At 43.4% G+C, this 288,358-nt stretch overlaps 8 protein-coding genes, 1 long non-coding RNA gene and 1 pseudogene across 36 annotated transcripts in view; 6 read left to right on the top strand and 4 right to left on the bottom strand.

The window, feature by feature from the left end:
• Nucleotides 1–25,321: 25,321 nt before the first annotated feature.
• Nucleotides 25,322–27,692, top strand: LOC116837139 (uncharacterized). Its single transcript, XR_004376624.2, has 3 exons — nt 25,322–25,362; nt 25,539–25,700; nt 27,227–27,692. It is a non-coding gene; the product is annotated as an uncharacterized LOC116837139 (long non-coding RNA).
• An 8,140-nt stretch (nt 27,693–35,832) lies between these two features.
• SMPD4 (sphingomyelin phosphodiesterase 4) lies at nt 35,833–64,186 on the top strand. Of its 6 annotated transcripts, none has more exons than XM_032801279.2 (20): nt 35,851–36,068; nt 37,134–37,220; nt 37,749–37,835; nt 39,151–39,293; nt 39,445–39,520; nt 40,218–40,326; nt 40,850–40,902; nt 41,569–41,720; nt 43,123–43,255; nt 45,408–45,479; nt 49,472–49,561; nt 52,585–52,730; nt 53,381–53,471; nt 55,978–56,078; nt 57,387–57,550; nt 58,577–58,782; nt 59,450–59,683; nt 60,980–61,111; nt 61,283–61,411; nt 62,170–64,186. In XM_032801279.2, exons 2-20 carry the CDS (start codon nt 37,182–37,184, stop codon nt 62,494–62,496), a joined length of 2,484 nt encoding a protein of 827 aa, XP_032657170.1. In that variant the 5' UTR covers nt 35,851–36,068; nt 37,134–37,181; the 3' UTR covers nt 62,497–64,186. The 6 variants fall into 6 exon arrangements, with proteins under 6 accessions (XP_074916120.1, XP_074916119.1, XP_032657170.1 ...); XM_075060016.1 differs by having other exon boundaries at nt 35,888–36,075; XM_075060017.1 differs by having other exon boundaries at nt 35,994–36,033.
• Nucleotides 64,187–65,919: 1,733 nt separating this feature from the next.
• LOC116837105 (coiled-coil domain-containing protein 74B) lies at nt 65,920–86,885 on the top strand. Its single transcript, XM_032801277.2, has 9 exons — nt 65,920–66,180; nt 66,634–67,334; nt 70,044–70,088; nt 81,016–81,072; nt 81,593–81,749; nt 82,493–82,700; nt 82,828–82,910; nt 84,560–84,613; nt 86,590–86,885. The coding sequence occupies exons 2-9, from the start codon at nt 67,064–67,066 to the stop codon at nt 86,726–86,728; spliced, it is 1,014 nt and encodes a 337-aa protein (XP_032657168.1). The 5' UTR covers nt 65,920–66,180; nt 66,634–67,063; the 3' UTR covers nt 86,729–86,885.
• Nucleotides 86,886–88,064: 1,179 nt separating this feature from the next.
• MED15 (mediator complex subunit 15) lies at nt 88,065–133,579 on the bottom strand. Of its 9 annotated transcripts, XM_075059850.1 has the most exons (19): nt 133,378–133,537; nt 122,000–122,087; nt 120,410–120,461; nt 119,416–119,445; nt 118,087–118,299; nt 116,377–116,531; nt 116,113–116,229; nt 114,277–114,600; nt 112,896–112,991; nt 107,730–107,849; nt 96,934–97,076; nt 95,793–95,920; nt 95,281–95,415; nt 94,826–94,889; nt 92,556–92,622; nt 91,633–91,793; nt 91,261–91,427; nt 89,775–89,873; nt 88,065–89,667 (listed from the first exon to the last, which is right to left on the bottom strand). In XM_075059850.1, the coding sequence occupies exons 1-19, from the start codon at nt 133,443–133,445 to the stop codon at nt 89,531–89,533; spliced, it is 2,364 nt and encodes a 787-aa protein (XP_074915951.1). In that variant the 5' UTR covers nt 133,446–133,537; the 3' UTR covers nt 88,065–89,530. The 9 variants fall into 9 exon arrangements, with proteins under 9 accessions (XP_074915951.1, XP_074915952.1, XP_074915948.1 ...); XM_075059851.1 differs by lacking the exon at nt 116,377–116,531 and having other exon boundaries at nt 116,113–116,369; nt 133,378–133,540; XM_075059847.1 differs by having other exon boundaries at nt 116,113–116,531.
• A 99-nt stretch (nt 133,580–133,678) lies between these two features.
• On the top strand, nt 133,679–159,877 carry KLHL22 (kelch like family member 22). 9 transcript variants are annotated; one of them, XR_004376612.2, is made up of 10 exons: nt 137,591–137,683; nt 141,236–141,515; nt 143,834–143,999; nt 145,316–146,034; nt 148,838–149,030; nt 151,205–151,438; nt 152,300–152,372; nt 155,689–155,750; nt 157,581–157,724; nt 159,314–159,877. XR_004376612.2 is itself a non-coding variant. In XM_032801274.2 (9 exons), the coding sequence occupies exons 2-8, from the start codon at nt 141,289–141,291 to the stop codon at nt 153,477–153,479; spliced, it is 1,659 nt and encodes a 552-aa protein (XP_032657165.1). In that variant the 5' UTR covers nt 137,591–137,683; nt 141,236–141,288; the 3' UTR covers nt 153,480; nt 155,689–155,810. The 9 variants fall into 9 exon arrangements, 6 of the variants coding, with proteins under 6 accessions (XP_032657164.1, XP_032657165.1, XP_032657166.1 ...); XR_004376611.2 differs by lacking the exon at nt 155,689–155,750 and adding an exon at nt 153,433–153,480; XR_004376613.2 differs by lacking the exon at nt 155,689–155,750.
• Nucleotides 159,878–162,833: 2,956 nt separating this feature from the next.
• CRKL (CRK like proto-oncogene, adaptor protein) lies at nt 162,834–186,375 on the top strand. Its single transcript, XM_032801257.2, has 3 exons — nt 162,834–163,916; nt 170,708–171,173; nt 183,047–186,375. Exons 1-3 carry the CDS (start codon nt 163,603–163,605, stop codon nt 183,179–183,181), a joined length of 915 nt encoding a protein of 304 aa, XP_032657148.1. The 5' UTR covers nt 162,834–163,602; the 3' UTR covers nt 183,182–186,375.
• A 1,387-nt stretch (nt 186,376–187,762) lies between these two features.
• On the top strand, nt 187,763–187,895 carry LOC142045862 (U4 spliceosomal RNA; annotated as a pseudogene).
• A 25,598-nt stretch (nt 187,896–213,493) lies between these two features.
• LOC116837109 (T-box-containing protein TBX6L) lies at nt 213,494–232,338 on the bottom strand. 2 transcript variants are annotated; one of them, XM_075059866.1, is made up of 9 exons: nt 231,775–232,338; nt 225,968–226,112; nt 224,109–224,211; nt 222,836–223,000; nt 222,036–222,182; nt 220,923–220,993; nt 219,700–219,791; nt 216,427–216,622; nt 213,494–216,005 (listed from the first exon to the last, which is right to left on the bottom strand). In XM_075059866.1, the coding sequence occupies exons 1-9, from the start codon at nt 231,788–231,790 to the stop codon at nt 215,579–215,581; spliced, it is 1,362 nt and encodes a 453-aa protein (XP_074915967.1). In that variant the 5' UTR covers nt 231,791–232,338; the 3' UTR covers nt 213,494–215,578. The 2 variants fall into 2 exon arrangements, with proteins under 2 accessions (XP_074915967.1, XP_074915968.1); XM_075059867.1 differs by lacking the exon at nt 213,494–216,005 and adding an exon at nt 216,031–216,173.
• An 8,354-nt stretch (nt 232,339–240,692) lies between these two features.
• On the bottom strand, nt 240,693–249,020 carry LOC142045829 (T-box transcription factor TBX6-like). Its single transcript, XM_075059906.1, has 6 exons — nt 248,689–249,020; nt 247,564–247,831; nt 246,056–246,205; nt 244,890–244,966; nt 242,474–242,547; nt 240,693–240,871 (listed from the first exon to the last, which is right to left on the bottom strand). Exons 1-6 carry the CDS (start codon nt 248,853–248,855, stop codon nt 240,852–240,854), a joined length of 756 nt encoding a protein of 251 aa, XP_074916007.1. The 5' UTR covers nt 248,856–249,020; the 3' UTR covers nt 240,693–240,851.
• Nucleotides 249,021–275,824: 26,804 nt separating this feature from the next.
• The window catches only part of CABIN1 (calcineurin binding protein 1), a 222,795-nt gene continuing 210,261 nt past the window's right edge, over nt 275,825–288,358 (bottom strand). For 5 of the 6 annotated variants that reach the window (XM_075060054.1, XM_075060057.1, XM_075060056.1 and 2 more), the window contains 3 exons: nt 280,235–280,409; nt 277,681–277,907; nt 275,825–277,138 (listed from right to left, as the gene is read on the bottom strand). In XM_075060054.1, the coding sequence (XP_074916155.1) occupies nt 276,995–277,138; nt 277,681–277,907; nt 280,235–280,409 (546 nt within the window). In that variant the 3' untranslated portion in view covers nt 275,825–276,994. The remainder of the gene's footprint in view (nt 277,139–277,680; nt 277,908–280,234; nt 280,410–288,358) is intronic. The other variant, XM_032801282.2, reaches the window with a different exon arrangement.

The raw sequence follows: 288,358 nt of genomic DNA, 5'->3' as shown, positions 1-288,358 counted from the left end.
CAGCGCTGGCTGTACACCTGGGTCTGCTTCCGGTGTAGCGAGACCAGCGCTGGTGATGCAGCGCTGGTCATCAGGTGTGGACACTCTACCAGCGTTTTTTTTGGCCTCCAGCGGTATTAGGACTGTCTCCCAGCATTGCTTTTTCAGGCCTCTCTGGTCATCGCTTATGCACGTCCATGCCCATGGGCTCAGAGCCTGGAGAGCGAGGGGAGGTGAGAGAGGACCCAGATGGAGAGGCTTACTGAGTGTGTTTGGAGACTCCCAGGAGTCATGCAGCAGGAGCTATTTTCCAGCCAGGAAGAAAGCTAGCAGTGCAGCTGCTAGGACTTGGTAATGTGAGGAACCAGTCAGAGGAGCTGTTCTGGTTAAGACTTTTTTTAGAAGGATGCAAATGTTTGGGGCAGGGGGTGCTATGGCTGCCTGCAAGCCATGCCTAGATGTTGGAATAGCCCTTGAATTTCCCTGTAGGCTCTTTTGCTTTCCACAAGCCACAGAACACCCATGGCTTCCAGCGTGAAGCAACCCCCACCCCACCCCTTCCCAGGTGAGCTGCGTGGTGCAAGATGGCTCTGAGGAGTAGGCTGCTGGTGGCAGATGTGGGTGAGAGGTTCAGTGTTATTTCCTGTCGCTGCTCTTGCTTTCCACGCTAGAAACCCCATGGGCTCCACAGTGAAGCAACCCCCACCACCGCACCCATTCCCAGGGAGCCACGTGGCAGCGCCCCCGTCCACTGTGAGCCGCGTGTGGGGAAACTCGCATCTCGGTCTGAGCTGCGGCCGCTCTGTGCTTATGCTCAGAATGTGTAAATGATGCCTACAAAACTCTTAAAAACAATGAGGCCTGTCATTACGTTTATCTCTCTGTTTTTTTTAAAGTGCCTTGATACTCTCCATCATGTGCGACTTCTGAAGACTGCAAGCTTAAGAAAAACCAAGAGAGACTAAGAGAGAGTGAAAGCAGTTATGGAATCTGTATTCCAAGAAAATAAAAGTTGCAAGCTGGAGGGATAAGGAACCATGGAAAAAGAACGGCTGCGACGATAAAGGATAGAAGGCTGCCAAGAGAAGGATTGGACCACCACGAGAAGCACAGATTGGCAGGGATGACTTAAAAAGTGAGCGAAAAAAGCCTCTCATTTCTTTCACGTATTATTTTACTTTCCAATTAACTATATGAATAATAAAATTATATACATTGATCATTTGCTGTGATTGTTTATTAATGACTGCTGTTTCATCCTGTGTGGGTCCCTGCCACTCCCTGGGGGTGTGCACATTGTGTTTGCCAGCTGCTCCCTGCAGGGTTAATGCCTGGAAACTGCAGGCCAGCAGTGGACATGGGCTGGTGAAGGCAGGGCAGGGGCTGACTGGAGGTAGGGTTCTGGCAGCGGCAGGCAAGGGATGTGGGGCTGGTTGGAGACAAGGGGTGTGGGGCGGGCTTGGCTTCAGGCAGGGGGTGCAGCAGGGGTTGACTGGAAACAGGGCAGGGGGTGCGTGGGGCAGAGTGTGCAGAGCTGGTGCGGGCAGCAGGGTGTGGGGGGCTGGCTGGCTTTGGGCAGGGCTGCAGGGGTGTGTGGCAGGGGTTGGCTGGAGACAGGACAGGGTGTTTGCAGAGGTGGCTGTGGCAGTGGGGTGCCGCTGGCTGCAGGCGGGGGGCGGACTGATGTGGGCAGGTCATGGGGTGCAGCAGAGGCAGCTGGAACCCCAGCCCTTAAGTAGCCCCAACCCCCTTCTACTCCGGGGACTTTTTAAATAGCCACGGGAGCGCGGGAATGCAAGAGGGAGGCGGGGCTCCGGCGGCTATTTGAAGCGGGGGGGGCAGAGACAGCTGGAGCCCCAGGACTTTAAATACCCCCTCACCTCCCCAAGGTCAGGGGCTATTTAAAGGGTCCAGAGCTCCAGCCGGGGTCGGGGCTTGCCGCGCGTCCGCCGGAGCTCCAGCCGGGGTCGCGGGGCTTGCCGCGCTCCGGTCGGAGCTCCAGCCGGGGTCGCGGGGCGGAGCGCGGCAAGTCCGCGACTCCGCGTCTCGCCGGCTGGAGCCCGGCCGGAGCGTGGCAGCTCCGCGACTCGCTCTCCTGGCCGGAGCGCGACAAAGCCCAAGCCGCCCCATCTCATGGCTGGAGCCCGGCCGGAGCGCCGCAAGCCCGCAGCCCAGTGGAGCTCTAGCTGGAGAGAGCGGCCATGCCGTGCTCCGCCGGCGCTTCACTCAAAGGAGCGGACCATGGAGCAGACCGCAGCTGGGACGGGTAAGTGTAAAAAAAATTAAAAAGGCTAAGGTGCGGGCCGTTCTTTAGGCGTTGAGGTTCTTTCCCTGGCAGCACGGGTTATTGGAACAGGAAGCGGAATGACCCGCACCCTTCCCTCCCCTTCCCACAACCCACAGCGACAAAATGGGACGAGGTGCTCTGTGGGATAGCTGCCCACAATGCACCACTCACAACAGCGCTGCAACTGGTGCAAGTGTGGACACACTGCAGCGCTGGTCGCTGTCAGTATGGAAACACTGCAGCGCTGGCCGTACACAGCTGTACAACCACAGCTGTAACTGCCAGCACTGCAAAACTGTAAGTGTAGACAAAGCCTCAGTGATTTAAAACACAACCACTATTCACATACCTATCACTAACTGGCTGACCCCAGGCAAGCACACATGAGCCATAAGACCCCCAAAATGGTAAGTGGCCGCAGGGCCAGGGTAAATCAGTGTTCCCAGACTCTACTGTACACTGGGCACGTGGTTTCTGGGGAGAGCCAGCACTGTAGGGGAGACTTGATAATCATTCCTGTCCCCACATTTTCCATCTCGCTGCTGAGGGTGAACTGGGAATCAAGGGAGGGTCTTCTCCAAGACTGTGGCTTTCAACCTGGCCCCTATGCGGTTCGCCTGTGTGCAATGGTCCCCCCTCCCTCAGTGACGGCAGAGTGGTGTGGGGAAGTTACCATTAATGGGGCAAGAAACTAAGCAGCTCTGCCAAAGAACCTGTGGCAGTGGATTGCCCAGTGATTTGAGCATTGGCCTGCTAAACCCAGGGTTGTGAGTTCAATCCTTGAAGGGGCCATTTGGGGCAAAAATTTGTCTGGGGATTGGTCCTGCTTTGAGTAGGGGGTTGGTCTAGATGACCTCCTGAGGTCCCTTCCAACTCTAACATTCTATAATTCTAAATTGCTTCCAGATCTCCATGAGAGTTTCCTGGAGATTTCTGAGGGAGATTCCTGTGAAGTGAGGGAGTCAATCAACACCCTGTTCCGCTGCTCAGACTAGGCATGTGGTGGTATGTGCATCACACAGACACAAGCCTGCGTTTTGCAACTCTCCTGCCCCCAACAACTCGCTTCAACGATTCTCAAAATCAAATCTGCTTACCGGGGCCTCCTCTCCTGTTTGGGCTTCACCAACATCCAACAGCTGTGACTGGCTGGCCTTCTCCGGGGTAGAAAAGAGCTCCTGGCTGCATGCATCTCTGACCTTCGAGTTGTGACCCAGTTGTGTTTGCCTCTGGGTTCCCCTCTCGCTCCTCGTTTAAGATCTCCTCCTCCTGGCTTGATCCACTCGACTGGCACGTGAGCCACCGAAGTATCCACAGTGGCCTTCGCTGTGGAGGTGGGGTCACCGTCGAGTATCGCATCCAGCTCTCTGTAGAACTGGCAGCTCATGGCCGCAGCACCAGAGCAGCAGTTTGCCTCCTGCACCTTGTGGCAGGTGTTCTGCAGCATCTTCACTTTGACCCTGCACTGCAGTGTGTCCCCCAGTCATGGCCCCTTTCTGTCATGCATTGTGAAATCTGTCTGTAGGTATTATAATTCCTATGGCTGGAGCACAGCTGGGACTGCACAGCCTCCTCTCCCCAAATGCTGATGAGGTCCAGCAGCTTGGCATTGCCCCAAGCGGGGGATCGCCTGATGTGTGGAGCAGGCACCTAGCCACCTGGAAAGATGCGCTGGGATCACTTCATGCATCACCGAGCAAACAGGAAGGGGACTTCAAAATTCCCAAGGAATTCAAGGGCTGGGGCTCACGGTTGGACACCTGAGGGCAGGGCAGCACAGTTCAAACCAATGACCAAAAAGGCAAAACAAGGCATTGTGGGACACCTCCTGGAGGCCAATCACAGCACTGTAATCTATGCTGGCACTACGGCACTGTACCCCTGGCACAGAAAGCTGTATGCCTCTCATTGGGATGTTTTACAGTGCTGCAGCTGCACAGTTTCTGCACACTAAGTGGCTTGGCAGTGTGTACACCTCGGGAGTTAAAATGCAGAAAGCTGCTTTACCGCGCAGAAACATGCCAGTGTAGACAAGGCCTAAGAAGTGCTATCTGCATGGTGACCATTTTTCTGAGAGTGGTCCAGGGTGAGATTTTGTGCATCAATTAAGAATTATCCTTGCCCTGTTTTCTGAACTGTAAGTTCTGTGTAAAGATTCAGGCATGTACTTGCTTTCCTCACTATTCCCTGGAATGGCAGCTGCTGAATTTCTCTGCAATGCTGTGGTGAAGCTCATAATGCACTAGTCACTTTCAATTTAATGGAGAAGAAAATGCAGATGTGTCAATATTAGCAGCAGACTCACTGGCTGCCACAAGTTTCAAATGCAAATAAACAGAATGTCCAAATCTTGCATTTGGATACTCAGATAAGTACTTAGGTAGGTGAATCATGCTAATGGAATACGGAACTGCATGATTGCAAGGTGATTATTAAAATACGTACACCCAACGACACTCAAGCAAGAACAATGTGTTCGGCATTACGTTAGAGACATAAAGGAGAAATATTCTAATTACAGAGAGGATGATATAAATGAAAACACAGAGATAAGGAAAAAGGAAATGTTTTGATAATCTTAAACAATACAGTTCACTTACTGCCATTTCCCATAGATCCTCTGGGAGACTGAATGCCAACTTGATAGGAAAACACAATACTGAACATTGCTTCTGGTGGGTCATACCGACAGAACCCAATATTGGCCTTTCTTCAAACTATTTAACAGCAGTTCTGCCAGAAATAATAGCTATACTTTATCCTTCAGTTTACTAACCAATCATTCACCATAACATGCCTTGGCTGGATTAGGACCAAGTAGGCAGCAAAATGCTCTAGAGCCAACTCCCTGAGCCATTCAGAGAGCCAAGGGGAAAGTTTGAAACCTGAATCCCTCCCAACTACTGGGAAAACAGCAGAACAGTTCCATTAGCTCCACCAGTACAGAGGAGAGCAATCACACGAGTGGAACTGCCATATCCCAAAAGCAATGTAGCATACATATCTGTCGATTCATCACAGTGGGAGACCTGCCACTTGGGTTATTTGTATGAAGCTGGCATGATAAGCTCACAGGTCTATATAGATTTTTGAAGGAGAGGAAACAGCAAGTTCTAGACTTCTGTTCTCCTTCACTCTTCAGAGTCAGATCCCATATTGTAGGGGTGGGGGGTGAGAAACTATGTCAGTGCCTTTTCCACCTTGGCATCCCATAAGGCTAAATATTACACTGGCTTGCTCCTTAAGTCATCACATTCGTTGTCAAGGAATAGGACACCCAGGCCTACTTTTCTTCCAACACCAGTGTAAATCAGGAGTAATTCACCTGAAGTCAACGAAGTCATGCTGTCATAACACTGATACAAAAGTGAGATGAGAATCAGACTTTGGGTCTGACCCTCAGGAAAAATGAAATCAAAGGAAAATAAATGTGGCCCTCCTCCTAACTGTATGTGCCACTCAAAGCTGCTAAACTAACACTATAGCATGTTCCTCTTCAGGATTCAAGCAACAGCAGCAGCTGTGTCACTGCCTCAGGGTATCAGCTTGGGACAATAGTACAGTGGTTACCCCTGTGTCTATCCCAGTTGGGGCTCCGAAGCAGAGCCCCGTGTGAGACTATTTTTTTAATCCCGCTCCGAGAATATCCACTCCTGCACTGCCAGTGAGTGCTGGGGAGCGGTTTCCCCCTGCCCCCCACTCCTCGCGGAGGCCTGTGGATGCACCCCCCGGGGGCGGGGCTGCATAGAGCACCAATATGTCTAGGGATGGCCCTGTAAACAACTCATGGAAATAACTAAACATTTAAACGCAAACCAGAGGCCTGGAAAGCTGTCCTGTCCTTACCTCACAGCTGATCTACACTGCTTCAACTGGAGGATATTTGTCTTTTCTTCTCATGATCCTCTTTCAGTCTCCTCTACATAATAGATCCAATTATGGAAATTATTTATTGTTCTTCTGAAGACGTTTACAATTTTCATTTCAGAATGCTGAGAAAAGCTTTCTGTTTTTTAAAAAGGATATGACACTGGACTGTTTTAAATCTTTTTTTTAGGTATGATTTAAAATCATAAAACAGCAAAATGACAATCAGAGCTTGTCTAAATGAACATTCATTCACAGAAGCCAGCTCCTTGTCTGGGTGAACTCTGCTGATGTATATTAACAGTTCGTTAGGGTGCTTTGATCAAGTCCTCTTTGATTAGATCAAAGTGCTCTAATGAACTGTTGACATGTCCCAGCAGGATCTACACTGACAGAGGTGGCACGCTAGTGCAGGATAGACTGACAACTCATTTTAAAATGAACTAAATGTTCACATAGGCAAGACTTAACACACTTAAATAATTCACTTCAATCTACAGTTTATTAATGTTAATATTTCACACTGTTACCTGCAAAGCGCTTGCTTTAAACTGCCTCTTTTTGCAAGTCTCAAAGGCAGCCATGAGGCCACTACTCTGACTTTCTCCAGAGGACCAGCCATTGGATCTGGTGTGGGGGAAGGGAGTAAAACTAGCTTAAATCCACCTACCCCTGGCACCTCCTCAGCTCCATGCACTCCTTTCCTTGAGCAGAGCTGAAGATCTGGCCCTTGGTTTGTCATTTGTTCTGAGTTTGTTCTGCACTGGGTCACCTCATACCACTGAACCTGGATTACACGTGTCCTGCTTTAATCCAACCCCCAGTTATATTTGAAGAGTCTCAGCTGTGATTGGCTGGAGGGGGCAGCAGATTAATAGTGTGAAAAAAGGGGTGAGCCTCCACTTGAGAACACCAGAACTAGCCACATTTACTGCCTCGGAGGACCTGACCCAAACACAGCACCATCGCAATCTGAGTGGCCTCAATGTGCTGTCAGCCTGTGATCCAGCCTGCTGCACCTGGCATAGTGAGTCCAAGGCAATAACCTCATCCCTGACAGAGGTCCTGCCAGCTCGCTACAACAGAGGCCTCCGTCAAAATCCTACAACTTTCTCCCTTCCAACACGGCTCTCTGCAACAGGCCAATCCCTTGCTTCTCGGGGGGGGGGGGGGGGAATGAACTGTGAGAAATCTGAATAAAAGCCCTAAAGGGACCCATGGAACTAAGGGGACTGCTGTGAGAGCAGAGGCACTGTCTGTGCTGTAAAGGGCCCTTTGCCCAGATAAACTGCAGAAGGGAACTTGCATTTTTTCTCAACTCTTTGTGGCTGCTCTCCAGAACAACTCTTAGCAAAGCCTAAGCCCCAGAGGAATTTAGGAATTAGGGAGAGGGGATTGGGAAAGAAAGCCCAGATTTTGATTAACTGCAGAATGCTAAAAAAATCCCCAAAACTAGGTTGTGAGTTTAATCATGATGACCAAGCACTTTGGCTGGTGTTTATCATGCAAAATTACTACCAAAATTGAAAGGATGTGAATCAGGAGAAAACAAATCTAATTGCTAAGCACTGTATGTACTTGGTCCTAAATCACTCATAGAGAAGGATGCTATAGAAGAGAATTTTATGAGCTGATTTAATAACTGCGGATGCCTCAAGTTGTGGGTTGTCTTGGCCAGTAAATCTGTGTCAGACAGGTGATGTGAGCACACTGTGTTAGAAGAGCTGAGAACATTTATATACAGAATCACACCAAATCAGTTTACAAATGGATTGATGAGCTCCATTTCCTACGACCCACCTATCAGCATGCTGAAGGCAGATTCTGAGCTCTTTAATACTGATGTAAATCTCAATTAACTCTGCTGAAGTCAAGAGAGTTAATTCTCTGATGCAATGGGAACAAGAATCATGCCACTGTGTATGTATCTGTTTCATGAAAAGCACTCATTAAAAAGTGTTAGCAATGGGGAATGTGATAGAGCATAAAATCATTTGGGCTAGGCTGTACATAGCAGCTACTGCACATGTAAAGCAGCTTCCACTGATGTATCTTAAATGGAAGCAGACACTAGGGCCTGGTCTACACTGCCAAGTTTTTATACCAAAAGGCAGCTTTTGGCGATGAAACACAGAGGTGTACACACTGCAAAGTCACTTTTTGAGACAAAACGCCTCAGTTGCAGCACTGTAATAAAACCACCTCAGTGAGAGTGAAAAGGCTTTTTGTGCAAAAGTTTTATCGCCATAGTGCCAGTGTAAACACCGGGCTTGCTTTTCTTGCTGTAATTGGCCTCCGGAGTCTCCTGCAATGTCTGCTGTGACCATTCTGCTCATTGTTTTGAACTCAGCAGCCCCACAGGATACACTCTCCCCTTTCAAAGCTCCGTTCTGACAGCCAGTGTGTTGTGCTGTGCTCCTCTGGTCCCGGAAACAAAGAGCCAATCATTTATGTGAAACGCTCCTGCTGTCTCCCACACTATGAACACAGAGGCAGGCAGGCAGGCAGTGGTGGATGTGTGCGTGAGAGAGAGAGAGACAGACGGACTGTTCTGTGCAGAGCTACGAAGGGAGGCAGGGCTGATGTTGGGGTTTCCCCCTCCCCGTTTCAGGACAGGTTGCTTCCTGCAGCTGTCTGTACTTATGAGACAGCATGCCGACACACTCACTCTCCCCCAACATGCAGTCTATCCTCCCCCCTACACACATTCTCCCTGTCACACCAGGGGCGGCTCTAGACATTTCGCCACCCCAAGCATGGCGTCATGCCGCGAGGGGCTCTCTGCCGATCACCGGTCCCGTGGCTCCAGTGGACCTCCCGCAGGCATGCCTGCGGAGGGTCCGCTGGTCCCGTGGCTTTGATGGAGCCGCAGGACCAGTGGACCCTCCGCATATGTCTGCGGGAGGTCCACCGAAGCCGTGGGACCAGCGGACCCTCCTCAGGCATGCCGCCGAAGGCACCCTGCCTGCCGCCCTCCCGGCGACCGGCAGAGCGCCCCCCACTGCATGCTGCCCCAAGCATGTGCTTGGCATGCTGGGGCCTGGAGCCGCCCCTGTGTCACACACTTTCTCTCCCCTGGACTTCAGTTGAAAAGGAGTTAGGAATGTAGTAGGATGCTCATGGAACAATGGGATTGAGAAACCTGCATCATGTGATGGTGTACCTGCCCCATGAGGCATTGCAAACTCTTCCCAAAGCACCCTGCGGCCAGTTGCAGAGTGGGATAGGATTGGGATTTTCAGAAGTGTTCAGTATTGGTCTAATGTGGCTTCCATAGGAGACAATGGCAAAACTGCCTTTGACTCCACTGGGAGTAGAGTTAGACCAATCCTGATTGCTTCTGAAATCCTGTGGCAGCACTTTAATGTGGCTTGTGTAATCATGGCATAGCGCTGGGGGAGAGCTCTCTGAAAAACCCACCTTCACAAGGGGTGTACCTACCAGTGCTGGGAGCGTGGCTACCAGCACTAGTGCACTGTCTATACTGATATGTTACAGTGCTGAAACCAGCAGCGCTCGGGGGGAGGGGGTGGTGGTTCACACCCCTAAGCAAGAAAGTTGCAGCGCTTTAAAGTGCCAGTGTAGACAAGCCCTAAGTATCCTCATCTGACTGCACTCACAAAACAATTAATCAGTCTACTAGGACCCATCATTTGTCCCTGGAATCTAACTGCAAGTATAAAACTGGAAGATGGTATGAGAGACCTTTAAAAATGTAACTCTAGCGAATTAAGTACTACATCCTCTCTGTGGGTTAGGGATTGTACACTTCCCTTCACCTACTACTGAAATGCTTCCACCACTGGGGAATAGATGTTTAAAAGAACACAGAAACACTACACAATATAGGACAGGAAATGAAGAAAAATACTGTGCGTAAATTTAGGTAGGAGACTTGAATTCCCAATGGTAACTACCTGGGAAATTTTAGCTAGTCAGAAGGCACCCAACAGAACTGGAATCTGATCAGGACAATCGTTTTAATAGCCCTACTCTTACAAAAAGTTGCCAGGAGCTCTTAAATGACTATCTGTGGACAGGACCTGGAATTTATGCTTTATTTAAAAGGCAGCACCTCCAACAGTACAAAACCTTCCATAATCATGCTACAGTACTGACTTCATACTGATAGTGAAAGAAGAGCTATCTCTGATGAGTTGAGTCAGCAGTCACTTTCTTACTAGAAATAAAGGAAATGTAATCTAATATCCTGGGAATGGGCTAGAAGTGGGCAAGAAATTGCCAAACTACAAATGGCTGAGTGGGGTGAAGCAATCCAAATGACTATGGTTAAGCAGTTGAGTAAGGGTCCAAGGAACTCAAGAAATAAGGGTATGAGTAAAATAAGCAGGTTAGCTATGTGAAACACATTACAGAGGCTACAAAGCGCAATAGATTTCTGGGAATTAAGGAGCAGTTGTCGAAAACAGGAAGGATTAGGGGTTTCAAAAACAATGAAGTTCAGTGGGGAAATTCTAATCCCCACAGGAGCTCTGTGCAATACTGATTGCAATTTAATGACAGAGTCCAATATGAGGATGGAATTAATGTAATCTCTGTCTAGATATGATGGCAACATTGTGGGATTTGTGTTCTATCACCCTGCAAATTGTCAACTTCCACAGTGCTAAGGGAAAAACTATCTATTCCTCCCCAAATTCAGCCATGCTTTATCCTCTCTGCTAATGGGATTTAAGGGATACTCTGTGACCTGGTCTGGATTGTGTTAGGAGCAACAGTAATGTGTCATCTGTAGCTAGCGTTGCCAACATTATATTTCAAAAATAAGGTGCTGTTTTCTTAGCACCCCTGCCCTCAGTATTATCATCATTATTAGTATTAATAATAATAATTTATAGGCAGTACTCACCTACATTCGCCAGGGGTGTTTCTCGCTGCTTTTTGCAGCACTCAGCAACTCCGGGTCTTGTGGTACAGAGATGAAAAGATAAGAGATGTCCCCTGTAAAAAGGGACTGTTGGCAGCTCTATCTGTAGCACAGCAATTTAATTCATAAGCCCCCGGGTTAGTTGAGAAATCTCCCCTATGGCTATGGAGCTGACAGCTCAAATAACCTCAGTAGAGTTGGTGCCATCCTCCCCACCATGCCTCCCCACAAATGTTTGGGGCAATAGCTGGCGGATCTGTTGTAGCCTATAGGACTAACCTGCTTGCTTACATATATATATGGTTTAAGTATTTAGTTTATTGTAATAGGTTTATAGATTTATATTAAAATAAGTTTGGCTGTAATGCAAGAGACCTATAGGCCATATCCTGTATGTTAAGCTAAGGCAAAGTTAGCATATCTATATTAAGACCTTTTATTCAGAAAGCAAAGTTGATCTATATCTTGCTACCTAAATAGATGAGTACCCACACCTATGTCCATGACCTTTTATTTAGACCAATAAACAATGGAGAATGGCATAGGAGGGTTTTCAGTGTTGTACCCATAGACTTAACAAGTACACCACAAGAGGCTGATGTGCATACATCCCTGTCATCAATACGCACATACATATTAGCCTATGCGGTAGTGTACCCTAACATTTCTGTGGGTGAGGAATGAAATTTGGCATAAGAGGAAGGATTTCCGGCATTTGCCCTGTAAAAGAAGTGACCCACCTCAATAGGGTACTCGATTCTCACTTTACCCCGTTTCTCACTTACATTCTATTTCTACTATATCTTTCTATCTGCTCTATCTATGATGACGGTTACTATTAATAGGCTGCACTTGTTCTTCTTAAACTATAAGTTTCAAAGGAACTAGGCTAAGCTTGGTTTCCCCAAGTTTTATTTTTTATTAGGTTTTGATTTTAAGTTAGTCAAGTAAACCCTAAGTTCAGTTTAATTGCTTGTAGCATTAGTTTCTTCTAAGCACTGCAACCCTCACTCAAGAATTAAGAAATCTGAACCACAAGGCTGTTCCTGTGCCTTTTACCACCAGGTTATCGAGGAAGGGTGTGAGTATATTAACCAAAGCTTTGTTGCATATAATACTATATTATCATATGTATCTTCTGAATAGCAGTAATGCAATTGTAACTTTGTAACTCTGATTATTTTACCATTTAATTACTATTATTGATTTTAATAAAAAGTCTTTAAGGCTATATCTGTCTCAGTGTGAGCTTCCTGTCATACCCCCGATGGTCCTTTGTAAATTCTGTGGAATCTGATTCGGGACAAGAACTTTTATCTTCTGATCAAACAGATTGGCGAGCCTAAAATCATACCAATTAATATTGATTATTAATTATTAGTAATATTACTTAAATCCAAATAAAATTAATACATTACATTCCCATATTATCCAAATTAATATCATCACTGCACCCTAAATCAGGCTACACTGTGCAGAGGAAGATTCACAGGCCTCACCTGAACATAGCGCTGCTGACACTTGCCAGTGTTCAGGGGCCAGGGACATACCTTCTCTGGAACACAGCAGGCAGGGATCACTGTCCTCCCCACATGTGTCTGACGAAGTGGGTATTAACCCACAAAAGCTTATGCTCCAATACATCTGTTAGTCTTTAAGGTGCCACAGGACTCTTTGTTGCTTTTTACAGATCCAGACTAACACGGCTACCCCTCTGATACTCCCCACATTGTGCTGCCCAGTGCTCTGTAGCTAGAGTATGGTTGTCCCCTGTGCAGGGGAGACTTCAGCAAGAGAGAAGGGGCTCCTGTAGCCTGCCCCTACATTTCTTGGCCTAGTCAAACTCATGTTATTACTCTGCATTTCTCAGGCACCTTTTGTCCAAAGACCTCACATCACTCTACAACCATTAACTGATCCTGCAGACATGTCTCGTTACTGCTGGCAGAACCCCATGTATTCCACAATTCTGTTGTCATGGATTTCACCTCTTCACAGAGAAACATGCTCCAGAACTCTGCTTTCACTGTAACAAAATTATGCTCCCAGCCCTCACGGCTGTGAAGAAAATCTTGAAACATGAGTGTGCGGTGTTATCTCATTGAGTCTGCAGACAGCCTGATATCATAGCTCTGGGAACTGCCCCATTTATCTTAATGGGTAGTTCAGTCTAAAACCTAAAGGTGACCATCTGTGGCATAATGAAAACCAAATATGTGGAGGCAGTGTAACGAAACCAAACATCAAAATAAATGATACAAGGTATGCTGTGCGGGTGATAGTGCGATCGGGTACCTGGAAAGGCTACACTGATAATGCCACACTCACATGAGCATATTACTTGCCCCTACATGTTTTGCTGAATCACAGTGGGTGGTCAATGGCTCCTGGCTGTCTGAGGCATCCTCAGGAAGAGCAGGATGGGATGAGTTTCTTCAGTGGCCCATTTTGAGAGCTGCGATCCTTGATGGGCCATCAGTACAGAGCTGCCTAGCCCTAATGTCAATTCTATCCAGTGGATGTCACTCAGGAACAAAACACAGGTTGGAGATACAAATATATTGTATAGCCATTGTATATTGTATATAACTTTAGCGTACCCACTTCATCAGATGCATGTGGGGAGGACAGTGATCCCTGCCTGCTGTGCTCCAGAGAAGGTATGACCCTGGATACATGGATAGATTGTAGCTTTTTCTTTGACACATCACATGATATATTTTGTGACAGATTTGTTGCCGTGTATAACAGTGATATCAATGATATAAAATGGTCATCTTTAATCATGCAGCTTTACAGATAGTATCCATTTTCAAATTTCATTCCATTCTCCATTTTCAAAATTGATCTGAAGCTGCGGAAGAATTTCCACCAAAAGCTGCAGAATCAGTACATGGTCCTGCTAGTGAAGGCAGGGGGCTGGACTCAATGACCTTTCAAGGTCCCTTCCAGTTCTAGGAGATAGGATATTTCCATTAATTCATAATTTGGGTGCAGCTTACCCAGAGTACATAGGGCTTTGGACTGCAGGGAAACCTTATTATCCATATTAGCAAAGCAGAGGCTTAGCAAGATCTGAGTGACTTGCCCATGTCCATGGCAGACTCAAGAATAGAACCGAGGGGTGCAGACATGCTGTTCCCCGCTTTAACTATTAGGTACCACTTCCTCCATTTTCATTTCACAGGTCTTCACCTCTTGCTGTGAATGGGCAACAGTGAACTGTGTCCAATTTATTTCTATTTTCATAAGTGAATTCTGCAGTTTTTCCAAAACATTTCAGCAGAAGCTGGCAGGCAGGAGGAAGGGATGGATGACGATTCTGCAGAATCTGGCACTGTTTCCTAAAGCTTCCCTGTAGCCCTAGGCATGGCTTTCTCTGCCCACATGCAGCTGTGAATTCACAAGTGACCCAGAGACAGACAAGGGAGGGACACTCCCCTTACCTTAAAACAGAAAGAACTGAAGGAGGAGAAAGGACCTCTGGCATCAAATGGAGCCTGCAGATTATAGAGTCTCCTTTGTGAAAGTGTAGCAATATATGATCATAGCGGGTTGTGATGAGGCAATGTGTTGACACAACCAGGTCCGATTCTAGAGGCAGAAGAGCAGGGCAAACTTCTAGGAGACACTGCTGCTTCACAGTATTTGGCTGGGCATTTTTGCTCCACCACTCAGGATGTAGGCGGGTGGAGGGGCGTGCACATGCGTGCTGAAAACATTTTCCTTCGCTGCTCCTGAATAATATATTGCAGTGCAAAGCAATGGAAGAACCTTGCCCAGGATGTTGTGCAGTCACTGGTAGCTCTTGTGACAGAGGGCAATTTCCTGCAACATCTTGATCAAACCTTAGTAGGTTTAATACCCTTGGCATCCATTGCATTAAAAATGCAACGTTTATGTGTTATTGTAGGACTGTATGTAACTTTTCTAGGAGATCGACTACTGTAAACCTTAGGAATGTCAGGCACTTCAAAGAATTGTTTGGGACAATATGTGTGATGTGAGTTTCCTAGGAGGTATTTGGGAGGAAACCTATTATCTAATGATTACCTGCTCCTGGAAACTCCAGATCAAAGACCCCTGAACTGTATAGAAGGGACTAAACTTCCATGAGTGGGCTAGTTCTGAGCTGAGGCTGCAATGAATTTGTGACCATAGACAAGACACTTTTCTGGGGTTTTGAAGGACTGCTCCAGCCAGAGCCCATGTTAAAGTTGGGGTGATCTCCGGTTAGCTTCATTTGCATGTGTGTAGGTTCTTTTATTGTTTTTAATATGTTTTCTCTGTAATGCTTTTACTTTAAGAATAAAATATTCTGGCTTTTAAAGAACTGTGTGGTAACTGTAGGATGTTACACTGTTATTAGTCTCCAAAGAGACAAAAAAATAGACCTGCTTAGGCAGACTGTCTTTTGCTGGGAATAACAAGAAACTGTTCAGTCTGGCAATACCCTGCTCAGGAGGGAGAGAGAGGTGTGCCTCCAAACAAGAAAGGAAACGGCGAGGGAGCCAGAAACCTGAGAGTGGATGCCCATGTTGTGCCACAAACTAAGGCCTTGTCTACTCTACAAAATTTTGTCACCAAAAGTTATGCAGCTTTAACTAAACTGCTGTTGCATGTCCACACTATGCTCCCTGTGTCAGCAGAATGCATCTACACTAACAGTTCTTGCATTGACACAGAGAGCAGTGCACTGTGGGTAGCGATCCCACTGTGCAACTGGCCGCAAGGTGCTTTGGAAAGGGTTTGTAATGCCTCATGGGGCAAGTACAGCATCACATGATGCAGGTTTCTTAATCCCAGTGTTCCAGGGGCATCCTAGTAGACTGTCAAGCCCTTTTCAACTGAAGCGGGAGGGGAAGGGAGAGGAAAGTTGTGTCTGTGTGGGGGGAATGACAGTAGGCTGACTGACCTATCCTGAGGCAGGGGAAGGGGGTCATCCCCCCCACCTCCGCCCCTGGTTCTGCTCAGCACAGAAGTCTCTCCTGAAGCAACCCACTCATTCTATCTGCCTGAGGTTCTATGATTCCCTTCAAGTTCTCCCACAGCCTCCTCAGCTGCTGGGAGCAGCATTCTGAGGAGCTCTGTGAGCTCTCCCAGATGAGGAATATTAAAGTGCCACAGCAGTCGGTCCCCACCACTTTCTGATGACATAGTCTATTATAAGTTACCATAGCTGTCACTAATCTTATGCTATTGTGACCACAGTATGATGCTATGCCATCAGTATACCACAGATATCTCATCCATCTGCCATGGAAGCACTGTTATCTTACAATGCCAAGAAGTCTCAGGCTGAGTTAAATGGCAAGATCTCATCACTGTTACTGAATGTTCACATATATTGTAATCAGGCACTGACTGTTTTGTGTTACAGCCAAGAGCAATATTACTTGCAGATGTATTAGTTCTCACCCTTCGCCTTCAGCTTTGGAACTGTGTCTACATTTCTGAACTGAAAAAATTCACACAGGAAAGGCCCTCCCCTCCCTCTCGGAGTCTCCGAAAAGCAACAGAAGATATGTGCCATGCCGCCACTGATCAGAAGTGCAATAGGGTCCAACACATGGAATGCTATGTAAGTGTATGTAATACTAAACCCTGTGGGCCAAATTCTCTGTTGTAAATGGCCCACCTCCATGAAAGTCAATGGAGCTGCACTAGTTCACTCCAGTGCAGAATTTTGTACACCATGTGTGCCGGATTGGGAGTCACTGCCAGGAGTGAAGTTACTGGCATGGGGGGTAGTGTGACAAGCAGTGATAATATGCAGGTGCATTCAGAATCTGTAGGAGACACCCTATCGAAAGACAAGAGAACACAATAATGACTAGTGCATATGGACAAGAGTACTGGTGTTTTTTTGAGAACTGATCTTCTTAAATCTGCATTCACTCTGGAAACAAACCCAGAAAAAAAAATGGATCCACGTATTCTCCAGGGAAGATAATCTCATAACAAAATTCAGTCTTTAGTAGCAATTGTTGCCAGAAGCTGGGAGTGGACAACAGGGGATGGCTCACTTGATGATTGCCTATTCTGTTCATTCCCTCTGAACACTTGGCATTGGCCATTGTTGGAAGACAGGATACTGGGCTAGATGGACCATTGGTCTGGCCCAGTATGGCCGCTCTGATGTTCTTAAGGTACCCACCGTCAATGGCACACATCCACTGACTCCAGTGTGCATCTCTCTTGCAAACAGCTCTGCTCTTTCATCTATGCTGCCCCACAGTCTTATTAATTTAAACAAACAAACTATAATTTGGAACCATCATGCTGTGCACATAGCCAGCCTATGTAACATCGAGATCTCATCACTGTTACCCTCATGCTGCCTCCCCTCATTCCTGCTATTGTTTTACAATCCCTTGCTGTGTTTTCTTTCTCTTCATATTGTAAACTCTTTGAGGCAGGGACCATGTCTTCTTTGAGATTCATACATTTCAAGGCCACAAGGGACCATTATGATTATCTAGTATGACTCTGCGTAACACTAGCCAATAAGTCTCACCCGGTAACCTTTGCACCAAGCCCACAGCTTCTGTTTGAGATACAGCATAATCTCTCAGAAAGATATCCAGTCTTGACTTAAAAACTGAAAATGATGGAGACTCCATCATGACCCGAGGTCCCTAGAAAAGTGAATGACAAAGATTCCTTGTATTAAGTGATTTTTAGGTGTTTCAGGAATTTTGCCACAAATTCTCCAGAAAAATTCTACCTTTTCTGTTTGTCCAATATCTCATACAATAGGGCCATGATTCTCATTGTGGCCTTCAAGTTGTACTGCAATATAAAGTAGTAATAATTGATAATAATAAAAATAAAAATAACTTGCCCCAATGAGTTAAAGATTGAGGGCAGATCTTTAACCCTGTGATACCTGCTTTGTACTGGTCTCCTGGTACAAAGCAGACTTAAATGTGGCAATCTGGCAGCAGAGAACTCCCCCTGTGTGTAGATTATCCCTGGATGGTAGCGAATTAGTGTAGTTGGCCCTAAGCCATCCTTTCCAGGCCATCCTTTCCAGGAGAACGGAGGTGTGGCAGAGCATCCTTGCACTATGGTGATCCTTTCTGACTGCTGCAATGGCCCCACAGAGCCATTGGCAGCCGGTTTAGTTTAAACCAGTAGAAAATGTGGCCCTGAGTAAGATCATCGCTGTTCTAAAAAGGTTCCTTTCCTGGAGGAGTCTGAATACATTCCAAAACATGCTAGATTTGTAATCTCTCCATTAATAGATAGTCGGCCCCATGTCAAAAATGGACCCCTTAATTTCATTTTAACACAGTTTGGGTATCTAATACACAGCCTCATGAAGTCATAAAATGGACATGGATACAAGATATGTCTTGATTTTAGTTTTAAACTTAATGTATAGGTTTGAGCATTAAAAAAAAACACAAGAAACGAGGAAATAACAGATAACAGTAAATATTATGTATTCAAAACAGTCTAATGAAAACAGCATTAAGGATACACCTGAAAAATTCCTGCTGCTATCATGCTGTAAGATACCACTTGTCTCGATCCACTCCCCATTATTTCTTAAGGGGATAGAGGAAAAGGACAAGCTTTCAAAAATAATTAAAAATAGAGATCAGATCAATCAAATAACAACTTTTAGGCCTAATTTGATGTGACACAAATCTCCAGCCTATAGCAGCAAACACTCTCATGTGTGTTTTCTATCGCAAAGCTGAAGCAATGCAAGAATAAGAATCAAACCGCAGTGATTCATGTTCAGGAGCCGTAGCTGATTCCAAAATGCTATCAAAAAGGGGAGTCAGCATTAAATCAGCAGATTACAGCTCCCAAACATAAAACTCAAGGTGAGTGAGGCCTGATTACTTGATGCAAGTTGGAAAAATTGTAATTCCCCTATTGCTGAGACTCATTCCTAAAACATACATCTTGCACCCGATATTTTACCCAATGCCTAATCGGATACTGAGTAGCTGTTTCCACATTATCCATGATAGAGGAAGGATTCTGGAGCCCTAAGAACCTGCTGTTTTTCCAAACACACTCCTTTCCTCCCCCCACTTTTATGGATTCTTTCAGTTCATCACTGCAGTGATGGCAATTCTCATGAGTTCTGTGATAGTCTTTTTCATAAAAGTACCTGAAACCAGATGATTGTCAGAATCTCAGCTTTCATTTTAAAAAAGGACATTTCTAGGCCTCCTGGTGGCAGAGAAAAGCTTAAAAATATGACCCAAAAGTACCCACAAAGGCCCAGAAACCAAAAGAAAAATAAAAAGCACCCAACATACATAATTTTTGATAAGTTTCATAATTTTGAAGCCAGTTTCATTAAGTGTCTCATGATTTTTTAATCCCTAGGGTTGGCAATACTGAATCAAGGCTAGAGAGGGTGTCTACCTTTCAGAGATCAGCATCAACTCTCTAAATCAACCGATAGGGTGCCTACAGGGCAATGTAAGCCTTTCCAGGAAGCCAAGCATGCTGTCCTTGTTTCCACTTTTAATAGACCCAACAGCAGCTATTGTGCTGGGCCTCACTTCCGAGAGCATCTAGCTTCTTTGGGCTTTATCCTAAATGTTCCTTAGGCAAATAGTTTAAAAATAAAGCATCTTGAGAATGTTGCCCTCTGTAGGCACCTCTGCTACGGTGGTTTGATCTCCCTGGTGCAGGACTGAGATGTAAGGTGACCACATTTCCTAAAGGGAAAATGGGATACCCCCAGCTGCTTGCCAGAGGGCACCCCCACGAGGCTGTTTCTGGTCACTGCCATGCCCCTGCAAGCATGAAAGCTGCCTCCCCTTCCTGCACCCCCCCGGCCCAGAGCAGGGTTGGCATCTCTGCTTGCCCCCACTCCCATGTTCCTCCACACTGCAACCTGCTTTTTTGACAAAAGTGGTCATTTGTCAACAGATCAAGTCGGCAAGAGCAAACAGGACAAATGCCCATTTTTGGAGGGAAAAAAATCCTCACAGCCAGGACAGGGCTTAAAAAAGGGACTGTCCCGGTCGAAATAGTCACCCTACACCCCAGTCAATGGGAATTTTGGCATTTACTTCAGTGAGCAAAGATCCCCATCCTGTATTCAAAGAATCTTCTTATACATGTATCAGGAAGCCATTCATCTCCATCTGTGTGTATCCTTATTTGATCTTCCTTATGTTCTACCCTGATGCTCATTAATTTGTTATCTTTCATGGGCTCTACAAATATGCTGGGGTTAGAAGTTTCCCTTTCACACAGATTTTATGTGGTTTATAGGATGGATTTTCAAGTGTTCAGGACTTTCCGTCCTCCCCTCAAGGGAAATGACCCAAATATTTATTTTGAGCTGGCCCATCTTGGCAATGAGAATCTGAACACAGAATGATCTAAAAGCGAGTTTCTCTCATGAGTAATTGACCAAGAAGTCAGCAGCTGAGCTGCTAGAAGACGCAAGTGAGTTTGGCAGAGTGCCACTAGCGGGAGAGGAGGAACCCCTTCTGCTTTACAAGTAAGTGGTGTACACAGAAGGGTTCTTTCTGAACAGACTTATTCATGTTATTGGGCACCAGAAAATATAATCAAAGCTCTTTAAAAACCCATAACAACTGGCAGAGACAATTAAAAAGGTAAAAATAACATGAAATATCCTATTGGATTCTACTCCCAGAGAAATGAATCTCACTAATGCTCTGATTTTATACCCTTCCTTTAGACATTTTTAAAACATTATTTTGTTTTATTAAACAGCTGAGAGCTCTATTTACTCCATACTATTGGCGAAATTAAGCTTATCAAAGCACCTGGAGGTTAAAATATCCCCAGGATGGACATGCCATAATGATGGACATTTAGAATCACTGAAGAAAACCACACACAACAATACTGTATGTTCAAAAGTTGCTTTTCAGACTCAGAGTGAGAATCTTAATCACAGTTGATGAATGCATTCTGGCAAGGAATATGTTTATGGAACTGCCAATCCATCATAGTATGCTGTACTTTGCAGTCCATTAAACAAATTAAGTGAATGGAAAGCTCCACTGAAAATGGGAACTGACTCTTCCTAACTGATGATGTTGATTACAGACTCATTGGGCCTGATTCAGATTCCACACTTCAAGGCCCCGATACTGCCATGGGATCCATGCAGGCACAAGGATCTGCCCTGGCACTTGCATGGAACCCACTGAAGTCTGTGGGCAGAGGCAGATTATGGTTTCCTGAGGCCCCGGGCCAGAGCAAGTGGGGGGCTCCCACCCCACTGTTTCTGCCTGTGGCCTCATCCACTGACTGCAGCCTGGCCCACCACCCCACCCCTTTCTGCCCATCCCTGCAGCCGCTCCTGTTCCACCCAGGGTCTCCCCATTCCAGCCCCCCCACTGCAGCCCTGCAACTCCTTTTGCACACACACACGCCCCCCACTTCGGCCCCAAGACTGGAAAAGCTCTGTCCCCATCGCTTGGCTTCTGCCATGGACAGGGGCTGCTGAGGGGAGCTTCCCCCATTGTTTGGCTTCTGCCGGGGACAGAGTCAGGGGCTGCTTGGGAAGAGGGAGTTCCCCCGTCCCTTTCCCCATTCCTTGGCTTCTGCCAGGGATGTGGCCGGGGCTCACTTTGGGGGGTGTTCCCTCATCCAATGGCTTCTGCCAGGGATGGGGTCTAGGGGATCGCTGGGGTGGGAGCTTCCGCCATCCCTTGGCTTCTGGCGGAGATGGGATCAGGGGCCCCTGGGCAGAGGGAGGGAGGGAGGGATTCGCCCATCTCACAGCTTCTGCAGGGAAAGGGAGGGCACTGGGGCTTCCCTCACCCTGCGCTGCTGCTGTGGAGCAGGGTCAGGGTGCAAGGGCTTCTCCTGCTCTGGACTCCGGGATTCCACCTCCTGCAGTGGATTTTTTCCGGGGCCCCCCATTTGGCTGGGGGCCCCTGGGCATTGGCCCAGTGGCTAATCCATGTACCCACAGGGGTGCCCCTCAAGAGATCCAATTACAGGACTGCAGCTCAAATAAGGAAAAATGCCAGTCAAGTTTATGGAGCTATCCTGAAAACTAGTGCAACTGAGGTCGAAGTCAGGCATAGGAATGTCTGTCTGACAAAGTATTATGTTGAGTTAATGCTTATTTTAATTAGTGCAACAGTCTACTGTTCTGGAAATCTACACAATTCTGTGAGAAACCAGCAACTATCAGTTGGTCGCGCTTTTTCCCATTTAGTCATCAGGCATAATCAGAAAATGGAACAAAGTGGTTCTCTAGACTTGCTAAACTGGGCAGCTAGAGTACAGCTCTCCTGTCAATTGTAGCTGATAATGATATATGAAATGCTCCTTTATACCTGTGAGGTAAAAAACCCAAACCCTATATTTTAGTACAGCGAGAATCAGAGAAGGGCTTCAAGAACAAAGTTCCATGTCAGAACCAGAGCCAAAAATGGATCCAGGCTTTGGGTTATCTCGTTGTCTGACATATTAAGGTCATTACATACAGTGTTGGCAATTCACACAATTTTATCATGACTGTTGCCATATTTGGAATTTTTCTTAAAGCTTCAGGCCCCTGGAGTCATGTGATTTATGTAAAAATCCCAGCTTTAATTAAAAAAAAAATTAGTCCTCGTGTTTATGTACAAAAGCTTGAAAACAGGAATCCTAATGGCTCAAACTTCAGAAAGCAAATAAAGGCCCAAAATATATTATTTTCTAAAATCTCATTATTTTTAAGTCTCTCATGATTTTGGGGAACACTTGGGTTTGGTAATACTGCCACCATGCTTTAAAACTAGTGCGTAGTCTAATATCCTAAGGCCATCTCTGTTTGTTGAAAGTTGACAAAAATATAATTTCTACTAACGAATTAACAAAAATTATTTTTACAAATGTTTTCAAGAAAATCCCAGCAGAAAAAAATAGTCTATTTCTTGACCGTTTGTCTCTTCTTCAGGGTGCTTGGAACAGGGTTGCTATACTTAGAACAGTACCCCATAGAGTGCTGTTCTGTTCATGGATATGCTCTGCCTTCCCACTATCCTCTGTGGCATGCGCATCGCAGCAGCCCCTCCAACAGACACTGTGTCTCGGATGCAGCACCACCTGATTGCTTTTAGATCATTTCACATTGCCTGTCATAAACCTGATAAGTTGAAGCAACTATTTTAGATCAGAGAGAATTTTTTTTTGTTTTATTAAAGGAGTTTCTAGCATTAGAAATGAGCTGGAATAATATTCCTTAAAAATGTTCCATTCTGCTGGAGAAATTAACCCTGCGATTGGAGTCCAAGGATGCAATTCTGCAGCTACTCCAGCAGTAGCAGAATTGGGGTGTACAGACCCTGATTGTGAGGAACAGAATATCCTCATATGCTATAGAGGAAGGTTTCTTGGAATATGAATACCCTCACAAAATGGGCCCCATCCTGTGCAGAGGATCGGGCCCATTACCAAGAACAACATTCTACAGTGGAACCTGAATTATATATCACTGACCATTCCCAAACTCAGGATAAATATAATAGGCCAGATTCTACCCTGTTATAATGTCACGGAAGTCAGTGGAGTTACAACAGGGATGAATTTGACTCTGTCTTTAATTTTCAACATTAGATAATAAAAATCTTTCCAGTCCTTGATTTAGAATCATAAAATATCAGGGTTGGAAGGGACCTCAGGAGGTCATCTAGTCCAACCTCCTGCTCAAAGCAGGACCAAACCCCAGACAGCTGTGTCACCAGGACAAACCTGATGGGACTGATGAGGACACACAGGTTTCTTCTGGTGTAAAACAACTGCATTTGTTCAGCCTGGATGGCAGCATCTGGGCCATTATTTCTGGGCCAAAACTAAATCAGCGTTAGTTGCTTTTGGGACAGAGTCTGAATTCGCTCCCAGTTAAGTCAACGGCTGTTGTGCCACTGATTTTGATAGGAGCAGCATTGGGTGTAGTTACATTACCTAAATTCTTAAACGACTGCATTCCAGCTATGATCCTAGAAACAAGCATTGATGAGTATTGTGCATGTTTTACGATGAAGTGTAAGGAACTAATTGTTGTAAGGGCTACAGTGGAATGCCGGTGGGAAATGGTTGGCTACAGATCTAGGAAATCTGCAAATGAAACTGGAAATAGGGGTTTATCATGGAAATGACTTCTCACCCCAAATTTTAATCATTTCTAGTGCTATACTCTCATATGGAGGTTCCCAAATTGTGGTCTCTGTACCACTGATGGATGGATGGCCTGTGAAGCACCTGCTGGTGGTCCAAGGAAAGATGATGGTCACTATCATGCTAGCTGCTACTCCTCATTTCCAGCTGCTAAACCCCATTCCAATACAGCAAGAAATACTTTCAGTACTTCCCTAAATATTATTTTTCCATGTAAGCAATTGCCATTGGTGCCACAGGAGTGTCATAGGATTAGTCCTGGGAAGGGAGATGGTCCACGAGATTCTGAAGAACAGGTTGGGTGCCCATCAGTCTAGCTTTGGTTTAAAAAATTGGTCCAGGCTAGGAAAAAGTTGGAGAAACCCATATCTAACAAACAATGCACAGCCTAAAAGTGAAAGCAAGAAGCATGATGTATAGAATATACCACAACAATTTTTCCCCAGTGCTGTCCTGGAAGAGATTTTATTTTTTCCCCCCTGACATTTAAAATCTGTGTGTGAACCAGAGGGATAATATATTAACATTAGGGTACAGAGCCAGGTTAACACATCTGTTTGCAATGGATTAACCCACGCATTGGCTGTGGTTGGTGTGTTGTTCAGAAGAGAAACACTTAAATACATTCTACATGTAAAGCTTTCCTCTCAGATCCACATAGAAGATCCCTGTTCTGATGCTTTGCTTTCCTTTTCTATGTTAAACTTTGACTAACACACTTGGCAGATCCGTGAGTGTTAGGGAGAGTACAATACTGGATTCAGTATGAGCTGTTGAGCCCTAAGAAGGAGACTTTTTGCTGAGAAATAGTTTCAATGAGCTAGGAATTCCCCTTTCTCCTGAGCAGCTTTACTCTTGTTCCAGCAGCAACGCTCATCACCTACCAGTTGGGACTCATTCCTATCAATGCCAAGCTGACTGGCTAGTCTCTGAACTCTTTCACCTGTCTTTACTGTACTAACATCCAAACAATTCTCCAGCCAAAGAAACCTACTTGCCAGAGTTCTCCATCGTTTATGTCATCCTCACCTCTCCTTATCGGAACAGATGAAAATATGATAAATATCAGTTAAACTACCTTAATCTTCAGCTCCTTAAAGTGTGTGTAAGGAAGGTTGCACAGCTTATTTAAAACGAAAGTGGAAGCACTACAGCACCAGTCCTTGCATACCCAAAATTCCCCGTCAGAAGTGTAATGCAGAAGCAGACCGTAAGTGCTACCAAAGATTTTTTATAAAATATTTTAACTAAAAAAAAAAATCACTAAATATAATGCTGGAATGTGGCAGTTTGAGCTCCAGATTAAAGCAGGACAGTGATTCTCAAATGTATTTGATTGGCTTCCCCTTCTTTGCGTTTGTAGTCATTTACATTCCTCCCCCCCAGGACATATACCATCGTCCAGCTCTGACGGCAGCGTCACACCAGCAGCAGCAGAGAAATAAGGATGACTGTGAAAAGTGATATTCATCAATACCACTTCACAACAGACATAGTGCCCCACTGCCACCTCCATGGGGCTGACAGCTGGAGCTCCACCGTCTCCAGGTGAGGGATTGGGGAAGGGGAGGAAGAGCGCACGAGCGGCGGATCTCCGGCTGTCCCTTTTATCCCTGCCTCCTGAGTGTGCATGGCATGGGTGGCAGGTATCGTAGGCTGGGGGAGGCTGTGTCCCCCCAAAAGCCAGCTGTGGTCGTTGCCTACACTCTGCCCCTAGACCTCCTCCTGCCAGTTCCCCTGTCCCTGTGTTGTGGCCCCAGGTAGGGCTCAAGCTGGGGCCCTCCCGGAGCTCCGGGGCTGGGGGCTCAGAAAGGGTGAAGCTGGGGGATAGCATCCCCCGGATGACAGTTCGTTCGCCGTCCATAGCGCACAACCCTTCTGCATGAGCTCCAGCCACCTAGGGCTGACAGCCAGAGCTCTTAAAAAATAAAAATAAAAACATAAAAAAGCACATACAGCTCATGCCTCGACACATTATCGTACCTCCCTTGGGAAGACCGCCCCACAGTTTGAGATCTGCTGAACTAGGACAATATGAACGTGCCTACATGATAAAATGCTGACTTGCCTTTGAAACTACATCAGCATAGGGTTCATATCACTATCAGTTCATGCCATAGATTACTTTGCCCAACACCAGAGAAGGGCGAGAATTAATACAGTAAAGAATTCAGCTTATCAAGATGGAATTTTGGCTGACAATAAACAGCTGAACCGCTACCTTAAACAGTGTGCCAGTTCAGGAGAATCCCTACAAGAAAAAAATACAGAGCTGTTTGTTGTTATCCTTGTTCAGAGACAGTTGCAGTAGTGAATACAATAAAGGAATGGGAATCAGAAGACCTGGCTCTGAGTGACATGGGCAAGTGACTTTAACCACTCAGTGCCTCAGTTGCCCCTTCTGTAAAAATTGAGAAAATCATCTTTATCTAACTTTGAGATTTCAAGAAAAAGAACTCTATGGGCCTGATGCCAGTTCTATTGAAATCAATGGGAGTTTGGCCATTTACTTCAATGGGAGCGGGATCAGACCCTATAAATGCAAAGCCTCATTATAAAGACTTCTTTACTATTCCCCCACCATACACCCATATTTTATTAAAACTGGTGATCTAAAAATTCCACACCACAAAGTTATGTTACTAACTCAATTACACAAGTGTTGACTGAGCCATTCCCAGAAGTCCCGTCAATTGTTCTTCTTCCATTTAGTCATCCAGATGCAAATCATTTAGAACACAGTTTTCCTGCTTTTTCCTGTCTCCAATTAATTTTATAACCCACTGACATCACAGCTAGACTAAGGTCATTTCCTTAATCTCCAGCATAGTACATCCATCACTGCCTAAACTCGTTACAAAACTTGAAACATAAACTAGAAAACCTGGCAGAAATCAGTGTTTTTCCCAGGAACTGAAATTAGGGTGGGTGTTGGAATGTTTAGGGGGGGGTGAGGGCCGATGAGGGTTGAGACTGTGAGGGCAAAGGTGGGCTGAATGGCACGATAGTAAAAACTGAAAAATGTTTCACGACCATTTTATTAAGATTTAATTCATGTTTTAAAATCATCACAGAAATTAAGGTTGGCTACTCGAGCCTACTGTGAAGCACTACATCGACATCCTTCTTGGTTTCTTGTTGTAATTTTGCACTCGTTGGTGTCTTCCTGTGTGTCCGGTACTTCCAGTCCTTCATGATATGCTCATGATCAGGAAAAGGCGACTTCTTTCAGAACACAAAATTCTATTCAATGAGGGAAAAGAATGCTCAACTGTAGCTGTTGTGACTGGGAGTAGCAAGAGATGGATTCCTACTTCTTTCATCCCAGGAAACATAGTACAAAGATTGGGTCAAACTACTAGTGATGATAAAGAAGTTGAAATTAAATCTTGGTTTGTCATATGATATTCCACTCTGTGTTCAAAATTTTCTGTTCTGTCCTGATCACATAGCAGCCATAGGCGGCAGGTTATATATGTTTGCGGTGCTCGGGCTCCAGGAATATTCAGGGCTGGGGGCCCTGCTCCAGCAATATTTGGAGCTGGGTCTCTCACCCAGTGCTGCCTGGATCGGGCACCGCCCCCCATGGGTCTCCCCCCACCGCCCTGCCCCAAACTCCTTATCTCCAGCCAGAGCCTTCATCCCTCTGCACCTTGATCCTCTGCCCCAGCCAGAGCCCTCATCCCTCTGTACCCTAATCCTCATCCCCAGCCAGAGCCCTCATCCCCCTGCACCCTAATCCTCATCCCCAGCCAGAGCCCTCATCCCCCTGCACCCTAATCCTCATCCCCAGCCAGAGCCCTCAGCCCCCCACATCATGAACCCCTCATCCCCCTGCACCCTAATCTTCTGCCCCAGCCCTGAGCCCTCCCCGCAGCATGAAGCCCTCATCCTCAGCCCCAACCCTCATTCCCCTGAAGCCTGATCCTCTGCTCCAGCGTGCACCACCTCCCCCTTCCTACACCCCTACCAGAGCCTGCACCCAAACTCCGTCGCAAAGCCTGCACCCCTCACCCCCTCCTGCACATCCACCCCCTGCCCCAGCCCAGAACCTGCACCCAGCACCCAAACTCCCTCCCAGAGCCTGCACCCCTCACCCCTTCCTACACCACCACCACCAGCCCAGAGCCTGCACCCAAACTCCGTTCCAAAGCCTGCAGCCCTCACCCTCTCTTGCACACCCACCCCCTGCCCCAGCCTGGAGCCTGCACCCAGCACCCAAACTCCTTCCCAAAGCCTGCACCCCTCCTGCACCCTAATCCCCAGCCCAGGACCTGCATCCCAGACCTCCCCCCTGAAACCCTGCCCAGAGCATTAGGCAGGTGGAGGCAGAGTTTGAGGGGGTGGAGTTGGGGGGGCAGGTTCTGGGGACCACAAAAATTTCTACAAACTTGCCTCCCATGATAGCAGCCCATTGCTGGTAGTGCCTCACTCCACTCAGTTGTAGGTATTTTATAAGACAGGCATCTGTAAAAGCTACATGAAGGTTGAGTAGAATCCAGAAATGACTATTGTAGATTTGTAAGAATCTAGTTTGTGTACTTTTTCAGCTGGCTTAACAAGCATTTCTTGTCCTCTTCACTTAAGGAGTCAATATAAATATCTTCATTAGTCAACTTCTGGATTGAAGTCTTTGCTTCTTGCAGTACATTTTCAATTGATATCTCTGATTGATACAAGGGTAGCTTCTATTGCTGGACAAAGATCTACTACTGTTGTAGAAGATGCCTGAATGACATTGTTTAATGACACAAGTGATTTCAACAGTAGACTTACAAGAGGGAGAACTGCGATAGTCTTCTCTGAACTAAGTAAGAAAAGTTGTCGACCAGCCTCACTACTTAGGACAGATTCCTATCTTGGTGGATACTTTCCAAAGCCAGTAATAATGGTTGCAGTTATTTTAAGACAACAGCCAAGAATTGCTCATGAGAAAGCCAGCAGGTTTTCCCAGGTTGGCCTAATGTGAACTTCAATCCCAGTGTATCTTCTATTTCTTTCCAAGACATTCAGTCCTTTTGGACTCTTGCTGAAAAAAAGAGTAAAAATAGACATTAAATGTATGGCTTTTTAATGTCTTTTGAAGAGTTTGCAGCTCGTACTAGCATTAGCTGGAGTAAAGAGAGAGGGAGGGATGGGTAGTTCAGTGGTTTGAGCATTGGCCTGCTAAACCCAGGGTTGTGAGCTCAATCCCTGAGGGGGCCACTTAGGGATCTAGGGCAAAATCAGTACTTGGTCCTGCTAGTGAAGGCAGGGGGTTGGACTCAATGACCTTCCAGTTCCGTGAGATAAGTATATCTCAATTTTATTTATTTTTTTAAGATGTCCTCTGCAGTGTGTATAGGAGAGATTAGGGTTACATTTTTCCCTGAGGGAAAACTGTACTCCACTATGTCTTCCAGAGAAGTTTGTAGCTCCATCAAATGCACAAGCAGCCATCTGTTTGGGGTTCAATTTACAAGCATATAACTCTTCTAAGATGTCACAGATGCAGCTGATGTGTTTTCTATAACCTGAACATCTAGAATGCATCTACTGGCCTACCACGGACATCAAGATAACATATGCAATGACTTAATGCTTGATGCCTATTTGCATTGGTGCATTCATCAGCCACGTATGCACATATTTTGAATATGGTGAGAGAGTTCTTCACTTTTTCAACTGCTGAGTCTTTCACTATTGCACTGCATGCTTCTAGAGAGTCAGCTGATTTTTTTCAGAAAGAAGGTGAGCATTTGCTGGTCTTGTTCTAAACCAGTACTCAACTTCAGGATTAACAAATGATAACGTAATTAACATTGGCCTCCAGTTTATAGTATGTAGTTTCTCGTGCTTAAATAGAAAGTATGATGCAACAGCCATGTTGGTTTACATAAAATGAGTTGTCTCCCCAGCACTCTTAACAGCCTCATTAAGTTCTTCTAAAATTGGCTTTGACAGTGACTGGCTTATAAGGCTTTCTGCATGTTGATGCAGTCCGGAGGCATGGTGTTTTGCAGCCTTTTCATGTATGTTGTCAGTATTGGCTTAGGTTATCAGTCTGGGAAACCAAGCTCCCCAGCTTTTACTATATAAATCCATTATATGCCCACATCTTGAATACTGCATGCAGTTCTGGTCACCTCATCTCAAAAAAGATACATTGGAATTGGAAAAGGTTCAAAAAAGGGCAACAAAAATGATTATGGGTATGGAACGGATTCCATATGAAGAGAGATTAAAAAGACTGGGACTTCTCAGCTTGGGAAAGAGATGACTAAGGGGATTTTGATAGAGGCTTATAAAATCTTGACTGGTGTGGAGAAAATGAATAAGGAAGTGTTATTTACCTCTTCACTTAACACAAGAACTAGGGGTCACCCAATGAAATTAATAGGCAGCAAGTTTAATACAAACAAAAGGAAGTATATCTTCAAACAATGCACAGTCACCCATGGAACTTTTTGCCAGGGATGTTGTGAAGGCCAAAATTATAACAGGGCTCAAAAAAGAACTAGATAAGTTAATGGAGAAAGGTCCATCAATGGCTATTAGCCAGGATGGGCAGGGATGCAAAACCATGCTCTGAGTATCCCTAGTTTCTGTTTGCCAGAAGCTGGGAATGGACAACAGGGGATGGATCACTCGATGATTCCCTTTCATAACCGATGTGACAAGTCCAGAGGTCCCAGGGCTAGGAACTGCCAAGCCTAGAGGTGCTGGGGTTCAGCTCTGACAAGCCCTAGCACAAATTAAGCACTGAAGTAGACCCCTCATTCAGGTAGTTCTGCTGCCCTTTACTCATACAATAACAACAACAACATTTCATGACCCCCATGTTAATTTTTTTTATTAAAGCTAAAGTTTAAAATCAAATTTACACAAGTTAACAGGGAAGGTACTGTACATCTGCGGTCAGGCTTGAGTCATAAGGGACTACAAGTATTGATTACAAGGTTCACAGGGTAAATACATAGTATATAACAAGCATAGACCCAGATTGGGGTGCGGGAGTTTTTATACAAGAGTGATTTGTAACCCAACACCAGCCAAAGTTGATCACTTGGCAGCACAGCTCTGTCTGCTGGATACATAGGCAGAGCAGGTGTGTTCATGTAAATATAGTCTGGTCCTGAAGCCTTTACACCCACCCCTGCCTCACCACTAGCTGTCAGGGGAGAGCTCATTCAGACCTTGCTTACAAATTATAATTTGAAATTATTAGGTAGGCCAATATAGCCAAAACAAATGTGTTGACATTGTCATAAAAACAATCTTTGTTTATACTTTTCAAACCCATTACGCTTTCTCAGGTACAAGTATTTTCTTATATACTGTGTATGCTTTTAAAGTGTGTATTAATGTTTCAATTTCAATTCAAATTTCCAACCATTTAAATTGGCAACACTGAATGTAACTGAGGGGCGGGGGGGAGGGTGTCGGGGACATTTTTTTTTGGGGGGGGGGGGGGGGCACACCCCTCGTGGGTGCGGGGGAGAGGTCTAGGAAAATCTCCACTCCTCCAGATGTAACTTTCAAGATACACGAACACCTTGGGAATGGAGGTTGTTCATAACACTGAAATGTTCCTAACTCTGAACAAAACATTATGGTTGTTATTTCAAAAGTTTACAACTGAACATTGACTTAACACAGCTTTGAAATTTTACTATGAAGAAGAGAAATGCTGCTTTTAACCACCTTCATTTAAATGAAACAAGCACAGGAACAGTTTTCCTTACCCTGTCAAAAAAAATTTAAACTTTTCCTTTTTTAAAGCAGTGTATATTTAATATAATACTGTACTTGCTTTTATTTCCTCCTCTCTCCCCCGCCCACCCATCTTTGCTGCTACCTGATTGTGTACTTCTGGTTCCAAATGACGTGTGCGATAGACTAGTCAGTTCCTATCTGTGGTGTTGGTAACTCTGAGATTCCACTGTAGCTCTTTAGCACCACCAAGAGGAAATAACCGTAAAGAACACTTTCACACTCAACCACTAGTAATCTCCACTTTCAAATGCATTACTATGAAATGAAAAATATCCCTTCACCAATCTAGGAATTTTTATTTTTATATAATTGATGAGGAAATTTCCATTTATTTGAAATGTAGTATGAAGAATTATATTCAATCACACATTTGTATGTACCAAAGCAGCCTCTTATCATCCCATGACCAGTTTGAGTACACTGAAAATAACTGGTATTTCTGAATGAAATATACAATGTGAAACACAAGACGTAAAAAAGAAAAAGAATAAGAAAAATCAACAGATTCACAGGTCTCCCTCAGACATGTGAAACTGTCCACAGAACATTGAAGATTAAAAAACCAAGAGTTCTACCTGGGGCTGTCAGAGGTTGGGAAACAGCCAGTGCTGTACAGCTGCTACTTTCCTCAGTTATTCTATTTTGCTGCCTTTTCATTAGCTGTTTTTTAGGTGCTGGTTGGCCTTTTGCCTCTAAGTATTTGAGAAAAAATCTCCTGCTTAGACCAAAATTTTTACTAATCTATGATTTCAGCTACTACTGTATTTTTCTCACATTCACTTTCCGTTTTTGTGCCCAGCTTTCATTTTTTCACTGATAGATACCAACGTGGCTCTTGACTTCCACTAATGAGAGCAACTGTTTCCACACAGATTAGAAACAATTTCTGCCTTTATAAACATATCTGTGTAAGCAGCCTCTCCCTCATTTTGATTTTGCTGCCTTCACTTCACCACTGAACCAGGATGGGCTTTTAGCCAAAGTGGAACTTTGTCTTTTTAGTCATCTAATTAACACTTCTTAAAGAACTCCCATTTTTCCTTCGCATTTTTCAGTCTTAACTTTTATATCAATTTCACTCATAATTTTCATCAGCTTTGGAAAATTATCCTTTTTGAAGCACTAAGTATATATCTAACTGGTTGGAACTGTTCTCTGTCCATATTGAACGCAATCAGGTCACGATCATTGGTCCCTCGACAAACATCAACTTTCAGTCCAGTGATTAATTCATCTTTATCCATCACAATGAGTTCCACAATATAGTTATGTTAGGTTTGGTGCAATGTGCAATATCTTTTGTGTTAAGAACTTATCAATAATTTTTAGAACCTCTAATGATGTTTTACGACTGTCTCCATGAGTCCTTCTGCATATACCTCTCTGAAGTTACCCGTAACAACATAGTTTTTCTTTCCACACATTACAGATAGATGCTTAAGATGAAACTCAACTTTTCCTCTGGGGTGACTAGTAACAGACACCCCGCCAGTACCTCCTCTTGGGCTTTGTTAGTTAGCACATGAATGCACAGGCATCCAAAATCCAGCAATTCTGAGTTACCAATAACTCAAAAACAGGTAATAGTGTCTTTAATATAGAGCACCCCCACCTCTTTGCCCTCTCTATCCTTCCTGAACAGTTTATTACCAGTGATTTTAACATTCCAATCATGCAAATCATCCCACCAAGTTTCAGAAACGCCAACTATATCAAAATTTCTTCTCCTCAATGGGAATTCCCAATTTCTTTTGTTTAACACACAGAGTCCTGGCTTTTGTATATCAACAATTGAAAATTTTCTTCTCTTCTCATTCACTGTCACATTGATTCAATCTGTTAATAATATGCTGAGTTTGAACCATATCTGCCTCCTTAGCATCTTCCCCCTTGCGTTTGCAGTTTAACACTCTCCTGGTGGCTCCTCCCCATTTCCAGCTGAGATTAGCCCCTTCCCATTTTCCCCTCTCCAGGCTCCCCTCCCTCCATCCCTGATGAGATCCAGGGAGGCAGAGGAGAGGAAATGTCTTTAGAGTAGAAGCTATACAGACCAGATTTGATGGGGAAAACCCTACAAGTTTCTGATCCCCCTCTGGAGCCATCATACAGGTTTGCCCCAAGGCAGAATCTGCCCATCCAGCACGGTCCCTGTGAAGTTCTCATTCCCCTGTCTGTTTGACCTTCCCCTCTCCGCATCCCAGAGGCAGCAAGCGTGTGGGGTACTCACTGGTAGCCAACAGGAAAGAGGTGCCTCTCCATAGGTCCATCAGCATCCACAGGCTGTTGATCTTGATGGAGTCGATCATCATGTTGATGGTGTTAGGTTCAAGAACAACCATGAATTTCTCCTCAAAGAGGATGTAAAGTTGATGTAAACTGTGGAGATCAAACCTGTCCTCAGTGAAGATCTCTGCCTCAGCCAGCAATTAAATGCAATTCTTCATTAGTGATAATAATTGGTGCTAATGCTAATTATGTTTCTGTAGAGGTGGTTTTAACAAAGTGCATTTGATTTCACACATTTAGCATCCCCCATGTATTTAGGTTTGTTTTCATGAAAAATGAGCGGTTTTAGAGACTGAAGGAGGAGAGATCTGGCAGCTGCCATTACAGTGTTGCCAACTCTTGTGATTTCATTGAGTCCTGGAGATAGATCAGGGGTGGGCAAACTTTTTGTCCCAAGGGCCACATCTGGGAATGGAAATTGTATGGTGGGCCATGAATGCTCCCAAAATTGGGGTTGGGATGCAGGAGGGGGTGTGGGCTTTGGGGTGGGGCCAGAAATGAGGAGTTCAGGGTGTGGGAGGGAGCTCTGGGGTGGGGCTGCGGGGTTTGGGGTGCAGGAGGGTGCTCCAGGCTAGGACCGAGGGGTTTGGAGGGCAGGACAGGGATCAGGGCTGCGGCATGGGGTTGGAGCAAGAGCTTGGTCTGGGGATGAGGGACTTAGGGTGCAGGAGGGTGCTCTGGGCTGAGATTGAGGGGTTCAGAGGGCAGGGGTTGCAGTGTAGGGAGAGGCTCAGGGGTGCAGGCTCCAGGCAGCGCTTACCTCAAATGGCTCCCGGAAGAAGCAGCATGTACCCTCTCCGGCTTCTGTGCAGGGGCATGGCCATGTGGCTCTGCACCTTTCCCCATCTGTAGACACAAACCCTGCAGTTCCCATTGGCTTCGGTGCCTGGCTAATGGGAGCTGCAGGGGCAGTGCTTGGGTCAGAGCAGTGTGCAGAGCTGAGCACCCTGGCTGCCCCTATGCACAGGAGCTGGAAAGGGAGCCATGCTGCTTTTGGGAGCCATGTGGCGCAGTCCCTGACCCCGCTCCCCAGTGGGTGCTTGAGGGCCGGATTAAAACAGCCTGTGGGTGATAGTTTGCCCACCCCTGAGGTAGATGATATTTCTCTTAAAGCTTCAGTTTCTGGAGTGAAGTGATTATGGGAGAATCTCATCTTCCATTCAAACAAACAAACATTGCTCCTAGCTCTCATCACTGCAGAGAACTAGTTTAAAACATGATCTGAGTGTAACCTAAAGGCTCAACAACCGGATGGTAAATAAAAACCTCCCAAAATGTGTGTTTTTTTGTTTTAAATCTCATTTTTTAAAGCTCACCTTAGGATTTTGCAGCCTGGCTCGTGATTTTTGAGCACTATTCTGCCTCCCCATCGCTGTCTCTGCGGCTAAGAGCAGAGCTCAGTGCTGCGGGCACAGCAGTGGGGACCACAAGGGCCCTGCAGCTCTGTGGGGTTGCACAGGGCTCCTGTGGCTTGGGTGCCTGTGTGCTCCCTGGGGCGGGGCGCGGCGGGGGCCCCGCTGGGAGGTTATTGGTCAGTGCCTAGCACACTGGGGCCCTGGCCTGTAGGCCCTACCCTAATACACATAACAACAATCGCTTCCCGCCTGCAGGGAAGCCCTGGCTTGCAGGCTGCTCCCCTGCCCCCGAGTGCCTCCTCCCCCCTCGCATGGTGCCACGGCGCTGCAAGGCCTTGTGGTCTGGGAGCCCCATAACGCAGGCAGGAGCTTTCCCGCCAGCCGGGGGGCCGACAGCGCGTCACTGCAACGCGCCGAGAGAGGGATGACGTCTAACGACAGCGCCGGTCCCGAGGGGAGGAGGAAGCGGCGGCGGATTGAAAATGGTCTGAGGCGCTAGAGCGCGGGACGGGGCAGCGGGGTAGGAAGCTGGAGGGTACAGCTCCCGCGCGGGGTGGAGAGACGCCCCCTCCCGGAGAGTGGGCTGGAGATTGGGGGCAGGGCTGGAGCGGGTCTCAGCCCTGGGGGGAGGCTGTAAGCAGGACCCCCAATATCCAGCCCCATGGAGGGGGGGTCTCAGCCCTGGGGGGAGGCTGTAAGCAGGACCCCCAATATCCAGCCCCATGGAGGGGGGGTCTCAGTCCTTGGGGGCAGGCTGTAAGCAAAGCCCCCAATATCCAGCCCTATGGGGGGGGGGTCTCAGTCCCTGGGGGAAGCTGTAAGCAGGACCCTCAATATCCAGCCCCATGGAGGGGGGGGTCTCAGTCCTGGGGGAAGGCTGTAAGCAGGGCCCTCAATCTCCAGCCCCATAGAGGGAGGGGTCTCATTCCTGGGGGGAGGCTGTAATCTGAGTCCCCATTATCCAGCGCCCTGGAGGGGTCTCAGTCCCACCGCTCCCCAACAAACATAAAACCTTCCAGGATCCTGCTTCTCTTGGTCCCTTCTGGATTCTTTCCTGAGAGACAGGAGACAGCCGCTGGTAGTAATGTGCATGTGTTCCCTGTGTGAACAGCCACCACTTCGGTGGGGTAGCTTATAGCATGAGCTATTTGCAGACAATCTCACATCTGGGAGTGTCTTCTTTCTCTTGCTGGACTGGTGCTTCCATAAACACATCATACAGTCCATGTCTTACAGGTTGTGTCCTCTAGAGATGGATTTGTGCCCCTGCATTGGCTGCAGTCTTTTTGCATCTTTTGCTCTTTTTGCATCCTCCCCCGTTCCCCAGTTATGTTTATTTGGAAAAAACTGTATTATTTCTCTGTGAATGTGCAGTGTTACTGACTATGGGGGAAATACAGTGTAGTGACCTTTGGCAGGGATCTGCCTTGGTTTACTTCAGCTCCCCAGTCACATAGACAAAATAAACATACATTTTTGCCTGTTTTCGTGCATGAACATGAACACATCAGAAAGTGAGTTGTAACAGTGTTATAACATGAGATTTTAATATTCACTTAGATGTTTCTATCTCTTTTCTTTGCAGTGGTTTCCTGAGACCACACTTCCTTTGGGGTATTGTAGAAAGACAGTTATGGCTGTCCCTCACTTACAACAGCCTAGCTTCCTATTGGTAAGTGCCAGTACAGACGGTTATTGGCATTAGGAAAGTCTTGTGGTGATATTGCTTTTGACTAATGAATTGCCAAATAATCACTGGAAAACTTAATCCTCCACATATTAATTCCTGACAGTTTATCTATAAGCAGAATGCATAGCATAAAATCTGAAAGCACTCTGTGGAAGTGCACTGAGAAAGTTCCAGCTCCTCTTCTCAAATACTCTAATGGGTGTTGACCGTTCTAAAGTCATATAGTCTTATTTTCATAGAACTTAAATGGTCACAAATTGAGAACTTGCTCTTTAATTTAAAACTTGTAATGTAAATCCAAGTAGGTAAAACAAACTCAGATTTGTCTCGAGTTAAAAAATACTTATGTTTAGAGTAAGTCTTACGATGGAAACAATGACAGCCCATTGTTTTTTTACAAGAGCAGTATATGACACTAACTAGAGAATTCTCTGCCAAGATTTTTACAAGTGTTTCCCTTTTTACTTTCTCTTGAAGCAGTGATCTGATTTCAGTTTCTGTCTATAACAGGCCAGTTTGAAGGCAGATTGCATGAACAAGCCCTTTGCTCAGAGGTGCCATGATCTGGAGATAGTCATTGAAGATTTTCCTGCCAAGGTACAGAGCAGTTACATTTTCATGAATGTAGTCTGAGCTATACGTCAGAGGAGTTGTAAAAATATTTAAAAAATATTTCTCTTTATTCCTGCCTTTGTAAAGAGTTTTAAGATTCTTATGTGAAGTTTTACGAGTTCAGTAGTTTCCCAAAAGTTACCTAACTTTTCCAGTAGTTACAAAACTCCAAATTTTTAATTGATCACATCCTGATCATACTTCTTATTCTCTACTGAAATGTTGGATATGAGGACACTAATATTTTAAGATGATGCATGACTGATACTAACTAGTTGAGTTGGAACATAGTAATCTAGGAATAAAGAATGAGGTTTTCTACCACCTTAATCACTCTAGATTGAAAACTTTTATGGTAACAATATGGTGTGCAAATGTGGTCATCCCATCTCTAAAAAGATATAATGGAATTGGAAAAGGTACAGAAAAGGACAACAAAAATGATTAAGAGTATGGAACAGCTTCCATATGAGGAGACGGTAATAAGACTGGGACTTTTCATCTTGGAAAAGAGACGACTAAGGGGAGATATGATAGAGATCTATAAAATCATGATTGGTGTGAAGAAAGTAAATAAGAAAGTGTTGTCTAGGGGTCATCAAATGAAATTAATAGGTAGCAGGTTTAAAACAAACAAAAGGAAGTATTTCTTCACACAATGCACAGTGTGTGGAATTCTTTGACAGGGGATGTTGTGAAGGCCAAGACTATAACAGGGTTCATTAAAGAACTAGAGAAGTTCATGGAAGATAGGTCCATCAGTGGCTATTAGCCAGGATGGGAGAGGATGCAAAACCATACTCTGAAGTGTCCCTAGCCTCTGTTTGTCAGAAGCTGGGAATAGGCGACATGGGATGGATCACTTGATGATTACCTGTTCTGTTCATTCCCTCTGAAGCACCTGACATTGGCCACTGTTGGAAGACAGGATACTGGGCTAGATGGACCTTTGGTCTGCCCATTATGGCCGTTCTTATGTCCCCAGTCTGTAAAATTATGGGAAGCGAGGATTTAGAAAACAGGCAGAGTCCAACTTCACATCAAGAAGGGGAGATACATGTTTTCATTTAAATTTCTTTAAATCATTTCCACTGAATGTTGTGCACATAGAAGTGTGCCCTGGAAATAACAAAAATTATGCATATATTGACTGTAGTTGGTGGGGAATATTTCTTGCATTCAGATGTCTGAAATTAAGGCTCTTCAGACAAAGAATCTACACATGGACAGTAATCTTTCTTTTTTAAAATTTTATTTATCTATTATGACTCCACTTCTTTTTCTGGTTGTTTTCCTGTAGGAACTGCATGCCATCTTCCCATGGCTAGTGGAGAATATTTTTGGTAGTCTGGATGGCATTATCATAGGTTGGAATCTTCGCTGTTTGCACGGAAGAGCAAATCCTACAGAGTATGCTATTGCCCTGGATTTCCTGGATCCCAGGTAAATGTGCTAACTTCAGAGCAGTGGAAAATTCACGGTGAATTAATAAACCAGTATTTGATCTGTTTCCTCATACGTAAACATTCATCTACAAAAGGGGCCAAAAAAGAAAAAAGATGCTCTCTCTGTTTTTCCTTATCCTTGCATACAGTGGCCCGATGATGAAGCTGGTTTACAAACTCCAAGCTGAGGAGTACAGATATGAATTCCCAGTCTCCTATCTTCCAGTAAGTAACTGTTAAAGGTTATGTAAGAAAAAATTATTTTGGTGTTGCACCCATTGGAAGGTTACTTAGATACCCTGAGTTCAGGATAGGACCTGCCACTGTAATAGTTGAATTACTGTTTCATAGCATAGCAGGCTCTGGAGATGGGATTTCTAGTTTGTTGATTGTTTCAGAGGGCTGTTAGGGCAGAGCATTCATTGTCATGATGGATTTTATAAGAAGTTATGCTGTTAGCTTGTGTTACTATCAGGAAAATTTTGTGCTGTTCAACTAAGAAATTTCACTTCTTTTTTTTATTATTTGGCCGTCAAAATAGTCACTAGACTATTTTTGTCTTGATTACCAATAGATGGAGTTTAAAACATCTCTTCCAAACTTGTTGGAAAGCATCCCCACCTCTAACAACATCTCATATCTCCCAGACACTTCATTCCTGTAAGTTTAATGAAGATTAACTGTCCTGGTTATGGAACATAACACTTTATGGTTGTAGGAAAACAGCTGTCCACGGAAGCTTCGTGAAATAACTTTTCCATTGCAACCAGATAGCCACAGTCTAAAACAAAGGATCAGACATCTTTTTACAGTCCAATACAAGAATACATCCTCATTCTTAGTAGACTGGTCTAGGTATCTACTATACATCCTCATTCTTAGTAGACTGGTCTAGGTATCTCATTACTCCCTCTCTTTTCAGGGCCCTGTGAAGGCTTCAATGCAAGAGCGAGTCCTACCAGAATGCTCACTGTACCACAACAAAGTCCAGTTCCCTCCATCTGGAGGCCTAGGTTCGAACTTGGCCCTCAGTATCCTTTTAACAATTGAAGGGTTTACATTTTTAAATTCTTTTTAATATTTTAAGTGACTAAAACTGAGAAATCAAGATCCATTTCTGCTGTTTGCTTACCGTTCAGTCATGTGCCTTAGTCCAATGCTGCTGTGTTCAGATTGCAAACACGGTAGAGAAATGTTTAGAAATGTTGTCGTTCATTGAAATCTCAAATGTTTGAAAACTTCTAGGATGATATTCTGGCCTCATCGAAGCTGATGGCAAACCTCCCTTTGACTTCAGTGGGCCCAGGATATCACCCCGTATGTTTCATAAATATTTCTAGGTTGTCTGTCTGGTAGGGAGAAAAAACCTAAACTACCTGACAGTGTGTAATAAACACCCTGGGAAGAGAGCAAAAGGTCAAACCTGAACTTGCCATTGAGTTCTAGAAAGTCTTCTAAAACTAGCACTGAGATACTGAAGATTTAAAAGACCAGTAATTCATATGATGTTTCCAATAAGCTGTACTTATTGTATCCTTGACTCTGTCTCTCCAGATCCATTTGAATATTACATGTTTTACTTTGCAATAAGCCTTATCACACAGAGGGTAAATAAATTTTAATGCTTTTTCCCTTTAAAGTAGCATCACTCTGGCAAACCATTTCTTCACTGCATTTTGAAAGCTTCCATCTTGTCTCTAAATGCAAGAACCCAGTTAAACTGAATCTTGCACCTGTTGCCTTATAAATACCATTTGATATGGTGAAAACATAGGCAATGATGATACACATGTAGATAATTGTACACATCTTCCTCTTCTCAGTGCTGCATTCCATTGTTGGTGGCTGAGGATGAATGAGGTATATAAATTTCAGCTTTCTGTGCACTTTTACTTTATACCTGCTGAGCATGATGATCATCATTCGTCCTTTGTTATACAAACAATACACATGGCAGGCTTATTATATTGCACACTCAACTTCCCTTGTTTTTAGCAGAATCTAATGTTGCTGTCAGATGGGGAGTGTGATTCAATAAACTGAATCATTGCAGAAGAACACATGAAAACGCAGATCTTTAAGACTAGAATAAAACACTACGAACATCCAGTTTGATTTCTTGCGTAACACAGGCCATAGAATTTCATCCAGTAATTCCTGCATCAGTCCCAGAATGAGATTTATCAGGTCCCGAAATCCCTGTTCCCAGTGACTTATTATAACAGTGTGTGTATTGACTTATTGTAGCTATATGCTGTGTGTATATATTCCAGAACTCTCCCACCACCCATCACATCAGCCCTTCAAACAGCGCTTACTTCAGTCTGGTGGACACATACCTGAAATGGTTTCTTCCCACAGAAGGAAGTGTTCTTCCTCCACCTTCTTCCAATCCTGGGGTGGGCATCCCTTCACCTGTTCCTAGGTAATGACTTGGTAAACTTGCGTTATCAGTGCTAGACTGCATGGACAGTGCTCGCAAAAACTGGCTTGCTTCAATGATGAGTTCTTGCCACAGATAATGTAAGACAATGCCACCATTTTTATATTGTGTGTATCCATACAGAAAATAAACATGATTGTACTGGTATAGTCTTATAATGGAGGATATAATACGGGGGTCACTGAAAGCTGAGAAACTTTTATTCTGAAAGTTTGCTGGCCTGCAGTAACGGAGCCAGAGATGAGTTATAAAAGTGATTTGTAGCTGTTGGATTTTTTTCATTCAACACAACTAATTATGGCTCCTGCTATACGCTCTGACTAGTGTGGGACGGACACACCATCCACCCAGGAGTGGCTTGTACCACTTAATGCATATGTGGCAGTCAGAGAGCAATTGAATTGGTATTGGCTGTAACTGAAGGAACCTCTCACATCATAACAATTTTGCTGTTGGGTCAACTTTTTGATGTTGCCAGCTTCCGTCGTCTCTAGTGCTATAACCTTCCATGTCCTAGTTAAGAATGTATCAGTATTTCTTTGCAAGCTACCAATTGTTGGGGGTTTCTTGATCTGGTATACAAAGCCTGGGTGGAATTTTTATTTTACTATCCAGCGTATAACAGGGTTATCAAAGTTTAGGTGACAGACTATGCATAACTATATATGTTGATTTATTGAGCCACAAACTGAGGAGGATCTGAGGAAAGTGTTTCAATCTCTTAACTAAAGTTTTTTTAGCTTATCTGTAGTTTTAACTTATGCTCTTCAATTAGCCTTGCAAAATTGATATGAAAATTTACTGGTGCATGCGCAAAACCTACTTGTCTATCCTTTACGATGATTGATAATGTTAAAACTGATATCTTACTCATCTGGGATGAGTGGGAATGTACAGTTTTGTGAGGCCAATTTTGAATTTGGTATTTTTATGTATTATATTTATCATCAGAAATGTTTATTTACTCAAATATATATTGTTGTGGCTTTTTTTAACTATGGAATTTTGAATGACTCCCAAAAGTTCTCTCTCGGGCTTTCTTCAACCTTAAACTAGATTAAATAGTCTATTAATGATTTAGTTGCCTAATGAAGGCCTAACCTCACAGTAAAACTGAATAGGAGATAGGCTAAATAAAATAGTGTACGCAGAATGTAGTGTGTGGTTTGCATAAAATAATAAATGAAAATAGGCACTGCACACTTACTCATGCTGTGGCTAATAATTGCAACCGCTTGCTTAATTTTTAAAATTCTAATTAAGCAGATTTATTTAGCACAAACTCTTACCCAGTTTCTTTATGTCCTTGTGGTTACAATCTATGACCTCTGTCCCTGTACAGAGGCCCATTGACTTCAATATTTATATAAACTTCTCTTTAAAGATCCCCAGCAGTGCCTTTCACTTCTTATGGCATACATCACACTAGTCTGCTGAAACGGCACATTGCCCATCAGCCTTCAGTGAATGCTGATCCTGCTTCCCAAGAGATCTGGAGATCAGAAACAGTGCTTAAAGTGAGTCCAATGAATTTTCTTATACTTTTAAAGTTAGAATGACTGAAAAAGCTTATTTGCGGGTAAATCTCTTTTTTTCCTAACTAAAGATCAGCTTGCTTTTCCATTCCTCTCTAGCTTGGAGTCTGTTAATGGAACTGAGCAGTGCAGCTGTTGTTTTCTATTAACATAATATAAAGAAACATAAGATAAAAAGGCACTAACTTGTTAAGCAACCGTTGCCGCACTTTGGTTTCTAGGGGCCTGAGTCTCATCCAGCCAACACCAGATAAGTCGCTCCTTATTTAGGGAGAGAAATATCAGGAACTAGGAATTTATTCAAAACCCAATATAATGCCCCAATGCTAAACTGAAATATTGATTGTACAGTGTAAGCTACCATAGTGTGTTCGCAATGATCTTGTGGCTAAAACACAGGACTGGGAGTTTGTAGGTTTATTCTTGGCTCTGCCACAAACTTCCTGTGTGACTCTGGGCAAGACACTTAATCTCTGCACCTCAGTTTGGGGAGGTAATGCCTATCTTACAGGTGGTCATGAGAATTAATTCACTAATGTTTTGAGTTATTTGCATTCCTGTGATGACTTCTATCCAAAGTAGTAACAACATTGTGGGGAACCGCATGCTAAATTAGACCTAAGTTTAGATAACAAGCAAGCAAGAATCAATTTTTAAAAATAATTCCTAGAATTCAGAAGATAAGGATCTCATCTCTCCTCAAGGGGGGGGTGGGAAAAAGCTGTCAGTGTAGCTTTATTTTGTGGTATAGTGCTAATGATGAAGTCTCTCTCTCAAATAACGCTGCTCTTCGGTTGAGTATAAGTGACACGGTTCTTGTTCATTTCCTCCCCCTCACTCCAGTCACCAGACAGGTAGTGGGGAAAAAAATTGAAATGATTCCTCCCATTGCCACACCCAGGTCTTTGTGTAGACTGTAAGTTCTCCCAATCAGGGATGATGTCTTCCTCTATATGAGGAAATTGCCTAACACATTTTGGGTGCTATCACAATCTAAATAATAAAGCAGCAGTATCGGGGAGTCATCCACTGAACTCTGTGCCTGCATCTCCCCCACATGCTTTGCTCACCACTCTCTCTCTTTGATTAACAAATAATTGAATATTTCACTGGAATTGATGTATCTTGGCCTAAAGAAACCTAACCTTATGTTAGGTTTTGCTTCAAGGCTCTTAGACTCTAAAGGATTAAACTGATCGTTGGGGCTTTTATTCTTAGAGCAAGTTGGAAGGGAAATGGAAACAGACGGAAGAGTCAAAAGAGAGAGGTTATTCTGCTACGGTATTTGAATTCAGGGATGGATAAGTAATACCTATAGGAAATGTGTGATGTGCTTGTTATATAGTTCACTTGCAGCCTTTTCCCATCTCCCTTGAGAGAGAGGCAGACACATGCATTCTTTTCAAACAGAGACATGTCTGTTAATAAATGAAAGCTCCTAAACTTGGATCAATGGTATTCTCAGGTGAGTGTTCTGCTGTGTGAGCTAAAGGAGGAACTCTTCTTTCAATGTTTTAGAACTGTGTTCACAATCCCTCGGACTTTCTGATCTATACAGTAGCGGTAGCTTGTCCTATTACTATTCTTGTATTTATACGAGGTGTTTTGACTTATATTGTATAACAGTCTCCTAAGAACAAAGAGAGAGAGAGAGAGTTCAGTGATAATGGCAGAAACATAATGGGCCTTAAAAATACTGAGAAAAGAAAACATACACCTTGGTGGGGTGCAAAGTGCCCTTGCACCTGTGTCACAACATTGAAATACACTAGATGGGTTTGCATGTGTGTAACTGGGAGAAGCTTTAGCCTCATAACCGCAACATGCAGTGTAACTATACAGATGTGTGATTGCAGATATTGTGAAGTAATACTTAGGGATCGTATTATACAATGTGGCTCAGACTTATCTCACTAAATATGATAGTTTAGTAAAGGTGAACTTGGAAAGAACCAAGTCTGTAAAAACTGAAAATCTCTAAGTACATGCTTATACTATTTTACAAGTGTAACTTAGTCTTTTGTTGAGTGATGTACAACAGGCTTCAGTTTGGCTAATCAAGGCAGATTGTGACTGGCTATTCCTGGGTCTTCCCTCTTTTTCTCTAGCTGAGAAAACATTTGTTGTTTTACAGGTTTTTGTTGAAATGTGGCTTCACCATTACTCACTGGAAATGTATCAGAAAATGCAGTCCCCTCATGTCAAGGTAATAGCCTGTGCTTCATTCGTTGGTGTCTCTTGCTTGTTGGCTTCTTATCTTGGGGTGAACCTTTGTCACTTCCCATCTTATGGAGGACTTTTAAGTGTATGGTTACAAAGGAGTGTTCTTAAAAGCATACAGCAGAGATTCTAAACTGCAGTGATGAAAAGATGTTGTGAACAAGTGCTTGTGTCATCCAAATTTGCCTTTGTTGCAGTAGCTAAATATATATAAAGTTGACTTTGCGGAACGGTCATAACAATCAATGCTACTCATAGTAGTTGGAGCAGTAACTGTTGGTAAGACTTCAGTATAAAATGCCCTATTAAAATCCCACACAAAAACATCAACATGGCCATGCAAGAGACCTAAATTTGGTTTCTGCAGCTGATAGTGTTACTGAGGAGTTGAGTCATTTGAAGATCCAGTGTCATGTTTTTCAAGAGCAAAGATTTTAGCCTAAATCCAATTTTAATGGGTTTTTTAAACTGTCTTTGTAGTTTTAATTGGTTAAAGCACATTCTATATTTCCTACCCCAGAAACTGGCGTTGTTAAATGTGTGCTGCATTTCAATGGCGGCTGAAGTGCTTTCTGTGTATATGTAACTTTGGGATCTCTTATAAGGTCTTACTTAAATAAGATATTACAATGATTACAAGCCATTTGTTCTAGCTGTTCAAGAATAAAACTGATATGCTTAAAGGGGAACCTGGTATCAGAAGAGTTAGGAGTGCTGAGATTTGAGGGAATTTGGAAAAATGCCAGGGAACTGATGAGTCTCAGGATTCCCAGGAGGGAAGAAATGCAAAAGTTACTAAAGGCTTGTTCTTGTGTGAAGGAGTAAGATGAGAGTTGCTTGATTGGGAAATTCTGATCCTTTACTTCATTAGGTTATAAAACAAATATTTTGTTAGGGAAGAATGTTGCAGATCTAAGTGTGGTGAGTTTCTCTGTTTTTATTTAAAAAAAAAAAGATTTTAGCTCAAACTGAAAACTCTTAATAAAGATGGTAGGTCTCCACTCAGGAACCCCAGCAGCATGGCTATGCACCGATGATGGAAAAGCTTTGCTTTCAAGTACCTTTGTTCTCTGTCTGCATAGTCTTTGTGCATGCAGCTTTATGTTTAGGTTAAAAAAAAAATGCATCGCTTTAAACTTCTCTCCTCTGTTCACCCTCTGTAGCTGAGACACTGTCTTCTAATGTTGTAGCAGCATCCAGGCAGACGACAATGATGATTTCTTAGTGCTCATAAAACAGTGTGACTTACGCTGTGGAAATGTATGGGTAGCGCCTAAAGGAGTTTTTCCACCATAGGCTCCCACCCAGATATTCTGATCAGGGGAGGATTGAGACTGGCTGCCGGGTGACTTTCAACTTCTGTCCCTGATTATTTCCCAAGAATCACTAGTCATGAGCATGTAGACAAATGAAATCCTGCTGCTTTTGGGTGGGTTGCAGGATAGAAAACAAGGGCAGGGAAGAGGCCTCCCCATCCAAAAAGGAATCTTCCTTCAGAACTCTGAGATGTAAGACTTTGGAAGGTGTGGAGACAGCATTATCTCTCAAGCAGTGAGTACTTAACTGACCAGAGTATTATCTGGATGAGTTGAAAAAAACTAGTGAAGCTTATCAGTTGTTCAGATGTGAGCAAGAAACTAGAACTTGCAAAATTACCATTTCTCTGGTATTCAGAGGAGTTTTTTTAATTGGGGCTTCTGACTGCCAATCTAGAGAATACCATAAGTTTTTTCAAAGTAAAGTGAATAATGACCACGTATCTTCCCCTGTTTCCGTTTACCTTTCTGCATCTGTGGAGCAGAGGGATGGTCAGTCCCATAGAAAGTCTCCGAATCTGGGCCCATTCATGATTTTAAATGTGCTATTTTAAGTCTCTAGCTACAAACTCTCCTGTAAAGAGCAGGGCTGGGATGACGTTCCACAGAACTTGATGCGTCTTCCCCCAGCAGAAAAACATGGGTTGTCTGGGAGTGCCATGCTGGATCCCAGCTGTGTCATTTCCCATTGCCCCTTCTGAATTGTCTGAAGAAACAGGCAAATCCTAAGAATGATTCATGTCATTAAGAAGCTCTTTTACATCAGTAATAAAAGGTGGGGGTGAGGTATGGGGAGGAGCCAATAGAGAGTTTGCTTCAAGAATAATTACTTTCCTTTGTGATTACTCTGCTTGAAATTGCTCCCAGATGTGGAGTGAGCCTGAAGTTAACACTGTTATGCTGGGTTTGATGACTCTCCCCCACCATTAATTCAACTTGATTCAATTTCATATTTCCCCCTTTCTATTGTACTCTCCTTTCTTCTGTCTGTTTTATGGCTGCTCAGTGGGGGCCAGATGTGCAGTATCTGTTTGCCTTTTAGCTTCTGCTTTTGTCATGATTTGATTTATTTTAAGGGGTCAGTATCTAATAGGTTCTGTGTAAAGCCTGTTGTGTTTACATTGCCAGGGATCACAGATCTCAGTAACAATTGCATATGTGGCACTCTTCAGGGGCCTAGATCTTGCTGCAGCAAATGAGAGGAGAGTTAATTACCATAGCAGAAGATGGGCTCTGCTGTTTAGGAGCTTGCAGTGGCATTGTTACTGCTCTCTTAGCAGTGTCAAAGCAAAGCAGAATAAATCTGAAAAACTGAATTGAAAATAGAGGAGAAAGGAACAGAGAAGTCCTGCTAGTGAAGGCAGGGGGCTGGACTCGATGACCTTTCCCGGTTCCTTCCAGTTCTATGAGATAGGTATAGCGCCATATATTATTATAATATATTATATTATAAACGTAAAGGAGGTGTGAGACGGAGAGTTAGTTCAGATGCCTGATATTGTTGATTTGGGTCTCTGTTTAGGTGTACATTTTGTTTTGATTTTTTTTTTATTTATACCATACATGTCAATGTGGCTACAGTATCCTCTTCACCACTGTTTTGATTAGTTTTAGGAAATGTTTCCTGTCCATGGAGGAGGGTGGTTGAAACTTGAGAAGAACTTGGTACTCGCCTAGAACCTTAATGGCCATGTTTATTTCAGCATGCCATCTCTATAACAAGCTTGTCCTTTTGTTTGGTTGGGCATTTTTTTTTCTAGTGTTGTTCCCCCCTCTCTGATAGTAGAGGCCATTCTCTCTTTGAGACCTATTCACTTTCCACATATTTGAATTCCCATCAATCGTATTTGGCCTTTAACTAGAACAACAAAGCATGGAGCATGCAGGCTCCTATCTGGTGATTGTCAATACTGCAGTTAATTGGAGAGGCTCACAGCGGTGCAATCAACCCTTTACCTTTTCCCCTTCCATGTCCCTGGGGCAAGATATGTCCCCGTACTGGCTCCTCTGGTTCTCACTGGCACACAGGCAAGAATCCCAAATCTTGGTCTGCCAGTGCACGGCAGGCTAAGGGATAGCTTTACAGTAGCTTTTGTAATACTAGTTTGGAAGTAAGTGTTTCCAGAAAAATGATTGTTTTTGCCCCACATCAAATCATTCCACATGTTAATTCCTGTATTCTGTCCTGCAGTTTAGCTGTTTTCAAGTGGAGAGGTTGGACTTAGTTTCATGAGCCTAAGATTTCCTCAACATGTTTGGCGGAAGCTGTGTCTCTCTATGCACTGCTTGTTAAGTCACTGATACAAGCCTGCTGCTTTTGTGGTAAAGAAAGAGACAGAACTGACTCTGTCAGAGCTTCCCCCCAACCCACTAATGTTAATTGTGAACCCAACAACAGTGTCCTGTCAATTGTTTTCCCAGCTTAATGAGGGTCAAGGTACCGTACCTGTGGAATCAAGCAACTGAATACCAGAAGGCGAAGAGGATACTGTGGCTGCAGTTGTTGTGATATGTTGTCATTGACTGTATTTGTGACTTCCATTTTTTTCCCCCCACAACCCTTTCTCTGGATCATTCACACTGTTTCTTGTTTTTTTGTTTTTTTTTTCTCTTGCTCTTTTCTCTCCCTCTTTCCTTCCTTTTTGTTTCTGTTGTCTCTCAGCTGGAGGTTCTCCACTACCGACTCAGTATCTCCAGTACACACCACAGTAGTCCTGCCCAATCCGGCTACCAGGCCCTCCACGCATACCAAGTATTGCCATCTTTTCATTTGTTTCTTTTTAAAAAAATCTTGTTTCATCATATAATCTGCAAAGTGTATTAATTGGCACTAGCAGAAAAGGCAGCTGTACAGCAGGTTTGCAAGATGATTCAGAGATTAGTTCCCTGAAACAATGTTTGGTAAAGATAGGTGCAGCAGATACTGAGAGATGCTGATGAACACCTTGGAAAAAGATGTTAGATGTATAGCACATATCAGAAGGACCAATTGGGATCCCCATTTTAAGAGATGCATCTCTTTTAATGGATTTAAAGGGAAAAATTTGATACTGTGCTAATATCTCCTTGGCCCAACAACGTGCTTTGCTAATGGCAGAATTCTGTCTGTCATGTACTCCTCCTTTAAATGAATCTGGCAGGGAAGAGGAGATTAGAGATTGCATGGCTGTACCCCTAATGAGAGAGGTAGATAACATGTAAACAATCATTGTATACTTCCAGTGAAACACAGCTGGACAGTTAAATTAATATTGGCAGCCTGAGCTTGAATGGCTAACTTCACAAAGGGATATGTGGGTTGCACGTTTGCGGATTATTCAGGACGTGCCTGCAAAGCCATTCCTGTTGAAACAGGTTCCTGTGTTCATCCTCCCTATTTCAGCCCTTTACTCACTGTTTCCTCATTTGGTGGGGCACATAGTCCATAAAGCCAAATTAATATTGGTTTAAATTCTCCCTGCTTTAACCACTTAGTCCTCTGCTTTTGCATAAGCGGCATGAACACTTTTACTATTAATCAACATACTGCTTAAGAAGGGAAATAAGAGTCTACTACCCGGTGCATTGTTTTATAGCCTTAAATCATCATGCCAGTCCATAGTGTTGTTCTTAAACCTATGTGGAATATGTATTTTCTCCACCTTCCTGGGTGAGTGGGGGGGAATGATTGGGCGAACATTCCTGAAACTTAGGGCTGGAGGTCAAGAGCTTTTGGAAAGAGTGGGGAGAACAGAAGTTTCCTTTTAGCTTTAAAGAACAATGCTTGTGGTGATGCTGGTGATCCAGGTTATGAGGAAATTAGCCTGTCAAATAGCTTTTAAGTGACAGAGGATTTGTTAGTGAAAATGAACAATGGCGTTAAATGCAGCCACACAAACAGTTGAAGACTCATATAAAACAGCAGAGAATGCTTTCTTGGAGGTAGTCAATGGCCAAGATTTTCAAAAGTGACTAGTGATTTTGGGTGCCCAGTTTGAGGTTCCTTAAAGGGGCCTGAATTTTCAGAAGGTGGGTGCTCAGCAATTTGTGAAAATCAGACCCTCTAAAGGTCTTAAGGTGGGCACTCCAAAATCACTAGCCACTTTTGAAAATCTTGGCCTAAATTCATAGCACCAGAAAGACCCTACCTAAGATGTCTTTGTTAGGTATTTTCTCCTTCAGACTTTCTGTAGAGTAACTGACTCGCAGCCACCTATCAACTGATGTGACCCCTTTGGTAGCCTCACTTCCACTGGTTATGGACACTGGTAGGAATACAAATGGAGTCTTCATTAATCCTGGTAATAGGGCCTTCCCTCCCTTAGAGAAGGCATAGATCCATCCAACTTCACTGCTGTAGTCAGAGGCCCATCATTGCCTGCCATCAGTCAGGAGCTGAGTCTTTTCCCAGGGAGACCCTAGCTGTATAAAAGTATTAAGAAAATTTTCAGAACTGTTGAAGCATATGAAAACTATTAGCTGCTTCCCCACAGCCATTGCAAGTAGGAAGGGCTTTAAAGTGTCATCATAGCACCAAGAATTGTCCTGAATTGCTCACACACAGTTAAACACATTGAAAAGATAAGTAGTAGTTTCCTAAAAAACCAAAACAACCTGTCCCAAGTAGCCAAACTATGCAGCTCTGAAGTTTCACCTGAATGCGGCTTCATTATGGCATCCAAGAATCTCCTTTCACAGCTGCTTCTAACACATGCAGCCCAGTGCGACCCTCCATCACGCTTGTTTTTGTTGCTGCGGTACTTGTGTTTGGCTATCCCTGATCTCCCAGAAACAGTCCTCCGTGGTGGATTGAGATAAGTTTACTGTTTCCAAGGCAGGCTAGAACACCAGTAGGGCTGGTGTGTGCTCTTGGGCTCTGCAGTAGTGGGGAAGGAGTGCACTGAGACCTGACTCCCTTTTTCTCTTCCTATAGTATCTCCCCATTCCTCCATATGCTCACTCTTCTGGTAGCAGTACCAAACTGGCCCACTCTCACTCCTCCGTGTTCCTTGTGTGAAAAAGATCTTCCCATCTACCACACTTCCAGTAAAAAGATTGAATGACACCCCCACCCCCTAAAAAACTTATACTAATGTTAAGTGCAACAGGATCATTCAGGGCATGAGCAACAGAAGCAAATAATACTCTTGCCATAACTTTTTTAAGAGTTTTTTAGGAGGCAGAAGAACACCCACATAAGAAGGAAGGCTTAGTAGAAAGTGAGCTGAGAGCATAATAATGGTTCTGTTGTGTTACCGACAGCAGACACTTTTATAATAATAACAATAATAATAATAATTAATAATAAAAAATAAATAAAAGAATGGATATTCTTATTTTTTCCTGAGAGAGGGTAAATTAAAGTAAATCTTAGTGATGTTCTGTTACTACTCTCTAGGGGGTTACTATAACTTGAAACAAAAAGACTATAAACCCCTTTCTCCTGTAATCACACTGACTAAAAGAAGCCTCACAGGTATTTGTTAAGACAACGGGGAGTCCTTGTGGCACCTTAGAGACTAACAAATTTATGTGGGCATAAGCTTTCATGGGCTAAAACCCAGGTCATCAGATGCATGGAGTGGAAAATTTGTTAGTGAGCTGTTGAAGGCAGAGCTGTGATGCAACTTGTTCACTTGGGGAGATAATTTGTTCAAATTGGGTGATGCAGAACTAAACAGGTAGGGACACTCCTGTTCTGTTTAAATGTCTGATGTGAAAATATCTTTGTGCTAAGCTCCCTCATAGAGGTTTAACAAGCAAAACTTATCTTTCTGCCTATTGCTTTAAATCTAGGAGTCATTTAAACCCACAGAAGAGCATGTGTTAGTGATAAGACTTCTTGTGAAGCATCTGCATGCTTTTGCCAACAGTCTGAAACCAGAGCCTCTCTCACCCTCAGCCCATTCCCATACAGCCAGCCCATTGGAGGAATTCAAGAGGTAGGTATATGTCAGACTGCCTTTCGAGCATGCAAAGCACTAATTAATACATACCTTGGCAATTTTGCTTTTGTTGAGAGCTTGAAATTGCATTATGAGGAGGATGAGAGAGCCCACTTTTACACTCCTCATGCACTTTGGGCTGGAGTCCAGATCAGAATAGGGAAGAAGGAAGTAGTTGCTCCCAATCCACAATGGAAAATGCTTCAGCTTTTTTAAAAAAGGGGGAGGGGATCAAACTGCTTTAAAGGTGCTAGTGTTTGTTCTGAGAACAGAGGGAAGTTGAAGCCAGTTTAGAAGAGCAGTCAGACTGGTGCAAAAATAACTTCTGTATGTATCTCTGAAAAAGACATGTGCAGATCAGTATTGGGTGGAAGAAAAGTTGTGTTACTGAAACTGCACCAGAGAGAAATTCCAGCTGAGAACACTGGGCAGGCTTCTTAGAGGCACTTGGGTTGCATTTGGCCCTGGAATAGCAAGTTGTGCGCATCACTATTAGAACTTTTCAGACATATTCAAATCATCGGCTCCTCCTTCAGTTGAGAAAGAACCTATCAAAACTTGTTACTTCTGTATTAAATGTTTGAGATAGTACTTTATCATCTATTATTTGTTTATACATGTGTCTTTGTGTCTGAATCTCATTGCAGAGTTGTGATTCCTCGGTTTGTCCAGCAGAAGCTCTATATCTTCCTGCAGCATTGCTTTGGTCACTGGCCTCTGGATGCCTCTTTCAGAGCTGTATGTACCAACCTTTATTTCTGCTGAGTTCATACAAAATCAGAGTTAGTTAATAAAACACTGGGCCAGATGCAGTGGTAAAACTACTGTTTTTGTAGAACTGTTCACTGTTCATGATTTTTTTTTCCTCAGGAGGAGGGAAATAAACACTTAAGACTAGAGTTAGAAATGACGTGTAGTAAAGGTATGGGAAGGGGAATTTTTAGATACTGGTGAAACTAGGTTGCGGTAGTTCATTTCTCTTTCCCTTTATGGAAATGACTACAAGTTGAGAACAAGCTATTCTTACTACAGAGAACCTGTATGTTTATGGATAAATTTGGCCTATCTAATAATACACTCTAATCTTGTTGTAACTAACCAGACTAGGAGAAGAAGTATGGCTTTAATTTCTTATATCAAGATGTTTTAAATATACATTCCTCCTATTTCAGGGAAATGAGATGGCTGGGTTAGTTATGTTGCCATGTTTGGCAGAGATAGGACAGAATAGACCATTGGGAATCTTCTTGGGGTGAAATCTTAATTCAACTGAAGTCAAAGTTGTCACGGACTTCAGTGGGGCCAAGATTTCACCTCCTGTTGCCTAGTAGTTTCTTGCATGAGAAGAAGGACTGAAAAAGCATTAATACAAAATTCTATTCAGCCCATCCTCCATGTGTCTCACTAGACTATGTGGTGCTTCAGTGAATGATATTAAATGTCAGAATAATAACACAATCTTCAAGTGCGATGACTACATTAACGTGGCCAACCAACAACTCTCTGACACCACCGGTTATAAAGAACTCAGAGAAGATCCCACAAAACAATTTACCCATCAAATCCTTCCCCAGACAACTTCAAGAGAAACTCTACAAACTCATCCCCCAAGAACCCTCTTCAGAAACTTTCTACGTGCTTCCCAAAGTACACAAACAAGGGAACCCAGGCACACCCATCATATCTGGCCATGGCACTCTCACGGAAGGAATATTGGGACTTATAGAAACCATCCTCAAACCACTCACCAAGCAAAGGGCCAGCTTCCTTCAAGATACACCCAACCTCTTCCGCAAACTCTGCAATATTAACAACCTCCCTCAGAACATCATCCTTGCCAACGGGATGTTATGTCACTGTACACCAACATTCTTCACAATGATGACATAGCTGCCTGCTTCAGATATTTACAAAACAATGGACAATCTGCAGATATCCAACCTAAACATATTGCTGAACTCATTGATTTCATCCTCGCCCATAACAATTTTACACTTCCAGAACAGCCAGGGGTACTAGAATGGCTTCCCAATATGCCAGCCTCTTCATGGGCCACCTTGAAGAATTTCTGGACAAATGCACTATGAAACTAAAAATGTATCTGAGATACATTGATGATATTTTCATCCTCTGGACAGACACACTGTCATAGATTTGCACCACAACTTCTCACGGATCACCATACCTACTTTCATAGATGCAGTAATCATCCCAAACACACCAAGAAATCTGTTATCTACAGCCAGGCACTCAAATACCACAGAATATGCTCAGAGGAGAAAGTCCAGGATGTATACCTTAACACGGTCAAAACTGTCTAAATAACTGCACTTCACCAGAGAAGTAGATCCTGTCATAGAACAGGCCACCCAAATACCATGAGAGAACTTGTTTCAATACAGAAATAACCCCCCCTCCAACCGCACACCCCCAGTTGTTTCCTACCATCCCACACTGGAACCCGTACGGGGTATCATCAAACAACTACAACCCATACTTGATGAGGACCCCACCCTGAACGAAATCTTTCCTGAACCCCCTCTCCTGGCCTTCAAACAACCCTCCCAACCTCTCCAAGCTCATCATCAGAAGCAAGCTCCCAACAGACCAGGACACACCAACTCAAAGCATCACCAGACTCTGCCACTGGTCAGTATCGGCGGGAGCAATGCTGTAAATTTGCAGACATTTACAGAGTGAGGTTGACGTAAGTTGACTTATGTTGACCTAACTCTGTAGTGTAGACCTGGCCTAAGTACGTTTCCTAGACCTGAAGAAGAGCACTGTGTAAGCATGAAAGCTTGTCTCTCTCACCAACAGAGTTTGGTCAATACGAGATATTATCTCATCCACCTTGTTTCTAATATCCTGGGTCCAACACTGCATACACCAATACTAGTACATCAGTTTGATTGGTGGATGCATCTTCCTTTCCATGGCAGCCACTTGAGCACTCTTTCATCTGACTGTTATTGTAGAGGGTGAGCTGCTTGTTCAATACAACCAGGCATTTTGTTAATGGATTTTTACTAAGCATCTAGTTCTCTTCAACTCTGATGCAAGGGCACATGATCACTAAAGACTTACTCTTCAGGGCTGAGACTTTTGCAAGATATTTTAATTCCTTAAGCCTTTTGTTGGCATTAAGAAAGTGGGTGTCATTGTCCACGGGACTTAGGAAAACCAAGCAAAATCTTCCTTCTTCAATTGAATTGATTTTTATGTTGTTGTGGTTTTGCTTCAGGTCCTGGAGATGTGGTTAAGCTACTTGCAGCCCTGGAGATATGCTCCTGAGAAACCACTTCAGAGTGCAGAGCTTCAGCCTCGCAGTGTATCAGAGAAATGGTAAACATAGGATTATTCCTGAGCAGAATCTGCAGCTCACTCTAATCCTGGCTTCAGCAGATGGCATCTATTAACTGTTAGAATTTTGCATATGAAAATCTCAAGGACAGAGTTTTAAATGTTGTTCCTTGTAAGCATCCAGTTCATGGATACTGAACTGTGGAATTGTGACCAAGCACCCTCTTTCTTTATCGGGAGGTGGGGTCACAGAATGGAAAAGGTTGAGATCTGTTTTCCTAGTTTACCCCATTCAGTTCCTCCTGACTTGTTAGTCTAAGTAGCTTTCTTCATACAGCAGGTGCCAGATTAGCCTTCCTGCTGAGGAAGAACAAAGATAGCATATCCGTCACCCTGACGTGGGTAAAAGTATTTATTTGACTTAAAGCTGTATTGATAAGCATAAACCCTGGTCATTGTTTCCTCTGTTTGGACTCCTTGGTGTCTTTCCCTTTACTTCACCATCTCTCCCATGTTCAGCAAAACGCCCCCAGGTGGCTCCAATGTTACAAACTACATTGCTCATTGCATTGTGCTGCATCCAAAATCCTGGGTCATAAGAACAGCCATGCTGGGTCAGACCAAAAGTCCATCTAGCCCAGTATCCTGTCTTCTGACAGTGGCTAATGCCAGGTGCTTCAGCGGGAATGAACAGAACAGGCGGTCATCGAATGATCCATCCCCTGTCGTCCACTCCCAGCTTCTGGCAATCAGTGGCTTGGACATCCAGAGCATGGTTTTGCATCCCTGACCATCTTGCTTTGTAGACTATCCTCCACGAATTTATCTAATTCTTTTTTTAACCCTGTTATAGTTTTGGCCTTTACAACAACATCCCCTGTCAACGAGTTCCACAAATTGACTGTGTGTTGACTTGACCAACTGTTTGGAGGCATCTCCTCCTTCCCTAAGGCGTATAGTGGCACAATCCATTCAGTGGTGAGGTTGGGTTTCATGAAGAGGCAGCACAAGTTTCTCTGGTTCCTGGACACTTGTGCAGGAGACAGTGATAGAAACCACACTTCAGGCTTCAGCTTGCCTCTGAAGTCCTTCCATTGCACATCTATGCAACTAGATATCTGCCAGCACAAAGTCAGAGATTGTTACTGGTACCTAAAAACGCTTGAGTAAGGAGGGATGTTCGAGGGACATTTTTGTGTGTGTGAGAGAAATGGAAAGGATGAGATCATTCCAGTTGATGGTCTAAAATATATTCTGTGGGATTATTTATTTGGCAGACTGAATATACTTATTCCTTATTTTAATATATTCACAATATTAACATTCACAAACCCATTGTTACTTTGATAGGGCTCCCTTCATTCAAGAGAACCTACTGATGTACACCAAGCTATTTGTAGGCTTTCTGAACCGAGCTCTCCGCACCGATTTGGTCAGCGCTAAAAATGCCCTGATGGTGTTCCGAGTAGCCAAGGTCTTTGCTCAGCCCAACCTAGCTGAAATGATCCAGAAAGGTAACTGAATACCATGTTCTCTCCTTGCAGTGTTCTGCACTGCTCTGTCCCATGGCAACTCTTTTGCCCCAGAAGCATGGAGAAATGTGAATTGGAGGATTCGATGTCTGCCTCATGTGACATTGAAGTTCAGAGACCTGATGTCTTTGCTTCTATTTACAGTATTGGTTTCATACAAGTTTTTCTTATTTTTTTTCTAATTTCCATTCATCAGTCTCACTCATTCCTATTTGTTCTAACTAACACAAAAAAACCCACGATGCTGGGCATTTTTAGTAAACAGAAACTCCTTGTCTTTTACAACCTCCTTATTGTTCTGTGCTGTTTTGGTTATTAAATAACTCAGAATTAAAACTTTGTAATGTCCTACAGAAATTTTATATTTACTCAGACTTCAGCAAGATGGCAAGTCAGCAAGAACTTGCACTCCAAGTTCTAGATATCAGTTCAAAGTGTCCTGAAAGCTGCATATTGAGAGGCCTGGGGTACAGTAGGGCGTGTGTTGGGGGGGGGGGGGGGGCGGCGCACAAGAGGGTTTAGGCGTGCAACAAAAATTTCAGGTGCTGGAACATGCTCAGCTGGGCAGGTATAGGGACCATAATATCCTTTCCAACAACCAATCATGGCCTAGAAGTACTATGTCTACATAGACTTAAATGCACCATTGTAATAGTGAAAGCTCTTTCTGCTGTATGAGTGAATATTCAGTGGAAAACTTAGACTCATAGACTTTAAGGTCAGAAGGGACCATTATGATCATCTAGTGTGACCTCCTGCACAATGCAGGCCACAGAATCTCACCCACCCATTCTTGTAACAAACCCCTAACCTATGTCTGAGTTATTGAAGTCCTCAGATTGTGGACTTGAACTAATAACTAGGGCCCTGCCCTTCTTCTCCTCCCCTCAAATAACCTCGCAACCTTGTTACAATGAGTGATTAAAAAATTATATTGCTAGATCCCCAAATCAGAGGAAGGTGTAACCTGGTTTTCTCCACCCCACATCATCTTATCCCAAATTCTAGGAGAGCAGTTGTTCCTGGAGCCAGAACTTGTTATCCCTCACCGTCAACACCGAATTTTCATGACCCCCACTCTTGGTGGGAACTTCTTGTCATCATGGCCTCCAACAATCACAGATGCCTCATTTAAGGTGAAGAGTCATGTTTACTGCCTGGAAGGACAGGAGTCCCAGTACAAGCAGATGTTTGGTCCAGAAGTCAGAAATTTGGTAAGCAATGACCTTGCTTACTTGCTCTGTGTAAGCCCCTTTATTGCTGTTGTGAGGGGTATGTCTTCATACTGAATATCTGCTCCATCACGTAAGGGGGGGAGAAATTTAAGCCCTTTAAAAGTAGGGGGTGAATCAGGAGTTGGTGGTGGTTATAGAATCTGTTTGAAAGGTCCATAACAAGGGTGAAAATAGAAATGTACAGACTGCTTTCCAGTCTTGAAGGGTGGGGTGGACTGGAGTTGCAGCTTTGGAGCAATCTGGTATGGGCATGTGCTTGTTTCATCTCTCAACAATGACTGTGGGTATTTCTGATTCATAGTGTTAATAATCAATACCCAGCAGCAAGCCAGTTAAAAATGGTGTAGCAGAGGGAGAGAGTCTCTCCCTAAGTAGCAGGCTAGTGAACTGAAGGAAGATGCATCTCAAAGGAAACAGAGGGGCACTTGCATTCCTCTGAATGCCCCAGCTGAGTAATTTCCTTTATTCTATGGAGTTGGAGCACATGACTACTACCAGCACAAGTCCATGTCAGCCAAGGGAATGAATGTGCTGATTCTGTTCTGACTGACAAGTCACCAGGCAGACTTGTATTCACATGCTGGTGCTTATTACTGACTTTATTTGATTGCATTATTTAGTCATCTGCCTGTCTTTTATTTTTCAGGTATTAAGATTGGCCCAGTTAATAGGCCAGGCCCAGCAAACAGCAAAATCCATATCAGACCACTCTGCAGAGACCATGGCTAGTCAGTCCTTCCTATCCTGGTTTAGGTTCAGCCCTTCTGACATGAATGGTTCCTATACAGGAAATGACCTAGATGAGATTGGGCAAGACAGCATCAAGAAAACAGATGAATATTTGGAGAAGGCACAGGAGTACCTATGCCAGATCTTTCGAGTATGTAACTTCCTCCCAAGTGCTGTCACTGGGAAGTAGCATGAATGGGAGTCAGGATTCCTGCAGTCTTCTTCCAGCTTTCTCACTTACTTGCAGTGTGATCATTGGCGAGTCATGTACACCAACATTTCAAAAGTGGACACTCATTTTGAGTACCTCAATTTTTGGTGCCCATCTTGAGACACCTTAGAATTAATTTTTTTCCCAGGGGTGCTGAGCGCCTGTAAACCTCTTGACTATTGCTAAAGTTGCGGGTGCTGTGCAGTTGAAAATATCAATCCCAAGCTAAGTTCCCTCTAAGCTGTGTGGCCACGCAGCTGGATATTAAGCCCCGTGCAGGGGCCCTGAGCTGTTGCAGTGAGAGAGAGCTGGGAGTGTCCTCTCTCCCCACCGCAGCCCTGACGTAGCCTGCACCCCAAACCCCTCATCCCTGGACCCACCCCAGAGCCTTCTCCCCTAGCCAGAGCCCTCACCCCCTGCACCCAACCCTCTGTCCCAGCCCGAAGCACCCTCCTACACCCCAAACCCCTCATCCTTAGCCCCACCCCAGAGCCCTCACTTCCCCTCCCCCACACCCAACCCTCTGCCTCAGCCTCAAGCCCCCTCCCACATTCTGAACCCTTCGGCCCCACCTCCACCACATGAATTTTGTTATGTGCACCAATATGAAGGTGATATGTCACACATCACCTCTATATTGGTGCACAAAACAAAATTCATTCTGCACACGGACATAAAAAATTAGAGGGAATACTGATCCCAAGCCATGTTAAACTAGGCACCCACAATAAGCAGCCACTTAGAAAAATCCCATATTTTTCCTACTTACAAGGGGCATTTTATGGCTTACTGTTTTTAAAGCACTTTTAAGATTTTTCTAATGAAAGATGCTGTAGAAATGCAAAAGTGATAAAGCTAATAGAAGATACTAGAAGATGGCTGCTTCTCTCATTAAGCTGAAAGGAAGCAAAGAGATTTTACACAAGTTCACTTGCACATGGCTGGAAGAAGATAGAACTAAGCAACAGCTATGGGAAGACTAGGATGTACTGAGCGAATAATACTTCTGTCTGCCAGATCTTGCCACCTGATGAAAACAATTAAGAATGTAGTCGCTTTTTTAAAAATTATTTCTTTTGTAGACTGGTAAATAGGTTGTTTTCAGTACCTGTTCTGTTGTCAGTCATTGGCTATGTGGTTCTCAAGGGCTGCACAGGAGCTGGTGAACAGGGAAATAGGTGGAACAGAAAAAGGTCGTAAAACTGATTAATTATGAAGAAATTGTTTTTTGACTAGTTGAATGAAGCCCAGCTGACCCAAATGATTATGAATTGTGGAGCAGCTCAGGATGAGAATGGAAAGAAGAAACTTCCAGACTGCATTGAGAGTGAGGATGGACTAATTCTTACGCCTCTTGGCAGGTATCAGGTAAGAGGGAAAAGCTTCCAGACCAATACTTGTAGAGCTTCTGTTTAAGAAAGCAGAGTGTATGCCTGGACATCAAAATAAATAGCTTGTCAGGGCTGGGAGGAGAGATACCAGTCTGTATGCAATTCAAATTTGAGCTATAAAGTACATTATTTCCTTTCCTGTTCCTAGATCATAAATGGCTTACGGCGGTTTGAGATAGAATACCAAGGAGATACTGATCTTCAACCCATTAGAAGTTATGAAAATGCTACTCTAGTGCGACTGTTGTTCCAGTTATCCTCAGGAATTAATCAAAGGGTAAGTGCAATGAGAAGTTGTCTTTCTCTTTTTCAGTTGCATATTCCTATTCTCCCTCTGACCTGTGTCAATGTACAACTTACACACTTGCTTTGTACTCTTGCCATTAATATGACTTCTGCATGAGTTTGCAAATATTCCATAGGGCTCTTCTTCCAGCCTGGAATCACTTTTCTTCCCTATTGCTCAAGATTTGTAAATGTCACAACATTCTCTCTAAATCAGAAACAGTACACTGAAATGTGTTGTTCATGGTAGATGAGGTAGAAGGAATATCCTTCACAGGATCATATTAGCATATACAAGCATAATGAAAGAACACTCTGTTTCCCTAGTTGTCAAAATAAGCAGGAAAAGGGTTAATCCAACCAAACCCTTTTATTCTTTCTTTCCTCCTGTCTCTCACTCCTTTAAGCTCTGTCTTGCAACTTGATGGTTAATCCTCTCTCCACCGTATCCTGACATCATATGTATACACCACTGTTGTTCCAGATTTCCTTCTGTTGGTTTAGCGCTTTGTACCGCTCATAGTAAATTAGCAGAATTACTACAGTACAAATGTAAATTTGTGTTGGAACAATTCTAACTTTTGAAAGACACATGAATTTTGAGTTATAATTGCTATAATCCTCTTTCCTGTCCCCTTAACACAAACCAAAACATAAAAGCAACAATTTTTCAGTGTGAACTTAAAATCCACATTTTAACTTTTGTTTACATTTTTCTTGTTCTGTTACTGACTGTTTTTCTTATCTTAGTTTGCTGATCAAATGGAGATTCTCTGCTCCAGGGAAGACTTTATTGGCAGGTTGTGTCGCTATCATCTTACCAATCCGTTTTTTGTAGAGAAGAGCAGGCACAGCCCAGCACTGAAACAAAGGTCAGGATGTTCTCGGCGACCAAGGATCAGTCTGAGATTTCTGGCTAGCTACAGGACTCTTCTTTCTTTGTTCATGATATACTTCATTGCATCTTGGTTCTGCATTGGACCACTGGCCTGCACGTTCATTATTCTCCTTGGCTATTTTCTTTATGCAATAGTAATGACTTTCTTCACTGAAAGGTGGAAACCTCATCAACACTAATTTTTCCCTTCAGTGTACACTGTAAAACGAACTCTTTAAGGATAAAAGTACAGTGCTTTGTGATTAAAAGCCTTCAGCAAAGGATCACTTCAAAACTTTTAAGTGTGCTTTTTTTTATATTAACGTTGAGCCAGAGGGATAAGTTTGTGGTTGTAGAAGCCACTGTAATCTATGTAAATTCTGTTTTGACAAACTGTCTTTTCTACACAGTTTACTGAATGTACAGGATGAGAGAGCCTGCTTGTGGTTTGGGGAACAGCCACCAATGATTATGGAGCTGAAATGAACAGCCCAGAGTAGCTGTGGGAAACTGCACATAGAAACAGCTCTAGATTTGGCAATGTATCCATAGTGCAGCTTTTCACTTTTACCATTTCATGTGGGAATTGGCCATTTGAACTTCTTTCTGCAGGTTTTATATCATGTTGCTGGGGAGGGGGCTTTCAGTGTGACAAAGGCAATAGTAGCCACAAATCATGAGTTCTGTACACAATGCTGAATCCCAAAAAATCAGTAGGACAAAAAATAAACAAGTTTTTGGCTTAAATTACTCAAAAGAAATCTGGGGGAAATAGGTAATAATGGTTTGGCTCAGAAAGAGGAGAAGGGAGTTGCATCTTGTTGCCAGCTACATATGATTGCTTTAATTTGCAAAAAATTGCATTATAAATATTTGAAAGTACCAGGAAAGGAGGAAGAGGTGGGGGCAGGAATCCCATAGCTTAGCACAGAGGCTAACTCTGCATTCCCTTTTCTGAACCAATACCTACTTGTTGTCTTCACTGGTCCCTGTCTTTTCAAAATGAGGAACTCTGGGAGTTGATTCTTCTACCATTTAACTTGGCAACAACAACCCATGAGTCATGTGCTAAAGGAGAGAATTTAGCATTCATCTAAACTAAAGTTCTAGTTTTCTGGGTATCCCCTGCTGCCATTGGTCCAGCATTCCTACTGTGACTGCCATTAGCGCCTATGTGAATAAATCAGTCACTCCACACACTGTAGTATAAAAACTATCAAACTGTAACATTCTGTGGTACTGACACTTGGTTGTAGAAAGGAAATTATATTTTTTAACATTTTCTCTAGAACTTGAGCTGTGACTAGATTTTTGTCTACCCACCATAAAATGGGTTCCTTCTCTGCCCTCACTACTTCTTTAGCAAGTGGTCTACCTTCCCAGCAACAAACTACTTTAGAAAAGAGTCACCAACTAAACCAAAGTAAATTGAGCTTCTTTGTTTAAACAAACATTTTTAAGGAATCAGTTAGTTTAACCTGCGCTTCCCTGAAATACACTGCTGTCAGGTGCAGTTGTGGCACTTGTGGTGTAAGGGATTAAATACACCTTGCAGTAGTGAGATGTAAGGAGCACGTAATTTGCATTAAGTGGAATAAGTGTGTTCAGTTTTCTCTTACCTATATGTATGCATTTAATAGATATGTGTTTGGAAAACAGCTAACATTTGGCTCTAGATTAGGAGCTTTCTAATACATTAGAATTCATAAATTTTTGGCAGCACCCAAACTATTTTTCCATGTTTCCTGATAACTGCATTTCCAGCTTATGTTTACCAAATCCAGTGAACCCTTCTGTCATCTTGTTCAATCAAATTTCTCTTTGTGGTACAAGTTTCTTCTTTTGAAAATGCGTGTGTAAATTAAAGTGCTCGCTTGATTTATTTTTAAAGCAAAGTCTCCTGGTGTGTTTTTGTGTTAAACCTTCTTTTTGAGCAGGACTGTGTTGCAGTGTGTGTAAACGAAATAGTGAGTACTGTACTATGCATTTATTTTCAATAAGATTTTGTCCGTTTCTTTCTAGTACTGCAGTTTGTTCTGGTAGATGGCAAAAAAGTAGTATGTTTAGGCCTCTGATTTGTAGTCCTGGGTTCAAAATCTCTCAAGTTTCATTCTTTAATAAATGTGCTACCTTCCCAGGAAGAAAAGAGTCACCAACTAAACCAAAGTAAATTGAGCTTCGTTTAAACAGAAAACATGCTTAAGGAATCAATTAGTTTAACCTGCTCTCCCCTGAAATACACTGCTGCCAAGGTGCAGTTGTGGCACTTGTGGTGTAAAGGATTAAACACACCTTGCAGTAGTGAGATGTAAGGTACCATGTAATATCCTTTGGGCAGAGATTTGTCACTTTTCATTTTATTTGTAAAGCATCTTGCTCACCTACGAGCCTGTATAAATAACACTTGTCCATTGTCACATCCAAATCACATTGTCACGATTGCTGGCTTCTGCACCAGGTGACTTGGAGTAACACAGTACTGGTGCAGATAGCTTTGTGTAAGCACTACGCTTTTATGGCTGAGCATGAAATTCACCAACATATCTTTTAAAAGTGGTACAGAAGAGGTGAAGCTGGACAGCAAAAGCAGAATTAGAAATGTAGACTTTCTTTCACCATAAGCTGACCTGGAAAAACCTTTGGGAGGTCTGATCTTTTTCCCTGTCAAGGCAGCATTGATCCCCTTGTTCTCAAATACTGCCATTCTTAGCCCAAGATGGCAGGGCATTTAGCTGTAATGCAATGGGCAGACAATAGTGAAGAATGGTTTCTAACCATCAGAGAAGTCCCTCCACCTTTCCAGTTGGAAGGCAGTCCCAGAAGTAACTTGTTTTAAGACTGAGCTTAGTAAGTTTTATGAAGGAGATGGTAGGAGGAGATTGCCTATAATGGCACAAGACTATCTGCAACTGCTATTAGCAAATATCTCCTATTGCCATAGACCAGGGGAAGGCTCTGATTTACTACAGAGAATTATTTCCCAGGTGTCTGGCTGGTGGCTGTAGCCCCTATCATCAGATTCTAACTGATCGTACTGTGGGATGGGGAAGGAATTTTTTTTCCCAAGTCAGAGTGGTAGACAGCCTGGAGTTTTTTTTTGTAAACTTTCCTTTGCAGGGTGGTTCCTTTGCTAGTTTGAACTTATTAGAGTCTCTTGTAACTTTAAGTCATTAAATCAAGATTTGAGGACTAAGTTACTCTGCCAGAGGTTATGGGACTGCTACAGGAATGGATGGGGGAGGTTCTGTGGCTTGCAATGTGCAGGAGGTCACACTAGATCTTGCTGATCCCTTCTGGCTTTAGAGTCTCTGCTAACAGGATGTATGTGCTATGGTGCATTAGTGCCCAAGTGCTGCTAGGCCCTTCCCCTGGCAGTGCAGGGGGTAGTGTCCCCATGCCACGTGCTGAGCAGGGCTTCTGCTAGCAGCCCCTCGCCTCCCTGCTCCTCAAGCCCCAGGTCCCGAGTGCCAGTTCAAAGCCTCGGTCTGTCTGAACAGCTAGGACCGGGCCCCGCCTGCTGCCTTGCACGGGGACCCTGCTCCGGCAGGGGGCGGGCAGGCTCTCCGTGCAGACCGTGTGCGGGCCGCCTCCCCGCTCCATGCGCGTGCTTTGCTTCCGGAGGGGGGGGGGCAGCGCCAGCTACCACCGCGCCCCCCTCGCCCCAACGGGCCGAGCCGCCGTTCGGCAGGAGGAGCCCAGTGCCTGCCTCGTCCCAGGTGGGTGATACCACCCAGCGCCCCCGCCCCCCCGGACGAGACCATTCTGAGAGTGGCGATGCGCGGGCCGGCGCTGTGGAGTGCGCCGGTCTCCATGGGAACGTTGACAGCAGGCGCCGGCCCTGAGGCGAGCGGAGCGGAGAGAGGAGCCCGGGCCGCGTGGAGAGGGTGAGGGGAGGCTACGTCCACCAGCGGGCTTGGGGGAGGAGCTGGTGGGTTGGAACCTGGGGCTACAGGTGCGGGGCTGGCTGAGGTGGCGGGCGGGGGTGTTTGAGCCTTAGCGTGGGGGAGTAGAGGCGTGGCTGCGCCCAGGGCGTGTTTGTCTGGATGGGGGCGGCTCAAGCCAGGATGGGGGGGGGCGTGGCTGAGCCCATGGTGTGTGTAGGGGGGCTGAGCCCAAAGAGGAGGGGGGCCTGGGCCCAGGATGTGTGTGTGTAGGGGAGGGGCTGAGCCCAGGGTGTGTGTGTGTGAATGGCTGGGTCCAGGGTGTGTGGTGGGCTGAGAAGGGAGGGGGAAGGAGGTGTCTGAGCTGGGTGTGTGTGTGTGTGGTGCGAAGGGGGGGTTCCAATTCTAGCCTGCTGACTAAGCTCACATTCTTGTTCTCTCCTCCCCCCATTCTAGGTTGGCAGTTGTAAATTTGAGGGCCATGTGCAGGAATGGCTGGTGACCGTGAGGAGGCTTTGGGTAGTGATACCTGCCCCATCCCCATTCTCCTGTGAGGGCAAGTTACATAGAGTAGAGGCCCAAGCAAAGGTACACAGAGCCATAGTCCACCTCCTCTGTCAGAGACAGTGAACACAAGCCCCGCTCTCAGAGCGAAGTCCTGAGGAGACACCCCCCCAAACCCATGATGCCATAGTGAAGACACATTTGCATGCCAGGGGTACAAGGCACATACAGGGCCAGACCTCATAGAGACTGAAGCACATTAAACATGGTCATTGACCCTTGTTCGACTTCAGTGGCATTTCCTCAGCTACTTTACTGAGAAGCTGTAGGCTGCCCACGTAACCCTAGCCTGAAAACAACTTTCGTATCAGGACCTTTGAAGATGAATAATACCAGTTTCCCTTCACTGGGGAACCTACCACAGTGGTCAAGAGTAGGACGACTGGATAAATCAAGCAGTCTTCAACTTGGCATCCAGAATAACCAGGGACCTCAGCTTCATTCTCAGTCCCAATCTGTTGAAGCCTGGAAAAAAGACCCACATAACCTAGTCATGGATTTGGAGAGAAGCCTGAAGTTCCTACAGCAGCAGCATGCTGAGACCCTAATGAAGCTTCATGAGGAAATTGAGTATCTCAAAAGAGAAAACAAAGGTGAGGTGACTTTCCATGTACAACTTTATATAGATTCTGAAAGCACTAGATGAGAGATGGGAGAGTTGTCACTCCAAGTTGAGTCATCTTTGATCTCTTTTTCCTCAAACATGCTCATTTGTGAATTAATTACAATGAATGTAGGTTTTGCTTCTGCAAAACTTTGCTTTTATACCCCCACATTTCTTCTTCCATGTCATCTCTTTAAAGAGGTCCCTGATGCCATTTGCTTAGGCCTTCCATTCCTTGTGCTTTTCATAAGAATTTTGTTTTGAAATTGTTAGGAAATATTTTCTAACACTTAGACTATAACAAAGGATATAAGAAGGGAATTCTAATGATTTTGACTGTGAGGCTAACAAAAGCTCAAAGACAAATCTGGTCAGTTACTGACTCCAAAGCTTGAAAATGCATAGGCGACTGGATAGCTTGGGGAAAGGCAATGAAATAGTCTTTCACAGCTAGTAGGCCACCACTTCAGTTTACTGGGGGATAGATACATAGTAGTACATCTGAAATGAGCTGGTGTGATCGCAAGTTTAGTTTCTACTGGACAAGTGTTGACTTTTGTCATAAACAGATAGCTAAGGGTTAATGTTTCTTTTGCCTGTAAAGGGTTAACAAAGGGAACCAAACACCTGACCAGAGGACCAATCAGGAAACCGGATTTTTCAAAGCTCAGGGAGGGAAGTTTTTGGGTGCGGGTTCTTTGTTCAGGTCTAGTGCTCTCTCGGCTCTGAGAGAGGATCTCCTACCTTTCAGCCTCTTTCTAATCTTTCTGTTCTCCAAGTTGTGAGTAAAATGGTAGAAAAACAATAGGCTTATATTTTTTTTTTGTATTTACATATGTGTAGTTGCTGGAATGTTTTAAATTGTATTTCTTTTTGAATAAGGCTGTTTATTCATGTTTTTTTAAGCAATTGACCCTATATATTGTCATCTTGATACAGAGACCATTTTTATTCTTTTTCTTTCTTTTTATAGAAAGCTTTCTTTTTAAGACCTGTTGGATTTTTTCCTAGTGGGGACTCAAGGGGGATTGAGCCTGCAGCTCACCAGGGAATTGGTGGGAGGGAAAAGGAGGAGGAGGTAAAGAGGGAGAAGGGAAGTGGGTTATTTCCCTTTGGTGTAGAGGCAGGGCATCTGAGTCTTGGGGTCCCCCAGGGAAGGTTTTGGGGAGACCAGAGTGCACCAGACACTGGAATCTGGCTGGTGGCAGCGCTATCAGATCTAAGCTGGTAATTAAGCTTAGAGGAATTTATGCTAGTACCTCATATTTGAACTCTAAAGTTCAGATTGAGGAATTATACTATGACAACTTTACAAAAATACCATTTAAATCAGCATTCCTGTCATCCTTGAGAGAAGCTGTCAACTGAATCTTTGAAGGGAGAATGTGCCCTCTGTCTTATTGATTGTTTCTCCAGATCAGGGTTGGGGTATATTGTCAATAAGAGATGTAGGAAAAAGCATCAGTATGTCAGACTTGTTAATATAGAGCACAGCTGGTTTACAAGAGGTTTACAACCATGGGAAAATCAACAAAACAGTTCAAAGCTTGTTGTACCTGGACAACCAAAAATTACTTTACATTCATGGCAATGTCAGTAAATTCTTTAGAGGTCAAAGTAGCTAGATCAGGGGTGGGCAAACTATGGGCTGCATCCGGCCCACCAGCTGTTTTAATCTGGCTCTTGGATGCTGGGGAGCAGAATCTGGGGCTTTCCCCACTCTGGTGGCTCCTGAAAGCAGCAGCATGTCCCCCCTTTGACTCCTATGCATAGGGTCAGCCAGGGGGCTCTGCTCCACACACTGCCCCCACCCCCAAGTGCTGCCCCTGCAGCTCCTATGGGGTGTGGTTCCCGGCCCATGGGAGCTGTGGGGGCAGTGCCTGCAGCTGGGGCAGCAGAGCTGCCTGGCCGCCCCTCCATGTAGGAGCAGGAGGGGGGACATGCTGCTGCTGCTTCTGGGAGCTGCTTGAGGTAAGCAGTACCTGGAGCCTGCAACCCTGCGCTATCCCCTTCACGCCCCAACCCCCTGCCCTGATCCCCTCCTCCTGCCCTCCAAACCCCTTGGTCCCAGCCCAGAGCACCCTCCTACACCCCAGACCTCTCATCCACAGCCAGAGCCCTCACCCCCCTGCATCCCTCCCCAGCCGAGAGCCCCCTCCTACAGTCTGAACTCATTTCTGGCCCCAGCCCCTCCCACACCCCAACCCCAATTTCATGAGCATTCATGGCCCGCCGTACAATTTCTATGCTCAGATGTGGCCCTCGGGCCAAAAAGTTTGCCCACCCCTGAGCTAAAGGTTTGGGCTAGTAATAAATCCTTGTTCATAGTGCAGAATACACAAACTAGTTTCATTCAGTGTGACCCGAGTTATGTTATACTTCTGCGTGCATACTTGTCTTAAAACTACTGAAATAATTTGTCTTCTTTAATTCTACTTTCAATTTTTGCTCCCTTCCCAATATTATTTAAATAATATCCACTCTTAGGTTTTACATTACAGTTACTCCCTCACCCTTTGAGCCAATATGTTTATTGTACATTTTTAAATGAAAAAATGTTCCGTCTGTCAGAAATGTTGAAAGCTGATATGAGTGACATTCTCTAGGGACAAGCTTAGCTTTACTCTATAATGTGAAAAGGGAAGTTAAGGGGGGATGGAAAGAGTTCAAACTAAATGGTGTTCTCATTTGATTACAGAGCTTCATTATAAACTCATAATGAATCAGTCGCTGCAGATAAAAGGTAGGCTACACTTTTTACTGTTCTAGAAGTAGGATGATCTAGTAAGTGTCTTATCCCCTAGGAGTCCCTTTGTCTCCCCTCATTAATTTTATTAATAGACATTTAGCCTTGGTGCTTTGTCCATTTCCCAGTCCTGAGAGAGAATCTTGGAAGTGTCACCTCCCCTCTGCAATGCAGAAATGTTGTAGCTCTCTGGAGACTGAAGACTACATACAGTGAACACAATCTTGCTGCTTTCATGTCAGAATTCAGTTTTCATGGATCTGTAGGGGAAAATGGAATAGCTAAGTATAGCCTGAGTTTCATTATTCTGATTGAAATGTGAGTTGTCTGCCCTAAACCAACACTTAGGTTGACATGATTGACAGGTTACAATCTGAGTGGATTAGGTCAGCTAGGAAGCATATTGGTGAGCCATGAGAACCTTAGAGACAGTACTTGCCTGCACTATAATGCTCTTCCATTCTCATTATTCTACAGTTAAGGCCCGAAGGACCCCTCTGTACTAGAAACTTTTGCCTGTATAGCAAGAGCAGTTGAATGTGATTGGGGTTGAGGGGGTGACAGAAGAGGGTTAGGAGGTGGCAACACCTTTATACAATAAAAGCCCTGCTGTAGATACAGTGATACTGGCAAACATTTTTTGGCAGTATAATTTATTTTGCTCGCCAAATATTTATTAGATATACTAGCAAAAGCACTGTATGGCTGGTATAAGTTGCATCTATACCAAGAGAGATTGGACAATATTGTTACATTGGCAAAGCTTTTACAAGTACAAACATTCACTGAATGTATCTCACAATAGTTTTTTCCGTTAAAGCTTTGGCTTTTGGAATGGTAAGTACATGATAATGTTGGTTTCATTAAAAAAATTTCTAACCTGTATAGCTCTTGAGAACAGCTTGTAAACCGGATCCATACAAACTCAGAAACCAGAAGGGAAATAAAAAGAAGCCCTGGTTTATTATTTTGCAAAATCTCATGATACGTTAGGGCTTGACTTACAACTTTAGAATGTTTGGGGGTTGGCACCAATCTTTCACCATGAGGCAAATCTATATGCAGTCCATTAACTTTACTGATATGCAAGGTCAAAGTTCAGATCCTTTTGGAGAGTTAAATATTTTACTTTTATGCCTCTGTCATGCCAGACGACTGAAAGGATCAGTATCTCCACAACCTATCATAAGAAAAGCCTTAGCAGAGATGATGCATAATCAAATGTTCAACCTAAAATACACTATGCACTTGCGCTATGCTCTGAAGGTCAGTACTCACTCTGGCAGATTGCTAGAGGAAGCAAGTTCTGCAGTTAGGAACCGTGCCCATAAAAATATCCCGCCACATGTCCTCAACACCGCATATCTAGGATGTCAGTGAAAGTACCTTAGCTTACCTCAGTTACTATGGTGGTTTGTAGGGAAAGAAGCACTTGTGGAAATAGCTGGGTCCCAGCGCATGTTTCACTTTATAGATTATTTATTTGCTGTATGCAATTTGGACAAGTCAAGCCACAGCATTCTTATCAACAATGTTCAAGGAACAAAGACCTCCAGGAAGTTGAGTCATTTTGCAGTCCTCAACAATGTGTACCATGGTTTGTGGCTGCCAACGTTGACATAGTGGACTGTCTCTAAAATGTCATCGAAATTCTGCTGCAGCACAAATTTCATGTCGGGTACCAAACCAGTGGAGAAGGCTCCATTGCCTTTGAGGTACATCAAACCCAGACTTGACATTGATTGGAGTATGAGACAAGATAATTATTTGTCACTTTCTCTAAGGATTATGAAACTTACCACATGTCCTCTATCGTAAATCCTTCACCCAGTAAACATATACACAGCGGGCGCGATGAGGGCAGATGGCCATGTGGTGAATTAAACAAGTCTTTAGTTAATGGTAGTTATGGTATATCACACTATTTCATCATGAGCTTTACTACACTTTCCTCTCTGTGAAAACTGGGTGGAGCAATATTGCAGAGAACCAGTAACCATGGTAGAGGAGAAGATTTAAGTGTGCCTGAAATAATACGCATAGTAGAATTAAGTTGTATGTTGATCATCTTTGTGTGAGACAAGTGAGCCCATACTGGAGTGAAGTACTCCACTGCTAAGTAACAGAGTGCCAAGGCTGACATTTGTAATGTTTGGGCCTGAGCACCTCATGTTGTTCCAGCCAACTTTCCGAGCAGGTTGATGCACATTTTGACCTTAGTTGCGGTCTTTGTAAGATGATCTTGATATATGAGAATTCTATCCAACATGACACCTAGATGAATTGGGTGTGAATCATGCTTTATTTGCTGGCTGTTGAGAACTATATTCAGCTGTCTGCCCACTTGTGCATAATGTAAGTGGAATAAACTTAACACAGTCTTACTTCCACTTGGTATCAGGTGCCACCAATTACAATAATTGGCCATAGCCACCATATTTGCATTGAAAACATTTTCAAGTATGTCAAAGGAGTGTGACTGGGTGCCAAGGCATATGTTGCCTGCATAAACAAACTTGCGAGAGTTGGTATATGGTAGGTCATTCAAATATAAGTTGAATAATGTTGGAGATAATACTGTTCCTTGCGGGAGGCCATTCTTCTGGTGCCTCCAAGTACTTATTCTGTTACCAGTATGCACATGGAAATGGTGATTTCTCAAAAACAGAGCCTTTGCACATACAAACCAACTTGGCTTAGTTCTGGGCAATTTCACCAAAAGGCCAATGTGCAAACCATATTGTATGCCGCAGTCAGTTCAAGAAAAAATGAAGTCTTCAGCTGATGTTGGAAGCCATTTTCGATTAATGTTGTAAGTGCCAGCACTTGATCACATGTACCATTACCACAGCAAAAACAGCTTGCTCTAGTCCCAGCATGCCTTCCACATATGCCTTCTTTGTGAAATCAGACACTCAAGCACCTTAAAACAGATGCTCAGAAGTGAAATTGGTCCATAGTTTGAAGGCAAGTGTGGATCTTTCCCAGGTTACAGCAAGGCAATGATGTTCACTTGGCGCCAGATTCTAGGCAGCCTTAATTCCCGCAGAAGTCTGTTGGAAACCTGAACAAACCATTCCTGAGTGTGAGGACCCAGAAGTTTTCATGAATTCAGGTGCAATCTATCATATGCAGGAGCTGAACCAGTTTTTAAATCATTTAGCACTTCATTTAATTCCAGACTAGTGAATGGCTCCATCCTACTATCAGCAGGATTACTTCTTAGGAAATGTTGCCTTTCATCATGTACCTGGCATTTGACAACTCTGTCAACAGGAGCTTTGGCAACTTTCAACAGAAGACTGGTGATCTGGTTTGGAGTAACTGCGGGCCTGCTTTGTGTACATGGGCATTTGAGCCGCACCTTGTCAACGAATTAAACTCCAGAGCTCTTCCAACTTGACCATGTAAAGTCAAGCACCGCTGTCGCTTCCTCTCTTTGAGTCCAGTGAATGGCATCCAGTGATTCTGTAAAATGGTCTGCAATCTCCGGATCACCTGACTGCTCAAACTGCATCAGCAAGTCTGCACAATCCTCATTCAAACATGGAATGTATGCTGGTTGGAAGCCATGTGGAATTGTTGCACTTGCAGCTTTAAAAAGTACACAACAGAAACAATGGTTTGCATCTTCCTTGGAGATGGTTATGACGCTTCATTCTAAGTACTCTGTAAAGGAGCCCCAGTGTGCCTTCCGGAAGTTCCATATAAGCTTTGGTACACTCCTTATAGTTGGCAGATGGAAGACGCATTCCCATCTGAATCAATGGAGGACAGCGTTGGCTATCTGGAAAATCATTAAGTACAGTACATGCCAGTGGCTAATGGGTGACTGGCAAATGATGTGACCCAGCAAGGTCTGGGCAGTATTCCCTATTCCAGCATGTTGAATGGAAGATACCATACTGCTTAGGATCATGGACTGGTGCGAGAGCATTATTTGTTGCCCACTCCAACAATTGTTCACCGTTTGGGTCTGCAGTTGCATAACCCCACTTGCTGAGATGACTGTTAAAGTCGCCAACATACACATCCGCATGCTTAAGCCTTGGGAGAACATGTGAAGTCCATGTTTCATGCAGTGGCTTATACATTTGTGATTTGAAACCCACTGACTTTGTGTCACGAAAAGGTGATTATTCAACATGGACAACATCTGATATATCACTATGGGTGTACGTGACTCGACCATGTTTTGCATGAAGACTGTGACAACATTGAAACCAGTAATCTTAAACCAGTGTGCATCATTCAGCATGATGAGATTTTCTTGTACACAAATGTCAGCTAGAACATCCTTTGCCAGAACACCAATAAGTTCCTGCTTGGCAGCAGACAGTCCTTCAACATTCATCTGGAGGACTTTAAATGCTGGACCCACGACTAGAAAATCATTGTACTGAACCTTTATAGATTAAAACACGTTGAACTTCATTCAGAAGCAGATGGAGACTGATATATTTCACTGCACGTTAATATGCTCCTGCTGATTCACACATAAGCAGATAGGATATCTCACATTCTGCCTTCCAAGGTATGCCAAAGTAGTAAATGGAAGTTGTCCAGATGAGAGAGGACAAAAGAGATGGGTGATCATAGTGAGATCAGCTTTAGTAAAGAAAGGCTGCAGCCTCTAAGTTAACTGCAGATAAAACACGGTTACTCACCTTTGTAACTGTTGTTCTTCGAGATGTGTTGCTCATATACATTCCAGTAGGTGTATGCGCCGCGCGTGCACGTTCGTCGGAAGACTTTTACCCTAGCAACTCCAGCGGGCCGGCAGGTCGCCCCCTAGAGTGCCCCCATGCGGAGTAAATAACCCCTGCCGGCCCGCCCGCTCCTCAGTTCCTTCTTGCCGGCTACTCCGACAGAAGAAGGCGGGTCGGAATGGATATGAGCAACACATCTCGAAGAACAACAGTTACAAAGGTGAGTAACTTCTTTTCTTCTTGAGTGATTCTCATATCCATCCAGTAGTTCCCAAGCCTTACCTAGGCGGTGGGGTCGGAGAGGTCACAGTGCGCAACACGCAGAACCGAAAGCCGGCATCCCTGGACTGCTGGACCAGGGCAATGGGTAGCAAAGGTGTGCACAGAGACCAGTCGCTGCCTGCAGATTCCTGATGGTACTCGCGCAAGGAACGCCGTCATGATGCCTGGCTCTAGTAGAGTGCGCAGTTACATGGCCCGAAGGAGACGGCCAGGTCGTAACACGCCTGTAACAGACATCACCCACGAGAATCCTCTGTGAGGAGACTGGCAACCCCTAACTCGCTCAGCTACGGCGACAAAAAGTTGTGGTGGATTACGGAACGTTTGGTCCATTCTATATAAAAAGCAAGCGCCCTACGCAGTCTAAGGAGTGAATCTGCTCCCTGTGAGACGAATGAGGTTTCGGAAAGAATACTGTCCTGGGTACATGAAAGCCGAGACAACTTGGAGAAAGCAGGTGCGCCTCAGTGTACTTTGTCCCGATGGAACACCGTATACGGCTCCACCACGAGCGCGCAGCTCTGACACGCGCCTAGCAGAAGTGATGGCCACCAGGAATGCTGTCTTCCAGGACAAGTAGAGGAGGGAACACGTAGCCAGCGGCTCAAAGGGGGGACATAAGATGGGACAATACCAGGTTGAATCCCAGAGGGCTGGTCGGCACTGGGGTAAAGACGTCTCCAGCCTTTAAGAACTACCACCATCGGTGTGAGAAGACAGAGGCCGTCGCTCCCGTGGAAGGGAGGATAGCCGCTAAGTGAACCCAGAGAGGATACCGCCAGGCCTTGCTGCTTAGCGACCAAAGGTAATCGAGGACGATTGGGATGGAAACATTGGTGCGGAAGCGCCTCTCCGGCACCAGCACGTAAAACGTTTCCATTTGGCTACGTATGTCACCCTCGTAGACGGCTTCCTACTTCCAGAAGTACCTGCCTCACTGGGAAGACCAATGCAACTCGGACCTAGTCAGCCATGCAGGAGCCACGCTGAAGGTGCAGCGACTGGAGGTCCGGGTGACAAAGCGCCGTGGTCTGCGTGATCAGATCCAGGTAAAGGGCAGGTACAGGGTCCGCACGACAGGTCCAGCAGCAGAGAGAACAATGCTGCCAGGGCCATGCCGGAGCGATCAGAATCAAGCGGCCCTGTCCCTGCGCACCTTCAGAAGGACCTTGGATCAACGGGAACGGAGAACGCATAAAAGAGGTGCGTCACCCACGGAATCAGAAAGGCATCTGCCACTGAGCCCGGCTCGCGACCTTGAAAAGCAAAACATCGGTACTTCCTGTTCCTGCGGATGCAAAAAGGCCCATGTGGGGATGCCCCCACCTTCGGAAGAGCGCAAAGGCGACATCCGGGCGAAGGGACCACTCTGGAGCAAAAGGACCGGCTGTAGACGATCCGCCAGGGTATTCCGAGCCCTGGAAAGAAGGAAGTGACTAAACCGATGGCTATCAAAAGTCCCACAATCATGGCCCTCCGCAAAGAAGAGAGATCTCGTTCCGCCTGCTTGTTCACATAGTATACCGCCGTTGTGTTGTCGATAAAAACCAAACAGAGCCCTGGATCTGCCGATGGAACGCTTGACAAGCAAGGCGGACGCCCTCAATTCTCGACGTTGATATGGAGGGCGAGTTCGGGGAAGACCAGCGACCCTGGGTCCGCGGTACCTAGGTGAGCTCCCCATCCCAGTCCGACGCGTCCGTCGTCGGGACAGCGAGGGCTGGGGCGGATGGAACGGAAGCCCTGCACACACGACGGACTGATCCACCACCACTGGAGAGAGAGGAGACGTCCTGGGAATCGTTAATCTATCTAAAGGACGCCTGGCCGGACAGCGCTGAGGGATGAGCCAGGACTGTAGGGCCGGACGGAGTCGAGCGTGCACCGTAACGAAATGTGCAGGCCGCCATGTGGCCCAAAATGTCAGGCAAGTGCTATGGAGTTAAGGGTGCTGCCTGCAGCCTGTGATGATGCTGTCAAAGCCTGAAACTGTGACAAGGAAGAACGGCCCTGGCTATGGTGGAGTCTAGAACGCGCCGATAAACTCTATCCTCTGAGTAGGATAGAGTGGACTTCTCTGCGTTGAGCATCAGGCCTAGACTCAGAAAGACGGCTGACCATTCGATGCGCGAGGACTCGGTCCTCTGAAGTCCCCGGATAAGCCAGTCTCGAGTGTGGGAACACTGCACACGACTGCACGAAGAAAGGCGACGACTACGCCATGCATTTGGTAAACACTCTCGCCGTTGAGACCGAACGGAGAGGACCGTGATTGATAGTGCGGCGCACAAGACGAAAACCTCCGATGGCGCGGAAGATGCTTATGGAAATAGCGTCCTGCATGTCGAGCGGTCGTACCAGTCTCCGGGATCAGGATGGAATAATGTCCCCAAGAAACCATGCGGAACTTCAACTTGAAGGTATTTGTTGAGCTCCGTAGGTCGAGGATGGGTCTGAGACCTCCCTTGGCCTTGGGATCAGAAAGTAACGGAGTAAACCCCCTGCCCTTCTCGTTCTCTGGAACTCCTCTATGGCCCCTTTGTCGAGGAGCGTTGTCACCTCCTGGAGGAGGATCTGCTCGTGAGAGGGGTCCCTAAAGACGAGGGAGGGGCGCGGAGGAGTACGAAGCAAACTGCAGGTGGTATCCAAGCCGCAGCGTGCGGAGGACCCAGTGGTCTGAAGTAAGCTGGGACCACGCCGGGAGGAAGAACGAAAGACGGTTGGAGAAGGGAGGAGATGGATCCGTGGAAGGAACAGGTACAGCGCCCTCGGGCGCATCTTCAAAATGAGGGCTTCGGCCCGGAGGAAGGCTTGGAGGGACCTTGGCTTTGACCCCCCTGGTTACCCGATTGTCTGCACCTGCCGTTTCTATTTCGCCATCTGGCAAAGTCCTGCCTTTGCCTGGGTTGGGGGTAAGGCCTGTGCTGCTGCTGAGGCCTGAATGGTCTATGCTGGGTTACCGGCATATGCATCCCTAGGGCACGCATAATGACCCTATTATCTTTGAGGCTTTGCAGCCGAGGGTCAGTCTTGTCCAAAAACAGGCCCTGGCCCTCAAACAGAAGGTCCTGGATGGTATATTGGAGTTCCGGAGGAAGGCCAGAGACCTGAAGCCACGAGATGCGACGCATAGTGACTCCAGAGGCCAGAGTTCTGGCGGTCGAGTCTGCTGCGTTCAAAGCCGCCTGTAGGGAAGTGCATGCGACCTTTTTCCCCCTCGTCAAGGAGAGCGGCGAACTCCTGACGAGCGTCTTGTGGGAGGAGTTCCTTAAATTTATCAGCCGCCACCCAGGTGTTGTACGAGTAGCGGCTGAGCAGAGCTTGCTGGTTGGAGACCCGCACCTGCAGTGCTCCTGCGGAATAGACCTTGCGACCCAGCAGGTCCATACGTCTCGCCTCCTTAGACTTGGGGGCCGGAGCTTGTTGGCCATGGCGTTCCCTCTCATTCACAGATTGCACGACGAGGGAACACGGGGGCAGGTGGACATATAAGTACTCATAGCCCTTCGAAGGGACCATGTATTTACGCTCCACACCCCGAGCAGCGGGGGGAACGGAAGCCAGTGACTGCCAGATGGTGGTGGCATTGGCTTGGATGGTCCTTATGAAGGGCAGGGCGACATGAGTGGGCGCATCCGCTGAGAGTATGCTCACGACTGGGTCCTCGATCTCTGAGACCTCCTCAGCCTGGATGTTCATATTTTGTGCCACACGCCTGAGGAGATCCTGGTGTGCCCTGAGGTCCAGCGGGGGGGGACTGGTGGATGTCGTCCCCGCCACCACCTCATCTGGGGAGGACGACGAGGAGAGACCTGGCAGGAGCGGGTCTGGTGGCGGCTCTGACTGGAGCACTGCTTCTGACTCCTGCGGGAGCTCAGCATCCGGAGGATGGGACGACCGCTCTTCCGCAGGGGATGGAGGAGGGCGTGAAGAAGTAGCCTCCGGAGCCCTGTGCTCTGAGACAAACAATCGTGGGAGAATTTGCTGAGGGCTCTGGGCTTGATGATACGCCCAGGGGGTCCAGAAGCCCCAATGCTGCGGACCATGCTCCTGCTGACTCTCGGAAAAGAGGGCGGCGGGTCCTTCAGCTTCTAGGTATGCACTGTCCGCCTGCGAAGAGACAGAGCCTTGGCGAGAGGGCCATGGTGGAGCCGAGCGGGAGTGATATGGGTCCCACGTTGCAGACGGCGAAGACCTCCTCGGTGCCGGAGATCGGTGCCGTGAGCCATACCGGCGCCGCGATCGAGATCGGGACCTGCCACCAGCTCGGTGCCAGGAGGTCGACCGGGATCTGGACCGTCGATGGCGGGAACGACTCCTCGAGTCCCTGTAACGGTGGCTGGAGCCAGAACGGTGCCGGGAGTATTGGGACCAGCGCGAAGATGACCTGCGCCGTGAGTACGACCGGTGCCGTCGTGGAGAGCGGTGCCGGGACTGCGAGCGGCGCCGTGAGCGAGACCTCCCTCGGGATCGAGATCGGTGCCGGGATCTTGACCGGTGCCGAGCCGGAGAGTCCAGGGACGGTGCTCGCATCGGTGTAGGCTTGCCCTTTGATTGTAGAACCCGCACCGGCGGTGCCGGGGGTTGGGGCAGCACAGGTTCCATTAAGGCGATGAGGTCCCTGGCCGACGAGAAGGTCTCGGGCGTGGACGGGACCATCAGCTCTACCCCAGATCTTGGCGGGGAGCTGGGAGGGATCGGACTCGACGGACCCGCCAGGCCCGGAGTCGACGAAGTCCCTGGCACGGCCAACACGGCCGGCGTCGGTGCCGGGTGCTCCTTTCGGGGCTGTTTAGCCGGGGTAGAGGACGTCGAGGGCCTCTTCCCATGAGCCGGTGCCGGAGAAAGGCGGTGCCGTGGCGTTTTCGCGGCGCCGGAGAGATCCGGTGCCGGAGCCGAAGCGGCACTCGGTGCCGAGGACGCAGGGTTAAGTGCCGTTTCCATCAGGAGCGTCTTGAGGCGCTGGTCTCGCTCCTTCTTGGTCCTCGGTCTGAAGGCCTTGCAAATGCGGCACTTCTCGGATATGTGCGATTCCTCCAGGCACTTCAAGCAGGCGTCGTGGGGATCGCTGGTGGGCATCAGCTTTTTACAGGCTGAGCACGGTTTGAACCCTGGCAAACCAGGCATGAGCCCGGCGCCGGGCGCGGGAGAGGGCTAGCGCCCCGAACCTGCTAACTATATACACTAGAACTATAAACTACAACTATACTATACTAGGTAAACTATAATTAAAACTAACACTAGAACTAGAACAATGAACGAAGAGAAGCTAGGGATGTGGAGGACAGCTATGCCGTGCTCCACAGTTCCAATGACTGACACGGCGGTAAGAAAGAACTGAGGAGCGGGCGGGCCGGCAGGGGTATATATTACCCGCCATGGCGGCACCACTCTAGGGGGCGACCTGCCGGCCCGCTGGAGTTGCTAGAGTAAAAGTCTTCCGACGAACATGCACGCGCGGCACGCACACCTACTAGAGTGGATATGAGCAATCACTCGAAGAACTGGATGAGCCACCACTACCTAGTATAGAAGCGCAGTCAGGAGCACCTTGCAATAGCCAACTACTGTGACCAAGGGTGGACAAACTCCACCAATAAGCAGCAGTCAGTCTTCAATGTTCCTAGTTGCTTAACCTTGCCCCAGAGCATCCCTCCCTTTTACAGATCAATCTTCAGTGATTTTATCCAGGTCTTTGTGCTCATATTGTGTTCCATGCTGAGTGCAGAAAACACTCCTGCTGGTTAAACCAAGCAGAAACAGTTACATTGCAGGTTGCTCTCAACAATCCTGCATGTAGAGCGCCTTGGCTCTGCAGACTTTAAATAAATAGTTTACCTGTGTTTCCTATTCTAAACTGAGGATAATATAGCTTCTTCACTGGTCAGTTCTATGATCATAATGCCCAATTCATCACTTATGCTTCTTTGCAGGTGATAATTTAACTCCCACCTTGTCTGACAAGTTCCTTTCAAGGCAAAGTTCAGCAGGTAAGATAGCTTAAAGATAAATTATTAAATGAAAATATCTAGGCCTAGATATAGAAACAGGAAACAATGTAAAAGTCTGAATCCCTCTAAGATTTGTTTTAAATCTCTCTTCTTAAGGCTCTTGATGATCAGGAGTCCTAGTATACCTGTTTTTCACTTACTTGGATCATGTGTGCTTGCACACGCATTTATAATCCCTTTTACATTATGACTGAGTTGCTAAATCTAAATTTGGGCTGCTTCTAATTTATGGTTGGTTTCAGAGTAGCGGCAATTTATGGTTGTTAGTGCTAACATAGTAAAATAGGATTTCTTGACACTAAGTGTTAAAAGATTAAAATAAGCTAAACTACAATGAAACTGTTCAGTTGCTCACAAAATAAAGCCGTAAGAGAGCATGGAATACCCTGAACTGCTGTGGAGATCAGGTTATTTAAAGCTTGTATCTGCAAACCGTTAGGTCTCTGGCCTGTGATACGTGCGCACACATGCCCCCTCCCCTTCATATTTTGTTTAACAGCTGCTGCAGGCTCTAGGTATTCAGTGACAGACAGGCAGCAGATGGACCAGCCCAAAAAGCAAAAACTGAATACAGAAGAACAGGTGGTCAGTGTGGTACAAGGGGAACCAGAGCCTCCCTGTCCAAAGGTGAAGCCACAAGAGGAGGTTCTTTCTAGGTATGAGCAAACTATCAGAATACAGCAATTGTAGGCAGCTCATTTGAGGTTTCTGGGTTGTAAGGTTGTGTTCTTTTTTGAGTCTTTGACCATGTGAATCCCACTGATGGTGCACATGCACCTGCATATCTTAGAAATATAAGTAATGTCAAATACAAATTTAGGAGGGTTAGGAATAAATTACAGTGAGCAACTGATTCTAGCTGTGGTACTTAGGAAGCTCTTAGGGGATAAAGTCTTCAATTTAGTTGGCATTGTGTATTGTAGTGGGCATAGACAGAAGTGCTAATTAATTCAAAGGAAAAACTCAGGTGTAAATGTACTGCCATGTACCACTCTAGACAGAGGACACAGAAAGTAGTAGTTTAGCTACAGCAAAGGATGTGATCCTGTAGAGTTAAGACTCCTGGCCCTGCCATGTTTCCTTCATTTTCCACTTGTGAAATAAGTATAATTGTAGAATTGGAAGGGATCTCAGGAGGTCATCTAGTCCAACCCCCTGCTCAAAGCAGGAATAATCTCCAGAAAGATTTTTTACCCCAGTTCCCTAAACGGCCCCCTCAAGGATGGAGCTCACAACCTTGGGTTTAGCAGGCCAATGCTCAAACCACTGAGCTATCCCTCCCGAATACCTGACTCTTGAGAGTCTTAATAAATGTTTTGGTGAGGTAAATACAATAAATATTTAGACATTTAATCCATTTCCCATGTGTTTTATTCCTTAATTGTGGTCAATTTTCTAGAGAGGACAAAGTCTCTGATAAAATTACATCTCCAGTCCTTTCACTGCCATGCCAGATTAAATCTGAGCAAGCTCAGGTACCACCAGCCTCCTCCAACCCTTTCCTGGTGAGTGTCCTCCCCTCCCATATCCGGAAACCACCTACACTGGAAGAGTGTGAGATTGTCATTCACCAGCTATGGAACATCAACCACATGCAAGCACAAGAGGTGAGGCTTTTGCCCCCCAGCTCCGTTTACTTTATTCACAGCTTTTAAAATACAGTGTTTGTGGTGATACAGGAACTAGATTTTCAGAGGCAAGCAGAAAGGTTATTTTCCCCTCTCTGTCCTTCAGCTGATGTATTTGAAATCATATCTGGAAGACATCCACAAGAACAAAAGGATTCCTGAAGACTATCTGCTAGCCAGCCAGATTGGGTAAGCTGTTCTGAGTTATGGTTCAAGGCTAGGGTGTTGGATTCTAGCAGAGTTCACTAGTTCTCTTTCTGCTTTGTATTGGCGTGAATTTGTAGAATAGAGCCCATATGCAAAGTGCCTAGATAGAGGCCATTAGCGAGCTTTGACTTTGTATGGCTTCCTTCCTTAAATCACAAGGGAAAGTTATCTTTGAACTACCTCTACCCCTCTCAAACTTTCCAGAATGCGATCTGTTAATGTGAGTTGAGAGGATTTAAATGATATGCCTTAATATACATCTACACACAAGGGGCCAAATCCTATATTATAAAAAGACTACTGCACGCAGCTGTTAACAGCACTAACCTAACTGGAGATAAGTATCCATAAACCCTGCAGGCAGACAGGGTTATCAGGTGGTTCTTTCAGAGCACTTACATTCATTTAAGCTATTAGCCTAGAAGGAGTTGAGACACATGGTTAACAGAATCTACTCAATCCAACTGAAAGTCAGACCCTGCCATTTCTGAAAGATTCAGAGGGACTATATTGTTTGAAGGCTTATGTTTATTTTAAGGGATATGATTTTTATATATTGCGGTACTGTTTATGACCCCAGTTGGGTTTATGGGTATATTGTAGTAGGTGGTATACAAATACATTGTAAGCTCTTCAGGGCAGGAACTGTTGCCATCTAGATGATGAACAAGAGATTACAAGGGCAACAAAAAAAAAATCATGGGTTACACAGATTTCCTTTACCTTTTTACCCACCTCCTGTTCTATTCCCACAACAGTTCTCCGGTTAGACTCTAGAAGGATAGGTCTGTTAGAGTAGCATTTGGAGCAGCCAGCTAACAAGGGGCACAGATTCAGAAGGTACCAAAAGATCAACTAGCCTGATCTGAATACCAGAGACCATTAAACTTCACCATGTTAGCCCTATATTGAACCCAATAACTTGTTTGACTAAAACATGTCTTCCAGAAAGGCATCAACACATGGAGAATCCACCACTTTCCTTGGTAGCTGGTTCCAGTGGTTAATCATTCTGTTACAAAATTTGTCTGACTTCAGCGTCCAGCCTTTGGTTCTTATGCCTTTCTCTGCTAAATTAAAGAGCCCTTTAGTACCTGGTATTTATACACTGTAATAAAGTCACTTCAGTCTTTTTGAGAAGCTAAACTCTTTAAATCTCACATTTTCTCCAGCTCTCTAATCATTTTTGTGGCTCCTACCTGCACTCCAATTTCATGGACACCAGAACTATACCAGTATGTCTCATCAAGGCCATTTGCAGAGGCATTCCTAGTTACTGCTCCCATTTATATATCCAAAGATTGCACTGGGACCCCATGTTGAATTGCATGACCCCTAAATCCTTTTCAGAGCAATTGCTTTCTAGGACATGCATTTGGCTGCGTTAAGCTGGGCCCATTCAATCAAAATGCACCTTATCACGAGCTGGGTCACTCCATATGACTGCCCTGTCCAGATGCTGTGGTGCAGCTTCTTCTACTCTCTATGTTCAATGTTCACATGCAGCAAGATTTATTACATTATTTTCAAATCCAGTTTACACAGGGCCAGTACAATCCATCAGTGCTCTGCTACTATGCTGCAGAGTGAAGTAGCCAAGGTATCATATCTGCAATTATTTTTTCATTTAGGAATCAAGAAGTTTCACGATTACCCAAAATGCTAAAAGGTACATCTAAGAAATGGTAAGTACTTTTACTTTCTTTAAAGATTTAAGACACTTCATGAAAAAGCCATGCTAGTTACACCTATAGCTGTTGAGTCAAGCATGTGATGCCTTTAGCAATTATTACATCATGAAGTTAAAAACAAGCCTATTATTGAGTCCATCCCCCCCATCTTTCACCTTCAACATCATCATCAGCCATAAAACTCTCCCCACTTCTTAGCGTCCCGATTGCCTAAAGATCAATCCATACGCCCTGGTCAGGAGATAATCAGATTTCAGAAGAGGTCACTACAAGCTATCTGGCTTATTTTCAGTGCCCTACTGTAGCCACAGAGGGAGCTGCACAAAGTGTTTTAATCATTAATTCTTTGAGGGTTGCTTTTGCATGTCCACACTACCAGCCCCCTTTTCACAGAGTTCTACACCCAGGCAATAGGAACTGTATTGCCTCCTGTGGCTTTCGTCCAACATCTGATGCTGATGTAGGCCCAAGGGACACTCACTTTTCTTCAAGGATCACAGAGCTCAGCAACATCCTATAGTTAGAGGCAACAAAAACCTCTCTCAAGGAGGCAGGACATTAAGGTGTGGTTCCACTGTGCAAAATAGCAAGTCGTCATCTTCACTCAGACCTTCCTTTTGTATTTTCAGAGTCGTATGGTAATAACATTTTACTCCCATTAGCTGTGTTGACTCTGCAGTCCTGAAGGAAGAATGGATTAAGATTCTTTTCTGGCTCCCACCTCAGAATTATTTGCTAAGATCCGAATGGAAGGCCACGTTATACCCATAATGAGATTACACACATGTAACTTTTCCATTGCCACTGAAGAATTGGTCACATAGCAATTTGAATTTTAGATTGCTATGGGATTTAAAAGCAGTATTCTACTTAAGGATTGCATGAAAGCGAAATAGGAAAGCAATACTTTGATCTTACCCAGTCATTTGAACAAGAAAAGACAAATCACTGGGTTAGACTATGATTATTGCCATCTTCAAAGTACACAGAAACAAGTCATACAAGCCCTTTTATGAAAACAATAGCTCAAGCCCAGGATTCATCCTGTGCATGGGCTTTCTCCATTCCAAGATGCTGTCAAGATAACAGAGCCAATTAAAGTTCCCCACCTGTGAGATAACAGGAGGAATAAAGATTCTAACCTCTCCACCCTTAATACATCTTTTCATGCAGATGCTGCAAGCACAACACAAACACTATTTAAACACACAGGTGACAGATACAGCTATGTCCCTTTAAAAGTTGAAGTGAACAGTGTTTATTAAGGTTTTTCTGCAAGTTAAACTGTAGGATCTCACTTCTTTCATTAAACAGGTAAGTTGTGGGGGTTTTTTTGTACTGAAAAAAATCAGGTCCCTCCTTCAGCTGCTTATTAGACCCCTGAAGACAGGACTAGTCTTTCCTATAACATGTGATGTCAGCTACTCAAAGCAAAGGAAGAAACCCAGCTTCATGCACTCAGTATTACAGGAAAACAGAATCCTGAACTTGGACTTTCAGGCCATTCACACTTAAAATAATCTCTCTCTCACACATAGCGCTTTTCATCTGTTGATCTCAAAGCGTTTTACAAAGGTCAGTATCAATACCTTCATTTACAGATGGGGAAATATGTCTAGCAGAAGGACTCCATTCAAAAAAGCTGCTATGCCACCTAATGGTGACAGGGGTACTCACTAGCAGAACGGCCCCATGCACACTCCCATCCCATGAAACTGTACTAAAAGCCATCTCTTCCTCACTTTACTAGAAAAACAATGTAAGCAGCACTCTGAAGGCTAGGGAGAGTTCTTACTACAGAAATTTAAATCAGTAAGACAGAGCACTGCAGAGGGTAGTCCATCCATCATGTAGAATCACTAGGGTGACTAATGTGGAGGGTGACCCTAATCCAGTAGACCTTGGTAAAGAGAAAGTGATTTAAAATTATCACATTACCAATCATTCCTCTCTTCAACTCTTATCTTCAGTTTGATTTTAACTCCACTGCCAGCTGCTGAAAGGGCAGTTCTGCCAGCACTGAAGCAAACACTGGGAAACAGTTTTGCTGAGAGACAGAAGAGAACTCAAGCTATTCAAAGAAGCCGTCTTCGTCGCACTGTGCTTTAGTCTGGTTGTTCAGCAACTGCATTCCAGATCTCTTCTCCTTAAAAGTGTTCCAGTAGCTACAGCACTCCCAGGATATGTTTGAGTTTACATTGTAGTTTCAACATAGATTGGTTTGCTGCTATTATCTCCCCACTTCAAGTAAAATTTAATTATGAAATCACCGTGTCTTCTATTCAGGAACAAAGAGCTTATGCTTCTATTGTTGCAGCTTAGCCTCATTCCTTCAATGATTTCCATGGGTACCACTCCCCTTATTCCTTCAGGATGTTTATTTTGTGAGTTAACTTAATGATGAAAGCCTGTAAGAGATTACTGTTTAGGAAATTGGATGCTTATCACTTTTAAGCATGTCAGTGCAATATCCCACAAACTTCTTTAGTTTGGCAGAGATTATTTTAAAGCAGCATACATTTATTGTCATGCAGGTATGGGCTGCACAGTTTTACAGATAACACTAGATTACTGCTAATCCATCAGTGGAAAGGCTGGAAGCCACATGCTACATCATGTTACCTGGCAAGACAAGATTTCACAGCTCTGCAGAGCTGTTAGATGGGAACTGAGCTGAAATTTACAGTAGTCTTATCAGAATTTTTTTTTTTTGATGCAGGTATAGGACCCACTGATCAGCAGCAAAGGTGCAGCTGAAACTATATGGGGAGTCATATTACTCTGCTCTAGGCTGCACACTTTTTACTCAGAATCTGTAACATTCCATTGTTTCATCTTTGCTATGGGCTAGTTTCCATTCAACTCATGGCAACATAGTGGGTTGACTGCTCTGAAAACAAATAATATGTATAGCAAGTATGCAAGATTCCCTAAACCAGGCTGCTGATATGCATCACAACCTTATCCCCAGTGGAGCAGACCTACGATTGTCAACACCACAGTGATAGGCTCCTTAAAATTACCTAAAAACGTGTGTGTTCATTCAATTCTTGTCTTCTCACCTGACTGTGCAAAAGGGAAACAAACTGAGATGTTGGCTTTTATGATATGAACATCCGTCCACTAACGCATTTTACAAAAGCACCTGGACACCAATCTCATGGTATTAAGTTAATAATGATCTTGGCTAGATCTAAATTAAAAATCTTTCACCTCTACATAACATTTCCCTTAGCAATCTTTTGAACCACTCCTCCAGTTGATGGCGAACTTGGCTGCTATTCTGCAGCATGGGACAACTAATGTAGTGCCATACATGATTTTTCCTCCCTCAGTTCTGGGTGCAGAGATTTCAGCTCCCAATAAGACATACGAAGTAGGCACCAGCCTTTGGTCACTGCAGAGCTGTTGTCCAAGGATTAACATTGGAGTGATAGTAGGTTAGTTTCAAACACAGGAATAATAAATTTATTACGATAAAACAAACATAATGCATTAGTTCATGTACAAAATATTGATACCACTCGGCTGCCTCAATCAGTGCTTACTAAGTACCCACATTTTAAAACATCCTAAAACTGATGACACCACACAGATTTACAGAGGTCACAGCAATTTCTTGACACCACTGTAAGAGTCCAGCTACTTGTCAGGGTCTGTTGCACAATACTGGGGGATGGAGCAGGGTGTGATGGAAATACTTGAGACTTTGAAATTCCCTTACACATAGGAATTGAGAGTGAATGAATTACAAAGATAGGGCAAATTGAAATGTAATCACATTGTGTATGGAACCAGTTACTAATGGCAAGTGGCTTTATTTGCATTGCCTCACAATACAGCAGCTGCCATCTGTCTTGTTATCCTAATTGAGATGACCAGTAATACTTTTACAGTTGGGTGTCCCTCAGTGCCCAAGGCACGTAAGATCAATTGTCAGCCTTAGACCTGAGCTATGTTCAGTTTTTTTAAACGAACAGATGCGAATGGGATATGCAAAGACTTCCCATGAGTTGCATCACTCCCCAGGGAAGCCAACACCCAAGAGAAATGCTAGGTAAGATGCAATTTCCCTGGTAAATATAAATGCAGATAAGTAGCTGCAGCCTGCTGGATTCATTTACAGTGCTGCTATGAGTCAATCAATTGATTTTCCCTGCAGACGCACTTGGAGCTCACAGGGAAATCAGTCAGCATGCACACTTGAATACCCCTGCTTCAGATCATCCGACTTTCTAAGAGTGAGAAATGCATGGTCCGTGCTAACCAAAAACTGTTTATACAAAGTAGTGTTTAAAATAAGCTATAAAATTTTTCCTATGGTTGGTTTTCCTCCTAAACATAATTATTCAGATTAATCTGATGCATTAGGGATGCCCTAAAAAGGCCCCAATTTCTCCCCTTTCTTCAAATTAGATTATCAGACTCCTGCAACCATAGGGAAGTTTGTGAGCACATTCTAGCTGCAGCTAATTTATTCTTGGGGCAATATCAAGTCACACAACATACAGAGTGTGAGGAATACTGGCATCAGGCAAAGTCTGAAGCAAATTAGGACATTCTTCCCTCTCCTTTCTATACCATTCAGACTCCCTGATGGAAGTCTACAAATAATTTCTTCTCTAAGAAGACAATAAAAGCCCCTCCTAATATATCAGTCTCAAGAACCATATATACATGTTCTGTATATGTGAAAATGTTGGCAAAGTCCACAAAGGCAGAAGATAAAAGCATGAAATCTAAATCTAACACCAGGTTCCCTATTGAACCTGGCACCTAGAAACAAAACAGTATAAGGCTTTTTCTTCTGAAGTTCCCTCCCAAAATGCCTGTGATTCTTCCAGTGGCCATGGGAGAGGCCAGCTGTTGAGACCCCATTTCTTTGCTTCATGATTTCACAAGGGGAGGAAGTTATGCAGCAGAGAGGCAGGCTTGACGGATACTTTGTGCCCAGGTGTTTAAGAGTGCTGTGACTGAATGCTTGTCTGGAAGTTGCAGCAACTTTGATGTCATGTACTGATACACTGACTGCAAGAAGGGATTGGCTGCTGGAAAAGAAAAAGAAGACAGCCAGGTAAACACAGTTGCACAACAACTGAATATCACTTATTGATCCCCCATTTTTTAAAGTGATGCCATCCTATTGTCTCCATACCATACTGTCGAGAATTGTCTATCCACAGAGGGCTCTGATCTGGATAGTCAGCTGGAACACTGAGCTGTAGTGGTGGGACATTTGGAAGGTTCTTGTCATCTAGAATTCAAACACATTTACTTTAACAAAAGATATTTTCCATCAGGGTATCCCAAGTATGTCTTACGTGGTGTTTTCCCTATGTCTATACATTATATACTGGAATGGACAGGGAGGGACTAGATCTAATCTTGAATGGAACCAAGGCTAGGAGTCTTCATTTCTGAAAAGCTCACTTTAAAAATGGCCTCTGCTTGCTGGAAGCGCAACCTGGAACTCCCAGCTCCACAACACACCCCACGCATCTCACCAGTCTCAGACTTTCATGAGGTGTACATCATTTGAGTTTGGTTTCCTAAATACAAAATGTCTAGGCTCTGTTCCTACTACACACGTAAGCCAGGACCAGAGCATTCCCATGTTTTGTCTGGTACACACTAAAATGAACCCACTTTACCTTTTTCTGTCCAAAGGCAAAACAAGTTCACATGAAGGTATGCTCCATTCTTGCTTGGTTGAGAGAGAAGGGCAAAGACTTACACACACCTCCTCACTCACACCACCAGCTGTGACAACTGCTGGTGCAGCTGGGAAAGACATTTTCAATACAATTAGACTGATCCATTTCCTCTATGTCCCAATACCATGTTTCAGGATGCTGAAAACTTTTCTCCTGACTACACCAGGCATTAAACCATTTTCTAACACCAGTGGAGCTTGAGACAAGGGTGAGGAATTATCAGCAAACTGCACCCATCGGTGCAAGAGGCAGGATTTTTCATCTGTGGAGTGGCAACCTAACAAGATCCAGTTGTACAGTTAAATACTGTACTGTTTCACTCTTGGGATTCTTCCACAGTGGCAACAATTACCTGCAAGTCCAATTTATTTCTCACATCCCAAATAGCAAGTTTTTTGAAATACAAGGAGAGAGAAATGTAGATATGTTTATAAATAGGCCACTTCATACTATCAGGAATTCAGATTACCTGGAGAGTTTGCTTGGATCCCAATTTAAGGAGCCAATTAAATGCACACATAGAACAACAAAAACCGCTAATATTTCAGTTTAAAAAAAGCAGCATTTTATTCAAAGACTAGCCTAAAATACTGCCTTCTTTTAGTGTCAACACCATGATACTGGGATTTGGGGGGGGGGGGGGGCAGAACACCACACACAATAATTTAGCTTTAGAAAGATCATTTCCCCACTTTCTATAAAAGCTGTAAGTGGATTAAATATCTAGCTACTTGATCTGGCGTACATCCTGAGGCTGCTCCTGAACCAAGCTCTGCAGGATGGCACGTTATGCATTACCACAACTCTGGCGAGCTAAAGAAAAATCATGATGAAATTATAGGCTGGCAAGATTTACAGCTGTACATATTCACAGGGGAAAAAAAATCAACACCTCTTGAAAACAGTCTTCATTTCTTCTTAGCTTACCTAGCTTGCATATGAGGTGGACTGTGCCATTATTACTGCAATGGGAGGGATCCAGATTCACCAGGAATTTAGGATTTAATCTTGCGACTTCCCCTTGTAATACATTTGGTATGGTCTGCCTTTCATCCTCTTCGTATTTACGCTTTCGAGGGGAAGCCATCTGGGCCCTGTGTAAAATACATCCACAAAAGTACTCAGAGTGGGCACCATATTATGCCAAGTCCAAGTTTTTCAAACTAAGTTGATTTCTCAAGTACTTTACAGATGACAAAGAAACATGCATATATCCATCACCCCAGCCCATCCTTCCAACATTTCAGCCAAATGATTAATTTCTCTTAAGTAGTCAGACAGCAGGGCAATGATACATACGTGATTGGAGGGCCATGTATCGCAGTCATAGCTGGCACAAAGGTACGGTAGAGGGAATGGTTGAAGACTGGTGAACGAATGTTTGCCAAGACAGCATCCAAAAGTGGCTGGCACAAGTACTGCTGTTTGGTAGGGGGCACTGGTGGAGGTGGAGGAGTGGGCTAAAGCACAAAGAAGCACATCTTATTTTATGTGCTATCAGTCACAAATAGTCCTTACGAGACACCTTGTTATATTATTCATCATGCAAACTTTCACTACAGTATTTCTAATACATCTAAGAATCCCTTGCATTCCTCTAACCTCTGTTTTGTGCTACTCTAGAAACACTTCTTGAGTATCCCTGCGTATTCTAGCAGTAAAGTAAATCCAAATGAACTGTGAATTGGAAATAGATTGGTTAAATTGTATGAAACCACTACATGGGTACACTCATTCAGAATTAAACTTTGAAAGTGAATTAAGCTAAATGAAATTCTGAACGAGAGAGTGTCCATACAGGGGTTTAATGCAGTTTAACTGATCTATTTTTGCATTCACACCTTTAAGTAATTGGGATTCATTTTTCTGACTGTCTCCATGTAGACAAACCCATAGTAAAGAAAATTGACACTGTCAGTATCTTTCATGTAGAAATCCTGTCTTGGTGACATGTGCTAAAGACAAGAACAAGGATCATTCCTAGGTGCTTGTACAAGGCACGAATACCTAATACCAGTTCAGTAAGCAGAATAATTTTTAAGAGGTGATCACAAGCATACGCCTGCTGAATGGCCCAGTGTTTAACCAGTTTTCTGTTTACTTGCTCAGTCCAGCACTGTGAACACAAAGAGATGGGAAAATTCTGCCAAACTGGTGCCCTCTGTGGAATTCACTGCCAGCCTAACTCTCCAGTAAGATGAAAAGTAAACCCCATTGCTTACCACAGCCATGTCATTCTTGAGCTTCTCCAGAGCAATTTCACATTTCTGTAGAGTCTTCAGAGGGCATCTGAAAAGGAAGAGGAAAAAGAGTTCGCACAATTTGCTCTGCTGTCCAAGATGAGGATTTTGGGATATCTGAACCTCCCATCCACATTATTTCAGTGCTGATATGCTTGGGTGCTGTTCAAAACAGGAACTATAGTTCTGCCTCAGGGAGCTTAAATTCTAAGTTAGATCACATGGTTCAGATTTAACATTCTGGCAAATAAAGGTCCAATCACAAAGTGCTTAGATTTTTAAATAACTTATTTGGATCCTTGAATGGCTTTGCTGAAGGGCATATTAAGGAGGGACTTTAATGGAGAAGGAAAGAATGAATACTACAATGTCTCAGTGAAATGGAGCTGATTATTTTCAGCAAAATAAAAGTTAACCCAGGTGGATTTCTCCAATCATTTCAATTAGCTCAAATAGACTATTATAGCAAAGAACACACACCTGACTTATCAGTTTACTGAAATAGCTTTCTATGAAGTTGTGCACAAAAGATCCCATAGTGCATCTTAGGCAGGGTGAATAAAAAAATCAATGATTTTTTAAAAAAACAAAAAATCAGATTTTTGTTATTGAAATTGGATTTTTTTGATAAAATGCTTTTTGAGGAAAAAGCCTATCTAAAGATAGTTTTAATTAAGATACATTATAGCTCAAAGATATCTCATCAATGAATAGAGATTATAAATTCTAATTCTATAGTATGAGACAATATATTCAGGTAATGTTTAAGAAAAGTTTCATAAATGAGTTCCAACAGTGTATGGATTAGGGACCCAACCTTATGGAGTTCCACAGGCTTATGGACAGATAATTTAGGTTAATCTTTCTAGCTACCCAATGGGACTCAGTGGTCAGTCTAGAAGATACCAGAGATGTTTAGTTTTGCAGTTCTCAAACTGTGGATGCATCTCCCCAGAGGTAACATGCTTGTTAACAGTGTAAAAAAAAAAAAAAAAAAAGTTTTTAAATAAATATATAGAGGTGAGAAACAACAGACCTCAACTCTATTGTCCCTCTGTAAATTTGTGTACACAGAGTCAATCCCCTACCTCTCTCTAAAAGTGCAAAGTTTCAAAAAGTTCAATGAATAGAAGATTGTTGGGGCAGAATAGATCTAGACAAAGAGAAGTTTGGAGATAAATGTGAGAAATGAGGGACATATGCTTGTTTTGTTAAAATATTATGTTTGCTCTTGAAGAAAAAAATCCTGAATATGTTGTTTTAGTTAAATAAAACAATTTAAATGTCTGTCTGATGATGTTCTCCTCCCAATACAGCATGGCAAAAAATTCCTCCAAATATTAATGATTAACCTATTGAACTGGAGATATTTATGAAGTCATTGGAAGGTGAACTATCTGCTTCAATTACCTTTGGTAAATGAAATAACCAACCAACCATTCATTTTCTGATATAGCTGTAAAACTAATCTGAAAAGTTTTCAAAATAAATCACTGTTTAAAAATGTACAGTATGTACCTTCTAAAAATGAAATACACCTCCTCTACCTTGATATAACGCTGTCCTTGGAGCCAAAAAAATCTTACCGCATTATAGGTGAAACTGTGTTATATTGCACTTGCTTTGATCCACGGGAGTGCGAAACCCTGCCCCCCCAGAACACTGCTTTACCACATTATATCCAAATTTGTGTTGTATCGGGTGGCGTTATAATGAGGTAGCAGTGTATATATCTATCTCTGAGTTGTGAAGAATATGTATTAGAGTTATAACCACCAACAAGAATGCACTCTTATGTAGAAATCCATGATTAAATTGAGTCTTCTTGACTAATGATTTAAATCATGATTTAAATCAAATCCACCCTGGTCTTAGGGGATATCACATTGTAAAATCTTTTGGCAGGATTCTGCACAGCTTCCAAGGTAGAAGTTGCAACACAGAATTTAGAATGAATCAGCAAAAACAGGTTCTAAAATTTAAATCTCTCGCCCACCATTTCTCAACATAAAAGAAAGTCAGTGATACAAAAACACTGAAGGTCTGCAAAAACAAGGAAATTCAGATTAGAGTTAAGAACTGTCTAGATACAACATGTTGCCGCAGGATGGTAGACTAACGTCTGGGACACCACTACTCATCTGGGACTCCATGGTAGCCTATGTATTCTCTCATATTCCTGAGAGTGGGTCTGGGAGGAAGAGAGTTCATTGGACGGGTGCTGGCACAAGCTAAACAGAAAAGTAAGTTACCGTTTTGAAGGATCAGTCAGGATATCCAAGAGGCTCTTCATCTTACTCAGGTCCTTCTTCCTATCTGAAATAAAATGAAAAGGACTAGTGAGCAATGCACTCGCTGTAGGCAGTTTCCAGCCCTGCAGTCATTAACACAGAAAAAGGAGGGTAGGGAAGCTGAAAACATGACCTAAGGAGAAAGTGGTAAAGACCTGTGATTCTCCATCTTTTCATAAGGAAGTCTGTATCCAAAAAAGTTTAGATATGGTAAAGAAAAAGAGAGAGGTCCTGAAAGAAAGGGATTTGGAGATGAAAATGTTGCCACGCTTCAGAGTTAAGTCTTTGCAACCACGAGGAAGGAAAAACAGCAGATATAGGCTTAGTCTGCCAGAACCCCCTAAAAGAGCAGTACACAGCTGTCTCCACCAAAGGCTGACAGGGAGAACTGTCCAGTAAAATACAAGGGGCCACACCTTCATTTTTATCAATCTTATTGATCATCCTCCGAAGTGGCTCGATGTACTTTGACAGCTGTTTGAGTTTCTCCAGGTACTGCTGCTCTTCAGACTGGCTGGAGCTTGCTGGACTCATGACGGAGTTTGGATTTCCTGCACCAGGCAAAAAGGTGAAGATTATACATCACATGTCAGAAGGGGTCAGAAAAAGCAGGACATTGGCTTATGAACTGTTGCTAGCAATTTCCAGCTGCATGAAACCCCGGAGCCATTTCTGTTTTGTCAGAAAGTTATGAAAACCCTCATGTAATTCAATGACAAAAAAAATGAGATCAGACAATTCCAAAACGAGAATATTCTCCTTGCTGCACATGGCAAGTCCACCACTGAACTACTACTCACTGGTAGAGCTCCGTAGAGCCCAGGGTATAACTGCAACATCAGATTTCTCTGTGTATGTTTTAGTTACTAAGATTCATCACTGGATCATGCTCCGCACTACAGTTCTTGCTGATGACAATATGAGTTACCTGGAGTGTTTAAAGGACCTGGAGATGGGACACTAAAGTTCTGTGGTGTTCGTGCAGCTGCTGGGCTCTGGGATGGTTGAGGAGATGGACTGGGGAGGAAGCTGCTGGGAGATGGGGCTGGGCCGGAGCTGAAGATTGGAAATGAAAGTCAATTCAATGCTTAATATGAAGACAAAGTGGCCTGTAAGAAGCTAGCAGACAAAATGGTTAGTCTGAGCGGGTATGTTTTACTGAGTGCTGCTGCAGCATTCTGCACCCAGCTGCACTGGAGTGGGACTTACAAAAGTGCTCAGCATTGACTTGCTCTGCTCTCAGTGAAGTTAGTGGTAAAAATCTCATTGATTTCAATGGGAGCAAGGTTAGGCTAATGCTGAATGCGTTTGAAAATCCCACTCATATCTCACTGTACTGCCCATAGGCCCCAGTCAGAATCAGGGCCCACTGTGCTGCTAGGTGCAGCACAAACAGGTCTCTTCCCCCAAAAAATTTACAATCTAAGACTGATCCAGTTTTTTGTCAGTTTCACAACCACTCTTGCACAGTAAAGATCCAGAATCCCTGCTAGAAAGGTTTGATTACAGCATTCAGTAAAGATTCCAAAGCTAACACCACTGAATTTTGACTTAGTGGGAAAGACTCACTCTAGCAAGACTGAATTTTGTTAGTAGGTCTTTAGTAACTGCAGAGGTCTCTGAATAACTCCTCCATCAACCCAGGAGCATGATTGGGCCTTTTCCTGCAGACCAAGCAGAAGCCTTGGATTTAGGAGCCATTCCCTTCTGCTTCTGACATCTCATCCAATCCTTTAACTCCCATCTTCCATTAAGCCCCAGTAGTCAGGGGAGTATCTGTATGTGGCTACACACAGAGTAGCCTCAGAGAAGGTGAATGGGGAGGGGATAGCAGTGTAAGCATGACTCCTCCAGGCTCCTATGACAGGACAGCCCAAGAGCTGTGCTACTGAAGGTCCCAATTCCTGCAATGTCAGCATCAGGGCATCACTAGGGTTGGACTCCCCACTAGAAAGTGCACCAAGGCAAGCACCTATGACAACTTTGTTTTAACTCCATTCATGTTCATCACCATCTGGTGAGAGCATCTGCAGCTGCCACTCACCTCAAGTGGTCACATTCTGGCTCACCTGACATTCGAGTTTGGCTGAGAAGTTGGCTGCCCTGGTTGAGGTGATGGCTGTGGCTGAGGAGGTGGTGGCATTGACTGGGGTGTCTGCGCTTGCTGGACAGGTGAAGGAGACGACATCATGGTAATGCTGCTCTGGCTGACCTGAAATGGGAAAGAATACGTTCAACAAAGAAGAGAGCTGATAATGGGAACCTATCTAAAAAGGCTTTGCTATGGTGAGAAGAGCATCCTCTGGACTCTATAAGAAACAGAAAGTGTTAGTTTCCTAAACTCCTCCATATAAAGAGAGCACTGCCAGTACCTCACATTTTTTTCTTGGGGTACCCAGGGGAATGTTTCACACCAAGATTTAACAGTTAAAACTCCAAAAAACATGCATTTATTTTGGAGTCAGATATTGAGTTCCTCCTCAGATTAAAATAGCAAGAGTTTCTTCTGAACTATTGTTTCCTTTATTATAACTATGGTAAACAAGGTCATGGAGGACTGGCTTGAGAATGTATGACCACAATAGAAAAACCCATCCTTATTTTTGCTTTCAAACCCTTTTCTTATTTTTTGACTACTGCATCCAAATCAGTTCTCTTTAGGAGGAGGGGGAAGGTAAGGACAATGTATGGAGAGTGAAACATAAGACTTTTAATATTCAAATTTGAAAGCCTGAGGAGCCAGAAGTTTTCAAGTGGTTGGGATGGGGGGGCAAAGGGGAGATTATTTTGGTATTACAGATAGGATGGGGTTGCATAAACCCAAAGGACACAAGGCTCAAGCTGGGGAGAGTCTTCTAAGAAGCCCCAATTACTTCAAATCTACAACCCTTAGCAGGAGAAATTCTGTGTACAATAAAGTTTATTCTTCAACTTGTAATCATGAACTGATGAAATTAAAGGATGTGGATTGAAATAAATCAACTTATTCCTATAATACTGTGATCTTAACTCAGATAAACTATGGTGATTTGAGCAAGTCTATAAGACAGAACATCATGACATCACAGTATCCCATGAATTTACCATGAGTCTTCTAATGGGATCTTGATAATCAGCCAACTCAATTTCTGCCATGTGGAAAGCAAAGGGTACAAAAATTCCATTCTAAACATTCAGGTGCTCTGTAGATTTGCTCCTTTCCCTCACTAATTTAGAGCCAGCCCACTATTGTCACAAACCATACTGAATGCAACAAACACAGGAAGCATGGCATGATCTACCGTATGCACCCAGAGGGTCACAAGGTATTCTTGGCCTGGAACACCACATCTTAAGGGTACAGAAAGAATTTAAGTTTTACTAACTGGCTGTCCTCTCACATCCTGTTCTACCTCTTACGCTGGTTACAATGAGCCAGAATGTGAAGGTTACTATAATCCTACATGTGGTGTTCCAGTGAGCTGGATTTTAGTAAAGTACCTCCCTCAGCCAGCACACACGGCACAGCAAAATAGCAGGGAAAAGACAAGAGCAAAACTGAAGGGATGGAGATTCCAGGCAAGAAAAAGTAATGAGCCCAAATGATCTAGCTAGGTGGAAATCCAGGGCCCCTCTGAGCCAAATCTACTAGTTGATCATCCACTAAGGTACAGCTTAAGGTTCATGGCAATGCAATGTTACGGTCTCATTTCTACTTTCAGTAACACCATTCCTTTCCCACCCATTCCCCCATGACTTTAATCAGGGCCAGCTCTAGGCACCAGCAAACCAAGCACGTGCTTAGGGCAGCAGAATTCCAAGGGTGGCACTCTGGTTTTTTTTTGGTTTGGTTTGGTGCTTCAGCAGTTGCGCTCTCAGGGTTGTTGTTTTTTTTGCGCGCTTGGGGCAGCAAAAAACCTAGCACCAGCCCTGCTTTAATATATGGTTTTAAGACTTCTCTTTCCAGATGCTTTGAGGTAGCGGAGTTACCTCCCTTTTCTCCATAATAAGCAATGAGGCTGTGCTCACTGGTTTTCATGGGAGGGGAACATTTGCCAGTCTCTCTCTTCCCAGCAGCTGAAGAACGATGCTTGGAATTAAATGGCGTAATTCTGCCTCCCCTGGAACTTTTGTGCCCCGAGAGCTCAAGCGAAGGAAGAAGAAAAACGTTTCAAAGAGGGTTCCCCCTGCTTCCACTCCCAGTCTGCCCCAAAGCACAGGTCCTCTCTTCTTGGCAAGTATCCCTTCAGAGCACATCAAATAGCGTGAGCTGTTGAAGAGCAAAGGACTGCATCTGCAGTGCTCCTAGCTCAGGACCAGACCCTCATCTCCAGTGTATGGGATCCTTCTCTTTAAAAGATTGTATACACCTGTACAGTGCTCCTGCTACACAACGGCAAACTGAATTAATGCTTAGATCCTGTTTCCTTTCACAGCACTACCCATTCTCACAAGGTATGAGCACACACAGAGCACTTTCCCTCCTTTCAAACCGGCCTACAACCCCTGCTGGAGTCAAGTGGGGAGGCTGCAGTATGGTGCTTGACACTCAGTGTGGTTATTACATTTTCATATATTCCAAGGCCATCTTGTAGTATGGCCTCCTGTATAAAAAGCTCCTGCCACCTCTCTGGCAGCAATCCTTCTACTAAGAGTACAGTGCTTTAGGACATGCAAGTCAACCCTGTGCTGAGCACTGACCTCTTCAGTCCATCTCCACTAAAGCTTTAGTTATCAACCTACTTCTTTTCCCATGGCTCTTTGGTGCTTCAGGAATCTTCCCTTACCAGAGGCCATCTTACGCATTTGTAATCTTCTGACTCCTACACTGCACTATTGTATAATGTAATGTAGGATTACATTATACAATGAACAAAACCTCCATTTCCAGGATGTGATCTTTACAGCTGACTCAGACTAGCTCTGTGAAGTCCAGGTCAATTGGACTTTAGGTTTTGAGACGGTTTGCACCCCAAGAGTACAGCGAATCCAAAGCTATCCACTGTTGCTTAGAGAGTAGCACATAATGCTGCCATGTTCTTTAGGGGAATCTCACCAAGTAGTAAAAAACACTCTTGGCCTAAAAGAAAACTCTAGCAATCAGTCACCTAACAATACTTACATTGTTTAATGCTTAAGCCAGTGCATAAAACTCTGTGAAGCCTGTTGCAAGCTGGATTCAAGTTTATCACCAAGGGCCCCTGCTTTGGTGGCAAGACTGAAAATTCTAGAGAAACATCAAATAAGCTTAACAAATAGGTTTTCATATTCGCAGTTGGATCAGGATCCATTCTATTAATCTGATATTAAATTCAGTTTTACTTTATTCCTCGATTTCCAGTGCGCTTTTTGTACCAACATTCCATAAGGGGAGCGTAGCAGTCAAGGCTACTGGAGACTGTAGCAGATCAGAAGGGGAAATTGGGGATATTGACACCAAAGAATATTAGAAGAGAGTTTGGGATTAGTCCACTGGCTCTTATTTTATCAGAAACACTTGGCTAAACATTATTACAATAGAAAAGAACTATTTAATCTAACATTTAAATTACAATCAGTAGGCTTCAGAGTCGACCCAAATGAGATAAATGGGGAAGCTCACACCTCAGTTATTGTTTTAAACTTAGCAAGGCCCCACTGACATTTAATTTGTCCTTCATAGCACTTCAGTCACAAGGGCTAGAAGCCTAACTTTTTTTAGATGAAAGTTTAAAAAAAATTGAGCTCAGTTCTGAATTTGGTGGCAAGTTCAACAGCCATGAAATTGTGGAGTACTAAGTCCTACCAGCGATTAATAGTGTAGCTGCATTCTGAACAAGATCCAGAAGCTACTCTGCACAGAGACAATCAAGCCTTGTGATGCCAGGGACACATGCTGCTCTTGTGTCGTATAGGATAAATCAAAAGCACAGCCTGGACAACAAATATTTGTATAACAAGTCCACATTTGGTCTTTTCTTGGAAAAGTGTTATCAAATATGACACCAAGTTTCTTAACTTTAGCACTATCTCCAAATTTATCTTTCAATTATTGAGATCAAGAAGATAGACTTATGCAGACTACCAATAACCAGCTACAGCCAGAAGTACGGCTGTCAAGTGATTACAAAAATTAATCGTGATTAATTGCGCTGTTAAACAATAACAGAACACCATACTGAAATATTTTGGATGCTTTCTAGATTTTCAAATATTGAATTACATTACACAGAATACAAAAGTGCTCACTTTATTTTTTATTACAAATATTTGCACTGTAAAAACAAATAGCATTTTTCAATTCACCTAATACAAGTACTGTAGTGCAATCTCTATCATGAAAGTTGAACTTACAAATATAGAATATGTACAAACAAATAACTGCAATGTAAACCAATGTAAAGCTTAAGAGCCTACAGGTCCACTCAGTCTTATTTCAGCCAATTGCTCAAACAAGTTTGGTTACAATTTGCAGGAGATAAGGCTGCCTGCTTCTTGTTACAGTGTCACCTGAAAGGGAGAATGGTCATTCTCATGGCACTGTTGTAGCCGGCGTCGCAAGATAGTTATGTGCCAGATGCGCTAAAGATTCTTATGTCCCTCTGTGCTTCAACCACCATTCCAGGGGACATGCATTGATGATGGGTTCTGCTCAATAACGATTCAAAGCATAGCAGACTGATGCATGTTCATTTTCATCATCTGCATCAGATGCTACCAGCAGAAGGCTGATTTTCTTTTTTTGTGATTTGGGTTCTGTAGTTTCCACATCTGAGTATTGCTCTTTTAAGATTTCTGAAAGCATGCTCCACACCTCATCCCTCTCAGATTTTGGACAGCACTTCAGATTCTTAAACCTTGAGTCGACTGTTGTAGCTATCTTTAGAAATCTCACATTGGTACCTTCTTTGTATTTTGCCAAATCTGCTGTGAAAGTGTTCTTAAAATGAACAACATGTGCTGGGTCATCATCTGAGACTGCTATAACATGAAATATATGGCAGAATGCGGGTAAAACAGAATAGGAGACAGAGTTCTCCCCTAAGGAGTTCAGTCACAAATTTAATTAACACTTTTTTTTTTAAACAAGCATCAGCAGCATAGAAGCATGTCCTCTGGAATGGTGGCTGAAGCATGAAGGGGCATATGAATGTTAAGCATATCTGGAATGTAAATACCTTGTAACACCAACTACAAAAGTACCATGTGAACACCTGTTCTCACTTTCAGGTGACATTGTAAATAAGCAGGCAGCATTACCTCCTGTAAATGTAAACAAACTTGTCTGTCTTAGTAATTCTCTAAATAAGAAGTAGAACTCAGTGGACTTGTAGGCTCTGAAGTTTTAAATTGTTTTGGTTTTGAGTGCAATTATGTAACAAAAATCTACATCCAGAAGTTACACTTTCACAATAAAGAGATTGCACTACAGTACACCTCTACCCTGATATAACGCTGTCCTCAAGAGCTAAAAAATCTTACCATGTTATTGGTGAAACTGCATTATATTGAACTTGCTTTGATCCGCAGAAGTGTGTGGCCCCACCCCTCCAGAGCACTGCTTTACCACATCATATCCAAATTCATGTTATATTGGGTTGCGTTATATTGGGGCAGAGGTATACTTGTATGAGGTGAACTGAAAAATACTATTTATTTTATCATTTTTACAGTGCAAATATTTGTAATAAAATATAGAATCACAGACTTTAAGGTCAGAAGGGACCATTATGATCATCTAGTCTGACCTCCTGCCCAATGGAGGCCACAGAATCTCACCCACCCACTGCTGTATCAAACCTGTTGTCTGAGCCACTGAAGTCCTCAAATCATGGTTTAAAGACTTCAAGGTGCAGAGAATCTTCCAGCAAGTGACTCATGCTGCAGAGGAAGGCAACCCGCCCCCCAAACCTCTGCCAATCTGCCCTGGAGGAAAATTCTTTCCCAACCCCAAATATGGCGATCAACTAAAACCCTGAGCATGTGGGCAAGACTCCTGGGTGTCTGGCTGGTGAAAGAATTCTCTGTAGTAACTCAGATCCCACATCCCATCTAACACCCCATCACAAGCCACTGGGCATATTTACTGCTAATAGTCAAAGACCAACCTCATAATACCATCCCCTCCATAAGCTTATCAAGCTTAGTCTTGAAGCCAGATGTGTCTTTTGCCTCCACTACTCCCCTTGGAAGGCTGTTCCAGAACTTCACCCCTCTGATGGTTAGAAACCTTTGTCTAATTTCAAGTCTAAACTTCCTGACGGCCAGTTTATATCCATTTGTTCTTGTGTCCACATTGATACGGAGGTTAAATAATTCCTCTCCCTCCCTGGTATTTATTCTTCTGATATATTTGTAGACAGTAATCATATCTCCCCTCAGCCTTCTTTTGATTAGGCTAAACAAGCCAAGCTCTTTGAGTCTCCTTTCAAAAGACAGGTCTTCCATTCCTCAGATCATCCTAGCAGCCCTTCTCTGCACCTGTTCCAGTTTGAATTCATCCTTTTTAAACATGGGAGACCAGAACTGCACACATTATTCCAGATGAGGTCTCACAAGTGCCTTGTATAACGGTACTAATACCTCCTTATCTCTACTGGAAATACCTCACCTGATGCATCCCAAGACCGCATTAGTTTTTTTCACAGCCATATCACATTGACAGCTCAGTCCTTCTGTGATCAACCAATACTCCAAGGTCCTTCTCCTCCTCTGTTACTTCCAACTAATGAGTCCCCAGCTTATAACAAAAATTCTTGTTATAAATCCCTAAATGAATGACTTTGCACTTTTCACTATTAAACTTCATCCTATTACTATTAGTCCAGTTTACGAGGATATCCCGGTCCTTCTCTGTATTTCCCAGGTCCTTCTCTGTATTGGCATACCTCCCAGCTTTGTGTCATCCGCAAACTTTATTAGCACATTCCCACTTTTTGTGCCAAGGTCAGTAATAAAAAGATTAAATAAGATTGGTCCCAAAACCGATCCCTGAGGAACTCCACTAGTAACCTCCCTCCAGCCTGACAGTTCACCTTTCAGTATGACCCATTGTAGTCTCCCCTTTAACCAGTTCCTTATCCACCTTTCAATTTTCATATTGATCCCCATCTTTTCCAATTTAGCTAATAATTCCCATGTGGAACCGTATCAAATGCCTTACTGAAATCAAGAGGTAAATTAGATCCACTGCATTTCCTTTGTCTAAAAAATCTGTTACCTTCTCAAAGAAGGAGATCAGGTTGGTTTGGCACGATCTACCTTTTGTAAAACCATGTTGTTTTTGTCCCAATTACCATTGACCTCAATGTCCTTAACTACTTTCTCCTTCAAAAATTTTTTTCCAAGACCTTGCATACTACAGATGTCAAACTAACAGGCCTGTAGTTACCCGGATCACTTTTTTTTCCCTTTCTTAAAATAGGAACTATGTTAGCAATTCTCCAGTCATACGGTACAACCCTGAGTTTACAGATTCATTAAAAATTCTTGCTAATGGGCTTGCAATTTCATGTGCCAGTTCCTTTAATATTCTTGATGAAGATTATCTGGGCCCCCGATTTAGTCCCATTAAGCTGTTCGAGTTTGGCTTCTACCTCAGATGTGGTAATATCTACCTCCATATCCTCATTCCCATTTGTCATCCTACCATTATCCCTAAGCTCCTCATTAGCCTCATTAAAGACTGAGGCAAAGTATTTGTTTAGATATTGGGCCATGCCTAGATTATCCTTAACCTCCACTCCATCCTCAGTGTTTAGCGGTCCCACTTCTTCTTTCTTTGTTTTCTTCTTATTTATATGGCTATAGAACCTTTTACTATTGGTTTTAATTCCCTTTGCAAGGTCCAACTCTACATGGCTTTTGGGCCTTTCTCACCTTTATCCCTACATGTTCTGACTTTAGTAAGATAGCCTACAAGGAGTGGAAGAAGGGAGTGATCAGCAAAGAAAGCTTTCTGCTTTTTCTTAATCACCTCTCTAAGAAACTTGCTCATCCAGCTTGGTCTACAGTTCCTGCCTATGAATTTTTTCCCCCATTATTGGGATGCAGGCTTCTGACAGTTTCTGCAGCTTTGACTTGAAGTAATTCCAAGCGTCCTCCACCTTTAGATCCCCAAGTTCTTTAGTCCAATCCACTTCCCTAACTAATTTCCTTACTTTTTTAAAGTTGCCCTTTTGAAATCAAAAACCCTAGTCACAGATCTATTTTTGTTTATCCTTCCATTTAGTTTGAACTGAATTAGCTCATGATCGCTCGAACCAAGGCTGTCCCCTACAACCATTTCTTCTATGAGGTCCTCACTAGTCACCAAAACCAAATCTAAAATGGCATCCCCTCTTGTTGGTTCAGCAACTACTTGGTGAAGGAATCCATCAGCTATCGCATCTAGGAAAATCTGAGCCCTATTATTACTATAAAGTGAGCAGTGTACGCTTTGTATTCTGAGTTGTAATCAAAATCAATATATTTGAAAATGTAGAAATACATCCAAAAATATTTAATAAATTTCAATTGGTTTCCTATTGTTTAACAGTGTAATTGCAATTAATTTTTTAAATTATGATGAATTTTTTGAGTTAATCACATGAGTTAACTGCAATTAATTGACAGCCCTAGCCATAAGCTATTTTCTACTGCTGGTCTACCCAGTAGCAACATGTCTGAAGACAAGATAATGGCAACACATCCAACAAACAATATTATTCAAGCATTTCTCTAGGGTACAGACCAAAATCACAGCATCCACGGGACAAGCAGAAGTGTATATTTTTCTGCAATCTTAATTGAATTTTGGGGGATTGGTTTTACTTAAAACTTCACACTGTGGGCCCTGAGCTACCCAAACACCTGCCCAAGTCAGTTTAGTTTTTAAAACATTTTTCTCATCACTGCTAACTGATGGTCCGTTCATTCCAACTGGTGCCACATGTACACGTTCCCCTCTTTCACTGGCCTACGCTCCCCCAGTTGTCCAATTCTACAGGACATCATTTTCATGAAATTGACACTTACAGTCTGCACTTACTTCATTTGATGTCAAGAGTTAAGATGTGCCAGCAACCACTGGCACAAGAGCACTAAGAGACCAATATACAGAGCAGGTAGCTGAGCTGACAGACTACGGATCTCTCTCTCACTGGTGATCTACCTTTAATGGATGGATGAGAGACTCAGGGATAGTAGTGTAGCAATGTCTACTGAAATTCTTCTTTGACTCAAGTAATTCCAACTACAGAACAATTAGCAGGATTAAAAGAATTTTCCAGTTTCAACCAGAAAAAATGGCATTGAATAAACATGCCAGAGCCTGCATCTTTCTGCAGCATGTGCTGCCTTATCCAACATCTTACTTTAACATGAAGCGTACCTACTAAGTGTGACATTTCAGCAGCAAGAAATACACCGTGCAAAGGACTCAGGATTTATGGATCTCAGATACTCCCAGAGCTCTAAGGCCTGCTAGCAAAGGAAACTCAAAACACAATACTGGGAGGATGGCAGAAGTCTTGTCACTCGTTAACAGGAGAAAGCAATATGGAAATTGGAGCTGCTAGACAGGTATCAGCTGTAAAGGTGACAGTGTGAACATGCAGCTCATGAGGCCCAGCGAGTCTGTCTTTATACATGTAAAGCCAATCAAGCATCGGGATGAGCAGCAGGAAGAGTTGATCTCAGCTTCAGTGTCACTGCATGAGATAATTTTAAATCAAGAGATTCACGCAGGGCTGAGCACTACAGAACAGTAGTGCATGGTTTCATAACCAATTCACAGCGCTGAAGAGGGACTGTGTTACTGTGGCAATGATAACAAGTAGATGAGCACCCAACTCCTTTTCTGTGTCCTTCTAGTTTTCTCTGTTCATTCCTGAAATGGCACATACTGCGCAAGTGAAATACAAATGCGAGACAAGCTAGTGCTGTTCCGGTTCAGTTATGGCAGATAATAGACTCACACTAAGATCAGAAGGGACAGAACCTCACCCACCCACTCCTGTACTTGACCCATAACCTCTGGTATATTCTGACCCAACACTTCCCAAAATCAACTGGATAGGGGCCCGATCAGCCTTTTCACTGAGGCAGGTCCACAGACAAAGTGCAGCTATGCTGACTCCAGCTGCATATCTTTGAACGGACTGGCAGAACTTGGACATCTTCTTGAATGAAAGAGGGGTAGGAAGTGCAGCAGAAATCCAGAACTGTAATTTGGGTGCATAATCATGTGCTGTTTTATTTTATTCAAAGATTGTCTGTAACTTGCAGCTATAGCAGGAGCTTGAAGTAGTAACATTTTTTCTTTCAGGGACATTTCAATTAGGGACATTCCATATTTCCTACACCATGTCCTAATCATCAATTGAAACTGAAATTGGCCACGTGTATTGCTCATGAAAGAGGGACTAACGCTAGCCAGAGCAATGCATAGTATGAAGAGGTGTCAGGCAAGCTTCCCAACACAACTCGGCCAATGCCTTGCACTCCTGGTCCATGACACTTACTATATGAGTCCTTTGCCTCTCCTCAGCAAAGACTAGCCATGCAGTGGTTTTGTGATATGTGCAAAGATTAAGCAGAGATCAGAAAATTTGATTCATTTGAGACCTGAACCAGACATGAACAGGGCAGTTTTAAACATGCAAATAATGCGAACAGTGTCACTTTTGCAAAGCTTTATTCAATACCTCAAGCTTTCAAAAAGCTTCCATTTCAAGGGAGAAAGGTATACTTTGGACAGTCCTGCTAAAAAAGGCCCAACACTACGAGTGGCTAAGAACAATTATCTGCACATAGTATTTTGATGAAGACAAAAGTGAATTTTTTAGTTTGATGAGCACTAAATATAACCGAAGTACTGAATGCCTTGTACAACCTCTGACACAATGCGCTTCGACTCAGTAAATACCTGTGGCATTTGCTGTCCGCCCAAAGGAATGGAGCTTGGAGGCGTGGCAGATACAGCGGTGGTAGGCGGGAACCGTGGTCTTATTTGCATCCCACCTCTGGCCATAGTTGCGGTGATCATCTTTGAGGACAGAGGGACAACAGACAAAAGTAATCGCAAAACAAGAAATGCAGTGCACTGGCAGGATGAGAAGCACATGCAACCTCCGGGATGGGTCTCAAGTGAACTTTTCTCCAGATGAGCCTAATAAGCTATTTTATGGATCCAACCCCCTGCATCATATACCCTATATCTCCATTTGCAGAAGGCATCTAGTGAATTCTAAATATTGTGTGAGGTGATATCTAGATTCAAGTATATGAGAAAAGGTCAATTATATAGAAGTATAATTTGGTTGAAATTTCCCAAATTTTGGGTTGAGGTTTCCCAAATTTTGCCTGATATCTTGAATTTCTAATTTAATATTGGAATTAATGGCTCTAAGACTGTTATCAAGAATGCTTTATACAAGCTTCTTCAATTACATATTGTCACAAGTCTTGGTTTCTGACGTCCTCCACCATATTATGGATTCATCTGAGGATCTGAAACCCACAGCAATATTTATACATTGCATCTTCCCACATTAATGGAACTGACAGACATTTCAACAGTAACTGCTGATGAGAATTCTCCAATGAATCCTGTGATTTAGTGACCAAGACTTCAGAACCAACCAACCTATGGCAGTATGACTCCAAAGAAGAGACTTCCAACAGAAAGGTCTCCTAGGGTTTAGATAAAGTACTCCCTTCTTCCTCCTGCAATCCCCAGAATAGGTGAAACATGGTCAGAACTAAAGCTTGAGTTCCCTTTGGGTGAACACCCAACCTCTCGGCTAAATAAACAGCCCTATGGCTTTAGGCCACTAACTTCAATTAAGTACTAAAGTTCTAACTTCAGTAAAATAGGCTTCCCTCACAAGTATATTCATTTCTTTACTTGTTTTCCAAATTACAAGAACTCAAAAAGAATCAGTTGGAATACAAACACTGCGTAGGACAGATTTCAAAGGTCAACACTAGAATGGATTGATTTTTAGAAGTAGTTTTAGGGGTCAGCTACTCCTGGTCCCAGAACATTCAAATCTCCTTGCAGGCTGCTGGGTCTAGAAACCATAGTTTTTTTTATAATGGCTTTAAATGCTGTAATTACAAAGAATGTGCTGTGGATCAGAAGTCTGATACAACAAGTAAAAAATTAGCATATTGTGGCACACTCTGCTAGTGGGATTCAGGGAATTTTGGCACATTTGTGCATATCAAGGAGGAAGAACTCCTTTTCATTGCCTTTCACTTCTATAAGAGACAGGGAGCTCCAAGTCCCCTTTCTCTAATCTGCATACTACTAATTGGTGCTAGCAGGACCTAACTAATCCAGGGGTGAAAGAAGTCTCCTTCTATTTGAATGACTGTGGGCATTCTGGCTTAAGTGTTCTGTGTCAATGAGTTGAAGCAGCCAGCAACATGTCTCTAAAGAGTCAGAGAATGCATGTGCTAACAATTGTTAAAATAAATAAAATTAAATTACAACACAGCAAGACTAAGAAAGGAAAGCAATAACTGATAAAAAACCAGCATCAAATTCAGCACAGCTGTTAGTTCACAACATCAGAGCAATGAGGTCTCTTTCCATCCAGGCAGTGAGGGATGTCAGAGACAGGATTTCGGAAGGTAAACAAATGAGAGAACTTCAGACACCACACACAACATGCACATGTACAAACACAGCATGCAACAGCCACCACAAGCTAACAACCAAGCATTGGCACAAAGGACAGGTGGATGCTACAGAGTGCAGTGAAGAGCTACAGTGTCAACAAAACAGCTGGTGGAGCAACACAACCCTAACAAAAAGGAAAATGCTGGCAGAATACATATCCCTCAAAGCCTAGTCGACCCATCCCACAGACTCACATGTGCACACATGAGGGTCCACTAACATATGTGAAAACCCACTGATGCCATGCTGAACCGCATGTACCATCTTGGTCCTGTTTCTCATGCCACACCACCAAAGTGAGTGTATTAGATATCTCCTCCGGAATCAATGAAATTAGATGTAGATTCACTGTTAAGGAGTCTGGCTAACCATGAAGCAACAGAACAAAATCTGATTCAAAGGCTTACAGCTGTTTGGTGGTTTGTTTTGGTTTAGTGTTTTTTTTGTTTTTTTTTTAAAGCATGTGCTGCTGAAGAGGAAGGGAATGTGCTATTATACAAATTCCATGATCTTCGAATAAGGAATTCACCCGTTGCCACCTTTCCAGGTGTTCAAAAAGTTCATTATAATATTTCCAGTGAGTAGGGCCCCCACCCATTTGGTATGTGAGGGAGGGAAAGGAGTACAAGAGACTACTGTTGCTTTCTGCAAGCAACTACAGGACATCCGCACCACATTTACAAGACTTATTGTGTAAAAATGGAAGACATTGCTGCTCCAGCGACACTGTTCTGTGGCTTCTGGAGAAAAATTTACACTGGAGACAAAAAAACTACGTTTGAGATACCCTCACTGTGAAAATCAGGACAAATTAGTTTGGGAGAAGGGAGAGAATCCTTCCTAAGAGAAGAGGGGAATAAAAAAAGGATTCTTCCCTTAAGATATAAATCCCATGATTTGATTGTACCAGTCAGTCAGGATACAAGAACTTGAGTCTTAAAAAAAACAAACCCAGATTTGTTCCAGATGAAGTCTGATTCTTTGGTTTGAGGATTCAGAATTCCCCAAATATCCAAGTATGTATCATGTTGGGATTACCAGGCCAGCTCCTTGGCTTTCAAAGAGCAACAAGCAAAACTGCATTCTGAGCATCTGCAATAAGTCAAAGCAGAACAGAGTGGCTTAAACTTTAAACTGGAGTTCAGGTTATCATTCATCTTTGTGTGGTTTCCAGTGTGATCTTATGTAGGCTCTGGTCCTTAGGACACTGCTTACTTCATTCATCTGCTCAATATATGAGCACAGTTACAGTCTCATAAAGGGTTGGTACATAAGCAGCAGAATGCTTGTGTGGGAACAAAATCACTATGACAACTTCAGAGAAAAGTCAAATTCTTGCTTCCACACTTCATCCATGTTAGGATTTAGGAATGATTTTAGCTGTACCCAAAGACGCTGAACAGAGACTTAAATGAAAAGGACACAAACATACTGGTGCTCCTAGGTGCTATGATAATACAAATAATAAGAGCAGCATTGATCCAGACTCCCAAACCATTTGACAACCACAGGACATAGAACTAATATATAAAATGAGGAAAGTGTTATGACAGGGTATGCTTATAATAAAACTTCCTCAGAATAGAATCTAGAATTCAAGGAAGCTTTACAGAAAATTTTAAGAAAGTGGTGTTAATGGAATAAAAGTAATAGGAGGTAACATTTACTCTCCAAAAGCTGTTCTTTATAAACCCGAGAAAATCCAATCAATGCTCTGATGTCCAGAACTGTATTGATATATTCTACACTTCTATAATCTCAAAACTAAACATTTTACTATATAAAACACTTACACAAAATACAAGGAACATGTTTAGTTATTGGACAGTGGGGTTTAGAAGGCTTTCAGCAGCCCTAATTTGTGACAGAGGCTGAGTTATACTTTAGTTTATCCCATATGGCAATTTAGCTGTGATGCAAAACCAGCTGTCAACCACTGTCACCTGAAGCTTTCCAGATGCACTGTGGTACTAAGCAACCTCTATGGGGAAATTCACTTAACCGTGCAGGAAGTAGGATGCCCCCATATAAAACACAACCCATTTTCTGGACAGCAACCCTCAACTGACGACATGACAGCTGTCCTGCTAGCCACCCTAACTCCCTGTAGCTCCCACCTGGATATTCTTCACAAAAAACAAAACAAAACAAAAAAAGAATAGTTTTAAAAAGCACACGTTTAAACTGTAACGAATGGGTTCTTTCCACTGCACTTACCATTGGTCATCTTTCATCTGATGTGAACATAATGTAAGAAATATAAAAGGCCCAGTATAGAAACAGAACGTAATGGCCTAGCAGAACTTCAGCATCAATAAGACAAGTGGCCATAGGTTATCTTAGGCCACTATTCCTAGTACAGATGCTGAGGGATGCAGGTGAGAACCACCACCAAATGTTACAATTCACGCTATACACAAACTTTAAACACTGAAGGGGTGCAGGATGTCTAGGCCATTACTTTTGCACTGGAGGCAGCATGAGACGATGCACAGGGAGTCAGGAAAACTGGATTCTATTCCCAGCTGTGCCACTGACTGATCCTGGACAAATCACTTCACCTATGTACCTCAGTTTCCCCACCTGAAAAAGTCCATAATTATACTTACCCGTGTTAGTAAAAGACTACGAATGAAAAGCACTAAGCATTATATGAGACCCTTAGGGAAGATGGGTTCAACTCAAGCCCAAGGAGTCTTCCCCATTTAGCCTTGGCGCTGGGCACACATAGGAGCATAGTCATTGATGCTAGAGTGTACTGCCAGTTAAAGAAATTGAATTGTGCACTGTACAACAAGGCCTTCATCCAGCACTTCATTTGTGACTCATTTACACGTGCCATTTATCTTGCGAGTTCACATTCAAAACAAGAGCTATTTATATCTACCAGCCTTTTTACTCAGAGTGAGAGGGGGGAGGAAATGATGGAACAGAGAAAAGTGGGGGGAACATGTCAGTACCTCCACTATTACTTTTGTGTTTGGGAGATGGAAGGGAGATCACATCTGAGTACAGACCAGCAGTCACCAGTTCATAGTAGAGAGAAGTTCATATGACAAGGCAGTCTCCTAAGAAAGTGTTACGGAAATAGAAGTGAAACACTCCAGGAACAGTTAGACCTATCGCATGACTACAGTAGCTAGTCTTACTGTGCGCTGCTAGGTCACTCCAGGCAGCAGTATCTGACCTACTAGAGACAGGCATGCACAAAGAGGGTGTCAATGAAATCCTGCCTCTGACTCTCAGCAAAAGGGAAACAGTCCATAATCACCCATACTGCCTTCGTAAGGACAACTGATGTCAGACCCCTCCTCAGAAAGCTGCCAAAAATCCATCTCCATGCTCAATTTTAGCATGCACTTGCTACAGGCCTGCACTAGTGACACTGGCTCCATGGGCCCTTACCTGCCCTGAAGCTCCCATCTGAGCAGCCTGGGCCTGAGCTGCTTGGACTGCTGCCGCTGCCTGCTGCTGCTGTTGTTGCACCAGTTGAGCTCTTACCTTGAATATTTAAAGAAAGAAGGGGGTAAGCAGGAGTAACTGGTTATGGTGGATGTCACCTTTCCACAGCATTTAGATCATCCATCTTACTAATGCCTTCACTTATGAGCAAACAAGACTGTCTGCTATGCATTTACACTGGGCTAGTGCATGACTCACTGCATGAACACGAGCAGCTGGCTTAGAATAAGCCTCCCCAATGCTACACACTTGATACTGACTTTTCTTTGAGGCGTCTTCTCTACACTGGCATTCCTACAGGCAGACTCAATTGCCACTTGGACTTTGCCATGGCAAACAATTAGCTTTGCTAATTTCACTCAAGTACACATTAGATGCCTGCATGCGACAGCTGGTTAAAATTGCGCATTGCTCTGTAACTGTTGCATAAGTGAGACACAAGTAAACTACTCCTAGGTTAGCTGCCAAGCCCCCACCTTCAATAAGGCCAAGACTGAAGTAGAGCAGAGCTCACAATTAAAACTTAGATCTTCTGCTTAGTAATGCACAGCATTCCCACTAAGCCCTCCCTAGGTCAGTTTCCATAGCACTGAAGAGTAACTCAATGGTAAGAAAATCTGCACCATTAACAGCATTAGTTGACTCAGACTGAAGCAATACTAGGAGATCCTCCATGAAGTACAAAAATCAAAATCACCCTGTCTTCAACCTATGAACGGTTATTTTAAGAGAAGTGACAATCGTCCTTGGCAAGTTCAACCATAACACGACAGTCAGCTGGGGTAGATTTGGCTCTCTTTGTTGCACCTTCCCCAACACACTGAGATTCTAACCCCTCTCAATATAGTAGCAGAAGCAATGCCAATAGGGTTTCATGCTGCAGTAGAGAGAGGGCTGACACGTACACACATGTACTAGGGCATTCATTTTAGCTTGCTCATGTTCTAGCATTCATCAGAATGTAATGTTATATCTATATAAAACGAGATCTCACTCATCTCCCTGTCCCACCAATAGCAACAAAGGAACTGAATTTTAAATACTAGCTTTTCTATCCAGCTTACTAAACAATTTCACAGAGTAGCTAACAAACCTTGGGTTTTTAGCAAAGAACTATGCTGTGCTGGCAAGCAATAAAGTAACAAGTTAGTGGTTAGCATTGTTATACATGCAACTAGGTTAACAGCTAGCCTCTTAACATGTTACACTATTTCACACCTCTACTATTAACACTAACAAGGCTTATCTATCAGTGAAGATTTTCAATTTCTCTAGAGGCTGACGGAATAAACAACCATATGTTTTCAGTCTTTAACACACTTACCTGCATGGCTTTTAACTGCTGCTGGGTAAAAGGTACAGACATGACCTGACTAGAGATCTGTCCTGAGATTGCCTGTGCCTGAGAGACCATGGACTGTGCCTGTGACTGTGGTGGAAGCTGAGACTGTTGGGCCTGAGCAACCTGCTGCTGCTGTTGCTGCTGCTGCATCTGTTGCATCTGCTGTTGCATGACTTGCTGAGATGGCTGCTGCTGTATCTGTTGCTGTGGTATTTGTTGTTGCTGCTGCTGCACCTGCATAACCTGAGCTGCCTGCTGCTGTAACTGCATTTGAGCAATTCGCTGTAGTTGCTGCTGCTGCTGCATCTAAAACAGGAAAAGCCAGGATGTTGAAGTTTCCAGCAACGCAACAGTGTCTTCAGTTTTAGAATGAAAGCCAATGGCCTGCAGGCAGCATTCTACCTCATCATACTAAGTTAAAGCATTTAGCCCAGATGAAAGGTTCTACCCTTTGAGCCAGACTCAGGCTTTGAACAACTCACCTTCATGCAGTTTATATTTCAATTTCCCCTCTCCAGATGGGCACAAAGTCATCTGCTACCACTAACAGACAGTTTCAAGGTGAAAGTACCCAGCCCTCTAGCTTCTCCGGCATAAAAGATCACAACACTTCTCAAAACTGTTATCAAGCTAATGTCAGCATCACCATTTACCTACACCTGCACAAGAACAGGACAGCATCAGCCTCTTCTACTTGCATGCATGCATCTTTAGGCATGCCTCATATTTTTTTTAAGTGACAATGAGTAATTCACACAACTGAGAAAAACAGCTACTATTTCTAGAGGAAACTTGGGGGAGGGAGGGAGGAGAGTAGAGCGTCCACTCCAATCCTCTCCTATATCCCTGACCTTCTCCGAAGCAGGCCAACATCATCCTGACACTTAGGGCATGGCTACGCTCGTAGAGCGCTGGAAGTTAAATCAGCCTTTGGAGACTGCAGCAGGGAAAACGCTTCTGCGTATTTACACTGTCAGCTGCAAGCACACTGGCATGGCCACATTAGCAGCTCTTGCAACGCCACAAAGAGCAGTGCATTGTGGTAGCTATCCCAGTGTGCAAGTGGCTGCAAGATGCTTTTCAAATAGGGGGTGGAGTGTGACAGGGAGGGTGTGGTGTGTTCTGGGGGGCTGAGAGGGTGTCAGCATGCTGTCTTATAAGTTCAGACAGCAGCAGACCCCCGGCCCCCTCCCACACACAACAGCAGCATTCCACACTAATGGTTTGCTTTGTGTTGGAGTAGATAAGCATGTCGGCTGTCAGAAACGGAGCATGCCCGCAGCTGATTTCAGAACAATGAGTGGCCACTTGACTTCAGAGACGTTTCCAGAGGCCAAACACAGCGCAGTAATGCAACACTTTGTCCACACTGATGTCCAGGTGTTTCAGCTGGGGCGCAGCAAGCTTTATGCTTCTCATGGAGATGGATTACCAGGAACGCTCCAGCTGCAGAGTCCAGGCACTCTGCATGCCTTGCCAATGTGGATACCTCAGGAGAAAGGGCGCCCGGGGCTACTTTAATGTGCTCTAACTTGCAAGTGCCAAGCCCTTGGACTCAAACAAGAAGGGGACAAAATTTTTAGCTTCTTTCTTGCTATGAAAGATCAGTCTTCTCTAGGATAGAGCACACTGCTGCCAATGAACTCTACCAGTTCACGCTGATGCCTTGCCAAGAAGCAGAAGCATATTAATCCCTTAGTGTGGAGAGCTGACACTTAATATTGCTATGTAAGACAGAGCTCTGGAATGGTGCCGTTTGACAAGTGGCTGATGATAGATTACCAATAATGCCTTTGCGACTGCTTCGCTGTTCATTACCTGTTGTTGATTTTGCTGCTGCTGCTGCATCTGCAATTTGAGCATGTGCTGCTGCTGCTGGGCTGCTTGCAGCTGCTGCTGTTGCTGCTGCTGTTGTGCAGCTGCTGCTGCCGCCGCCTGCTGCTGTTGGACCTGGAACTGCTGTTGCATGGCTGACTGCTGTGCCTGGAACTGTTGCTGCTGCTGCTGCTGCAAAGCCGCCTGTTGCTGCTGAAATTGTTGCTGCTGCTGTTGCTGCTGCTGTTGTGCAGCTGCTGCTGCCGCCGCCTGCTGCTGTTGGACCTGGAACTGCTGTTGCATGGCTGACTGCTGTGCCTGGAACTGTTGCTGCTGCTGCTGCTGCAAAGCCGCCTGTTGCTGCTGAAATTGTTGCTGCTGCTGTTGCTGCTGCTGCGCCATCTGTTGCAGTTGGAGCTGGGCTGAAAGTCGGAATGTGTTTGTAAAACATGGCTGAAATGTAGACAGCTGTCCAACAGACAAGACTGGTGATCTCAACCTAACTCTTTTTACCAGAAAATTCCACGCATGCGTCCGATGAAGTGGGTTTTAGCCCACGACAGCTTACGCTCAAACAAATTTGTTAGTCTCTAAGGTGCCACAAGGACTCCTTGTTCTTTAAGATACCTTGGTGTCTTTTGTAGCACACAATGGCGATTGGAGCAACTGCATAAAAGCTAGTGCATTGACCCATTATAGCCTCCCATTTCCAGACATATATTATACACATTTAAACATTTGTTATTCGTATTATCAAGGCATTTCTCATCACTATTACATTTAAGTCTCAACTCTTTGGCTGACTCTGCAATCTAATTAAATAGCTTAAGAACTGAAAGGAGGAGGAGGAGGTTGGGCTCATTCATACCCTGAGGGGAACAGAAAGAAAAGGTCTCACACATTGGTCAAAGGAGGCGCTGTTCGAATGGGCTCTAAGCTATCTGCCAGAACAATGGAGGCCACAATATGAGGTGATATAAAACAAAACACTAAGGATGTTCAAGAACTAAGGGCTTGGCTACATTGGAGAGTTGCAGCGCTGGTGGTGGGTTTACAGAGCTGCAACTTACTCACCGTCCACACTTGCAAGGCACATACAGCGCTGCATCTCCCTGGCTGCAGCTCTGGCTGTACTCCTGCTCTGCCTGAGGTATAACGATTGCAGCGCTGGTGATGCAGCGCTGCTCCGCCAGTGTGGCCACCAAAAGCGCTGTAATTGGCCTCCAGAGGTATTCGGAGGTATCCCAGAATGCCTGTTCAGCCACTCCCAACAGTGCTGCAGATGCTGCAAATGTGGCCACACTGCAGTGCTGGTAGCTGTCAGTGTGGCCACACTGCAGCGCTTTCCCTACACAGCTGTACGAAGACAGCTGTAACTCCCAGCACTGTACAGCTGCAAGTGTAGCCGAACCCTAAGGTATTTTGAGAGGAAGGTGTCTACTAGTCCGAGCCAGACTCTTGCTCAGAATACTCCACCTCAGTCTCAAATGCAGTTGCAAATGAGTCCAGAACCAAGTAGCAAGTGGAAAGCCACAAATTTTAAGTATAGATAGAGAGACAGGGTGGGCGAGGTAATATCTTTTATTGGACCAACTTCTGTTGGTAAGAGACAAGCTTTCAAAGGGCTGACGAAGAGTTGGTCCAATAAAACATATCACCTCACCCACATTGTCTCTCTAATATTCTGCAATCAACACAGTTATAACACTGCATACAAGTATAGTTAGGACATTTATGGTGTTGGTGCAGGTATCTGAAGGCAAACCCTCCCTTTTCCCCCCAATTCAAATCTGTTTTTCCCATATCAGTGACAAGGGGTGAGACACACCATAATCCCCAATCCTCCTGCCAGGAGCAACAAACACAGATCTAGGGAGTATTTTGTAATTTTCTCTTCCTTTCAGCTTAGAAAACGGCTCTGCACTGGAACCCTAAACTGACTTAATTTCAGTGGATGGGACCACAGTGAATACTTACTCTGTTGAGTAGCTGTAGAGACACCAGACATACCATGGGGGGCCATCCCAGAGGTTCCAGGAGGCTGCTGCCCTGGAAGGCTCATCTGCTGGCCCATTGGCCCAAGTCCACTCATCCCACCCATTGGTGCCCCTTGACCTCGTGAAGCCATGCCCATTCCAGCTGCTCCTGCTGGGGGGCCGCCTGTTAGATTCTGCAGTGCATTCATAGGATCTGCGAATACAACATCGTTACGAAGAGAACAAGATGAAGACTTGTCCACTGAAATAGTTCTTCATGCTGTGAAGCCACAAAAAAGTTTTGGCCTAGTGGACTCAGCATAGGATTAAAAGTCCAACCTGAGTTCTACACTCACAATTCTGCCACTGACTTAGAGGCTTTACATAAGTCTGTCTCCATTTTTCCATCTGTAAACTGGGGACACCAGTGTCTGAGGATTATTTAGGTTTATGAGGTTTATGAAATGCTTTAAATATGCAAAGCACCAAATAAACACTAAATATATATTAACAAAAGGGAAATCTTTAGTCACCTCTACTCTAAACACTGAAGCTTCTCCACACACTTCTCAACTACCCATGTTCAGCACTCCTCAGTCAGAGAGAGGGTGATAATCTGGGGTCTGGGGCTAGGGAAAAGGAAATGCAAACAGAATTCTGAAGGAGAGAGCATTACAAGCGTTTCAGAAACATTGTTATACTGCTGTTCATCAAGAGTGTAATATGGTGCCTTCCTCCTTAAGGGTACAGATCAAAGATGACATAACTTTAGAGCACTCCAGAGTCCTGGCATTAACATATATTGTGCAGCACATCTTTAACCCATGCTGGGAAGAGGTGGCAACAGATAGTTGGTGCCTCTCCATATATTCTCTTACAGGGGGGATTAATATAGTTATAGAGGAGATTCCTTCGGTCACATGAAGAGTCCACCAGGACACAGTTACTGCTGACAGGACTACTCCATAGACTTGTAATGCAGAACAGGTATCAAGCTCATACACCAGTGAGGACTGCAAGTAGTAAGCAAGGAGGAACTCAGCTACTTCCTGCTGGAGAGTCCAATTCACAACACTGGCATTTGTTGAATAGGTTTAATAATATTTAGCACAAACAGACTATACAGAAGTGGAATCAAATGAGTGTTCCACACAACATCCATATGTGAAGAGTCCAGAAGACTCACTAGAACTTTTCTCTTTACCACAGTATGATTAAGAATTTAACTTGCCCTCCTTTGCTGCAAGTATGCAGTATTCCCTCCCTTCCCACTTCATATGCCACCAAAAATACTGACAATTTTTCATTTAGACTAAAAACATGTTCTTACCACTGACCGAGGCCTGAGATTTCTTATTGTCTAGAAAATAAGAGTGAATACATACACAAGTTATAAATGTTGCTGACTGCATTGAACAGATGACTGTAAATATATGGCAATTTAAACTTATTCCCGACAACCAATGCATTAATAGTGCAAAAAATTGCTTCCCATTAGTTATCCCCATGCCAGTGTGCCTTCACGCATTTTACCCAGATTCCCTACTCTAATAGCACGCCACAGAGCTAGAGAGCTCCTAGATTACTTCATCAGGAACTTAGCATCCCAGCTGGCCATGGAGTGCTGCTGCAGACATGCTCTGTAATGTCAATCATTGCCACCTAAATCCCACATGGTTCTGCCAGTGTAAGAGCTCTGCAAGTCAGGTTTCACTCTCAGGCATCAAGATTAATGCTTGCTGTGTGACATTTTCTACAGAATGGGACAAGCATCTGAGGCAGTTCCTCTACACAGCTTCCTGGCGCAGTGTATGACAGATGGCTTCCTCCAGCAGTTCCACACCTAGGAAGACTCATAAGTATTTTGAGACAGTTTGTTTCATTCCAGAGACTTATTTCAGAAGGAATAAAACTAAAAGGAAGGGCAGGCATCCTAATTCAGGATTCCATGCTGAGGATAAAATTTACTTTAATATCACATAGATTAATGCTTTTTAATTCATTTGTAAATCAAAGTAGAGCAAATAAATGAAGCTCAGCCACTTTGTCTTCACAGCATTCTGGCTGTAGTGGAAATGGAGAGACAGGATGACCTCAGAGAAAACTTTTGGTGAAATGAAAAGTGGAGATACCAAGAACTTTTTAGTGGATTCTTCAGTTTTAGACAGACATTGTGAAGATTACACATTCAGGAGCTGGGCACAGATCCAGCAACAGAAACTACTGAAGCAACTTCTGGAGAATGCCAATCAGAACTAGCAGATTCAAGCCACCCAGAAAGCTAGCACTCCTATAATTAACAGATAAATATAAGGATTACTTACGAATGTCTCGAAAATGGATAATAAGTCTGGCCACAAGAGAAAGATATTCCTCCTAAAGTTGAAAACAAGAAACAGCTTAGCACAGAATGGGGAAGCAACGCATTCCATGACTCACTGTTTCCCTTCCTCACATTGCTACTCCCACAGTGTAACAGAAGAGTCCCTCCTCCTTCAGGACTGGTACACTTTTCATAACAGTCTGATCTGCTCAGGAACTGAAATGGGCGGGGTACGTTTCTAATGAAAAGGTCATTGTGTTTAACTGTGCAGGACAGGACGAGAAACAGCAAATGCTGGGTAGAAGAGGTAGACAACTGCCAATACAGCTGCATATTAGTGTATTGTATACATGTTTATATACCAACAAAGCTATGTCTACACTTGAAGTGCTACCGTGGCACAGCTGCCATTGTTGCATTTTAAGTGTAGATACTGACTACAGGAATGAGAGGGGTTCTTCTATTGCCATGGGCAGTGGGTGAACCACTGGCTAGGGGAGGCTAGCCCCTGGCCTGGCCCACCTCTTCTGCCTGAGGCCCCTCCCCCAGCCCAGATTTCCCTCCCTGCAGCTGTCAGCACCCTCCACTGCCTCAGCCCCAGGTGGGTGGGCTGTGCACGACCCCCTTCCCCCAGCCAACTGAGCACCAGGTGGGCGGCCCCCAGAGCACCGGGTAGGTGACCAGGTGGCCCCTCCACTCCCAAGTGGCGCATGCCCGCCCCCCCCCCCAGCCCCACATTGGCAGGCGGTGCGCAGCCCCGTCCCCCCTAGTCCTTGGTGGTGTAGCCCTAGCACTGGGCAGCCCCAGCTACCGCAAATCCCAGGCGCCCTAGTCCCAGCAGGCTTCCCTTCCCGGAAAAGGAGCAGCCTGCCTGGGCTGGGGCCAACTAGCAGCAGGAGTGGGCCTCTGGACGGAGCATGGGCAGGGCCACATGGGGCTGTTTGGGTAGGCACAGCCTTCCCCTGCCCATTAGACACTCCCCATGCCCATCGCTGTAATTAATTCACCATCTGGAGAAATGGTAATGCTGTCTACACCAGGGGTTGGGTTGGCATAGCTATGTCTCTCAGTGCTTTCACATCCGACAGCTGTAGCTATGCAAATATAAGTTTTCAGCATAGACCAACCCAATGCCCTTACTTAAGCCAGATCAACACTCAAAAGTAAAGTCAATCCAGCTACATTTCTTGGGGTGTGAAAAATCCACACTCCTGAGCCATATAATTAAGCACAAGTCATGCTAAACTGTAGATAAAGGGAGTTCCATGCAGTTAACTGCATGTGGGTTGATGAGACCTTATAAACCACACTCCTGTCTTCTGCACGGTCACTGGGCAGCCTGTTGTATCTTTAGTGATAATAGGAATTTACCATATTGTCTTTGCCAAACATTTCACTTCACACTGTTTTTTGGGGAGTGTGCAAAGCACTTTGGTTCCCCATTCAGCATTAAATGCTCCTGTATAAATTTAACAGTTTATGCAGGTGTCCTGGCCAGATGTTGCTAGAAAACTAGATGCATTTGGGAACCTGGTTTATCTACTCCCAACACACCAAAACAGACAATTGGAAATACATAGAAGTGCCTTACCCGAGTTTTGGCCTTCATAAAAACATGATTCTCCATATCTTTGCTGGATTTATTGGGGGCTACACCAGCCTTCCTCATGGCCTCCTCACTGCAAAACAAGAGACGGAGCTCACAAAGGACATTAACTGAGGACAGCAGAAAACGAACACATGGATGGCAACTTTTCATCAATGAATCACTGACAAATTCATACATACATTAAACAAAGGAAACTAATTCCACTGATTTACATGCACAATCTGATTAACATCAATAGCAGATAGCCAGCTAGTCAGCACATCAATAGGAGCAGTCTCCTCTAATTAGTCATTTACCTGCTTGCTAGAAAGGAAGAAATTAGGAAATACCTCCCATCAGGTAGAGATGGTATGAGATTCAGCAACTGATTCCATTTAAAGGTGCACAGGAGACCATCTTCTCCTGTCAGAAGGCCAAATCCATGCTATGGGGGTTGCCATGGGGCTTCCATGCTACTTTTAGCCCAGTGCCATTTAAAGATACTAACTTGGGACACTGATTGTTCCCTTCTCTCCACCTTTCCAACATCACCTACCTCCTTTGATTATTGACCCTTTGAAGCAGAGACCATGTCTTCACATGAAGTTTATACAACACCCAGTCAACAGGGGCCAATCCTTAGCATGCACTTTGAACAGTACCGGAACATAATTGTAGTATATACTTGAAGCTTTATAAATTCAGTACATTATTGATGGGTTGTGCGGTTAAGCTTTTTTGTAAAAAACTAAGTGGTGCAAGCCTCATCTACTCTGGATTCATAACCACAGAGATAGGGGAGGCATGCTCTGGAAGCAAGCCCCAGAGCAGGGGGCTAATAGCTAATCGATGTAAGTAATACAATGTTTATACAAACGATGCATCTTAAGCACTATGCTTCTCACGGAGGTGGAGTCTATTTAGTTGGTGACAGATTGGTGCGGGCAGCATTTTAGTGTAGATGCTTACAAAGTTAGGTCAAGATAAGCTGCTTTATGTCAACTTAACTCTGTAGTGTAGACCAGGCCTGACTTTCTCTCTCTTCAACCTCTCTCAGGCTGGCCAGCATCTGTTTCTTGCCAAGTTCCTCCATAATTTTAAACAGGATCCTCTGAGAAATTGGAGCCATCAAAAGTTTGGTATGGAATTTTCATTTATTCCATTACTAAATATGTAAGGGCTGTTCTGCACCTTTGGTGTTTAAGATGGGGTCTTTTCAGCAAGTGAAAATGGCTGGACCTGAGCATAATGCCAAACATGCTGAAGCCTGAACCTCTCCATGCCTCTTCAGTAAGATAATGCCTCAATTTATCATAGCACAGCACCAGCAATGATTAATCTATTAGCTTTGATTCAGTCTAAGAAAGATCAAAAGGTTAAGATAACACAATCATGTTTCCTGAACAATAGACCTCAGTTTGCTTAAAATCAGGGTGTTCCTCATACACAACACCCTAACATGAGCTCCTTATAACATTTTTAGATTCTAATTTTTTTTCATACAGGGATAAGGAATACGGCTGGTTGAAGCAGTGAGGGGAAATGAGAATGTGTGGGAGTAGGCTGGAAGGTGTGGAGGTTAGGAAAGTGCAGGAAGAGGGAGGGAGAAATTAGGAGGCTGTAGAAAGGGAAAGGTGTTCTAGGGCAGGAGGGGATGGACTATGGGAGAGAGGACCTGGGGATGAGTGGCAGAGGGAGTGGGGGCTCCCCCATCAAGCCTGCATTCTTCTCTCCTCTGTGCACTGAAATCTGGGAAGCACCACACCACTGTCCCTGCCCCCCACCATCATGTGAAACAGGATCTGATGTGGGGAGTGTCTGAGCCCCTCTCCTTATTCCCCATGTTAGCTGGGTTGGGGGGGGCTGCTCCTCTGGGGGCCTGAGCCCCTATCTCCCATGAGGCAGGATATGGAGGCCATGCCCCGCCTCTTATCCCACTCCTTTGTGAGCCAGTGTCTGAGGGGCCTCTGGGTTGGGAGCTCAGAACAGGCATGCCACCTGCATATCACAGGTTCACAAGCACTGGCACTAAGGAGGAGGAGGTAAACATCCACCGACAGGAATGGAGAAGTCCATGTCCCAGAACTATTGTTTTACATTGTATTCATCTTCTTGGGGTGTTCTCTGCTGAATAAGAACATAGCACTGAGATGAATGGGCTACTTTACACCATTTTGAACCTCTTATGTTGCACATAGAGCTCCTTCTCCACAATCTAAGCCCAGATCTTGGCCATTTCTGGAGACTGTAGCTTTGCAAACGTGACCCCGTAGTGTAGATACAGTCTATAGTAACCAAAGAGGTTTTTCTATAGCCATATGACAGCACACATCAAACTTCATTGCACTACGACTCCCTTCTGCCAACAAAAATTACTACATGACCCTGGGTGGGGGTGGCCAGAGCCCAATCCCCTCCACCCTGGGCTTAAGCCCTTGGGCTTTGACTTCAGCCCCAGGCAGTGGGGCTCAGGCTTCATATTCAGCCCCAGACCCCAGCGACTCTAATGCTGACCCTGGCGACTGCATTAAAATGGGGTCCCGACTCACTCTGGGGTCTTGACCCGGAGTTTGAGAACCAGATCATGGATTTATGAAAAGCTAGGTTGATGGACGCATTCTTTTGTCAACCTAGCTGCATCTACGCTGGGAGTTAGGTAGGCATAGCTACAGCACTCGGTGTGGATTTTTCACACCCCTGAGCACTGTAGCTGTTGACCTATATGTTAAGTTTAGACCACGCCCCAGCATCTCCACTCTCCTGTCTTTTCTTCCCTCCAACTGGTACAGGACACTTCTCATAGCCCCACCACATTTCCATCTCGTCCTGATCCCTCCAAGCTTACCGGGGTCATGGAATCCCAAAGAGGAAAATGGAACTGGTATGGGAGGGTTCAAAGGAATGCATGGGGGCACTGATGCAATGGAATGACAAGGGACATGTTGGTGTAGTGAGACAGAAGTCTGAACAGTGGAAGGGAGAATATGCAGGCTGCAACAATGACAGATGTGTTGGAACTGTGCAGGGAGAAGTGGAGCTATTCAGTGGGTGGTGTTGGGGAACTTCAGTCTCTCTTCCCAAAACTTCCACACCCATCAACGATACAGCTACAGCCCCTACCACTCTAGTATCAGTGCACCTCATGATCTTTAATGTATTTATCCTCATAACACCCCTGTGAGATGGGGATTATATAGCACCTTCCTATTTTTGCAGATGGGAAACTGAAACAGTGCGACAAATTAACTTGTCCTAGATCACACAGGAAGTCCGTCATGGAGCAGGGAATTAAACCCAGGTCTCCCAAGGTCCAGATGCTAGCCAGTGGACCATCCTTCCTCTCTTGCACTGCCTCAGCTCTATCCTTCGCTTTCAGAAACATCCTCACTACTATGATCCCTGCACTGTTCCTGCATCCTCTCACCCAGCTGCTTAACCTGTGTCTGCCAAGTTGGTACTTTCCTCTCTGTGGGGAGGGAGAACCATGCTGTGAACAAGGTGAATAAACTTGTTTTTGTTTTTTTTAATCTATTTTTAAATTTTATTTTAGAATTAAATTTGAAATTATGACAACCTATATTAAGGCTTAAATTTACTATATTGAAATAATGTAAATTAAATACAAAAACCCTAAAAGCCTGACCAGCTCCCTCTAATTAATCTTCGATTCTCACACCCATGTAATTCTAATTCAGCCTTCACGTGTATACATTATGACAGTCTAGTTACATGATCACTGCCACAGTTCAGAGCATCTGTATTCCCTGTGTAATCCATCAATGGCACTCACCCTTAGGCTTCTGGCTCCCCAGTCATCACCTTGCTTGGACAGAGACATGTACCTCACTTCCTTCTGACTCGGATATTTCCAAGCTACACAGTTCCCCAGTAAGTCAGACTGCCCAAGCAGGCTGCTTTGTTATTCTCCTCAGAGGCATAATTGCGTAATTGTTCACAATTTAAGGTCCAACACAGCTTTTCCTAAGCAAGCACATTTATTCTTAAGGTGAAAGCATTACAGGGAAAATATTAAAACAAAAAAAGAGCCTACATGCATGCTAATGAGCTTACCAGAGATCACCCCAACTCCAACAAGGGTTCTGGCAGGAGTCAAACCCCACCAAGCATGTTTTCCTGTGGTTACAAGTTCACAACAGCTGTTAGCACAGAACAAATACCTCCATGAATCTGAGAGTCACTCCTTTACAGAGTTTGAGCCTCTGATCTTGTCCTCACATAACAGATGATCAGCAGACAAAGCTTCAAATGGCTGCATTCTTACATAACTAGACGGGGTACATTTGCATATCCTCTCCCTAGAGATTAACTGGAAAACCCACTTAACATTAAAAGTTCGCTCTTGTCTGGCACATTGCGTTAAATAGTCCTGTGAAGCTGCTAACACTTTCCCTGGTTTTCCTTAGTAATGTCTTCCTCCAGAGACATTACATGCAAGCCCACAATAATACATAAATATTTGCATTTTTAATACAATAAACTCTTAAGATACTTAAACTTGATTCAGTAAGATTTAACTTAATTTAATACTATTTGTCAAGGAAATTGCCATCTCTCACAATCATTTTTTTCATAGGACACCTGCTTCATTCAGTGCACAGGAGGGACAGTACTCAGGACTAAATCAAGGCTGGGTAGAGAATGAGTTGTTTGTTTGTGGGACCCTTGCCTCATTTGCTGAGAAAGTGGAAGATGTGCAGTGAATGAGACACTGGATTAGAGAAAGGATGATCTCATGGGTAAGGCAGCCAAATGCTACCCTGGAGAATTAGATTTGATCCCTGCCTCTGCCATAGAGTTCGTACATGATACTGAGCAAGTCACGAACTAAGGTTTTCACAAGTGGCCACAGTGTGTTCATTTTTTAGGTACTTATCTTGAGACACCAGGGATCTGATTTGCAGAAGTACTGAGGACTCACAACTGCAACTGAGGTCAATATATACTCAGAGCAGAGCTCTCAAAGTACTACTTTGAAAAATCAGGCTCTTGGCTCTTTAAGTTGACATCAAAAATTAGCTCACATTTTAAAATGGGAGATATGAAGTCACCTCACTTGGATGTTGTAAAGATAGTTCTTTACAAACACTAGTGAATTTAAGATACTACAATGACAACACTAATTCTGTATTCAGAACTGGGTTTGGATAGTGTGCATAAATCTTGCATGGGCCACACACTGAATGATGAGGATAAAAAAAAAATTGAATAGCTACCTGTTCAGTGACCACCATCTAACCAGTTCACTGAATGACATAGGGGGCAAAGACTATCATAATGCACAAAAGGGTGAGATTAAGGTGGTACCTTACTTAAACCTTAGTTCATCCCATGCTTTGCTGCACATTGGGCTACCCACAATTGCTATCTTTGCCTGTCAACTGCCCTTCTCTCCAAATCTTTCCATTTCACATTGAAAGGCTTGACGTCATTCAGAACTGTTCATTTCCATGTTATTCATGGTCTTTACTCTCTCTTCTTGCATTTTCTGGCTTTCATTCAAGGCGGTATTTAATAAGTGTTCTTTTTCCATTCTCAGCACGTCCCAGCCACCGATGTCTTCTTTTGTAGATTTGTGAGAGGGTGCCTTGTCCAGTAATTTTTTCTGACTTCTTCATTCATCTTCCTATCTCTATATTATTCCCAATCTTCTTCTCAGATATTTGTGATGAAATGCATCCAGCTTTTGTGTATCTTTCTTGGTAAGTTGCCATGTTTCACTGCTATATGTTGTGATGGCAACAACGATTGCTTTCTACACATTCAGTTTTGTCCTGAGGGAGATGTTTTTGAGTTGCCAGATGTTTCTGAGTCTTCCAAATGCAGCGTTTGCCTTCCTGAGTCTTATTTCCTCAGAATTAGTACCATCTTGGCTGATGGCACTTCCAAGACACGTAAAATTCTCCACCTTCTCCAGTTTCTCTTCTTCAATTTTTATTTCTGTCCCTGTAGTCCCCATTAACATTACTTTACATTGTATCTTAAATCTATCTTCTCCATTACTACTTTTACTTGGTTTTTGCATTTTTGTAGTCTGTTGGCATCTTCATTAATAAAAGCAATGTCATCAGCAAAGTCTAGACCAAATAGCCTTGAATGGTTCCATTTTAGGCCACATGTATCACTGTCTCATTGTTTTAATCCATAGTTGATGACTCGCAAAAACAAAAAAGGAGACAGGACGCACCCTTGCCTTATACGTATCTTGATGCTGAATGGCGTACTCAAATCGATTTTCCATTTTAATGTAGCATTTTGAGTTGGCATAGAATGCCTCCATAATGTTGAATAATTTTATTGGAATTCCATATTGTTTCACAATTTTTCACATTGTTTCTCTGTTTACATTATCGAATGCCTTTTGAAAGTCCACAAAATTGATGACACGACTGCCTTGGAATTCAGTTGTTTTCTCAATAATCCATGGCAGAGTGAAAATAGCATCTTTGCACAATCTCCCTTGTCTAAATCAAGACTGTTGCTCACATAGGATGGTATCTATCTTTCCTTTCATTCTGTTCAGGAGGTCTGCTGCTAATACTTTTCCTGTGACAGATAGAAGTGTTACTCTCCTCCAATTTGAACAATTGTTTAGATTACCTTTCTTTGGCAACTTGATTATGATACCGAGGGTCCATTCTTCCGGTATTTTCTCCTTCATCCACATTCTGTTGCACAGCGAACAGATGACTGATTCCACATATTCAACTCCAAATTTAAGCATCTCAGAATGAATGCCGTCCAACCTAGGCGCCTTGCTGTTTTTCAGCTTCTGCAGTGCTTTTTTAATTCTTTGATTTTTACCTCAGATACATCTATATCTAGGTCTAATGGTTTATCATTGTTAAATTCCAGTCTTGTCATTGGTTCTGGTTGGTTTAGCATTTCTTTGGAGCGTTCCACCCATCTATTTTCTTGTTCCTCCTGTGTTTTCAAAATTTCTCGTTTCTCTTTCACAGGGACATTTCTGAATTTTGATCCACATCCTGTTAACTGTTTCAGGATAGCATAGACCGTTCTTGTATCTTTCTTTCCCTTTCAGCTTCGCTAGCCTTACTTTCAATCCCATTTTGCTTATCCTTTTTGCTCTGTTTTTTTTTTTACTGATTTGTCAAGGTTCCTGTAGATTTGTTTTGTTTCTTCCATCACATGTTGTAGTACTAGAACCTTTTGTTTTCTTCATTCATTTATAATTTTCCATGTTTCTTCTTCCACTGTTCTTTACTGCTTCCTCTCTTTCTACCAATTATCTTTTCAGCTGCTTCTAGCATAGCTGTTTTGAAAAGATTCCAGTATTTTTCCACTTTGTTTTCTTCAAGATCTTTAAGGGCCTCAAACCTGTACTTGACCTCTATCTGGTACTCTTTTCGTATCCTGCAACCTTGTAGTTTCCGTGTATTGACTAATCCGTCTTCTTTCCTTTTTGAGCACTTTAAACTTCAATCTGACGTTTGCTTTCAGCAAGTAGTGATTGCTCCCTATATCTGCTCCTCTGAATACTCGTGTCTAACACTAATGTTTTCCACCTCTTACTAACAGATTTAGTTGATCTCATTTTATGTAAGGCCATCTGGTGAAATCCAGGTCTTTTTGTGATGTTTTTATGTTGGAAGAAAGAATTGCAGATACTAAGATTGTTTTTGGCACAAAATTCAAGAAGTCTTGTGCCACTGTCTGTCACTGTTCCAGTTGTATGTGGGCCGATGATCGTTTCCCAACTTCGTCTTTCATTTCTGATATGGGCATTAAAATCTCCCATAACCGGGACAAGATTGTGGTTTGGTATTTCTTTCATCATTCAATTCTGCACAGAATCTCTCTTCGTCCTCTTCATCTGTATCGTCTGTTGGAGCATATGCCTGGACTATGGTACACAATGTGATGAGAGTGGAATCTAGCTGCCGGTTGTACAGTCACCCTTAATTCTGGGATTTCTTAACTTTGGTGTGCTTGACTTTGCAATCTTACTGTGTTTTTTAGATGTACTAGAATATATAATATACCCAAAGACACCTTTTGGTATGAGCACCTTGTAAGTTTAACTATTAAAGTCCTAGTGAATTAACAGGCAAATATTACTGCTTTTTGTACCATACTGATAATTTTACCTTTTTCAATAACCTGGCTCCCATTGATAAGTTTGTTTTTGCAATTGACAGTTTAAGGATCAGTACTTTTTCTTCCCTCTGTACACAATTTAAGAAAATCATCAATACATTTTTGTATTTCTGCACTTTTTTAAATGTTAGTGATGAATACTAAACATAAGCACCTTAAATCAATAAAACAGATTATTTTCAACAACTCTTTACTAGCAATAGCATCACCTTCTCCTATTATTAATAATGGCCAATACAAAGTGAGAGCAAATAAGTTTTGTAAAGTGCCCTGAGACTGGAGCAAACTGTTGAAGGGTGCAGGATCTAGTGATGGGAGTTCTCTACTGGAAACACCCTGATGCTGGCCATAGGGAGTCTGACAGGAATTTACAGTGAGAATGGACCCGGCCAATTAGAACTCCTACGAGAAGATATAGAGCAAGAGGCAATCCATGAGTACCAGGCATCTTTCTATCTAGGTGTTTACAGTGTAAAAATAGTAAGTATAATTAAACCAAACAGGGCACCTGTGCAGAGCCCTTATATATTCTGTTCACATTCATACCATTCAATTCTGCCCTACATGAAGCTTTGAAGGTTTCAAGGGTTGTCCCAAATAGAGTACCTTGCAATAATCTTGATACAAGGGCATCGCGCCAAGTACCAAGACACACACCAGAGAAACTGTCTCAGCTTCCTGAGCAGCCATAGATGGAAAATGACACATCATGGTATTCTCGGCTGACAACCAGGAACAGCAATGGATCAAGAGTAACCCAAAGACTGAATCTCACTGAGAAGTGTGGGACATACATCTCAAACAAAAGACATTCTCAGCCCCCACTCACTCCTCTAACATTTTCCTGTATCTAGGAGCACAGCTTCCATCATATCCAAGATGAGCCTAAGCCATTCTCTACCATATACTTCCTCAGTTCTCTCAAACAGTTGGAGATCACAGGAACTGTAGCATCCACATTTAATCAAAAAGAATCTTAAGGTCTAAGAGTCATCCACCACTGACAACCTTACTGCCCCTACCAGTTGAAACACGCACATAAATAAGATGGAACCTTGCACAAGACAACCCCCTGCAGGGAACAATAAGCACCTCTTACTACCCTTTGGAGTTCTCAAAAGAGCAAATGTACTCAAGCATCTTCACATCCATTCCCAAAAGCTTTGCAGAAAAGTCAACAAAACCTAGTGGCCACTAGTATCCGAGGCTATTTATAATTGAAACAAGACTAGCGTGGATGTTTTGCTTCTGGCCATACCACCATCTCATGGCTATCTCCAGCAAATGCCTAAAATCAGACTGATAGAGGGAATCCATGTTTGAAATCGCAGTAACAGAAGCTGCCTCATTTACCACATATGCAGCTATACCATATCCAAGAGACTCTCTCTAAAGATGGGTCACTTGAATATTTTCATACACTTAATTTTAAACAATTCTCAATAGCATGAATATTTGTTAATGGCAAGTAACAGTAATTATCATCATCTTGTAAAGGTGAATGAGAAGATTTGTGCGTGGACTAGTGAGTTTTCAGGACTATTTTGCAAGATCTTGTTAAAACACTTTCTCTGGTTACAGAACATTTTCCAAAGGAAATCTACATAGTAATTATTTTCATTATTTCCTTTACATGTCAGTTACTTATGACTCACTGAAGGTGAAAACAGAAGCATAGGAAGAGGAACCAATGCGTGATCAGACCTCAAAAACATTCCTAGGCAACAGCTCCCAAACCTGATGCTACACATCACACCGAGCTATTATAACCCCTGGTTGTGGCAAGTCTTATTTTATTCTAACTGCAACAAGATGAAACCGCCAAACTAATTTCAGATGTGACACATGAACCCAATCTCTATAAAAGCACTATAATAATGATTCACCAATACCAGCATTTTTTTTTTAATTAAGATAATATGTATGGCTACTTTCATGTCTGAGATGTGCTATGTAGTTCAGTGGAGGCACTGTCACTTGTAGAACACAAAAGATTTTGGACCTGAGGAAAACTGTCAGTGCTTAAAATAATGCAAAACAGCCCATGAACTGAGAGGGTATTTTAATACTTCCTACTTTCCAATTTCCAGAATTTTAAATGTTTAAGTGGCATTCCTTATTATACAACTATTTTATTTTTAATTAAGATTTTGTTTGCTAAGACTGATGCATTTACTTAAACTGTTATTTTAAGCTTCTCTTGAAGGAATTCATCAGCATCCATTTTTTAAATACCATTGACAGAAGACTGCTATAGATTGACATGCACAGACGTTAAAAAAAAAAGAGTTTAATCGTATTAGCTCCAAGTTTCCTTGCCCCTGTGGACTGTCTTTGTGTAAGACAAGTGACTTCAAAGAACAAATTAAAAGTGTAACATACTAGCTCTGGGCACCCAAAAAGCATGTGAGGCACAAGCAAAGCTGCTCTCTGCCCAGAATAGTTTATAACCTAAATTCAGACATGAACCTCCATGAAGACCAAAACAAATAAAATAGGATAGGGAACAAGGGTTATAGGAATGAGGCCAGGTGGTTAAATTGTGAAACATCTAAACATCAGAATAGAAATGTTAAGCCTGTTTGGAATTATTTGCTACCTATAAGCAACAAAGCAGTGCAGAGGGTAGGGCCCGTACAGCCAGCGGTTTATTTAACATTGTTGTTAAACCGCAGAAGCTACCAGGTTGGTCAGGAAGCCGCAGGGGGTGGTCAGCAGATCCCACAGAAGAGGCTGTAAGGGAGCTCAGGGGAGAAAGCAGCGGGGCCAGCCTCCCCCGGAGTGCGTTCATAGCGGGGAATGGAAGAGGGGGAATTGGGACGCCTCCCCACCCAGGCCGCTGGAAGGGGACAGGAGTAGCGGCGTGGTCGGCTGGCTTCGGATAACTGAGCCGCGGGCAAGGAAGCCAGCCCCAGAGACACACAGTCGGGTTGGCGGGGAGTGTGTGGCGGGGGCTGCCAGCGGGCAGCAAGGAGGCAGGCAGCCCCTGGGGCCACCCCCACGGGAAGCGGCTGCCGACCAGGACGGGGGCGGCGCAACACGGCAAAAGGGAGGCACATCGGGCCGGCCTGCCAGTTCCAGAGACAGGCGCCTGCGGGGAGCAGCCCCCCCACCCTCCGGCAGTAGCGCGAGAAGTGTCCCGGCTGCCCAGCCCGTCTCCCTGCCCGGGCAGCCGAAGCAGGGCGCGTTTGCGGCCTAGGCTGCTCCGCTTCCGCCCCCGCGTCCCCACGGGGCCCCATACTCACATCTGGCTGACCAGCTTCTGCCGGAAGTTCGCGCTGCGCCAGTCGGTCTCCTGCCCAGACACGTCCATCCCCGCTGCTGCCGCCACCGCCGCCTGCCCCTGGCGCCGCCGCCGCGCTTCCCTCCGCCGCTGACGACGATCCGCCACAGGCTAACCCGGAAGTGACATCAACTTCCGGCGCAGTGGGCGCGCTACTGCGCTGGAAAATGAAGTCTCCTTTGGCCTCGTTCTCGCTAACCGTTCTTCCCCCGATGCATGTTGGGAAACGTAGTCTCGCCCCCCCCCCCGATGCGTGGTGGGAGATGTAGTTCTGTGTGTGGCCCAGGCTCACAGGTAGCCGGGTTCCGGGCAGTACGGTCCCGGCTGCTCAGCAGCTCTAGGCCTGGCCCGCGTGCGGCCTTGGTCCCGCAGTGAGGTAGCCCCATCCGAGGCCCTGGGAGCTGAGCGATGCGCAGTTTCCTAGGAGAATTATATTTTGTCTTCAATCCCTCAAGGGCAAGAGAGGCTCGGGCCTTAGCCCTACCAGCGACTCCACGAAGCTCCCGTCCTGCAGGTATGCAGAGTTCCGTTGGCTTGAGCGGGGCTTCACACGGATGTAAGGGTTTGCCCAGACAGAGCAGCCTGCACGAATGAGGCCTTGGTGACAGCCAGCATTAAGTCAACTCTATTTATTAAATATTGTCTTTCCCAAAAGCTGGAGTGAAGCTGTGCAGGGCATTTTCATGTCCTGCCACTTCGCTGCTGGCCTCCTAAATGGCTTCAGAATTAAAGCCTTCATTTACAAAAATAATAATTGGAGACTATTCTGTTTGACAATTTTGTACCTACTAGAGGCCCCTGTGCTTAAGTAAGCACACGAGTAGTGTCACCAAATTCACTAGAACTTAGGGTAACCAGATAGCAAGTGTGAAAAATCGGGATGGGAGGTGGCGGGTAATAGGAACCCCTATAAAAAAAAGCTCTAAATATCGGGACTATCCCTATAAAATAAGGACATCTGATCAACCTACTAGAACTACACACATGCTTAAAGTTAAGCACAGGATCAGGTCTTTAGTTCCAAGTAACATCACCTCTTACTCATCTCCTTACATTTAGCATATGTATAAGTGCTTGCAGAACCAGAGCTTATGATTCCTATAACTACTAGATTAGAGGGGAACATATTTCTTTTTTTGTTTGTTTACTTTGTGCATTAGACAGAACTACATATTTTCCCCCTTACTTAATAAATCAGTAGGGCCACCCTGAAGAGGCACATCATCAAGAATGGGAAAAGTCAGAGGAATAAAGTAATAAATCTGGTAAAGGCATCAGGAGCAGGCAAAATGGAGCAGAGGATTACTATATGAGGCAAGATTATGGAGGACTTTATGTAGATGAGGAAAAAAAATAATAGGATGTTGTAAAAGACAGGTAGCTAATGAAAAGATTAAAGAAACACTGATGGAGTGTAGGGATGGGAAGTTTACTTTGGGCAGCCTCATTTTTTAACAGACTACAGGAGGAACAGGTGAAAGACATGGAAGCCAGACAAGCCAGTTACAGAAATTAAGGCTAGGTGCAGACAGACCAGGTGCCCCTCAGAAACATTTAAAGAGAAGGAAATTCTTCAGGTTAATTGAAATTATTTTCTTCATATGACTTTTATATCTAGAATTAATTTAAATGGAAAACTGAAAATGGAACCATAAGGAAAGAACCAAAGGATGACCTAACAATTAAGAAACATTCCTATGGAGCAGCAATCAATGGTATTTCTGTCGTTCAGGTTCCATGTACTTTTCATAGTAAAAATCTAGTTATGCAAATTCCAGTTGATTCAAACAGAATCAGGATGAAATTTAGAGCCAATTTAAAGTGTGGGGAGCAATCATCCCAGTCTCAGTAGACCCACTGTACTCTGGGCCAAGGTACAATGGCAAATATTCTGAGACAAGCAGCCATGCATGTTGCACTTGTGATAACGTGGCAAGTATGGGCCCGTGCATAGTACAAAGGGGAAGCCATACAAAGCGTTCAGAGCTGTAGCTGCAGGAAACAGCTTGTTAATATGTTTGTAATTATAATACACAAAAAGATGTGGAAAAGGAAATGAAAATACATTCCCTGGCAGGCAAGTTAGAGGTACAGAGGTAGTGAGATTTCTCTAACTCAAATAAGACACTGTAGAATTAATCTCTGAGGCAGTAGAGTGGGATGTGCACCTCGGAGCATATTTGATAAGGGAAATGTCAACCAAATTGTTCTCACTTTGCTGGTCATAAACTTAGCAACAGCAGCACATTTAGGAGTAAGACACCTGTGGATAGGACCAGTCACTGTAGTGTCTAGGGCTTGAGAAATTTCAGACAGTGAGATAAACATTAATACAAGTGATGAGAGAGTCAAAAAAAAAAAAAGTGAAACTGGTTAGCATACCTTTGTGAGACTGTGAGTATTACACCACTCTCTGCTGAGTGCAGCACTGGAGTGGCCCAATTCAGGCATGCAGATGGGATGCTGTAGTCCAGCAGCAGCTGTGGTTTCTCCGGGGGGGAGAGAGGGCAGAGCAAAGCTGTGTGCTTATATGTTCCCAAGTGCCAGTTTCTTAGCACTATAAATCCCTATACACAAGCTACCATTTCCCTCATTTGGTAAGGGGTTTCTCTCATGTTCTACTGATGTTACTTTCTTAATAAGCTATTTTATCTCTCAATTAGGTGGCAATTACTTAAATTCAGACTAAGGGACTGATCCTGAAAAGTGTGATGAGTATAGACTTTTTATGAGGAATTTAGAATCATAGAATTATAGGTAATGGGTGAGGTTTTCCCAGGAGACTAAAGGAGTTGTACCTAACTTGATATGATGCTGTAAAAGGAAGGAAGATAATGAAAGTGTTCAAAGGACATAAGTAGTAGCATTTTGAGCAGACTGAACATGGGAGACCAGACAGGAGATGATTACAATAATTAAGACTAGACAGAGCCGATAGACCCTGATGTCATGGAAAGCAGCGTGGGCAGTGGGGTACAAGTTAGGTGACTGCCAAGCCAATGGTTCTCAACCAGGGGTATGTGTATTCCTGGGGGTACACAGAGGTCTTCCAGGGGGTGCATCAACTCATCTAGATATTTGCCTAGTTTTACAACAGCCTACATAAAAAGCACTAGCAAAGTCAGTACAAACTAAAATTTCATACAGACAAAATGAGAAAGTAAGCAATTTTTGTATTTTTATGTCTGATTTTATAAGCAAGTAGTTTTTAAGTGAGGTGAAACGTGGCGGTACGCAAGACAAATCAGACTCCTGAGAGAGGGGTACAGTAGTCTGGAAAGGTTGAGAACCATTGTGCCAACTAGCGTGATTAAGCAATGTGTTCACACAAACAAGCAATTAATTAACTTTCAGAGTAAATTATATGATATGTATTAACTGGCAAGTTAGTATGCTTTAATAATTGCATTGTGTGTACCAATGTCATTTTAATCAATGCGCACAAACTACAATTAGTGTGTAGTAAACCTCCCATATCGAGAAGCCCTTAGAGATATAGATCACCTCAGTCTCAGTAAATCCACTCCTTTAATTGCACATCAATGCACAGTGGTGGATTTTCTGAAATAAGCAGCCACGCATATCATTCATCTGTGAAAATGTGGTGGACCTGGTCACTTGTAGAACACAGGGAGAAGCTATGAAAGCTGTGGATGGAGGACAACAGCATGCTAATATGTTTACAATGAAAATACTCTGAAAAATATAGATCAGTAAGATAAAATACATTACACAGCTGGCAAGTTATTGTTTGTCAGAGCCAAGGGGCTAACAGTTTTGTCGTAGGAAGATTTCTGTGACTCACTGCACCCTTTTTCTCCCTTTACAAATAAGTTACTGGTAATAAATGTCTTCTGGAGGAAAATAAGTGGGTTATGGTGCATGTAGGTGCACTTACACTGCATCATGCTTGATTTTGGAGATGTCATCCAAATTTCTGTCTTTTGCTGGCCATTGACCTATTAGCATTGGCAGCACTTTTAGGATTGAGTGTATTTTTGGATGGAACTGGGTCACTGCATGAACCTGGGCAAATGTGCGAGACGCCTATCCGAAAGACACGAGAGATATCCAGATAGATCTACATGCAGGCAGACACAGCCTGCCGGAGAGAGGCAATTAGTGAGGGCCCCTTTAAGAAGGGCTTGTGGGCGTAGCCCTCTGTTCAGTCACGTGGGAAGGGCGCTCTGGCTTGACTCTATGGTTGTGCGAAGATGAAGCCGGAAGAAGGCGGCGGGGCAGGCGCCAGGCTGGGGTCGCCGCTGCCGGTAGGTGACAGCAGGGCTGTGTCCAGGCGGGGGCTCTGCCCTCCCCAGGTTTTCCAGCCGGGATTCGGGGGGGGTGACTGCTCTGGGGGGGCTGGCTCCAAGGCCCCCGCCGTGGGGGCGGGTAGCTACTGACAACTAGCAGCCCCTGACTGAGCTGCCGCCCTGCCCCCACCGGTAGGGAGACACCCTCCCCGAGGCGCCCTTGCTCCTGGACCCCACCGCCGTGTGCTGCCCTCCGACACCGAGTGAGGCTTCGTGCCCGGGTGGCGGCCCCCGCGCTGTTCAGCAACGCAGTGGCTGACTCACAAGCCTGCTGTCCAGTACATGGAATCCCCCTACCCCCGATATTTTAGCCCCACGTCTTCTGGTGCTTTCCCACTCACCCTGCTGCCCTCCTCGCCCTTTGCTGGACAAGGGACTGCCACGGAGAGCCCCCTTGGTGTGGTCTGTGGCGAGGAGGAGAGACATGAATAACTGGTGTGCAGCTGTACTTGTGATACTTCCTTGTCAGCCCCGTTCTGCTGGCGTGTAACGCAGCTGCTTATTTTTCTAGAGTCGAGACGGTAGGGAATGAGTAGTGCTCAGAGCATTGATGGGAGCCAATAGCAGTACTGGTTCGGTCTAGTCCTGCCTGTGGGAACAAGGATCACCACTTAAAGCCATTTCTGTTATTTACATTAGTGATTCTGAGAACTTTTTAATTAACCATTGGAAACAGTGTCTTCTGTAATGCTGTTCCCACAGCTTTAGAAGTACCTTTACAACCACAAATAGGATAAAGGCATAGGGTTTAAAGGTGAATGAACAATCAGTGTTGTCTGTCAGGTGCCGTGAAAAGCAAAGCTGCAGTATATAGCAGGGAATCTCATTGAAAGGTCTAATCTCAGTCCCATCTCTGCCTCTACTAGTAGAGCAGAGACTGGATTCCATTGTTCTAAATGCAAAGAAGATTCTTTAGTCAGACCGCAGACCACGTGCTGTTCTTATTTAGAGTTTCTAGCTCCAAAACTAATGTAGCTAGTGGTCTACTGTAGTTTCATCACTGTAGGGCCACTAGTTTCATCACTAAGTCCTGACAAAGCAGTCACGGAATAGGATTGTTAACTGTGCTATCCTGCGTTATCTAGACTGTGTACCTTGGAATTTGGATGGTGTTTTCAGTCCCGCATGAGCAATAATTTTAACAACTAGAAGGGATAGCTTGGGAGTAAAACTGGAAGTTGACTTTATCTGTCTTTTGCCTGACCTGAAAACAGACATGAATTGATTAGTTTGGAACCCACATTGATTTCTGGGAAACTATCATTCAGTCTTGTGTAATCTGGAATATCCTTTTTATAATTAAGAATCTGTCAGTTGATATTAGGACATTAGGAGTGACATTAGGAAACTGGAACTGGTTTGTTATTGGAAGGAGTAGGCTCTTTGTTACAGGAAAGCTCGATTTCTTCTGACCCATAAAAGATAGTACAGAGCCTGTAATAGATCTTTGGGGCCTGGAATTACTTTGGGAAGGAAGATAATGTTTTATAACAGATGCAATTGATATCAGTGGTGCCAGGGAATCCACATATGACAGTAAAACCATTAGATCATGGGTTCTTAACTTTTTTATGGGTGGGCCACAACTTAAATGTCTCCTGGACATCACTCTCTCATTCACAATTATATGATATCTTTGTGGCAAATACAGCAATTACTTAAATGGAAAAGGGATATTGAGAAAGCATTTATGTATTTTTATCTGTCTTAATCTGATTTAACAGTTGGAAACACGGAGGAGAGCAAGCAACGTTTGACCAGACCTGCACATCAACAAAATATCATTCAGTGGGGCAGAATTTGAAAGCGATTACATTAAATTAGCTGCTGTTTAAAAATGTGCATAGTCTCACTGAATCTTAATAGAGTTCTTTCTAAATTAAACTTTTCCCTGTATCTTTCTTTTGTCTTTTTTTATGAAAGCTATTGGTATAAAAACAAGCACTTTGTTTTTAACAGAGTTCAGCTGCTGCTGTCTCTCAGAATCTTCTCCATGGACATCCTAAGTAGATGCTGTGAAAATTATAATGTTCTAAACAACAGGCGAGCATGATCTGGAAGGAGGAATAAATAGAAACAACTGAACTCTTAAAGATACACTGAGGCCTTATGAAAAAAGCTTTGGAAACACTTTTTTGCTTATTTAGCATTTTTTCTGTATTTATAATTAAATTATTATGCATTAATGCCCAGTGTGTGGCCTATAAGGTAGTGCTCGAGAACACATTGCAAACTATCATATAGTAATGTTATAATTTGGGACAGATCACATGAGAGAGAAATATTGGGCAAGTATCTCAGTAAAACAGGCACTGTTAAGAAATTCATACTTTTAAGGTAACTCCGTAATGGTATTTCTCTCTCAGAAACATTTTGTGAACTATTGCAATAATATATTGCTGTTCATATAAACATAATATATTCAGAAAGGGAAAAGTCGCATAGTGATGTAAACACTAGTAAATTCAGTGAGAGTTTTGCCATTAACTTCAGTGGAACCAAGATTTTTCCCATGATCTATAGCACTGGTTCTGAAACTTGTTTTCCCAGACCACTTGAAAATTGCTGCAGGTCTCGGCGGACCACTTAATGATCTTTCCAGACGTTAAGCGCTTTGGATAATAGCGCTATGTATATATCTATATATCTATAGATATAAAAAACCTTAATAATAAAGGTCTCTCCCCTGCCACAGAGCTGAGGCTGGGAAGAAGGGCCATCTCTCCTTGGCAGCTGCAGCCCTGGAGCTGGGGAAAGTCACCTCCTTCTCTGGCCGCTGCAACCCTGCACATCCCAATTTGCAGCTTTCACATTTTCTCAGGATAATTTTGCAGTAAACACTATATAGTAAAATGTAGAGCTGTGAGAGTAAATGTAGTTTAGACAATATTGTATCATGGAGATTTCTCCCTTTTAAATGTTCCACTGATTCTAAAGACTGGGAATTGTTCAGAAGTTCAATTCTTCCTGAAAGTTGTCTTTATATTCCCACTTTGGTAATCTTCTAGAAAAACAGTGCCAGTTTCGACAGCACAAGCATGCTGTCACAGCACTGAACATTCATAGCCAAAGTTATAAAAGGCCAATACAGTCTCCAATTGCCTTAGTTCCTTCCTTTCCTTGATTAGCCGTGCATGTAGGGACCTTAGCCCCGGGCCAGGAAGGGGCATTTGTGGAAATGTGCTCAGCTAATGTAAAAAGGCAAAAACAGGAAAAAATACAGCAAAACAAGCCCTTTGATGTACCCTGGTAAACTAAAGATGGGGACTCAACTTGCAGCTTCTGTTACAGCAAAGGTATCTAAGAACACTTTGCAGCTGGGAATTTGGTAAATGAAAGCGACATTTTGCACCAAACTGCTCTTGGTGTAAATCCAAAATAATCTCATTGGGGCAGAACCGTGTTTTAAGGTCTCTCGATTGTACTTTAGGGATTGTTTTGCTAACTGATAAGAGTTAAAATGCTATTAATTAGCAAACACAAACATTTGTTATTTTTATTATCTCACAGAATTCATCTTGCTGTAACTGGTGGCTGTGAGGTACTGAGCATTTCTGCTTGTGATGGCAGAGGATCAGGAGCTGATTCAGCCATGCAAGACTCCCTTGGAGCCCTCCCTCCAGCAGTGCACCAGCAACACTTACCGCAGTGCAGAGCACTCCCAGTCCTTACTCAGTGGCCTGGTAGCTCTCCGAGATAGTGGTATCCTTTTTGATGTAGTCCTGGTAGTGGAAGGGAAACCTATTGAAGCTCATCGGATACTCCTAGCTGCATCATGTGACTATTTCAGGTGAGTCCAGTGTCACTGTGAATCTGTAACCAACATCTTTCTCAATATGTCTCAAGTCATCATTTAAAAACAAAAGAGAGAGAGAATCTGAATTGTGGCTGAACTTCCGTCTTTCTTCTCCTCGGACTCCCCGTCCTTTCCCAAGTTGTGCTATGTTGCATGTGGCATACCATGGTTTATTCAGAACATTTTAATGCCTGCTCATTGCAGTGTGGAGGCTTACCCATGGAGGAATGAAATAAATAGAAATTCAGCCATATCTTGGAGTGTTCTTATCCTTGTGCATTTAAAATCAGACCTTTAAGATGAGTTGAATGCATTTAAAATATTTAATTTGTTTCTGTTCATTTTTCTTTTGTATGACTTTAAAAATAAAGCTAATCTTGCATTATTCCACATTTAGTTTTGCTTCCAGGTGCCTCCATTTCACTCAGAACCCATAGTAATTGGAGGACATAGTGGTGCCTGTTTTATATGTGCCCCATTCGTTAGAAGTACGACACAGTGCATTCTACAGAGCTGTTAAAGTTCTATTGGCACCAACAAGGTTTGGCCTATTACGGTAATTTCATAATACATAGCAAGTTATAAAACATGTTGTGGGAAGTAATGGTCCTAAGTGCTGTTTATGTAACTTGGGAGGGGCAATCCAACTCCTGATGTTGTCAATGGGAGTCTTTCTATTGATTTTAAGGGAAGTTGCAGCAGCCCTTGGTCACGAAAAATTAAAAATACTGAAAGTCACGTCTCGCATCATAGATTTAATGTCCCGTGACTTTTCAGTTCCAAAACCACATTAGTTCTAGTGAGTGGCACCCAAAAGTGGGACAAGCCATTCTTTTTAACCAGTCTTATTTGGAGTAATACCACACTGATCCAAAACACGCGCTCCCAGATTTCAGCTCTGAGCACGTTTAGAGCAAATTGGTTTCTTTGCATTCCTGATGGTGCACTTGAAGATTCTGTCTACTTCAAACAACTCCTACTTCTTCAACCCACAAAGCCTGATGTAACAGCCATCATCTTTCTAGACAAAGATTGCATGGGACTTCCTTAGGACCCCATCAACACTGCTTTGGGGTAGGTTGCAGTTGAATGACGTGAAGCACTCCTTTCCCTTTCTAACAGCTAAGGGTATGTCTACACTGCATAGTGTACGTGTGTCCAGCCATCCATGCCTGTGGAGCTGTGCTTGTCAGGTTTGCTTATGAGAGTGCACATTGGAATGGTATGAATGCCTCATGCCTTGTCCACAGGTCACTGCATTGACAGATTTCGGATGTTCTGATTTCTGGAAGTTGGGGTTGCTTATGGTGCATGGTAGATGAGTAGGAGCTTGGGAATGAGAGAGGCCAGAACACACAGGCCCCAGGAATTGTGGGATAGCATTGATGGACTATCTCAATATGAACCTAGCCACATGAACCCTTAGCTGTGTCTTTACCACAAAGAGGGAGGGCAGAGATTTGTGGTACAGTGAGACAAGAGCTTATACCTGTATCCCTGGATGAGCCATCAAACTCATGTGCTGAGAACATATAGGCACATGCCTGAGGGTTTTGTGTGGATGGTAGGGGGAACTAGGCTTAAACATGTTTCAGAGTCTGTCAGGCCTGCAATGTAGGCATTTAATGGGCTTGTTCACCTTTGAACTGAGTGCATTCACTTCTCTATCACCCCAGCATTTTCTGGAAGAGAACATGGTGGCATCTGAATCAGTGGGTCTTTTGTAGCAATAAAGCACTCTCACTAGGCTAGCACACTTCTGTTTTAAACTTCTTTAAAAACAAGGGCTTATAACATGAACACTAAAATCTTTAAAGAGAATGATCCCAGTGGGGGATGCAGGAGTCTTTATGCCTTCTTGTTTGCTTTTACTTAATTGATTTAATTATTTATTTTAATTCTTTCAATGAGAGAGAGTTTTATGGTTTACAGGGCTCCCAGTGCTTAATGGGGAAGCAATTTATAGGTTAAACTAATGCAAGGATGCACAGGGAGAGTATATGTACAGATAAGCACTGGTTAACCCAACCTTAACTATGCCTTCTGGATTTTCAGAGCCAGCTAGCTGGTGTCTCTTCACTGCATTCTGAAAAGGCTGTGCTCTGGGTTTCCAGTTCCAAACTGTATAGCCCAGCATATTTCCTGGAGCACTGGATTTGGGGGAAGGCATAGAGGTTTTGCAAAGCTATCTGTCCAGTTATCCATCTGACTGAGTGTTTTGGATGTCCCCAGAACAATATGGCTAAGCTGGATTGAACTGTACATAACTTTGGTACATCTCCAGTGTAGCGTGTACCTTTTTCTTTCTACAGAGGAATGTTTGCTGGTGGTTTAAAAGAGATGGAACAGGAAGAGATTCGTATTCATGGAGTCTCCTTCAATGCTATGTGTAAAATCCTAAACTTCATATACACCTCTGAACTGGAACTCAGCCTGAACAACGTGCAAGAAACGCTAACTGCCGCCTGCCAACTTCAGGTGAGGGATTGGGAGATGGCGCAAGAAGACACAGGGAAGAATGGGACCAATAAGGAATGGGGACACTCTGGGAAATAAATGGGAGAGGTTGAAGAGGTGAACAAACACAACAGAGGAGGAGTAACGGAGCAGGGGCTTTTCTGTCTACATATATGGATTTGACTAGAACTTTTTTCTGAATGCGCTAAACTATGGAGTAAGGACTTGTCTACACTTGCAGTGGTGCAGCTGCAGCACTTAGTGAACACACTACTCCATCTGCCCTCCCGTTGGCATAGCACTGTCTACACCGGGGGTTAGGTATGATGCTCAGACATGTGGATTTTGCACGCTCCTGAGTGACATAGTTATACCAGCGTAAGTTTGTAGTGTAGACCAGGGGTTTGTCAGTAGCTAGAGATGTGTATAAACTGGGTTTGGATGGATGGATGGATGTGTTGTTTATGTAAGCAGTTTTATGTTTTTATTTATAACTTTTCACCATTTTATCCAGAGCGTGACTCTTTTATAAGTGGTTGACTTCCCCAATGTGCTCAGTAACCCCTTTCCTGCTTAGTGACTCCTCAAGGGAGATTCTGTTAAGAGTTCCTACATTATGATCTACATTAAAGGACCTGACTTCCTTCTTCTGAAACTGTTTTGGTGCTGCAGCCTCTCAGGCTCTCATCTGCAGTATAAAGGCTGATTCACAGACCCACTATGGGTGCAACTGTGATCCCAGTTGCTACAATTATAATGGCTCTTGTTTTGCCATCAAGACAGTTTTTGCTTCTTTTATTTTCCCCACTATACATGCTGTGGTATTAGATTACTTACTCACTAGACATTTACTCTGTTAGCCTTTGTGGAGTCAACAGAAGTTTGTCATGTGTAGCAAAGAACTTTCCTGCTATCTCCTGGTGTCCAGAAGCAATGTCATACTGTACTCAGTAAACTATGTAAAATACATTAGCTTTCCTTGCAAAAGGTTTCCTCTGCATTTGAATGATACAGCCCAATTACTATCCTGTTGTGCCTTTTGCACACTGGTTAATCTGCCTGGAAACAGAACTACTATTTCTGTTCATCTACAAACCCACATTGGATCATATTCACGTCATCTTTGGTGAAAGCCTCAATCTATCAGTTTTTATTTTCAGCCAGTACTGATAAGAGACCACTGTCAGCCTTCTTGGTGACAGGCGTTCCCTGCAATTTATTACAACTTCCTCAGCTTGGGTCTTCCATACTCTTATGAATCTGGTCTCTCCACTGTAAGACCTTTTTTTTTTTTTTTTCTTTTTACTGAAATAAACAATCTGCTTTGTCTCTTGTAGATTCCAGAAGTCATTAAGTTCTGTTGTGATTTTCTCATGTCCTGGGTGGATGAAGAGAACATCCTGGATGTATACAAATTAGCTGACCTCTTTGACTTGAATCAGTTGAGCGAGCAGCTGGACTCCTACATTCTCAAGAACTTTGTAGCTTTCTCAAAGACAGAGATATACCGCCAGCTGCCCCTGGAGAAGGTCTACTCCCTACTGAGCAGCAACCTCTTGGAGGTCAGCTGTGAGAATGAGGTTTATGAAGGGGCACTTCTGTACCATTATACCCTAGAACAGGTAGAGACAGATCAGGTCTCACTGATGGAGCCTCCTAAGCTACTGGAAACAGTCCGCTTCCCCCTGATGGAGCTCCAGATCCTGCAGAGGCTCCATGACAAATTAAGCCCATGTCCATTAAGAGAGACTGTAGCCAATGCACTAATGTACCACAAGAATGAATGTCTTCAGCCCATGCTTCAGAGTTCACAGACGCAGGTGAGGTCAGAGTTCCACTGTGTAGTGGGCTTTGGAGGGATGCACTCTACTCCATCCACAGCCCTCAGTGACCAAGCCAAGTACTTGAACCCCCTATTGGGAGAGTGGAGGCACTTTACTGCTGCATTAGCCCCCAGAATGTCCAACCAAGGAATCGCTGTTTTCAACAACTTTGTATACTTGATTGGGGGAGATAACAACGTACGAGGTTTTCGAGCAGAGTCCAGGTGTTGGAGGTAAGAGGAGACTACTTCTGCCACCATTATTTTTTACCAGCCAATTACCATTCCCTGAGTCGGGCAGTCACTTTTGTAGTGCACATGATAGCTGGCCAGAAAAGTTGGGAATTGTACTGAGACCTCATTGAAACAAACTACAAGGACTAAGGAAGAACAACCTGATTGTAAAGGGGGAAGCTTTCTGTTTGTGCATGCTTCATTTGCTAATCAACCACAAGGGGGAAAGCAAATATAGCAACGTTACACAACAGCTCTGAGTTGTTGTAAAATATTCTTGAGTTTTGAGCATGGGACTGGGAGCCAGGAACTCCTGTGTGCTGATCTTGGCTCTGACACAAACTCCCTTTGTTACCTCGGTTGATTTTTTTTTTTAACTTCTCTCATCTGTAAAATGGCGATAATATTTACCACCCCGTAGGGTCGTTATGAGGCCTAATTAGGTTACTGGTTTTATAGCACTTTGAAGTCAGATGTGCTACTGTATATAAGTATGAAGTCTTGTGTGTTTGCCTGAATAGGGCAGGAATAGAAGATCGTTACCTGGTTCTGAAGAGAGAACTCTTCCTCCCTTCTTAGACAGAGGGGAAATGTCAGAATGATGGTCTGCAGCAGTGAATTAGGAGATCAAAAATTCAAAGTTGTAGTATATGCAAATCTGATATAAAAGGGAAGTGATTTAAGGAGCACAGCTATGAAACACTTCAAACACAATTGTGCCATTGGTTGATTATTTTGAATTGGTGTGTAATGCCATTAATGAGCATTTTGCTACTTCCCAAGATTGAATCACAACTAAATAATGATGTAAAAAAAAATCTTAAAATTTAAGTTAGAAAATTACAGTTGAGCCTGGTAACAGGTTGTTGTTTTTTTTAAAGTTCCATTGAGATCAGGCTTTTTTCTAGATTTTAATGCCCATTACATGTTTAAACAGGTGTATTACAAGCCCTGTGTCTGACAACACCCTTTTGTCTGCAAACTTGTGATTTTTATAGGTTTTAGTCCAGTTGTTCTTATGTTTGTCACATGCAAGGTGAATTTAAGTTCCTGTGATTGCATTCAGGCTGCTCCTGTAATTAAGATTTTCATATTTATCTGGAATTAATATTTAGGGATGAAAGCTAACGTTGAAAAGGTTGAAGTACCTGTGATGGGTTGTCACCCCCCGGGGTGCAGTCTTGGAGCCGTTGGAACCTCTGTGCCCCCTAACAATTGAACTAGGTTGGCCTTTCTGACATTGCTCTGCTGATATGCAGCCAGCCTTTCCAGGGACTGTTATCACCCAACACAATTTCCACACACCCAGAATACCTAAGCTACTCAAGGATCAATTGTACGAGCACCAGCCAATTTCCCAGCTCCCCAGCCTTTCACTCCTACTGGAGAATAAACCCAGAATTATACTGTCTTGCACTGCACAGGGATCTGTATAGTGCAAGCTCATTAATAGACTTCACCCTTGCTGTGGGGAAGATATGCAACAAGCCTGTGGTAACCAGGCTGAGATTTTCCCAAACACTTCACTCAGAAACCCACTGGTTACAATAAAACATAAAACAAGTTTATTACCTACAGAAAGATTTTAAGTTATAACAAACAGATCAAATCTGGTTACCTAGGAAATTAAAGAAAAACACAAACTAAGCTCAATATACTAGATGGGATTTGAATCAGCAATATACAAGTAGTCCACCAAGTTGCCATACACAAGCTAGAAATCCCTTTAACCTGGGACCAGTACTTCTCCCATTTCAGTCTTTGTTTGTCAGTTGTGCTCTTGTGGAGGGAGTGAGACCCAGAAGTGATGTCACTCCCCATCTTTTATAGCCTTTCCATATGGTAGGAACTCTTTGTTCCAAACCAAGTTCCCATCTCAGTTTGTGGAAAAATACAGGTACCAAAATGGAGTTCATTATGATGTGGTTTGGTCATATGTCCTTGCATACCTTGCTGAGTCGTAGCAGCCCTTATCCGTAGGCTGTCTGAAGCATTTTTGGGGAGGCTCACCAGGTACGGGATACACTTCTCTCAAAGCCTATTGTTTTCTTAACGGACCATTATCTTGAATAGGCCCTTCAAAATTAACTGTCTAGATTGGAAGCATCTTTCCTAGTGGGCGTCACCCAGATATAACCACATTTGAAATACAGATGCATAGTCAATATTCATAACTCCAGATACAAAAATTATACATGACGACAAATAGGATAATGGTATTCAGCAAATCGTAACTTTTCCAATGAGATCTCACATGACACATTCAGTACAAGGTGGATCATAATTATGTCATAATTACATTATATTCATACCACTATGAGGAATATGAGGTGCAGAGTGTCCAAATACCTTCTTACCAGCAGATACCTGAACAAATGGAAGCTCCAAATGTTCATGCCCTTCCTGGCCTCTCGAATTCCCAGATACAATCTTTGTGCTATTAGCAGCCAATTTTTACATTGTGGAATGATTGCAAACTAGCAAGGTTGATGGTATGTAGACTGGCAGTGGTGCAAAGGGTACTGGAAACAGTAGACTTGTACAACATGATTATATTTGCTAATGTGTTGTCCTTCAAAACAGAATAAAAACTTAGCTGATAAATATATTTTGATACGAATGGGCAAATTTCACTCTAATGAATTGCACCTACTTACAGAGAAGCTGAATTTGGGCCAAAGAGAAGGCAGTGGTCTAGATCTATGTGATGCTAACCCATGTTCCAGCAATGACAGTGTCCATGTCTCAGTACTCTGTGGTGGATTTGTGTTGGTAACCCAGTTTGGTCATATTCCTTTGCAAGGTACGACCCACGACACAACAAATGGTTCCAGATCCAGTCCCTGCAGCAAGAGCATGCTGACCTCTGTGTCTGTGTTGTGGACAAATATATATATGCTGTCGCAGGGCGAGACTATCATGAAGACCTAAGGGAGGTAGAGAGGTATGATCCAAAAACAAACACGTGGGAATACATGGCACCGCTGAGGAAGGAGGTAAGGAATGCATATGCCAGGAAATGCTAATAAGCTCTCTTAGTATTTGCCTTCATCTTTCCTAAATGCTTTTTGCTACTTTTCTCAAGCATACCTCTCAGTCTACAAAAATTCTGGTGGCTGTCAGTTGCCTTTGTGTATGAGACAAAAAATTGTAAGAAGAATGCTTAAAATATCACTGGATCTGCTTCTTTGTCATGGGTATGTTCTCTCTAACTGATATAAAATGCTAGACCTTAAAAATTAAAATCAGATTGAGACATTAATTTTCCATTTGCACACGATCAAGGTAAATGTCCTATGTGCATGACAGAGGTTAGTTTGGGTGTAATATTAAGCCAGTATACCTCTTTGTGAGAATGGTTGAGAGGTATGTTCTGAAGTGGTAGCTCCATAGAAGTTGGAAGTTTGTATTATATTTTCCAAAGAAAAGTAGTTCCTAAATAATGTAGTTTCTGATCTGGAGAGGTACTGAGCACCTGCAAGCCCCATCAGTTTTAGTCAGAGTTGCAGGTGCTCTGTATGTCTCAGGATCAAGCCCAAAACTGGTATGGGCAGAGGGGGAAAAAATCCCTAAGTGTATGAGTACCAAGGGACAATGTACTTATGACCTCCCATTGAAATTAGGTGCTCGTCTTCCTGTTTTTCTTACTAGTTTCCTCCTGTAAATGTTAACTTAATTTTTTTTGTAAACAATAATAAACATTTAATTTCATGCTGGTGAAAGGTGCCTGATTCATAGCCTTGGAGACTGAAAGCCTCTGTTTATTCCCAGAATGGATACAGCTTGGGCAGCAGTAGTGCAAGCTTCCCTTTGTCTCAGACCTGACATGAAGGGACCACCTGTAGGGTGATAGGGTAAGTCAGTCTCTATGGCCCATTCAGTCCTTGGCCACTGTTCTGAGACTGCACGCAAGGGTGGCAGTGGTGGAGGTTTATGCGATGTGACTATCAAACAAGGGTGCCGGTGGTGGAGCTTTATGTGATGTGGCCATCAGCTCTCGGTGAACTAAATTGAGACCACTGTGCTCTTTTGAGATAAGACACTGAACAGCCACTTACATAGTATTTATCCTTCTAAGTTTTCTAATTAACCACCCAAGAAGTGCTGTTTTTAGGTCTCTAAGAGACTGTCACAAAACAAGGAGGACATAAATTAAAACTTCATGCAAAAATTCTTGATGACCATTTTGGCTAGGAAAGAGAAGTAAAATTCTAATTCACCTTTTCAAGAATTATGCTGAATCCTACTATACCTTAAGTTTTATAGCAGGTTAACAATACAAAATAAAATCACTTTAAAATGCTTCTTATCAAGTCACTTTACAAACATGTAAGTAGTATTCCCATTTTACAGATGGGGAATGGAGGCACCGAAAGGTGAAATGACTTGCCTGAGGTCACAAATAACAAATCAGTTTGGGAATAGAACCCCCAGGTCTTATGACTTGCTCAAGTTTATCCACTAGGGTATTCTGCCTATCTGATAACATTGTTAAAACTTCTGTAAGGGCTTGGCTACACTCGAAACTTCAAAGCACTGCCGCGGGACCGCTGCCGTGGCAGCACTTTGAAGTGTGAGTGTGGTCGCAGCACCAGCGCTGGGAGAGAGCTCTCCCAGCGCTGCACGTACTCAATCTCCTCATGGGGATTAGCTTGCAGCGCTGGGAGCCGCGCTCCCAGCTCTGCAGCACTGTTTACACTGGCGCTTTATAGCGCTGTATCTTGCAGTGCTCAGGGGGGTGTTTTTTTCACACCCCTGAGCGAGAAAGTTGCAGCGCTACAAAGCACCAGTGTAGCCAAAGCCTTAGACTTAATTTCCACACAGGGCTTCAAAAAAGGCAAGGGAGGAAAGCAATGGTATTGACGAGGTGCTAATTCAGTTGCAATAAGAAACATGAAGGCACTGCAGTTGTAGAGGAATCAGAGAAATTCTTTTTAATTTCAGTTCAAGGACTGATCCGCACACCTGTGGAATAATAGTGTACACAGAATCCTTCCCAATGTTAGCATCTGAGTAATCAGAGGAAGACACCATCTCTGATGTCATGTATTGCCAGGAGATTTATATTCCATACTTACTGTGCTTGAAGATGGAGGAAACACAAAAAATGAAACCTATCATTCCCCTCTTTGCCTTTTTTTTTATTTTATTTTTTTTTGTGATGGTGTAGGTGTATGCACATGCTGGAGCAGCACTGGATGGAAAGATGTATATTACATGTGGGAGGAGAGGAGATGATTATTTGAAGGAACTACACTGTTATGATCCAGGGACTGATCACTGGGACAGCTTAGCTGATGGTCCAGTCAGACGTGCCTGGCATGGGATGGCTGCACTCCTGGGAAAGCTGTACGTGATTGGCGGTAGCAACAATGACTCTGGCTATAGGAGAGATGTTCACCAGGTGAGATGATGTAATGGCTATTTCCTGCCTGGACATGTGACACTCGCATCGTGTCGTCATACCTTTTTCCCATTGAGCATAAACACACAACTACCAGCCCCATACTAACTACTGGACTGCCTCTCCTCCATCTAACTGACAAACATTGCAATGCTTTACTTACTACTCCCACCCCTGCATGCATTCTGTCTAACTCCACCAATATTAAAACCCTTACTCCTTTTGGCTTCTTGTAATTTAAAAAAAATCAGTGGTGGGTAGTGGACATCCAACTGAGCAGTGCCTTGGAAATAGCAACTAAGTACTCTAGGTGTTTTCCAGCAAAGCAAATCTAAATTCTGTAGCACTCTGGTGTGGCAGACCAGAAACTCTGCAGCAGCTTCATTAAAACTAAAAGAGTTGTTATATTTTTTAATGAATTACATGAAATTAAGTCAATTATTATCCAATAGTTTTGATTTTAATTCAATTTATTTTACACTATCCCCACACTTTCATTTTTTTGATATGTCAAGTGCTTTGATGCTAGCAACGCATAACTGTTTCAGAGACTGTGTCTTGAGGAAGGTGGAGATGTTAGCGCTTGATTGGGAGCAATTGAGTTTTAGCATTTGTGGTGGCATAGAATTGTGAGAAACACATTTGTTAGATATTTCTACTAAGATGAATCAGTAGTGGAAAAAGTTAGCAATGTTGGGATTTATCTTTGACATTTACACATAATACTCATTGTGTCATAATATTGTACAACTATGTAATATTGTACACTATGGCAGACACCCATTACATGTAGACATTTTTAATGTTTTTTTTTAAAGGAATAAGTTGCCTTGCGTCTTTTATTTCTTTATATTCTTACAGGTTGCCTGCTATAGCACAAGTACTGATCAATGGACAAATGTATGCCCTCTACCTGCAGGGCATGGAGAGCCAGGTATTGCTGTCTTAGCCAATAGAATCTATGTCTTGGGGGGCAGATCCCACAATCGAGGGATCCGGATGGACTATGTCCATATTTATGAAGCTGAGAGAGACTGCTGGGAGGAAGGTCCCCAGTTGGAGGATGATATTTCTGGGATGGCTGCCTGTGTCCTCACTCTGCCTAGGGCTATTCTGATGGACACAGAGAGGTGGACTCCAGAATGGAACCCAGACCGACTACAGCCTCTCCCAGACTTTGCCTCTGAGGTTATGAGTGTGTCAGATTGGGAGGAATTTGACAATTCAAGTGAAGATTAAGGACCTGAGGATTTTTTTTCAGGGAGGGGAGGAAATTAAGGCTTGGGGAAACTGTTTAGAAACTTTTTGATGTCTTTGGTATAACATACATTGAATCAATATTTAAACATTTGGAAACTTAAATGTTCTGTACAAAAGGCCATCTGCATTCTCTCTATTTGCCACAAAGCAGCAGTGTGAAAGCAACCAAAGAACTTTCTTTTTTTCAATTAAAAGGCAGAGGTTTTTGTCCTTTGAAGGGGCCTCTTTTTAATTCACAGCATGGACAAAAGAAGCACAAAAGATCTAGGTTGGCTAGCTCCTTTGCTTCAGACTTTCAGCATGAAATCACTTCCTTGTTCCTCTGTAATGATCCTGCCAGCATAAAACCTCATGGCCAGGAAGATACAACCTAGTGTCTGCCCTCTGTGTCAGTTCGCTGTATAGGTCAAGCAGTGAGAGTGAGTGAGTGCTGTAGCAGCGACAGCAGGAAGAACATTGGTTCGAACCCTCCTCTCATCTGGGCATGCAGCCATCTTCATAACAGCTTAGAAACTGTAATCTGATTCCTGCTTCTGAATTACTATACTGCAGGCTTTGTCAACAAGGTGGAAGACTTCTAGAAAAATGATCTTTGTACTGGTTATGGTAATCGCTTTAATCAGATGAACTTTTACAGATACCATTTGTTCACAAATGAAATAAAAAATCCTTGTGGGAACTTTTTATTATCATTATTTATTATTATTATTTGGTTATAGTTTTTTCCCCACCAGAATGTGGCAATCTAAAACTTGGAGGGCCAAATTCATTGCTTTATTAAGGTCAGTGAAGTTACACCAGTAACTACTTTGACCCAGTTATGTTGTTGTTTTATCTTCACGTATATGTTTAGAAAGTGAAAAAGAGCTGAGATTGTTTTGCAATGGCATAAGAGGAAAAGGGGGGAAAAAAACGTCAACTAAGGTCTACACTGCCACTTTCAGTGATAAAACTTTAGTCGTTCAGGGGTGTGAAAAAACACAGCCCTGAGCAACAAAAGTTTTAGCACTGAAAAGTGCAAGTATAGACAGTGCTTTAGGTGGCTCCTGGCGATAAAGCTACCACCCCTCATTCAGGGTGGTTATTTTTTATCCAGGCGGGGTCTCCACTGGCAATAAAGTTTGACTACACTGGCCATGTCACCGTGCTGCCGCAGCCACACTGTAACATGGGCAGTGTAGACATACCCTGAAGGGATTGAAAATTACCAAGGACCTGGATTTGCTAGATTAGTGCCAGGAAAGCAATGGTAGACCACCAGAGCAAGAAACAAATATTGCATAACAAAGCATTCCTTTATTTATTGGCAGTTTGTAAAATCATTTACTTCTGATTTAACAGCTTTCTTGAAGTTAAATTATTAATTTAACAGCTGCTATAGAAACCAATGCTTTGACATACAAAAACTTGGTAATCCCTGCTTTCGAATAGGCATAGGGTAACCAATTCTATCAGTTAATTAGCTGTCAGGTGTTAAAATAATACACTAGTTAAAGTGAAAGGAGGGGAAGGGCAGAATCAAAGTGACAATTGGAATGAGGTGATCTTAGTCAAATATGCCATCACATAGAGGCTTTGGAGATTGAACATAGAACGGGCACTATAAAGAACTAGAGAATTTCCACTGGCTTCAGCTTCAAGTAGGGAACCTTTGTCAGGGAAACTGATGACTTGTTAAATAGATCTAGAAGATTCCACATTGGTAAACAGGATTTCTAGAAAAGATTAAGGAGGCCCCCGTGCAGTTCTTTCTATACACTAATTAGCTTTCTGGGTCAGAGCAGTATTTTCAGCTCTACTAGTTTTAAACTGAGACTCTTTGATCTCGTGGACCTAAGCCAGCTCAGTGGCCCTGTCTGCAACCTGAAATGGGAGGACTGTACAACTAAGCACATGAAGGAAGAGGGCTATGGAGGAAGACCCAGGAAAACCATACAGATGGGGCCCCTTCAGAAAAGGCACTTTCAGGAGATAATGAACCCACACACACACACTCACGCGCTCTTTCTCCTCTCTCTCACTTAAAATAAGGCACACTTCAGTATTGAAGATTAATGGCTCTTTATTCTGTGTCTAGAAAGCTACTTTGAATAAATGAGGGGATTAAATTAAATGTGGATCTTTTGTTTGTTGTATTGCCTGCTGTGCACCAAGTGCTGTATTTTAATTGGTTTGCTGCAGTATCTCTTTATAGAATTCTACTCTTAAAGTTCAGACCTAATGTAAAGTAAGGTGATAAGTTTTGAAAATCTCTGTTCAATGGAGAAGCATTATTACCAGTGGCATCCTAATTACATGTATTTTTAAGTGATAGAAAGGAGTTAATGATTCTTTGTGCTGCTTCTGGAGGCATGTTTTCTTTTCGTGTATGTACCAATAGAGGGCATTGCATACAATTGCAAATAAGGAGGCCTTCAGGCTAATTCTTGGATTTCACAGAAGAGGTCAAGGTGAGACAATAATATATTAGGTTCCAAATGAATGTTCCTCAACTGAGCTAAAGAAACAGCTGGTAAAAAGTTCTGATTTTAGATATTGCCAGGTGACTTCAGCTTTCATGTACATAAGTAAACCTATTCGATATTGTGATGGTATTGTTTGTTTAGTATTAAGGACTGACAACATGCTTGGCATTGTCCATGATAATTCCTTTTTGAGCTGTGCATAGTGTGTCTGCTCCAAAGTAATACTGTGTGACCCATCTTATCTGGGTACATTTTGTGTTGGTAGGTAACAGAAGTTTAATGTACTTTCACCCAAGCTACTCAGTCAGGAGTGGTTTACTTTAGTTATAAGTGCATCTTTCCAAATGAAAGTGTTCATAATTAAATCTCAGTTTCAAAGTCAGAAGGCTATCTAATAGAGAATGTGGAAAGTCCTTTGTACCTTTGATTTACTGGAAATAATGCATCTTTCACAGAAACACTGCAGAAGAGGACAGATTGATATTCTCAGTCATGACTGATGTTTCCTATCGAACAATTTTTCAGGAACTGCATGGGAACCCTGCCTTTAAAAGCCCTTGCCTCTTCCTATGGGAAAGCATGCACTAGTAAGGATTCTGTTGTATTTTAGGTTGACCCTATTTTCGGTGATTAAATTTGATTCCTCTTATTTCCTGAGTGTGCCAGCCTTGTATCTTAGAGCAAAAAGGAAGTGCATTCATAATTACACAGAGTTCTGTTGGACAGTGGTATAGCACAAGAAATATCCAGAAATGGGGAAATTATAAAAATGGTCTGACTAATAGAAGTATTGCATTATATATACTTTTATCAGCATCAAGTGATTAAAAACACATGAGTTCGTCTCACTGATGCATTACAACGCTTAGCAGAATAATAATTGGGTTACTTAATTGGTTGTCTATTTGTATCTGGCCCAGTGATTAAGTTCTGTAGATAGAACTTCCATTTGGAATCCCAGTGTAATTTTCTGCTTATTTTTAAGGATGTCTCAAAATATCAGGAAATCCATCATTGCCACAATAATCGTAATAGTAACTAGAGCAGTGGTTCCCAAATTTTAACAACCTGTGAACCCCTTTCACTAAAATGGTGTGTCTCGGGAACCCCCTGCTAAAAATGAATATTTCCTGGGAGTTTCTCCTTTACGTGAGTATAAATTATAAAAGCATGATCTTAGAAATATAAAATTTGTTTTATGACATGCTTATTGCACACTATTTATCATTATTTATTTATCATTGGAGTATTTTTATTACATTATGAAAATGGCAACACTCTTCCAAGATTTCACTTTCGTAGTTTGTATCACTTTGAATAAGTCTGTTCTAAGACAAGGCTCCTATGTTTCATCAAGGAGTATCAAATGTGAAACAGCATGAAGGTATTTAAGAAGCCAACTCAAATTGTTCCTCCTATACAAGCATTCAGGTCTTGAACAATGCAGGCAAACAACGCACGTTACAACAAAGCTTAAACTTGTTCTTCATAATAATTTAAAAAACAGTACTAGCTGCCTATTTAATTTTAAAAACAGCAAAATATATCCACCTCCCTTTCCATTTCTTATAAGGAGTCTTGAAGTTTAAATATCCTCAGTGTGATAGATACACTTGCTTTGATCTGCTTAGCTCTTGGAAGTCCAGAGGCTCCATGCTGCTGGCCTCATGCTACTTGGCGTCTCTAGGGACAGCTCTGTTCACAATTAGGGAATTTTTCCCTGAGAACCCGCTGTAACATTTCGTGAACCACTGAGGGTTCACGAACCCGTTTGGGAACCACTGAACTAGAGCAGAGTGTCATGTCACAAGCTGCATGAGCTAAGGACAGAGCTTTGCTTATGCCTATCTCTGCATCGTGCTGAAAATACAGAATTAGAAGTGATTGTTCAAGTACTTATGATCCATCACCTAAGACTCTTCTCGGTACCTTTCAGATCCTAGAAAATGTTAATTTATGAGCGCGATCTCACAATGTGGAAAAGCATAGGCTCCTCCAATTGGCTGCAATGGATTTGGCACAGGGAGAAGCGAAGAGTAGTTCTAGAGTAGGCAGATGTATGAGGGAGGATTCCTACAAGAGGGATTTGAAAGAAGCAGAAGAAAGTACTTGGTGGAGGAGAGAAAAGGAAGTCTGGTTCAGATGTAGGAAGTAGCATGACAGAAGGCACCAACCTCAGAATGAACTAAAGATACATAGGCAGCGGTAAGGTGAGTGTAGGAAGGAAGGAAGAGCACAGATGAGGGCAAAGTCAAGATTATATCTGGGCTTGAAGATGACGGCAAGCTCATTTGGTGCAATAAGAGGGAGCTAATGGTAGGATCCAGGAAAGTGAAGAGGTGACTTAGTGAAAGTAGAGTTTTTCTTTGAAAGATTGAGGAAAGGATAGTGAATAGTTTGGATCTTTGATGTTACAGAAGCTGAACTGCCTTTATAACTTCTTTGCTGCTGATTTCATAACCCTGTTGTTCGCATTCCTATAAGACAGAGACTTGATGTTTTTAAAAGATGATTTTGAAATCAAGGAGATGCTGAGCCTGGAGCCTATGGACGCATTTACTGTAAGTATTGTCATGCTGATCAGGCTGCTAAAGCCCAACATTAAGATTTCCTGTTATGTTAAAGTAGGTAACATAAATGTTATACAGTAGCTTCATTGAAGTCCTAGTTATTTAACACAACCTATGGCCTACAGCAGGGGTCGGCAACCTTTCAGAAGTGGTGTGCCAAGTCTTCATTTATTCATTCTGATTTAAGGTTTCGCATGACAATAATACATTTTTAACATTTTTAGAAGGTCTCTGTGTCTGAGTCTATAATATATAACTAAACTATTGTTGTCTGTAAAGTAAATAAGGTTTTCAAAATGTTGAAGAAGCTTCATTTAAAATTAAAATGCAGAGCCCCCTGGACTGGTGGCCAGGACCTGGGCACTGTGAGTGCCTCTGAAAATCAGCTCGTGTGCCGCCTTGGGTACGCGTGCCATAGGTTTCCTACCCGTGGCCTACAGTTTGCATTCGGCTGGATTTGCAATTAGTGGATTTGTTTACGGAACTATTTTAGACGTTCATACTTGGAAGAGAAGTGGTTGCTGCTGCTTCTGTGTTTGTTTCAGAAGAACTGTTTCCCCCTTTTTACCCCCAAAAATCCAGCTTTCAGAATTGAACTATCCCTTTTCATTCTCTGAAAACCAAAACTTTAAAAGTTTTAAAACAAAACAAAACAAAAACTCCTCTCCTTTACACCAAAGTGTTCTGAGTGTTTGTTGCCAAAATGGTGAATTTCACCTCTCTCCCTGCTGACAGGCCTGGACAACAAGTGGTGGTAGGGCTGTAATAGTGCATAGAGTTAACTCCCAGCTCTGTTACCTGACCTGTTTTGTGACACCTTGAACAAATTATCCCCTCTCTATCTCTCTGTGTGGTGTTTTTTCTAAATTAAAAAGAAAAAATACTCTAGTTTAGCTACAGCTATTGGACTTGAAGCAGGAGTTATTACAGAGCAGTCCAATGGCCTGTGTTCATGCAGGAGGTCAAACCAGATGAACACAATGGCTTTAAAACCTATTGGCTTTTTAAAACCTCCTTTATATGGAAAGTTAGAAGTTAGTTCAATAATATGCACTACTAAAATTGCAGCATAGTTCAGCATTTGTATGGCGTAAAGATGTTACTACCTAGACCAAAAATTGTTGTTATAAAATACTGTTTCCTGTTGACAGCTTTGTTTCAGTTCCTTTTGTAACCTGTTTGTATCCAAAGAAAACAGGAGCACTCTCTGTATAATGGGCTTGCTAAATTTACTTTCTAGTAAATCAAACTATAACAAAGGGAAAAACATGCAGTAAAAATTTAATAGGAACTCCTCACTGCTGTCTTTCTGTTCCAGGCTATGCCACTAATTTTTTGTGGCCTTGGACAAGTCACTTAAATTCTCTGCCATTTTCTCCATTTGTTTGAATGGGGCTACTAATACTTGCCTACCTTACAGTGAAGAAGCTTATTTTATTTGTAAAACAGCTTTCATTTATGGAATTATTCTTCATCCCAAAATCTCATAAGTATTGATGTTGTAGGAGTAGTATTTATAGATACACAAATTATATTTAGCATGTGATAGTGTTTAATCCCCAGTTACTTCTAAATTTCAGCTGTAACCACATTGAGAGGACTAAACCCCATCTTCTTCAAATGGTGTAAGGCAATTTTATGAGCTTCTCAGTCCAACCTAAACTATCCGTATATGAATGAAACAGATTCTGAATGGACAAGTGTGAATTCTTAAACCATTAGGAGTTGAAGCATGACACACAGGTAACTTTCCTTAGAAATTTAGAAAATATTTTTGTATGTATAGCCAACTTCACAGTCGCATTCTTCACTTCCAGGCCTAATCATTTCTGTTGGTATTGCTGTATGCTGTTGTTTTCCATCCTAGAGATGGTTGTATTTCAGTGGTTGGTGAAGTGATACTAACACACATACAGTTAGTGGTGTACTTTGGGATGTTTTCATATTAAAGGTGTTAGGAGATTCTATATTTGAAATAAGGTTTTGGATTTCACATTCAATCCCCATGTTACACAAAACTGGCAATTCTGTATGTATGAATAGTAAGCTTGGAATTCCCCCTGGACTATTACAAGTTGCCAGTTGTACCTTAGGGACCTAGAAACATGTCTAATTTGCAATAAAATCTCAGATTTTACCTCTGACCTTGATATCACAATCTTGTAAGGGTGTTTCTTGGTCAGTGCTTTTTTTTTTTAAATAAGTGCCCGATTTAAATCTTCCATATTAAACCATTTTGACAATGTTAAGTGTCCACAAACTTAAACCCCGTTTCCCATCCGAGGCTTTTTAGATTTTGCACCATCTGCCAATATAAGATCGAAACACATGGGGAAATTGCCAGATGTTGCAATCCAGGTCTCAGGAGCAGGGTTTACAGAGTGAAAGAAGATACTAAAGTTGGAGTGAGTCCTTTAGAAAGGGTCCAGTGTAGGAACTACAAAATTATTGCCCCAAGTCTTTCTGTGTTCATTTCAGATGTTTCAGATTTAAAAGAATTACATTGCGTTTTTGGTCTTTTGGGGGGGGGGTTTAACGTGTGTGTGTGTGTGTGTGTGTGTGTGTGTGTGTGTGTGTGTGTGTGTGTGTGTGTGTGTGTGTGTGTGTGTGTGTGTGTGTGTGTGTTTCCAACGCTCCTAAATTTCAGTGGGGTAATTTTGGCTCCTGCTGCAGGAGCTGTATCTGTCTGATGGTTCAGAGTTTCCAGCTTCTCCACAAAATTCTAATTGTGGTGCCCATGTCTGCCTGTTCAACCAGCCCCACCTTTGTTTCAGCTTTAGGTGTTCTTCATTCCCCTCTCCTCTTCCCAGCCCTGAGGATGTTGATTGTAGGGAGGAACACAGAGGGGCCAACCCATTTGTCACAGGAGAGGAGTAAGCAAGGTCCTCGGTTGCCAGGCTCTTTCTGTTCTCCTTCCTTGCTTGTAGATGCTTGAGCAGTGGTTCTTAGACTATGGGTTGGGACCCCAAAGTGGGTCGTGACTCTGTTTTAATGGGGTCACCAAGGCTGGCATTAGACTTGCTGTGGCCAAAGCCTGAGCCCCACCACTTGGGGCTGGAGTCAAAGCCCAAGAGCTTCAGCCCCGAGTGGTGGGGCTCAGGTTACTGGCTTCCACCTGGAGCTGAAGCCCTTGAGTTTTGGGGTTTTGTGCCCCCTCCTCCCAAACTAGGGGCAGTGGGGCTTTGGCTTTGGGTCCCCTGCCTGGGGCAGCGGGCTCAGGCAGGCTCAGGGCTCAGTCCTCCTCCTGGGGTTGTGTAGTAATTTTGGTTGTCAGAAGTGGGCCGCGGTGCAATGAAGTTTGAGAACCTTTGTGCTAGAGTAATACAAATAATAACGGTGTCAGCTGGTTCATCTCCTACCCAAAAAGTCCTCTCAACTTCTGAAGGGGAGAGGGGAAGAGCTCTATGTGCCTTCTGCAACAGCTGCTCTTCCCTAGGAGGTGTCCAGTGGGAGAGGCAGATAATTTGGGGGGGGGAGAGGGGGGAGGGAAGGTTGGCCCTCTGGCAGAACTGAAATTTACTAGAGGGCTAAACCTTCTGGCATGGCTTCAGCCCCAGCCAAAATAGCATAAGCTTGTGAGCGTTGGCAGCACTGGTTTCAGTTTTTGTTTATCTATAACTGTAATGGCCCATTTTTGGACCCTGTCAAGGATTCTCCAGGGCTGGCTTCTGTTTTGGTATCAGCACCTTCTAGTTACTGTTCAGAATAGGAGGTTGTGCTGGGCTAGCATGCCCATCACAACTGTCTAGCTAATGTGAAGTGGGCAATCCCATGGAGCTGCATGCACCCAGCAATATACTGATACTATGGAAGTGGAGGCGGGAACATACTGGTTGGTTAATAATCTCCTCTTCTTGCTGCTGTTTAAACCTCAGGCTATTTTGCCCTGTCTTTCGTTAGAACCACCTTAATGTTGAAAGTTTCTGTGGCTCATAGGAGTGGCACTTTGAGTTGGGAGCTGACTCTTCTAGGCTGCTAAGGCAGGGTTTCTCAAACTGGGGGTCGGGACCCCTCAGGGGGTCACAAGATTATTACATGCAGGGTTGTGAGCTGTCAGCCTTCACCCCAAACCAGGCTTTGCCTCCAGCATTTATAATGGTATTATACATTAAAAACACTTTTTTATATATTTAAGGGGGGGGTGTCGGACTCAGAGGCTTGGTATGTGAAAGGGGTCATCAGAACAAAAGTCTGAGAACCCCTGTGCTAAGGTGAGCTGTTCTCAAGGGGTGCCTGCCTCTTGGAGGAACACAGCAGATGTAGTTTTGCCTGTTTGAGACTTTTTTGTGATCCTTGAAATATTCAATGTTTTTCTAAAATGCCCAGTTCATGAAGGCATGTGACTGTTAGCCTCTCACCCTTCATTTAAAAAAACGTTTCTAAAGAAAATATTGAAAATGTGAATGTTTTAAAGAGCTGAAGGCAAATACACAAATCCGAATTTTGTTTTAAAATACTTGTCAGTCTTGATGTTTGGGTTGCTAATATTGCTGCAGGGGGTATGAAAAGCTTCAGCTGAGAAGGGGAATAGGAAAGGGCAGGAAAATGGGCTATTTTAAGATCTGCTTGAAGTTCTTTGCCATGTGTTATACAGATCAGACAAGATTATCCCGGTAGCCCCTTCTGGCTCTAAAATCTAGGGAAAGCTATTTTAACCTCCGACAAGACGGCTCAATAAAGAGAGCCCTTGCTCCCAATTGTTCTTAACAGGCCTGAAGCCAGGGCCTCCTGAGAAAACTGTGAGGGGATAGACAGGCAGGGAAGCAGGATGGCGCTCGGGGGTTTAGGTGGAGACAGACGCCTCTGAGGGATGCGCACAACGGGAAATGTGTTGGCGACTGTGGAGACTGGGCAGGGGAAATGAGGCGGGGGGCAGACGTCTGGCTGGGAGGGAGGGAGGATAGCGATGGGGGAGTGTGAAGGGGACTAGAGTAGCCGCGGAGCGGGTGACGGGTCTCGCACAGTAGCAGCCCGCTGTGTTTTCACATGTGCCGTTAAAGTTGAATGTGAACCCAGCGCTCCCCGTCCCGCTGGAAGCTCCTGGAACACAAGGCGGGCACGAAGCACAGACTGGCTGGAGCAGGGGGAGGGGCGCGGCGTGATTGGATGAAAGTCCCTCAAGGATGCGGCCGGGTGGCTGCCGCGCGCGGCCCCGGGCTGCGAGCAGCGGGAGGAGGGGGAGCGCTCGGAGTGACGCTGGTAGCTCGGGAGGGAGAGACGTGAACTCTTCTCCTTCGCTGCAGGCGCTGACCCCGGGGGAGGCTGGCCCCTCCTCGCCGCCAGGCAGACTGGGCGGCTGCCCCGCGTCAGACACCGCATCTTGACCCGGCTCGCTCTGCCCTGATCTGCCTCTTATCGGGGGAGCAGCAGGCTGCACCCTGCCCCTGGGGGCGCGAGCCTAGGCGCGGAGAGCGCCTGCGCGGGGCGGGTTCTCGGAATCCTCCCTCTGCCGGCGCAGGCCGCCATTTTGGCGTTAGCTCTGGGGACAGGGAGCCCGTAGGATAAAGCGCGAGCCCAGCGTTTTTCGCTTCCTCACTGCGGAGTTGTCGCAGCAGCCGCCCCTCGCCAGCGCCCTGGGCCTGGCTGCGTCCGTCGCCGCTCTGCGCGACCTCGGGCCCCGCAGCCGGCCGGAGAGCGAGGCGGGAAGGATGTCCCGCACGCCCCGCCGCTGAGACAAGCAGGGGCCCGACTGCCGCTCCCGTCCCACCCGGCTGTTCGCTGGGTCTCCGCCTCCCCGGTCACAGGACTCCTTTCCCGGCCGTGCCCGCAGTGCTCCCGCCCGCGCTGTCCATCGCTTGGCTTTCCCCGGCCAGGCCTCTCTCCCGTCGGGTCTGTCCGGCCGGGCCTTCGGGCTCCCCCGCCCGTTGCCATGTCCTCGGCCGCTCGCTTCGACTCGTCGGACCGCTCCAGCTGGTACGTGGGCCCGCTCTCGCGGGCGGAGGCGCAGACGCGGCTGCAGGGGCAGCGGCACGGCATGTTCCTGGTGCGGGACTCGTCCACCTGCCCTGGGGACTACGTGCTGTCGGTGTCCGAGAACTCGCGGGTCTCCCACTACATCATCAACTCGCTGCCCAGCCGGCGCTTCAAGATCGGCGACCAGGAGTTCGATCACTTGTCGGCGCTGCTGGAGTTCTACAAGATCCACTACCTGGACACCACCACCCTCATCGAGCCCGCGCCCAGGTACGTGCCACCTTCGGCGAGCTCTCGCCCGGGCACCGTATCGATGTAGTATTCATGGGCAGCCCTAATGCTCGTATAGCCACATCGCCTTGGGAGCGCTCGTGCAAAGGCGCTGGGCCCCCTTCACCTTCGTGATTGCAATTGCCTTGAGTGAGGGAGTGGTCGTATGTTATATCCAGCCTGTTCTCCAACTGTACTTAGGTGCCATCCCTCTGCTTGTCTGTGCGGTTGGGGACTGTGCTTCCCTGCCTCAGATCCAGCAGAGGTGGTACTCTCTGAAGTTTGTGCTTGGGTCCATATTCCTTCTTACTCCAGTGCTTCGTGCTGATATGAATGAAAACAGACTTGTATAACTCCTTAGAATCCATGCACAGACTCAGTTGGACTATGGTGTACTCATTGATTTTAGTCTTCATTAGTATCTAGGATCGCATTTCCTAAATTTTTAAAAGCTGAGACCCTCCCCCCTTCCCTTCAATAAAATAAAATATGCATTCCCTCTTAGTTCAGCTATCTGATGTTAAAGACCTACCCATCTTAATGTATCTTACATGCCTCATACTTTGGGAAATATTGTTATAGAATATGAACTAAAGAAATGAATCACTCTGCAGCCAGCTCATGCTTTGTCCTGTATCCAGCACGGGACCCTACTTGCCTGTGTCAGGTAAATACATTAGAAAATGATTGATGGAACTTGTTTTTTATTCTTCATTTATAAAGTCTTTCTCAGCACCCTGGTTTGGTTTCTTTGGAATCCTGTATAAACAGCTACTATTAAGTTATATGAAAATTAAAATAAAAGTACTAGCAAGTGAAACAAAATATTTAAAATCCTGACTTAGCTCACTTGATTTATTTAGGCAGTTTAAAGTCTCCCTATTAGTGATACCAGTCTTTTAAAGAACGTTTTCAGCTAAACTGATTCTTAATTTTAAATTTAGCTCCAAACTTAGTTTTGCATTTGATGACCAAGGGTCAAATAGGCTTATCAAAAAATTCTACTGAGTAGAAAAACTTGAGCTGTCATGAAAAGCTTCCAGATAAAATTTTTAAGAAGGGGAATAGTTTTGCCAGGGACCTGATGGAAGCAGCATCACTTGGTATTTTTAAAATTAAATGCTAGAAAATGTTCAGTAGTGATGATCATAGTTAGGCAGGCAAGACAGCTGCTCGGTAATTGACAGGTGTTCTTACCCATTTGCAGGAGCAGTTGAGCAGGGCTGCTTGGTATCTTATGCTGTCAATCAATGGAGGGTTGTGGCTCATTGCAGATATGTTCCTTCACAGTCCTTTTGCTTATTTTAATTCTTCTTCACTTGGATGCTGCATTGCTTTCCTAGAGGTTAAGCCTCTATTCTCAGTCATGTGCTTTAGTGATTTAATTTGGTTTCTTTACCCATTTGAGGCCTTGGTGCAATCTAACTTGATCCCAGGCAAACATGCTCATTTGCCATCTCTTTATGGGCCTTGAGCATATAGGTATGATTCAGTTCAATGAACATACTCAGTATGCAGGCAAAACTATAGAAATCAACTGGAATTCTGCTAGTATAAAGAATGCAGAATTGTGCCTAGATTAACTCAAACTGACATGCTTCTTAGCAGTAGTTGTAATACTACAAATGGGATTGATTAGGAAGAGGAAGTTTTGCTTATAGCATATTATCTAAATTGTTACCGTAATTAAGCCTTCATGTCAAAAATTGACAGCCGTAGGAATTCGGTGACATGATGGTAGGGTCTAAAAGTTTTCTCTTTAAAGAGATGATGGGGTGGGAACTAATTTTTATCAGCTGCAGCATTTCTCAAATTATGTGTTCTTGTAATATGCTAGAATATGGGCAGGGCCCAGGTAGCAGTGTGACTAGCCAGTTGCATGGTCTTGGAAGTACATGATGATGATGATTTTTCCCTCCTTGTAAATTCATTGATATAATTTGTTTCAGTCGAATATCTTATTCCAGGTTTCTCGTGTTTTGAAGATGCTATTCATCCTTTTTTTTTTTTTTTAAATGAATAATGTAAAAAACTGCTTGTTGCATACTTAGTGATCAGCTCAACCCTCATCTGAAAAATACTTAATGTAGAGGAGCATTTTTGCATTTAAGAGCTAACAATTATATTCACTTAAGTGAACAGTTTATTCTGAGCTGTTTATTGGTTACTTGTGATTTGAATTAGATGCAAATTTTTATTGCAATTGCAAGTGTACCTGGGCTCTTGCTCTTGACTGTATGCTTTCTGAGAATATTGTATTTTTTTGTTCTTTCTGACTTCAGTAGAAATTCATTTTAAACCAGTATTGTTCCGTATGTTTTTTCCTGAATAGCTTGTTAAATTGATGAGTAGTCTTGTTACTTTTTTTCAGAATGTTGTGGCTTTGACAAGTTTATCAGTAAACTTGTTCTTTATGCTGTGTATTTTACAGCACTTCCCCATTGTTGGTATAACAGCAATGCAGCTGCAATAGTGGAAGCATTAATATGGACTGGTCATAGAAGTTCTTATCATTGTGGGTTAGCCAACATGGTAAATCTATTTCTGGCCTACATTAGTGCTTCCCCTATTACTAGGACAGTTGGTGGTGCACCAGCGCTAGATCAGTGATGGGCAAAATGCTAATGCAAAAGAAACACTAGCATTGGCTGCAATGAGGTGTGATTGTGAAGTGTTCTCAAACTGTGAAAAGTATAGTAATGAAATGAATAGTAAATAAAATGAAAATGACCTAAATGGGGTCCCTTTATGTTCTCAATTTTTAGTATACTTTTCTTTTCTATTTTTTTAAGGAATGGGACAACTGCTGAGTGCCAAAATAAAGTGTGTGTGTGTGTTATACAGATTATTTTTTTCTGTGAAGAAATCCATTGTTCTAGGCTACTGGGAGCTTATTTTTAAATACAATTTTCTTGCTGTTTCTGAAGTACTAAGGCAGTGGTTCTCAAACCTTTTTGTACTGGTGACCCCTTTCACATAGCAAGCCTCTGTGTGCGACCCCCCCCCCCTTAAATTTAAAACCCTTCTTTACATATTTAACACCATTATAAATGCTGGAGGCAAAATGGGGTTTGGGGTGAAGGCTGACAGCTCGCAACCCCCCCATGTAATAACCTCGTGACCTCAGTGAGGTGTCCTGACCCTCAGTTTGAGCACCCCTGTACTAAGGAGTGAAGCTAGGGCAGTTGAAGCAGCAGTTATGCCTTGAGTTGTCTTCTGCTGCAAAGGCATTGTAAACACTCTACTACTTTTCTTTGTATTTTGGGTCCTCCTTCCTCCTGAATAACTCCACTGTCTGCCTCTGCTCATCTCTTTCCCATGCAGTAACAGTACAAAACTGACATGATTCTTGACTGTTTCAGTGCTGCATACAGGGTTCTGCATAATAGCAATAATCTGAACAGGCTTTTTAATTTCACTCAGTTAAGAAAAGTTCTAAAGCAGCACTTAGAAAGTCAAGATTGGAGTCTGCAACCATATGCACTAAAACTTTTTCATTTTAAATAAGAGCTTAAATTCTGTAGAAACTGACACTAGATCACCATACTTGCCTAGGGAAGCTGCCACCCTGTCATGGAGGACTGGATTTTTCAAACTTTGCACTATAGGATTATTGTATGCATAAAAAGAGGAATGCATGCTGAACTCTTAAATTTGCTTTTTTTGTAAGGACAGTTTATCTAGAGTTACCCAGCAAATTAAGACTATTTTACAGTGGGTTTTAATTCCGTTTAATTTTTCACCATTTTATCTCTGGGTAATCACATCCACAAACACAAGTTCAACTACCATTTTTATACTGATGACTGACAGATCTACCTCTCTACTCCAGACATGTCACCTTTTGTCCAAACTAAAATCTTGTCCTGTCATTCTGACACTTCATGGATGTCCAGCTGCCAGTTCAAGCTAAAAATGGTTAAAACAGAGCTCTTAATCTTTTCTCCCAAAGTCTTCCTTTTGCCTCTTTTCTTGATAACTGTGGATAACACCATCTGCCTGTTGCTTAGGCCTGTGACCTGGGTATCATCTTCGATTCTGACTTCTCTGGGTCCTCACATACCGACTATATCTAAATCTTGCATATTCTTTCTATATAACATCTCTAAAATACAACCTTCCTATCTATCCACACAACTAAAACTCTCTTCCGGGTTCTCATTATCTTGCATCTCGATTACTGCAATATCCTTTTCTCTGTCCCTGATAAATGCAATCTTGCTCTGCTCATAGCCATTCAAAATGCTGCTGTAAATTAATTTTTCAAGTCTGTCTCTTTGACCATGTCATCCTCTTTTTTTTGTATTCCTCCACTGGCTTCCCTTTCTCTCTTATGACAAATGTACGCTGCTTGTATTCACTTTCAAGGCCCTTCACAGTTGTTCTCTACCCTGCCTATCCTCTCTCATTCAGTATCAAGTTGTGTATGCCTGCCTCTGTCCTGTGATGCGAGCCTCCACTATCTACTTGTTAAATTTTCAAAAAAATGCCTTTGTGCTTTCTCCCATGCTGCTGCTTCTGTGAAACTACCTCATTATTCAGATCTCCTTTGCTGTGATGCCTATGAAAAACTTGACAATATCCATCTGTTGTCTCTTCTCTTATACTTAGATTGTAAGCCTTTGCAGCAGGGCATTTTTTTTGTGCTGTGTTTGTATAGTGCGTAGCACAATGTCTAGGACATCTAGATGCTAAGGTAATTCAAATAATAAAGAAGTACCTTGCTGTATTGAATCTGTAAGATAAAATATGCATCCTTCACCCATTTTTCTCCATCCTCCATGAACAAATTTATAACTTTTTTTTAAAATGAGTTGAGACTACACAGTATAGTCTTTAGCTCATTGTTTAGTTAGAGACTTCAAGTAAGCACTAGTTGTACTAAATACCAGTTTGATAGCACTTTGAAGCAATCTTGTGACAGCTGAATTTTTTTTAGTATCTCTTTAATGTTAATGAGTATTCTACTGCAGGGGTTGGCAACCTGTGGTATGTGTGCCAGTTTTTAATGGCATGCTGGGGCCTGCTGGGACCCCAGTGTGTCATTAAAAATCCTGCTGACGCAGCAAGCTGCAGGTTGCGCACTCCAGGGCTGGAGCTCCGGGCTGAGCGCAGGGCTCCGGATCAGCAGGGAACCTCGTGGTAAGGGGTCTTGGTCCGGGGTGGGGGCAGTCAGGGGACAGGGAGCAGGGTGAGTTGGATGGGGGGGATGGGATCCCGGGGAGGTGGTTAGGGGTTGGGGATGGATAGGGGACAGGGAGCAAGGAGGGTCCTGGGGAGGCAGTTAGGTAGGGGGGGTTTCTAGGGGGGGATGGTCAAGGGACAAGGAGCTGGGAAAATTGGGACTTTGGGGGGGCTGTCAGGAGGTAGGGGTGTGGAGAGGGGTTGGGTGAGCAGGGGGGCATTGTATGGGTCGAGAGTTCTGGGGGTCCTGTCAGGGGGCGGGGAGCAGTTAGATAGGCATGGGAGTCCAGGGGGTTCTGTCTGGGTGTGGATAAGGGTTGGGGCACTCAGGGGACAAGTAGAGGGTAGGGTCCTAGGAGGGCAGTCAGGGTTCAAGGGGCAGGGAGGCTTAGATAGGGGGTGGGGTCCCAGGAGGGGGTAGTCTGGACAAGGAGCAAGGGGGTTGTGGGTTCTGGGGCGGGGGCAGTCACCCAGCCCTCACCCTGAGCCCTGACCCCCCTCATACACACACCCAGCCCTCTGCCCTGAGCCCTGCACCACCACACACCCCCAGGCCCCTGCCCTGAGCCCTATACCACCCAGCCCTCTGCTGACTCCTTCACCCCCCCGCATGACCCGAGCCCTGACTCTGGCACCCCCACGCATACCCAGCCCCCCTCCCCTGACACCTGCACCCCCCTCACATGTGCCGAGCCCTCTGCCCTGACTCTTGCACCCCCATCTCCAGTCCCGCCCTCCCCCGACATCCCATGCACCCCCCACATCCCCATCCCCACCCTGAGCATCTAACTGGGGCTCCTGCACCCCCACTCACATTTCCACTGCACCCCTCACACCAAATGGGAGCTGCCCATGTAAGTGCCCCCACACCCCAACCCTGAGCTCCCTCCCTCATTCTAGCTCCTGGCCAGACCCTTCACCCCCAGCCCTGTGCTCGGTCCACTCCCACCCTCAGCTCAGTGCAGAGAGAGGAAGAGAATGGGCCAGAACCAGAGAGAAGGTAGGTACCCATTGTATGTGGGAAGGGCCGGGACCCCAGACTGGCAGCAGGCTGAGCGGGTCCAGCAGCCGGGATCCCGGCTGGCAGGAGCCGACGGATGGAACCCCTGAGCGGCAGTGGGCTGAGCCACTCTGCCAGTCTGGGGTTCTGGCTGCCAGACCCTTCCCAGCTGGGGTCCTGGCCGCAGGCCCCACTCAGCCCACTGCCAGCCTAGATGAACAGAACCCCAGACCAGCAGTGGGCTGAGTGGGCCAGCGGCGTAAGATCAACATTTTAATTTAATTTTAAATGAAGCTTCTTAAACATTTTGAAAACCTTGTTTATTTTACAATACAACACTAGTTTAGTTATATAATATATAGACTTGTAGAGAGAGACCTTCTAAAAAACATTAAAATGTATTACCGGCACGCAAAACCTTAAATTAGAGTGAATAAATGAAGACTCGGCACACCACTTCTGAAAGGTGGCTGACCCCTGTTCTACTATAAGAAATGATAGAGTAAATTGTTACCCAGTATACAGAGCCAGGTAAATCTCTATTATTAAATGTGGTGTGTGCTTTTGTTTTTTTTTTGTTTTTGTTTGTTTTTTTTTAAATACTCAGGTATCCAAGCCCACCAATGGGATCTGGATCAGCCCCTACCATTCCCACTGCAGAAGAAAATTTGGAATATGTTCGGACTCTCTATGACTTTCTTGGGAATGATGCTGAAGATCTGCCATTTAAAAAGGGAGAGATACTGGTAATTGTAGAGAAGCCTGAAGACCAGTGGTGGAGTGCCAGAAACAAAGATGGTCGTGTTGGGATGATTCCTGTTCCTTATGTAGAGAAGCTGGTCAGATCGTCCCCTCATGGGAAACATGGGAACAGGAATTCCAACAGCTACGGTATTCCAGAACCTGCCCATGCTTATGCTCAACCTCAGACCACAAGTCCCCTTCCCTCTGTATCCAGTACACCTGGAGCAGTGATCAACCCTCTGCCATCAACACAGAATGGACCAGTCTATGCCAAAGCTATTCAAAAAAGGGTGCCATGTGCTTATGACAAGACAGCCTTGGCATTAGAGGTAAGATTTTTCTCAAGTTCAGTCTCTAACATTTTCAGTAGTAAATTTAATAAAATAAGAGCACAACTTAGTTGAAATGGTGGCAACCTGATTATATAATTCATTTGAGTCATTCATTTGTGTGGCTGGCTTGAGTAGATCGGGCTTTGCCTGACTCTAACTCCAAGTAACTGCGAGAACAAGGTCATTCTTCATCCGTAACAGCTCTACAAAAATAATTGCTTCACCCATACCACTTCCCTTTAGAAAGGGACTAGAGCACATATAAAAGATGTACCTACTTCAGACTATTCCTTTCTTTTCTTTTTCCATAATATGAATTGTTTACTAGGTTTTGTTTGTAAGAATAATGGGATGGACACACCCTGCCCTGGAAACATGTGGGTCCTTCACCTCTGTCAGTGGCAAAAGAAATGATAATCTGACTGGCTTGGCTATTCTGCTGCACTTGAACTATGGATGTTGTTCATTTGAGCTTTGTTTTGCAGAGGGAATCCTGGAGGACCACACTAGTGGTCCTGGTTGGGAGAACTAATTATAGCATTCTCCATAGATAATTAATAATGTCAGCTATATGTGGGTGGTGACAGTATGCCTCATATGTTTATTCCCTGCTCAATCTTTATATGACATCTGTTCATTGCTACTGGACTAGCCCAGCTATATAATTAGTGTTCTGTGCTTGAATTTCTGTTGGCCTGTATGGTGTTTCTGTAATTCTCGGTATGGCCTTTGGTCATATTGTAACTGAATCTTGACTTCCTGGATGAATTAGTTTGGTTCTGGGATATGTGAACTTTAGGCCTTGTCTGCATTGGGGATTTGCCCTGATTACAGCCACGGGTGTAGTTGCATCAATGCAGAGTCCTAGTATAGATAGCAGTTTTGCCTATTTGCACTCATGAAAAATAATGGTGCTTGAAACTGATCTAAGTTGCATCAGTTAAAATCATGGCTTATAATAGCTTACCCTGTCTCTACTACAAATTTGCATCTGTACAGCTATGTTAGTAACTAGGCATTGAGGGCTGTCAGGGTAGACAAGGAGTAAAATTCTCAAAAACATCTTAATCCCATCAACTTTAAATAATACTTAACTTCCTAAGTGCCTGAATCACTTTTAAAAATGGAATATATGCTCCTACATCACTTGAGCACATTTGAAAATTTTACTCATGATCTAAATAAAAATTTTAAGATGCAAGGCAGTAGTGTAGCCCCTTGTGTTGGAACCCTAATGTGTTCCTGTATCTTAACAAACAAAAATTTCTAGTTGCAACATCTATTGCTGCTTTTCCAGAGCTCAGCACTAGAACTAATATGTTGGGGATGGTGTGTTGAACAAATTACTTATGGCTATGCTTTGTAGCCCCTAAACAGAGTTTGGGGACCCATGTTTAAGCATGGTTATAGCTAAACTAGTTTAGAAAACTGAAAAGGTACAAACCATGTTAGATGTGTTTTTAGACATGGTTCTAACACAATTTGGTGGTATCCGTGCTGGCTGGCTACACCACATTTTCTGAAGTTAAACATGGTTCCCATTCTTGAGTGACATCCCATGTGAATGAAGCTGAAAAACATATCCACTAAATGTTGCTGGAAGCAGTGGATTGTGACAGAATGCAGTGCTGAATGAAGTGCTGTTCAGCTATGGCTCACTTGCTGTCAGCAGGGAGGTAAGGGAGAAAATGCAAGAAAGAGAGCAAGCAAAGATACTATGTATGGCTTCTTAGGTAAGTAAACTTTTTATGAAGTATTGCTCTCCATAAGGAGGCTCTTCTGAACCTTCATGCTTCAAAAACATGTCAGAAACTAAGGCTGTTAAAGCAGATGCCTCATGTCTACAGACCCAACAATTTTATATACCTTTTAAAATAATGTCTAACAATTTTCCTAGCTTTTATTTATGTCTCTCCTGCATAAAGTGACACTGTCAGGGTCAAAAATTGGACTTTAACAGGGGGACACCCAAAAATTCTTGGTGCGTCCTTGTGGGGGACCAAAGATTAAAATGCACCAAAAGATTTTACTCTGGGAGTGGGGGAAGCCATTGGCCCACTGTTTGCAAGAAGCCATAATTAATACATTTGTGCAAATAATATAGGCAACAATTTTTGAATGTTATTTTCAATATAGTTGCATCCTGATGAGCTATTCATGCTTCTGAAACCAAGATGGGAGGCTTAGTTTGGGGTGAGAAGAGCATGCCATAGAAGCTCGAAAAGGAGGGGCGGGGAGAACCTGCTTATGGGCAAAACTGTCTGGAGCGATAACTTGCACAAATATTCTTTGAATTTTCTATTCCGTAACTCTAGTTATGTGGTCACTTCAGACTCTCACCACTGCTCCTGTGGAATTAATTGCCCCAGACCAATATAGGGAGTTGGATTGTTAACCTCCAAATATCTGGAGTCTGATCAAGAAGGTCTTTTCTTCCTTTGCATGCTTTCATTGTTTCTGCCTTGTCAATTCTTTGGGAGGGGAGATGTCTTTCTGCCCAATTATCAGTTTTAGCTAAGAATTGTTATTGGGGGGTCACATGGTGTCTTCTCCTTGGGAACCTCTGAAATAAAGTTAGGAGGGGCTGCTCAACTTCTGTTCATAGTCACAGTGGCTGCAGCTCTTCCATACATCTACATACAGAATCTCACCAGCTCCTATATTATCTTTTCCAGTGTTTCCTGATATACTCGCCAAAGAATTCTTTTGTGGTCTTCATTCTACTTCCCTAGGACCTAGGTGGACCTCTGAATCACTGACCAAACATGTAGGGCCTTGAAGGGGCAGAGGCTTAATATCAATAAACTAAATAATAGTCCCTGTAAGATTATAGTTTAATGCAATAGTAGTCTATAGGCAACCCGCAGGCCAGGTCCTGACTGCCAGATACTTTTAACTTTTAAACAGACCTATGGATAAATAAAATAAAAATAAATAAAAATTGGAGATATACCAATCTCCTAGAACTGGAAGGGACCTCAAAAGGTCATCGAGTCCAGCCCTCTGCCATCACTAGCAGGACCAAGTACTGATTTTTGCCCCAGATCCCTAAGTGACGCCCTCAAGGATTGAGCTCACAACCTGGGGTTTAGCAGGCCAGTGCTCAAACCACTGAGCTATCCCTGCCCCCAGGATTCTGTGGGAGAACTATGCATAGAGCCCAAACTTTATTATCCTCAATCTTAAGTTTTAGCCAAAAAAAGATCCTCCTCTCCTCTTCCCCACTCCCCTTTCATAAGCCCTGGTGGAAGGAATTTGGGGGTAGGGGACATCCTGCACTTGGCAGGACTAAAGTGCTGCACCTAAATTTTAGGGATATTTTTTCCTTCCACCTTTTCTTTTGGGGGAAATTAGAAGGGAATACCACCACAGACTTCAAAAACTCCACAGGAGTCCTGACAATTGAATGGAGTTTATTGGTTCCTCAAGAGCAAAGATTGCTGCTATCTCACTACAATATTGAGTGGAGTCTACCTTAGGTTTCCCAATATAGCAGATTTCATGGCTTTCTAATAGTTGTCTTATAAGATCATGTAAATTTAATCAGGACTTGAAAAACTTACTTGACACCTGCTAGTCTGAGGACTAAGCCCTCTCACTGTGCCAAAATACATCAGTACCCAAAGCAGTGCTCCCTTCTGCCCAGTCTCCTGTTGGTTGAGTGTCTCCATTGCTTGGTCTTTCCTGACTGAATTCTCTGCCACCAGGCTAATGGTACCAAATACTCTTGTTGGATCAGTTAGTGCTAGGTCGCCCCTTAAATAAAATGTATGGTATCAACCACACTGAGCTGATGTTTCCATTTCCTGAACTGGACTGACCTCAGCCCACCATGGAAATGAAGCTGCTGCTTAAGAAATAAGGAGGTCTTTACTTACCATATCAGAAGAGGGCTCTTGAGTTTGCGCTGGTCCTCCTGCAACCCAGGTAGAAAGCTCTTTTTGCGTATTAGAGTGAGGACCTGGTAACCTGGCGGAGTCCCGTGGTGGTGGTGGGGTAGCCTAATACAGTGACCTCTGTGAGTGGCAGTTACCCTTGGGGTACTAACAAAATCCTCCCACCCAACAGGATCCTCCAAAGTAGTAGTAGCCCCACTGTACCAGTAGCATCAGCCAGAACTCTTTGCTGTGGTAATGTCGTCATAATCTGAAGAGAGACATCGCTGCAATGGTTAACATTGTTTACATTAGGAGGATTATCTTTGCAATCGTAAGAGTTAGTTCCCTATAAGTGTTTTGTTGTTGTTTGTTTTTTTTAACAAAATCTTAAATTTTGCAGAACTTGATGGCATTTGCCTAGGAAAGATTCCTGTTCACTGTGGAGGGCAGCTTTTCAAGTCCTACTCTATAACCAGTTAAAAGTGGCTTACTTCATTTTTCAGCTGGCATTTGATTGCAAATGTATAGTTGTGGAAAAGTTTTGAGTATGTCATTGAAGTATTTGTTTCACCAAAATAGGTATCTGTTGACCTTAATTATATAACTGACTTCTAGACTCTCTCTTGGGTGTGTTACAATTAGGTTACAAAGAAAACAATTAAGGAAAATTGAGGCACAAGTAGGACAAAATGTGCCAGTAGTTAGATTCCCCTGATGATGATGTACAAACTGTGAGTGGCAAAAATTAGGCTACTTTTCCCATTAATGTTTCAGCGTTTATACGGCAATGATAAACTTCCTTTGTGCAAGAAAATAGTGCAAGTAAAGATATTTAAAATGCATATTTTAAACATCATATCTACAACATCTGTTTACCTAATACTTGAAGCTACACACACAAGTTCCAAGTGTTTATTTTGAGACTTTACCACCAGGACAAGTCCAATAGACGTCATATATTAATCATAGGAATTCTGGCACAAATTTTTTTTGATCCAGTCTCCATATTAGATGAGTTGTATGAAATCCTCACTTCAGGAGCTTTGTCAAAGGTGTTGGCTTACTGCTAGAGCTTTTTCTGGATGATATTTTTAATCTAGCTCTATTGGAGTTTCTTCATTTTTCCCTCCTTGATGTAGGTGTGCTGGAGACACTGGTTGAAATTCTGTGCTGTGCCTCAGAAGAGATGGGGAAATCTAAGGAGTCTTTAAGCCAAACCTTTGCACCTACCACTCCAAGTCAGCCTGTCCCCAGCCATCTGTACACCACAGCAATTCTGCAGTCTCCATATGGGGATTGCAAAGAGATTCTTGGAAGATAGCCTTACGGTGTCTTTCTTAGTCCCTGCATTGGGGGAATCCTGTTCCTGCAGGATGTAGTTTTTAGGCCCCCTGTATGCCAATTTGGCCTCCTTATGTGGTGTAAAGAGGCTTAAATGGATGACAGTCTTGCCCCCTGGTCTGAGGGGCTAGATTCTTTGGCCTGGACATCTCATTTCTCTGCCATCCTCTGCTGTCCCTTAGCTTTGGCACCCAATGTAACATGAAAATATTTGCATAATATCCCTACTGTTGACTTCTTTAATCTCCAAATGATATCTTTCCCTTCCTCCCTCCTGCTGCCCCAGTGACCTAGCATGACTGCCACTGCTACATATTACCAGCTTCTTCCTTCTGTGTAGCTGGACTTTGCTGCTGATTGTACTGCTTTTCACTGCAGCATTTAGCCCCAGCCACTATTTTCTTGGTTCAGTTGGACCTCAGATACTCTTCTCAACCCCACATTGTGTCTCAGTCTGATTTTGAATGGGTAGCCGAATCTTCATGGTCCATTCAGTATTGTATGTCACCAGTGATTCTGCCAGCAAAAATGTCAGTTGTGAGGTAGACACCTGTATGTTAGCAACTGGAATGAGATTACCAACTCCAGATAGATTCCAAACAGCCACTTGATTATTTCTGACCACTATTCACCTAGTCAGCTACTAGTGAAGCACTGATTTACAGTTATGATTTGCATCTCCTGTGTTCCATGGTCAGTCCTGTCCTCAAATGCACATCACTTGTGTCTTCAGTAAATTGTTAATGAGTAGCTGTAAAATTCACTTGGATGCAATCTTATATTTGTCTATAAATAAAATGACATGCACCAAACTTCTTCTCTTTTTGACGCATGAATCAGTTCCAAATGGAAGACAGAGATATGGAAGAGTCTAGAGTACATGAGTAACACTTTGACTAGCATACTCCAAAAGCGATATTTCCCGGGGCTTTGAATTCATGATGTAACTGGAATGTAATTTAAAATGCATTCCAATTTTATCATTGGGTGGGGACTAAATGGCTGCACCTCTAAAGAATTACTCATTTCAAGAGTCTAATATTTTACTCCTCCCTCCAAAGATATTAGCATGCTTTGCAAATGACGTTAGCCTCAAAACATCTTGGAGATAACTAAGCATTGCCCTTTTTTATGAATTAGGATAATGAGGTCTTGAAGTTGAACTGTCAAGTTTATTCAGAAGAGCATAGGAACATCTTAAACACCTCTATAATTTGCCATTGTTGACCTTATTTTTCCACAAATATTTTGTCTTAAATCATTTTCAGTATGCTGACTAATCAGAGATAGGAAATAGTTGATTCATAAATTCTCAAACAAAATATAAAACTCCTCAAGCTAAAATACAACCCACACTGTCTTGACATTGACAGTATTAACATGTCTACTCAAAATCTTGTTTCAGCATCCTTTTCATAAAATCTTAAGGAAACTGCTTTGCTTTTGTAGATATAGCATGAGAGGTTGTTCACAAGCTTCCAATTAAAGAAAACTCAGCTGACTAATTACAATTGTTAAACACCTTCTTTAGAAATATGTGGCGAGTTCTGGTGCATCGCTTGTACATCCACTCTTTTAAAGCTTTGTCTTTCTCAGTGTTGCTCAGCAGAAATGTATTCAAGAGTAGGAAACTTTCATGTTTTGCTAGGAAACTTGTGGCCATTAGAACTTTTTGTTAAAAGCTATTCCTTAGAGTAAATCCATGTTAAATTAACTTTGGTGTAGAGCATGTGTTTGGAAAACTTAAGGTGAACTAGCAGTATCATATATTACATACTAAGTGCTCCTCTACTAAGCAGCCCTTTATTTCAAGATAGCAGAAATAAAATCAGATTCAGAATGTTAATAAAATATATTTTTGAAGTCAAAGTGATAAAGGTAATTTGGTGGTGTGGCGTTCTTCCGTATTGTATATGGGTAAATATTCTGGGAGACTGGTAAAATGGATTCACCTTGCCGCCAGTGCTCAAATTTGGTTGACTGTTTTCTTGTTGTGAGGAGTTTTACTACTTCATGGATAAGATTCACCTGCTTCAAGTTGAATTAGTTGGTTTTAGGGCATGGGGGGCAAATGCAACATCTCACATGATTTTAACTACTGAAGCGTTGGTAATCTATGATGCAGTTTGGGTCCAGAATATGCATTTTAGAACTATGGCATGACAGGTTTATTTAAATCTAGCACCATGCCATTAGGTCCTTTTATTTATGTAGATTGTCAGCACCTTCCTAAACATACATTTTAGGCCAGTACTTAAGTAGTAGTTTCCTGGTATTGAGTGTGACAATTTTGTGTCTAATCTTCCTTTCGGGAAAAAGTCACCGGGGGCGGGGAGAGACTAGTTTATCTAGAGTGTTGTCACTGTTCCGTTAGTATATGTATTTGTTATGGTGGTGCCTTCTATAGGGGGCTAAAAACCAACAAAACTCCAGCTAAAAGGTTAAGGCCTTGGCTCCACTGGTGCTTTACGGTGCTGCAACTTTCTTGCTCAGGGGTGTGAAAAAAACACCCCCGAGTGCAGCAAGTTACAGTGCTGCAAAGCACCAGTGTAAACAGTGCCCATAGGGAGGTGGAGTACCTGCAGCACTGGGAGAGCTGTCTCCCCAGCGCTGGCGCTGCGACCACACTCACACTCCAAAGTGCTGCTGCAGGAGCGGTCCTGTGGCAATGCTTTGGAGTTTCGAGTGTAGCCAAGCCCTAAACTGTTACGGTAAGCATTAGGCTTACCAGCTGACCCTGACTCCTGGTGTCCCTGTGTCAGGAGGGAGCGGGGGCCCTGCTGTGCCAGGCCCCCGCAGCTACCTTGGTTAACCGATTAAACTATATAATTTTAATCATTTAACAAGTTTTTAACTGATAGTTACATCCTTAGCTTCTGCTGCATATAACTTTTTGCTCCATAATGTGTACTGGTTTCTAGCTCAATTCTAGGAGCAATTAAAATGGGGCTGGTGGTCGGTAAAGCCATATGCTTTAAATCTTATTGTGTCCCACTAGTTGATCAGCCAAAGTGCTATCAAACTATCAGTCCTAAGTTAAAACATCTTGAAAGTGGAGACAGGAGTTTCTTAGTAAAAATCTGGAATTCTTCAATTTTCTTCCCAGCTGGTGGGGATTTGACCTTCAGGGCAGGCAGTAATGCATCTGTCTGAAAAAGCTTATGTGAGGGTGAGGTAGGTCTCTCTTCTGTGGAGAGTAGGAGAACCTTGAGTCCCTAAACGGTTAGTCTAGTCTGATATGGTTTTGTTGTCTAATGTTCTAAATGCTGTACATATGCTTGGAGCACAATAAATTCAGTCTGATAAATCAGAGAAACACAGAAGGTGGAAATGAAATATAACAGCAAATTGCTTTCAACTGACTTGGAGAAAATTTGAACAGAGCAGAAATAGGAAATGCTTTACTAGTCTCCAGCCACTTTACTTGAGTCCCAATGATAGCTGCTGAATGTTTCCAGCAAACTACTGTTACCTGAAACTGTTTAAACAAAGTCACTATTGAATGTACAACTGCAGTTCTCCCAATGATATTTGTTTTAAATGGGGAGAAAGAAATGAGTTTAAAGTAAGTAACATTTTGAAGAAAAACAATGAGTCTTGTGGAACCTTGAAGACTAAAATTTATTAAGAGCATAAAGTTTTGTGGGCTATGACTTCTTCAGATGTATGGAGTGAAAATTACAGTAGGCAAGCATAAATATACAGCACAAGAAAAGATGAGTTCCTCTGTGGGGGGAGCCTCAATGATTCAATCAGGGTGGATGTGTCCCATTCCCAAACAGTTGACAAGACAGTGTGAGTGTCACAGCAAAAATTACTTGTTGTGCTAAAGATGTCAGTTCCATCAGGGTAGATGGCCCATACTTAACAGCTGATGGGAGATTTTGAAAGGTTAGCTAGTTTAAACTTATTTTAAGCTGTGTTATTGAGTCTCTTGTAATGTATTATGGTATTTCCCCTTAGAAGCAGCAGGGAGGGGTTGAAAAACTTTACAGTTTTATGTACAGGATAAAGCTTACTTACGGATCTATGTAAAGAGCAGTTTAGTTTTTTTAAGTTACTTCTAAAGAACATTCAGCATTTACTTGTCCCTCTTTGTGGCTTCTGTTGCAGTCTGACAATCAGACTGTGTACCATGTTCATAATGGCTGCAAGGAGATTGCTGCTGTAGGTAGCTTAAATTATACTTTAAACTTTTATTGAAGGAGCCTTGCTTAAAGGGAGAGTGTCAGCCACATATAGCCTTTCAAGTAATTGATACAAATAATATGCCTAGAAGTCTTATTCAAATAGTTGTAAATAGTCCATTTAAATAACTGGCTTTAGAGCATCTGGCACTAATTGAACCTTCTGTGAAAAATACTTAGGAATTTTCTTTATATGCGACACTTTGGTTGAAAAGAGAAAAAAATTTTTACTTGAGAGCTGCAACAGCAAAATGTACTGGCATAAACATACAGTGTTACACAAAACTGTAAAAACAATGTCCTTGCTGCAGTTTAAAGATCCTGGCACAGATCCTCTTTAAACTAGATAAACCAGTTTTAAACATTAAAATCATTTTAGGTAACTTGGTCTAATACCACAGTTCGTCCCTAGTTAGACTATTTAGAACAGACTAAGCTAGAACTGGATATTTTTACCAACTGAGGGCCAAATACAATTTATTTAGTGATTTTGCTAATACTTTAAACTATGCATTACAGTGTATTACAAATGCCACATTTACTAAGTACTTGTTAAAGAATACTAAATACCAAGGGGAAGCTGTGTACCTGGTGGTCACCCTTTATAACATCTAGCTGCTGTTTCTTCATTGGATGGGCAGGTGACACAACATCTGGAAACCTTTGTCCCCATAGCATGGTAGAGGGTGGTGGTCTCTGCCATTCCACACTAAACTCGTAAGAATTGTCTACATTTTGCTTTACAATTTTTTTTAAGTTTTCAACCAGCTATATAGAGCTAGTCAGTTAAAAAAACCCTCCAAACCCATTAAACACTTAAACCTTGTAAGTTAAAAAATTTGAAGTGTTTCACTTTTTTTTTTCAGGCAGTTCAAATTTGCACCTTGTTCATTCTACTGATTGCCTCTACTCCCTGCAAAATTCTTTTTTGTTTCCAATCCCTGTGTTTGCCTCTGCTTGTTGCTTTCCCATGTAGCAGCAGAGTTAAATTAACTGGACTCTTGTCCATTTCATGGCGGCTGATGTGTTTGAAAAGCAAAATGGAAAACTGACAAAACGTTTTTTGTTTTGGGAGAGCTATAAGCATCAGCAGAAGCAAACGCTAAATGTGTCTGCAGAATTAGGAAGACAGCACCAGTTAAAATTTTGAAAAATGTTGATCATAACAGAAACTTTGCTTTAAAATGAAAGCTTTGATTCTGACAAATAATTGTATTGGCTCCGATGCTCACTCAGGAAGGTGGTGAATTCTCCATAGGTGAGTGGATGCGTTTGTCCAAACCCTGATTCTGGAAAACTTGAGACTGGATTCAGTATAGCAACATAAGGAAAAGCCAGCATGTGTCACTACTGAAGTGTATAAGCTGATGCTAAAATGTTACATTAAGAGAAATGTTAAAGTAAGCAGCTGCTGCAGTTCCCATATTGATGCAATGTAACTATGAACTGAACAGGAAGGCAGGGGCTAAAGTTTGAGAACTACTGGAACAGGAGACTGTTCTGAAGTATTTAAAACATTAGGAATATTTCAAAGAATATTAGCCAACTTAGTTTGATGCTAGTTGGTAGTAGAGGTGCTGGGTATTCTGCTTCATGCACTGCTCTTTAAGCTACAGGTAATATACATTTTTGGAAAAATAAGGGATATCTTGCCATCAGTGGGGCTGTACTAACTTCCAGCTTGTTTAGCATTAAGTTCCTTAGTTCTTGTTCTTAATTTTCATTATGAAAGGGGCAGGGGAAGAATTGTCTTGACGTTGCTTCTGCTCTTTAACAAATAGCAATGATGGAAACAGTGAAAAAAAGCTAGAATCTTTATGCTAGCTCTTATAAAAGAATGAGTTTAATATATATTTTCTCTTGAATAGGAAATGTAGCACTGATTTAGAAAACCATAGCTTTCTATGACTACTGTATCCCTTCTAGCAATTAAAATAATTTGACCACACAATGAATTAAGATTTTTCCTGTAACTCTGAAATTCAACCTTGTTTAACAGCACTGACCTAGTTAAAGTTGGAACCTTTAATAGTGTGAATACTACATTCCTTTGAAATATAGAGATCACATTTCATTAATACTATGTTAGTTTTAAAGAGGTATAACCATACATGTAAGCTAAATATACTGTTGCACAACTAAAGTAAACAAATTGCACACTCGCCCAGGGGAAAGACTGATAGGAACATGTTGTTCCTGTATAATTCAGTTAATTTGCCCCATGGGTAAGTTATCAAATGAAATGTGTTTGTTAGCTGCAAAAATGATGGGGAGGGGGAACTGCCTACTTAAATGTCAAACCTTACAAAAACTTGGTTATGAGAGAATAATTTACTTTGAAATTCATCTAAGCTATTTTTCTGATCTCTTAATTCAATATTCTCTCTCTCCAGTTTGATTGTATATCTTTATGCTAGCAACTGTAGTCTTGTAATGTAGTAACTTTTTTTTTTAAATTATGCAGGTTGGAGACATTGTGAAGGTTACAAGGATGAATATAAATGGTCAGTGGGAAGGTGAAGTCAATGGCAGAAAAGGGCTCTTCCCTTTCACGCATGTCAAAATAATTGACCCTCAAAATCCAGATGAAAATGAGTGATTCTTGTTGCCCAGTTTACAACTGCTGCTTCATTTTTCTGGCTACGATAAGCATCGTTTGAGGTGGGGATGATGACTGTTAATGGCACATTGCTAGCATTGTCCATTTTTCTAGCTTGCTGCAGTTTGATGGTTTTTTATACACAGTTGGAATGCACACAACTGAAATCATGTGCTGACCATACCATAATTGCATCATCCAAACTGTAGTATCACTTCTAGAACTATTTTGGCCCTTTAGCTGGAGAAGACTGAAATCATACAGGCAGATAGTAAATAGGAGCAAGAAAATAATCTTTCCTGTTTGAGGCTTTCAGGAACAGAATGTTGTGGCTTATTCATTAGGAGGAGAGTTCTAATCCCGAGATCAAATTTTTGGATCACTGTCCAAACAGAACAACATCAAAAAAAAAAAAAACTGCAATTTTGTGGCTGAGGAAGGGAAGAGCTGAATTTGAGAGAAAATCTGCCCTAAGATAAAACAAGTCTCTTTGTAGACAATTGGATCTCTTGTGCATTTTGAGCAGCTGTTTTAACAAGGCTGTTTGTGATACAACTTTAAGCTTGCTCTTGACTTAGAAATAAAGTTTGTGTGATGAAAGTAAATACCCATTGAAGACCTTAATAAGAAAACGTTAATTGGCATTGTAAGTGGTAGCTCATTCTGTGATATACATAAAACCAATTCTGCAGACTATTGAATGCAAATATAAAAGTTGCTGGATGATTTGCAAGCACTAGAACTGTAGAAACAACCTTTAAAAGGGAAACACTTAAGAGCTATACCAGTACAAAAGTCTGTGTGTAAATCAGGCTTAAGGAGGAGTATAGGGTTTTTTAAACAGTTTTTACTAGTACAACCTGGTTTCAGGGAGGGGATAGAGAGATAAAGATGCCTTATACTGACATAACTTATCAGTATAATTGCATCCACACCAGGGAGTTGTACCACTTTAAACTTTTAAAGTAAAACAGAGCAACTTGTGTAGATGAGCCCAACTCCATGACTTCTGCCTGCCTCTTTTTAAACGAATTTAAAAGATGAATTGAAAAATTAACAAAATGTGAATAATTATGCTTTTTTAAACCCAGGGGGGGGGGGGCTCTGTTTATATCTTCCCTACAGAAGCTGACAACTAAGTAGCAGGAGGGATGTACTTTAGGTATTAAGGATGCCTTCAAGCTTAGCAAAAGATGTAGAAATCCAAACTTTGCTTTCAGCATTTAGAGGAACTTGTACACTTTTTTTAAGTGTTAATGTTTCATACAAGTTCCGACATAAGATATTGGGGGGGGGGGGGGGGGAATACTTTCAAGGATGTTGGGCTGTTCAGCCCTAAGCACATGTTGCTCTGAACTCTGTATTGAAGTGCCTTGAAATTCTTGGAGAGAAGGCACTGAAGCATGCAAAATTTTTTGCAGCCATAGTTCATTTTTAGAAAAGCCTCTCAGCTTACCTGTTAATATTCTGTAGTGCTCATCAAATGGCTGACAGTCTGGAGAAACTCTTCTTAAAGCATTTTACTGCCAACCAAACTTACTGTGAAAGAGAATAGCATTGACTAAAAGTGTGTGGTGCTGTAGGATTACCTGACTGTGGGCAATAACTGTCCTTTGCAATGCAAACAGTTATGCAGCTCTAGAAAGTGAGTGTCCCTGTTAATCTGTGTGTCTGGACCCTACTGTAAGTTATTACAAAGCTCATACTACTGAAAGTTACTTTTGTACTTAAACTGCACTAAACTCAGTCTGCCATAAGGATATCTCATTTTGACCTGGCCTAGCTGTTGACAGCTGTCATCAGTGTATGGTTTTTTTATTTTAAAATCCATAAACATATGATTCAGAAAATTACTTATCAAAAGTGTTTTCTTACACTCTCCCTCACTGGATATACTGTGTGCCTGGAACATTGTAAGCACTGTCCTGGGTTAAACTAATCTGGTGATTTCCCCCAAAGAAGCAAACCATCTGTCTGCAAAAATCTCAGCCCATGTCAATACAAGAAAGCACAGCATTACATGGTGGTTTCTAAAGCAAAGAAGAATACCTAAAAAGTGTGAACCTAGTTTTGGACCACTTAAATGGCTCCCTGTGTCTAATACTAAACACCACCTCTTATTAAAAAGTATCACATTAAACAGTCTAACTTGATTGTAAACTTGCATCAAAATGTCTTAAGTATTTTATATAGACTGCATTTGATCAGTTTGTGTTTCTCCTTCAAAGATTTGTTTCTTGCAGTGCTGGCTGTTGCTTTAGAACACCTCTTCAAAAATTCCTTGATGATAAATAATGGTCAGTATAGCTGTTCTTTGGGAGTATAAAATATACTTGCTTCAATCTATGCAGTATTAGGTGGATCATATTCCACATTTTTATGTAGGTGTCTGGGTTTCAAACTAGCAATTTTGTCAGTTGTCAAAACCATTAATCATGAAAGGTTTACTATTTGTCTTTTCCTCTGGTGTACATGTGTGTGTATATATATATATTGAAGCCTCTGATTAGAAGAGTTTTCATTTTAACTGGTCAGTGTCCACATCACTGGATAAGCACTAACTCAATTCATAATTGTTTACAAATCAGGCAGGAATAAAGGGAATATATCCTTTTTGGGTGGGGGCTCTGAACATTATTTTTGTAAAGGGGAAAAATGCATTCTTTGTGCCATTTCATGTGCCTGTAATCTAACTTTTTATATTGTATTAACATCCTGGGAATGAATGGGCTTTTTGTTTATGGTAAAGTTTTCAAGCATCTCCAACTATCTGCAGTTGAAAAAGTAAGACCTGCCTAAGACAGCCTTTTGGGACCAGTAGAAGTGTTCCTGTATAGTTGTCATTTTCTGTTTACTTGTATTAAATGAAATTTTTCGCAGTGGGAAGGTGGCCTTCTATTTGAGACAGTCTTCACTGTGTAAACATTAACAGTATGTAATTTAAAGACCATGAACTTCAGGCAATAATAAGCAAGCTTTTAAAGTTTATTTTGGGGATCATAGCTTGTTTTATTTTTTGTGCTGTAAAATTAACAGTATTAAATGAATTATATTCTTAGAATACATGGAGTGTCTCTTTAAGACTAGTGCCTTTTTATTTTCTTACTCCACTTATTTCATAGTACTGGTCCCATATCAAGCCAGTGTTATTAGTGCCCTGTTTGTACAGTCTAAATAAAAACAAACTTGTAACATTATCTGTGGTCTGTACAGCTTTCTCCAATATTATTACTTATCACATGCAAGTTACACCAGTGATCTTGGAAAACTTCAGCAAAGGAGGGTCCAAGTATATTTAAACTATTGCCCCTGCCAGATGTGCGAAACAACTGTTCATTTGCTTTTTTTTTCCCACCTTCCCAACAATGAAATACTGCTTGGTGAACAAGGCTGATCTGAGCATTGCATTCATCTGTAGACATGACAGGCTAATTTTATACTGCAGCAATACTAAAAATGCAATGTAAAATTAGCCTAATTCCTGTCCAACTCGTTTAAAAAACCATTAGATATTATTGCAGAGAACGTAACAGTAAAGTGTTCAGTTTACTATGCATGGACTAAGATACGGTCTACACCAGTGCTTGGCAAACTTTGGCATGCAGCTCGCCAGGGTAAGCCCCCTAGCAGGCCAGGCTGGTTTGGACAATCATAGCTCCCATTGGCCTGAAGGAGTGAACCGTGACTGACAAGAGCCATGATCAGCCAAACCTGCAGATGCAGCACATAAGCCAACTGGTCTGGCCCGCCAAGGGGCTTACCCTGGTGAGCTGTGTGCCAAAGGTTGGTGATCCCTGGTCTATACCCACATTTCATTCATCTAAAATGATATTTCCTGGGTAGATCAGGTCTAAATTACATATGAGCCTTGAAAGGGGAATAGTTAGCTTATGGGCACTAATCATAAAAAGCATATCTAAGGAGTTCTTTACTTCAAGATGAGTATGTATAACAAACATGCATGCTTCTGCAGCCACTTTTAAAACCAACAGAGCCCAAAGGATCAGATTGTTGGGCTTTGAGTAATTGAACTCCTGTTCTCATTCAGGATCAAGTATACAATCTAATATGAAAAAAACACTAAAATGAGTTTTTATCTCACCATTTTGGGAGTAGGAAATCCTAAGGCACATGAATTTTTTTTTCATGAGGGGAAAATAGCTGAGAGAGACAGTATTCACTGTTTTATACTCTACTCCCCAGTAGGCTGTTGTAAGGGAGAGATTTAAGGAATAACTATTCTGGCCAAATCTATCAAAAAGCGAGATGGTTCTACCTCACTAGAGAGCATAAAGGAAAGTAAGCACATTTAACATCACTCACCATAACCTTCTCTCCTTGGCTCTCTACTCTTAAGGTATCAAGATGTCAGTTCTCACATAAGGCCCAGTCCAAATTTTTTGTCCATCGGCGAGTGTTCCTCATATAAGCAGCCTTCCTTAAACCTAGTAGAGGATGTGCTGAAAACTGTTTTATGCTGTGTACATCAATAGTTAACCATCTTAGCCCCAGTTACACTTTTTTTTAAACTTGCCACCATATGCATATGTTGCAACAGTTACTTGGGGGGGCGTCTTCAGCAGTCAAAGGCAAGGCAGTATCGTAGCCAATGAAGTTAATCCGAGGCACGATTATTGCTATTTGAACAGATAATCCATATCATACACAGGTGGAGGCTTTCTTCAGTTTTTGAAGAACAGCCAGTCCAGGTTGTAATTACCTTTTAGTTATCTGATGCAAGGGATAGGTTTACCTTTGTCTTCCAGCTGCAGTTGAAGTGCACTGAGTATCTTAACTTTAGATCCATATGCTTTAACAAAATTCCACAGATGACTACATAAAAACATGTCAGTCTCATCTTATTCCTGGACAAGCTCTCACATTTTTTGTTGTAAAAAAATAGTCTAAAATTGAATAAAGTGATTATAGTAGGATTACCTCTAACCTAAACTGTACCATGAAGTAGGCGGAAGATGTAGTAGCAGCTCTGAGAACATTTGTTCAGAGATACGTTTAGCTTTATCTGCTGGGTGGCACATGGGAGGGGCATAATAATGTAGTCCCATTATATGATAATACAAACACAACAGCTGCTAAAACGCTAGATGTTAAAAGTCAGCAAGTCAGGTAACTTGTATCCACAAGTTTTAAAAGAGCTGGACCATTAATAATAATAATGATAGCCTTTGGAACACTGGAAGTTCCAGAAGACTGAAACAAAGTTAATGTGCCAACATTTAAAAAGGGCAACTAGGACTAGCTGCATAATTATAAGCCTGTTAGCCTGACCTAGGTCTTGGGCAACATATTAGGATCACCAATATAACACCCTATTGATGAACATTTAAAGTAGAGTAATAAAATTTTATCAATTAACACAGGCTTATGGAAAACATGTCAAACTAACAGGTTTGGTTAAATTACTTTGTGCAAGGCATTTGTACTTGGAACCATGCAACATTTAAGAAACTAGACTGATCCAAAACTAATACCACGCATTTACTCAATGGATTAAACTGGCTGACAGATTTCATAATGCAGTTGTAACCAGAAACCATCATCAAGTAGATGTATTTCTAGTAAGGTCCCATAGGCATTGGTTCTTGGCTCTATGCTATTAGATATTTTTATCCATGACATGGAGAGAAAAAAAATCCCCTCTCAAAGTTTTCAGATTACAAAAAGATTAGGAGATGGTTGTAAATAATGGAGAGAACGGGTCACTGCTACCAAGTGATCCAGATCATGCTCTAAACTGGGCACAAGCAAATGTATTTTAATATGGGCAAATATAAATGTAGAGATGTAAATATGACTGAATTTTCTTACAAGATGGGGGACTCTATCCAGGGAAGCAGTGACTCAAACAGAACATGAGCTCCCAGTGCAATGTTACAGCTTTTAAAGGGCTAATACAATTGTTGAATGCATAAACGTCAATCACGTAGGAGTATTACTTCTGTATTTGGCACTAGTGCCACCATTACTGGAATCTGTCCAGTTTTGGTGTCCACAATTCAAAGAGGATATTGAAAAAGTAGAGGATTATAGTGATGCTTCACGAAGTTTAAGGGTTGACTTACAGTCTAGAAGTAACTACATGGGGAACAAATCTTTGATAATGGGTTCTTCAAACTAGCAGACAAAGGCAGAAGATCCAAAAGCTGCAGGTTGAAGCTAGACAAATTCAGATGGGAAATAAGATGTAAATATGTAACAATTAGGGTAATTAAATATTGCAGCAACTTAACCAAGGGTTGTGATGGATTCTTCAACACTGGCAATTTTTAAATCAAGATATGCTCTAGCTTTTTTAGAAAAACATGCTACATTCAAACAGGAATTATTTTAGGGAAAATTAGTTGGCTTGTGTCATACAGGAAATCAGACTAGATGATCTGTCCTTTCTGACCTTAGAATTATGAAATATGATCAAAGAGCTCATGAGAGAAACTGTAGCAATGAATATTAAATAGTTAAATATCAGAGGAGTAGCCGTGTTAGTCTGGATCTGTAAAAGCAGCAAAGAGTCTTGTGGCACCTTATCGACTAATAGACGTATTGGATGCATCCGACGAAGTGGGTATTCACCCACGAAAGCTCATGCTCCAATATGTCTGTTAGTCTATAACAGAAGTGGTGGTGCCAAGTCTTCATTTATTCAGTCTAATTTAAGGTTTCCTGTGCCAGTAATACATTTTAATGTTTTTAGAAGGTCTCTTTCTATAAGTCTCTATTATAACACTAAACTATTGTATGTAAAATAAGGTTTTTAAAATGTTTAAGAACCTTCATGTAAAATTAAATTAAAATGCAGAGCCCCCCCAGATGGGTGGCCAGGACCTGGGCAGTGTGAGTGCCGCTGAAAACCAGCTCGAGTGCCGCCTTCAGCACGCGTGCCATAGGTTGCCTACCCCTGCCACAGGACTCTTTGCTGCTATTAAACAGTTCTCACTTTCATGACCAATTAATGTGCAAAACACACACTGCATCACTGGCTAGAGCCAAGCAGCATGTAGGCAAACAAAATCTGAAGTTTCCTACACATCCCCAGTTAATGCATCTGAATTCTTACTTGCAACCAGTCAGGAACCTCTCATACAGGTCAACAAATGTGAACTTGGTATCTTACTATTTCAGCATCAACCAACCTGGTGGACCTGTGATCATGCTACCTCTCTTTTGCCAATTTGTTTCTCTTTCCCTGTGAGGAGTTTCCCTCCCCTGCACTTCTGCTTCTCAACACTCCCCACCCTGTGAAAGTTCCTCAAATATCTATGCCAGGCAAGGTGCACTGAGACACCCCTTGGGAGCTAAAAGCTGTCCAACAGGTAAACTATATCACTGCAGCAAAATTCTCATCATAAGAAAATGCCTCTTCCAGTAAGGCCCCCATGCTCATGATAGTGTGATTTTCATCATTCACATCATAAAACTCAGTCAAAGAAACATGCTCATCAAGAGTGAAGGCCATGTGTCAATACAGCCAGAGCTTCAAACACCCATCAATTTACTAATAATAATCATCATCAAGAAATAGCTAATGGAGATGCAGAGTCTGACCTTCCAGGTCCAATAATGCTTACAATGGGTTGGTCCCAAGTGACTGGAACTTGTGTGCTGTGGGATTCCAACTTACACACAAGGGTATGAAAACAAATTACTGACCAAAAGACATGTGGCATATGTGGGAAAGGGGGCCCTAGCGCTATATAGTGATAGGAGCAAAAGTGGACTAATGCACATGCATTTCAAGTTTCCTCAGAGTCTGAAGCTTCTGTCTAGGCAATTAGTCTGTTGCTGAAAACAGCAGTCAGCAACAAGTCTACTCAGACTGATGAGGTAAGTGGTGTAACTGCTGGTGTACACAGGCCAAAACTTTTCAGCACCATCATAGACAAGAGCGTACAGAATGTATACTTGTGTGTAATTTGTCCTTAAGGGTGCTGAGAAGAGTTTTTCCCTCTGTATATCAATAGTTTAACTCTGCAGAACTGGTTCAAAGAAATCCACTGCTGACAGCCATTAGCAATGGGTCTATTTCCTGGCATGACCAGAGCTTAAGTATACAACTATTGCCAGCAATTGTCAGGTTGCTTACAACAAAACCAAACCAAATTCTGGGAGCCAACAGCCCTTCTGCTGAATTCTGCGGACTTAACGATTCCTGACTTTCCTTAGCTTAAGTACTTCTTCCTCTGGTATTTATTTAAGTGGAGGAATATAGCTTAGGATGCAACAAATGTTTGATTTGATAAATCCCAATTGTAAGATGCATCTCTTCGCGTATCTGCAGCCAACACAACTGAACCTAACTGACTGCATCCTTTCCAGCAGAAGGGAGAATTGTTTCGTTTATTCGTGATTACATAGATGTAAGACAATCAGGTGACTAGCTTCTACTAGAATTCCTTCCTTGAGAGCAAGGTACTGGATTATGCATGTAGGAAACCCTTCCAAGACTCTCTATAGTGCCACAAGATTCTGCATCTTATTTTGCTTTCGTAGGATTTGACTTATTGGCCTACCCCCTGCAACAGACATCCTCTTTGCTCTCCTATGCCCAGGGACACCTTTGCTTTCTGTTCAGCTGAGTCCCCAGACAAACTCATGCTATGAGGATTTCAGGGGTGGATGTGTGTTTATAAGTACACCTCTTCCCCAATATAACGCTGTTCTCGGGAGCCAAAAAAAACAAAAACAAAACAAAAAAAACCCAACTTACCATGTTATAGGTGAAACCGCGTTATATCAAACTTGCTTTGATCCACCAGCGTGCGCAGCCCCGCCCCGCTAGAGCACTGCTTTACCGCGTTATATCTGAATTTGTGTTTATCAGGTCATGTTATATTGAGATAGAGGTGTACATGTTTACTGGTATTAAACAGAAAAACACTTCTCTTGGACATATCTAAGGCAAGACAGCTTCAAACCTCAAGCTAAAATTATTGCTGGTAAGGTTTGCAGGCAACACAAAAGTTGGGGGAGTGGTTAATCAAACAGATCAGTTCTACAGAGTGACTGGGAAAGTGTCTTACTAGAACAAATTATGTACTAAATACAGCCAAACGCATGGATAGAAACAAAGAATGGGTCACACTTACAGGACTGAGGAGAGAATGTTGGACAGCAGCAGCTATGAAAGGGACTTAGCTGGATAGCCAGTGCAACGTGAACTTCTAGTGGTTAGCAACAGAAACAAGAATTACCACCACCCTTGAATGTATAAGCAGGGGAATATCAAGTAGGAGCAGGGAGGTGGTATTACCAACACTGTGTACTCCATTAGCAAGACCACTTTAGCACAGTGTCCAGTTCTCACACTTCAACAAAGACGTTGACAAAAAGGGTTCAGAAAAGCAGCTATATAATTAAAGGTTTGGAAATCAGGCCTTACAGCAAGATGCTAAAAAAAGCTCAATCTATTTAGTTTGAAGGTTAAGAGGTGCCTTGATAATGGTCTATAAATACCTATGTAAGGAGAAGATTTTTGATAGGGCTCTTCAATCTCTGCTAACAAACGAAGGCATAATAAAATCCAGTTTCTGAAAGCTGAATTTAGACAAGGTCAGACTAAAAATAAGGTGCACATTAACTTTGAGGGTAATCAACCACTGGAATAATTTACCAAGGGATTTGGTGAGTTCTCCATCACTTGAATCTAGATCGGATGTCTTCCTAAAAATACATGTTATAGTGCCAACAAAAGTTATGGGCTTGATGCAGAAACTGCTGGCACAATTTTATGGCCTATTCTATGCAGAAGTACAGACTAGAAGTTCATAATGGTTCTTTCTGGCCTTAAAGTCTATCCATCTATTCCTTCAGAAATAATATAGCAAGACTTTTCTCCCTGTTCTGCAGAGGTAACACTCACCAAAGCACTTCCCCCCTGTAGATTAAGTTAAAATATGCAACAGGACTGAACCCCACCATTAATACCTAGAACAGCAACATGGGCAGTGGAAGCGTGAGCATCCTTATCTTGCTTTGGTGAATATACTTCATCCCTGTCCTGAATCAAAGATTTCTCTCACCTAGATTTTTCTACTGCACTCACACTATCTTCCATCCTATTTAAATTTTGATCTCTAAAGATAATGCCAATTGAGTTAGCGACATGGATATTGGTCCCTTGGATGGCGCAACAAACTCCTTTTCCACACATCTGTTCAAGTGAACTAGTAAGACTCCACATCTCATGCTTACTGCTCCCCTAAGATATCCAGGCCTACACAGCTATGCTTTATTATACGGTTATCTTTATTTGCTCCTAGATAAAGAAATGCCCTTTCCTCCAGACTTACTGCTTGAATTATGTTATCACTGTCACACGTACAGCTGTTTCCTCACTGCTGCTGCTCTGAAAACTGGTAATTGCGTATCAGCCATTCCTCAGCCAAATAAATACACATGGACTGCTTAGTTCTCCAGCATTTCTATGAGACAGAGCTGGTATTTTCCTGCTCCTGAAAATGTTTTGATGATAAATGACTCTGCTGAATCCCTCCCTTGTAATGACACTGAAAATCACCCTGATTCTCTACCTAGCCTGCCTTGCAAGTTATATTTCATTAAAACACAGCAGCTGGGAACATCTGTCAGTTTAAGAACAGAATCTTCTTGAAACATTGTTATGGCAGAAATCACTGGCATCGCAAAAGTAAAAACAAAGTCAGTTCTACAAGGCTGGGAACAGCCTGTGTCCAGGTGGACAAGCAAAGACATTCACCAGCCTCTTGAGAGGCCACAAAACCCAGGTTTATCCCCATTTAGCATCCTGTGTACCCGAGAAATGCACCATCTACCAACTGCACCAGGAGTTGGTTACACTCAAAGCTCTTCCAGGAGAACTGGTAACAGTATCTGAGTTAGGAGCTTGGGTAAGAGTGAGGAGAACTATGCCAAGGCCGGTGCAAGGAACCACAACTTGTCTCTGTCCGTTGGAGTGGCAAGCTGTCTGCCTGCCTGCTGCAGAAAGGATCCTAAGAAATGCATTTTTTCTACTAGCCTTGTAATGGAGCCTGGTTAGTGGGTACCCCCGAGTTTGCACATGCTGACTGACCCAAGACAACTTCCTGTTTGGGGAAGGAGTGGTAAGAAAAGCACTGCCCTATTGCTCTGTTCCTGCACTAATTCAGCCTGTGGATTCAGAGTTTTTGCCAGCAGCAGCTACCCCTTCTTGATGATCACCAGATCCAATAAAAGCAAAAAGTTTATTTGGCAGAAGGTGAGAGAGGGAGAGAGCGCGCGCAAGCGCGCAAATAAACCAATGATATGCAGAATATAAACTCAGCTGTACTTATGGCCAAATTCAGAGGAAGAGCCTCTAAATTCAGGACTTGTCTATACACAAAGTTGTACCAATTTAATTTAAACCAGTTTAAAAAACTATTTTAGTTACTGATCCAAATCCCTATTGTGGAGAGTTTAAACCCTAATGTACAGGTGCAAGCTAAACCTGCTATGAGCCAGGTTTATCCGCAGGATTAAATTGCCCCCGTTTAATAATGGTGTGATTTTAAAATGATTTACTTAAATTGGTGCAAACCCTTCATGTGGAAACACATCAGTTTACACGTGACAAATTAATTTAGCTTAATTTGGTAAGCTGGCCACCACAGGCCCAAACAAAAACCCTGGACGTGAACAGCTCCAAACTGTAGGTTAAGTTCAGATTCAACCATTACAACTCAGGCCCAACTTTACTTTCCATATTCATATCCAGGTTCATATTCAGACCAGCTCCACAAGTCAGGAGCTGATGATTAATTCAAAGCTGGTCTTCCCCCTTTCAGCAGGTCAGAGGGAATCCCCCAGGGAAGCCATATGTATGTGAGTACGTGTGTACCAAGGCGAACAATGACAGCCATCTGCTCAGTTAGTCTTCTTATCATCTACTTACTCTGCTGCACACAGAATGGGAACATTCTGTAACCAGAACCCCCGCAGCACAAGTTACTAACCTAACCAACAACTAAAGCACCTTGCAATGAGTTATACTTGGGGTAGGTATCCTTAGGGAACAAATTCCTGGTCTGAACCTTATCAGCCACTGCACATCCTGTCTGGTCTGCACAACGACAACTGAAAGTCAGTTCCTCTGCTCTGAAAAATCCTCCACTTTTCATCTTGCATTTGGTCTTGTAATTAAGCACTACAGCATAGCACAGGGTATCTGCTCAGTGATTTCTGGCATGCCTCACGTGATTCTGTAATACCAACACTTCATACCTGCAGCCTCACAGCACATCATCAGTATTGTCTAATCCACTCTCACTACACCCCTGCAAAGTCAGTAACTATCATTGATGCATTTCACAGATGGGGAGGTTGAGAGAAAAAGATTATATAGGGCTGGATTTTCACAAGTATGAACACTGAATTATGCATGCAGTTTTTCACACTCCTGACTTTCATGCAGACCCATTGTTCCAGCGTCCATGCAGCAGCCCTGACTGGTACAAAGACATACCTATCTGCACGTAAGAGAACCAGAATCTCTGCACACACAAGTCAGAGGGGTGGGGGGAGCAGAAAGGGAGCGAACACAGTTTTAAAGATTTGGCCCTAAGGAATAGTTAATAATAGTGTGTCAGTGGCAGAAGCAGACTTAAAACTCCCGGCACTCCCTGTACAACCCAGCACATCATGCTCTCCCTTCCTCAGAAGGCAGTCACACCAAAGGCCGAGGGACAGTGACCACTAGAGATGTGAGAATCCCACAGAATTCTTCTAGAGCGCGATGTTCCTGTTACATAGATCTTGTAGTAAAAGAAGGAAATGTCTGACTTGTACATTTATTAGCTGTTACTCAAGCAGACACAGATCACTTACAGCCAGTAAAAGAGCTGTGTGTGTGTGTGTGTGTCCAGAGTTCTACAGTTGTTGAGTCCCAGCCTTTTCCTCATGACTTATGTTCAGTTACGGGATAAAGCTGTTTGGTTACAGTGGAATCTAGGAGGCTCTTGTTTTGTGTCTTAGGAGCTTTATCCATTCATAAAATCATTATTTCCATCTCTCTCATCTCCTGTGCACTGACATCTCTGATCCGCTGACACTGAAGAGAATTTATCTTTTTAACTAGGGTAAATCATCTGATGAAAGACCCAAGGTCATATCTAGCCCCAAGTCTGCAATAAATGTTAGTGTGCATATACAAAACTATAATACCTACTGGGCACCCATCCGAATACAAATAAATCAGGGAACTGAAATTCACCCGAATAATCCTTATAAATGTACTAAAGGGCTGGATCCTGCAAGGACCTGTGCACCATCAGCTGCCACTGACTTCAAAGGGAATTGTGGGTGCTCAGTACTTCACAGGACCTAGTCTAAAATTAGCAAACACGACACCACCAGAAACATGGGCATGGAACCCACTAGTGGAAACCTTGAACTTGCCTTGCCTCTGGGATTATGTTCAATGTGAAGCCCAGAGGACACTTATGGGACTGGGCATGTCTACACTACAAAATGAAGTCCACTTAAGTCGACATATGAGCAACGCAGTAGTTAAAGCCATGTTTTACGTCCATGCTATGCTCCCCCGTCAGCACCCCGCATCCTCACCAGGAGTGCTTCCACGAACTTGTGTGGGGCTCTCACAGCCTACAGGCAACGTAAGTAACGCAGCATCTACACGGACTCTGCATCGCCCTAACCACTATGCCTCTCAAACACGTGGAGTTCTCAAGTCCATGTAGTGGGTGATACACATGGGTGGGAGCTACATTGTAGTGCAGGCGCTTACAGAGTTAGATCAACATAAGCTGCCTTGCCTTGACTTACATCAGTGGTTCTCAAACTTTTGCACTGGTGACCCCCTTCACACAGCAAGTCTGAGTGCAACCCCCTGTATAAATTAAAAACATTTTTAAATATATTTCATACCATTATAAATGCTGGAGGCAAAGCAGGGTTTGGGGTGGAAGCTGATAGCTCGTAATTCCCCCCCATGTAATAACCTCACGATCCCCTGAGGGTTCCCAATCCCCCGTTTGAGAACCTCTGGCTTACACACGCTATGCACAGAATGCCTGTGGGATGATTATTTATATCTTTTACAGCAGGGTTCTCAACCGTTTTCTTTTTGAGGCCCCCACAACATGCTACAAAAATTCCAGGGCCCACTGGGGGAGGGACGACCCTCAGGCATAAGTGTAGGTTGACTTCTATTTTGGGTGGGCAGGGGCCAGCAGGGCTCAAACAAGCTCCGCATGGCGGGGTCTGGGGAGGGAGCACCACCTCCACCCCCTGATTCACCTCAGCAGGCCTCCCACCTATCTGGGGTGGGGAGGGGTGCACGGGGGCATGTGTACAACCAAAAATTATAATTCAAAGGTGGGAGGCTCAGCTCAAAAAGTCTGAGAACAGCTCATGGTGCAGGGAGGGGGTGGCTAGGGGCTGCGTGCAGGTGGGGGAAGCTCGGGGTGCAGGATGGGCTAGCTCAGGGTTGGGGGGGGTAGCTAGGGGCTCAGGGTTGGGGGGGGTAGCTAGGGGCTGTGTGCCAGGAGTCCCCCCCTGCAGTCCCTGTTCCCTAAGGGCTCTGCCAGCCACGGAGCCAGGTCCTCCCACCCAAGTGGCTGGGAGCTCAGGAGCAGATTTAACGCCCTGCACCAGCAGCAGATGAGGAAACGCCACACTTGCCCGCACCATGGCACCAGCCAGAGAGCAGCAGCCATCTGGCACTGCCCAGCTCTGGCTTCCTGCCTCTGACTTGCCTAGGGGGCGAGGAGAGAAGAAGGTGTGGGGGCGGGGGCGGAGGAGATGTGGAGCTGCCCTGTTTTTGGACTGTGGCTTTGGAGGGGGCAACACACCCGTGTTCCCCCCAACTCTGTCCATGGGCTCAGGGCTTCTGCCCCATGGGGAGCACTGGGGCTTGGGGCTCTGGAATTCTGCCCAGCTGGTCCCACCTTCAGCCCCCTAGGGGGCACTAGGTATTGGGGCTTCAACCCCCCGGTGCTGGGGCACGGGCTCTGGGTTTTAGCCTGTAAGGGTTCGCAGATGCCCCTGTTGAGAACCCCTGTTGTACAGGACATGAGAAAGCACAGGGTTCCTCCCCTGAAGAGCCCAATTATTAAACTTGGAGACCTAAGCTGGGGTTCTCTTTTTGCCACTTACATGCCTAAAGCAGGGTACTTCAGCACCCAGCTGTGAAACTGGACACCATAACATGGACACTACATGAGAACACTGGAGCCAGAGCCTTACTCAAGACAAAACTATGGTACTTGGGACTAGATTTTAGGAATGATAAGGTACAGATCTCAATGACAGGATTATAATGATCCATGGGAGGCAAGTTTGTAGAAATTTTGGTGGTGCCCAGAACCCACCCCCCCAACTCTGTCCCCTCAAACTCCACCTCCACCTGCCTAAGGCTCTGGGCGCGGTTTCAGGGGGGAGGTCTGGGGTGCAGGTCCTGGGCTGGGGATTAGGGTGCAGGAGGGGTGCAGGCTTTGGGAAGGAGTTTGGGTGCTGGGTGCAGGTTCCAGGCTGAGGCGGGGGTGGGTGTGCAGGAGGGGGTGTGAGGGCTGCAGGCTTTGGGACGGAGTTTGGGTGCAGGCTCTGGGCTGGTGGTGTAGGAAGGGGTGAAGGGTGCAGGCTCTGGGAGGGAGTTTGGGTGGCTGGGTGAGGGCTCTGGGGCTGGGGCAGGGCGATGGGGTGTGCAGGAGGGGGTGAGGGATGCAGGCGTTGCGACGGAGTTTGGGTGCAGGCTCGGCTGGGGTGGATGTGTAGGAAGGGGAGGTGGTGCACGCACTGGGGCAGAGGATCAGGCTGCAGGGGAATGAGGGTTGGGGCTGAGGATGAGGGGTTCATGATGCGAGGGGGCTCAGGCTGGGGCAGAGGATTAGGGTGCAGGGGATGAGGACTCTGGCTGGGGCTGAGGATTAGGGTGCAGGGGGATGAGGGCTCTGGCTGGGGATGAGGATTAGGGTGCAGGGGGATGAGGGTTCTGGCTGGGGGAGAGGATTAGGGTGCAGGGGGATGAGGCTCTGTCTGGGACAGAGGATCAGGGTGCAGAGGGATGAGGGCTCTGGCTGGGGATGAGGGTTTGGGGGCATTGGAGAGGCTCAGGGCTAGGGCAGAAGGGCAGGGTAAGGGCAGCCTGGCCTTGCCATTCAGCAGATGGCAGCACTGTGGAGTTCTGCAGCAGACAGCTTATGCCGGTAGGTGTTAGGTCATTTAAGGGCAGCCTGCCTTGCCATTAGCGGATGGCAGGCGCTAGGACCCTGGGGCAGCAGACAGCAGTTCTGCCGGGAGCCGATCTCTGGCAGCACAAGCAGCCGCGGAGGGGGGAAGCAGGGGGAGGGGTGGAAGGCAGAGGCTGGGACCCGCTCCAGGCAGGGACACGGCGGGGCGTGGGGGAGAACCACGGGGGCTAGGGCCCGATCCAGGCAGGGCCGGGGGAGAGACCCAGCTCCAAATATTGCTGGAGCAGGGCACCCAGCCCTGAATATTCCTGGAGCCCGAGCACTGCAAATGTATATAACCCGCCGCCTATGTAATGATCCACAGCTTCCATTTACAGAGCACACAGGGATCACTTATCCTCCCACTGTAATGCAGCAGCTGTCAGCAGCACCATAGTCATCCTGCATACCAGGCTGCGCCAGAAGTTGAAGAAGCCAACAAATGGTGTCTGCTTGAAACTGCAAAGGGAATTTAAGGTGGCAAAATGTAATTACCTAAGAGAAAGGTAGCTCAGAGAGTTGGATTAACCATCTCTCTCATCTTCTTCCTGCCAACAGCTCCATTCCTCACAATCAGGACCTTGGCTTTGCATTTCATTCGAAGTGAGCTCTTCCTGGAAACATATCAGGGCATTCACTATTTGAAGTGCTGTGTTAGCCACGCTGGTCCCAGGGTATCAGACACACAGGATGGGTGGGGTAATATCTTTTATTGGACCAACTTCTATTGGCAGGGGCGGCTCCAGGCACCAGCGCACCAAGCGCGTGCCTGGGGCAGCAAGCTGCAGGGGGCGGCCTGCCGATCGCTGTGAGGGCAACAGTTAGGCTGCCTTCGGCAGCATTTCTGCAGGATGTCTGATGGTCCTGTGACTTCGGCAGCAGGTACCCCAAAGGCGCACAACCGCCGGACCTCCCGCAGGCATGCCACCGAAAGCCGCCTGACTGCCGCGCTTGGGGCAGCAAAACACAGAGCCACCCCTGTCTATTGGTGAAAGAGACAAGCTTATGAGCTACCCAGACCTTGAAGAAAAGCTCTGTGTAGCATGAAAGCCGTTCTCTTTCACTAACAGAAGTTGGTCCAATAAAAGTTATTACCTCACCCTCCTCTCAGGACATTCATTTAACATTTAAAAGGCAGCTGAACAACAGATACCAGAATATGTTCAGCTACTGTATTTGATACAGGGAAATCAATGTGACACATGCCCCTTACCCTGAAGTCAACAGGCAGTTTTCAGAGGATCTATGGTTTCTCAAAAGTAGTTCAGCTAACAAAGTTCGTAGCAGTTCTATATAGTGATTTACATCTTCCAAACCCTGTTCAAACATTAACTCTCAAACACCTCTGGAGAAAGATAATTATCCTCAAACAGATACAGCACCAACAGGAAAAATTACATTTTCAAGGTCACAAAGCAAGTCAGTGACAGAGCCAGGATCAGACAAAAGAAGCTCCTAATGCCCAAATCATGGGCTCAGTCCATTAAACAATGCTGCCCCCCATTTCGGTGTACTAAATGGCAGTGTTTCTTCCATCGAAAACTAACGGAGCTTACATATATTCTCAGACTGCACAGCAATAGGTGAGAAATAAGAACCTGAAGAGAACAGCTAATAAATCTTTAATTGCTATCTTTCTGCCATGAATTAGTAGACTGATAATTTACTAAACAGATTTCAGAAATCCCTGTCTCTGTATCAGTATCTTCATTCCATGAATGGAATCAGTGTGTCTTGCTAAGGACAGTCCTGAATACTTCTGCAGCCCAGACTGATCGTGTCTGACTGGGGAAAAAAAAAAAATCAGCTTTCCAATTAGATATCACAGCATTTTAAAGCTGTTGACAGATAAGTACTATTTAAAAAAATCTTTTGGTTAAATTAACTGTTGGTTTAATAACTATTACATTAACTAAACAAATTTATATTAATATTGCAATCCTGAAATGCTCTGCTCTCCAGTATTTTTTTTTAAATCGGAAAGCCAAGTCTTTCACTCAGTTTGTATTAGTAAGCAGAATAACTCTCTTTAGAGTGATTAATTCCAATGTTCAGTTTGATGCATTCAGAATCTCTTTTCAAACCTGACACAGCTTTGTTCAAACTTGTAAAAGGCACAAATGCTTGGTAATGTCTGAACAAAACTAGCCTTGTAAAACTGAAACAATTTTGAAGCTACTGAGAGACCACAAACACCTTGTGACAATGCAGGAAACCTCTTTGTTTTTCCAGTTTTATAACTCAAAAAATGACTAGGCCAGATTATTTCAAATCAAAGGAAAAAAATAAAAAAACAAACACTGCCCTGAGGTTCTGCATTAGAATTTTCAGGAAGTTTGCTTGGAGAAGACTTAAAGGAAAGCAAGGTCACAAGTATGCCCAAGAATGGAATGATGGTTGTATCCTGAACTATGGAGACATCACCGTGACTCCATGGTTACAGTGGAGTTTTCCTTTAAATACCAGAGGTTCCCATATGTGTGCACTCCATATGACCACCAGGTGGCAGTATACCATTGCAATCAGTCGGTGACTTTTCCTTGCGCCTTATGAGAGCAGGTAAGAATGTTTCATTCCCCTCCTGCGGTGGTCTCCAACCTTTTTACGCCCAGGATCACCTTTTGAATTTAAGGGCAACCCAGGATCTACCCTGCTCCTTTCTGAGGCCTCGCCCCGCCCCTAAAGCCCCACCCACTCCACCAGCACCCTGCCCCTCCCCCCGCTCTCCCTCCCTCACTTTCAGCAGGCTGGGGTTCAGGAAGGGGTGAGGGCTGTGCGCCAGGGCCAAGGGGTTCGCAACGTGGGAGGAGGCTCTGGGCTGAGCCTGGGGCAGGGGATTGGGGTGCAGAAGGGGGTGAGAGGTGCAAACTCTGGGAGGGCGTTTGGGTGCAGGAGGAGATGCGGGGTGCCGGCTCTGGGAGGGGGGGTCAGAGCTAGGGCAGGAGGTTGGGCTGCTGGCTCTGGGATGGGCTCAGTAGGGGGTGTGTCTGCTGGCTCTGGGAGGGGGCTCATGGCTGGGGCAGGGGGTTGGGTCCAGGAGGGGATTTGGGGTGTTGGCTTTGGGAGGGGGCTCAGGGCTAGGGCTGCAACCTCCTATCAGATGGCACTTACCACAGGCAGCTCCTGGTTAGCAGCACAGCAAGGCTAAGGCAGGCTCCCTGCCTGTCCTGGCCCCAAGCCGCTCCTAGAAGGGGCCAATGTGCCTCTGTGACCCCGGGGGGGGAGCACATGGCTCTGAGCACTGCCCCTCTCTGCAGGCACCACCCCCAAAGCTCCCACTGGCCACAGTTCCCCGTTCCCGGCCAATGAGAGCTGCGGGGGCAGTGCTTGCAGGCAGGAGCAGCACACAGAGACCCCTGCCCCCACCTCCTTCAGGTGGGCGGTGGAGTGGCGTGGGGCTGCGGAGCCTGCCTGAGCGCCAGCCCCGCTACACCACCAGAGATCGCGATCAACTGGGAGAGTCCCCAGGATTTAACAGCCGATCGCAAATGATGGGTTAGTGACCACTGCAGGCCTCTGGCTTCCCATCCTCAGCTCAGTGCTTCCTAAAGGGAACTGGCCATTATTGACACTGGTCCTGGAAAACAATCCACATGCAAAGATCCGCATCTGGTATGGTGGTATTCACAGACGGCGAACAGCGAGAAGTAACGGGCTCAGAATCCTCTCCATGGGCAAAGCTCCCATTTACAAATAACGTGCACAACCACAGAGCCCTCCATCAGAAGAACTCAAAGGACCATAATAACTGTAATCAATAAAGCCTCACAACACCCTGGTGAGCCATGCATTCATTATCCGCATATGAGAGACAGAGAGTCGGGGCAGAGATGGAACGGGAATCCCTGACCCCCAGCACTGTGCTCTCTAACCACTAGATGACACTTCCTCCAAACAAGACTCTCCTCTCCACTCTACGGGTAAACATTCACTGGGATGGTGAAAGGCAACCAATCGTATCATTACTATATCCCACCCTTCACAGGATTAACAGGCCAGGCCACTGATGGGACACTGTCAAGTACTTTATAGTCCAGTTATTAGATTTGACTCAGCAACTCACAGGAGGGCCCAAATTCCCCCTCTGGCAATGGGACCAAAGGAGGGAAGTAACTCTGCTGCATGCCCTCCTTTCTGGCTAGAAAGGGGCCTGACTGAGCCTTCCATTTCTGAGCTTCCCAACATTCTAGGCATTGGCATCCAGAGTTTTGTCTTGGCCTTGTCTCCATGTCCGTAGCTGGCAGCCCCACAGCTCGCAAACCCAGCCCTGGTGCTACTCCACGTGATTTGAAAACCCATCTTAGAATCCTGACAATCACATTTCTTTGGTCTTATTCTATTTGCCAAACACTCTTCTGATCTGAAGCCCAATGTCTCCATAGACCTCTACTGGGACAGTGGGGCCCTACACATCTCACTATATTGGACAGAGAGCAGTGCAGACTGCAATCCTTACACACACTGGGTTCATCCGCACCTGGAAAATAGCCTATTGCTGATCACCATTGTCAGCAGCAGAGCCCCCTGGCTCTCCCTCAGCTGGGGTTGGGAACAGCTTAACTGCTAGTGTAAGCAGAACAGAACAATTAACAGCACCATTACAGAGAATGCACCACCTGGCTCAAGTGCACTTGCCCAGCTTCAGGAGCAGTGAAGCCATTTTCAGCACCTTCCAGTGGGGGAGTCAAGAAGAGTAAGTTGCCAACACTGGCTGTGGGTAGAATCACAGGACTGGAAAGGACCTCGAGAGGCAGGACATAGGGCAGGGGTAGGCAATCTATGGCACGCGTGCCGAAGGCGGCATATGAGCTAATTTTCAGTGGCACTCTCACTGCCTGGGTCTTGGCCACCAATCCAAGGGACTCTGCATTTTAATTTCATTTTAAATTAAGCTTCTTAAACATTTTAAAAACCTTATTTACTTTACATATAACAATAGTTTAGTTATATATTATAGACTTAGAGAAAGAGACCTTCTAAAAACATTAAGATGTATTACTGGCATGCAAAACCTTAAATCAGAGTGAATAAATGAAGACTCGGCACACCACTTCTGAAAGGTTGCCGAACCCTGATGTAGGGTATGGCTACACTTGAGAACTCTCCCAGCGCTGCAGGTCCTCCACCTCCCTGTGGGGATTATCTTACAGGGCGCGCTGGGGCACTGTTTACACTGGCAGTTTACAGTGCTGTAACTTGCTGCGCTCAGGGGGGTGTTTTTCACATCCCTGAGTGAGAAAGTTGCAGCACTGTAAAGCACCAGTGTAGCCAAGGCCTAAGTATTATCTAGACCATCCCTGACAGGTTTCTGTCCAACCTGCTCTTAAAAATCTCCAAAGATGGAGATTCCACAACCTCCCTAGGCAATTTCTCTCAGTGCTTCACCACCCTGACAGGAAGTTTTTCCTAATGTCCAGCCTAAACCGACCCACTGAGTCCAGCTCAAGGAACTGCAGCAGCAATACCACAGGGGGTGAAGCCAGACATGGATAAAGATTTCTTTGTAAACACTTCGCCATTTGCTCCATTTGCAATTGAAAGCTGGGCGGCCTGTCCTGTCCATTGTGATTACAAAGAGGGCCATTCCTGACATTATTATGGTAAAAGCTGCTCAGCTTTGTAAGAGACTTCCCTCCAAACTGACAGCCCTGTATGTTTGTTTGTGAAGCTGGAGGTAACTCCCAGCTGCCAGAAAATACTTTAGAGCCCAAGGGATTGATTCTCTTCTTACATCACTGTAACTCCATTGGCTTCAACTGAATTGCTCCCAAGTTACGCCAGTTAGAGGTCAGACTCAGGCCCACTGCTGGCTCTGTTACTAATGTGCTGTAACCCTGGGCAGTCAAGGTGACAAGAAAAGGGAAAATTGGGTTTGTGCCCTTTCCTGTTTCTTTCCGATGAATAAAAACAGCCTGTGAATGAAAGGTTTTTTGTTTGTTTTTTTTTGTTTATACACATTAGATATTCCAGTCCAGTCTACCCTGTTTTTCCCGGAAGATTATGAATGACTGGAAAACTAGTACAATTACAACATCACAAGTACCAAGGAAGTGAAACCTGAACAAATGAGAGGGGAAGGGATTTTTAGTTAAAACTCTTCTCTTTTGTTAACACTTATAAGTCCAATGCCTCAACAGTTGGGAGAAAAGATATCCTTGTTAAAGACCAATACTCCTTACAATTAAGAGCTAGATATTCCTACACGGGCTAAAAGGAGTCCTCTAGCAAAAACAAGGAAGAAAAGATGCTGTATTTCTAATACTTCTATGGTAAAATGAAAGAAGAAAAAATCCCTTTTAAAACAAAAATAAAATAAAAGCTTTTCAGGTCTTTATACAGAAAAAAGCAACAAAAGACATGCTCTCATCTAATTTTGCCATGTGGCCCATCACCTTTAATCTCTCCAGGCACAGGTTTCTCCACTTATAACACAAAGTATGGTAATATTTACCTGCCACATCCAGAGGTTGAGACTTCATTAGTGTTTGCAAAGCTATTCCCGTCCCCAGATGAGCAGTGCTATAGAAGTGTTGTTATTCTGTCCTTCAAGAAGATAACCTGTTTCCAAATGTTGTACAAAAACAAAAGCAAGGCTATTTTTGTAGTATGCTGTGTAAATCACTCTTTTCTAAGCCCCTGCACATATAAACTAGTCCTGAAATTCTCTCCGATTCTTTCCTAATAGTTTACTGTCAGGATTCACCTTGCTTAAGTCTGTATCTACTTTTGGGAATTTTACAAAGCAATTCTGCTGCTGAACTGATAGTAGCAATGGTGGGAGACAGTGTAGACAAGGGTCTGGTGGCCTCTCCTCTGGGCATTTTTACCACCCTGTAAATGAAACTAATTTCAAAGTAGTCTAAGGGGATTCAGTGCCAAACTCTCATTGAAATTCAATGGGATTTGGGTGCTGAATTCACTTAGGCTCCTTTCAAAACCTCATCCTAAATCTCCCAGTTCAGCACAGTCAGCAGTTGCTCAGGTGAACACGTTTTGGGTAAAACAATGAGGAGTCCTTGTGGCACCTTACAGACTAACAAATTTATTTGGGCATAAGCTTTTGTGGGCTACAGCCCACTTCATCAGTATCTTGCTGATACAGACTAATACAGTTACTACTCAAACTTTTTGGGTAAAATTTCCTAGTGTAGACAAAGCTTTGAAGTTCTGTGCTAACTTCAACCAGGCTCTGCTACAGTGCATTGCACTGCCCCCAAGACAGGAGATACTAACATCCCTGCTTGGGAACCTGCTCAAGCCACAACTGGAACCTCACCAAGGTCCTTCTTTGATGGAAGGAGACAACTCCTTTGCTCTGCTGTGGCTTGGCTAATGTAAATTTCAATTTGTATTTAAGATTCAGTCTGAATTCTGAGCGCCTCTTGCTCCTGGCCATTTGGCTGAAAAGTGACATCCCCAACGCCACTGGAGCCTCGCTGTCAGACTCTAAGAACTAGTTTCCATCCAGCATTGAAGCGGGTTTAACAAGCAGAAGAACGACTTAAAGTGCTAAGGCATAAAACATTTGATTAACCACCACCGAAGTGCTACGGATTGGTAAAGCTGGATGCGAGCTGGTTTACAGCCTCGGACACTGAGCAGTCCCTATCTCTCACTTAAGACCCCATTTGAATTCAGAAACCCAATGTTCTGTGGCAGGTGCCCCAAACAGTCAGCAGGTTCCAGACACTGAAAGGCCAGGGCTATGTATACGTAGGCTCTGATGTTCATGTTAGCTATATTTCTTTCCACTGCTTTTTTAAAGCCAGTCCCTCAAGGAGCCATTTATTAGGTGAAATACTGCAGGACCAGGTCTCCTTGTGGTATTTCAGTTCCTCGATGGCAGGACTGGTTGAAGATCAGGTCTCACATTATTATCTTTAGGGCACTGGCCAGTCACAGCTGGGCTTTTGGCTGAGCTTCCAGGAAGCACCATGGTAACAGGAAGCAGGGCCTGATTAAATTCTCTTCTAATAAATGTGGACATTACAAACAGGCCCAAATTTCATCTCACTAGGCTGCCCAAAACTTCTGCTCTGAATACTGTTGAGCCGCAAAGTGGGCTCTGAGCCTTGGCCTGGATCAAAGTTACATGGCACTTTGGCTCAAGGGCAAGCCCTGTCCACTAGTGGCAGGAAACACAACTCACCATGAGAACATTCAGAGCACTGTGCTGGTCATGCTGGGGTCAGGGAGGGGGCTTTTCTTGAGATGCTTCCCTGCTGGATAGAAGATGCAAGTGGAACAGATTTTCCCCAGGAGAAGCAGACTGTTCGAAAAGCAGAGACAGACAGACGCTTTTGCACATGAAAGGAAACAGGATCCTGAGTAGCTTTCAGGGATACGCACAAATCAATAGTCTCCTTTTAAATACCAAGTGCATTTGTTTGAGTGCAGGGAGATTAGTCCCTCAAGATGGAAGTAATATGGGGGACTATTGACAGACACACGGAAGGGGGAGTTCAGAAGCATGCAGTTAGCCAGGGATGTACATGCAGTTTATCTGGTAGCCTCAGTGTGAGAGAGACCATCAGGGCTCCCCACTATCTCTCAGCTCTAAGAAATCTCAGCAGCAGCAGCTAAATTAGCTTCATTCACAGGAGACTCACTGCCCTTGCCACTTGATTCTGAAAAGCAGTATTTGCCCAACAAATAGGGGTCTTGTTTTGGGGTTGAAGCAGTGGACTGGGAGTCAGTTTATCCCAGTACACCCCAGCTCTGTTGTAGACTTTACCCAAGTCATTTAACCTTGTGTGTCTCAGTTTCCACAACTGTAGAGTGGGGATTATTACCCGCGTATGAATTTCTATTGTGTCCAGCAGCGTAGATACTATCTCATCACACTGGGGTGGGAGGTTGTGCAGCTTAATTAGTTTGTCTGTAAAGCAAGATCCCCCTAGGGAAGGGCAGAAGATTGTAGTGCCATGCATCTGGCTTGAGGTGTAGGTCTTGTCTATGATTCCTGAAATATCCCAGTATCCCTGATGGTTATATTGAAACTCATGTTTTTATTTGGTTTCATTGGCCCAGTTTCAATACAATCCTCAGGACCTTGCTACATAAACAGGGCAATTTTTACCAATATCCCAGTCTGCCAAGCACTCTTCAGAGGTCCTTGGAACAGCCATCACAAGTCTTGAGAAGTAGGAGCAGGAGTGGCTTTGCATGACTGGGCCTGTTTACACTCACCATATACACATTCAAGGCTCACTGTCCATTTAGGGAAGATTCTTTCACCCTCAGTGAATTTTGTTCTGCCACTCTCTGGTGAGCGAGTGGTGATCCTGGAGCTGCTCTAGCTAGAACTTTGCTATGTTACAAGACCTCAACTCCAACATTCTGGAGCCTACAGTAACACACAAAGCCAACAGCCAAAGATGGGGAGGATGCATGCAGCATATGGGTACTGTGAACAGATGCAAGTGGAAGGCTGCCTGGGTAGACAGGAGAACGGAAAGCATCACATCCCAGACTAGATCAATGAATGCCCAGTGGCCTAATGCAAACCAGGCCTGACTCTTGGGCTGTGTCTACACCATCCCACTACAAATGACAAATGTCATTTTCCCAACAGCTTATTACAAACTATTAAAAACTCCAGCATCAGTATGGGATAGTGCACAAAGCCCCAAGCCACCCAGATCTGTCACCTTCAACACACACTAAGGCCCCTCTGCTGAGCGAAGGGCTGGTGCCCATGGGCTGAGCACATTGTTCAGACTTTGACTACACCTTTGGTCAGTTGGGCTTTTCTGTTTTTAAGGTGAGGAGCTGCTACCAACACTCAGGTTTTTGGGTGTATGGTTAACTTATGCAAAGGCGCCTAGGTGAGGTGCCTGCATCAGTCCTTCAACTCCAGCCACATCTTCCAATTCCCCTTATGGGCACACAAACTCTCCTGCCCTCCTAAGGTTTTAGTAGAGACTGGAGGGAAGCCATCAAAGTCTCAACGTGCCCCCACCAAACTAAAGAAGATAGAAATTAAATGTCTGTTACACTCACTGAGCGGCAATGTCTGGTCAGACACCCTTTATTAATACTCCTGAAAATTAAAAGAAAAGACAGCTCGCTGTGGAAAGCAAGAGGCAGCTTTACCGCCTACACCACAGCACCTCTCTGTACCATAAAATACAGCTACCACAACCATACTGTGACTTGAACGAGAAACACAAAATAAAGTTACAAGGACAAACAAATTTTACAAATGACGTATGTGTCAGCTCCATCCAGGGTGATTGCTCACCCCAAAGGGCAGAGCCCATTAACACCCGTGGGAGTGATCGCACTTCCTTAAAGCCTGTTGCTGGAGGGCAGATCTCATGGTGACAGCAGTAGGCTGCACCTGGGATCTAACTTTAAGGCCTAGTAGCCGCTTGCCATTAGTGAACAAAGGTCTGGGGGGCAGGGAGCTTGGGGGAGTTAAAGGATGAGCTCACTTCTCCCTGCAGGACCGGGCCTGAGCACGAGGGAGGCTGGGGGGTGATGGGGAACATGGCTTTACGGCTTTACCACGGTCAAGGGGGCGTTAACCCAGAGGCTGCCATTGGTTATCAGCTGCTAAAAGGGTCCCCCTGGGAGCCCAGCCCGGCACTTGCGAGTTAAGCGGCTCTTAAGCTGCGCAGTAAAAAGCGATTCCGTGGGTCACTGAGGGTTTGGCTGAGTTATTCCTGGAGGAGGTTTTTTCTGCTGGGCCTCTCCGCAGGCGGCAGCGCGCAAAGCTCGGGGGATGTGCTCTCGGCTACGGCTGGTTAGAAACCTGCACCGCGTCGCCGTCCCAGCCCAGCCCAGCGGCGGCAGGTGAGCGGCGGTTTAACGGGCAGAGCCGGGGGTGGAGCAGCTCCCCCCGCCCGCAGGAGGAAAAGCCGCCACACGAACTCACCCGTTCAAACCCTGCCCCGCCTGCCCCGGCCGGGCTCGCAGCGCCCACGGGCCGGCCCCGCTCTCACCTCAGCCGCCTTCAGCCAGCGCTTACAGAAGCTGCTAGAAAGTCTCTCAGCCTCAGGGTTGGACCAGCCAATGAGGGCTTGTTCTGATGATGTCATGCTTCTAGCTTGTTTTGTATTGGCCGGTTGAAATCTCTTTCCCTCCCGCTCTGCGAGCTCAGAGAAGGAGTGTGGTTGAACTCAGCTGGCAGCCGGGTTTTTAATTAGTGCTGCTCCAAACACAGCAAAACCAAGTAGCTCTGCGTTTGGGGGTGGGGGTTGCCACTCAGGCGTCTCCTCCTATGGGCTGGGGGGTGGTTGGAGGATTATTTTCCTTCCCAGTGCAGGGGCCCCCTGAAAACCACCTCAGAAGCTGCTTCCCTACATGTGTCTCTTAGGCTGTGTCTCACTGATAGCCCAGCATAGCCAGTTGTAGCCACAGCAGCGTTGGGAGGGGCTAGCCACCCTGAGTACACCCCCTCTCCCCCATGCCCTCTAGGTATGTACTTAGGCAACAAGCCAGAACTGTTGCCCATACTAATGCAGCTGCATTACTATTTTTAGCACACAGGCATGCCTATGTCTACCAGAGCTAGGAATTACAGTCTAGCTCCAAATGTAAACAGAGCCTCAGGCTGCATGGGCACTGAGAACAGGAGGCTGTCTAACTGCCCACTGGTGATGTGCCATGGAATACTATAAGCTGCACTGCAGACAGAGAGAAGGCATTTTTACTAACACGCTATCTGCGCTGAGCAGGGTTAGTCAAGGCCCAAGAGTTCAAAACCAGACAGGCAAACCAACATAAACATGGGTTTATTTTCACCTTGAAATGAACACAAACCCCATTCCCAATGCACCCTCATCCCGCACCGGCATCCTATAGCAAACAAACAGAACATTTAAAGAAAGAGCATCCTTCAAAGAATTAGTGCAAGAAATTCTGAGTCATAACTAAGTATGCAAGTGGATGACCATGGGATCATGGACATGACAGGGAAAATGTCGAAAGCTTTGTTCAAGAACATGGTCAAGAGCATGTGTCACAATGTTTGTCATCAGGTAATACCACTAAACTGGAACCAATTGTGTGTTTGAAATAGGACATACAGCAACCACACTCCAGATTTTACTTTTCTGCTGATAATGACGTGCCCTCCATAATGTCTCATTTCCTTTTTATTAAGGCTTTCAGGGGGCCTTTACAACAACATGTTACACACACAGACAGAGGAAGCAGCAGCAGTTCAGATGAAGTCATATAGATTTGCAAAATACCAAAGCCAAACAGAAGCAACCCAGTGAAAACTCTAAGGAGAGGTCAGAAAATTTAGTCAAATACGCATCTGGGGGTAAGAGACTAAATGCTTAGTAAAATTACAACAAAGCTGTCCAGTCTCTAACCACAGAGGGCAGCAAGAAAGGAAAATGGATGTAATGCTCTAAGGCCGGAATGATTCACCAAGAAGAACTGTGTAGACCTGTTACATAACAGAAAACTGAGGAATAAAGGGCTCTCTCTCTGCATGAAGCTGGATTTCCGTGTTCTATATTCCCAAGGCTGGAGATTTATTAGCCAAGTCTGACTAACCAGCTGTACTAATAGGCCATTCTCAGGTGCCAGCCCTCACAGAACTATTTTTGACAACTTGACGAACCATGAACCACTGCCATTACCCTATTTCTAAAGATCCCCAGGAATCCTTTCCTTTGCAACAGGGCTACCCAGTTCTGTTTGTGAAGTGTTCTGACTGACTCACTTTCAGAGCTTTCTCTTCAAAGCACTTTTCAGACATTAAAGTAATTCTGCCACCACCCCTGTGATGCAGGAAAAAAAAAACATCATTCCCATTTCACAGAAGGGGGGACTGAGACAAAGACGTGAAGTTAGCAGTCTGTGACAACAAAGGCACGTAGATTCTTTTCTATAACTTTTCTAGGCCATCTTGTCAGTCTGGTTTTAATGGCGGTCAGCATGGTAGCCATATGACCAATGTCTTCTGGGAGAGAGAGCAACAGGGGAATCTTCCACAATTTAAACTCTGTTGAATTCCTTGTATTCAAAGAAACTAACAGAAACCTGCAGTAATTCTGATCACTTGAGAAGTCTGAAGTCTCAAAAGATGGTGACAAATTAATTGCTAGAGGTTACTTCACATCAGTTATTCCAACCAAGTAGGACTGTCTGTACCTCACCCAGCCTTCATCTCAGCTGATGCTAGGACAGTGTGAAATAAGGATGTTTGGAGGATAAAAGTAAAACCAAGGCACTTGTTTGGTCTAGACCAGGGGTAGGCAACCTATGGCATTCGTGCCGAAGGCAGCCCACGAGCTGGTTTTCAGTGGCACTCACACTGTCCGGGTCCTGGCCACCAATCCAGGGAAATCTGCATTTTAATTTAATTGTAAGTGAAGCTTCTTAAACATTTTAAAAACCTTATTTACTTTACATACAACAATAGTTTAGTTATATATTACAGATTTATAGAAAGAGACCTTCTAAAAACGTTAAAATGTATTACTGGCACGCGAAACCTTAAATTAGAGTGAACAAATGAAGACTCGGCACATCACTTCTGAAAGGTTGCCGACCCCTGGTCTAGACCGTGCCCCTTTTTTAGTGATCCACTTGCCCTAGCATGTGTGTGCTGTACCAATCCCTATTTGGGGCAGAGAAGGATCTGAAGGAGCAGTATGTATGTGGCTGCAGCAAAGTTAAGCCCTCATTTCTGTTGCTGCTTATCTCATATTCACTCCGTGGAGCTTAGAGGAGGTACTCAATCTCTCTGTGCAACTCACACTCACAATGCAAAGGTAATTATTGCAAATTACTGATAACTTAATCTATTAAACCCTGGGAACTGAGGGTTTAATAGATTAAGTTATCAGTAATTTGCAATAATTACTTTTTCAAAGTAATTTTAATAATGTGCAATAAACACAACCTGACACCCCCATGCTACAGACACGCAATGCTGACTCCCCCACACACTGACAATGACGCATTTATGCCACACACACCAAAACATCCACACTTCAAAGGAAACATACAAACCCCTAACATAGACTAAGACACACACCCACTCACAAACACCCCTGCTCCATGCTCTCTCTCTCACACACACACACCACGCTACACACTCTACTCTGTGAAATCACTCCACTCCAAATGACACACTCCAACTCCCCACTGACCAATACATACCAAACTGTAGTTTATTTAAAGTGTTACAAGAAAACATTCTCTTAAATAAAGTCACTCAGTCTAGGATCATGTTTATCACCACAGGAGAAACAGAAAGCCCCTTCCAAACGGGACTCCTATACAGTTGTGGTTCTGCACTGGGGCACACCAGGATGCTGCTCCACTCAACAAAAGAAGAAAATAAAAAGAGTAAAATGCAAGGACCTTCATTCACAGTGATGAGCTATTTATAGCTGCAAATATAACAGAATGGCTCTTCCAGACGAAGGGACCCCAGAGGTAATGGAGGACAGCTGCTTTCCTGACCAATTGCACTGAGTACATTCCTAGAGCTGGTTCCAAAACAGCAGCAGCACAATGATGTAGTTGGACAGCCTAGAAACCACAGCAGGGCACCGACTGTTCAGAACAATAAACGCATCAGGCAACTTATATTTGGAACGTTTTTTTGTAAAAGCAAATGTCCATTGAGAAGAGCCAGCTTGGTTAAAGCTTGTGCCTCGTCAGGACCGTTTCACAGATTACAGGGAGTAGGACAGTAACGACAAGTGAACAGGCCACTTCTCTGGAGCCAGAGTCGGCTCCAGGCACCAGCGCAGCAAGCAGGTACTTGGGGCGGCCAACACAAAGGGGCAGCACGTCTGGGTCTTCGATGGCAATTCGGCAGCGGGTCCCTTGGTCCCTCTCGGAGGGAAGGATCTGCTGCTGAATTGCCGCCAAAGAATGAAGTGGCAGCAGTAGAGCTGCCGCTGAAGTGCCGCCTATTGTGGCCTTTTTTTGACCCCGCCGCTTGGGGCAACAAAAACACTGGAGACAGCCCTGTCTGGAGCTGTGGGAGAAGCAAAGGTGGGGGATGTTTGAGATTTACATTAAAAAACACCTTCCCTCACAAAGACAGAGGTCAGCATAACAGAGTGAGCTCTGCTATACATAGTCCTATTTCGGTCAATATCAGACCTTTCCAAGAACTCCCAGGGCATTTCCCAAATGCCACCGGCTCAACTGAAAATAGCAACAAAAAGGACAACGAGAAAACACTGGGTTAACACAGAGGTTCTCAGACTGGGGGTTGGGACCCCTCAGGGGGTCGCAAGATCATTACATGGGGGGTCACGAGCTATCAACCTCCACCTCAAGCCCCACATGCCTCCAGCATTTATAATGGTGTTAAATATATTAAAAAGGGTGTTTAATTTACTGGGGGGTAGCACTCAGAGGCTTGCGATGTGAAAGGGGTCACCAGTAAAAAAGTTTGAGACCCACTGGGTGAACAGGTGTGAATTGAGTAAGGCAAGGGAGCTGGTATGATGACACATGGAGACAAACACAGACACTTGCAGTTGTTCTCTTGTGTGCAATGAACTCGGATCTGCCTGTGTGACCCTTCCAACTCTGCTTCAGGAGCACACGCATTGTTGCATCTTCTCCATTACACAGCTTTAGGGAAAGGGCCATGACTGTGGCAGTACTTTCTACGGTCAGTTATTGGGGATGTCTACAACACTAACTGAAGAAGACACTGCAGGGACATTGACAGGTTCGTTGTCTGGCATGTCCTTACAATGATGCCTGCATCCACACAGCCGCTATGCTTATGGCTGAACTGTTTTGGTGTGTCCACCTGTGGTACATTCTGTGACACCTTAGGCATATGTCCCCTGGCTAGCATTCTTCTGGGAGCAGGGGCTTTTGGGTAATTTCCAAACACAAGATACAAATGCATTTTAGGATAGCGTTAAGAAGCTGGCTGAACCAGTGCAGCTGCAATGCTAGTGACTTCCCATCCACACTTCGGAGACAGCATTGTAGAATACATTGATTCAGACAGATCTCAACTAATGGAGGAGTTGCAACCAACCTCTACAACCAGTGCTTGAAGGACGGCTGTTGAGTGGGGGCACAAGTTGTTGTACGGATGTTGCGAGATTAAACGTGTCCCAGCCTACGATTTGTTGCAACACCTCTTTGCCTACTGTAGGCAGGGCCACAAGTTGACAATCCCAGAGCACATTTTAAAGTGGTCTTCCTTACAATGTTCTTTGAGTTCTTTCATTGGGAAGAATCCTTCCCTTCACCAGCAAGCATAGGGGAACAAAGGGTACTGGCTCCAGTCTGCCATGCTCCCATGGGCATGCCCTGAAGCCCCTTGAGTATTATAATCTGTGGAGAAGGGAGAATAGCTCATTGCCCTGTACTGGCTGTGGGAAGGTACCATCCATTGGCCTAGGCCTTGCTCGGTGCCATATGGATTGTACATTGGACCTCGGGCCCCTGGTTTCCCAGCAGAGTCTACAGCCATGTTGACCACCCCAGTATAGTCCTGTGGAGGAGGTAGTGGAGGGTGGAGTGTAGACATGTTGGTGAAACCTTCTGACAGCTGTTTGGAGTCTTGCTCGGGCACCGTGGCTATATTCACTCGGTGGGATCTGGCTCGGAACTCATTTAAAGCGAGGATGTCACGAGCGGGCGCCTGCTGTGTATCCCCATTGTCATGGAACCTGAGCCCAGAAGGTGAAGAGAAGAGGAAGGAGTCAAACCTACCACGTCATAACATTCTTGAATTAACCAACATTGTTTGTGGTTCAAAACTTGATCCAGGGAAGTGGGGGAAGCCAACAACATGGGGCAGCGGCTTCCCCATTCAGTTTTAAACATCAGCCATCCTTCTGAAACAAGGGCACTTATTAAACTTATTTGCCTCTGTATCTGCCTTCCTGCTTGTCTACCTACCTCCATCCCTGTGCTGTCTTCCTGTCACTCCTGCCTCTACCTCTCTCTAACAGGACGCATTGGGTCCTCTCAGATAAATATCCCATAAGGAGTCAGGCTGCTAAAGGGACATGTCAGTGCTTTCCAGTAAGTATGAGGAGGACCTGGGCCCTGCTCACTACACATAAATAGCTGGGAGTTGAGACTCACCTGTATGTCTGGTAGGAGGAAGGTGTTGGCACTTGCTGCTCTCTGGCAGTTGCCTCTCTTTGGTCTGCTGGTGCAGGTGACGCTACAGGGATTGAGTGGCTGCCATTCTGCTCGGAGACCCAGAAGGGGTACCCGCTGCTGACAGGAATGGAATTACTCTCTTCCTTCACCTCCACATTCTCATCCTTCACAAAATCTGACTCAAACAGGGGAAAGAAAGTGAAAAAAGGAGAGAGGAGGAAGAGAGAAACCAGAGCTCAGTAATGGTGGGTTTCAGTTAGATGCAGGCGGAGGTCCCTCAGACAGAACGGGAGGTGGGAAGGTTAAGGCGTTTGTAAATAGTCAAAAATGTCTAATAATTAGCAGGAATCTTCTTACATTCCATTAATCAGAAACAAAGGGTGAGTGTTTTTCTAATCTCTCTCTCATTCTCAGTGATAGATTCTGGAGACTGTGACCGACAGACTAGGGATTCAGCTGGAAATCAGAGACTGAAAAGATCCATAAGGGGTCAGAGCCTCCCAAACTGTTGCTGGTCACATAGTGTTTGGGCTGGCTCCTCCTCCTCTCTAAACTGCACTAAAAGACAGCTAAAAAGACACTATATATTTCCCTAATATCCCTCTTCTAACAGCTGTAGCTGCCATAGCAGTATTACATCATCAGTGGGACGGGACATGGCTTTTGCGATCATAAGTGGGAGGGGAGGGGTTTACCAGACAATTTCTACAATATGGTCCACACTATGAAATTTTAAAGCAGCCCTGTTTTAAGTCATTGTGTTTGGCATAGGAAGACCCTTGCTCCGGATGCCCTCCTGAGGCGGGCTGCAGCACAACATGTCTCACTGCCTCAGTTTCTCCTTCTGTTTGCCCATGAAAAGAACACAGACCCTCAGAGACCAGTTCAAAGCCTGCTTCTGTGCATAATTTATTCCTGTACACCAGTGCACGTGTTCCCCCCAAACCTTGCAGTAAGACCATTCTCAGCAAACCCACAGTAAAGATATAAAGGTGGAACCATTTTTCCATTCCCCTCTTCAGGAAACACATCTCCAGGTCCCCTACCCAAGAGTCAACAGCAGCTCTGTGTTCCCACTTCCTTTTGCCCCTGACACAGGGCACTGCTCTCCAGGCCATCTGCCTGAGAGCAACCAGATGCCTTAATCTACCACAGTCCCCAAGTGAGGTCTCCTTCAAGCGAGCTCCTCACAGAGTTCCACTTCCCTTCTCCTGTTTAGAAAAGGTCTCTCCAGGACCAACCCCTTGTTATGGGCGTCCTCATGCCAAGGGCTCCCTGCAGCATTCCCACTTCCCAGGCCTCCTTGCCTGTGAGTCCTACCCTTGCTCAGGGCATGTCCCCCCATAGTCCCAGGTTTGGCCTCCCCTGACCAAGTCGGAGCTTCTCCTTTTGTCTAGGGGCCACTGTCCAAGTCTTCGGCTCAACAGGGGTTCCCAGGGGTTCGGTTCCAGTTCTCCTCACAACTCAGCTCTCTCCCCCAGGGCTCCTCTAGCTCTCTCCCAAGCAACTCTTGCCAGTGCTCGTGTCTCTGTCTGAGCCTTTATAGGTGCTGATTTCCCCTCTTTCCCATGGGTGCTTGACCCCTCTCTGCCCCTGGCCTCACCCCCAATCCACCCCTTCCACGAGGCCTCGCCTCTTCCCACCTCTGCCCCGCCCGCATTCCAACCCCTTCCCCAAAGTCCCCGCCCCAACTCTGCCCCCTCCTTGCCTGTATTCCAACTCCTTCTCCAATCCTCGCCCTGGCCCCGCCTCCTTCCCTGAGCGTGCTGAGTTCCTGCTCCTTCCCCTTCCATCCCAGAATGTGCTAACGCACGCTGCCAAACAGCTGTTTGGCAGCAGCTAGGCAGGAAGTGCTGGGAGGTAGGCAGAAGAGTAGGGACGCAGCGCACTCAGGGGAGGTAGAGGTCGGGTGGGGGGGTGAGGGAAGCTTGGCTGCAGGTGGATGCAGAGCACCCACTAATTTTTCCCCATAGGTGCTTCAGCCCCGGAGCACCCATGGAGTTGGCACCTATGCCTCAGGCAGCTGTAACCCACCTCTCCTGTATCTGACTGTGCTCTCCAGACAGCTCTCACTCACCAATCTCCTCACTTCACGACCCAACTGTCCTCTTTTAAACCCAACTGGGAGTCAGTTGAGCAGTCACAGGTGCACTGGCCTCTTTCCTCTTGCAAGGCCAGTGTCATCCTGTGACAGTGTCCATCTCCCTGCCAATGCCAGGTTGTTTCCTACAGGACATTTTCTAGTCCATTGTCCAGTCTAGTTGTAAAGGTTTCCAGCAATGGGGCTTTCTGCACATCCCATGGGAAACTCTTCTGCAACTGACTAGAGTGGAAGACAGTAGTTATTGTGTATTACAAACATGTTCTTAAATATTTCTCTCTGAAAAGCAACTTGTAAACAGCAGCATACAAATCCTAACAGGGACACTCCCTGTTGTATGCTAGATGCTCCAATTCTTTCCCACGTGAGTATAAAGATTCCTCCTTCAGATGGGGGTCTGGTCTTCCATGTTTCACATCGCCTGCCCCATTTTGTGGCAGTTAATGAAGGGCCAGATCAACCCAACAGACTACAATTTTATGTGCCCATCCTGAGTCTTAACCCTGTAGTGGCATGTCAGAAATTGTTCAGATCAAGAAGGCAACTTAGTTGGTTCTGCAGCCCACCTTCTGTCGTCCCCAGTGCCACGTTCAGCTTTGCTCTCCCTCCCTGCCAGTCAGCCAGCATGCTGCCCTTCCACTGTGCCTGGCCAGCACACAGCTGCAGCTCCTCCGTACACCCACTGGCAATCCCGCAACCTCTACTGTCCAGTGTCTGGACAGTAGCTTTTCCGAGGTCCCCTTTGCTGCTCCTGTCTCCAACCCCCATCCACCTGCCTCATTCCTCACCTACCTTTCCCATGCTGCTCCGCCTGTTCTCCCTTGATGCCCAGGACCCCACATTCCAGCTGTCACTATGTACTTGACCCTTACTTCAGGCTATACCCCCAACTACCACATATTCCTGCCCCTTTGCTAATGAATAAAGGTGTGAGAATTAAGGTGCAACATTCCTTTTCTTTTCTACTCAAAAAGACCTGCAGTGTCCTCTAAAATCCCTTCCCTTGAGGCCCAGGATTCACAGGCCTGCTGACGAACATGGCCCTGTGCAGAAAGAAGCTTTAGCAGAGCTGTGTTAATGCCCTTTTTCCTCCCTCGTGGCATGATCTCTGCTGGTGAGCGCCTCCCCAGGTTTGTTGTTGCCAATATTACCAGATTCCTCAGCACCAGATTCTGTTTCTTCTGGCAGCTTCCTCTTCTGGCCTTTGGCTGGACTAAATTTCTGGCCTTTGGCTCGCCCTTCTCTGCAAAAAGAACAATGTCTGGAGGCAGTTCAAACGCAACCTTCCTACCTAGGTGCCTGTGCTGGGGACTCTGGAGCAGACACAAAACCCTATTATGTTGTGGGAAGCAGAAAGGCCAAGTACCCACCAACATCTGCAAAAAGAGAGGGTAGGGGTTCATGTCTCCCATGTTTTTGAAGCTGCGCGTTGGCTGGCAGAGCACCAACACAACAGTAGGGTTGACTTCTTGGAAACGTACGTGTCCAATGAGATGCAATTAGTTATGCTGGTTGCCACTAGAGAACAGGGATCAGGGAGAAGGACTGAATTACCTCATAAGGATTCAAGCACTAGGACTAATCAGTGAATGGATTATATAAGTTTTACAAAATGCTCCATGACATTGGAAAACCTCAGCGTTGGAGGTTTGAACAATGATTTTGTGAAAACGGTTCAACATCATACATACATACCATAAAATATTGTGTGGCTTTTGTTTGAAAGTGGGACCATTTCTGAGGGAACATGGACCCAATTTAACTCAAAAATGGTCCTATTAGGTGAAAAATAATCTTGAAATTTTCAAAATATTCTTTGGATGAAAATCAGTTCTGACCCTTTCTCCAAAACTCAAGGCATTTTCCAGGCATGAAAAAAAATTGCAAATATTTTCATGAAAAGTTTTGATTCTAAACATCCATCATTTCACCCCTCTCTTCTATCTGCTTTCATTTGCTCTTAAGTTTTCCTGTTATCTCATGCACTGCCCTCAGGCCTGACAGAAGTCCTCCCTGGGGGTGGCATCCATCTTCCTCTTCACGGTAACCAGGGGGGAAGGAGGAGGATGGAAGGAACCTGGATCTTAGAATTAAGCTGACATCAAACAGGGATAGCGATCTACAGCAGATTCTCTATTTCAAGTCTTCTCAAACTGGGGGTCGTGAGGTTATTACAGGGGGGGGTTGCAAGCTGTCAGCCTCCACCCCAAAACCTGCTTCACCACCACCATTTATAATAGTGTTAAATATTAAAAAAAAGTGTTTTTAATTTATAAGGCGGGAGGAGGGGTGTCTCACTGAGAGGCTGGCTTTTGTGAAAGGGGTCACCAGTACAAAGAGAGACACTGATCTATTCGGCCAGGAGAGTTTCTACCTTCGAGTGTTCTTCCCATGTTCCCGGAATCCCTTAGCAAATGGGTTGTTGTCAATCTTGAGTTTTGTGATCTACAAGTAGAGACATGAGATCCAGTATTAGAATGAGCAGCTGCCAATGGTGCCATGTTTGGCTTATCCCATGCTGAAGCAAGATCCCTGGCACTAGCAACTGCTCTATGGATAAATGTCTATCCTGTGGTCTCCATCTGAATGCCTTGCAGCTTTACTGTATTTATCCTCACAACAGCGCACTTTACAGAAAGGGAACTCAGGTGCGGAGAGATTAAGTGACTTGGACAAGTTCACACAGGAAGTCTGTGGCAGAGAAGGCAACTGAATCTGGGTCTCCCATGTGCTAGATGAATGCCCTAACCACTGGTTTCTCTTTTCTCTCTACATTAATTTAAAATGTAATTTCAATTTTAAATTCAATTTAAGCAGCAATAAATGCCTCACTTTAAGTCATCAGATACAATAAATTCAGAGTCTGCAAGGCATTAAAATACCAGCACTACAGACCCAGGCAATACTGTACACAAATTGCTAGAGAAATGTCCCTCCATCTCCAGCTGATAGAGACTTCTCTACAGGAAGTGCATGGGTGACAAGGGGTGACAGGGATACTTATGCTGTCCCAGATGTGGGCAAGGAGAAGGTTATAGGTATCACGCTCAGAGGCAAGGGAAGAGGGGAGTACACCTGCATTACCCACATGGGGAAAGGGGTACTCCAGTTGCATTCAAAGGGAAGAGGGGAGGTGATTCATATATTGCTCATATAGGGGAGAATTCCACCTGCACTATCCTCACAGGTGGGAGGGCCGTGTAGTGTTATCTGCAGAGGAAGAGGAGGGGAGAGGCCCTTTGTGGGCCACAAAGGGCAGTGGAGGATCTTTTCCCTTGGTAGCAGGTTCTGGTGTTAGTAGGGTGATCAGATGTCCCGATTTTATAGGGACAGTCCCAATATTTGGGTCTTTGTCTTATATAGGTGCCTATTACCCACACACACACACTCCTGCTCTCCCAATTTTTCACACTTGCTGTCTGGTCACCCTAGGTGTTAGGAACAGGGTACTTCCAAGGGAGTAGAAGGCTGGTCTCATACACTCTACCTGCTCATTCTGATAGGCAGTGACAGAGGTGAAGACAGTCTCAGGGAAGCTGAACATCTGGAAGATGCTCCAGCGGGCACTGAACAGGTCATCTGCCTGAACGATGTGGAAGCGAGGCTTGTAGCGGTGCATGGAGTGAAGGATGATCTGGTGGAGAGGGAGAGAGGAAGAATTCTATTTGCAGCTTGGCTCAGTAGGCTTGCTACTGCCATATTCTGTAGTTGCCACCCACCCCTCAAGAGTGACCACCTCTTCTCTGTGATCATTCAAGCTCCATCTGTCTTTAGTCATTCGTGTTTTCTGAGGGGACTCAGGAATTGGGGTCTCCCCGCATATTCCAGCAGTGGCAGCATGTATTGAGCCCATCTCTGGAAGCTAGTGAAAGGACAAATATTGCAAATTCTGAGTAGGGTGCCTCCATCTTCTAGTTGCATGACTAGGGCAGTAAACCTAGTTGCCGTGGGGGTAACACAGTGTGGAAGGAAAGAAATTTTAGTCTTCTTCCACTTAGACCTGCTAACATATCCTGAGTCAATGCTTTGAGTCATCAAGAGCCACCAAACCTATGGTGCTGTAGTCAGTAGGCTGAAGAGTATGTACCGCCTACAAATACCAGGGCCCTGCAGCATGAACCCTCCCACAGACTGCACGTTTCCCATTTGTAACCAAGTTTCACGTAAGTTTCCAAATCATTTAATTTCTCATGACGCCAACATCCTATTTTCAACCGAATCCTCCTTCCCACAAATTCCTAGATAACAAGTTCCAGGGAGCAGAGACAAACCCAGCTCTCATCTTACATGTCCGTGTTGATCCAGGGTATTGTTGGTGAGCTTCAGCTTTTGGAAGGAGACAGGTTCTTTCATCCAGTGGCTGCCGGGAGCTGGAGAATCTGGATGTATGTATGTACGACAGGGGAGCTGTGGCTCTGCTTTTCCAGCAACTTCCCATTGATCCTTATTCCACTGGGGAAGGCAAAGCAGGAAATTCCATATCAAAGCAACCATGACTCCAAAGCCTTTGCTTCACTGCTTAAGGCTGTGGAGCAGTGATGCCTAAACTTTTCCTGTCACATCCCCCCTTACCAGTAATGGAATCTGTCTGCATTAAGGTGACCAGACTGCAAGTGTGAAAAATCAGGATGAGGGTGGGAGTGGAGGTGGGGGGGTAATAGGAGCCCATATTAAAAAAAGTCCCAAATATTGGGACTACCCCAATAAAATCTGGACATCTGGTCACCCTAGTCTGCATCCCACCTCCATTACTGCACAGTCAAGGCTTCCTCAGCAAAGGAGCTTGGGCTGGAGGCAGAGCTGGCTTGGAGGCAGAGAGGGAATGAGAGCTAAGCTAGACTAGGGGCAGAGCAGAGCCTGAACAGAGCCACGGCTGGGGTGGAGTGGAGCTGGGTCGCACTCCCTCTCTGCCCTCCCGGGGGTGGGCATTGGCCTTGCCCTGCACCCCACTGGATGTTCCTCCATGCTTCTGACAGGGGGCATACTCCACAGTTTGGGGACCACTGCTGTGGAGATCTCTAACATAGGTAACCTTGCCAGACAGTGGAGCGTGACTGACAGCTGTCACAGAGGCACTATATAATGCTCCCATGTCAGTATCCAAGTTCAGGCCCCAGTTTGCTCTCGCTCTCTCTACTGCCTTCAAAGCACTTTGCAAACATTAAGTAACTAATGGCTGAATGGTTATTGTGTCTGTGATTCAAAATAAAATTTGCACAGTTCACAAATATAAAAAAAAGAAAGGTTATTTTTCTAGGGGCTAGCTGAATCTAGCTGCAGTGATGGCTAATGGTGGCTGATTCAAAAAAAGGCATAAATCCTCCAGAGAGCATCTAATGTGCAGTGCTCTGAGGGGCATTTCTTCCTAACCTGGGCTGGTGAGCAACTAGTGCCTGGAGCATACAGATGGATTCGCCTTCTGCAGGGGGCCAGGACACAAGTCCCATTTAAGATGTATGGTGACTTCAGTGGTACCTGGCTTTACACTGGCTCTCTGCAGAGGGATTTATTTCACTAAGCAGAAAGGGCAGACAGAATAACTTTTTAAAAAAGTATTTACCTTGTATCTGAAGTTGTCCATCGGCACAAAATCCACCAGCATGAGGTACTTAGCATACGGGATCAAGCCAGAGACTTTAATTTTGCACTGTGGAAACATTCGTCTGAAGAAAAAATAAAATCTACACTATAAAAAGTATTGGGTTTTCTTTAATGCCCCAATCAGGTATTAGGTCTTGTTTGCTCTCTGTTAGGTAAACTGCTGGTGAGAGCACCACTAGCGTAAACCAGCTGTGAGCATTTTTACCAGCCTATTGTCTAATCCAGCTCAGAGCAGGTCTAGATGACACAGTGGCTAAAAGGCCAGCAGTTGCAGGTGGCCTGTCTATTCTAGTGCTCCTACTGTTACAACCCCCAGAATGCAGCAGTGGGAAATTTAAGAAAAAGTTAGTGTAGCCCAGGTTTCAGGCTTACACTGTTTCTAGCCCTGGTGCAACTGTAGCAGAGATGAAAAACATCTTAGAAACAGTTCTGTGTAGGTGGCACGCATTTGAAAATCTATTGAGCGCTCCCCTAGCAAGTCCCCACCACTTCCATTCCTCCTTATGACCCTGAAAGAGTCTTTAGCCCCTACATTGCAAGGACTTGAAAGCAGGCCACAGAACCCTACCCATCCACTTCTATAAAAACCCCTAACCTATGTCCGAGTTATTGAAGTCATCAAATTGTGCTTTGAAGACCTCAAGCAGAGAATCCACCAGCAAGTGACCCATGCCCCACGCTGCAGGGGAAGGCGAAAAACCTCCAGAGCCTCTGTCAATCTGCCCTGGAGGAAAATTCCTTCCTGACCCCAAATATGGCGATCAGCTAAACCCTGATGATCATGTTGGTCCTTTCTGACCTACGAGTCTATGAGACTTGTCTCCCAGCTCTTCCTACCCACTGAAGATCCTGTGTCAGGTCTCAGAGGCTCTGGCACCCTCTCTGCTAGCTTTATCTTGCACAGTGAATTACAATTCCCCATATATTCTGGAGCTTACAGCTAGAGTATCACGCACTCCAGAGCATGCAGGATTTCAATTTAAGAGATGCCTGGGCCTCAGATTCTGCCTTTTCCTTGCCTTGTTTTTGTTCACAGACACAGAACCAACAGCATAGATTCAGCTCTCATTCTCCTTTGCAGTGTCCATCTTGAGTGCCAACTCCCCAGGCTGGCCATCAAGAATATCCCAATTATTTAGTCTATCAGTGTGCCCTAGACTAGCTTTTTGTCTATTATACTCAAAGGACTTGCCTACAATGCAGCATCAATATGTGCGCATGCAGGGCCGGCGCAACCCATTAGGGCGCTAACATTTGGGGGGCGGTGACCACGGTGGCCGGATCTTCAGCCACCCCGGTCGTCGTCGGTATTTCGGGGGCGGGACCTTCCGCCGCCTAGTGTGCCAAAAAAGCTGGCGGCGCTCCTGTGCACATGAGGCAAATAGGATCTAATACTCAATCCTTGTGTGCCAGCTTCACAGCAACAGGGAGGGGGCACTGAAACCACCGCATGCAGGAGCTACTGAATGGGGTTTTCAGGGTACCAAACAGTGCTTAAATTGTGCCAGGGCTGAGCATCTCTGGGTTTGTCGTGTCAGTTATAAAAATTAAAAATTGCTTGAGCCCCAGCACCTAATTGCTTGTGTCACAGAACCTCTTTCATTAAAAAATTAATCACTGGCACCAGACACTAAGTGACCTGGGTGATATTCCTAATTTGGGGTTTATGAGCCTTCCGTAAACCCTGATGCTGCACTTGTTCTGGGAGGAAGGGGAGGAGAAGGATAATAATATAATCAGCATAAAAAACAGCCTAAGAGTGGCCTTTCCAAAAGTGACCTTTTAGGAGGGCATACACTGCTTTCTTGCCTTCCTTACCTGCCAGACTTGGTGATGATCATCTCAGTTCCTACTTGATGAAACTGCATCCAGAGGTCCATGTCTTCTAGGGTAACCACAATGGAGCTCTGAGGGTAAGGCTCCAGGCTGGAGGAAGGAAGTGCATCACACTGAGCTTTCACATCTACCAGGAGAGAGTGAAGAGAGGATACCTCAGACAGTGAGGAGGAAAGTCAACATGAAATAGCACCATAATGCTTCAGGAGACAAAGCATTGGGAATCAGCATCAATACCAGTTCCTCTCAGTGTCAGTGCCTGAACATATCCAGTTGTAGAGTTTCACATGCTGATGTAGTAGACTGGTCCAGTGTATGTGGTCACCACTCCACATAGTGACTGGCCTTCCAGAACTATTTAACCCACTACTATCTCACAGCTTATGGAGCTTTCCTTTAGTTCAGACAGTAGAAACCTATGTTTTTGGTGCTGTAGATCCCCAGTTTATTACCACTGACAATTGTGGAGTCTGTGTGTGGTCACAACTGTCTACAACGAGGTAACTTGCCTGCAAAGACCTTTGGCTATCCTGGCTCAGTAAACAGACAGGCTGCCTGTTGAAGATGTTTTTCAGGGGGCAATATCTTTGTTGGTAGAGATTTAAGCTCCATACATCAGGGGTAGTCAACTGGCAAACAGCAGACCAAATCCGGAACTGCCAGATGCTATTGAATGGACTGCGAAATATTTTTATTTACTTATTCTTACCTTTATTGTTATTGCAGTGTGAAAAATGTTTCCCTAGCGTCTGGACCTTGACAATACCTTGACCAAGAAATTTGGACCTTGACAAAAAATAATTGACTACCCCTGCCGTACGTCATGCTAAGTTTACTTGTTCCATTCAGTACTCAGACGGGGATCCACAATGCTGTACATTTCACTCTACCAATGTTTTTATGTAATCATGGTCACACAGAACATTTTATACAGAGAGAGTAAACTGAAAGCTAAGAAAAATGGGAAGATTTTAAGAGCCATGGAGGGGAAGGGGAGAGAATGCTGAATAGATGGGGCAGCACAAGTGACATAAGCAATCCCAGAGGACAGTGAAAAAAGGACAGATAGAAGAGTCAAACCTGAGGAATGAAGTTGGTAGATAGACAAGAGATCAGAGAGGGAGGGTGGAGCTAGACCATGGTGGGGTTTTCAAAAATGGAAGGCCATTTTGAAATATATTTACTAGGGCTAGGAAGTCAGTTAAGAGGGTGGAGAAAGATCCCATGTGCAATACAACTACAACCATGCCTGGGGAGTCATTTGCAATATGACTCCATTTTATAGTGCAGTCAGGGATAAACTATGTTCCTGAGCCCTATGGACTTCTGAGCAGGCATCTGTACCATAGATGGGGTCCTATTCTTACAGAAAGTTCTAAATTCAAGTGTGTAACAAGAAAGCCAGAGATATGGGACTTCACATAGACTGAGAGGCAGTCAAATAGGCAAGAAGCAAAGGGATCACTGAGTGATTCCCTTTGAAAAAATTTTAGAGAGATCCCAAATCATGCAGACATGTTTGGGAAGGTATATGGCACAACTTGTATTTTCAAAGAGACAAAAAGTTAGTTGCTTTTTCTCTTCCTATATTTCAGCCCGGAGAGCATGTCTGGACCTGACGGTTCCCACATATAGTAACTTTGTGATGTGAAATGTCTTTTTGCTCTTTGCAGAAGTGCTAGTTTACCTTCTAAATTATATGTACATCATGGCTAGTTTCTGGATGAAGCAGTGTTTTGCCCAGTATTTGTAGACTGTGGGAAAAGAAAGCTCACTTGCCTCTTATGAAATTAAATTTTACTGCTTTAATTTTTCACCAAAACCTTGTTTTATTTGGGGATGTTCTCCCCATACTGGTCCAACATACACTGTAATTCCTGTTGTTCTAAGGGACCTGATAATGATCCAATAGTGCCCAATCTTGTTAGGCAATGTTTTAGTCTTGCAGAGTATAACAAATTCAACTGTGTTTTAAACTTTATTCCCGAACTGTGTAACAACCTTAAGTACAAGGCTGTAGCACAGTTTGGAAACAGTTAAAACATGATTCAGCCCCTTTACACTATAAGACCAAAACACATTTTAGTCAGGTCAAAGGCTACTGTGGTGAAATGTGATCCCCATCACAGTAGTTGTACATTTTATTAAAGCTACTGTTAAAATGAAATAATACACAGGTTAAGGAAAGAGTGTCACACTGTAAACAGGATCACTAAAGATATCCAGTGAAGTCCGGACCCAAATCCAATTCCATTCGTAGGTCTAAAACCTGATCACACTGAAGTTAATGGCAAAACCCCCATTGGTTTCTGGTGCATCAGAGTTTAGCCCATGGTCTTGTGATAATATTGGTATTAATCAAATATATGTGACTCTTCATTTGAAGGTATTCAGAACAGCAAGGCTGTCATCAAGTTAACAAAAGCAGGTCCACTTTTGCTTAACAGAGAGTGATACATTATCAGCCATCCACAGCCATTTATTTTAACAAGGGATTGTCTTAGCCTGCATCAGGTCCTATATAGAAACAAGGGAATTTGTCACCTCATTACAACTTTCCTGAGCAACATCTTTAAACAAATACACATGGAAAGTAGCCAATTATTTCCAGGGAAAGCAGATCCTTTTCAGGATACAACTTTTCATGCAAGAAGCCCAGTGCAAACCAAACAGGTTGTTTCCACAAGCTTAGGATGCAAACACCATTTAAACACAATTCTGTCAGTTTCCAAAGGACTTTAGGTGTTTAAAAAAAAACAACAACCCTCCACCCTTAGACTTTTCCTGCTTTGATCCAACATTAATGAACTGGCTAAGAAGTGACACCTAATTGGCTCACTAACATTAGCCTGTTAACATCTTCTTACTAAGGCTTTTCTCATATCCTCTAGCTGAGACATGAAAGCTGCTTGTGTATTTTGTTGTTCAGTTCAGAGCACATATTAAAAGGAATTACAATAAAATTGAGCTGATTTTCAACAAGCCACTGTCCAGAAACAGATACATGCAAACAGATTTGATTGAACTGATAGATTAGGTAGGGTAGGGTAATATTCATTCCTTCTCCCAACTGTAATATTCATTCCTTCCCCCAACTGTATTCTACAATTAGCATTTTTGTAAACAAATTCAAGACCACCAAATGAGATACTGGGAAAAATTCTGGAACTCCTTACCCATGCAAGACATATGGTGAAGTCAATGGGAATTAAACTCAGTGGGAGTTTTGCCTCAATAAATACTGAATTAAAAACTAAATACAAAACTCAGAATCAGGCTCCATAGGAATGAACCCACAATGAGCAAAATACTGTAGAAAACAGCAGCATGGCCATATTTATAATCAGCACTGGGGCAAAGATTTTAAAAGATAAAACTTTATTTTGGTGTCTCAATTTTTGGGTGCCCAAACTTGAGATACTCGAAAGGGGCAGGAGTTTCAGAGACAGGGTGGGTTTATGCTTGGATCTGGATCTGGATCACAACAGATCCAACTGATGGATCCACATAGTGACCCAATGAGTTCAATGGGGCTCCACACAAGCACAGGGGTCTGCTGATGCAGAGCTATTTACAGGATCTAGCCTCCAGCTTGATTTTGCAAAACCAAAGCCACCATGTTTCTGCCCAGCTCTAATCAGTGTACAGAATTTTAGGCTTTCAAACATTATTTTAAAGGTATTGGTTGCTATTAACATTACGTGGTGATAACACTGTGCACTACGCAATTTAAAGGTATATTTTTTCTCTGAACCAAGACAGAATTGGAAAGGAAGCGTGGTCTCGTGAGGGAGGGCTCAGATCTATATCCTGATCTGCTATAGTCTTCCTCTGAGAACACGGGCAAGTCACTAAACCGGCAAGCCTCAGTTTTGCCACCTGCAAAGTGTTGAAAATAGTATGTTCCTGTCTCATTGAGGGACACTTAGTTCATATTTGTAAAGTGCTTTGAGATTCGTGGATGGAAGATTCTAGAGAAGTGTCCCAGAAAGTAACCCAGCCCTCTTCAGTGAATCCCTTAAACACACCACAATGCTGAGCTACTGGAAGGTTGGTGGTGGATTTCCTGTCAGATGTATAGGACAGGATTTCTGTGCACTGAAAATCTCCAGTAAGACACAGGATAAGTCTACCATCTTCACTAAAATCAATTTCAATTCCATTTGCATTTGTTGCTGTTACACAACCAGAGTGGGAGTTTACCAGTCATTTGGTATCTACTGTACAGAAGGATTTTTTCTCCAGTGACACTATCTGGGAAAGGTTTCAGAGTGGTAGCCGTGTTAGTCTGTATCAGCAAAAAGGAGGAGCACTTGTGGCATCTTAGAGTCTAACAAATTTATTTATGCTTAAATAAATTTGTTAGTCTCTAAGGTGCTATAAGTATTCCTCGTTCTTTTATCTGGGAAAGAAATCTTGCCAATAATTCTGACCCCCCAAAAAGGCTCCCAGGCTTGTAAATGACAATAGAAACACCCCATTCATTAAGTGGGAGAGCTCTCAGTTTCCTGGAATTGCAATGCTTTTGGCATTAACCTCGGGAGAGTGGAAGGTTCATCACCGCTTATCCAGTCCCACATTGGATTTTTCATAAGTACTATGGCTTTATTTCTCATTGGCCATGAGGACTGTTTCTGATTTCCAGTGCTGTGTGATACAAACAATTGTATGAGAAAATAATATAGTTTTAAAAAATTGGAACCTTTCAGTAGATACAGTGGTATAAGTTAGACTATTCCCTTCATTGTACATCCAATGTCTGTAAAGTCAAAGTCCTACTAGATGTAGCAGAGATCACTATTATACTCCTATATTAATTTCAATACTGATTTTTTTAAAAAGAGCTATGGTTGAGATGAAAATTATTTGAGTCACATATCTACCTAAGCTTTTCCAAATGAATCAGCACAGTGTGGGGGCGGGGAAGGGAAGCAGAGGATAGCTAGCCATTTGAAATGTGTACATTAAATGCGTACACCAAAGGGGTATATGATCTGCAGCCCTCATCCAAAGCACAGAACCTTAGGTCTAGATTCAGGTATCAGTTACATCACTGAATAGAGTTCTCTCTGGATTGACACTAGTGTAACTGAGATCAGAATCTGGCCCTTGTTCTCCCAGTGCTGACTTGCCATTACACACAATCTGTTCACATCAGAATTAGAGAGATTTTACTGGGTGTTGTTAAAAAGTACTGATGAAAAAAAAAAAAAAGTACGTAAATAAAAATCCTTGGCAACCAATACAAGACACAACATGTTGTCCCTCAGGGAATGAAAGCGTATGGAGACCATGACAATATCCCTGCCTGCTGCTTTCATTCTTGGAAGGCAGAGAAAACCCAAAATCAAGCTGATTCTGTAATATGGATCAGAAATGTCTTTATCCCCATAACAACATAATATATAACTATTTTAGATTCCTATCGGGCCTTAAATCCCAAAGGAACCCAAGGTGCTTCACAAACCAAATACACAGCATCAGCAACCCTCTGCATATGCTCACACTGTACAAGTCAAAGGTGCCTGGAGAATTTTGGGCAAAGACATTGAAGCAAACCCCTGCTAGTCTTACAAAAAGTGACAGGAGATCTCAAATTATCCACAGAGAGCAGACAATCTCAGTCTGTCCTCTGCTTCTGTCGGATAGTTTAGAAAACCCAATGTTACCCACAAATGCTGATGACCCAGTGAGTAACACTTCTTCCTCCAATTTTTTAAAAATTGTAGCCCATCTCTACCACAATTTTAGATCCACCTCGCACACTAAGACATGGAAGAGTCACCTACCAGGTAAAGATTGCATTTTTCCATGTACTGTGAAGCCAGAGAGGTTGTGGAAGTCACTGTAGGCGAGAGATCCACCAGAACTTTTATCTCACGAAAACCAAAACAGTCCAGTTGAAAATCAGGTGGCTTGATTTCCCAAAGAAAGAGAGCGCCCTTCTGTGATCCAGTGTCAAGAGTGACTGGGGCTAGGATGGGACTCCAAGCTAAGCTAGCCAAGGTGAGTTCCTGTTTTATGACGGCTAATGAGCAGGGAGGAGCTTCTCCCCAGGGCTGTCCCCTTGCAGTCCTTTGATGTCCAAAGGGACAAAGAGAGGAAGGATTTGTAGCAATGGCTGGGACTGAGGGAAGAAAATCAAAGAGAATTAACATGGCTTTGACATACAGGAAACCCTACAGGGGAAATGCACCTTGATTTACTGCTAACACACTTTTAAACAAATAGAGACAAGACCAAAAATGCCAGCTGAAGATGTACCTACAAAAAATAACTTAATTGCAGACAACAGAGGAGATTTCCCTCTGGCAGTTTTGGGGTTTTGATAAAACTTTCATCTCCCGAACAGATTTCTGCATTCCAAACACAGAGCTTGGTTTCGTTTAACTGTTGAAACTGTGGACTGTATCAATTCAGGAAGACAATGATTTTTAAAAAGCGGATTCTCCCAAGATGAATGAAATAATTGTCTGATGTAACCTTTCACTCTCATAACACATTACTGAAATATCCCTTTTGTTTTATCAATAGAGGTCTTCAACCACAATGGTATTTGGCCTCAGCAGAAATTCAAGGGAACACCAAAGCATTACCTACTGACTCTATCTGTCCCTTCAACCGGGCTTGGCAGTATAATTTATTTTCTTTTTTAATCACATCAATCTTCTATTGCATTGTACCCACTGACACAACAGACATTTATTCTCTTTGGACAAACCCTGACATTCTTACTACACTCAAAAGTTTTGCTGGCACACCTCCGTTGGTCAGGAGTGTGATTTTTTTGTGCTGACATAGGTATGCTGGCAAAAGTGTGGAGTCAGCTATACTAGCAAAAAAGTCCTTTCGCCTGTATAGTGCGTATTGCTTGGTGAACTGGTATAAGTTTACCAGTAAAGGGAATGTTTTGCTGGTATTAACTGCATCTCTATGTGGGTGAGGTAATCTCTTTTCCTGAACTCAACTTCTGTTGGTAAGAGAGACAAGCTTTGTGTCAGCTCAACAGCTTGTCTCTCTCACCAACAGAAGTTGGCCCAGTAAAAGAGATTACCTCACCCACCTTGTCTCTCTAATATCCTGGGATCAACATGACTACAACAATTCTACACTAGGTTAACCTTTTAAATGTAGACTATATAAGGCCTAGTGTTTGTAGTCATTCAGTCACTTAATTCAAGGCTGAGTAGAAACTAATGACTTCAAGTTTGGCCCTTAATGAGTTTATCCTGAGAGTGTGACCAATAACATTTGTGCTTACAAGTGCTAAAAGATGGCTAATCAATTCTCATGCTTCAGGACATAAACTGACCACCACCCAGCCAAGGAAGGGATTTCTTTGCATCTATGTACAGCATTTCATTACTGGCTATCTATATTAGGGGCCAAGGGTGGTGGCTCAAATACCGATCACTGCCAAGGCCAGATATTGGTCTTGATGGACCAGAGTCTGTTTCCATTGGCAAAATATTGTGTTCCAGTTTTCTGCTCATTTCAAATGGCATGATTAGATTGCTGTAGCTGATTTCAGGTCTGATCCTTCTCCCTCTGAAATAGATAGAAGTTTTGTCACTGACTTAATGGCAGAAGGACCAGACCTTTAGTTTGGCACATGAAACAAATCAAATAGTGATAAGAAGACACCTTCAGCAATAGTAGTTAGGAGCCTGAGATTACTTATCTTTGAACTCCAGTATAACACTCCCTCCTCTAAGTTTATTTACGCTCATCTCAGTCACACACTAGGACTAGATCTCAGGATGTAACCAGTGCATGCTCTGGTTTTAATAAAAGGGATTTTCTCTTCTCCCTTATTGCAACTAATTGTCATCTGCAGTACTTCGCTGCACAGCACTAATGATATAAATGGATCCAAATCTTGAACATTCTGTAGGGGATGAAAATCTAAACTCTTATTACCACAGGGCCAAATCCTGAGACCCTTACACTCAGACAAAATTTACTTCAGTGGGAGCTACCCTGAGTAAACACTGAATCAAGGCCTCAGGATTTGGCCCAGAAAGGGTTCGAATAGCAACATTTGCAGACCACTTCTGTAATCACTACCCCATTGCCCAAGATCAACATATTGTGCTTTACGTTGGTGAAAACTGGACAACACTGATAACGGTGTCTTTCTGTTGCTGTGGGATGAGACTGAAGATGTTGCTCCTTGCCTCACTCTACCTAAGGGTTGGAAATAAAAATATAGAACCCCACCTTAGACTCCAGTTCCTGCACTGGTAGGCCCAGGAGCCTTCCTCTTGCTCCTGCTACACACAGGCCCTTTGACACACTGGAGCTCAGGTGTCCAAGAGTGTGCTAGGTTGATGAGGGATTTCCATTCTCATGGGAGTATGGGCCATTTCTAACAGCACATTGCACTCTGGGGCATCCCAGTCCTGAAGGGATAAGTGCCACCGCTTAGCACAGTGGGATCAAGAAGAATGTTTTTTGAGTAGTTGTAGAGTGACAGGTTACTGACGCCTGGGAAGACTCCACCTGAGGAGGATTTTTGTGGGAAGGTTAGTCTACTGGTCAGGTCCCTTGAAGAGCCAGGAGCAATCTACATGACTTCTCCTTAAGATGGGGTGGTGGTGGGGAGGCAGGAGTGTCAAACAGAAGACCACAGGTTCTTCCCCTGCAGAGGACAGCTAGGGACATCTCTAGAATTGGGGAGCTCAGCACTTGAAAGGGAGGTTACTATTTGGAAGTGGAAAGAAGGTCCTATGGGGAAGGAGAGTCAGCTCTGTTTTGGGGAGAGGAAGGATGACCTTGGGGTAAAGGCAATGGACTGGGGGGCACAAGATCTGGGTCCTATTCCTAGAGTGAGGCTTAGTCTACACTACCAACTTATATTGGTATAACTGAGTGACGTAGTTATAGTGACCTAATAAACCCCCACCCACACACCCCCTGTAGATATAGCTACTGCCTCTCGGGGAGGTGGAGTACCTACACCACCGGCAAAGATCTCCAGACCCAGCTCCAGTGTGCCGTTGCAGTGCTGTAGGTGTAGACAAGCCCTGAGAGGCACAGATGATGCAAAGCAACATCACTCTCTCTGTTCAGGATAAGGGACTAAACTTGTCTTCCTTTCAAGTCACACTTGCATTTGGCTCAGATTTCCTAGATGAGCGGTGGTCCCCTTGTTCTCATCCTGTCATAGGGAAGAGGGCATATTAGCTCCTGAAATCTAGGAAAAGGTGATGATAGCATGGAAAATAAACCAAACAGATGAGTAATGTCAAGAGTGGGTCCCTCACCCTGTATAGGCTGACTGTGGATCCTGAGGCTCTGGATAGAAGCAGCTCTGGGACAAGGAATAACAGAAACTCCTCAATTATATGTTAAAAAGAACACGAAAAAGATCTGAAGACAAGTTGTTCCAGGGTCAGACCTTCTCCTTCAGTTCTCCCAGCCCCAGTGCCACAGCAACAAGCAGAACAGTATTGAAAATGACTCATTGCTCTCTCCACTGATAAGGGGGAAGCAGCGACTGAATCCTCCTTCTCAGCCCTGATTTTCTAGCGACACTTTTTCTGCCATAGAAAGGCATATGGGGGCCGTAACCAGAGGATATATATTTTCACTGCAGTAAAAGACCCACAGGCATGGCTGCAGCTGGCTCGAGAGTCAGCTGACTTGGGCTCATGGGGTTACAATTGTAGTGTAGACTGCCCAAGTCTGGGCCCTGGTTATCCAGGAAGGGGGAGGGTCACAGAGCTCAAACTCCATCATGAGCCCAAACATCTACTGCAATTTTTAGCCCCACAGCCCAAGCCCCATGAGTCCAACTCACCGACTGGGCTCTGAGATTCAGTGCTGCAGGTTTTCTATCGCAGTGTAGACGTGCCCAGAGAGCCTGAGATCTGCCTTCATTGGAGAAGATGGGAGAAGAAAGAGAAAACAGGGTCGCATTCAAACTAGTGGGGAGCTGGATTAACATCCAACTCAGTCAACAACTGCACAGCAACAGCACCGCTGGGGATTTCAGACAAGTACACCACCAGACTGTCCAGTGTATCAGGACTTACTGCATACACCAATAAAAGGCATTGCATCTCCCTCGTCCACTTCATCTGGATGTTCACTATCGGTATTTCTCACAACACATATTTTCTGTAAACACCCATTCCTTTCATCTTCTCCCAGCTGACTGATGGGGAGGTGGAGTCATTAATTACCAATTACTAGTTAACAGCTAGTGCCCTCTCAGCCATTCGAGCAGATAGAGAGGTTTTAAAAAGGGAAGAAAAGTGAATTTGTTATAATTGCTAGAAAGTGTGGCTAATAGCAGCAAAACCCATGAAATTCACCACCGCCAAGGTGGAATTTAACACATTACCCTCTGTCTGTCTGTCCCCAGCGTGCCTCGGGCTGTTCACTGAGAAATCAGATGTGAAGGGCTGGCCTCTAACAATCCATGGGCAAATTGGATGGGTGGGAGGGATGAGGGGGAAGGAGAGGGATGGCTGGGGGTGGGGTAGTAGAAGGTGAAAGTCAGTGATGTGTACAGCTCTGCGCCCAGCACATTTACAGCAGTGGGTAAAGATCATATTGTACCTGACTCTAAACAGGAGCTGCCCCCAGCATCTGGACGGTAATGCATATGGCCTACGTCAGTGGATATGGGATGAAGGGAGAAGGGGAGGAGTATACACAGCATTTATTTTTGTCTCTCCAATGAGGTGAGCTCAGTGCTTTTAAGAAAACAACCTTTTTCTGGCCAATTTCATAGCATGTGAAGAGTTTTCAATGACCATTTCAATCCTCTCGCGGCCTTTTAGCAGCTAACACATAGCAGGACTTTGTGCTGAGTTGGCCCACATGCATACCTTATCACATTCCCAACTTCTTTTGAACCACTCACATGTAGTATTGGCACAATAAAGATCAGTATGTCAGCAACCCTGCGGCCTCAGTTGTTGGGGTTGGATCTATAAAATTCTGAAAGGGCTTCCCCCCTCCCCCCGCCCCAACATCTTCTATGCCAGGAGGCTTGCCAGGTTCCAAGTTACTGTCAGGAGTGCTGAGACGCAATAGACATCCAGATGAGGAGTAATGATCCTTTTGGGTAGAGGTGGCCTTGAAAGTCACATGTTAAACCTTGTCACTGCCATCTCCAGTTTTGCTTGGTAGCCAGAGGTTCATTGGATATAGGCCCCCGTGTATGTCACAATTTCATGGCTGTGGAATTGGCTGCGGAATTATGTGCCAGAACATGAGCCTTCATTTTTGTTTTTAAAAAAAGACTGTTTCTAGCCCTCATGGTTGTTAAGAGAACATTAAAAACATGAACTGGGTACAACTGAAGCAACGTGGTCTTCCTGAGTCTGCAAGCAGCCTGAAACAATGGCTCAGAGAAGTATGAACTGCAGTATATTCATCTCAGTGGAGTGTTACCTCTGAAACCTAAAAATAGCAAAGTCGGCATTTTAACTATTAATCATTTCAGCAGAGACTAATGTGCTTATCCCAAACTGCCTCCTGTGCTTCCCCGAATGCCAAAAGACCCAGCTGCCCACACCTCCCTTGGCCACCTTTGATACTAGTATTAGCACTGCATGTTTCTATCTCTGGAAGAATGAAAATGTGGGGAAGACCTACAATTAATGTAATTTAATACAAAATAAACAACAGGTGCTACTATCCTGACTATTCATTAAAATCCCACATTAAATTTTTTCTAATAAACCAGACTTGTAACTTCTAGATTGCTATGGAATCCAGAGACATTGACATAAAATTTAGGTCCAGCTTGCTGGTGAGTACTCAGGGCCCTGATTACGTGCACACAGACCCACCGGCAAGGAACAGCATGCCCGCAAGGACAGAACACACTGAATCCACTTGCCCCTAGAGGAGGTGGCAGGATTACTCCCTTTTAGGTATGGAGCAGCACACAATGGTACTAATGAACACTCCAGTATCAGTGTCCTGGCTAGACACTGACTTCAAACATCTCAGAAGGGACAGAAAGAAAAGAAAATGCAAAAGTTGCTCTCTAAGCAGAGCAGACACTTCCACAAGAACAATATTTAGTGGACTGAGCAGAGAACTGGGAGTGAGGACAGAGAGATTCTATTCCTGATGTTCCCACTGACTCAATCTCACCTTGGGCAAGTTATTTAGGCTCTCTCTAGGGCTCAGTTTCCTCAAACGTGGGAATGTAAAGCTAAAATCAACTGATGTCAGTAAAGTGTTTTGAGATCCCCACATGAAGTGCTAGAAAAGTGCAAAGTATTGCTATTATTCAGAAAGGCTCCCCAGTGAGCACAACTTTCCACATGTTGGTTCAAAAAAATCCAATTTCCTCTCATACTGTAGCATAAGGAAGAGTTTCTTGACAACTGCTTACTACTGCTCAGGTGCTGCAACCTTTTCTTTTGCACTTTAAGTGGACAATTTTGGTTGCTATTTCCCGGGATATCAGCTGTCACGCTTAGGTTTGTCACTTGTTAAACATTCTGTTCAGATATTCATAGCCCAGACCATGTGAGAGGCTCAGCAGCAGGCAGAGGTCTGCGGGGCTGCTGAGGCACAAATTGCATTGGTCCCCAAACCATCAGTGTTCACAAAAAGCAAAATCACTATTGGGAAAACAAAAGTAGCTGAAAGAGTTAAACACAAACACGTTGGTTGGAGATGGCCTGTTGGTAACAGCTCCATGAACTGTGAGGCAGTGTGCTGTGTCCTGGTCACCCACCTGTTCCCACCCCAGAGGAGGCTGCATTTAAAAGGTGCTGTGTGTAGTTTGTGGTGGACTTTGAGACCAGTGGGTGAAAAGGCCTCATGCAAATCTAGTATAGTATATTACAGAATTAACTTAGGCTTTGCTTCTTCACAGGTTTGTGGATTGAGCTATCTGGCCAAAGAGTTATGCTTGTGAATTGGAGAAATGAAGCTGCTCTTCTCTTCCTTCCCATACTCATATCCCCCCTCCCATCCCCTCTATAGTATGCACTCACTTCTTCCAACTGGCTAGTTAGCATTGAGACAAGAAGGGAAACACTTAACGGCCACTTAACAGAGCAGGCTGAGTTTGGGCTCAAAGGCTACAGTCCAGAGTCAAATGCAAAATGTTGGGGCCTTAGGCTCTTTCAAGTTTTCACAGACTCCTGATGTTAGCTGCACTGTTTTCCTGTCAGCCCATTGTGTTTCCCAGACACTGCTCAGCACTCCGTCCCTTTCAAATCCACAAAAACACCTTTTTGAAAGGACTTTACAGATTGAATGGGACATGACAGCACAAACAGCTTCACAACACAGCACCCAAGAGGAGAGTAACCATAAAGCACAACACAAAAGTTGTTTTTAGGGTTTCACCATCTATTATAGAAAAAAAGAAGGGTCAAACCCAGAACGACATATCCTAACCTTTTGGATTTTGGGGGTTCAGATAAAGTAGGATGCTGATTTTCTTTTTGTAAACAAATACACTGTATTAGATCTATCTTACAAACTACAGAATAAGTCAGAACATGAACATTGAATCAGCTTGCAAATTCGTTAGTTTAGCTTCTGACATCAGCGGTGTTCATCCACGTTATAGAATTGTTTCTGTATAAGACTCTACTATATCCCACCAAGGTTACACTGTCATAACATTAAATCAATAAACAACAAAATAAAGCAGTCGAACGGACAACTCACATGCATAGCGCTAATGCATATGCTTAAGATTTTGCAGGCATGGAGCGAAAGTTTGCTGGAAGGACTGGGAAGTGCTGTCTACAACATCATTTTATGGACTTACCCCACAATAGCATCATTTTTGGATAAAGATAGTCAAGATACCTGGGAAGATTATTAATAAAGCAGATATAAAATTTCAACCAGAAAATAGAATACTTGGGACAGATAACTGAAATACAAGATTAAAAAGTAAAAAAATAAAACTGAATAGAAAGTTTTGTCTAGCTGGGAAATACTTCATGGAAATTGGTCTTGTCACCCAAGTCTAACACAAACTGCTTATATTATGTGTGGCATATGCAAGAAATGGAAGAATTCACACACTGTTTTCCCAAATACAAAAAAGAAATTCATGTCCATTTGGTCTTCCCTCCTTGATTACTTTAATGATTCTACTCACCATCCTAAAAAGCAATGAATAACTGACATTTGTAGGGTGTTGGTGTCATTTCTTAATCCCCAATAATGTGTTGTCTCACAGCAAAAGGGAATAATACGAGAATGAAGTCATACATAATGGATTTCGATAGAGGGTACCTGTGATATTATCTCTGTCCCCAGGCTATTTCTATACTTAAAACGCTACCGCGCTGCACTTGCATGGCTGTAGCTGTTAGTGCAAACACTCACTATAGCGACAAGAGGGCATCTCCCATCGCTGTAGCTAATCCACCTCCCCAAGAGGCTCTAGCTAGTTTGATAGAAGAATTTTTCCATCAACCTAGCACCGTCTACACTGGAAGCAGGTAGATTTTCCACACCGCTGAGTGTAGACAAGCCCTTGGGAATTAAATAAAAGCTCCTGCTGTTCTAAGTTTATTATTATGATGGAATTCTTTTACCAATATATTTTATTATTTTAAAAAAGAGGATTCCATTTTTTATCTTTGCGTATTTACATATGTAATTTATATTTTCTCAGTTAAGAAAAGAACAAGGCCTGACTGCATCTACCATGTTATACATACACTGTATAAGACAGGAAGCCAGAATTAGATACCCAGAAAGAATACAGGCATTCCACAGAAGGAAGGAGTTGAACGCAGAGATATGGAGGATGTATTTGGAATCCACAGAAGATCTGACCTGAGGGACTGAGTTACAGGACATATAGCTGTATGTCTCAGAAGAAGAAACTGAATGCAGCAGTAGACTCACAAGGTGCATCCTAGATGACTGGTTCTGAAACTAGGAACAAAAGTTATGATGGGATACATATATTCTATAGGGAAGCTGAAGCCAGTAAAAAAAAGGACATAAGATATATTCATTGCAAGAAGGAAGCACACTTCAAACAGAGTGGTGTCACATATATACTGAAAGAAAAAAACCCATTCAGTTGACTGGAGAGATTCCCATATTTGCTCTCACACCAGTTTATTAGCACCTGATAGCACAAATGATATCTGTGTCAGTAACAGAAATTCAGACAGGAATCCCTGTGTGTTACCAGGAATGGAAAGCAGAGCCTGTGAGATTTCATGGATTCCTGAAGTCTGGCTGTGGGATCATACAGCCCATGAATTCCCATGTATTTGGACAGCCTTACCTGACTGTTGCTCTGTCTCTTTCATGAAGCAATTTGTTTGTATAGATTTCTCCTCCCTGCACACCTCTAGTTAGTAAGTTCCTCATCCTTGTGATCACAGGCCTGGGTGCAAACTCCAGGCAGGAATCACAAACCTAAGGCTCCCTCCCCCCACTCCAGTATATTGTGAAATGTTTATGACTAGGATCTTATGGCTCTGGAGGTGCTGAATAGCCTGTTTTCTCCAAGTCTCAACTCCTGATGGGCAGCTAGAGACCAACTTTTAGCCGGTTTGGTCCCTAGTTGTGCATTTTATTACCCAGTTTGTCTCTTCAGCTCACATTTGTAAACTCCCGAGTAAATTTCTCCCTGGTTAACACTCTGGAGCTCAAAGAACTTTTCATGTTTTTATTACATCCTTTGTGATTAAAGGGAAATTTAAACCTCAAAATGTCCCCTGCCGTGATTATAAAAGCACAGCATCATTTTGGGTAGACGTGTTTTTAAACAATAAATTAAAAATCAGCCCTCCTAAAGTGGACAAATGTTTTTAAGTTAAGTGCAGGATGTTATTAACAATAAATAAGTTGCAATTCCTTCATAGATCACTGGGTGGCATGTGAGTGAGTGTATGGGCAGTTAAAAAGGTAAATTTTAATTGGACTGAGGGCAGAAGGGGTGTGAAATGGATGTATTACATTAAAAATATTAGACTTAATCCAACTTGTGTGCTTCTGCTAAGAATATACCGAGTTCCAATCTGACATCTACATAAGGAATTGCTAGCACGAAAGTGTTGACCACCCATTCATCTGTGATGAGAAAATGTATTAACTGATCAGCACTTTAAAGGCTGCAATATCTTATCTTCTGCAATAGGAACACAGATTTAAAAAACAAAACAAATGTCTAAAAAGTACAATCAATGGAAACACTCAAATTCTGTGCTAAAATTCCAAATGGGAAGGTAGGAGAGGACTGAAATTGGAACTGGGTGTGGTGAGTTTTTTCTAGGAATGGCTTATGTTCAGCTGTATGATTATCATTACTGGACGGAAGTGGTTTGTTATGGTAAATTATATGAAAAATCATACCCTGGTATAGGAAGAGCCAGCATAAATGAGCCCGGGGCAAGCGCTGGGTGTGCAAACAGAAACCGCTTGCTTTACCCACCCATACCACTAAGCTTTGTGTAGAGAGGTGCTCCGTGGCTCAGTCTCAGTGGAGAGACCAGTATCCCTGCAGTGTGGCTACAGACTCACCGGTGAGGGGGTCACAGCCTGTCTCCTCAGCACTTGCTTGCTTGCCCATTTCAGTACCTTGAACACTTTTCCCTCTAGAGTGAAGGAGAAAAACAAATTTGCCATGACACAGCATACAAAAATCAATCCAGATGCACATTTCCAGGTATTCAGACAAATACACTGTACCTGCACCGCTGTAAATACACACACTCACCCCCCACACTGCAGCTCCCCCATATGTAAGGATGCCATTTGTACTTCTGGACACACATTTAGACATACTAGCAACAAGCATGGGCACATACATAGACACGGCAACATGATAATTACTAAACAAACAAACATATTTCTTTTATTACACAGACATATATGTGTACACACCCTCAAATACCAGAATGCTTATATTCAGACACACGTATCAACTAGTAGCATTCTTCTACTTACACATCTGGGCTCTCATTCTTTCTCTCAGAGGTGCACATATAATCAATCTGCATGGATAAACTCTACGTCTATGACTCCAGAGCTTACTCCAGGGTATTTCTCTAGTGCACATCCACAGCAAAAGACAGTGAACGAGCTAGCAGGTTAAAGCTGCCCTTTCAAATGACTTCTCGTTTATTCTCCATCCACACTTGATGCCCTGACTATAATGAAGCTGAGTTTAAGAAAAACATGTTCAAACAGGGTGACCAGACGTCCCTATTTTTGGGGGGCTTTTTCTTATATAGGCCCCTATTATCTCCCACCCCCTGTCCCGATTTTTCACACTTGCTGTCTGGTCACCTTATGTTCAAACATGGTTGATTGTTGTTATTTATTTAGTGTGTGTGGTTGGTAAGCATGATGCTTTACATTCGTGTCCATGTCCAGAGAGTTAAAAATCTCTAGACAGATGAACAATAGAGATGGCAGCAGCAGAGGCACAGGGAGGAAGAGAAGAACAACACAAACCAGGGGAATGAGAAGAACTTGTGGGACAGCATTGTTGGATCATTATTACATCAGAACTGGTCTTTAGCATGCTTTGTCTGGCTGGTGTGGATCATTACAACTATATTTATAATGATGCTCAAGCTTGGGTCTTTACAGGTTTTAATCATGGTTCCAACAATTTAAGCACTATCCACGCAGAATATTAAAACCATGCCAGGACTGGGTTTAAGGGGAACTCTTTAAACATGTTTCCCATATTCTCTTTAAAGACCAATTTAGATAAGGCCTTCGTGGGCTTAGTCTCTGTGCCTCTTAATAAGATGAACCCCATCTGGATTTAGAATAACCAAGAGCTGAACCAAAGCAGTCTCAGAAAAGGGAATGTTATAGGAAAGTTGAGAGTACACTAGCCTTTTGGGAGCAATCTCTACTATTTTGCTACTACTGATGCACTCCTACTACCCAAGTGGTAGCAGTTGCTGGAGCATTAGCATAGAAAAGGCACCAGTTTTTTTTTATCGTGGTGTCCTCTAAACCTGCTTTAAGCTCCTCTGGCTGACTGACATGGTACTTAAAATGATGGTGGCTAGTGTGTTCTGTCCAGGGTCGCCCAGAGCATTCAGGGGCCCTGGGGCAAAGTGAGGGAGCTGCAGCGCTTGTACTCACCTGGCGGCGGTCTGGGTCTTCGGCAGCATTTCAGTGGGGGGGGGGGGGGGGGGCTTCAGTCGCTCTGAGTCTTCGGCAGCCCCCCGCCACCAAAATGCTGCCAAAGACCCGGCGTGACTGAAGGGCCCCCCCCCGCCGCCGAAATGCTGGCAAAGACCTGGAGTGACTGAAGGGCCCCCCACTGCCGAAATGCTGCCAAACACCCGGAGCGAATTAAGGGCCACCCGCTGCCAAAATGCTGTCAAAGACCCAAACTGCCGCCGGGCCAGGGCTTGCAGGGCATTTCACTGGTGGGGGGCCCTTCAGTCGCTCTGCATCTTTGGCAGCACTGAAGGGTCTCTCGCCGCCGAATACTGCCAAAGACCCGGAGCGACAGAAGGGCCCCTGCCACCGAAATGCTGGCAAAGACCTGGAGTGACTGAAGGGCCCCCCACTGCCGAAATGCTGCCAAACACCCGGAGCGAATTAAGGGCCACCCGCTGCCAAAATGCTGTCAAAGACCCAAACTGCCGCCGGGCCAGGGCTTGCAGGGCATTTCACTGGTGGGGGGCCCTTCAGTCGCTCTGCATCTTTGGCAGCACTGAAGGGCCCCCTGCTGCCAAAATGCCAGCTGAAGACCCAGACCACCGCCGGACCAGAGCTCGGGGGGCCAGGAGCAAATTGCCCCACTTGCCCCCCACTCTGGGTGGCCCTGGTTCTGTCTACACTTTCTCTGCCAGTAATGGAGCTGCAGCTGGGGGAGTGAAATGGTGGGCTCTTTCCCACATAAGTGTAATACAGACAAGGCCTAAGTAGTTTGGCATAACAGAAACTGCTGAAGGAGGCTTCTTACCGGTTCTTCTTAGAGCTGAGGCCATTCTCTCGGAACCCCTTTGCAAATGGATTGTTATCAATCTTCAGCTGGGTAACCTGTGATGGGGAGATAACAGAGGGAGAGAAGGAAATGGAAAGGAGGGAGAGATGGAAAGATGGAGACACAAAGAGAAAGGAAGAGAGGAAGAACAACACAGAGAAAAGGAAAGGAGAGGAAGAGAGAAAAGACAGAGTAAAGGATGAGAAAGAGGAAGGAGGGGTAATGAGAGAAAGAGAGAAGTGGAGAGAAAAAGGGGGAAGAATGAGTGAGAGGAGAGAGTGAAAAAGGCCGTGTCAGTTATGTGTATTGGTGAAATGGCTTCAGAGTCAGACCATTCAAAAATGGAGGTTATTTAAGAAGCAAGTGGGACAGGAAACCCGAAAGAGGAAAATAATCGAAACCTGGAAGATGAAGTTGGTGAAATCAGGGCACAATGCTGTCCTCAAAGGCAAAAGTCCACATGATCCTATCTCCCAAGCCCTTCACTTAAAACCAACAGGCTGGTTTCTGAGAGAATGAAAATTTTCCATATGACCATTAGAAACTTCATGGGTTTTCTTATTTTTGCTACTAGAGGTTAAGCAGGAAAAAGCAGTCTCTCTTGTTCTGGCACAATTATGTTCATGTCACATGCAAATTTTGTGGGATATATTGTATTCTTTTTATATTTAGAGTGAATTTGGTGGTCTTGATTAAAGTGAAGAATAGATAGTACATGCTAGAGTCAGCTATGGTGCAGACATGAGCTGTACAAGCCAATACACCACAGTCCTGATCATGTTATTGCACCCTTGTCTATTCCTGTACCGGGTCTCTCTTCAGACAAAACCATGGAAAATTATGGAGTATTTTTTGTGATGTGGGCAAATGTCATTAGCTACATTACCAAATTCACACTTTTAAATTTGTGCTCAGAGCTAGGATTTGAACCGAGGTCTTCAGGGTGTTAACTAATAAACTACTTTTGTGTATTTTTAATTGCTTTAGCACCAGAGTACCCACGCCTCTCCCCATTATACCCTCAATTTCTACCTCTTAGTGCTAATACTCATTTTGCTTGAAGAAAGCTTTATTTAACCCTGAATTGCCCCAAGTTCACAGAAAGTCACAGACAGAGAAGATGGAAGGAGTGAAAGAAAAGCTACCTTGGAATTCTGATAGGCCGTCACAGCCATAAAAGTTGTTTCTGGGAACACAAAGGTGGCTACAGCATTCCAGGGCAGGGTGAGTGTATGTGCGCTGGTCAGCACCACATGGAATCGTGGTTGGTATTTGTGCATTGAATGCAATATAATCTAAAGCCAAAGAGAGAACAAGCTGTCAGGAGGATTTGATAACCATGTTGAACTCTGTCTGGCATCACTGTGATGGAGTCAATGTTCCTGGAAGAGTCACCTAGAAAGGCTTCAGAGGCAGTAGCATGTTGCACACCACCATTTGTAAATAACTGCTCATGTACCAGTGGAATACAGATCACATTAGATCTAAAGGGAGTGGAAGTGAACGCCACACCACACGTAACCCTGAAGATATGACTTAAATAAACAAAAGTCTAGAATAAATTTGAAACTTAGCTCTATCCATGGGTCTGATCTTACACTTGTTGGTTCCTTCCAACCTCTCTCCCCTGCCCCCAATCTCTTTGAATTGGGACCTCCTACTCTTGACCCACTTGCCCTTCCCACTCACCATAGGTAATTGGGGGCGGAACTTGTCTACTTGTGCTGGTTCATCTTTCTGGAACTTCCTGCAGAGCTGTACACTGAAGAGAAAACCTTCCTTTTCACTTTAGTGTAGAACTATCTCCACATCTGTGGAACAGATGGGAATATGAAAAATGCTACTTATAGAAAAATACTTCATATGGTATGGGAAGAAGGGCTACAACAAATGAGATGTTTTTAGTTCAACAAGGGAAACAGTAAAGGCCAATGTACTGCAGGATGCATATTGGAAAGTAATACATGGCAGAACAGGGAGGTAGCAAAGCATCCCTCTACGGCTGGGGTGTGAACACACCTCTAGGAACAGGTCCAGGTCCAGTTTTGAGCATCTCACTACCAGATGTTTATTGCCAAACTGGAGAGAGGCTGGAAGGACCATTTTATTAGGAGAGATTAAAATAGTTAATAGCTTGATTAAGTGATGGTTATGGGGTAAGATAAGAAAGGGACGTAACAGTGTACATCTAACACCGAAGAGGGAGAGGAAAATCTTAGGGTGCTACAAAAGGGGGGAGGGTAACTAACAGCATAAGTAGGGATGAAAATGAGACAGGGAAAATTTAAGATGAACATCAGGAAAAACATCCTGGCTGTGAGGTGTTAGTGTGCAACACCCTCCCAAAAGAAGGGGCATGGAACTTTTAAAAGTAGCCTGAACAAAGCAGCAGTAGTAGGACTGTAGGGAACAAACCTGCCCTGGTAGGGAAATGGGTGAGGGCTCTAATAGGCCCTTCCATCACACATAATTCTGATTAATATTACTATAAGTTCTGGGTACATGAAAGAACGAATATTATTCTCCTTGTTGTGTATGAACAGCATGTCATGGCATTAGACAACTCCATAGTGCAGTGCTCCCTATAAACCAATGGTTTGCAGCACCACACATTTATTCTATGTACAAGTGAAATGGTCAGGCCTCTCCTTACATGTTCACACTGCTCCAGAGTATTGTTGGTGATCTTGAGTCTCTGGAAGGAGACTGGTTCTTTCATCCAGTGGCTGCCAGGAGCTGGAGAATCTGGATGGAGGTAGAAGTGACTGGGGAAATGGGGATCAGCTTTTCCGACTGCCTCCCAGTGGCCACAGTGCCATTTATACCGAGCGTTGTCCAAAGGTACAATATCCACCAGCATCAGGTAGAGAGAGTGAGGGTTCAGGCCAGAAACAATCACTTTGCAAGGTGGGAACATACGTCTACACAGAGGGAGAAGGAAGAGAGCAGAAAGACATTTCACTGTATGCTTGATGTTTGCCCTAATCTGATACCCCAGCTCTTGAAGGAAGTGCAGTTTCTTGGAAGCTCAAGTCACTTTCTTGCACTGATAAATACAGCAGGCCAAATTCTGCCTTCATTTACACCTATGCAACCCCCGTGAAGCTGTTTACTGTCTCTATTGAGGGCCAGTGGGACTGCACAGGGATAACAGAGGGCAGAATTTGTCCTGCTGTGTGTAATAAAAATCAAGAACCCAGATCAGATAATATACTGCAACAGTCCATATCAGGATCTGGAGAGCTTGCATAGGGCATATCGCTGTAAAACTATTTAAAGGGGGAGTACTTGGCACTCCTTTGAAACAACACAGTGAGGTTGCTACTAAAGGCCCAGCATAATATCCATGCTTCTGCAGTGCATCCCAACTACTGTCTTGGTCACTGTCCCCGATGGCGGGGGTATTACTGTTTTTACTGGATCACATAGCATGGAGCTTTCCCTTTAGTTCACCTTGAAGAGCTGTTATCCAGGAATCATCTGACCCTCAAGTGAATGGCTTGGTCAGGGTGGTGTGCACCTTGCACACCACACTTTTTAGTGTTATGCTGGACATGCAAACTCGTCACATTCATCTGGTGACCCTGGTCACTAGTAAGCAGACATAGCACTTGGCTGGCTTGACCAGAGAACAGGCGAGAGACAGAAAGGTAAAACGGTAGCTTCAGCGTTGCACAGCAGACGGAACCAAAGGTGGAGTTTACCTTGGGTGGGTGGGTGAGTGAGTGTGGAAAGTAACACGCCACAGGCATTCTTGGCAATACACATTTGCTCTCACCTCCCAGATTTGGTGATGATCATTTCAGTGCCAAGTGTGTAGAACTCCTCCCACAGTGCTTTGTTCTCCAGAGAGAGATGGATCCTGCCACAGGAACCATTTATGGATGGAGGGAAGCAGCCCTCATTATGGAAGGAAGTGAGTTGCGAGCTCTGAAGGGGTATCATCTGGAATTGAGGGAACAAGCCTTGGCATCTGCTGCATGGGGGGACAGGGTCACAGTCTCACAGGAGAAGGGGAGAAAAGCAAAAACATTAATGTATGTTCTAGAGAGCGGCCCACACAGCTGAAACAAACGCAATCCAGCTGCAAATGGACCATGTCAGAGGAAGGGGAGAATCCCTGCCAAGAGAGTTGTGCACTTTACAGCTACGCCAGGGAGATCATCCTGCGGGCACGGTCACCTCCCCATCTATGCTTGTTGGCTGCAAGCACAGTGGGTCTCTTTGCAAGCACTGAGAAGCTTAGAACACCAACCCCAAATACTCTATTCCCAAGCAATCTGGTGAGCAGCACTGGCCACCAGAGTGACCGACACAGCGAGTTCAGGCTACTTCCTGATGGGACTGCTGCAAGCCATGATTCCTTCATATCAAGAGCAAATGAGCTTGCCCACTGAGTCCTTGACACAACTGCTGAGAAGCAACTAGTTACAATGCTAGGGAAGACATGGCAGCACCATGTTAAACAGGCCATACACATCAACTGGCCCCGTGCTGAGCAAGGCCGCAATCCCCACCAACTATCGTCTGCCCTACTTCCATCAACAGCGGTTTTGTTTCTCTCCTGGGTTCATTCACTTACAACTATCTTTTTGGTGCTCCAAAGCAGCCCAGGATTTTCAACACAGCCCCAATGATACCCTGAGAATTCTGGGGACAGAGGGAAGGTAACATGGGAAAAATGAATGAAACAGAGAAATACATGCTCATTATTCAACCCCCTCTCAAAACAATCCCATTCAACCTGCTCTAGGGCCAGCATTCTTGTGTGAGAAACCTTGCTACAAAGGGGGTCCTAGTGCCAGGCTGAGTGGACAGAACCAGGAAGGTCACTCCGAAGTCTGCAGCAGGGCCTTTTGCTTGGTCTCTACGAGAGGAACAGGACAAATCTACTCAGACACAGCCTGGGGTGACAAAATCATAAGCCTATTCAAGCACAGACTTGCAAGACTATTTTAGAGGAGGCAGAATGCTCACAGGTTAGGATCCAGGATTGCCCGAGCCATCTCTTACCTGGCATCAGCATTGGTGCCGTCTGTTGGTGGCCCAAGCTGCAGTTTTCACCATGCTGGTGCCTGTCTCGGCACTGGTGCCTTGAGCCACCGATATACAGATCCCTTGAGGAATGAAGCATCGTGTAAGAACCTGGAGAGAGGCAGAAGGGCTTGGACTCCAGTGTTTGCCAAGAGAGGCAGGGAACAGCTTATAACTTGTGCAGGCAAACCTTCAAATTCGCCACAGGAGCAGAAAGGGTAAAAGAGGGAGAAATGAATGAAAGAGAGATGAGAAAGAGAAATAAGGGAAAGAGTAAATGAAAGGAGGCAATAGAGACAAAATGATAAAGAGCCCGAGGATGTATACTGGCAATGCAGGCTTCTCTCTGCCTTTCGTATCCTTTCCCTGAACTTGAGGGTCTTGCCATTGGCTTTTGTATCCAGCACAGGAATGGCAATAAGAAAATCCTATACTTCCACACTTCATAATTCACAAAACCCCAACTGTTTGCCCCCAAGGGAGGCATGATGCTGTTTGAATGTTGCTAGCTTCATATTGCACTCCCTCCATCAGCCCTGCGATTGGGCCAGAGGTGACAGGTGGGTGCCACATTATTGAGCAAGCCAGCACCCAGAGAGGTTTCAGTCCCCCTGAGGTGGCTCTGGAGGTATTAAAGCTGGAAGCTATCCTGTTAAGGCTGACAAAAGATTGATCCAGGGATGAATGAAGCTATTTCATTGTCATTTCAAAGTGTGATGTTTACAGCTTGCTCTTCTCACAGCTTTCAGAGAGCTTCAGATGGCTCTCCAGGGAGGAGGGGACATCAGTTTATGCCAACAACATCCTCTCAGTCCCTTTGACTCCAGCACAGCGTCCAGGAATCACTTCCTCACCTTCCAAGTCTCAACAAATTCCTGCTAAGTTCAGGCCCCGAGTTCCAGAAATGAAAATCCTCTTTCTTGTCCCTAGGAGCCCTAGGAGCAACTGCAGCTGAGAAACTGGGGACACCTTGTAAGATTCCTTCTATCTTGGCCTATGTCCTGGGAATTCAAACACCAAGGCTGTCCAGGTCCAAATTAACAGACACAAAATGGAGATGGACACACTTTTCCTGTCTCAATTCTAGCATTCATGAGAAGTGTCAGACTGTGCCCTGGAGACTGCCGTCCTGTTTATCCACAGAACAGGTACAGCATTGGCAGGGGCATGCTTCCACACAGTCCTGCCAATGTGCCTTAGCCCTGACCTGGAGGTACCAGGACAACAAGCTGGGCCATGTTTATTTGTGGAACCTCTCCTGAGGCTGCCCACACAGGTAGAGGCATCTGTGACATAGGCACTGATCCACTGAGTGCAGGAATGGGCTCAATAGCTCTTCATCCAAAGGCCTCTGCATAGGCGATACAGGAACTTTATGCAGGGAAGTGCATTGTAACATGTAGCTAGAGAAGAAACAGTAGCAGACAGTGGAGACCACTGGGAGATGCTTTTAAAAGTGATTTTTGCACTGAAAGCTTTCCTAGACATTTCTCATCAGTGTCCCCACAACCACACAGGTCTGATTCCTGCTCCCACTGAAGTCAGATCAGGACTGGGCGATGGTGCTGGGCAGCAGATGTTACGTTAAGACTGAGGACACCACGAGACTCCGAAGGAGAGAAGTGGAGGAGAAGAGAAGCCAGGAGGGCTCTAGAGCCCCCCCCCCCCGAGTATCCCACAAACTGGTGCCTTTGGACCCTCTAGACACTTATGCCCACAGAGGTCATCACCTCCTGGTTCTACTTCCTGCTTCAGTTGCCTGAGATGGGTCAAATTACATAAAGTTAACACACTTATCACACAACAGGATCAGTATCCATTGTAATGGAGTATGCCAGCCACTCAGACACTGGGAGAGTGGAGTGTAGGTTACGTGTGTAGCTACACAGTGCAACGAAAGGGAGGTGCACACTGCAGGGTGTAGCTACGAGGCAGCAAAAAGCTCTGTCATGGGGAGGCAGTGGGGAGCTGTGCCAGAGCCTTTTCCCCTTCGCCTCTCCCCTGCTGGAGCCTTTCACTGCAGCATGGACAGGCTTTGGCAGGGGGGGAGCTGCCAGAGTCCTTCCCCTCTACCTCCCCCTTGCCAGAGTCTTTCACTGTGGCAGGGGAAGGCTCCAGCAGCGGTACACTACATTGCTAAAAATATTGTAGACATGGGAGGCACTGCTTGGCCATCTCGAGAATTATGTAGGATAAATACCCCTGGGTTCATGTCTCTACTCTAGTCACCTAAGTGGTGCATCACCCTCTACGCTGATATTTGTGTAGTGTCTGTACTCTACATGCTGCCACAAATGGAGATCTACCTTGAGCAAACCATTTGGGTTCATGTTCTACAAAAGCAGTATTGTCAACCCAAGTTTCAGCAGTATGAATCAGCCCCCCTACCCCCCAATCTCAAGAGCAACTTAAAAATCAAATAATCCATTTTCAAGTTCTTTTTATTTGCTTTCAGGTTTTAACCTTTCGGTTTCAGGTTTTTAAGCCTTTCTCCATGTTCATGAAGCCTAGAAACTTTCATCAAAAGAATAGTAAGCTCAGAGTATTCACACAGCTCCAAGAGTTAGGGCTTTATATTGCAATGACTTGTGATAAAGGAAGCAGGAGTTGGCAACACGGTTGCCAGTTTCTTAAACACCAGTTTGCTGATTTTTAGCAATTTTTTTCCTTGTACATTTATAAGTAAATTCTATTTTTTAATATATTTATTTTAATGGAAAAAAATGTTATCAGGCAGTAACAGTCAAACCAGAACCATTTATCTAGCATGGTCCCATCCCAGTGAACTTTGTGGGGTTACACCACATTTGTATTTGTTTTTCGCAAAACAGAATCCCGGTTGATGAGGCTTGCAATACAAATCCTCCCCACCATTTGCTCTCTCTGTCCGTAATGGAGGTGCCCTAACACTGGAAATGTTTTTCCGAGACCCTCACCCAAACTTTGGAGTGTGGATAAAATGGTATCTGGGTCTGAGAAAAACTTTTATTATGGTTTTGCTCTTACTGACTAGCCGGAGCTTCCCAAGGGAGGGAATATCCAACCACATCATGGTCATCATCACAGCTTCCTTCCATGACACCAGGGGTTACAAGCAGCTACTTTAAATGCTTCATCATTTCTCTCTTCTGAGAGAGATGATGAGACCAGAGCAGGAATTTATGCTCAGTAATGATCCATAACTGCTTAAAGCATTACCTGACCATCTTGGTCTCATTAGTTGTCTGCCAGCTACAGGGAACTCAAGTTGATGCTGAAACTCATATTTTAATAATGTTATCACATAACTCTGTGCCAAATAGAATTAGCACCAGACAATCAACTGACATTTAATCAAGAAAAGTTTTGAAAAGCAAATGGAGTGAAAACAATGCAGGAAGTGATGATTTTAAAGCAAACTCCAACCAGTCCAAAGAACACCCAGTTGTGTGCTGAACAATTCCATCCAACTTTTATTGGAAGACCCACATCTGTCAAGTAACTGATTTTTTCAGTCCCTGAAGACAGATTTCATTGTAGAATTTCTGCCAGTCATAAACCAGCTTTAACCATTTAATCTCCCAACAAACATGTGCTCTTATGGATAACCTGGCCCATATCTGGCTGAAGGACACAACAGGTCTCTTCTGAATCAATCGAATTCGCCAGAACTTCAGTAATGGCAGAGAAGGTAAAGCTGTCTCATTGCACAATGCTGCATCAGACACAATTATTAAATCAATGTCAGTATTTTGGACGCAAGGGAAAAATTATTGTAATAGAGTGATATTACAGCATCAATGTTTCCTGCTTTGGAAATGTGTTGCTTTGCTGTTCATGTAGCAGCAAGAGATCATTCTACCAGAACAATATGCTAATTCCATTGACATTTCTTGATCTCCGCCATCTGGTTTTGGATAACTGCAAGGCTGTTTCAAGTAAAAAAAGAAAAACAGGACATAATGGATGTTAGCAGGACCTCAGGAGAGGTTGCAAAAGAGAAAAAATCCCAGTGAATTTATAATGAGAGAAAAGTGAAGAGCATTGGTGTTTCTGTACTGAATCATTTCAGGATCTCAGCAATTAAACCTAGAGGTTCTCCAAACAATTAGCTGTGGAGTATCCCTTAACAACAGATGTTAAATCAGCTGATAGCCCCCTTGTGAATCTTCACCAGAACCTTGCTCAAGAAAAGCTGCAGGTCATCGATCCTGATGAAACCCAAATGGGTTTCTGTACTCTGGCTGTTCAGTTGAGTCACTGGTCTAAATTAATCATAATGATTACATCATCCATCCATGAAAAACAGAGAAGACAATAACAGATTGGATCAAATATTAAAAAGCAAAATTACAATCTGTTCCAAATGCATAAAAAAAGTCCTAGCTTCAGTCCATGGATGACAAATTATTCTTGTAAAAACATTTTTCTGTAGACATCTATGACATCCTTGATACAAGATCTCAAAGCATTTTACAAACATTAATTAATTAATCCTTACCACAGCTTGGTGAGATAAGCATGTATCATTATCCCTATTTTACAGATGGGGAAATACAGGCATAAGCTTGAAGGCCACACAGTGAGCCAGTGGCAAAGCTGCGACTAAAACTCAAGTCTCCTGATTTCCAGTTCTACACTGCAGCCATTAAGTCAATGCTCTTTAATGAGAAGGAAAAGACATTAATGATTACAAAGATCCAACTTTACAGAGTATCCCAGCATCAAGTTGTGTCCAGTCTAAATGAGTGGGATACCTCCACTTCCATTGCTGCTGCTTTGAAAGCCACCATGAATTTCTCACCATAAAAGCTTCAACCTTTGTAGAGGGGAGGAAGGCTGTTAAACAACTAGATGTGTTTGACAAAGTCCAGATGCAATTTATCTAGGTATCACCCAGAGACAATACTGCTAAATGAAATTTCATTTCATGCTTCCCATCTTGGGGTTTACCCCAGTGTCCTTGCAGCTGCCACAGGGATCTCTCCATTGCCACCATATTTCTGGCCAAGGAGAACAGCTTTGGAGTCCCAGAAAACTGTTTCTAAGTTTGCAGAGTTGCTATAACTTAGTGGCCTCTCTGCCAGGTGTAGAGAGCACTGTCTTGGTACATCTTCCAGTTCCTGGTGACATTAGAAGCAGGATAAGTGGTCAGGTAAATAAACTTATTCTCCACTGGGGGTTACATATTGGAAAAAAAAATGTAGTGATGCTCTTCCAAGCTCTGCCCATCTAAGATGCCAAAAATGAGATGCCTCTCCCAGTACACTGACATGTTCCAAATAGGATTATACATGTTCTGTTGGGCTTGACATCTTTTCATTGGGGTTTGCATACACCCAAGGGTTCTGCTGAATCTCTTGGGCTTAGCTCAGTCTCAGAGGCAGTGCTGGGCTCCTTGAGACTTGCTTTCCCATGGTGGAATGCAGATTCTTTGTTCGGCTCTGGTAGGCTCTTTTTTGACTGAGGGGAAAAATAAATGGTGTCATCTCCTATATGCCATCAGTTGTGGCACCAGAAGGAGATGTCCCTCACAGTAGCTTGTTCAGATCTTTATAATATGATCACCCTGCTCCTTTCTTACGTGCTTTGGACAACAGTGAAATAGTTAACATTATTGATATTCAAATTATCACTTGGCTTCTGAGTTATCACCTCAAGGAGATGATTGGGGGCAGTTCACATCTCTCCCTGAGCTACTGTTTCAGGATCTATAAAAATCCAGGTACACACTACTCCATAAGTTACACTTACGTTTTTAAGGTTTTCTTCAAAACACCAAGAGACAGAAACTAACTACAAGGAAAACTTAGAGTTAGGATCATAAGATGGTAACTCAAGGAAAATACCACCTACACTTGTACCTCAACCTCAGGTTCTCCTGTATGGTAGCTCAGAATATTAACTGGTCACAGGGCTGACCCAGAATGTCCCTTTTTTGCCTTCTCAAAGCCTTTACTCCATTTAAGCTGCTCTCAATTACAGACAGGCATTATTCTTATTTCTCTCACGAGCAGCTAGTAAACTGTCCTACTGCTCAATATTCACTTTTCAGTGTCTCCCACCTTACAACAGAAATTAGAGATGGAAAAGCCTTATTAGCTCATCCAATCCATCATTTTTGGACCAACGCAGGATTACATCCTCTAGTACATTATATTCTCCAGTACATTTTCCATCAAGCAGCGATGCTTTCATCAGTATCCTTGAGAGATAATTCCACCATGATCTCAATGTTGGGCAATTTTTCCTCGTATTCACATTCAAACTTAAGTTCTCTTTACTTGTCAAGTATTTTGTGGATAAGGTTACCCAATATTTATTTGCAGAATTCTGATTTGCTAATTACAGAATTCTAATTTGCATCCTGAATTAGAAGATGCCCTTTGTTTGCATACCATCCCACATGTCTGACACAAAAAGGCAGCAACTTTGCCTATGGACACCTTTGTGCGGCTTTACAGATAAATAAAGGAGGAGGTGAGTAAAAATGTATCAAAAGAAATTTGACCCAACAAAGTGGATGACAGTAACTTAAGGAAAGGGGGCCAGATAATGCAGAGTTACTGTTCTAGGCTTTAGCGTCCAATCACAAATAAAGACGTGAACTCATAGCACCAAATGAGTCCTAGATGTTTACCTATATCTGAAAAATCAGTCGATGCATTTGGTATGATTGTCACTTTCTGCTCAGAAAAGGTTCAGTATAGGAAAAGCAGCAGCATGCAGGTCAGAATTTAGGTTCATCAAGCTGCTAGCAACCTAAGAGTGCAGTAGTAGGAACGTAGGTCATTATTAAAAGTGTGTTGACAAAATTGAATAGTGGACCAAGACTGGAGAAGTGGAAACCAGCAGCTGGGAAGCCAGATGCTAGAGAAAGGAGTGAAGGTTTCCTACTATGAAGATGTTGGGTGGGGCTGAGAAAGGAATCCTGAGTGTCGGAAGCATAAGCAGAACAATTTATCCATGTTGGAAAATCTCTCACGTACAGTGCCCCTTCCTCCTCATAATCCTTAAAATTTAGCCAGCTATCAGGTAGGAATTTACACATTTACTAAGAGTTACCTCACATAATCTCAGTAGCTTCCACTGCCAGCCTTTGACCACACTATAACTTCCTGCTAATGAGTACTTCAAAGACTGAAGTGCTCCTGTTAATGACAAGTTCATCGGATTATTACTCACCTTAACTTTGCTCTCATTGTCATAAGTCTTGAAGCCATCCTTGACCTCAAACTGTCACATAAAAAAATTAAACCCCTAACGGACATTGTTATATCAGCAAAAGTTTCTAGTGTAGACCTGACCTTAGCTCTTAAGTGTCTATTTCCCTTTTCAAATGGGGTTAGGTGCTTTTGCAAATTTTACCCAAGGCTTCTGCATCCAATTTAAAATGACCTTCCTCTTAATGCTCCATGAACATGCCCCTTCTGATCTTCTAGGAGTTCATGTCCACCTGCAACTCCCCACAGAATCACTCACTTCACTTCTTTAATTTAAGCCCTGGTCTACACTAGTGGTGGTGGTGGGGGATCGATCTAAGTTATGCAACTTCAGCTACATGAATAACGTAGTTGAAGTTGACGTACTTAGATCGACTTACCGTGGTGTCTTCACAGCGGTGAGTTGACTGCTGCCACTCCCCCCTTGACTCAGCCTGCGCCTCTCGCAGCACTGGAGTACAGGAGTTGATGGGAGAGGGCTTGGGGGTCGATTTATCATGTCTAGACTACACATGATAAATCGATCCCCACTGGATCGATCGCTGCCTGCCAATCCGGCAGGTAGTGTAGATATACTCTTACTTTCCTCTTTGACCTATTGACTCTCTCATGTTGTGTTGGGGGAATAGGTGGTGTTCATTACCTTGTGCTGTTACCTTACTTGGATTTCTCTACTTCCTATGAGTCACAAGCACTCTCCCTCTCTAAGGCTTTGTCTATACAGGACTTTTGTTGGTAAAACTTCTGTCACTCAGGGGTGTGGAAAACCCCCTCCTCCCAACCGACAAAAGTTTTACCGACAAAAAGCTTCAGTGTGAACAGCGCTTTGTCGGTGGGAGAGCTTTTGAGCTTCACAAAGCTTATCTCTCTCCCCAACAGAAATTAGTCCAATAAAAGATATTACCTCACTCACCTTGTCCAATATCCTGTGACCAACATGGCTACAACAACACTGCATACATATAAAAATGGTTAGATTTTCTAAAGGAATCTAAAACCTCCTACAGAAGATGTATTGTTTGTTCCAGTTTACTCTGGTTGACTCTGAAGCAGACTCCCAGTATGCTGCCTATTTTGCTTATATACTATAGCAATTGTATCATACATGTGGACATTCTTTCAGTCACTTGTAACTTTGTCTGAAATCTTTCATCTGGACTGAACCTACATCAGTTAAATCATTTGCATTTTTACTTTCTTAGGGATTGTCTACACTTACAAATGATGGTTGACATAGCTATGGTGCTCTGTGATGTGAAATATGCAAACCCCTCAGCTCCGTAGCTATACTGACCTAGTTGTATAGAATGCTTCCATGCACCTAGCTCTTGCTTGGAGAAGTGAAGTTTCTACAGGGACAGAAAAAGCCCTTCTATCATTGTTCTCTGCATCTATCCTAGGGGGTTATTGCACCATAGTTATGGTGCCATAGCTATGCTGCTATAGTCCACGCAGTGTAGACATGGCTTTAGTGGTGGAATTTTTCCGGGGTTGCAAACGTTGAAAGGTAATGTATATTTGTTCTAAAATATCTGTTTTCACGAGATTTTTTTAAATTGAGGAAAGGTTTCTTAAGGTTTGTAAATAGCTTGATATTACAAAATTTAAATTTGTGGCCAAATTTAAGTTGGCAATATCCCTTAATATGAACATTAAGCGTAATGAGGCAGAAATAGAGTTCTTTAACTAATGCAGAGATCGGCAACCTTTGGTGCAGCCCACCAGGGTAAGCCCCCTGTGTCTGCAGGTTCGGCCAATCACAGCTCCCACTGGCTGTAGTTTGCTGCTCCAGGCTAATGGGGGTGTGGGAAGTGGCAGCCAGCACATCCCTCAGCCCGAGCCGCTTCCCATAGCCCCCATTGGCCTGGAGCAGCGAACTGCAGCCAGTGGGAGCTGGGATCAACTGAACCTGCGGACGTGGCAGGTAAACAAACCAGCCCAGTCCGCGAGGGGGCTTACCCTGACAGGCCGTGTGCCAAAGCTTGCCGATCCCTGAACTAGCGTATACTTAAATTCTTAATATTAACACTGTATTAAGCTACTCTAGATTTCTACTAAGAGGGTTCCTAGTGCCATATACAAACATATGTAAGGTAATTAATGACATGAGTTGCTTCACTGAAGTCAATGGACTAGTCACATGGTTATGCACCATGCTGGATAAGTGTCATATGCTGTTTTTAATTTCTGCAATTTCTCTGGCATCCTTTGCACCCACTTTTTTATTTCAAATTTCAGCTATATTTATCAGATAGTGTGAGGGCTGGTGGACTGTGCTGTCTTGTACGTGAACTGCAATCATTACTATGCTGACCTATTCACAAACTCTACATTTTCATCCAAATAGATTTCTCTACGAGTTTCACTGAAATTGCAACAGGCATCTCAATTCTGGATTTATCATCTCATTAAATAGTACAAGTACAGTGGAGAAAAAGTATAAACACATACTATTGATCTTTCTCTCTTACTTCAGCTATCAATTGCCTAAAAATAAGTCCAATAATCTAGATATTGTCCGAACAGCCATTTTAATTATGTGCAGTTGTTAAAGGACCTTATGTCTGCTTCTTAACAGCTGCCAATACACATGTCCAAGGAGCTCAGCCTTAGAAGTTATTCACTGCCTTGCAGAGGGAGAGCTGCAGTGCTCAGACAGGGCTAAGCACCTGTTATCCACGTTGAATAGGGACATATTTGCAGCCAACAGGGAGGCAAGGGAAGATATCAAAGGATTAAATTGGCTCTGAGGCTGCAGTCTTCCTCTTCGGTAAAACTTCTTTGCTTTCTTACTTTTTACAGGCCTTCAAAAACAGTGTATTACTAACACTCAGAAAAAACTGACAGCAAAGGTCAGACAGGAGCATCCCATGGTTGGGAGAACTGTAGCTCAGCTCATACAGAGTGCTGACCTTAAAGACACTCAGACTGAGCAGAAGCATGGAGCATCAATATGGAGAAAGACACCGGCTGGGCAAATGCTCTTTGCCAGTTTGGCTTCTATCAAAAGTTCCAAATAATTTCTCATCTTACATTTAAAATAGCCACTGCCTGACGGCACTGGTTAAGTGCCTGTGCTTCTAACCAAAGAGGTGGAATTTCAGGTGCTCAGCTTCCTACATTTGCAAAACAAGGACATTAATGGTATTTTGGGCTCAGCAGTGCAACAGAGAGCATGTGCAGCTCTTCTGGCATTGATCTTTTGAAATAACAAATCCTGAAGTTTGCAGTGTTGTTCTAGCCCTATCGGTCCCAGGATATTACAGAGACAAGAAGAGAGACACGAGACCTGAAGAAGAGCTCTGTGTAAGCTTTAACCTTGTCTCTTTCAGTCCAATAAAATATATGACCTCGATTTTGAAGTTGTCATTTTGTTCATGAAAGCCTGACTGAAAACTCTCCTTTCACCAGTTCTGCTTTGCTGCGAGACAACACATCAGAGCCTTTGTTATGCTCTCAGCAGAGCTAATTTGCTTATTGAGACGTGGAAGGAGTTTCCAGCACTGCCATCTATTGGGGAACTCATAGCAGTATTGTTATTTCACTGAACTTGAACTGAAGAGTTGAAAGAGTCTAAAGCAGGAGTCGGCAACCTTTCAGAAGTGGGGTGTCAAGTCTTCATTTATTCACTCTGATTTAAGATTTTGCGTGCCAGTAATACATTTTAACGTTTTTAGAAGGTCTCTAAGTCTATAACTAAACTATTGTTGTATGTAAAGTAAATAAGGTTTCAAAAATGTTTAAGAAGCTTCACTTAAAATTAAATTAAAATGCAGATCTTATCAGTTTAGTGTGATCCTTGCCCTTGCTTTTCCTTGCTGAGTTTTCCAATGTCTGGCACATATTGGATACTTTAAGCTTCATACGGGCTTCTGAGTGATCAGTTGTTAACTGGCTCAGAGAGGGACAGAGGACAGATTTCATGCTTGAAAACACCTGCTCACACAGGTATGTGGATCCAAATGCTGAAAGCATTGCAAACGCAATTTTCTTCAAACAGTTAAATTTCGCTGGCAGGGACGTCCAGCAGGTAGGAATGGAGGCCCCATGATCTCTCTCAGTAGCTTCAAGTACACTCCACAGATCTCAAAACTTTGATGCCTACAATTTTGAGCTTTATAACTGAATGACCTGCATTGCGAAATCTTCAACACTCATCCACTGAAATACAGACAAATCCAAGTCGTTTTCACTGAACTTTTCAGGTTTAATTAGAAAAGAAAGCATTGGGCCAAATCACTGGAAATCTTGAAATCTGTCAGAAAATTCTGATTCCAGTTCTTGCATGTACATTCAATCGCAATGTCAAATGTAGTATGCTGTTCCATATCGTGTGATAGTGATGTAAGCAGCCAGTCAGGACTTAAAAATATCCCAGCATAGTGGCGCTGGAACAATTTTTAAGGTGAGGGTGCTGAGCTGCGCTCCCTCTTGCCCCTGTTTGCACCCCTCACTGCCCCAGACTGGGGCCAGTAGGCCACAGCTGGGGGCAGCTGCAGAGCCCCGGGCCAGCAGCCAGGACCCCAGGCCAGCAGCAGAGCTCACAGGACGGGTGGCCGGGACCCGTGGACAGCAGCAGGCTGAAGGGGGCTGGTGGACAGAACGCCAGCTGGCAGTGAACTGGCAGCCAGTACCCCAGCCCAGCAGCAGGGCCCCCCAGACCGGTGGCTGGGACCCGGGGCCGGCAGTGGGCTGAGCAGAACCCTAGCTGGTGGCCAGGACCTGGGCAGTGTGAGTGCCACTGAAAACCAGCTCGCATGCCATAGGTTGCCTACCCTGGTTTAAAGCTTAACACTGCATGTTTACATTGTAAACTGTGTAACTTTCACTATGAATGTCTAGATCTTCACATATTTTAAACGCTCCCAAGTCTAAGTTAATGGAAATCTCCAGTCTACTATCTAGAAGACAACCCAAACTGATGACGGCCAGACTTTGGGGGGGCGGGGGGAAATAAAGTTAAAAAACCCGCAGTACAAGAATGTTAGTTAAAAGTTGGCTCAGTTAAGAATATTAACAAAGTTGGAGAAAGCACCCTGAGCCCTCTCCTTCATGAGGAAAACAAGATCATTAATGTAATCTTATTTCAGAAGTTACTCTTTATATATACCCGTGCATTTAGCAAGGAAAATAACATGTGCCAACATAACTTTTAAGGAGTATAAAATGTGGGGTATGCAACTGTGTGACATTACAGGGAACCAGAGGGTGGTTTTAAATAGAAGCAGCACTTTTTGTTCATAAAACATTCCGTAGTAATGGTTTATATATAATATAGTACTAAAGCAAGTATGATGTGGCAGCATATACACAGAGTATTTGAAAATAAGTTTTGCCCCAGTTTTATAACCGTTCCATGTGAGCAGACCCCTGTGTCAGCTCTTCTCACTCAACTCAAAGGGGTTGAAAGTGGGTTCAGGGATCTGCCTATGTAGACCAGATTGCAGGATTGGTGCACAGTTAACAGATTAAGGGTCTGAGCTTTTATTTCTGAGGCAGGCAAAATTCCTGTTGGTTTAGACGGGACTTCTGCCTGTCAAAGATTATGGAATCAGACCTTATTGTCCTGATTCTCAAAGGGTGTTGAGCACCAGTAAATCTCAGTGAAGTCCATTATTATTTCTATTGTAGTAGCTCTTAGAGTCCCAAATGGGAAATTAGGTTATTTTGTGCAAAGCACTGTACGCACACAACAGCAGCTAGAGGTGATCAGTATCTGAAAATCTGATCTTGATTTTCAAAAACTGTTTCACCTGAGTTTGGCAGGTTCTTACTATACTTGCATATTTGGTACCTAGTTTTATGTGCAACATACATGTACTTATATATTTACATAGTACTTAGTATGTTTAAAACATACAATTGACTTAAAAATTGAACAGTGAGGTTTTTGGTTTTTTTTACCTACTGTTGTGGCACGCCTAAAATTCCTGTATCTGAGGACTTGTCTAGATGGCTAGCTAGTGCATGGCAAGCAGAGGTGTGAACATACAGCACATTAGCCTACTGTGCACTAACCGGCCATAGGGACCCTGCTACGGCACACTGAAAGTTCCTTGATGCACGAAGTACATCAAAGCATACTCCAGTTTAGAGTATGGTAACAGGATCCACACTGGCAGTTAATGTGCTGCATGCTAGCGCTCTGTATAGTCACACCCAGGTTTGCCATGTGCTAACTAGCCATGTAGACAAACAAAAAGATTAGAAATATTTCTGTGTTATTTTGTGCATTTGACAGTACTTTGCGTAAATCCGTTTCACTGGTTTCCCTGTTTACTGGGTGGTACCATCAAACAACAGGTGAGAGAAAAATGTTTTTAAAAAAATGGACTGTGAAGTAAAAATTGGCAGGGGGACTCAGTGGCTAATTTTGTACCAGAAACTACTTTCTACTTTATGTTTTTCAAATATATAGACAAGATTTCAATTAGGTAGTATTCCTTAGACAGCTTACTTATAGACACATTGGGAAGTGTCCCCCCCAGTGGGACTGTACAATTGAGGGCTTTCATACTAAGCCATGTATCCAATCATCTAATTGCACAAATAAATCCTAAAGGTAGGCAAAAATGAATGTTATTCTTCCCATTGGAGGAAGAGGCAGGAACTTAATGGGCCTTTTATTTTTCTGATTACTGCAGACGATGCCATGCCAGAGCTATTTCTCACTATCCTAATTCATGTGCATTACTGTAAGATGACTATAGTACCTGATTTTAGCTCCTAGCAGCCTGTTTAGTTATTCTTTCTTATGCACTGGACACAGCTGTACGACCTTTTCCAGCTCAAAACCTTACTGCAAATTTCATTCTTGTGCTGCTTTCAGACTCATGTTTTTGTCCCTAATTAGAATTTGGTTTTATACAATGTCTTTAACAAGGTATCTCAAAGCACTTTACAAAGCAATGAGGATAAATACCAGGGGCCAAATTCTGCTCTCAGTTACACCGCTGGAAGTCCTGAGTAACTGCAATTAACTAAATGAAGTCACTCAGGATTTGCACTGATGTAACTGAAAGCACAATTTGACCCGTTTAATGCAGGGATGTTAGTTAACACACTAGGACTTTCACCCCTTTCCAAAATAAGCTGTATACGCACTTATCAGAAGATCTTTTAAAGAAACAAAATGCTTAACTTTAATTAAACAAAATATATCCAAGGAGCCAAAGGTTAAAACAACTTTAATCTGGTAAACATGCACAGAATAACTCTGTTTTCAGGCAAAACAGAAGTGCAAACAACCTTAGTAGCAATAATGTTACTTACAACTTAAATCCGGGGGATTTGCTGAGAATTAATTTATCCTTTCAACTGTTAGATTTAACTATAATTCTGTGCAAACGATACTTTGAACATGATTTTTTAAGGTTCTGCAGAAACAGACTGGGCAAGGGGGAACATGGATACCTTAGCTTAAGATCATTTGAACTCTGAAGGGCTCAAATGAAGACTCTGGTTATCCAGGGGCATAAAGATTTCGAAAAAAAAAAGATTTTTTTTTTTACTTAAACACCGGGTTTTTTTTAAAGAAAAAAACCATTAAAATTAAATTTGAAATTGACAACTTCTATTAAGGCCTAAACTGACTATAAAATATTAAAATCATTTAAATGAAGCAGTACATGTTTGCTGCCATGTTTTAAAGAAAGTCAAATCAGTGACTGGTAGATGTCACTGGCTAAGCTTCTGGAAGCAGAGCTTGTTGAAGTGCTAAACCAGTTTTTGACATCAGTAGCCTCTTCTGCAGGTGCAGAGAGAATAATGTCTTCACTTCAGTTTACTCAACTAGTTCAGCTGAAAGACTAGCTCATTCAAAAGTCAAGAAACCAACTGAGAGAACTGAAAAAACAGGAAAGCTTGTTTTCGTTTTCCAATCTATGAATCAAAACTGTCTGAGAATGAGATCTATTAGTTCTAAACTCTTAAAGGACTTTGTGACCAAAAACAATCAGCTCAATCACTAACTACAAATAATATTTCCTTTGTTTAGTAGAACAGTTAATGTTAAATGCAAAACATGCTTTGATCAACTTTTTTTCTTATGTAACCATCCTACTTAAGGTAGTTTTTTTCAATTAGAAATGCTGTTTTTGTGCATTTTCAATTGAATTTGAATTTCCATCTAAACAGAGCTTCACAAAAATCACAAGACAAAATTAATCTAGTAAATAAGAAATGCATCATTCACTGTTAACATAATAAAAATGTAAAGAATTAAGAATCTAAATAAATGTAAATTAAGTTTTATAACTGCTTGAATAAATGTCTACATAGTATAGCAGAACCTCAGCGTTTAGAACTCCAGAGTTACAAATTGACCGTCAACTGCACATGTCATTTGGAACCAGAAGTACACAATCAGTCAGCAGCAGAGATTAAAAAAAAAAAAGAAAAACTAACTAAAAAAACCCATGCAAAGACAGTATAGGACTGTATTAAATGTAAACTACTCCAAAAAATAAAGGGAAAGCAGCAGTTTTCTTCTGCATAGTAAAGTTTCTAAGGAGTATTAAGTCAATGTTCAGTTGTAAACTTTTGAAAGAACAACTATAACATGTTGTTCAGGGTTATGAACATTTCAGAGTTATGAACAACCTCCATTCCCTAGGTGTTCATAACTCTGAGATTCTACTATATATCCTTCAGGTTAGCAAAAAGAAGCATCAAATTTAGTGTAAAGACTGTGTTTAGCTGCAAATCCATGTTTTAATGAAAATTAACCTCTCTGTAGGAAAATAACTACAGTACAAATGCCAAACTCGATTAAAATAAATTATTTACATCCAGGTTTCCTGCTTATTGATTTATATCATGATTAAAATTGGGGATTTAAATCACTTTGATTTAAAACCAATCTACCCTGTAGTCATCTATTTTGATTTTACCTTTTATTCTGCAATATGGCACCCTCTAGTGTTAAAAAAAAGAGAGAGTGTTACTTTAAGATGACTATCAATGTGAGCAGGGTAACAATTTTACTTTTTTAAAAATCCTAATAGGACTAAACGTCCTTTCTACATTTCATATAACTTAGCATAAAGAGAGAAATTTAGTCAATTAGGATACCTTTGGAGTCTGCTAATTAAACTTTCTAAACTCATTCCCTGCCTTCACCAACATGCCAGTTGTGCCGTGACATCATCACTCAGCATTCTGAGTATATATGTAGCAGATAGTTGAAGCAGAAAGGCAAACTCAGTTGTTGAGAAGTAGTCTGCTAGGGTAGTTACAGATATGCGAAGACAGTAGCAGGGTGGGTAGTAAATGGACAACAGTGGTGAAAAGGAACAAAAAGGGAGGTAGAGGGTGAAAGAAACAATTCCTCCAGACTTCCCCCCAAAATGCTTGTGCACTGAACAGGACCAACATTTCACTCTCCACAGTTTGGAACTAATCATCCATCAAAATAGAGGGAAGAGGGAATCGGGCAACAGACCAGTGTTTTCCCCAGGAATTGAAATTAGGGGGGACGTTGTTTAAATATACAGAGAGGGTGATGGCTGACAAAGGGTGAGACCGTTAGGGCGAAGGTGGGCTATATGGCATGATAGTAAAAACTAAAAATTGTTTCATGACCATTAGATTTAACTCATGTTTTAAAGTCATCACACAAATTAAAGTTGGCTACTTAAGCCTACTATGAAGCACGACCTCTACATCATTCTTGGTTTCTTGTTGTAATTTTGCACAACTCTATTAATGAACTTCTTGAATGCAGGGGTTTCATCTTTGGTGGCTTCTTGTGTGTTCGGTACTTCCAGTCCTTCATGATATGCTCAGGATCAGGCAGAAGGTGACTCCTTTCAGAACACAACATACTGTTCAGTGAGGAAAAAGAATGCTCAACTGTAGCTGTTGTGACTGGGAGCAGCAAGAGATAGATTCCTACATCTTTCATCCCAGGAAATATAGCACAAAGATTGGGTCGAACCTCTAGTGATGATAAAGAAGAAGTTGAAGTCAAATATTAATTTGTTCATCTTATGATATTCCGCTCTGTGTTCAAATTCTCTATTCTGTCCTGAACACATGGCAGCCCCATTGCTGGTCATGCCTCACTCCACACAACTGTTGGTATGTACAGGCACCTGTGAAAGCTACATAGAGGTTGAGTAGAATCCAAAAGTTGCTATTATAGATTTGTAAGGATCACATCTGTGCACCTTTTCAGATGGCTTAACAAACATTTCTTGTCCTCTTCACTTACGGAGTCAATATACGTGCCCTAATTAGTCGTCTTCTGAACTGAAGTCTTTGTTTCTTCCAGTATGCTTTCAATGTATCTCTTTCTGATCTCTCATCTGACATGCATCTGACGAAGTGGGTATTCACCCACAAAAGCTCATGCTTCAAAACATCTGTTAGTCTATAAGGTGCCACAGGATTCTTTGCTGCTTTTACTGATCTAAGTGTAGCTTCTATTGCTGGACAAAAGTCTACTACTGTTGTAGCAGATGCCTAGATAGCATTATTTAATGACCAAAGTGGTTACAACAGTAGACTTACAAGAGAGAGAATGGCAATAGTCTTCTCTGAACTTAGTACCAAAGGTAGTCCACCAGCCTCACTACTTAGATCTGGCCCATCTCGGTGGATGCTTTCCAAAGCCAATAATAATAGTTGCAGTAATTTTAAGACAACAGCCAAGGGTCGCTTATGAGAAAGCCAGCAGGTTTTCCCAGGTTGGACTCATTTGAACTTCAGCCCCAGGGCGTCTTCTATTTTTTCCAGAATGTTCAGTCCTTTTGGACTCTTGCTGAAAAATAGAATATAATGAAGGCATTAAATTTATGGCTTTTTAAATGTCTTTTGAAGATTCTGCACCTCATACTAGCGCTAGTTGAAGTAAACAACCTCTGTAGTAGGCACAGGAGAGATTAGGATTACACTTTTCTCTGAGTAAAGCCTGTACTCCACTATGTCTTCTAAAGAAGTTTGTAACTCCATCAAATGCACAGGCAGCCATCTCTTTTGGGTTCAATTTACAAGCATTTAACTCTTCTAAGATGTTGGTTGTCAGATGCAGTCAATGTGTCTTCTATAATCTGAACATGTAGAAATGCATCTACTGGCCTACCACTGACATCAAGATAACATATGCAATGACTTAATACTTGACAACCATTTGCATCAATGCATTCATCAGTCACATATGCACATTTTCTGAATGTGGTGAGAGACTTCTTCACTTTTCCAACTGCTGAGTCTTTCACCGTTCCACTGCATGCTTCTAACCAGTCAACTGAGCTTCTTGCAAAATGATAGTGAGCATTTGTCAGTCTTGGTCAACTTCAGGATTAGCAACTGACCATGCACTTAACATTGGCCTCCAGTTTGTAGTGTGTGGTCCCTCTTGCTTAAATAGAAAGTATGAAGCGACAGCCATGTTTGTTCTCAAACTGTGTTGTGTCTCCAGCATTCTTAACAGCCTCATTAAGTACTAAAATTGGCTTTAACAGTGACTGGCTTATAAGGATTTCTGCATGTAAATGCAATCCAAAGTAGGATGACCAGACAGCAAATGTGAAAAACTGGGAAAGGGGGCAGGGGGTAATAAAAGCCTATATAAGAAAAAGACCCCAAAATTGGGACTGTCCCTATAAAATCGGGAGATCTGGTCTCTTTAGTCCAAAGGCTTGGTGTTTTGCAGCCTTTTCACATAGGTTGTCGGCATTGGTTTGCTGATCAGTCTGGCAAACCATGCTCCTCCACTTTTACTAAATAAATCCATGGTACACCCACATCTTGAATAGTGCATGCAGTTTTAGTCACCCCAACTAAAAAAAGATGTATTGGAGTAGGAAAAAGTATAGAAAATGGCAACTAAAATCATTATGGGTATGGAACAGCTTTCATATGAGGAGAGATTAAGACTGGGACTTATCGGTTTGGAAAAGAGACGACAGAGGAGATATGATAGAGGTCTATAAAATCGTGACTGATATGGAAAAAGTGAATAAGGAAGTGTTATTTACTCCTCCTCATAACACAAGAACTAGGGGTCACCAAATGAAATTAATAGGCAGCAGGTTTAAAACAAAGTATTTTTTCACACAATGCACAGTCAACCTGTGGAACTCTTTGCCAGAGGTGTTGTGAAGGCCAAAACTATAACAGGGTTAAAAAAAGAACTAGATAAGTTCATGGATGATAGGTCCATCAATGGCTATTAGCAGGATGGGCAGTAATGCAACAGCACACACTAAGTGTTCCTAGCCTCTGTTTGCCAGAAGCTGGGAGTGGATGACAGGGGACGGCTCACTTGACAATTGCTCTTTTCTGTTCATTCCTTTTGAAGCACCTGGCCTTGGCCACTGTCAGAAGACAGGATACTGGGCTATATGGACTATTGGTTTGACCCAGCATGGCCATTCTTATGTAAAAAGTAATTATAATAAAAAGGTTTAGTACAGAAACTCCCTAAGATAACGACCTCTCGAGATAGCGATTATGTGAGATAACAACCTTGGCAAATAATGCATTTAAAAAATCTTGCCCTAATAGGAAATGTATATTTATATAAATATCCCAGTCACAAACTTAGCATTCTGGAGCAAAGTCACTAAAACATAGTCCAACAAACAAATTTTCCTTTGACGTAACCCCTCCCTTCTTCCTCCACTGCCCCCCACTCATAGTTGTCCTTGGTCAGTGGAGACCCAGAGTTCAGAGGTGATTTCACATGAGTTCACCTCCCAGTCTGGGGAAGGGGGAGGGAGAAGGCACCTTACTCGCTCTATCCACTGTTCTTCATGCCATGGCCACTTGCTCTGGCCATTGTTCACTTCATCTCTCAGTCACCAATGGCCCTGCTCCACCACCTTCTCGTGCCACCTGCCACTGTGACCTCTCGAAGCTCCTGAGGTTCCACCAGCTCTCTGTTATTTCAGCTCTCAGTGGGGGAACCGTACTGCTAGAGGAGGCTGGACTGTCTCCTTCACACAAACACTGTCCTGCAGCAAATCTAAGCACTTAGACCTGATTATCAGTGATTTCAGCTCTAGAGGTCACTTAAACCAAAAAACTCTCAGTTGAGCCTTATCAGCTGTCTTTAAACAGGAGGGAGAAGGTCAAATAGTGCCTGTGACTTAGGCAGAGCCCACACTACCAAGCAAAACAGCTGTCCCCACCCTCTCTCTCCCCACATTGGGATCTGCCATCGAAAACCCTTGCTTAGTGAGTGCAGTTCAGTTGAAGGTGACCAGTGATTAATTTGTAATGAAAGAAGTGCTGGAGCTGAAGCAAGTTTTTTACTTTCATAACTGATGTGGCAAGCCCAGTGGTCCTGGGACTATGAACTACCAAGCCCAGATATGCCAGGGCTCAGACTTGGCAAAAATTAAGCATTGAGGGTGACCCCCTCAATCAGGATAGGCTATGTACCACTCTGCTGCCCTTTACTCACACAATAAGGATGACATTTCATTACCCCTGCATTCAATACTAAAGTGATTTGTCACCCAATACCAGCCAAAATCAATCACTTGGGTAACACAGCTCTGTCTGCTGGATACCTAGGCAGAGTAGGTGTTTCCATGTAAATACAGTCTGGTCCTGAATACCTGGCTCATCACTAGTTGTCAGAGAGAACTCATTCAGACGTTGCTTACTAATCAAAACAAATGCATTGACACTGTCAGAAAAACAACAGCTGTGTGAGGAAGCTAGTCTTTGTTCATACTTCTCAAACCTATTATGTTTTTCCACCAGGTACAAGTATTTTATCACATGCCGTATACAGTATGCTTTTGAAGTGTGTATTAATATTTCAATTTCAATTCAAATTTCCACCTGACTAAACTGGCAACACTGTTTGATGCAACTAGTTGACTGGTAGGGAAGTGTTGGGGAAATTTCAGGGAAGAAGGGGTTGTATGGAAATCCCTGCTGCAGACCCCTCTCTTCTTCTCTAAAGCCCTTATCTTCTCTAAGGCTAGGCCTACATTATGTTGACCCAGCTATGTCCACAGGGGTTGTGAAAAATCCATACCTGAGCGACAAAGTGAAGTCGACCTAACCCCCAGAATTCTTCTGTCTACCTAGCTACTGCCACTCAGGAAGGTGGATTAACCACAATGATGGGAGAACTCCTCCTGTCACTGTAGTGAGTGTCTACACTGAAGTGCTACAGAGGCTGTAGGTAGGCCTACAGAATTCTTCCATCAACCTAATGTTGTCTACTTCATGGGTTAGGTTGTCTGAACTACAATGCTCAGAGGTGTGGATTTTTCACACCCGAGGAACGTAGCTAGGTTGACTTTTTAGTTTAGCTCTGGCCTTAGGGGACGTTTACACTACAAACACTACAGCTGTAGTGATGAGCTATGATGTGTAGCGTAGACTTTTGTTGCAGCAATTTTTCACATCCCTGAGCAACATAGCTAGATCAATTTAAGAGTTAGGCGTGGACTAGGCCTTAAGGTGTATGACGATCACCTACAGCACTAAGTAGGTGTATAGCTCTGATCTGTGTACAGCCTTGCACAAATTGCCCAGGTGCATTAATAGGCTTTTCACCTTCCCCAGAATTGTCATCACCACTGCCAAAGGCAGCACACTGGACTTGACAGCTGACTGATCTGATCAAACACGGTGAATCCTATGTTCTATTCTCACCTGGCACCTCTTTGCTTCCATTGAGTCCAACATGACCAAATTCAGATTCCTTACTGTAGCCACCACTTCTGCTGACAGACCTTCCTCATCCTTTCCTGGTCCCTTCCCTTGACAAGTCCCTTGCTAAGTCTTGTTTCCTTTGACTGCAAGAGACACATTTATGTCATTAACCGTAAGACAGACTCTCACTCTGAATTGAAAACATCTGAACATACTAATACTTGATGTGACTAATACAGACTTTTGCAGTATTACCTGATCCCACATTTTAGATGTGGAATAAAGTTTATTCACTTTTTATTATTAATTACTATTATATTTATTATTATATTTTTGAGTGGAAGAACATCAGTAAGGAAACCAGTGCTTATCATGTAAGTCTCAGTATGGCACAGGTGCAACCTGAGAGAACAGAATTTTTGCTGGTCTTGGATATAAACTCTTTGGGCCAGGCACCGAGCCTGCAGTCCACCCAACAGGATCCCAAATATGGATTGGTGTCTCTAAGCACTATCATATTAATATTAAATTTTAAAAACAATAGGTTAGTTACCTTTGCTGGTACAAAGAAACACACACTATGAGGGTGCAAGAACACTAGAAATCCTCAGAAATACTTCTAAACCTCAGACTCAAAATAGTAATTTTTCTCCTTTGGTCTGAGACGCTAAACTTATGTGATTATACAAGAGGTCTGTGTTTGTTCTTTTTTTGTTCTGTTTTTAGACCTAAATTTGACACTATCTATATCTAGTGAATCAGTGAAACAATTGTGGATTTGCTCTTTGAAAAAATTACTGAGAGAATAAACAGGACAAAAAAACCCTCTTTCATTACGGATCCTCCTGGTTTTGGAGGAGGCTTGTGCACTGAAATTGAAAATGCTGGTTTGACCTCCTCTGGCTGGTCACTTAGTGTACAGCTGCTATGAATGTAACAAAGGCTAGCACAGAAGATCCAAGGAGACATGAGGAGCAGCTGCAAAGAAAGCTGTTACTACTTTGTTCGTTCAGTGTTATGTGTGGAGAATCATCTCCGGCTCCATAGAAATAATGCATTTTGTCTGAAGTTTTGGAATCTTCTGCTAGCACCAGCCATTTTGCTGAAAAATGAACACAGGACACCAACAATATGTTTTACTAGGTAAACAAAATTTCATGTTTAAATATTAAAGTTCTTCCTATTGTTAAAGCAGGGAGGATGACGTAACAGTCCATTTTCTAATACAGATGTGTTTTTAAATGACAAGAAGAGCTTCTTACTCCATGTGTCAAGTATCAGAGGGGTAGCCGTGTTAGTCTGGATCTGTAAAAAGCAACAAAGAGTCCTGTGGCACTTTAAAGACTAACAGAAGTATTGGAGCATAAGCTTTCATGGGTGAATGCCCACTTCGTCAGACTTACTTCATGTGCTGAGTTTAAAGAACATTTTTCCTTTAAACTCACATTTGGCATCAGAGCTTTCTCCCTACATTCCTTTACAATAAAGGGGGCTCTCATCAGCCTTTTTTTTCCTTTTTTTTTTTTTTTTGATAGTTGTTATTTATCTGGCACAATCTTATGAAGAAACCTGGGAACCTTTCCCCAGATGTCAGAGGTGATGGTGGTCCAGCAGTTCCCCTAAAAAATGTATCATCACAGGAGGTAGATAAGTGAAGTTGCGCTACATGCCTACATTTGATATGCAAGTCTGAAGCTGGCAGTGATGTTAGCTTGATAATTGTGTCTTATCTACACTGGGGATTTCAAGTCACCATAAAATATGATTTGCACCACCACATCTTACCTCTGCTTGAAACTGAGGTAAACTACACCGAAGTAAGACTAATATTAGTTTTATCTGTCTAGTTTAGGGTTTTACATTGGTGCAGCTACTCCAGTGGCTATAACTGGAACAAATCCCACTTTATTGGACTTTACTGACCAGCCTCTCAAAAAAGGCGATAATGAGGGCAAGTTACATTCTCTTGGTTTTTAAGAGTTGGGGTTCACCGTGTGGTCCCTTTTGTACATGGTTTAAAGCAAGCATGTCACACAAAATGCATCCTTACTGGCATTTTTGCCTCAGAACAAGCTTCACTGAGTTGAATGGTGACTGAATAATCACCACTTACGGAGCCATGGTTTGGGGGATGAGGAAGGTATGTGGTTTCTTTGGCCGAAGTCAGCAGAAATACAATTATAAAAGATGGCATGAGTCTTACCAGCACAGTATGTAGCCAGTAGCTGAAGACTGGTGCTTGGAGGAGGCAGTACATGTACCAAATCGGTATACACATGAAGGTGGTTCATAAAGAGGAAAGTCCTCACGTCACTTGAGGGTAATGGGAATTAAGCATCACAGATAAAAGGAAGAGAGAGACGCAACTGCGAGCTTTCAATCCAGGCCAAATGCACAGATTACACAGTACTGTAGACAAAAACAAAACACTGTGTTTCAAACTGACCTACAATGTTCACCTTGCTTTGCTACCAGAAAATGGCGATCTCATAAAAAAGGAGGTGGGGTTGGAGTGAAAGAAAGACCCAGATATTTTAGAAAATGTTGGAAAAATATGGAAAATAGATCAGAAAAATTTCTAGCACCTTGGAATCCTCAGGAGAAATAAAGGTAAATATAATACTTTGCACTTACAAACTTAATTCTTTAAAAAAAAGATATGTTTCTGATTTATGCAGACAAAAATCATCATATCCTAGGAATTAAATGTTTTTAAAACAAAATACCCAGATTAATTTTACTGAAAAATCGCTATATTGTATAAGGAATACAATGAAAACACGCTGTCACAAATCCAATCAAATCCTCAGTCTTGGTACAGTATCACCAAACTCATGCTATATACATGGAGCCAAGAATTCAGATTATCTTAAACGTAACCATTCATCTGAGAGTATATATTGACCAAAGACCTACATGGTCAAGTTCATTTGTTTGAATGAACATTGCATAGAATTATATGATCCATCGACGTTTGGCCCTGAGGTCCATAATGTTCACTGTCTTCAATTCTTGCGATGGACTGTACTACTCCTGTTGGGTGACCTTATGTTACGTAGAAACAGACACATAACATGAGATGTTAAAAAAACTCACAGACAACAACTCAGTCAGTTAATGTCTACAAAACATAGTGTGCTATGCATTTGGTTTATAAAAACGAAGGCCAAATTAATGAACAAGACAGCACTGGATACTTTCCTCACTGAAAACGAATACATCTCCATTGCTTGTTCACTGATTCTGACAAGTATTCTCTCTCTCTCTCAGATTCATGTAGATAATTTTGTAATTTCTGTTAACTAGACCTAGTTTCATCAGAATTTGTTGATGTCCTGATTGGTGGACTCGTCTGTCAGTTTCCCAGTCATACTCTATTCAAATTAAACGCTGTAGTGGTACTTAAAGTTTAGAATGATGGATCTGAAATGCAAATTGTGGACCTGAACACTTCCAAAGTTTGTAAATATTTGCATTTCTGTTTTGACCTGGGCTCATATCTAGTTCAGGATTCATGTACAGAAACAAGTTCTTCCTCCTAACGAGAAAAAGTGATTGCTATGATAGTGTATGAATTTCAGTTTTGTACAGTTAAATACTCTTTCAATATGTCATCACTGGGCTATGTTCTCTTCCCTTATTTTATCCAAAGAGTGGACTGTAAGCTCTGAGGAAGGGACTGTCTTTTTGTTCTGTGTTTGTACAATGTCCAGCGCAATGGAGTCCTGGTCCATGAACAGGGCTCTTAGGCGTTAAAATAATACAAATAATAATACCCTAGATATGTCATGAAAAAAAATGTAGAATGGATTCTGTTGCAGGGCTCCCTGTGGCTGCATGTTTGGCAACACTGCCTGAACTGGCCTTGGCCAGTTCTTGAGGAGATGGAGATGTGAGACCAGGTGCATTTAGATGGATTTGTGGCCAGTCTTTACAAAATAATGGATTTTTTTCCCCCTTGCATCCCTCCTCTTACCACAAAGGGCACCTTTTCCAGAATTACGGTAGGATGAACAGACATCCTGCTCTTTCCAACCAGCAGTTAAGAGAGGCAACCATGAGCACATTTTTACTTTATTAGAAAAAACGTTTATACAAAGCTCCGTACGGCACAAAAAACACCTCCCCCCAAACACAAAGAGCAATCTAACATGGCAAGCTGTATGCATATTATATATGTGGCATATATATATATTTTTTTGCATGGTTTGCATTATTTTACAAAGTTAACATTGAGTAGAAAAAGATGCTGTTTGTTACCATTATTTTCCCATATAAATAACTGTGAGCAATCCCTCTTCAGATAGATAAAAAACACCTTTTTGTGTCATTCTGTAAAAAACAGACTGAAATGGTATTGAAATCTATAACATTCCTCAATACCATCATAAAAATATCATCTAGCCCCTTGCCCAAAATGCTTGTCCAAGGCAATTAGAAGAGAAGGGACCATAAGACAATGCTGGAACATGTGTCTTCAGTCCAGTTCTTTGAGCCAACATTCAGGTAAATAATCTTTTATCGGACTTTACACGTAAGAGTGAAATGAGCACAAGGTGGGAGGGACAAAACTTCTGCCCACATTGGAAACCCAGCTTTCTGGTAATCTATCATCCAGCCAATTTCTGACATGTCCTATGGCTGTGCCAAGAAGCCAAACACTCACCATTTCTCTCCAGAAGGCATGGGAAATCAGTAATGCCAGGACAAACCTTTGCTGGCTTGCCAACATCTTCCCTCCACTCCACTCAGCTTTGCTGGAAACACAGAGCAGGAGGCTGGGCTGCTAAATTATCTGGAGAAAAAGTCAACTAGGGGGAAATGCTAAAAGACAGCCAACGGGAAGCTTTAAAGAAAAAGCCACTGGAATGGCTCCCAAGGATCTGGTTTGGAGAAGCAAGAGCAAGTAGAAAGAAATGACTGCAGCTCACAAGACTGGCTTTACTGGAGTTTAAAGGGTGGTGTTTTGGTCCAGATGAATTAACTAGCTGGTGACCAATCATTCTTTCTGTCAAGCACCAGGATGGGTAGAATGGAGAAGTTTCTGAAGGCAATACAGAGGCAGTGATGGTGGTGAAAATAATGGAGGTGAATGACACAATGCTGATGAAGATTAATTGGAGGATAATGCCAACAAAGAGCAAGATGTGCTGCCTGGCAGTGATGCTGACAACAAGAAGAATAGTTATATGGTTGGTGTTGTTGGTGATGACCACTGCAATCTATTCATATGTCCATGTAGTCGTCATCTTCATCAGTATCACTCTCCAGTGAGGACTCTTGGCTTGAGGTTTCTAAGATCTCCAATGCTGGCTGACAAAGACTCTCCTTCTTTACATTTGCTGCAGACTGAGCAGACAAAATAGCAGACTGATCCAAAGAGAAAAGAAAAAAAAAGAGAAATATATTGCTGAATAGTTAGAATAAACCCACAATCACAGGACTCAAGGACAAATGTCTGCTATTTCTCAACATTCATGAGTCCCCTTATTTGTAAAACTTTGTCCCAGCTCGTGGCTCCATAATACTGAATCATCTGTAAGCCTCCCCACAGCCAGTACTCCTGAAGTTCTCTCTATAGCAAGACACAGACTGGAACAGCTGGATATCCCACTCAGACTGTATTTCTACTTCATCCTTTTTCATGACTACTGCTAGGACTGCAGTAGCTATGAACTCCTGCAACCACTGGGACCATGATAGCTATGAGCTCACCTACAGCCTACACTTCACTAGTCCATAAAGTAACTCCACTTGGGAGAAGGTAGGCCTCAGACCACACCCTGTACCATCTCCTGTGATGGGCTGGGAAAAGGAGCAATTGTTCCAGTGACATGAAAAATTTCATTTTAAAGGGAGAATTAAGGCAAAACCCAAACATGTCCTAAAAGTTATTCTTTTTCTTGAATTACCTTTAATTTTTGCTTTGTCTCTTCTGAAATGCTGCCCTTTGGAGAAAGTAAGGTTGGTGTTGGTGGGGTGACAGTGATCTCAGGTGGGAATTTGGTGATAGATGAAGGGATAAAAAGCTTTGGCATGGTGGGCAGAATGCGGGTTTTTACTCGGGTACTATCTGCCTTGCTCTGCTGGCTTCCCAAGGACTGTGAATTGGAACTGATTTCTGGCTTGGAACCGGAGGCTGAGGAGAAAAGAATCAGGAAAAGAATTTTAGTGGTTTTCCATGATTACATATGTCAAAGGATAGAAAACAATACCGTAGTTAAAAAAAAAATCATCTGAGCCAGCCATATATTTCATGGCAAAGATTTTTGTACGAAGACTCAGAAATGGAAAAAGAAATGGAACAGCAGAAAGAGATGCCAAGTGGCAGAAAATGATTCAGGATTCTGCAGTTCATGCTCTAGATAACAGCAAAAACGCAGTGACATTTCTTGAAAGACACAATTTCTCAAACTTTCCTTGAAAAGCACAATACGTGGCAAATGTAATATTGCTCCACTCACATCCATTCAAGATGCCACTGCAAAGTTAGTTTTCCTAGACCATCACTTTGACCATGTCACTCCTCTCTTTGAAGCCCTCCACAGGCTCCTTCTTCTCTACTGCAATCTAACTTAAGCTGCCTGTCAAGACCACTCTCATGGTCTACCCCATCCAACCTATCATCTCTCATCCACTGCTGAGGTGTTGACTCCCACCTCAGATCAGCCAGTGGTCCCAGCATCCACTGTCTGCTTGTTCAAACAAGCACCTTATTCCATTTTGCCCCTTCCACTTTGAAGGAGCTTCCTGTAAACATCTGCACAGCTACATTATCTTCCTGTCTCATTGTTTCTTTGTACTCTCCCCGTCTGTCTTGTTTGTATCCAGCTGTCTTGTCTTGTCTTACACTTAGACTGTAAGCTCTTTGGAGTACAGATTATCTTTTTGCCGTGTGCTTGCATGGCACCTAGGCATTGTGGGGCCCTGGTCTATCATTAGCGCTCCTAGGAGCCACAGCAATACAAATTAAAAATAATATTTCTGTAATAGTGATCAGTACAAGACACTGTCTCTTAGTCGACCTACTTAGTCCATAGAGAGGAGAGAGACCGCAATAGAGATTTCTCAGCCATACTGCTACTGCTTCTATATGGAACTATGACAAAAAAATACTCCATCAAAAACAACCAACCAATAAAATCAAATTATGCAAGCCTGATCCATGATGTGAGCCTCTGTAAGAGGTACAATAACAAGAAGTACTATAACTTCTGGCTCTTCAAATTAAACACTTTCAGTTCTAGAAACCTGTAAGAGGCTGGGCAGTTTTATTGGGATTAGGCAGGTCTATTTAATCAGAGCCAAATGGAACTCCCAATTACGAAGGCCTGCGAGGAAAGCAGACACAACATCACCTATAAAATGATGTAAAACTGAATTTGGTGTGTCGTTAATACTACAGAGGAACATCAGATCTGCCACTCTCAATCAGACCTGAGGTCCCTCTGCTATGTTTCCTGCACCTTCCTCTGAAGCATCTGGCACTGTCCACAACTGGAGACAAGATATATCATAGTATCTTGTCTCCGAGTGTGGACAGTGCCAGATGCTTCAGAGGAAGGTGCAAGAAACACAGCAGAAGGCAAATGCAGGATAACCTGCTTCCCATGTAGGTATCATCTTATTATTTATATTTGTATTACTATAATACCTAGGAGCCCTAATCATGGACCAGGACCCCAAAGTGCTCGGTGCTGTACAAACACAGAACAAGTCAGTCCCTACCCCAGTCCCTAACAGTCAGAGAGACAGGCTTACGCCCTGAAGCATGAGGCTTTATTTTTTCAAAAAAGCATTAACTGTTATAACTATGAATATTCTTGTTATCCACATAAATGTCCAATCTCTATCTGAATCTCGCTGAAAATCTTTTTCCATGAGGCAGGCACTCCAGCAGTTTAATTAGAAGAGAAGAGTCATGGAAAAAAAAAAAAGGTAATAAATGTGAATTTCCGATTTTGCTTTCAAACTGTATCCAATTTATCTGGGACACTGAAGGAATCCTCTGTTAGCCAAGTGCCTAACTGAAGCAGTGACAAAAGGATTGGACATGTTAACAGCTCCTTTGGATTTGGTATACTGCAGATCTTAGGTGACCTCAGTAAGCTTTTTATTTTTTAAACTGACTATTACTTTAAAAGCAGCATAGACTACAGAGTAAAGGCCAGGTACAATGGTGCTTTTTGTTTGGCTATGCTGCCACTGGTATTCAGCATGCAAGTCATATGCCAAAGAAAATTACCAATGAAGAATTATAAGGCACTTCTCCAGGAAGCTGGGCCATTGCCATGAATGTCTGTAAAATCTAGCAGACCGAAGGCATGGAGAGAAAGCTGGAGAAAGCATATTCCATGGTGGGTACAAGATTGTTACAGATGGATTCATTGCTTATTAAAACAAACGTTCAGAAATGAAACCAAAAGAAAGACCATTCAGCTTCTATGGAGCATGAAACACTCTTACCCTGGGTACAGCCATGTCCTGAGCTTGTGCTGGTCACTGATTCCACTTGCCAGTGTGCAGCCTCAGGCGACGGAGCAACAGTAGCCATTTTCATCTGCTGGCAAAGTCGGGACTCTTGCTGCTGAAATCCAAGCCCTTCCAAAGGTCCTTCCAGTTCCTCCTCCTCTTCATTAACGAAAGATAATTCACAGATAAGAAATCTTTTCAATTCTAATTATTTTGTGTGTATTTTACAACTGGTGGGCATTTTGTTACTCTGCCACTATTCAACCACAGCATGACTGAAATTAAATATTGGCAATTTGAAGTGGCAACATTACAATTCTGACACTTGGTACCATCAATTAAAGCACAGATTTTCATGAAGCCTTTAAAAACATAGCATTTTTAAAGGTTGGATGGAACAGGGTGTGATAAATAATTCTCACATATGCAAAGGCACGTCCGTGTGCCAAATGAATTTCCTAAATGCGTATATAAGATCACCAACTTTTGAGAGCTAGGGATTGGAATTCCTGTCATAAGCACTGTTACATAGACAATGCAGAGGTAGAATAGTTGGCTAGTGCGCCATGCCAGCAGTGATCCAAGAGATCTGTGTCTGATTATTGGTGACAAAAGATACATACTATATTAAAAACCTCCTTAAAGCAAGATATAAGGTTATTTATGATGAGTGCCAGGACACAGTGGAAGCAGCAGCTTGGCTTATCCTATTTGGAGACAAAGAATTATCTACTGTAGTTTTACTAATGTGTTTTTTTTTACATCAACACATTGTGAAATTCCCAGATTCTGGCATTCAAAAGTATATACATGTACAGCTCAAATCCTTATAGTGTGTGTACTAGTTTGCACACTATCTTTCTCTCTACGCCAGCCCCACACATACCCATACTAATTTATACTAGAAAAATATTTTACTGAATGCAATTTTCATAGATTCTAAGGCCAGGACTGCATATTTTATATGAGTAGTATATTTTTCACTGACTACCATAAGATCCTAATCATAGTCTTTTCTGGAAAGGACAGGCTGAAATAACTGTTAGCTTTCTTAGATTCACTAACTGATAACAACGTTTACTACCCAAGGAATATATATTTCAACTTGCCACCATTTCTGGAGAAAACAGTATTTTTGCAATGAGAAAACCGCTTTTCCATCTCCATCCAACGTAGCTAACATCTCACAATCTGTTATACTGATGTTCTGCTGCTTGGTTCTTGTCTGTAAAAGGTCCAGAGAAGGGCACCTAAAATGATTAGGGGTTTGGAACAGGTCCCATATGCAGAGAGATTGAAGAGGGTAGGACTTTTCAGCTTGGAAAAGAGAAGACTAAGGGGGGATATGATAGAGGTATATAAAATCATAAGTGATGTGGAGAAAGCAGATAAGGAAAAGTTATTTACTTCTTCCCATAATACAAGAACTACTGGTCACCAAATGTAATTAATAGGCAGCAGGTTTAAAACAAATAAAAGGAAGTTCTTCTTCACACAGCGCACAGTCAACTTGTGGAACTCCTTGCCTGAGGAGGTTGTGAAGGCTAGGACTATAACAGCGTTTAAAAGAGAATTAGATAAATTCATGGAGGTTTAGTCCATTAATGGCTATTACCAGCATTGGTAAAGGAATGGGTGTCCCAGACTCTGTTTGTCAAAGGTGGAGATGGACGGCAAGAGAGATCACTTGATCATTACCTGTTAGGTTCACTCCCTCTGGGCACCTGGCATATGGCCACGGTCGGTAAACAGGATACTGGACTAGATGGACCTTTGGTTTGACCCAGTATGGCCGTTCTTATGTTCCTTTGCAGCAGGAGTTTGAAAGGAAGGTTTATGGCGTGAAGAACCTGCCACTCTATTAAAGGAATACCTAGCTAACCTCGATTCCTTATCTAGGTAGAATTATTATAATGAGTTACATTTCCTAAATTTCTTGACAGTTTGTGAGAAAAAGTTTACCAAGCAGGTGGTGATGAAAATATTGCTACTTGCAAGTGTTAATGTTTAAAAAAAAAAAAAAAAAAAAAAATGAAACGTCACCTAAACTGATGCCTGCTACCTTGGATTCGCTCTACACCAGGTGTAAGTGTGGTTTAACAATAAGCAAGAGTATCAGAAGCTGTGTACAAAAAGAACAGCAGCCCTGAAGTGGACTGAAGACGGGATGAATGCCCTATATGCTGCTGGCCTTTGAGAATATGTTGTGGGCTAGATGCTCTCGACTTCCAGACTCAAATGACTGCAGAAAAATTCTTCTGACTCTGACGTAGACAGGAAGGAACATCACAGCCTCCCCAAAAGAGAAGCAGGAGAACACTGACAATTTTGGGGGATTATCCTGTACAACAGCCATGCTATCAAATTCCACCTTGCCGCTGCAACATCTCAGATGACAGATTCTAAGAATTTGGGATAAGCATAAAGTGGTCTTTATTCACCTAGGTTTGCCATCTACAGTTACTTTCATTAGATAAAATCCTAAATATGAGTATGCTGTAAATCCTGTAACCTAAGAAGAAATCACATGTCACTGACTGCTAAGCCATATCAGGGGCGTAATAATTCAGCAACTAACTAAAGTTTACTACTCATTCACATTAAATGCTGTGATTTCTGTTATTGCTTAATGATTGAATACTTATCTTTTAATGCTGATTATTTGCTTTATTTGATTATAAGGTATTTCATTGTTTGGACTGATTTGCTATATTTTGATTCTAACTAGATTGTGTCACGTGACCTGACTGATTGGGTCTTCTGAGCAATCAAATTTTAGCCTAATGCTGCTAGCTTGAAATATACGTAGTCTATCCATGTACTTGTTCCATATTCAGTAATTTACTTTATTAATTTCTTTTGAATTTGTCTTGTATATCTAGTTTTACAGAGTAAGATTAGATTTTACTTGAATAAAATTAGATTTAATTTGCCAGCTCCCTTTCACTCTTAAGAGAATACAAATGAAAGGACATGAATCTGATAACTCTAAATATGAATTTGTATTGAGATCTTTCCGGAAACAGTGATTGTTAATGTAATATTGTAATGAATTCTCCAGACTACCAGAACGAGGAGCCAATGTCAAGTTAATCAATCAATAACTCTACTCTCAGAGGTGTTAAATGCCCAGTGACCGAATTATGCCCCTATATTGGCTGAGACTCTTTATTCTCTTGTGATTATGATGTTTTGTGCCACGGTTACTTGAGAACAACATCTTTTTTTCCTAAGTTTAAAAACTGAATTTACAAACAAAATACCAAAAAATTTCACTTAACCTGTGGTCTCACTGCATGTAGATGTGTACACATACATATACAAATATCCCTGTCATAATTTGTACCAACGACACTTCAATATAATGGAAAGTTATTCACTACATTTCTTCTCCTTCAACAGAAAAAGCAAGAGACTGAAGGATTAAACAAAAAAAAGACAATTCAATTTTCTTCTATCCATCTAAAATAGATTCTGAAGAAAATATCCTGATTCTTGCCTTTGTGGAAGACACTGTACAGCCCCGACAAATATAATGTCCTAGTTCTGCTTATAAAAACTTTCCCCAGGGAGGCAAGGACTCCACTAAGTCATGAGCTACAATATTCTGCATCAGCACAAGAGCACAACGAAATCGATACAGCACAGTCTAGAGGTGTTCAGAAGCTCATTTTTAGTCCTGTTCAACTAGATCTTTCTATATCACACAGTACTGGTACAAGCCTGGTAGATTTTCAGACGTTAGTTCTACAAACCCAGCTTCAAAATAAAATCAGTTTTTGAAGACATTAAGAGTATGCAATAGTCACCAGTCCCTGGGCAGAAGACGGGACAGACACAGTACTTCAGAGATTTATTTGGCACTCAAACACTACAGTGCAACTTGCAAACTGTAAGCACAAAGGGAAAATACGCATTTGCAACATAGAAAATTTATGTTAATATTTAAATAGAAAAGTTCATGTCTGTCTGAGCAAAATGAAGCTGAATAAGATAACATTTTGGCGTACCCCTTCCCTACAGCTCTCTGTTATACATAATATAATATATACAATAGAAAGAGGCACATCATACCTTTCAACATCTCCCTGCTTTAGTGAGGAAGAAACAAGCTGAAAACAATTCAGTGCAACAACCTACTCCAGCTTTTCTCTCCAACCTCTTTCCACTTGTTGCCAGGGTAACCAGTGTTTGCAGATGCCTATAGCGGGAGCCTGAGTTCATGACTTCATTATAGTTAATATTCTCTTTCACTGACTCTCTTTATACAGAGAACACATTATATACATATATACACAACTGTAGATACATATATTATACACTTCCAGTAAGCATCATATATACAAACACGACACATGATTTTGCTACTCTAATATGTATACAATGAAAAAAATGGCAAATATTCTCCCCTGCAATTTACACATGAACAGAAAGTTTACAAGCAGAGGGGCTGTAAGTGATAAACTGCTGCTCTGCTCTCCTTGTGCTCTGTACAGTGTCATCTGATTTCCTTGTACCGTCAGGTATTACAAGAGACCAACATGATGTTAATGTTTTAATCAAAATCAAACACCTGCCTTTATTTATTGACAAAAACTGACAAAACAAACTGGATAATGAGACTAACATCTTAAGCAGATGCTTTCCAGCTGTTCAAGGAGGGAACTATTAATACATACACACACACAGACATATTAAAGACTAAAAGAGAGGGAGAGAAAGAGCAAAATATCATCTCATCATACGAAAGATGAAAGAGCTGAGCTCTGAACTCAAACTCCAAAACAGATTCATACCTGGGTTTCCAAAAGGTATGACTGGGGGAAACCATGGCCAAAAGTATCAAGTGCTTAAGTGGACAATACAAAAAACCCTACAAGTATTGTATTATGAGAGGAAACGCTGGGAAACATAATACTATTAAGCAGTCCTAAAGTACTTTTACATCATAAAAACACTTTAGACACAGTGAAGACCCAATTCTGCAATCTTTACTTGTACTGAATAGTACTCACATGATTAGTCTCAGTGACCTCAGTGGGTTTAGTTGCACGTAAGTACTACTCTCAGCTCGAGCAGAGGGCTACAGAATCAAACTCTTAATTCACCATGCAAGGTAGGTAAGTATTGCTATCCCTGTTTTTCAGATGGGGCACACACATGGGGACAACTGCTCTGCTTTGAACTCCACGCCTCCATTTCCACCTCCCCCCATTTTTTTGAAGTTATCAGTGAGCCTTCAAAGTGGTGTGCTAGTGCTTAAGGCCGTGCACATGATAGAAAAGCTTTCTGCATCCTGCCTACCCTCAGCCTGAAGAGAGGAGAGCTCCATGCCTATAAAAGGGAGAAGAGTTAAGTGCTCCACAGAGAGTTAAGGAACATGTCCAAGACCAGACAGCAAATAAGTCACAGAAGTAGGATTAGGATTTTGGTATTTCTGGCTGACAGTATTGTGCTTAGTTTAGTCTATGCTGCTTCTCTAAAGGGAACAATATTGTACCTGCAGGGAAATGGATTAGATGACTTAATATGGCTTTTGTATCTCTAGGATTCTAGGTCTTCATCATGAAGACCCACTTAAATACACAGAGTGGAAAAAGTTATATTGGAACAGATGAAGAAGAAAAAAAAGGTAGAGCGTGGAAGTTGGAAGAGGGCTTAAAAACATTGTGACCGATATCAGTGCACAAACTGTGACAAGAATGACAAGTAATGAGTATTTGAATGGAAGTGCAACATGCAAGAAACTAGATAAAACAATGAAGCACAAAGCCACAGTGATAAAAATTCCTTTCAGAGAAACCTGGAAGAAGGTAAAGTTTTGAAACAAAGTTCTGTGATATGATTAAATGGAAGATGCTCAGATACCATAGTGAAGAGAATACTGCACTCTGATGGAAAGGTGAGAGTATCTATATCTAGGTCTATGAATACTTAGAATCCCAGATGCACATAGGGGAAGGGGAAACCCTAAAAAAAAGAATGTTTTGTTCCTCAAATCCTTTTTCTTTTATTAAACTTTTAAATCTCTTTCTAAATATTTGTTGAAGACTGAAGTTTGGCGTCCAGTTCCATGATTTCTTTACAGTGCCATTTAAAAACAGTAAGCTAACTGATTTTAGTGTCTTAACATCTGACTCAACAGTAGTTAATAACTTGGAGAGAACAACATTGTACACAACACTACTTGAGTACAGCAGCAGTTTTTCATTTGTAGTCCATTGCTGTTTAATATTATGTACATTTTATGTACGTTAATTTTATGTACGTTATGTATAGGTCCATCAGTGGCTATTAGCCAAGATGGGTAGGGATGGTATCCCTAGCCTCTATTTGCCAGAAGCTGGGATTGGGCAACAGGGGATGGATCACTTGATTATTATCTGTTCCGTTCATCCCCTCTGGGGCACCTGAGATTGGCCACTGTTGGAAGACAGGATACTGGGCTAGATGGGCCTTTGGTCTGACCCAGAATGGCTATTATGTTCTTATATTGTTTGAATTTAATAGCTGCCTGGAAAAAGCCGCAAGTCTCTCTCTTCTCTGACAATATTTAATCCTTTCTTGTTCCCAAGCCAAACAAACACAGTAGAGGTTAGCGAAAGTTGCCATTAGACTGGTGAATTGTTAAAAAAAACTTTTAAAGCATTGTATAAATAAGTTATGCAATAGCAGTGGAGTAGATTTTCATCTCGGCCTCTATTCAGCCTTCACTTGGGTTAATGGGCGTACGTGCAGGTGATCACACCTACTAAAATTTCTATCACTTGCATGTGCACAGTTATTATTTTGTTTGCATAGTATAACAGCAATATGCATGTAAGAGTTAGCATTTGCGCTCAAAACCACCATTGACATTAATGGATTTTCTGGGTGCAATTACTAACATTTCAGTTAACAAGGGTGTTACACCACATAAAGGGTACGTGCAAAGATTAGTGTCCATGCATGTTTGCAATTCTGCATACAAAAAAGAAGTGGCCAATAACTGAAAATCTATTCCATAGTATAAATCTGAAATGTATGTACAGTCAAAAGTCCATATGCAATGTCTCACTACCCACTCCTCTTAGAAGGTCACCCTGTCTCAGCAAGATACATCCCAATATCTTTATCACGATTTGGTATATTGTAGGTCTATCTTTGTTGCTTTAATTGTATGTATACATATACATAACAGAGCTCATACACAGGTTTAATTCTGTCAAGAGATTCTGGAGACACAGAGTTTGTAATATATATCATACAAGTGGAATTCAAATGGTAGCCATCAGAAAAAGAAAGGAGTAAAGCCACTACATGAACTAAAATGTTTTTGGCATTAATGTATCATGCAAGCTGACTAACTCAATCTCCTGTACTCCATCCATATAGGTATGTCGTGAGGAGAAGGGAGAGAACGTATCCAATCAAGTGATCAGCTTGTGCTGTCTGAATGTGAGGCAAGAGGGAATTAAGAGATCCTTCACAAACAGGAAAAACCCCACTGACATTCAAAAGCGAGGTTGTTCTCAGAGTGCACCTGTGGTGAAGAGAATAAAAAAACCTGCATGAAAGGCATGGATCTTAATGGATGAGACAAATGGAAGTGAGTATACCAAGGCCAAGCTTAGGAGGTGGCTGCAGCAAGAGATTAGAAAGAGTAAACACAGACTACTTGTGACTGGCTCAGAAGCTGCCTGGTTTATTCCTACTAGCAAATCCATCTACTGTAAAATCTCACCTTGGAATATACAATAACGAACAGATACCATACTGCTTACTCTATTTCAGAAAACCTTGCGAAAAATGGAGATGAAAGCTCAGGAAAAACAGGAAAGGGTCAAGAGAAAAAACGGAAATAAGGGATGAAGAGATGGAAAATGGAAGTGAGGGGGACAAGACAACAAAGAAAAAGACACAAGGATTTATAAAAAAAAGAAGGATTTAAAATTAGATTACCTACAAAGCTGAAACTCACTCCTAGAAGAGATCTTGTTAACGATGAATCTCAGCAGCTTCAGAATGAAATGCCAAACCCATCTCTTTGGTAGAGCTTACCCAAAACAACATCATATTTTAAAAAAAGAGATAAAGGAAAAAACGTTCCTAAAAACCAGAAGGCATGCAAGAAAAATG

The sequence above is a fragment of the Chelonoidis abingdonii genome, chromosome 22 (genome assembly GCF_003597395.2).
Source record: "Chelonoidis abingdonii isolate Lonesome George chromosome 22, CheloAbing_2.0, whole genome shotgun sequence".
NCBI lineage: Eukaryota > Metazoa > Chordata > Testudines > Testudinidae > Chelonoidis > Chelonoidis abingdonii.
This window is presented reverse-complemented; position numbering and strand designations above follow the sequence as displayed.

Bases quoted from the DNA above. Each gene is read 5' to 3' on its own strand.
- SMPD4 (XM_075060017.1), top strand. The intron at 37,836-39,150 runs GTACAGAGCAGT...GTTTTCCTGTAG, and splicing joins TTGAAGATTTTCCTGCCAAG to GAACTGCATGCCATCTTCCC. The intron at 52,731-53,380 runs GTAGGTATATGT...ATCTCATTGCAG, and splicing joins CCATTGGAGGAATTCAAGAG to AGTTGTGATTCCTCGGTTTG.
- LOC116837105 (XM_032801277.2), top strand. From the start codon at position 67,064: ATGAATAATACCAGTTTCCCTTCACTGGGGAACCTACCACAGTGGTCA. The intron at 81,073-81,592 runs GTAAGATAGCTT...TTTGTTTAACAG, and splicing joins TTCAAGGCAAAGTTCAGCAG to CTGCTGCAGGCTCTAGGTAT. The intron at 82,701-82,827 runs GTGAGGCTTTTG...TCTGTCCTTCAG, and splicing joins ACCACATGCAAGCACAAGAG to CTGATGTATTTGAAATCATA.
- MED15 (XM_075059847.1), bottom strand. From the start codon at position 133,445: ATGGACGTGTCTGGGCAGGAGACCGACTGGCGCAGCGCGAACTTCCGG. The intron at 119,446-120,409 runs GTAAGTAATCCT...CTTATTTTCTAG, and splicing joins TATCCATTTTCGAGACATTC to ACAATAAGAAATCTCAGGCC. The intron at 92,623-94,825 runs GTAACTTACTTT...CTTCCTTTTCAG, and splicing joins CTGACTGATCCTTCAAAACG to ATGCCCTCTGAAGACTCTAC.
- KLHL22 (XM_032801273.2), top strand. From the start codon at position 141,289: ATGGCAGAGGATCAGGAGCTGATTCAGCCATGCAAGACTCCCTTGGAG. The intron at 146,035-148,837 runs GTAAGAGGAGAC...TTCCTTTGCAAG, and splicing joins GCAGAGTCCAGGTGTTGGAG to GTACGACCCACGACACAACA. The intron at 149,031-151,204 runs GTAAGGAATGCA...GTGATGGTGTAG, and splicing joins TGGCACCGCTGAGGAAGGAG to GTGTATGCACATGCTGGAGC.
- CRKL (XM_032801257.2), top strand. From the start codon at position 163,603: ATGTCCTCGGCCGCTCGCTTCGACTCGTCGGACCGCTCCAGCTGGTAC. The intron at 163,917-170,707 runs GTACGTGCCACC...TTAAATACTCAG, and splicing joins CTCATCGAGCCCGCGCCCAG to GTATCCAAGCCCACCAATGG. The intron at 171,174-183,046 runs GTAAGATTTTTC...TAAATTATGCAG, and splicing joins AGACAGCCTTGGCATTAGAG to GTTGGAGACATTGTGAAGGT.
- LOC116837109 (XM_075059866.1), bottom strand. The intron at 223,001-224,108 runs GTAAATACTTTT...TGCCTTCCCCAG, and splicing joins TGGACAACTTCAGATACAAG to TGGAATAAGGATCAATGGGA. The intron at 219,792-220,922 runs GTAGAAACTCTC...TTCTTTTTGCAG, and splicing joins CATGGGAAGAACACTCGAAG to AGAAGGGCGAGCCAAAGGCC.
- LOC142045829 (XM_075059906.1), bottom strand. From the start codon at position 248,855: ATGATACCCCTTCAGAGCTCGCAACTCACTTCCTTCCATAATGAGGGC. The intron at 246,206-247,563 runs GTAAGGAGAGGC...CTTTGGCTTTAG, and splicing joins CTCTGGAGCAGTGTGAACAT to ATTATATTGCATTCAATGCA. The intron at 242,548-244,889 runs GTAAGAAGCCTC...CCTTCACTCTAG, and splicing joins CTCAGCTCTAAGAAGAACCG to AGGGAAAAGTGTTCAAGGTA.